Source organism: Haliotis cracherodii, unplaced genomic scaffold (genome assembly GCF_022045235.1).
Source record: "Haliotis cracherodii isolate W230 unplaced genomic scaffold, xgHalCrac1.p SCAF_26, whole genome shotgun sequence".
Lineage (NCBI taxonomy): Eukaryota > Metazoa > Mollusca > Gastropoda > Lepetellida > Haliotidae > Haliotis > Haliotis cracherodii.
Window position 1 is genome coordinate 1,289,285 of NW_027266282.1, and position 245,111 is coordinate 1,534,395.

The following is a 245,111-nucleotide window of genomic DNA, read 5'->3' on the forward strand; positions in this document are numbered from 1 at the left end:
TTGTCGTGATGGGCGAACACTTTAACCACTAGGCTACCCTGGGTTCAATCATATATGAATAGTGTAACATATGGTTATCCTGAAGAAATCCTGATGTTTGTCTATTTGTTGTTTAACACAGCACTAAGCAATATTCCAGCCATATGACTGCATCTGTAAATACTTTTGTCTGAACCTAACAATCAAGTGATTGATATCATGAGCAGCGATCCACGCGATTGGGATACGATGACCTGCATCAACCAAGTTGAACTGGGATTCAAACCCACGATCACAGGTTTCTGGCATGCCCAAGCAACGCAACACTGCACAGCAAATCAGAGAGGGTGAGTTGATGTGTAAGTGTCAAACTGACGTTATTGCCTGTTGTTCTGGGGAGAAGAGTCCCAAGCTCTAAAATACAACACATGCTCACTTGACCATGTCATGGAGAGATAAAAAAAAGATGATAAGATTAATGTGAGAATGTTTTATTGAAACTATTATTTTTAATGTCCATGTAAACATCCATTATCTTCAACATTGATTCCATAAATATACAGCATTTTGATAAATTGTTGAAAATGAGATCGCAGACAAAGCAGATAATTAAAATGGTGTGCTGTTCTTGAAATTAACATAATGGCAATAGTTTTGAATCTTGTTTTAAAAGAGGATAAAACATTTAACATAGGTGCAAAAATAAATTCATCAACACTTCAATGAATGAGGGTGATTTTCTGATGATACTATTGCTGCGATCAATGCATGCCAAGTATTTGTCCTAGTGCATTCAGATGAGATTTCAATAGAACCTTAAAAGGTTATGATGGTCAAGAGGTTTTTTACAGCCAAAGAGTCTTGTCATAGTCATTTTTTAATCCCTGTGAAACATTGCATGTGGTCCCCATTAATATGTTAAAAAAAATATCCAAAAAATAAAAAGTTTAAATATCTTTTGCTGCATTCTCTCCCTTCAGCAGCTCTACTAGTAGTCCACATGAAGTCATGTTTGATGGGAGTCGACTCAGCAGCTGCTCCTTGCCAATGAAACTAATGCGTGAGAGTTCTGGTAGGCGAAGCAGCATTTCTCCAAACTTGTTATGCAACATTTGGAAATGTCCAGTTGTATAGGTCAAAAGGGCATCTAGCAGCTTCTCCTGATGCTCCATTATTTTCCCTGGATCCTTCAATCCTTTAACATCTGCAACAAGAGTTAAAAATTAGCAATTTGTATAGATTAGATGTGATATTCTACATGTTAGTTGTGTTAGTAAGAGCTACTTATCGCTCCTTGTAGAATTTTGCATGATGTTCGGTAAACAAAGAAACTTTGTGATCTAAAGTCTGATGTTTGATTCAGTGGTTTTAATAATAATTATGTAATAAACATATTTTGTTATTAATGTTAATTTAGCGTGGTTAAATCCACAGGTAACCTAACTCAACATTTGATACACAGTATGTTTATCTCAGTTCTACCATGTCTATATATAACACAAACTCTTTGGTCTCAGCAAATATACTGAGGGAAGCGGCATTGTACTCTCCTATAAATATTAGCTTCCACAATGATCGGGCTGTTTAAATCGTGTGTTTCAATAAGAGGGGGGTTATTCAAATTCAGCCAATCATCCTATGGCTAACCACATAAATAAGCAAAATATTTCAGCACACCATTCAGATAAGGTGAGCTGCATTCATGCTCCTGATAAGCTTGGGTGGTTGAGGAAGCCAAGTGATTCGCCTGCCGCATAGAGATCATGCTGGTCTAGCGGCATCCCTGAACCCCAGCTAGTGGTCTATTGTGACCACTTTGTGGTACCCGTCTGGCGTCCATGGAGGTGTACTCTTCAATGTCTGTGTGGAAAGTGACACAAAACCCCATGTCCTGTCCTCCCTTTGGCCTCTTGGCTGGGAAAAGCTTCTGGATATGCTTGTGCTGCGGCCTGAGATACACCATGTCTTCCAAAATCAAACATTAGTTGTCATTGTTTATAATTCTAAGAAAACCTCTATCACATCACAGATTTTCAACAGAAGTCCTCTTCACTGTCAACTATCCTCTAACCTGTTGTTAGGCAAACTGTCTATCTTTGTCCCAGTGTCACTTTCCAATAACTAACATTAACCAAGATCATTTGGAGAGGTGGGTGGGATAACTCATGATGAAATAGAGGTGCCTTCTTAGAATTACTATTGTTTGATAGTTCCTTTGAATACCTTATCTATATTACATTATAGCCACAATTCATCAGATACTGACATTTAGTAATCCCAGATAGTTGACAGCAAAGCACATAAAAAACGTTAGGAAAATGCCTAATACATGATACTTCCTCTGAAAATACTGTAATACTGGCATTTTACTCCTGGTGTTGTGACGTCACTTCTGGTCCCTTGACGTCACTTTTATTTCCATGACGTCACTCCCAGTCGATGTCACATCCGGCTATGACAGTTTTTACCCCAAGATCCTCCCCTAATGTGAGTCCAGCCTTAACCCTAAGATGTGCCCCACCTTAGGGAAAAAAATTATCAAAAGGCTCACTTTTCTGCCAAGGTTTAGTAATGATGTGGCTGAAATATTGCTGATGTATGGTAAAATGTTAACTCGCTCATGCCAAGGTTGTAATCTGAGACAGAACAGACTTCCTGATGGGCTCTGATATATGACTACGGACTTGTGCAAGGTCGGGTTGCCTCTGTTATCAGCTTTTGGCACAACATCCACACTTGGGCAGACAGAGATCTTCTTGCATCTTTAGAATGCAATCCAAAGCATTGTTGACTAATCTGTGGCGAGGGAGTGTCCATGCTCCCACAATACATTCACTAACTATTACTCATGTGATTATTCCAACTAATCAACCAGATAAGTACTACGTAGCTACAATATGTTAACTAATGTTATGAAACTACAGCATGATAACACAACTATGTGGGCTAGACTCTGAAAGAAAATTTCACTGTTGATCCAAGCAGAGAGTAGTGACATTTTCCCACCTTGTATACACATAAGCAATGAGGCAAACTGTCTCTCCATGCTTAACTGGTTAGAGGACACCTGGCAATGAAGACGACTTCTGTTGAAAATCTAGAGGTTTTATTATGGGATGACACTGAAAATACAGGATTTATGGCAATGATGTAAGTTATTTAAGGAATTTTGGTTGTCAGACATCTCTCCGTCATGGGGATCTCCAGATCTTCAAACCTTGGGGCGACTTAGATGTTAACTCTCTATAAACGAGCAAATCCATCCTCCAATCTGGACCTTGGCCTGGGAAACGCGAATAATCAAACATCACTAAACACACAAGATAAGTTTTAAGATTTATTCCATATATATACATGAACGTAGGACGAGAGCTGGAACAAGGATAAACGACTGTGATCGCAGTTGGTGAGCTGTTGTCAGGACGATAGGACCTGGACATCAGTGCAAACCCTGGATATAAGTGAAATAATGGGAGGCTAAAACTGTGCTAAAGAACACTTCCATGATGGCGAAGAGAGGCAGTTGCTGTGCAAAGCCATTTCATGTGGGTTGGATGCAAAAGATTGAGGTAACCCCAAAAAAGTGTAGGACCGTAGGATGTTTGAACGAAGTCAGAAGGAGAAAGTGGTACAGGAAACTTTGGTTACTGCCGCAATCAAGAGCCTCTTCCAGGAGAAGCTATGTTGACTTGCAGCCACGAAGTAAGTATGATGCACTCTCACTGGCATTAATCTGGCATGTCTGACAGTACCTTGATAATGATGAGTATAATAGATACCGCTAAAAATAATTAAATTCAGTGTGACAACTACAAACTACTGTGCTGGAACAGCAAAGAAGCAAGGTTTTCTCACCTTTCTCAAGTATATGACGTTGGGAAGACAACTGACTATGAACAGCCAAAATACAGGATTTATCGCAATTACGTAACAAAGATTTTGAATTCATAAAAATTACCCCCCGCCAATATGACATGTCCTGTTGAGTGCAAGGCACTTTTTGTAAATGGCCTAATGGCAGCACTAAAAAAGTAAGTACTGGTGTTGTTTTGCCATCTGCAGTTTATGACAGAATACGTAACTGTATTTGTAATGAGTTGTGTTATTACTCAAACAATAATCAGAGAAGTAAGGTAGTTCTTACTTTACTTAGAGATCATTGAGAGCAGGGGTCACCATGAGGTGTACTGAGAAGTACAGCACCAATGATCTGATGATCTGAGTAGAAGACTGGGGTCTGCTACAGCACTGGCATGATCAGTAAACAACAAGTCCAGTGTAGCTCCATGACAGTGAGTTGGAGAGTGAATGAGTTGAGTCATTTTCTGCACATAAAAGAAATCTTCAAGTTACAGTTTTTCACTCAGATGAAATCCCCAGTAACTAGGACATGTTCAAATTCATGCTGCTCAGAGCAGTCCTGAAGTTTCTGCATGAAATCAGTGAGTGAATGCGACAACCCTGTCCATGACACTTTTGGAGGAACATACACACAAGCAATTCAGAACTTGTTTATGTTACCGGCATGCAGTGCAAGGAAGTAGGCTGGTTCAGGTGCCCCTGTTCATGTAACCAGCATGCACTGCGAGGAAGTAGGCTGGTTCGGGTGCCACTGTTCATGTTACCAGCATGCACTGCGAGGAAGTAGGCTGGTTCGTTGGCCCCTGTTCAAGTTACCAGCATGCGCTGCGAAGGAAGTAGGCTGGTTCGGGTGACACTATTCATGTTACCCGCATACAGTGTGAGGAAGTAGGCTGGTTCTGGTGCCCCTGTTCATGTTACCTGGATGCACTCCGAGTAAGTAGGCTGGTTTGGATGCCCCTGTTCACGCTACCCACTATGAAGGAGGCTGGTTCGGGTGCCACGGCTTATGTTACCATTACCCACTATGAGGAAGAAGGCTGGTTCGGGTGCCATGGTTTATGTTACCGCTACCCACTATGAGGAAGAAGGCTGGTTCCGGTGCCACGGTTTATGTTACCCTTACCCACTATGATGAAGAAGGCTGGTTCGGGGGGCCACAGTTTATGTTACCCCTACCCACAATGAGGAAGAAGGCTGGTTCCGGTGCCACGGTTTATGTTACCATTACCCACTATGAGGAAGAAGGCTGGTTCCGGTGCCACGGTTTATGTTACCCCTACCCACTATGAGGAAGAAGGCTGGTTCGGATGCCATGGTTCATGTTACCATTACCCACTGTGAGGAAGAAGGCTGGTTCCGGTGCCACGGTTTATGTTACCATTACCCACTGTGAGGAAGAAGGCTGGTTCGGATGCCCCTGTTCATGTTATCGCTACCCACTATGAAGAAGGCTGGTTCGGATGCCACGGTTTATGTTACCATTACCCACTGTGAGGAAGTAAGCGGGTTCGGATGCCCCTGTTCATGTAACTGCTACCCACTATGAAGGAGGCTGGTTCGGGTGCCCCTGTTCGTGTTACCATTATCCACTATGAGGAAGAAGGCTGGTTCGGATGCCACGGTTTATGTTACCATTACCCACTGCGAGGAAGTAGGCTGGTTCGGGTGCCACGGTTTATGTTACCGCTACCCACTATGAAGAAGAAGGCTGATTCGGGTGCCATGGTTTATGTTACCCCTACCCACTATGAGGAAGAAGGCTGGTTCGGGTGCCACGGCTTATGTTACCGCTACCCACTATGAAGAAGTAGGCTGGTTCGGGTGCCACGGCTTATGTTACCCCTACCCACTATGAGGAAGAAGGCTGATTCGGGTGCCATGGTTTATGTTACCGCTACCCACTATGAGGAAGAAGGCTGGTTCGGGTGCCACGGCTTATGTTACCCTTACCCACTATGAGGAAGAAGGCTGGTTCGGGGAGCCACAGTTTATGTTACAATTATCCACTATGAGGAAGAGGGCTGGTTCGGGTGCCACGGTTCATGTTACCATTACCCACTGTGAGGAAGAAGGCTGGTTCGGGTGCCACGGTTTATGTTACCATTACCCACTATGAGGAAGAAGGCTGGTTCGGGTGCCACGGTTTATGTTACTGGCATGCACTGCAAGGAAGTTGGCTGGTTCTGGTGCCCCTGTTCATGTTACTGGCATGCACTGCAATGAAGTAGGCTGGTTTGGATGTCCCCGTTCATGTTACCGCTACCCACTGTGAGGAAGATGGCTGGTTTGGGTGCCACAGTTTATGTTACCAGTACCCACTGTGAGGAATTAGGCTTTTTCGGGATCCACTTTTCATGTTACCACCATGCACTGCGATGAAGTACGCTGGTTCAGGTGCCACTTGTAAATTGGGTTTTCACAATAATTCACCATATACCTTGTCCATGTTCCTTTATCAAGTGGTATACATCTCAATTAGGTAATTATGGTAACGGTTCTCAGATATCCCTGTGTAGATGTTTTTGTAGTATGTGTAAACAGTTTCCAAGTTAAGCTCTTGCTTAGGAAACATTCAAACTCTCTAACTATTAAAAGACAACAGTTAAGGCAAAGTCTAAAATACTAAAGTATGAAAAGGCACCAGTTTACCACTAGACCTTTTTATATGCCGAGTTTTGTGAAAAAATATTGTACGGTTTTCAAGGTCTGTGCCAAGTTTGGTGATTTTCAGGCTAAGTCAAAGTCTTTGCCAGGGAAACCCGAAAAATTATTTTTTTAAAATCCCAAACTATCTGAAGGCACCAGTTTACCACTAGACCTATTTATGTGCCATGTTTGGTGAAGAAATACTGCACGGTTTTCAAGATCTGCTCCAGAAACGAGCACAACAGCCATTTTGCGTCCAAGTTAAAGTCGTTGCCATGGAAATTCGAAAAAAAATCTTCTTAAAAAATCCCAAACTATCAAAAGGCACCGGTTCACCACTAGACCTATCTATATGCCAAGTTTGTTTCAGATATCTCTCATGTTTTTTTAGTTCTGCTCTGGAAACGAAACGTGATGGACGGACGGCACCCATTCCTGTATCCCCCTTCCACTTTGTGGCAGTGGATAATAATTTATTAGCATAGCACTTTGGTGTATTAACATATATATATATATGTAACAGTCTTAATTAATAGTTTTAATTAATGTATACAATATTGATTAAAATTTGAAATAAAATAGATTACAAACATGTCAAGATACAGTATGAATATGATTTACAACCAGAAATGTGTATTAAAGGATTAACTAACACACTTCAGTTTGGATTTGTAGACGTGGCATTTCCAGTGTTAAGTGCTTATGGTAATGTCTTTTCACTGGGGAAAACAACACCAAAACTGATGCGTGTGTGTGTATTATCAATGATTATGTGCAACCCCTCTACACAGCTGTAATTTTCGGTGAGAATAAAGTGTGCCCTATACACAAGAAAATACAGAAGTTATCCTGTAAGTCAGGAAATATTTAACATTTTCAAGGTTGTTTTTTTACCCTCCTCAATCCCACCAATTTGTTGCTACAAGTCCAGATTATAAATTGTTACGTGTTGATTCCCAAATTGAAACAATACATTAACCCTGAAATCTGTAAGTAAAAGAACCTAGTGTGAAACCAACAAACACCCAAAAATGGTATACAATCAAATGTATTACAAAAATTAACTAGGTTAACAAATCAATACAAATTACTGCTAAACTGCTAAAGCAATAACAATGGCAGTACGCAATAGAGCTGTATTACAATTTCCAATGGCAATATATAATATGATGGCAGTGGTCAGTATCAAATACACAAATACAGTGGTGATGGCTTAAGTCAGTGATAACATGCATGAAATACTCATATCCCTCTCCAATATGACATGTCCGGTTGTGTGCAATGCATTAGCTCCTGGGAACTATGTTCACTGGGCATTTTTGTAAATGGCCTAATTGCAGCACTAGAAAAAGTTATTACTGGTGTTGTTTTGCCATCTGCAGTTTATGATAGAATATGTATCTGTATTTGGAATGAGTAAGGATGAGACATATGGACGAACAACTTCTTTATTACAAATAGGAGCGATGGTTTTGGTGTAGGTTCTAGCACCGTTATCAAGCAAGTAAAGTACAGAGTATGGTTGACAAGAATATATACAGGATAGGAATTAGTGTTTATACAGTTGAGTAAGTTTAAGTTCAGTTACACTGTTGTATTTGTAATGAGTTGTATTTCTGCATGAAGTTAGTAAGTGAATACGACAACCGTGTCCATGACACTTTTGGACGAACATACACACAAGCAATGCAGAACTTACCAACAAGAAAGGAAATGTATTCAATACTGCGAGATGACATTATGTGCTAAGTTTGGTGAAGAAATATGGTACGGTTTTCAAGATCTGCTCCGGAAATGAGGACTACCACCATTTTCAGTCTAAGTCAAAGTCGTTGCCATGGAAATGGAAAAATAATTCTTTTAAAAATCCCAAACTATCAAAAAGGCACCAGTTTACCACTAGACCTATCTATGTGCTAAGTTTGGTGAAAAAATATGGTACGGTTTTCAAGATCTGCTCCAGAAATGAGTACTTCCACCATTTTCAGTCTAAGTCAAAGTCGTTGCCATGGAAATGGAAAAATAATTTTTTTAAATATCCCAAACTATAAATCTCAAACTATCAAACGGCACTAGTTCACCACCAGACCTATCTATGTGCCACGTTTGGTGAAGAAATATGGTACGTTTTTCAAGATCTACTCCGGAAACGAAATGTGACGGCCGTCCGGACGGCACCCATTCCTATATCCCCCTTCCATATATATATACACCCAAACTTCCGAAAAGGTCTAGGCAGGGAATCAGGGATGATGAGCGATCCTCACATGAAAGCTGGTTCTGACGTGATGAAAATGCGAGAGAGATACTGGAAATTTCTATACAGTGCCCTTACCAGTCTAATGGTACTAGAACATTAATGAAGTTTCCATATCCTACTATTGACGTTTGTGGTATACCGTACCAGAAGTTTTCACACCACACTAGCATCTAAACATAGTCAAAACACAATGCAATGAGAGTCTACTGAACCCCAACAGAAACAATGCAACACACTGTTAAACAAGAAAATACACTGTCACATAACAAAATCTATAAACAATTTTTTTTTAACCTGCCTCCAGCCAGTTTCTACTCTTGCCAATCTTGGCTTGAATTTCGGAAGCATATTTTATCGATATATATTAGATCGTCATCAATGGGTGCTGCCATTCTTCACGGTCACGTGGTGGATTCTAAATCCTGCTTGACCCCTGAAGTCCTGGCAAGCATGAGCTGTTTGTGGCAAAATGGTTAACCTCACCTGATGCTGTCATCAGAGCAGTCACCTTCCACATGCATAACCGAAGCCGAAGGTGGTTGTTTCTCATGGTAGTTTTAGCTGCACAAGCTCTGAATAGGATTATAATCCTGTTGGTAAGCCAGGGGTAGCTGACGATCATGTGGTCTAGACACATTTTCAGGTGTTGTCTCTTGCATACTTAAAGAGAAGAAGTGATGTTTCCCAGCCCTGCACATGAGTAGAGGTCTTTGGCATGGGATACTGTTTCCCTAGGCACTAGTTGGGATGACTGACAGTGAGCTGACAGTCTGTTTAAATCTGAAGAGTTTTTAGTGTGATGATAGCCAAATAGAAATTATGTATTGGGAATGATGTATTGGGAATGTAAGGTGTTCAGTGGGATCTTACACTAACAGTGTTCATGTTTATGCTAGCAACTACTGTTGTCTTTACTTGATAACTTGCAGACAACCTCGACTCATAACTGAACAACAACATTCACTCACTGGATGTGCTTACCTGGAGAAATGAGAAGTAGAACTTTCATGGCCACATATTCATATTGGTCTACTTCCAGGCGTCTCAGATGTTCCGACAGTGATATCATTCTGCTCACAACATCATCAAAACCTAAGTCCTGAGCTCGCTTTAAACCAATGGTTTTTCCAGCCGAAAGAGCTAGTACTCCAGGTGTGGCTATTGACCGCCAACAAACCCCCAAAGCCAGTAAGTCTGACCAGCAGTTTTGCAGCAGCAGAATCTGGTCATCAGTCTGAAAAGCAACAAAACAGCAACAGTTATCAAACAAAAGTTTTGTGTTTTGTGCTCATCCTAATTCATAATCGTTTTGGTGGAATGAGGAAACCAATAATGTGACTTAAATGATAACCTTGCAGAATCATAAGTGTGCTGCTTAATAGGTAGTCATCTCCTGTGGCTATTTAGGCACACCAGCCACTTTGCTTTATTAGGACACATGTAGCAAAGCAAAAGCACCAAAAGGTCCTGTGGCTCATGTGAAGTTTTCCGAAATATAGAAAGATCTTACAAATAGTCACAGGGGTATCAACATAACAGATATCCTCAATATGGGTGCATTAAAATACATATTGCCAAAGGTATCTCAAAGGTTCAGGTTGTGAAAATTAACACAATACATTTCCATGGCCGAGAGCTATGAATACACAATGCCATTTAGAAAGTAGTCAAATGTAACAAAGTCAGCGATCTAACCCACTCAGCCACTAAGGCTTCCACAAAAATGAAAGTCCGACAACTGGTAGTCTAGATCACGTACTTTGAGTACCCCTCTGACAAGTGTAAATTGGCACGGCTCCCATGGCCGAGAGCTATGAATACACAATGCCATTTAGAAAGTGGTCAAATGTAACAAATGTTGTATTTGGGATAACACTTTCTTAGTAAAGTACAGATTCTCGTACTTTTTTGAGTTGAGTCCCGTCCGGGATTCGAACAATCTGTACTTTACTAAGAAAGTGTTACATAATCTCGATACCAAATCGCAGCCCCCACCCCTGAATATCAAATGGTCGGTCCCTTTCTTCTTATGGCAACGAGTTTCTAGATTCCCAGAGACCCTGGGGTGATAGATGAAGCCTACATTTATCAAGGAGATTATCTACTTGTAAAACACCTTGGTTACCATGGGCTACTACATGTTATACACCATTTAAAACACATTAATAAAATAAATATTTTAATACAAAATGTGCTGTCCAGATTATTCGAGAAATTGTAACATATGAGAAAAAATGTCACCTGGTCCGAAAGCAATGAGATTTTTTGGCATGTGATGAGATTTTGTAAATTGTCAGAGACATTTGGTCTTCCAACAGTTAAAACTGAATTTGTTTTTCAGTTTTTAATCACTCAAATTATGTTGCAATGAATGTTACCATATTATATAGATATATCCCCTCATTTCCTTTTTTGAAACAAGAATCATTCCACTGTGAACAGTGGTGAATATATAAAAATACGTGTATATTACTGGATTATGTGCATTGACAACTGAAATAACATACCAATTATTTATGTATTTCTGTTCATTGTCGACTTTAGGAGGAATTATTTGCGAGGACAATTATCAATTGTTTAGTAGACATGTCTACCACGATCAGCTGTTCCATTTTTTGTTGGCATGCAGGAGATAACAATCTGCTAGGTCACAACAATGGGTGTTTAGATCGTACTGGTAATTCAATAAACAGATATCATGGAATGATGGCCTAAGTCAATCCCTGCCAGATAAAGCACCAAGGAAGTGAAAATTGTGCCAATTTTCAGCAATTGTAAGACATCCACTTACATATTTTTGTTTTTTTGAATTGTTTATGTAATAGGAAGATTATTTTAAAAATAATTTGAATTATTATCTGTCATCATCTATTTCCCAATAACAGTGGCTTTCTGCTCAGTACCAATACCGTGAAATACCTCTTTTTTCAAACTATTGTATGAATAACACGTGATGATTGGTTCGATGTTTGGTATCGTTAGAAAGCTCTGAACATCAACAATATTGCAGTAATGTCCCCTGTTGTATTTTCAATGCTGTGTGTAACATGCGATTTCTATTAAATGACACTTTCCTGGTGTATAATTTTTTTTAGAGTTAGACAAAAGGTTGTGGTGAAATGATGTTATTCTGAAAGTGTTAAGCAAAAAATCACGTCATATATTAAAAATATGGAACTTTGTGGACTTATCATGCCAGGTTACGACCTGTGACAAAGAATTCTCAAGCACATATTTTGGCATTAAACATTGTGTCTGAGTTTAAAAATCGAGAAAACAAGAGTCGAGATGTCATTAGACTTACATTACACGCGACAGCACAAAATAATCACAGAGATTTACAAGTATCGGGTGTCAAACTAGGAGGTGATTAGTTGTATACAAATAAGTTATTCCTATTCATTAGGTATACCTCAGTGTGAGCCTTCACAATGCTGCAGACGGAAACCTGTCAGTGTCCAAGTATGGTGCTCATAGGCCGTGGATCATGATCAGGGAGGCTCTCGGATTTGAAGCCACAAGCAGTAGATCCTGGCACAGCTAAGGGAAGTACTCTGCGCAAATTAAATGCGCAAACTGGACCACCCTATTCCCCCAAATGTCATTTAAGCTTTTTAAGATGGGGACCTTGAAATGCAATCTTGAGCTGGATGAGGGAACTGGAATGTAATCTTGCCATTGATGGGGACTGGAATGTAATCTTGACATGGATGGGGACTGGAATGTAACCTTGACATGGATGGAGACTGGAACGTAACCTTGACATGGATGGGGACTAGAATGTAACCTTTACATTGATGGGGACTGGAACGTAACCTTGACATTGATGGGGACTGGAAAGTAACCTTGACATTGATGGGGACTGGAACGTAACCTTGACATTGATGGGGACTGAAATGTAACCTTGACATTGATAGGGACTTGAACGTAACCTTGACATTGATGGGGACAGAAATGTAACCTTGACATTGATGGGGACTGGAATGTAACCTTGACATTGATGGGGACTGGAATGTAACCTTGACATTGATGGGGACTGGAATGTAACCTTGACATTGATGGGGACAGGAATGTAACCTTGATATTGATGGGGACTGGAATGTAACCTTGATATTGATGGGGACTGGAATGTAACCTTGATATTGATGGGGACTGGATTGTTATCTTGACTTGAATTGGGAACTGAAATGTAACCTTGACATTGATTGGGACTGGATTGTTATCTTGACTTGAATTGGGAACTGGAATGTAACCTTGATATTGATGGGGACTGGATTGTTATCTTGACTTGGACATGTTGCATGAAGAACTGGATTGTAATCCATAAACATCACTTTCATGAAATGGCACACATTGGAAATAGCAAAAGGTACCACTTGAAGGCTAGACTGTTATCTGAGCAGTTTATCAACAAACATGAATAGCCTTTTAGTTCTTCCATGGACAGAAACGGTGGACAGACAGCACCCATTCCTATATCCTTCTCACAATTTGCCACAGGCAAACAAGATCATAAACATCAATTCCTTTAGTCATAAACCGCAGTCTATCCTTTTGAGAACCTATCAAATAGAACCATTTAAACCCAATCATTCACAAACATATCCAACCGCATTATTATTATTATTATTCTCATTATTTTGTGAAAAGTGTTCCTGCCATTTACCTACCGAAATTGCCCCAAACTGGGGAAGATTCCTGGCCCAACGCACAAGCTTATAGAGTCGCAGCTCCGTAAGCTGCATGAGGTATGTGTACAAACTTTCTTCATTCTCTTCAAACCCCTCTGGAATCATGTCCAGGGGTATTTCTTCATCAGACAAAAGGGGTTCCAAATTCATTATGTCTGTCAACAGTTCTGGCACTTGCAGAGTCCCACCCTCTCCACTCTGCTGTGATGAGGGTGTTGAGTGGTTTAAAATAGCCACCAGGTGACTCACATTCACATCAGAGTTGCAATTGGAAGACAGCCCAGGAGGAATTGCCCGTGTCACTGATGATCGTTTTATCTTTCTCTCTGTTGATAAAGATTTTGTTCGACCATGTGCTGAACAGCCATCATATGAGCTTCTTCCTCCTCTCGTTCGGTCCAGACGAATGGCTGGAAATGAAATACATCATTTACCCTTTAATAACAAATAACCACTTGGTACGTATATATTATACACATTTATATTCATGTCTCGGCAACTATATCATGTATATAGCTTTGTCTACGTGTCAAGACATATGAATATCTCTATGTGTATTATATGATAGGTTTAAAGCATTTCGTCTGACTGCCTCTGTCACATTCTTATCCTGACTATGTACGTCATAACATGCATGTCAAGCCTGTGAAAAAGTAACTTCCTTCTGAAATGAATAAATCTAAAATGTAGAAAAAATGGTCCCATAAATCTGTAATATAACATGTTCACAAAGCCATTTTAGCGCTACGTTCATCAAAAGTCTATGTTAAAGTATGAGAGTTACGATCACCTCACCACTGAGATCACTTTTTTTTAAAGGCCCTGGGCTTTTATTTATTCATTCTTTTTCTCACCTCCATCTAGCCAATGTGTCCCACAATACAAGAAAGAAGAAGAAATTGGTCTGACTTGACTCAAAATAAATACAACAATAAGTGCTGAAACTTTCTACTTGACAGTCACCTGGTAGGAAACGATGGGATGGAAATTAACCAAGAATGTTAGTGATTTCACAATACCTCCCAAAATATTTAAAGTTCTACTAGCTAAGAGGCCTCAAACTTTCACAGTATAATTTTTGACCAAGTATCCATACAGCTACAAATACCTTTTTCCAGGTAGCCACTGGTAAAATCAACAAGTAAAATCAATATTGCAAAAAGCCGAAAACATTTGAAATTATCTTTTACTTGCATTTTAATGTCTTGTGATAACATTTTAGCTACCCATACCTCGTACGCTATTCAGCTTTTAATTTTATTTTCACAGGAACTGATTTTGATTTACTTTCGCTTGTCGCCGGCGCAGACGGCATCTCCATGATGGTTTGCATCCTTCATGGGGCTGGTAATCACTAGTTCCAAGTACATATAACCAAACTAACCTTCTAGTTTCATCCCACATTGTACACACTTGGCAAATCGACATGCTGGACATTTCTTTCTGTTGAAAATGGTAATATCGCATTCTCCATGTCTGTGGCACACAAATGTTTTCTTGTTCTGGACTGTTCGCTTGAAAAATCCCTTGCAGCTCTCACATGTAAATATTCCATAGTGGTAACCTGAAAACATGATGATTACTTCAGGATTGCCTTTCCTTTTTTGTGCATTTAATAAAGGATAACAGACAAAAATTGCACAAGATCATGGAGGTAGCAGGAGCACATTGATAACATGAAAAACAGAGACAAAAAATCCGTATATTTGCAAGGTTGATCTACTGTACTAGATTATAAACTATAGTGCCAACCCCAGTAGCTCACCTGGCTATGTAGTCAACAGTTAAAATTGTCAACATTAAGAATAGCCACTAAAAGTTCTCATTGCTACCAATTTGACAGCGTGTCACAAGGCATCCATTGAAGGTAAACCCATTTCACTGATGAATAGGATAAAGACACTCCCAATTGGAAATTTTACAATAAATTGTATATTTATATACTTATCCTATCTCACACCAGGCATTTCTCTTTCTTCCTTCAATTCTCAATGGAAACGTGGTGTCTGAAATAAAGGTTTCAAGCTTCTTAGGTTACTTCAACCGTACGTACCTCACACCACCATGGTCAATTCCTACATCTGGGTCATGCATGCTTTGCAGGTTGACCTACTTCAGTACTTGCGCCAATCACGTGTCTATCCAAGCCAACTTATTCTCTTTAAGGAGTGTATAGACTAAGGAATGGTGATTCGGGTATGGACGGGTGGGCATATAACGTGTGAGACAGGATAAGTATATAAGTATAATAATATACAATTTATTGTAAAATTTCAAGAAAACTAAAACTTAACCTATCTCACACTATGCATTTATCCCACGGTTGGATGGTACAGTATGTGTAACATGTTCATACATAAACCAGCATAATCTTATGTCCAAGCTGAACAAGTGCGACTTATATTCAAGAAGAGATGTATCCTTTTGTTAAATCTACAAGAAGAATCTCCTGAAGACGATAGGATCGGCCCGCTTGGCATCTCTTTTAACGTTTTGTCCAACCCTCAATCACGTGTCGGTGATTGAAGCTATCGGTTAAGACAAGATGAGGAAACGATAGACATCATCCACAAAAGGATCATCAATCCGTCACCCTGTAACATACCCAGGTGCGTGGGATATGGGATTGGGACACCGAGTACAGCTGTGCCTTATGGCAACTTCATAGCTGAAGTCTCGACAGACGAGTGATTTTATCAAACCTGGATTTAGATTGAATAATTACCCCAGACACAAGAAATACCAAATGGGAACCTTTGTCAGGTAGTGCTACTACCACTAATTATACCTGTAACAAATTCATTAACTTGAGCATCAAATGAATGATGACAAATACACAGATGTAGGGTAATACCAGGAAACATGGGTGATAACAAGGGAGTAGCAATATTGGATCCAACCCCGAGGCAGGCTGCGCCTAATGGCAACTTCATAATTGCAGTCAAGGAGCAATTATTGTGAAGACCCACAGTGGAGGCAACAGCGCAGGTGAATTTCTCTCAATCAAGCCGCCATTGCAAGAGCCAGAAGAAATACTGTCTTCAATGTCATGTTTTTTTAAATCCTTCTCGAACATGAATGTTAGTAATCAGCCGAAATAAAATGACGAAGTATGATGTGAAGATCCCAGGTCAGAGGTCGGAACCGTGATGACTGGTAAGACCTAATCAGTCATTGCAGTTTGGAAACTGTAGAGATCTTTGTGCCCGTTGTAGTTGTGATGACGGAATTGATCGCCAGGTATGTAGAACCTTCAATTTTAAGAAACGATCAGAGATGATGAAGGTATGTTACGGAAAGGCCGTAGCAGGAGTGGAAATGGAAATGGAAATGACAGTAGGCCTCAAATGCCTTCCATTTATGCTTGTAAAATGCTTTTGTTGATGATCTGTGAGCCTCAGTGATGGCCTTGGCCACTAACCCTTGGTTACAAGTGACTTCTGTAAATGCACCAGATGCATAGACTGAGGTTTGCTGGTAATGCATGAAGCGGCTTAAAGTGAGGTTGAAGAGTGTGTGAGTGAGTGACTATGGTTTTATATTCCAGCAATATCACGGCGGGGGCCACCAGAAATGGGCTTCACACATTGTACCCATGCCGGGAATCGAACCCGGGTCTTCGGCGTGACGAGCGAACGCTTTAACCACTAGGCTACCCGACCGCCCCTGAGGTTGAAGAAGATCAACTCTTAGAGATAGATGGTTAAGCTTTCTGTCTGTGAGATGGATAAGCGTTGTGAAAACAACCTTGTGTTAGCAAGTAGGGCGCTGCCAAAAGCAGTGTCAGGTGATTGGTTGATGTTATCTTCTGTAGAACCTGCGTTAGAAAGCTGGATGATGGAAACATTGTGGTCCCAGGCAAGAGGATCTGGGATTGGAAATACAAACCGGGAGATCGGAGTGATGAAGCAGGTTGCGAAGAGCTCAACGTCGTGGCATGGAAACAACTGTCAGATCCACTGGAATATCCTTGGATGTAGTCACTATTCCATGGTAGATGTTTTGTCAGGTCGGGACAGGGAGTCGGCTATAACGTTGGATATGCCGGGAATATGTCTTGTCTGAATGTTGAGTGAGTCGAGCATTTGGAAAATATTAACCGCTGGAGACAGTAGTGACGTCGACTTGGTGGCTCCCAACTTATTTATGTACCACACGACCATTAGGTTGTCCGACTAGATCATCAGTGTGGAGGACTGAAAAAGTGTCGACCAATGAGACTTTGTACGTACATCTTACCCAGGTTTGTGTTGAAGAGTTCTCCAATGAAATGGGGACGTCGTGTAAGAATCATTTTTGGTGTTGATCCAACCTAGTGAAATCGAGGTGTCGAAGAAGAGTGTTTGAATCCTCTTTGACTTGAATGCAGTCATCAATGTAAGATACGGATAAGATGCCAAGAATGTGTAGGAATTTGACAAGGGGTTTTGTGAGGCAAATAAATAGCCACAGGGCCGAAGAAATTCGAAACGTGAGCACTTGCCATTGGTAGTGTTGGCCTAGGAGTGAGTGAGTGAGTGAGTATGGTTTTATGCCGCTTTTAGCAATATTCCAGCAATATCACGATGGGGGACACCAGAAATGGGCTTCACACATTGTACCCATGTCTTCGGCGTGACGAGCAAACGCTTTAACCACTAGGCTACCCGACTGCCCTGTTGGCCTAGGAACATGAACCAGATAAAATGGCATCTCTCTGGAAGGATAGGGACGTGTAAATATGTGTCTTGTAGATCTAGGCTGACCATGAAGTTGCTGGGATGAGGAATCGTTCTAAGTAGGGCGATTGATGTCATGTGAAAGTGTTGGAGAGTCTCTAGGTATAATTTGGTGAAAGTTTCCTTATCGAAAAAGAGACTAAATTGAGGACTCCCTTATATAGAGTTCTTTACAAGCTTATGGTGTCTGAGGACTGGAAGCTGGATATAGATGTTGAGAAAGTTGGTACGTTGTTGGGGGTGTCGTCATGAGGTTTAGAGGATACCCTATTTATAGAAGACAAAACACATATGGGTCATCTAGAATGGTCCAACTCATCTTCTGCCTACCACAGCCATGAAAGGCAGTATAACAATTACTCAGAACTTCTCTAAGATCAGGTTTTAGAGGGAGTGAAGGTAGGTCATTTCCGATCATTTTTCTGTTCCTCTAGTTGGTTCCGCTGAAGATGCAGTAAGTAAAGAGTGACTTGATGAGACGTCTCCATCTGGACTTCATGTGCAACCTCCTGGATGTGTCCAGTGAAAAGAGAGTGTGTAGATACATTTAACCGGTTCTCAAATTGGTCATTCCAAGAGTAATGTTGCAAAACACAGTGTCTGCAAAGAGTGGTGATTGATAATGCGTGGTGAGCAAGAAGATCTAAGACGGCTGCTGTCTTATCTTGACTAAGGGTCACAGCATCCCGGATGCACGATTCTTCTTGGGAAGAGACATGAACCAAAGACGACCAAAATCCTCTGAACTGTAGTGTTGAGGTGCACGAGATCCCTATCGTCCACCGAAAAGCAAAAGAAAGGATGCTTAGGAGCTAAGGTTGCAATGTCGCCGTCCTGCTTTGGAGCAACCGTTGTTAAGCCATATGTACCTGCATCAGTCAAAACAAACCTGGAGACTGAAGCTGATCACATAGCCGACAAAAAGAACTGAAAGCTCTAAGTTTAGGAATGATACACAATGCCATTTAGAAAGTGGTCAAATGTAACAAATGTTATATTTGGGATAACATTTTCTTAGTAGTACAGAACCTCATACTTTTGGGGGGTTGGGTCGCATCCGGGATTTGAACTCACACTGCCAGATTGAGGCACCTAATCGCCAGCACACAAAGTCAGCGATCTAACCCACTCAACCACCGAGGCTTCTCCAAAAATGAAAGTCCGACAACTGGTAGTCTAGATCATGTACTTTGTAAACAACAATTTCGTGCACTAGATACCAAAACTGAAGAGAAAATATGGACAAACTGAAGATTAAATTCAATACTGCATAATGTATTGTAAAGAATACATTCATTGCATCTTTCTTTCTTTATTATCTAGACACAATACAGCTATAGTAATCAAGTAAAAGAGTTTATAAATATTTTCCACATGAGTTCAGAACCATGTGCACTCATACGCAGTGATGACTTCGCATTGCAACATACATGATAGGCTTATTTGCATATCACAATCAGGTGACTGAACTTTTTGCGTGTTTGTAAACAAACGCGCTTATCTGAAAAAAGAACGGACAGGCCTAATCAGCGTTAGAAATTTGCACTAGTCCTATAGTCCTTGCCAAACTGCCCAACAGTTAAGGTATCATAAGGACTAGTAGAAATATGCCCTTTTAAAGGGTTTTGCTATAAAGGGTAATGTTATCATTATGAGGACTAGTGGTCTAAAACTGTTAGTTTCTAACGCTGCCTAATGCAAGCCTTTGGTATGCTTTAGATATTGTTTCTCATAATTACATAGACCTAGATATGCTACAAAAAATGCAAAAGGTGCATGACAAAATATTTTTACCCATCAATGTGACCAAATCGACAAGCTCTCCAAAGCAATTCTATGACAGTACGTGGTGCCATACATCCAATGTCACACTCCTACCCAGAGTTCCATGCAAATAGAAGTGGGACCGTCACACTAAAAATTTACCGGTCTTTGCCATTTTGTTCCAGAATGCATGTTCAAGATCATATTGTTAAATCTTCGATAACAATTCTGTTGAAGTGTGTGTGTACCAAGTCCAACAATTGTAGTTTTGTAGCTGGCGAAATCCCTATTGGCTCGTTCGCCATCTATGTGACGTCATTTTTATTGGATCACTCATAGGATTGAAATGGGTAATCCCTTCCATAGTTATTCAATTCTTCGCATGAATCTGGTAAGTGAGATGGATTCAGGACTTTGTCAAGACATGTACGGGTAGACAGACTGTCTTCGGGAAATCTGGCATGTAATGTACTGCATAAGTCATCGATGAAGCCTGCACGTGAATTTTGAAAAGCCTGCACCGAACATGCATCTGCATATGCAACTTTTCACACCACAAAACTCGCCATTTCTGATGTTGTCAATAAACGATTGCTCCTTTTCTCCTGGTATTTCTCGCAATCTTTGCAATGAGTCGCAGGCTGAATTCAAAATTGGCAATATCATGCCGAGATTCAGATTGTCTTTCTGAAATATTGTGACAAGTTTGGCCATATGATACAACACATCTGATAGCATGTAGGTTGTTGAGTAGGTTTTGATTTCTTCTGGATGTTGACTGCTGCGCCATTATTTTCCTCTGCTGCTGCTTCTTCTATTTCCATGACAACTGTTGGTCAGTTATCTTTCATCCCCTTAACAGCCCTCCCTTCAGACAGCCAATGCACACTGCAAGGCTGTTTTACACTTGGAGATTGAACAATCTTATGATCTTGAACATGCATTCTAGCGAAAAAACACCTTCCTGTAGCAAATCTACAGTTCAGAAGTAAAAAGAGAAAACTCTGATCGAAAGGTATGTTTTTACACAGTACCATGGAGGACCGTCCAAAAATGATAAGGACCAGCATATTTTAGTCAGTCGGTCCAATGAAGCTTGGAAGAAAGCTAATGGAAACACTGGTAATTGCAGGTTTCACTCCACATCATACAACCATGGTTATTGGTATTAAATGCAGGCTTAAGACCTGCCTTTAATAGGACTGGAAATGAAAAACATTGACAGTATTGCAAACTCCCTATCTTCAGGGCTAGCATTTCAGAAAACCTACACAAACCCCTTGATCCATTCCCATGGTACTTGCAATCACAAATTAGCCGCCTTTGAATTCCATTTGCCAATTTGATTTGCTATGCTACTAACGTACAAATCAGAATGCAAGTTCAAACCAGCCTAAATGTTGGGTTGGTCAGTCCCATTGATTATGACAGAGTTCGCAAGAAATTCCACATTGAAAAAACTGACTGACACACAAAAAAAATTTTTAAAAAATATTTATGGAAAAAGATGTCTTGGTGTCCAGTAAAATGGGCAATGGTTTCTAGGTAAATAGAGGTTATCACACGAGTGTGTTTGGGGATGGTAAATATCCTGTATTAGGGATAAACATTGTATTTAGTGAGCCTTGGCGAGCTAAATACTTAGGATTATTCTTAAAACAGGTTATTTACCATCCCCAAACACACAAGCGTGATAACCTCTTTATCATATAATGTCATTCTTTAATTCTGTGCTCGAAATCGCTTTCCCTCTCTCACCAACATTACCTAAACATTGCGAGTTTTCCTGGAATGCGCACATTAATATTTATTATGTCACAGGGAAATTGATGTGTCAGTCGGACAGTGACAGTAGCCAATATAGTTCCAACTAAAATCTGTTTCTTATACAGTGGCGAAGCAACATATACGCAAAACAACAATTCTTTTTACTTGCTTTTCGGGGCAGTCCATCAGTCTGTCCGCTAGAGTAACTGCCCTTTGTCAAAGGGAAGCCACTCTAACCCTAGTCTATGAGATGTCATGGCCACGTTCAGATGTTGTTGACAGTCGCCCTGTCCAGTCAAAACGTTAAGTGCAATCAGATGTACACACAGCGACAAAACGAAACAAGGTAACAATTCAAACATATTTCGGCCAAATCCAACTATTTTAATTTGTGGAAAAGGTTTCAAGCCGCAGAGGTCTACAAGCACAGATATGGCTACTGATCCCGCTTGGCTAGGCCTAGTGCCCTCGAAATTTATATCTCCAAAGTTGCTAAAACTTATAAAATGCCTTAGCGACGTCACAGTTAGACACTGATTTTAGTTTTATTAGACTGTTCTTTTGATAATGATAGCAATCATCTCTGTAGTTTATCCAGATTCCCGATGGTTAATTCTGACTCGATTGCAGAATGACAAGGGCGATGCCATGTTTGTTTATAAACACTGAAAGTAGTCCCTACTTGACCTTTGATATTTGCATCTCTATCCGCATATGACCCCAACAGATATTGTTTTTATCCGTTGGCTCTATCCTGCTGAGAAACCTACCCATTATATGATCATACGAGTTACCTCACTTGCCCATTTCCTTATGTCAACATTTGATTGGAAGAAACTCGAAAATGTTAAGATAAATCAAGGGCAGATAATTTGTGATTGCAAGAATCACGGGAATCATGGACCCAGGGAATTATTGTTGGTTTACCAATATGCAAGCCCTGGCGATATAGAAGTTAACGGTACTGCAAAAAATAACTATGTTTCAATTCATTGTTCAAAGTGTATCCTGGTTACTAGTGATTGACAACTGTTCCATCTTGGTTTGTGGGTTGCATTTACCACCATGTTTATGAAAGAATAACATGACATTTGATACAGCGTGAAGGATTGGCACTAGTCCATGTCCTAGTGGACCAAGATTATTGGTTTCCAGGGCTGTGATGAGGTAAACAAGATTTTAAAATGGAACGGACATTGTACATGCATGAAAGAACAAACCTGAATTCTGTTGTAAACCAACTAAACAAAAAAACAAATCGCATAAGTGATATTATATATGTGTAAATCTAACCAGACTTCTAGATAATTTAACTTTATTGCAAGATACTGTTACAAACTGAATTTGCTTTTAGATGGGTTCAATTTCACTCTGGACCTTTGGGATAACTCTGCACTTGTCTGGAGGCATGTCATGCAAACATCAACGTAAGGCAACATGACAAATTTCGGTATGGGCCTGTAGTCATATGGAACTGGATCACAGTGTCCAACCCAGAATTAAAAATCAAGGGGGGACTTGTCCCCCCATCATGTAGAAAATAGGAGGGATTTTGAAAAAGTAGAGGGGATAATTGCTTTCTTCAAAAATGTCTTATTTTGTATTATGTACTGGAACATCATCATATAAAAGTGTAACAGATCAGAATAAAGAACTGAAATGAATAACAATGCTTTGTGCTTTTTTCTATTTTGATTTAAAAAGTCTGTAATTCTTTTGTTTTTGCGCGACATGGTCATTCACTATTCAAAACATTGTCTGCTATGACAGTCGGCGATTCATATTGTGTGATTTCAGAAACGAAACTAAAACGAACTAAAATGCTTAAAAATATTTTCAGAACTATTCAAGATAGAATATTTATTGTCTTTAAACATCTTGTCAAAGGTTTTTGATTACTAAACAACAAAATACAACATAATTTTTATCAAAGTTTTGATACGTTTTCTACTAAAGTAAATCAAATTTCGTTTCCTATGCCAATCCTATTGATAATTTATTTAGCAACCCAAGGGACGTCACTCGTGTTCGAACTTCCGGTTGTTATCGATCGCTCTTCGACAGTTATTAACAATGATTGCTGTGAACTGTCTTTCTTCATTAATTGATTAAAGATTTAGTGAGTATTGAATCTAAAGGTATTGATAAACAGCTGATAAAGTATGTGACTGTACAAGAAATTACTGTGCGTGACAGATCGCGCTTTGATTTTTTTATGAGGGGCGATTTGATTTTTTAAAGCGTGAATTGCGCAATCGCGCTGCCTAGGTTGGACACTTGGATCACAATTACTGCCATAACGCCACTGCATTTTGTTCATGCAAGAGCCACTGGCACAACAGCTGTGCTGTTTGCAAGCCATACTGGTCTACATTTTCCATTTCAAGGTGGGAATGCTAGTGACCCACACAGTGCACATATTAAGACTACCACCACCAGCCAACATCACCGAATGCAAACCCAATACAGCATATCTGAGACATGATTGGGAGACGTGTACACCAACATCAAAGACCTCCCGCTACATTAGCTGAACTGCAGGAGTTGACAAGACGAGCTGGAAGATTCTGACCATGGCCTGCTTCATAAACAAATGTTTGACCTATCATAGGGGCTTGACCCATTATTTATCAAGTCTTTCATTTCTTGACTACACATCCCTGTCATCTTCCTTGGTTGTTTGCACCCTAACAATATACTGCCAACAATTTCTGTTGAATCTCATGTAACACCTAGTGTTTCCCTTTTCTCATCCATCGGTTTTTTTCACTCACTACCTCTTGGTCTAGTTAGTGGTTTCCAAGGAGGAGATTTTACAGACTCCAATGCTGGACAACCAGGCCATGACATAAGCTCACTTGACTTTCAGTCAGGTGAGCTAAAAATGAGTAAAGGTTGCAAATATTTTGTTTCAATGTGGCAGTCATGGTGCCCATATTAATAATCGGATTCGAAAGCACTTAAAACCCTCTTGATCATGTTGAATGGGTGTCATCTTTTGTGGGAACAAGCATCTAAAGTTCAGCTTCATTGGTTCAGTGATTTTGGAGGAGAGGGTCTTTACAGACACAGATGCCGGACAACTAGGCCTTGGCAGAAGCTCACATGGTTATCAGTCATGTGGCCAAGAAATACATGAACTAAAACTGTTAGATGTGATCTTGTAAAACGTAAAAATAGCACCATTTAGGATGTACCTGATTTTCAGAGATTGTTTGCAGTAATAATGCTTTGCCTTAAATAGCTGTGCATGAAACCACAGACCAGACAATTTCTTGCTGAATTCAAAAGAGTGGAATGGACTTGTGTTAGTGCGCGAGATAAATTTTGAGTTTTATTCACATTCAAATCAATTCACGGTCAAATATATTAAGGAAGAGGGACATACATGTCCTGGCATCCAGAGAGTTGAGCCACACAGTAGGTGGTGCCTGGAGTCGCTATATTCACTTTAAGACACTTTAAGGAGACAGGCAAGCTTTACAGTCAAGGTAGTCCTACCTGATATTTTGTCTCCACATACTGGACAAGGTGTTCCCAAATGTTCAATGGCAGATGGGTCTTGTCCTGCTCCCTGCACAATGGTGCCTGAAGTGTTTCCTGTTTGGCTACCAACTGTCTGTGCTGCTTCATGCTGTGCCATAAGACGAGCTCGCTTTTCCAGGATAACCTGTTTGTCAAGTATCATCTGTCTTTCATGTTCAGCAATAAGCTTTGCCTGGTGCTCCGTTGGTTGCACTACCTCAGCTTCTACATTGCCATTTCCTTCTTGCTGCACCACTACACGGTACATTTGCTCAGGTCCACTACCTTCCACCTCACCTACTACAATATCATTTCCAGGAGATGGCACAGAAGGTCCTTCATTATTGTAATAGATTATAATCTGTTGATTGTTTTGCTGTCTAGGATCAGACTCAACTTTGACATTATCCAAATCAGTAGTCATTACCTCATCACTCTCCCCACTCTTGCTCTTCAGGTGCTGTGAAGCCAAAGCTGTGAGAACATTAACCATGCTCATCGGCTGTCCACCCACATAAACAGAATCTCCTGTGTCTCGGTCATATTGGGAGATATCTTGGTCTATTCTCTTTACCTTATGAAGCATGTTCTTGATCTCATCACTGCTATCACGAACAGTTTGGTAGCTATTTGTTGATTCACTGCCACTTCCAGCCTGCAACAAGCTAGCTACTGGTTCATTCATACCTTCAAGTATGTGTGACACCACTTTTCTAGAGGAAGCAGATCCCTTCTGCTCCATATTGATATTTCTTTCAACAAACTTTTTCTTCTCAGTTTCTGTAGAAGTAAGCGTATGAGATATGGCTTGTAGTAAGACTGGAGAAATGCCCAACTCAGAAGTCACACTCATACCTGGAGATAAAATGTTGAGGTGGTTTTAATACAAACAACTGATACACAAGAATACTTTCAGAGATACCATTTATCTCTACCTGCAAAGAAGCCGATATTCGGACCCAAGTCAGAAGCAAATGTCAATAAACATTCATAAATTGGAATTAAGTCATGTTATACTTTTAACTATTATTGCTCTGACAAGGCTACTTGCACTTCACTGACAACAGGACTAACAATCAAGAAGATGCTATAATGTGTAGTTTTACACTTTTGCACTGAATGAAATGTTAAAATACCCTAGAATTTAAGAAAATAAGGACTTTTTAAGAAATTCCCAATTTTGAATGTTTTTTCACAATCTGTCTGCCAAAGGGCACTTATTTTGGAATCCCAGATAAATCCCTGACTTTGTTACAGAGTCGTTTTGTAAGTACTATGATCTCCATAATCTGTCCTCAAGATCAATGACCTGGACCTCTCTCTCTGCAGCCTCCCCGCCCTCCCATGTCACTTGTTTCAGACCTTTGAGTGTGTAATTAAAAATAGGCCAAACCTCTCTGCTGTGGACAGTGGAGCCATACTGAGCAATATAGACATGCAAGATGAAATGGGACTATTTCCTCTAAATAAACTGTGAATATTATGCAAAATATAAAGATAACAAGACAATAAGTGAGCTGGGTTCACTGGAACCTCACGACTTCAACTCTAACATATTTCTAAGTTCAAAACATAAAAAAAAGCAATATTTCAAAATCAAACTTTGCAATGCACCTCTCCTACTGGTAAAGAAACTATCCCCAATTGGAAAAGAATCCATGAAGTAGATTTAAAGTTATAGGTCGCACAAATGTTGAAGTAAAAAAATATTCTATGTTCAAAACATGAAAAAGATCATTTTTCTTTCAGAAAATACACATATCAAAGTAAAACTTTGCACTGCACCTCTTCTATTAGTATGGAAGAGTAAAAAATGTACTTTTTCAGAAAATAAAATATTGAATCAAACCTTGCACTGCATCTCACCTACAGGTATATAGAGTGTTCACCAAATTTGAAAAAAAAGCTATGAAGTAATTTTCAAGTTATCGATTACACAAAAAAATGTCTTTTGAAGGACAGACAGAATTGTATGTACAATGTACCCCTACCCTTTTAGGTCAGGTTTAATAATAGAAAATCAGATGTGGAAACAGAATAGAAATTACCACCCCACCCCACTTGAAACACACACCTGCCACCAACACCAGATTATTGATACATTGACTCAGTGTAGAATAGTTTACTCCTTATTTCATGCTACTTATCTAAAGATTTGAGTGTAATCTGCGGAATGTTTGATGTTTTGTCATCATTAATGATATTATTAGTTTGTACATCAATTGCAAGCACGCTACAAACAGGCCCTGTGAAGATCCGGGTAGAGAATAGGTCTTTCATGCTTGTCATAAGAGGCAACTAACAGGATCAGCCGGTCAGGCTCACTGATTTGACTGATGCACGTTACCGTATCCCAATTGCATAGATAAATGCTCATGATGTCAACATTGTAGACAGAAACGCACGTGGCACAATATAAAGCATTAGAAATTGGCACTAGTCCTATAGACTAGTAGAAATTTGCCATTGGGGAGGTGCATCTGTCAGTTACACTGAAGGGGTCGTTGTCGGCACAGGTACTACAGAAACGTACCCTAGGTACGTTTCTGTATACAGAATCAAAATACTAAAATCAAAATACACAAACGTACTCCAACATGAGTCCATTCCGCCACAGGGCGCAATGCACGTAACCAGTTCTTTAGGTATTCGTCACTTCCTGCATGCCAAACCGTATTTAAATTCAACACGGCAGTACATGCTCGTCAGGAGGAACTTGTGAATTATCTTAAGCTCCATTTGAGCGTATCATATAGGAAATGATCATACAGTGACGTATAAACATTAATCCAACATTCTGGTTATATTCCACGATGCATGCATGCACTCTGGCGATCCGGAACTACAACATGAACAGGTTTCGAGTAGGGGAATATGGACTTGTCCGACGTTTTGGGTACCTGGCTTGTTTTTTTATTTTGGCTAGGGTACATTTCTGTAGTACCTATTCCGACAACGATCCCTTCAGCGCCAGTGACATGTCATTCATTTGATGCCAGGCAACACAATAGTCTAGAAAACATTTACTCAAAAACATAAAATAGCAGGTCTTTGAGTGTATAATGTAACCATATATTAATCACATACTTACTTTTGACAATGTCACAACTGTCATATCTTAGGAGTAATAGATTATTATAGCCTATTTGCTTAGGCCTAATTAACACTTCCGAGTTCGATTTAGGTTCAACGGGACTTCGAAAGACGAAGATCCAAAATATATCACACTTGAAGGCGATATACGTGCACTTCTACCGATTTTATGACATATGTCACAATGTATGGTTCCAAGTGAATCTAATGGAATTGGGTGAAGCATAAGTTCCGACAGCGGTGAAGGCCACTCAACGGGCACATGGCAATGTTTGAAAACAATGACTAGGCCTATCTGAAAATATGCTAAGATAGACTAACCCTTCGTATATTGCTACGACATATTTTGTAACGTGTGTATGACATAAAATACTTACTGGACATGTGTAGTTTGTAAATCTTCCGTTTTAAATATTTTCAATCCGATCTTAATTTTCTGTGTTGATGATTTCTTGTCATTCCAATCGAGACCTCCGGCCATGACCTTGAACCACTTGCGTCCTTCACAGAGGCCCACGCACCTCTCCCAAAGATTGCTCCCCTGACTACTGGAAAACGACAATCAAATGAATACAAAACATAGCAATGTAAAATCGTGTTCTTATCAAATATGGCGGCTACAGCACTGACGCGTAGAAGACCTTTGAGGATGTATGCGGATAAAGACCATTTTCCGGTAATTGTCGACCTTCTACGAACACAATATTCGTCACCACTCGTATCTCTCCGAAACGAGCCGAGGCGCTAAGATAAGCTGGGTTCCGTCTCTACTGTTTCTTAGTGGGTTGTACTCAATATGCTTGCTTTAATATAAATATATTGTATAAACGTTGTCAGAATACTATTCTGTGATCCATGTATTAGGTACTCTCCATATCGGTATATAATCCATTGACTTCAATTAAATGTATGTACATACTTTGTCTGAAATTATCAATACCAAATTTGTTTCTTTATTGGCCGCATTCAGCAATATATTTGCCGCCTGTAAAATATGCTCTAGTCTGGACCAGACTGGTCTCACCCAATTTGTCAGATTCCCCATTTGTCAGACACCTTAAAATCACAAATGCCCAATGCTTGTTACCCAAGTAGTAAAATGGATCAGTCCCGATCATATCCCATTTGTCAGACACCTCATGAGAATTTAATATACATGAAAAGTCGCTGACTAAGGGCTCATTCACACATTCAGGACTGCCGTCCTTGATAGGACCATTCTCGATTAAAATTTGTCGAAAGTCTGATCAAGATCCTGTGATTCGTGGCGGGAAAGTACAAACAATCAGATATTGTTCAGCACGCGTCCTGATTCAGCCGTCTTCGTCCCGCTTCTCCCGTTCTCAATCCGAATCTGATCCGATTTGTATCTTCCGCATGGTAAAAAACGATCGAATCTGTCCCGACAGCGTCCCGATTCTCTCGAATGCGACCCGACAGAGATCAGACAGTGAATCGACAAAGACGGTTCGCATTCGGCAAGATCTGGACGCAATCTGGACTCAATCGACAAGAAACGGCAATGAACAATTCATGCCCGTTCATCACGACAGCGTCCTGACCCACAGGACACCGTCCAGATAACACAGGACATTGTCACTATTTTGATCCGATACAGCAAAATCTGTCACGACATAGTCACGATTGTAATCCGACTAGACAAAATCGGCTGAGTTTCCCGAATGTTACGGGACGCATGCACCATACTGTCGGGAGTGCTTGGCCGACCTCTCTGGACTTTTCCCGATCCGTAGGACTCTGTTACGAACGTATGCGACTGCGTTCAGACAATGATAGGACCTTCCAGATCATTTGAGGATAGTAATCAGACGTTTTCACTTTTCGTGTCGTAGCGCTGTCTGATCTCAAACGGGAGCCATAATCGGCACTGTGTGAACCTTGCCTTAAGCATGTCTATCCCTTACTGTTATGAAAAGAATTTTCTTTTCGCTTCTGTGTTTCAAAAGTATATTTCGGACAGATCAAATCATTTTAAAAAAACCATATATTGGTTGATTTTGCTTCTCATTTTGGATGCTATTAGTTCAGAGTATATTTTGTTTTAAACACATTTTGTATTTACTTCATATAAAACTAAACACTTTAGAAATCTGTATGATATAGTGAGTGAGTAGTGAGTATGGGTTTACGCCGCTTTTAGAAATATTCCAGCAATATCGCGGCGGGGGACAACAGAAATGGGCTTCACACATTGTACCCATGTCGGGAACCGAACACGGGTCTTCAGCGTGACGAGCGAACGCTTCAACCACTAGACTACCCGACCGCTTTCTGTACAATATAGAATTTGTAATTATTATTATTTTACGTTGGTTACTAACATTATGGATACTAACATTAAACTGTTTTATTCAACTTGTGGTGAAAGCTTCTGTCAATTTTGCCACTTTTGGAAGAATCACCCAATCTTGTTCTTGCTGTAGATCGAGATAATGTTGAAAGAGTACCTGGGGTGTACCTCTCTGTGATGTAACAAAGTCGACTTTCTGCAAACCTGCCATCATTGTGACACATCCAGATATCGATGACAATACATGCACAATTAAGTAAAAACATGTATACTGAGAAACCTCAATGCTGTTGTTAGAAGCTGAGGCGAGAACTGACAAATTTAAGTTGTTTTCATGATCAAATGGTTCATGAGTTAAATCTATGTGGATCGAAAATAAAACAACATATAATCCTATTGTATATCCGAGTAGATCAATTCCTATACCAATTACCTTCACCGTCCTTATTTATTGGATCTTAATTATACAGATTTCATTCAGTTACGTCTGTTAGGGCTGGTCCATTACCACAACGGATAAGTCTCACATGTTTTGACACTGTCTATAACAACTGGGGTATCAAACAAATCAGCTTTAGAAATTGGCACTAGTCCTGTATTCCTTGCCAAACTGCCCTAATAGTTAAGGAATCATGAGAACTGGTAGGAATTTGCACTTTTATAGGATTTTGCTACAATCATGTTATCGTTATAATGAACAGTGTACTAAAACTGTTAGCTACTACCGCTGCAAATAAGGTATGACCACATATTCTATGGACAGTATTAATGGCTTCAGATTACCTCAGAGTGGGACATTGCTCCAAATATCAGTCCCTGGTTCGGCTGGTGGTAACGGCCTGTTTGTCAGATACCCCAGTTGATAGACATTGGAGTGAGAAGAACATGTTTTAGTCAGTGATGATGTATATGTTATTTTCACACAAGGTGTTTGACAAATGGGATATGATCGGACTAATTCATTTTACTGTGGACAGTGGGAGAACTCAAGCTTGGCATTTGTGATTTTAAGGTGTCTGACAAATGGGATGATACTGATTCGGTCCATCTTCAAGGCAAGGGCGTTATTTGTTTGTTTGTTGGTTGTTTAACTCCGCACTCCAGCTATATGACGTCGGTCTGTAAATAATCTAGTCTGGACCAGACAATCCGGTGATTGACATCACGAGCATCGATCCACGCAATTGGGATAAGATGACATGCATCAACCAAGTCAGCGAGCCTGACCACCCGATCCCGTTAGTCGCCCTTTACGACAAGCATGGGTTGCTGAAGACCTTTTCTACCCCCGATCTTCACGGGTGGCACAACACAACTGCAATTTGTGGGACCAATCACAGCAATGAAACTCACATGCGTCTGGAAATCATGTGGTTCGCACTCCCTGGCCATAAGTAAATTCCAAAATCACATCTTAGAAACTAGTTATTGCCTCTTTCGGTTCATGAAAGGTCTTGAAGTCTGGAACTGACAGGAACCTTATGACAAGGTGTGTTTTATGCCTCCCGGCCGTTGTTACCGATTATCCCCCCTTAGTTACCAATTTTATCATCTGCTTTCGTGATGACACCCCCTAGCAGGGAAATTACACCTGACCAAAAGAACATATAATTATGTATCTGTCAACTGACCTTTATTCCCCACCAAACATTGCAGAATTACAGGTATTAATAGGAGAACAATATCGAAATTTCTTAAAAGAGCTGAACAGCATGATTCATTTGAAAATAAGTCGCGAAGTGGGCGACCCAGAAAAACTGTTCCGAGAGCGGATCGTGCACTTTTTTCTTTATTCATTCTTTAATTGAACAGAAGAGAGACACGAGGTGATTTGACAACAAAAATCAACCAACTTCCCCCTAACATTCTTACTATATCAATTACATGTAATGAAACAGAAATTCAAATTGGCCAAAAAAGTAAATAGTTTAACAGGGATAAGAGTATTCAACTCCAAGCATGGTTGTATAGCCATGCACCTGTCACAGTGGGGAGTTTTCTGTTTGAATGTTCGTACAATGTTTCAAGCAATATGTTTGAAGGGGCACTGATCTAAAGCAATTCCCCGGGACTGGTTGTTGCCTTTGTTATTGTTTTTTTCCCGTGAGTACCCGGATGATATGGCAGAAACCTAGACTAGGTCGCGACCTGTGCTGCGCAATTCGTAAGCGCATTTGTCACTTTTATTGATAGTATAAGTGCGTATGGTCACACTGATCAACAAAATGAAATACAGTTTTGGAAATAATAAGGAAATGTAGGTATCTTTGGGTAGCATCGGTAATGGTGACGAAGTTTTGGTAAGTCACTTGCTTGGTAATTGTGCGATTTTCGTTTACACTATTTTGACTCCCAACACCAGAGACCATATAATGGTCTATTATATGGTCTCTGCCAACACAAAGTAAATATCTCACCTGAGCATTGCTTATTTTATCATGTATATATTTTTAGTCAAAATGTGCACAATTTTCACTTAGGAAATGTATTAAACGCCTGCACATTCAGTTATTTTACAAACTGACTGAAAAAATATGTCCATCTGTATTATTATGACAACGAATTCCAAATATTTTTATGTTTAATATCATCACCAAGAGACTGAAAATGTTACGATGAAAAGTACGTTTCTATATTGTTTGGCTTCTAATCCTACATAATAATCTATTGTGATGTTTTTGGCCTTTTTGGTCGTCTTAATCAATTTTATTCAATCTGTTAAAGAAATGGACAGATTTTTCAGTCTAAATGACTGAAATATTTACACATTTTATAAATTGCCTGAGAGAATCACTTTTTACAAATTGACTGTAATATATACACGCTTACCAAGGAAAAGACTTGTGAAAACAACGTCTATAGCGCATCAAAGAATTTCCCAACAAAGACGTAGAGGAACAAGAATGAATCTGTCCAATGCTACAGAAAATGAAGGAAATCAAAATGCAAATATCATAATTACAACCTACCAAATTTATGTGTATAATTTTAGGCAGCTTCCTTGTTCGAGGAATGTATCCGTGAATATCCACACAAAGGAAAAATATCCCACACATCTGCAGCTGTATAAAGAAACTTATTCGATGTCGCGTGTCTTTGTAACAATCAAATATTTTAAAATATGTATATCTTTCGGGATATTATAACCCGTGTTCTATTCTCAACTGATCACTTAGATTGTTTCAAGTGTTTCACATATGTGTCAAGTTTCAAAGGTCGTCTGAGAAAGCCCGAGTGACAACTATTTTTATAACGCCCACGGTTCCTAAAAAAATCCATTGCGTTAGATAACAATGAGCAATCAATCAACGTATTATCAGTTAACCCTTTGAACAATGTATGTTGTTTTTACATCGGCACTTCACGCCATGATATGAGTGTATTTCCTTTGTTTTAGTAAACCTAGACATGTAAACACTTACTTTTGACATATCCACCGTGCAAGATAACAGTGATTAATCAATCATTGAATTTTCTGTTAATCCTTTGATGACTAGAAACGATCCGTTGATTTTCAAAAAAGTAAATCAACTGATCATTCATCTCTTGCTGGGCTGCCACGTGCATATTACATAACACACATTTCACCTCACTTCAAACCTGACTTTAGATTGAATAATTACCCCAGACACAATAAATGCCAAATGGGAACCTTTGTCAGGTAATCTGAGTGGTGCTACCACTAATTATACTTGTAATAAATTCATTAACTGAGCATCAAGTGAATGACGACAAATACACAAGTGTAGGGTTATACCAGAAAACGTGGATGACAACAAGGGAGTAGTAATCGTATTATCGAGCAATCCGAAATCCGAAAATGCTTTCACTGCATGGATACTTTTTTAAATTATTAAACTATTACAATCAGGGGTAGTTCCAAATGACGACATCCGATGAGCTCCGCCGTTCTTTTTGTCTTTAGGCTGAAGAATTAATCAACATGCGCCCTTTGTCGAAATGTTTATAAATCACGGTTAACCAATCAGTGTTCAAAAATGAGTAAAACAAACATTGCCTCCAAGTTTATTTAGATGTCCTTGCAGACGGTAGCCCAGTCTCTTGTCACGCTCAGTTGCGTTGCGTATCATCCGGGTACTCACGGGCACGGGCACGCCACAAGGCAGCATTATAAGCCCAACCCTGTTCAATATCATGATCAATGATCTTTTTGACCATGTCAACTCTCCTACCAAAACTTCTAAAATCGCTGATGACGGAGCAATATGGGTAAAGCACAGAGATATTTCACAAATCACAAAAAAACCTCCAGTCAGCCCTGGACGGAGTAGATCAATGGTGCAATAAATGGGGATTCACCCTTTCAAGTGAAAAAACTGTTGGAGTTCTATTCAAACGCCGGGGGAAAGATGCTATGATACCCCGTGTCTCCATAAAAGGAAAACCTATCAAATTCGAAAAATCTGCAATATTTCTTGGGGTGATCCTTGATCAACACCTCACTTGGCGCAAACTTATAGAATATGTGGAAAACAGATGTCAAAAAGACCTGAACGTATTACGGGCAATTTCAGGCACATCTTGGGGCACATCGAGGGACACTCAGCTGGACCTCTACAAATCTCTTATCAGATCAAAAATTGACTATGGTTGTGAGGCTTTTCATTCAGCATCAAATACTGTCTTGAGGCGCCTAGACAGAATACAATACAAAGCCCTAATGCTGGCCACAGGCGCAGCAACAGGCACCTCACTAGAAGCACTACAAGTAGAAACGGGAGAACTCCCATTGAAACTAAGCAGAGAGTAGGCAATATTATCGTTCTCGGAACGAACATCAAACCCTTTGGTTAAAAAGATATGGCAAGACAAAAACACTCGAGATGAAGCCCTAGCTCGAAAAAATCCCTCACTAAAGCCATCTGGGATATTACTGGGATATGAACTCATTCGAAGTCACAATTGTGAGGCCATTCAGCCTCCGGAAAGTCATTACAAAAGGTGACACCCTCCCTGGACTTTAAAAACTCCAAAAGTTGACACTGCTTTAACATCAGAGGTCACTAAAAAAGAAAACCGAACCCTAATACGATCAGTAGCTATCACTAAAATTCAAACTACCTGGGACAGCTAAGCCAATATATACACAGATGGATCCAAGAATCCTATCAACAACAGTGCTGGTTACGGGATCCATATCCACAGCTCCAAACCCGAAGCACATTCAGTTCGCTTGCCTGATGGTCAGTCAGTATTCACGGCTGAATTGGAGGCAATTCATCATGCACTCAAACTCATACTGGAACTTCCGGAAGCAAAGGCAGTCGTCCTATCAGACTCGCTAAGTGCACTTCAGGCCATCAGTGGCAGAAACTCAAACTCCAGGCCAAACACAGTCAACAATATTCTATACGAATATACAAAACTATCGGACCAAGGGCAACAGGTGGAGCTGTGTTGGATCCCCTCTCACATAGATATTCATGGAAATGAAAAAGCAGACTCACTGGCGAAGCTAGCTCTAGACAAAGCGGATATACAGCCTCTTCGCTCTAGTAAACTAGAGATAAAAAGAAAAATCAAAGCATCCATAGCAGAAAGATGGCAAGCCCAATGCGACGCAAGTAAGATCGGCAGATGGCTATACAAAATTCAACCCAAGGTCCAACAAAAGCCAAACTCATACTCAAATGAAAGGAAAATTGAAATTGCTATCTCACGCCTCAGACTCGGTCACAAAAAGCACTATGACAAGGTTTGTTCATCTTGCAATCAGGCTGAAACCATTGATCATGTGTTACTAGAATGTCAAGACCATGCCCCAGCCCGGGCTAGGTTAAAACAAGAATTGCAGTTAGATCCGCTATCTGTCATAGATCTCCTAAAGCCATGAGATGCAATAGCGAAGGCCAAACAAACTATTTCTGAGAGATGGACAGCTACTCGAATGTATGTAAACAGAGCAGCCAAGGATAAAAATGAAATCATATCAATATACGAAAATAGAAATCATATCAATACAAAAACAGAAATTATGTGAACACCAAACTCACAATAGATATGTGTACCCTACTCACACACAGGAGTCCCAAAGAGGGACAGGTCAGCTGAAATTGCCTAGGCAGAAGGCGACCTCTTAAACACTTAATGCAACAACAACAACAACGAACATTTCATGCACAATCGTGGCAGGTTTGCAGCAGGCTGAGTTTATTACCAGTCAAAGAGGTACTCTCCAGGTCCTCTTTCAGGGATATCTCCACTACGAGAACAAAGTAAGACAAACTAGTACTCATTGGCCATGTACCGTTAAGACCTGCATTGGCAAATGTACAACAGTTGAAAATTTTGTTAGAAATTTCACTGTACACAACCACCCACCAGAAGACACCAGCAGAATCCAGTTCCTTGGCAGCTTAAGGAAGAGAGCAAGAGAAGAACCAACCAATCCTATGCCAGGCCTCTACAATGACCCGGAGGCTGCAGCTATATTTCCGAAACTCCCTAAAACCAGAGCTGAAGTCGACACTGCAGCACCCTGGAGAGAGACCATGATGGTGCTTTTTGCCGACGGTGAAGAAGACAAGATGCTGGTATTTGCAACTGATGATCAGCTTAGAGTCCTCCAGTCAGCTTCCATTGTCTACATGGATGGTACTTTCTCCGCCTGCCCAGATCTTTGGAATCAGCTTTACATACTGCATACACGGAAAGGAAGCATTACCTATCCCCTAGTCTACGCATTGATGCCTGATCGTTGGACTACAACTTACCAACGCCTCTTTGCTCAGTTGAAGGTCCACATCCAACAACTACTGAACCAACCATACAACCCAGAGACATTCCAGGTGGACTTTGAAGTTGCTGCCATTAGAGCCCTCTGGACAGAGTTTCAAGGTTCAGACAGAGATAACCCCCTTGTGGAACAGTGGATCCGACGAGCTGCTGCCTTGCCTCTGCTGACTCTTCAACAGGTTCAGGATGCATGGATTGACTCCATGAACCAGTCTCCCGATGCTGACGAATTCAACGACTGCATAGTCACAAACTGGGTGGATTATGAAGCCAGATTCCCTCTTTCGCTTTGGAACCATCACCAGGCATTCGGCCCAAGGACCAACAACAAGGTGGGTTTCCACAGTCGCCTCAATGCATCACTGAATCATCGTCATCCTAATCTCTACAGGTTCATCACGATCATCAAGAAGATTGAGAAATCTAAGAAGACCAAGCTATCTCAGTTAGACCTAGGTGCAGCTCCACCGGCAAGAAAGCGTGTGTACAAGGAGATTGACAATCGACTTTCCAGACTGAAGGATCAGCTATCCCAGGGTTTCAAAGACACCACTCCAGTTCTTGGATGCTGTTGGCAAACTTCTGAAGATGGATTAAGGTTGTGTCAGTGTGACGACCTCGATGTGAACTGTGATGTGAACTGTGATATTAACTTTCACTGAACTCTAAGTGGTGAATATGTTAAAACAATGGATTTAAGGGATGGATGAATTAAAATGTTGAATGAAATAAAGTAAAAGAGGGTATCAAGCATCTTGAGTCATTTCTTTTGTCTATAATAAGACAAGTCCATTTTCATGATAGGGGTTAATTACCTGATTAACATGTGCAACCAGGTATGACATTGTTGTTTTAAGATGTCTTACTAATGGGAGGAGACCTAAATAGCATTTCTCACAATATATACGGCAATCGGTGATTTCAACAGTGTTTTTCTTCGTTTTGTTCGTCTTGCCTCATCTGGAATCTGTATGACAACGACCGTCAAAAATATTTTCAAAGTAGTTTTTGGTCGTTTCCGTGACAAGTTGGCAAAGTCACACTTGTCCGATGAAGCTCCTCATGCTGAAGTAACTCGATCCGTGAAACCAGTGACCGAGATCCCTGTTGATTGGCATGCCAAGTGTCATTTGCATAAGGCCATTCATATTTTTTGTATGTGTTTCTCCCCTCAAGCCTAAACTAACCAGAGAGCGGGCGGACGAAATAAAATATATTACTTATCAAAAAATGTCTTTCAATAATTGTGTAAGTTATTTTATGACATTTAAAAAAAAAAAGTTTAAACAGTTGGTACTAGAATCTAGTCTATGAATTAATTTATGATGTAAAATGACGTCCAAAAGAAACTTTACCAGAGTTTGAAATCACTCTTGCTCAAATAAAAAAAAACATACATGCATAAGGTAAAGTGTATTGAGAAGATCAATATATCAACATAATCAACACTGAAAGTGACAATCACACCGCGACCGAGAATGACGTCAGAGCCCCGCAAAGTCGGGTGTGGTACAAAACTCGAGCTTTCAGAATCATGGACAATAGGCAGAGTACATAAACAATCGCTCACGTACAATAACAAGTCATTAGTAGAGTGTGTGACCACCAAATGCCTCAATACACGCAAAAACTCTTCGACGCACAGAAAAAGTCTGATGAGGTCGCATGGGATTTGACGCCATTTTTCTAGGAGGGCCAAGATCAGTTCTTGCCGGTTGGCTGGAGAGTGTGGTCGTTGTCGAACACGACGATCCATCAAGTCCCAGAGGTGTTCTATGGGGGACATGTCGGGTGACCGTGCAGGCCACGGCAGGGCGTTGACGTTGTTGGCTGTGAGGAAGTTAGTGACAATTCTGGCTGTATGGGCTCTAGCGTTGTCATACTGATAAATGACACCACGTGGCTGCTGTTGGAGAAATGGTAGGACAACTGGGCGAAGAATGTTATCCATGTACCGCTGTGCTGTCAAGTTTCCGTCAACGATGACCAGCGGTGTCCTCTCCTGCCCACAGATCCCTCCCCACACCATGACACTCCCTTCACCATATGGGACGAGTGAGTGAGTGAGTGAGTTAATATTTAACGTCACATCGGCAATATTGCAGCCATATCGTGACGAGAAGTACATTAATAATACATAAATGTATACAATATAAAAAGCTGTCAACGATGGACAGTAAAATTACTAGAATATCACAGATTAATATTTAAAACTAGCATACAACTATAAAAGATATATATAACGGTACAATATAAAAAAGGGCTATAGATCCCCAGCAGCTGAAGGTAGATCACCATGCTAGGGTCCATGGGGACTTACATTACTTTTGCTACCTGCATGGACCCCAGCCGGATTTACATCATCCCTTCCGCTGTTGGCAGTTAATGACAAATCTAGCCAGAATAAATGAACATATATATTACGTCTAAAAACGAGCAGAAATAAACATACTTTGAAAGACGTGGTCTTACATACCCTCTCAGGGGGACAATAATTTTACACTACTTAAACCCCCTTCGATGATATAGCCACTAACAATCTCAGTTACTGAATAATTCTACCAATTATAAAAGTTATTTATTTAATTACAAACTATAACAATCAAAATTTATGCAGTAATTCGATTTCCTTTAAAAAACCAATAATTAAATGACTACTTACCTGATAAAAAAGATCCTTGATACATGATACCTTGAAATATTTATCCCTTATGATGGAAAAATCAATGCAGTCAAGCAGGACATGCTTGACCGTGATTCTTTCATCACAAGGGACACAGAATGGAGGATCCTCACCTTTCAAAATATATTCATGAGTATAACGTGAATGGCCAATACGACATCGTCTTAAAATGACCTCTTCAAATCTGGACTGACAACCCAAGTAGGTATAACCGATATTCGCTTTTATTGCATGTAATTTATTTATACCCACTTGGGTGTCCCACTTCTTCTGCATTAGATCTCTGATGTAAGATCTAATGACAGGTTTATAATCACTGTATGGTAAAAGAAGTGGTGTCACAGATTTGTTGAGTGCTGCTTTTGCGGCAGCATCAGCCAGTGTGTTACCAACAATCCCAACATGGCTTGGTAACCAACAAAAAACGATGTCATATTGGCCAGTCGCAAGATCATTAAATAACTCAAGAATTTCAATTAAAAATGGATGTTTACATGACATATTTTTAATAGCCTGAAGGCACAAAAGTGAATCTGAAAAAATAATGAAGTCTTTAGATTTTGATTTCTTCTTGATATATTGTAGTGCTGTTAAAATTGCGTGCGCTTCTGCTGTGAATATGGAACTATTATCGGGTAAACGTGAAGATACTGTTCTGGATCCAATGATGGTGGCACTAGCAACTGCGCCACCATCCTTGGATCCATCTGTAAATATAGATTTATATGTGTCATAAGTGTTTCTTAATTGATTGTATTCTTGTTTATAAATAAGTGGATTTGTATCAGATTTCTTAAGTTTAGTTAATGTGAGGTCTACAGTTGGTCTTACCATCTGCCAAGGAGGCGATGAAAATAGTTTTGTGGGAGCTATATCCTGAAAGTTAATGTTCGCAGCAGAAACGACTGATTTAATTCTTATTCCTAGGGGTGGAACAAGAGATGTTTTCTTATTGTAAATATCTTCGTACAGAGGATTAAATACGCAATTAAAGGCTGGATTTGACTGATTGGAATATAATTTAGTGATGTACTGTAAAGATAGTTTCAGACGGCGTTGTTTAAGAGAAGGCTCATCCGCCTCAACAGACAGACTTGGAATAGGAGAAGTGCGAAAGGCTCCAAGGCAAAGCCTCAGTCCTTGGTGATGGATAGTATCAAGTTTTTTTAAATTACTTTTACAGGCTCCACCATAGACGATGGAGCTATATTCAAGTTTGGAACGGATCAGTGACCTGTATAAGTGTAGGAGGGTAGTCTGATCCCCTCCCCACTTGGAATTAGAAACAACTTTCAACAAATCGATTGCTTTCAGGCATTTAGCCTTAAGAGATTTAATGTGTGGTAAGAAAGTTAAATGGCTATCAAAGATGAGTCCCAAGAATTTGGCCTCTTTAACAACTTTGATAGGGGTGCCATTCAAAAATAATTCAGGGTCTCTATGCAGCTTATATTTTCTGCAGAAGTGTATACAGTTAGTTTTAGACATAGAAAATTTGAACCCGTTTTCGAGAGACCATTTACGAATTTTATTGAGACAGATTTGTAACTGCCTCTCTATGGTATGCATATTTTTACCACAACAAGATGCATTAAAATCATCCACGAACAGTGATCCATCCACTGAATTACTTAAAACCTTGGACAGACTATTAATTTTAATACTAAACAAGGTGACAGACAAGATACTGCCTTGTGGGACACCCTGATCCTGATTATAATGGTCAGACAGGGTGGAACCCACTCGGACTTGAAATTGTCTGTCTGTTAAAAATTGTGATATAAAATGAGGCAAACGGCCTTTCAAACCAAAATCATGTAAATCCTTTAGAATGCCATGCTTCCAAGTAGTATAGTAGGCTTTCTCAAGATCAAAGAAAATTGATACTACGTGTTGTTTGTTTACAATAGCATTTTTTACAAAGGATTCTAATCGTACTAAATGGTCGATAGTACTTCTATTTTTTCGGAAACCACATTGGATATTTGTAATTAGATTATTGGTTTCCAGATACCAAATTAAACTATTATTAACCATTCGTTCCATGGTTTTACATACGCAGCTTGTTAAGGATATAGGACGATAGTTAGAGGGATCTGTATGATCCCGGCCAGGCTTCGGTATTGGGACTACAATGGCATTATGCCATGAAGTAGGAAAATTCCCTGATGTCCATATTTGATCAAATATGTCTAAAAGTGTCCCAAGACAAGATTCTGGTAAATATTTTAAAAGCTGGTAATGAATGTTATCAGCTCCTGTTGCTGTGTCATGAGCTTGCCCAAGGGTGGTATGTAGCTCATGTAATGAGAAGACTTCATTATAGTCTTCACCATTATCAGAAGAGAAATTAACTTTTATCTTTTCCTGTTGTTTCTTAAATTTTTGAAACTCCGGGACATAATTAGATGTTGAAGAATGTTTCGCTAACGTTTCTCCAAGTTTATTGGCAATATCAGTTTTATCCGTTAATAACGTGTCACCTTCCTTAAGATGGTGAACAGATGATTTTGAACCTTTGCCTTTTATTCTTTGCACCATATTCCACACCTTGGAAATGGGCGTGCGGGAATTTATTTTGGAGACATAGTTCCTCCAAGACTGACGCTTATTTTGTTTGAAAGCACGTCGTGCCTTGGCACTGGTAATTTTGACCTTATCTAGGTTATGGACTGTAGGATGGCGGCGGAAATACTTTTCCGCTTTCTTCCTATATTTTCGTGCCTGTTTGCATTCGTTGTTAAACCATGGTTTACGAATATGTGGAATTACAGAGGACTTTGGAATTGCTGCATCAGCAATTTCATTCAGCAAGTCCGAAAACAACTGTATCGGATCTTGAACATGTTGAAAAATGTCAGGTGTTAATTTTTCAGTGGATAGTAATTCATATAAAGACCAATCAGCCTTAGTAAAATTCCACCGTGTTGTTGGTGGACGATCAGTAGGGTTAACAGTTTTAAGGATGGTAGGGAAATGGTCACTCCCACAAAGGTCATCATGAACTGACCATTCAAATTCGTTGTAAAGATCTGAATCTGTGATGGAGAGATCCAGTGCTGAATATGTTCCTGTAGCAGGATGCAAATAAGTGTTAGAATCATCATTAAATATGCAGAGATTGTTGTCCGAAATAAAGTCTTCGAACACTTTTCCCTTACTGTTTGTATTTGGACTTCCCCATAGAGGGTTATGCCCATTTAGATCGCCCATGATGATACAGGGCTTTGGTAACTGATCATAGAGATTCTGAAGATCAGCCTGCTGAAGAGTATTCGAAGGAGGAATATACAAGGAGCACAAAGTAAGTGCAATGTGCAAGGTAAGTGGGACAGCTACAGCTTGAAGATTTGTGTTGAGGGGAACAGTACTATTGATGATGCCTTGCCTGATCAATATAGTAGAACCTTCAGTAGCTTTCTCACCTGGAGGTGTAAAGGAATGATAGCAATTGTATTTCCGTAAATCAAATACATCGCTGTGCTTAAGATAAGTCTCTTGGAGACACAGTGCTGATGGTGTAAAGTCCTGAATTAGCAATTGTATCTCATTAAAATTTTACCTGAGTCCTCTGCAATTCCACTGAATCAAATGAGGCGTGTGGGTCATGGCGGCTCAATAGGTAATCTCACACGCGAGCGTGAAGAACTCCTAGCACTGGCCTGAGAAGACGGAGTTACCTCCATGTCCAAAGGTCCAAAGGAGTTATGGACAGGCACCTCTGAAGGAGAGGGTGTCCTAAGATGTTGTCTGTTTAGTTTTTTTCTTTCTGTCTTTGACATGTGAACATGTCCTGGTTTTTCAATAACAGGTAAAGATTGTGGATCAGTCTGTGATTCTGAAGATGATGTAGTGGGCTGACAATCTGATTTGTTTGGCCGAATTGACTGACGTTGTTTCAACTGGTTGAACGGAGTGAACCCATGTCAACTCAGTCTGACACTCTATGGATGAAGTGGCAACAGAACGAGACACTGCAGCAGAATACGTTAATGTTGATGGCAGCTGATTTGCTACTTGTTTTTTGGCATCCAGATATGATATGTTGTTTTGATTTTTGAGTTTCAATATCTGGGATTCAGTCTTCCAGAGTGGACAGGATTTGGACCAGGCTTCATGTTGGCCATTACAGTTGGCACATTTGACGTCCTCCCTACATTCAGTGCTGTCATGTTTACCACCACAACGCTGGCAAACATGAGGTCGATCACAAGATTTGGAACCATGACCAAACTTTTGGCAAGTATAACACCGGAGTGGATTGGGGACATACACCTCCACTCCGATATTAACATAACCAGCTTTAATTGAACGAGGGATGCTTGGTCTATCAAATGTGAAGAGATAGGTATTCAGGGGAGTGATAACACCATTGACCTTTTTGGTGAAACGTTTAACAGCTGTCACTGCCTGATCCTTTAACTCTGTAACAATTTCTTGTTCAGACATGTCCGAAAGACATCGAGCTCTGTCTCGAACAATGCCTCTACTGGAGTTTAAAGTTTTATGTGCTGAAACAGCAACCTCAACATTTGCAAATTGACTGATCGACAAGAGATTTAGAGATTGCTGTTTCTTCAGACACTCCACAAGAATAGAACCACTACGGAGACGAGTGACATTTTTCACTTCTCCACAGTGTCCGTTAATAACTTTAGAAATAGCAAACGGATTCAGTTTTAAAGGTAGTTTGTCAGCAGCCTCGATCACCAGGAATCGGGCCCATGAATCGGAGTTGGTGGGAATGTTCCCAGAATCCTCATCATCAAGACGTCTTTTTTTATCGTTACGAATTGAACCAGGTTGTTTGGTAGACATGGCGAAAGAAAAGTGTTTCAGCATACCTGCTCCCCACCCCCCATGGAGTGTCAACAAGGACAGTGTTGTAGCGCATCGGATTTTTCAGCAAGCAAACACCAGGGATACAGGGATGTTATACTCCAGCAAATATGACTTGAATAGCTATATTTATCTACCAGATGTAGTGCCAGGCAGGTTCAGTCCATGACAAGAAACTGGAGACATACAGAATACAGAGGTCAACATCACCAGATTGGCCCATGAGCCACCGCCTTCTGGCGTAAGACTCTAGGCAATTTATTCCATCAAAAATTGGTAATTCATACAAAGTATGCATGGCCAAGTCCAAAATATACATTATAATACAACACAGGAGTGCATATACAATATTATGCACAGGGCCTGGCATGACCAGCCGATTGATAAGACCGGGCCCATCTTACCACCCGTCTAGGCGAAGTAAGGGTCGAAGTAGTGTGTTGGGCAAAGGAACACAGTTCCAGGAACCAGTACCCTCAACTACCAGACTCCCGTCCTCCGCCGACACAGGGACGCAACCCACGGCAAACGGGCTGCCCACTTTGGTCGCCTCTTACGACCAGCTATGGGGTGCTGTGGAAATATTCTACCCCGGTTCCACACGGGGGAAGAGCGATTAGCGTTACCCAGCACTCACCACGAGGAGGTTGCTCTTCACGAGTGCCCATATGGGACGACCTCCTGCACGCAACACGCCACCATTCGTTCACCCCTTCGGCGGTAAACACGTTGTCTTCCATCAGCCCTAAACATACAGAATCGACTTTCGTCAGTGAAGACAACCCCCTGCCAGTCACGTCGTTACCAACGTCGTACAGTCCGGGCTTACCTCAATCGCAGACGACGATGTTGCTCTGTCAATAGCTGTCCTCTGTATGGTCTAAAAGCCCTGATTCCATGAGCCCTGAGTCTCCTGGCCACTGTCTGTCGACTAACCCTGTGACCTAAGGCATTTGTCGCCGATGACGTCACTGTCAGGAAGCGATTTCGGAGGTGCAAGGTACGCAAGGTATCAAGTTGGTAACGGCAACACGGGAGCAATATGGGCGTGGGTGGCTCCTATCTGTACCATACCCAAGGCTCGTTCACGTTGTTTGACTGTGACTCATGGCATTTCTTTTGTGTTTTTATTTTTATCACTGTGGATGTCTGACTTGCCGTTGCTATCGTTTTATACCATTACCCACACGTGCATTTCAGTTGTCCGTGGTGCACGTGTTTTTCACTTTTTCGCGTGTTATCTCGCAAACATGTAACAGACGATTAACATTTTCTGCATACACTATTGTTGTATTTAGGTTATGTGTTTTAGATAGATTTCATCGGAAATTTTTTATACTTTGTCTGAAATTTATATTTTCAGTTGGTAAAGTTTCTTTTGGACGTCAGTTTAGATCGATTCGCTTGGCTTCGGAAGCGAATTTTTAATAAACAACGGAACAAAGATAAAGCTGACCTGGTTCTTTTATGACGGTGCAATGGTAGATCTAGTGGTATTTCTTTTATTAGATCGGTGCGCAATTTTCCACAGCGGTAGCAAAATTAAGACACGAAATCATTATATCATTTCACGTCGGAATGGAAATAAAAATATTAAAATACGGACAGCCTCACAGACTTCGAAACGATGTTCAAATAATATTTGTTCAAATTAATTCTGTCATGTGCGTTTAACTCAATCACCCATTCATTTACTTCATAACAAAGGTGTATCATTTACCCGATAACTTAGTTCAAGGTTATCATTTCCCGGATCTTTCTACTTTTTCTTTGTATAAACAACTGGTGTTCTTTATCAGGAATTGCTCAAAGTCACACAACAATCGCTAAGTCGGCGCTTATGATTTCAACTTGTTTTAATTTTGTCAGTTACATGGAACTAAGGACAAATATAATTATTCGTCTTACACGATAGGGGTTATGTTAACGATGTATTTTTATTATCAATAATGATATCAAACATCTTCAAGTTGATACATGCTTGTACGTTTAGATTTTATAAACCAATAATGTTTCAGTTCGTCATTGCACATGGTTTCATCGTAGTCTTGAAGGGCATTAAGGATAAAGGTTCATATTTTATTTATACTATGTGGGTTATAAATCATGTGGGTTATAAATCATAAGTATACTAAACCGCAAAAGAAACGTCACCTCAAGTAACATTGCATGAAAAGTTGTCATTTAAATATCTGGGTAATTTTAAAATTTAACATTATCTTGTCCGGAAAAATGAAATTTGATGATAAAAAAAACAAAGCAGATGACAATAAAACCGATCGCCCAAACGCATCACGTCAACGGCCATGGTAACCCGATGCACGTGAGTTCCGTGCAAATTGAAATGCACATGCGTTCCCCCATTTCTTGCCCTATAAAAATCCACCCAGATCGGATAACATTCATTCGTTATTGAATTGCTACCACATGCCAAGATTGACAAGACATCAGCGACACCAAGCCCTTGGACGATTGCAAGCTGGACAAACCGCCCGGCAAGTAGCCAATGCATTTCAAGTCCACGTTAGGACCATATACAGGCCCCAGCAACGGTACCAGACCACCAACACTACAGATGACCGACCACGTAGAGGAAAACCAAGGGTCACCACCCGCATCAGGATCGTCAGATTGTGCGACAGCATCTTCAAGATCGTTTTGTTACTGCTGCAGAAACTGCTCGACAGACCATGGGGACACACCAGTGATGCATTAGTGCGGACACCGTGCGTCGACGATTGACGAGCAGACACTTCCACTGTCACAGGCCACACCGAGGACCCATTCTGACACCACGTCATCGCCGGGACCGTCTTCAGTGGGAAACACAGCATCAGCATTGGCGCCACCAGCAGTGGAGAAGAGTCCTCTTCTCAGGCGAGAGCCGTTACTGTATCTCAACAGCAGATGGCAGAGAGTCTGGCGACGCCGTTGGGAACGTTATTCGGATGTTCGTGTTGGTGAGAGAGACTCGTGGGGTGGTCTGAGCATCATGGTGTGGGGTGGAATTGGTCTTGCACAGAGGGTCGGCGTTGTGGTGTTCCAGAACATCGGTCCAGGGAGAGGCAATGGTGTCACAGCAGCTGGGTGCATTGATCAAGTCTTGAGACCACACGCCATACCTCATTTGGCACGTCGTCGCAACCACGAGTTTCAGCCTTATAACGCCCGTGCCCACACTGCGAGAGGAACAACAGACATCGTATAGCAGAATGGAATCCGAACCATGCAGTGGCCTGCCCTCAGTCCCGATTTAAATCCCATTGAGCACCTGTGAGACGAGATTCAAAGACGGCTGAATGACATCCGACCAAGGCCGACAACTGCAGCTGAACTGCGTCAGGCGTTCCTCAGAGTGTGGGCTCAAGTGCCTATGGCCTTCATGCACCGCCTCATCCATTCCATGTATCTACGTTGCACGGCAGGCATCAATGCTCACGGCAGACACACGAGATACTGACATGTGATGCCATTTTCTCAGAGACTAGTGTTGTGTTTCACTTTAAGATCATTTGACACTTTAATGTCAACCTTTATGATCAGTTTTGCCAAGTTTCATCTTTTTAATATGTCTCAAAGTATGTTTACAGTGTTTGGACAAATAAGGTTTCTCATATATCTATCCATGGTGACGTTTCTTTTGCGGTTCAGTATATAATGTATTCACGTAAGCTACATTATATTACCGTATGACTTAACATTGATGAGTTCAATGCTTGATATCGGATGCCCGATCACCTATATACTCAATCTGTTTCTGCGATACGAGGTGTATTGATATAATCAGTGGTAACTGTGTTAAAAGGTATCATAATTTCGGCAACACATGGCAATTATGTTTCTCCCTAACTTTGTGACAACGATAACAATTATTAAGATCGTACCTTACATGTAGCAACTGCTAGATACCCTTGGACGGGTATCCACGTATGAGTATCCACATTTGATAAGAACATCTGCTACTTTTCAAGTTTACGTTATCTTGCCGTGTTGCGTAACTGTCAAACAGCTGATAGCGAAACATTATGATGAGAGAGTTAGTATACTTACTCGATGTTTTCGAATATTGTACCGTGAGTCCTATGTTATATACAAGTTCTTAAAGGGTTCCGTATAAAACTGTTTCCCTGTTCTTTCAGATTTACTTTCTCACCTCATGTAATGATCTCATTCTCAATTTTGCTTTTTATTTGTTTTGTTTTTTCATTTTTGTTATTTACTGTTCACTTAAACAAAAAGAATTGCAAGTTGACGTTGTTATGTCCATATGCCAATCTGGCGTTAATGTATACTTGTAAACTTGATTTCGTGATATATCCACACGGTAACCTCCTCATAATTATTGATGAGTAAAAAGAAACAGACAATAATGTCAGCACACTTTATCTCACTTAACAGATTTCTCAAATTCTAATCATACCATTCTTTGACAAGACACTACACCGTCAGTTCATTTTTATTTTTATTTTGGAGGGATGACATTGTAGGTTATGAATCCACTCTCAACTCAATACCGACCACGAGGTCCCTTTACTGGTAGCCATCCCCAGATAGACCTATATGGGGAAATAATCCATTATTCCGGGTATTGATGTTGTCCTACATGTCCTTTCACAATTCGGACAGTAACAAGATTAACTAAAACACTTATCAGATGTTAATAGAGAAAGGGACAAACAGATTGTTAATATTACCTTGAAATGTCAGCAACGAATGTCAAAACATGGAACGACTGTCACATTGCAGGTACAAATGCAAGAAATGTAGGAAGGTATATCTTATCCTCTACGTGTCTGAATAATGCAATTTTGGTAAAGACTGCAGGAAAATACTTTGTGGTCAATCTATAACTGAATGTGAAAACGGACATCTAAGTTATAAAACAGTCCCCATGCCAAACGTAAACATGAGTAATTTACAAGTCACAGTAAACGTTAGAAATGTCAAACAGATCAAATTAGTTATTCAGTGCAATCAAGTGTAATTGTAATTAATATCCAAAGTGAAATATACTTTGAATCATTTTAGGGGGGAAAAGCTCTCTTCAATAACTAGTGTGCCAGGTCATTGTTCATCTGGATCAAATGTCAACTTACTGTCTAAAAATAGCCACGCTGTAAGAGGTGAGGTGAAATGGGGTTAAACGTCGCGTCCAAGATTATTGTAATTATATAGCGAGGTGCATGTATGTGTATGTGTTTGTGTGGCTGCTTGTACTAGTAGGGACCGATGCTGAGTTATAGTGCTAGCTCACTGAGATACCATGCCGCAGTATACTGACTCCGAGCCGACCAGTCCTTGTTTAAGCCCCTTAATGGCGAGCGCCAGATAGGGTAACAACAAAAAACATCTTTTAACGTCTTTTGGTATGACGCAGCCGGGAATCGAACCCCGGAGCTTCCGCTCTCCGGGCGGACGCTCTACCACATTACCACGGAAGCGGTCCCGCGCTGTAAGAGAGTACACAAGAAATAGTATCTGACAAACATCGCTGTTATCACTCAAAATACATCACTAATCCAAACAGTGAACAAATATAATAAAAGTGCATAATGACAACAGTAATAAATTATTCATGGATGTAAATAGCGTAGTCAAAACACAGTGGTAATTAGGTCATTTCTGACAAGTGCTGCTCTCGCGAACATTCAGTGATGGATAAACATAGCTTTCAACAGTGGACATGCCACCCTAAATATGACTCGGACAGATGAAGTTCATTGCTAGGTAACTCTCTATGATATTATAATCGTATTATTTACTTTAATGTAAATAAAATTGCGGATAGATCGTGATATAACGAAAATAGGTGGCACTTATGATTGACAAAGCATACTTTTTATTCTGATTACGATTACTGCTTATGCTGAACTTCTATAGCAGGACGGAGTGCTACATGAGGACGATATTGATAAAGCTAATGTTCTTAATGATTATTTCGTAGAGCAAGCCTCAGTTCCAGACTTAGATGACGTCATTGATGATAACGCATTTTCGTTAATGTTTTCCCCCGCCAGCAAATATGTTTATCTCAGAAAGAAATAGAGGATGTATTATTGTCACTTGACATATCGAAATCTACTGGTCATGATATGATAAGTAATCGTATATTAAAGACCTTGGCTATTGTTTTATCGAAACCACTTGTAAAGTTATTAAATTTATCCCTGTCCCAACATATCTTTCCTATGCGATGGAAACAGTCGTCAGTAATCCCAATTTATAAGAAAAATGACATCCATGCTTGTTGTAATTACAGACCAATCGCGCTCACAAGTTGCCTATCAAGAGTATTTGAAATGTGTGCCCTAAAACACGTGCACAACCATTTTTTGGATAACCAATTGCAAGTTATTTCTTGTTTGCAATCAGGGTTTACCGCCGATGGCTCAACTGTTGACCAAGTGACCAATCTTTATGATTTCATAGGCAAGGCCTTAGATGATGGAAGGAAGTAATCGCAATAATCTGTGACATTAGTAAAGCTGTCGATCGTGTTTGGCACAAAGGATTGTTGCATAAATTAAACAAGTGTGGGATAAAAGGGACTCTCTTAAAATGCTTCCAAAGTTACATAACTGGTAGAAAGCAATATACAGTTATTAATGGACACAAATTGAATGTTAAACCTGTACTTGTCGGTGTTCCTCAAGGTTAAGTGTTAGGACCCTTATTATTTTTAGTATTCATCAATGATATCGCCTGTAACATCCAATGTAATGTAAAATTGTTTGCTGACGATACTTCACTATATGTCATTATTGATGATCCATTATCAACAAGTATTTCAATTAATCATGACTTGGAACGTATTTCTCAATGGGCTAAAACTTGAAAAGTAAAATTTAAATCCGATAAAACAGAAGCAATCCTATTTTCAAGAAAACGTAACGTCACTGTCCTGCCTGATCTGTTCATGAATAATGTAAAAAGAAAGAATGTTAATAGCCACAAACACCTCGGGCTAACTTTACAAAGTGATGGGCATTGGCATAGCCAAAATGAAAAACTAACTGCCAAGGTTAGCTCATTGATAAATTGCTTTCGTAGTCTGAAATATCGTTTGAACAGACACAGTCTACATACGCTCTATTGTTCATTCATATTACCCTTGTTTGATTACTGTGACCATATATGGAATAATTGCCCCAAGGGTCAAGAATTGTCCCTAGAAATGTTACAAATTATACTGAGATTAGATCTGAAAGCTATTATTATGTTAATGGATATGACCTTCGAACCGTCCTGTTTGGTAACGTCAGCCAAGACAATGAAATACTGCTGAATATCGTTGACTCTGTACATCATTTCTTCTCTATGAGCAAAAGATTTGTCTAAACATGCACTCTTATATATATCTCACTAACAAATGTTTACCGATGTTTATCGATTTTCCACATATAACTTAATACCAAGTCTATACTAGTGTATAATTATACTACTGCTGCTTGTTTGAAATTTGTTGGGGAGATATATTTATATAGGCTCTGTCTGTTTATCAATCCCCTTTCACTGTACCAAGTGGAAATAAAAATTGTTTAAAAAAAACAACTTCTATAGCACTTCCCCCATCCCGCTGACATCTGAAATAATCCGGTATTTTTATCGGTTTTTCACTTAGGCGTCAAGATGGAGTGGGACATCATTCAGATGGGGCAGAAGAGGGTCGAGGTTTGTGTCACTCATGGTGGCTAGCGCAGCCATCATGACGACTTGTTTGGTTGCTATGGTGGGCAGGTCTGTTGCCTGGTCAGTACGCGCCACCATCACTAGAAACTTGTATTGATACAGTCGGTGCTGCGCCGACAACTCCACTCTTTCATCACCAGTGCTGCAGTCAAAAAAAGTATTTAAAATGTCTTGGTGAAAGTGCTGAAATCACATGCATCAGAATCGGATTCAAACACAAAACTATTTGGGGTGGGGCGGTTCATTGACTGATATATTGGTTGAAGAGTCTATCTACAATATTATTATGTGATGCATGCTGAACAGCTAAACGGGTGCGTCAGGAGGTGGTCAGTGTAAAATGGTTTACCCCACGGTCCCTACCTTTGATTTGGGATATTGTAACAACAAGGGATTATAGTATTAGGCCGTAGCACCGTCTGGCAAAGGTTAAGTTAAGGTGTCCACGACTAGTTAAAAATATAAAGATATCACCATTACACAAGTATGCATCTGATAATTTATTCTTTTTGTTAGGTACAAAATCATATTTGGAAAGTACATATGTACATTATCAACATGTTAATTGATTCAACAAATCATAAGGTTTATGTTTATGTTTTCATTAACTCTGTATCTATACAAAATACGTAGTCACGGCACTGCATGTTACATTATGACAAAAGACAAGGCAAGCATGCACATTCATTTAAAGTGGGAAACAAAATCGGCATACTGCTGAAGGCTCTTGCTGCCATTCTGTAGGTGTTGTTTCACTGTCTGCAATAGGTCTTCAAGTTGCTTGTGCTTCCTCTTTCTTGGACGGACCTCTTCCCCAGATACTAACTGTTGGGTGGTAGACTCAGTGTATGCCTGTTTAATCTTGAAGATCGTGATCATCTTAGAGATATTTGGATGAGGTGTACCCAATATCTGGAGGATCTTACCCTGCCACCCCTCCAGGTTGTTGGTTGTTCTGGGGCCCTTCGTGTTCGGGTGGTTCAACATCTGGCGGACCTGGTTACATTCTAACCAGTACAGGGGTATCAAGTAAGGTGTTCTTTTATCAGATTGCAGACCTACAAAGATTAAGGTATATACTCGTATTAGTGATTGATAAAAAAAATTACTTCAAACACTGTCACTATTTATATATATATATATATATATATATAAATGATCTTTCTAATAGTGTTTTTTTTTACATAGATCTGTTACTGGGGAATATATTGAAACAAAATTACCTGAAATTTCTTCTTTGTAGAACCTGGTTTGGACCTAGGCGGGCAATTAAGCTGCCAACTTGGATCTTTGCTTTGTCAGCAACGCAGTTACGGGTGTTCCTACAGGTGGTGATTATTACGTTGTGAGGTGTCGAGTGTTCAACTTGCACGAGGGGCGGTCGGGTAGCCTAGTGGTGAAAGCGTTCGCTCGTCACGCCGAGGGCCCGGGTTCGATTACCGCCATGGGTACAATGTGTGAAGCCCGTTTCTGGTGTCCCCCACCGTGATATTGCTGGAATATTGCAAAGAACGGCGTATAAAACCAAACTCACTCAATCAACTTGCACGACACGTCTTCATACTCATCTTCAGTTGACTACCATCTTCCTGTCTTCACCAATAGGAATGTATGTAATTGATACTTGTGTGTTTTCCATCAGTGCAATGCCAGTGAAAATGTTTAACAAGTTGGCCCCTGAATATCTATGTAATCTTGTTCCTCCAAAAGTCTCAGCGCGCGCACGTTACAATTTAAGAACTTCTTCACAGCTACAGACTGTAAATGCTAGAACAGTTAACTAGTCATGTTTACCCGACACAGTGCGAACGTGGAATGAATTACCGGATAATGTTCAGTCAAAATATACTGCAAATGACTTCACTTAATGTATTACCACGACAGAAAATCCTAAAATATTTGGCTTTAACTTAGACTATGGTACCCGTTTCTGTCAAATAATCCATTGCCGTCTCAGATTAGGATGCAGTGATTTAAATGCACACAATAACCATAGACATATTCATGATTCTACTACCTGCTCCTGAGGATATCATTATGAGGATCCTACACATTACTTCTTTTCATGTGGCAACTACTGCAATCTTCTGAACAATATGTACTACTATATAAAGGGATATGACTTGGATTCAGTATTAAATGGAAATGCTACAACATCTACTGATACTAACCTTGCTATTGTACAGTCTGTCCATTTGTTCATTGCAATATCTAAAAGATTTAAAATCTAAGTATGTCTTCTTAATGATTAATAGTTGTTTGTACATGTGATATGCTGGTATACTGTTTGTTTATGTACCGATATATGTATGTGTGTGACTTGTATATCATCATAATATTTGCAACAATGGTACAATTAATCTAAATTTATTATTTTATGTACAGTTTACTCTCACTAATGGTCAATACCTTTTGTAGGGAGAGGTGTTTAAATAGGTTAAACATGTTACCGATCCCATTCCTTTTTCTTGGAAATAATTATTGTTTAAATGAAATGGGTGTCACGAATTAAAAACGTGTGAACATAAATAATAAACTAGTGAACGCATTTGATTATTTCACCACTTAGTGAGAACACTTCGCTTACCGCCACGCTGCCGACTGATCAATAAGCTGAGAACAGTTTACCTGAGACGATCCCCTACTTAATTCCTTAAGTGTTGCTATTTCTTTTAATCCTACAAACTAAAACTGCATGTATTGCTCAGTGTGTAAAACAACCTTTGTTCTTGACATTGTGAATAATTAAAAGAACGATTATTGCTTGTAACGACTTTTTATGACAAACATCCTTTCTGGGTACCAAAAACGATGACTCCATACTTGTCCATCAGTTGGCAAAGGGATAATCCCCATCCTGTTTGTTTGAGCTGTGATGTCATCTAAATGATAGTGGGGGGTCGGATTTACATCACAAAATTACACAAGAGACAGTTATTCTTTCACATCTCAGTTTAATTGAAATATAGTTTGTTATTTGACTATTTGTACCTCTCTTGAGCAGAAGATGTTTACGGCACACGAAGGATACTGAACAGTCACATGAGCTAAAATAGATTGTCAACATTAAAACAGACAATGCGTCACAACACAATAGGTTCAACCAACAGTGATATGAAGTTCATACTTGTCAGGGTTCTTGTCAACATGAACATTATATGTGATGTTTGTATCAACCATGGTCAACTTGTATAATATCTTCAAATAGTTTTTCAGTCATGGGAAAATGCACCTGTTGGATGTGTGACACTGGCCTCCTGGGCCCACTTGCACAAACAATCTTAGTGCCAAGACTAGTGTAAGCCTATGTTAAAGTATGGGAGTAACGATAATCTCAGCGCTAAGATCGCTTTGTGCAAGTGGGTCCTGGAGCGAGCCGAAAAACCACGTAGTGATGACCATGGTGCACCGAGAGTCTTGTGCGTGTGGTGCGACGATGGGAGAACTTTCCGAAGAGCTTGTGGTCTAAAGCTTCATACGCAGTCTCAACATCAGGAAGAGGGGATAGAGACATCTAGTGACCGACGCCGCAGGGTTCTGGTTCAGTCGGCGTACAAAAGACTGTCCGCATAGTAGTTTGCACCCCCTCTACATCTCCACTTGTACTCAAGTCGAGGGAGCTTTCCTCCACTTGATGGCGGAAGCATCGATAAACACATCCACCCGCACGAAGAGGTGTTGGGAGGTTGGGTGGAGCCTGTCCTCTCCAGAAGAAGGTGTCGTGTCAACAGAAGATCTGTTGGATGATGACATCCACCGTCCTATTCTATCCCGGATATTCACGGGTCGTTTTGATAAGTCATGCACTTGCTTGGTATATATATTGTGCGATTTTCGATTCCATTAATTTGACTTGTAACACAAACTAAATATTTCACCTGAGCATTGCTTATTTTATCGTGTGTATATCTTACAGTCAGTGTGTAAAATGACTAACAATTTCACTAAGGCATTTTATCAAACGCCTAAATATTCAGTTATTTTACAAATTGACTGAACACTTTGGTCCATTTATTTTATTATGATAACCATTTCCAAAGATTTTCATGTTTAATTTCATCACCAGTGACTGAAACTGAAAGCTTCTCAATACTATTTAGTTAAATCTGTAAAATGAATGGCCATATTTTAAGACAATGTGTAAAATGACTGAAATATTTGGACATTTTATAAATGCCTAAGTCACATTTTACACATTTTGCCAAATGGGAACCTATTGGCTACCTGTAATATATTCGATCATTAACTGAGCGTCATTTTTTAAAATTATTTTTTTGGTGACAACGTAACATTCAACGTAGACTTGTTTGCTGGGAACTGAATGACGACAAATACACAGGTGTGGGTTATACCATGAAACGGATGTAATTTAGTTGCCTGAAAAATAAGGGATGTTGCTGTTTTCAGTATACAATATCCATATGCAGAGGCAAAATGGGGTTTCCTTTGCGGCCTTAAATAAATCAAATGTTTATCAATAATACATGTCTGTTGACATGATTAAATATCAAGCTATGAAACATCCAATGAGGTAGAAGAAATTAATTAAGATGCGCCCTTTGTAATATCGAAATCGTCATAGATCACGGGTAACCTATCAGCGTTCAGAAATCAGTACAGCATAGATACTGCCTCAAAGTTTATTTACGCTTTCCGTAAGACGGTAACCCAGTCTCTTGTCACGCTCAGTTGCGTTAGCGAGCAACTCGACTTGTTAAGCTGGGCCCCGTCTCCAATATCACAATATAGGAGCCGGTACAGGCCAATGAGACAATAGCTGTGAGCGCCTTCGAAATATTAACATACACTATGTTATGTAATTTTTCATTGGTCGCTATTTTAAGACGACGCGCTACCCTTCTACAAAAGCCTCCACTGAGAAACGTCACAAACTACTTTAAGTCATTTTGTTAGATGTGCCACCGTCGGATGCAAGAAAGACCTTCAAACTTTAAATTGTAATTAATTGTAGGAAATTAAATTTCCAAAATTATTTTCATCATATATTTTACGTACATGATATCGATATGTAAGAGAAATGATAGTAAACATAGTCTAGCGTATTTCTTTGCATGAACATTTCGCAGGTTTTCGAATACACCCCGAAATTGTGCTATGCGAGAAAAATATTTATCATACACTTGTCAGAAAACTTTGAGCGAATAAAATATTCTCAGGTATTTGAATGAGATACGCATGTAGGAAGTTTATATATGTCGACATATGTAGAGCCACCCATAAAGTATAAATGTCGCATTGAAAATATTCCTAACTTTGTCTTTCCATTCCATGACGTCGAAAAAGTTTATTTTAAGAGGGTTGGTGTTCCATTTTAAGGAATAAAGAATAACTCGTAATAAATATGAGTGACTCTTCTGACAAAATAGAAATGTGTTGTACGACTCGTATGTGGTTGCAATATATTTATTGGATGATTACGTTTAAAATGATAAAACCTCTGTTGAAAATATTGAAATTGGAATAGAATAGCAATTACCCATGGCCGATGTTGATATTTTCTAGCTATATATTTTTAAACAACATTCAAATGCAATACAATTATTAATACCAACGAAATAAGTCAATGTCCGTTACTCAACAAATGGGCAGAATCATAATGGATGGTTTCTATTCATTCACCCAGTCATCACTTCTAACTTTGTACAACGTTGTAGCTGAGTGACAGCAGTATGAAGGTGACATTCCGTTTCAAAGTGTTACAAATAATACTATAGTAGTAATGTAGTCTAAGATTGCACCTGGGTGCGTCCAGGTGTCGATTTTCTTTTAAACATGGATGGTATTTAGTAACTATTTACATAAACCTGTGTTAAGTGATTATGTTGATAATTTTCAAGATCGTTGTAAAGATGGTATGGGGTCTTATGGTATGCGTTCTTAGAAAACTGCTTTCCATATTACTGAACATGACAGACATGGGCATCATCCTCAAAAGGAGTTATCTCTGTCTGTGGCATCGAACCTTTTATTAATGCATTACAGCTATCCCCAAACAATCAGAGAGAAGAGGTTCTCTTACCTCGTCTCGGGCATTGTTGTCTTGCATATCTCAATATTTAGCATAATAAAAACATTTCTGCACAATGTACAGTTCATTATAACTGCATTGTCAAAAATATGTGACTCAACGTAAGGTAATGATGTAACACTGTCCAGATTAAAGAAATATCGTATACAACACTATATATATATACACTTATCGATTTCTTGTCCAAACAAACAGGAGATTATCAAAGGTAGATACACGTTATGGCCTAGATCTACGTATAATATCATATCGAACATTGACAAATATCCAAAGTAGGCGAAAAAATGTATGAAAGATATGAAAAATCTACAAAATAATTATAACTGTAAACAGCAGGATACAATGATCGTGTGTGCTTTCATTCCAAGAAAGACCTTCACCTCCAAGAAATTACCTAATATGTTCAACAACGTTGGCGTATGACATCACGACCGGTGACCGACTTTTACAAAATGGCGTGTTCACTGTCAACAGTACGCGGGATTTTAAGATGGGACTTTCGTTAATTCAGGAATCGTGCATGCATAAATGTGACATGTAAGTAATCGGAAACATTCCGACAATTAGTGTACTGTTATTTGTTGTGATATTTTTCATTGAAACCAACGGAAATAGTCAGAAATTCCGATAAATACCGTTGTCGTTGTGCGTGATTTTGCGTCAGTCATGGCGTCACACAGGACGGAAATTTTGACAATTTCTGTTGAAAATATCAACCATTGCAATGTATCTATTTTAAGTTCCCTAATTCTTCATACGATTCTCTTCCCATGCATATTCTGAAATTGTTGTGCCAATGTATTCAATGAATAGACGAATGGATAGTTCAAAATAGGAGAAAATGCTACACTGTGTAAAATCTGAATTTTGCCCTGTTTACATTTTAAACAAGTGTAGTTTTTCGAGCACAGCGTTCGTTTTCACACCTAATTTATTTTGATTGATTTCATCTACACACTTTGTATTGGTGACAAGGACCATGTGTCATTTGCTTCTACTCTGTATGAGGAATTCAAGGATGTATGTATCGCAGCTGAGTATTAAATTAATGTGATGTTACAGGCATCTCATAACCGGTATATGTGAAACGTGATTTTGTAAACACTATCCAATATGACGGACTGTGACTGCTGCAGTTTGAATTTTATTCGACTTCACAGTGAGGGTTGAAGAGGAGGGACAAATATATCCCTCTATCATCCAAGGGGAAAGCCTGTGTCAGTTTCTCTACTTCATAACATTTTTAGGAATTTTGTAAGCCTTCATTCTGGACAAGGTGTAAATGGACCTCGTTGCCCGAAAATCTATAAAATCTTCGGCCAACCTTTAGAATTCAGTACCGTATTCTAAAGGTGCTCCAAAATATAGAAGTGAATTCTTGTAAATAAATATGTCAACAATGCAGCTCTTTTAACCATTTAGAGGGCAGGATCTAATTGTTTTAGGTTTATGTGAATATACAAACGCAAACAAAATCATCGAATTTCAGAAATACAATTTTTCAAATATTTTCTGTCTTCACTTAGAATTCAACCCATGAACCACTTTTAATCTGCCTTAGCGCTCCAAAAAATTAGCGAGACTGTTGTCAGTTGATTTTGTTTGTCTATTTTCCACTCTATAAAATTGCCCGCCATCAGATTTTGGTTTAACCACAGCAAACGCAAGATGACACGCTTTTCACAGGTGTGTCCCTCCCTCCCCTGTATCGGTATATTAGCGTAGCCATTTTTGAAAATCACCGGATGTGACGTCAAATAAACACGCTGAGTGTTTTTTATTTTGGCCTGTACCGGCTCCTAGCTTGGCGCAAGTTGACGACGCGCATAGGGAGCCGGGAACCAGCTTACTCGACTTGTGAGCTAAAGCGATCGGTGTCAGCTGAGAACCAACGAAGGCAGGAAGAAGCCATAAGCGACGCGCATAGGGAGCCGGGAACCAGCTTAGAAGAAGCCAGTGCGGCTAAGTACAGTACTGAGTTCGGTCTTTTCACAGTACCAATGAAATGCTACACATACCGCAAGCGCAGAAGCAACGCCATCAATGGCAGTAATCAGTCATATTGTGGTTACCTCCCCTAGTTTCACTAGCTGTGTGAGGCAAAATAGCAAAATGGATCTCAGAGGCTAGCTTATTGAGGCTATGACGACGTACATTAATTTTGTCTGTAGTGTCACATGATAAACGCAGGACAACATGGCGAGTCAAACTCAAGGAATTCAGCAACTACTTGCTGCCGAAAAACGTGCTGCTGAGAAAGTTGCCGATGCTAGACGAAGTAAGAATGAATCTTTATTTTGTGGTTTTCTGAATGGGCATGTAGATACATCCAATACCATTGAAATATGTCGCAGTGATATGTGTTGAACTGGTCATCAGTGCATATATACGAATTCACCTTCGCACACACACTGATCGAGGTTTCTCATCTATAGTTCAAAGACACAGTTTAACATATTGCGTTTGCGAAATTTGATCTGCCCAATTTTGTAATCACAAAACGAACTATGGGCCAACATTGATTGAGAAATTTTAGTTTGGCCTATTAGTACCCCCTAATGGCTCCAGCAGAGAAATAATCAATTTCCAAACCACAGATCATATGACAATCGAATTAATATTCGGAATTATTATAGTTCATTCGTGTATATGTGTAAAGCTGCTAATTTGCGATGTTTCAGTTTGAAACTTCTGAGTCTGGGCGATTAGAATATGTGACAGTGGTCCATGTTTAACTGGTCATCAGTGTCAGTATACACATTCACCTCTACATGCTCAAGGTGTATCCTGTCTAGCTCAAGGACATAGTGATAACATATTGCGTTTGACAAATCTAGTTTAACATCACAGTACACTACATTGATGATGTTATTTGTGATATTATTCACCAGCAGAATCAAATAGCAAGTATCAGGTTGGATAACAACATGGTGGTAGAGCAAGCTTTATTACTTTTCTAAGATGCTGAATTTAAAACTAATCAAGTGTTTTATTGGAGATGGGTTTAAGTCAAATCTGTTCTTAATGTGCTGTAAATTGAAATCCTTTAACATGGCTAACTGATGGGCTGTTCCACTTGATTGCCTTTACCCTTACGTTAAGAGACATTTTTACTTTTTAAACATAATGCACCACTAAATTGGGTAGTTTATTATTTAAGTAGGTCATATTTCCTTTCCCGTTCAGTGTGTGGTTATGCATAAACTCATGTAGCAATAAGAAGTATTTTTAAATTAAAGTTTTTATGTTAATTTGCTTCAATTAAATCATGTGACTCGAAACATTCCACAAGTGTATTGTGGGGCCGAGCAAACATGTGAAGATAGCTGAAGTTTGGTGTCGCAGGTTCTTGTGAGTGGAGGTCTTTTCTGTTGCATGTTGCAACTTTGTTCCCAACACTAATGCCAGCAGACTGCAGCAACTGCAAGCCATGAATTGGTGTGCTTACCAAGTTGGTTGCGCTACATGATACCGTAACCAATGTGAATCGACAGCCTTGGGCGTGAGTCAACATGAGACGAACATGGCGGAGGAAGAGCAACAGTGTTCGGTTTGTTTGACTGCTGCAAATTGTTAAATACTGTATGCTGAGCAACAGGTGTACTTAAGAAATACTTGAGTAATAAATGAATTGTTTATCTTACAATAAAACACTGCAGGGACAATAAACAATGAGGGTTTAGTTTCCCTGCAGTGTTTTATTGTATGATAAACAACTCCCACTCATCGTTTATTTCTTACATGAGATATCAATATTATGTACAGCCTATTTAGAATGTTTATAAAATGTACAAGCTTTAAAACTATTTACACATATTTCAGTAATGACCTCCAGAATAGAATCTGACCTAGGCAATGTTGGACAAGTCTATTTTATGAACAGTGGGGTTAAATTTGGTCTTCCCTGCATGAACAGAAGGAAACAGTTGTTCGTGGTTTGTCTTGGGACAGCTCGTCCAAATACACCCATCAATTAATTAACTTTGAACTGCTAGCTCTAACACACCCATTGCTATTCCACTTGAACATGTTTTTCATAAGTCTCGTGCTTATATGCTCTGTTTATGACAGATTTTTCTATGTTGCCCAGCTACCCGTGAAAATACGGGGTAGAATAGGCCTTCAGCAACCCATGCTTGCCGTTAAAAGCTGATTATGCTTGTAGCAAGAGGCGACTAACAGGATCGGTGGTGAGGTTCGCTGACTTGGTTAATGCATGCCATTATATCCCAATTATGTGGATCGATGCTCATGATGTCAAGCACTGAATTGTCTGGTCCAGACTCGATTATTTACAGATCGCAGTCACATAGCTGCAATATTGCTGAGTGCAGCGTTAAACAACAAACAAACAGAGCTTGTGGAATGTTTCAAGCGCATGATAAAACTGAGGCAAGTTTAAATATAAATCCTTCCATTGCTGCATATCATTATGTATAATTACACACTGAGCAGATAATATAATGTGACAAAAGTAAAACTATAATCTTTAAATTTCAGTCATCTTTATTTATTTACTTATCCTGCATTACTCCTTAATGCATCTACTTCTTACCTTTCAACAAAGAAGACAGCACCCAGCCACGGTCCTTCAGGAAGAGGTTGTTTTCACTTACAGTGACTTTTGCAAGGACCTATCGCTACTGTCATGTGACAGTCCGTTGTGTAAAAGTAAAACTATAATCTTTAAATTTCAGTCATCTTTATTTATTTACTTATCCTGCATTACGCCTTAATGCATCTACTTCTTACCTTTCAACAAAGAAGACCGCACCTAGCCACGATCCTTCAGGAAGAGGTTGTTTTCACTTACAGTCACTTTTGCAAGGACCTATCGCTGCTGTCATGTGACTGTCCGTTGTGACGTCACATCTGATACCATTCCTGCTTGTCGCCAAACAGACATGTTGTACCTTGTTTTGGTCCTCAACTTTTGGTTTTAATTTGAGTGTTTTGCGCTATGCTTCCGCGTTAAATTTCTTCAGCGATGGGTGAAGTATACCTTATCTTTTTATTATGCTCGCATTTGTGTAATGATATGTATTTTTTCCATGGGAAAAGACTTTGGCTTTTGTTCCATATGGCTTGTTTTCCCCCCGCCATTTTGTAATGGCGTCAATTGTTTGTCTCCTATAATAAAGGCAATCATTATAATTTGCAATAATTGTTTCACGTTTGTATTTTGATGGACTATAAACTCGTAATTTTTCTGATTTAAACTTTGGTTTAATTATCTGTATGTAAGGGTCTACTTTCACTACAACTTTTGCGTAACTTATGCTTGTGCAGTGCATTAATTGTCGTGGCAACAAAATTGTCTAGATATCCTCATCCACGTTGCTTGGATTGCACTTCGGTGTACACTCCGAATTTAAAATGAAATTTTTGTTCACCCCTCTCCCCTTCAAGTTTCTCAACTTATAGACAGGTCACACATAAGTGTGTACTACAGCAGTCCTGTTGACACAAGAGGAAGATGGTGGATTCACGGGAGTCTTCCAGACACTTTTACCCGGTTATCACCTCTCATCCATCAACATTGGGTTTGGTGTTATCTACGGTTTCTGGAACAGCCAACATTCACAAAAGATTGTCCGTGTGTGGAGCTTGACCTCACCTCCGGCATACTGTGGGATTCGAGGTTACTGCGCAGGGTGAATTAAACATTGCGACTTCACCAGAATCACTGTACCTCAATGTGACCGAGTCACTTACTTCAGTAAACCGCTGATGTCAACATGCAAAGTATTGAGGCACACACGAAGTAACAAGGCACCTCCTTCATCTTCAACTTGATATTAGAACGGGACCTTCTGTGTGGCGTCGCACCTTGGCAATCGGTTGAGGAGCGCATTCATTTAGTCTACATGGGAGCTGGTAGTGGTTATACGAACACTATTTTCAACGTCTCATCCAAACACGACACGACCAGAAGCCCTCCTGTTGTTGATTTTCCAACTTTACAACTTTGTACACAACAATCTGATCCTCAGGAGCAGGAGCAGCTACAGTACACTCAACTCACAATTTCCATCAACAACAGCACGGTGGTGCGCAATCGAGGAACTACTCACTTTCACTCCTTACTTTGACAGACGTTTCTGGTTAGTTCATCTAGGGGATTGCCTATAACTACAATTCCTAGTCCAGCACATCCCTGGAAGTAGTATAGCTAATGGGGATTCTGGACCACTTCCACTGGAGCCAGATTTATATACCTATACTGCTACTACAGAGGGAACTTTTCATGAAAAATGATGATGCGATTCAACGATCGTCAGGATTCGTATTAAAAGAATCATCAATATTAATTAATAATGGATAAAATTTACTATAGCCCATGAGGATATTGGAAAGGTATAGGAGGAATACAAAAATTAGCCACTGCGGCTAAAGTATCTAAAGAGGTGGCCAAGGATTGGCTAAAGAGACAAGCGATGTGGCAAATATACTTTCCGGCACCATGTTATATCCTGAGGAAGAAGTATGATATTTTTACAATGAATGAAGTTCATCAGGCTGACCTCTTGTTTCTTCCTCATGATAAGGTAAGACGCAAAACGTATAAATACGCTTTAACCATAGTGGATGTAGCTAGTCGTACAAAGAGGCTGAGCCATTAACCTCAAACGATTCAACAGAAGTAGCCAATGCAGTGAGCCGCATATATAAACGTGGACCATTAAAATGGCACCCGTTATTTCAAGTAGATCCTGGTCGCGAGTTTATGGGATCAGTAACTAAACTATTAACAAGGCATGACACCACAATCAGGCGTGGTGAAAAAGAGGCCCACTGTTAAGCTATCGTTGAAAGATTTAACCGGACATTAGCGGAACGTTTGTTTGGCTATCAGTATGGGATTGAAATGAAATCGGATCGATTAAGATCAACCGAATGGGTGACACGATTATCAGCTGTTGTATCAGCGCTAAATAATGAAGTAACGAGATTAATTAACCATCCGATGTGATTATAATGAAATCATGTATCCGTATCTTCAGCCTCGAGGAGAGGCAAAGAACAAAAACTTCCAGATAGAGTAAGCGTATGATATTTATACCAGCCCGGTGAACTCGAAGGAGGCCAACGTCACGCAACCGACCTGATTTGGTCCCTTAAGATATATAACATTAGTCGGTTGGTTACGAAAGAAGGAGCCGGCAGGGCATTTGTACAAGAAGAGTTGCTCATAGTTCCCAACGATACAGTATTACCACCATAACCATAAGCATAGGTAGCTTCTCCATCCATATCAATCCATCTCTTTGTATCTAAGGGGGATAATGATGTCTTGTTCGTTCTTAATCCATATATCCTGTGATTGCCACTTCTTAAAGTGTTCATCTCGTGTTTGAACGTTCTACCATTGAATAATGCTTCTTTATACTGTTCGTGTTTGATATGCTTTTTTACTACATACTTCTTAACACCTTTAGATTTTCTTATCTCCCTATTATCGGACTTCTTTATAGAATACATCTTAGGTCTTAATCTGACATATTCAGCAATTGGGGTCCAAGCACATTCATCCTTCATCTTACCAAACACCTTTTTAATTATAACGCTGTGCAGTGGATTATCATTTGGTTAATTGCTCGTGTCATACATATCTATTTTTTCTGCCATATCTTTATATACATCCTCGGTTTGTATTTCCATCAACAAAGAATCTTTGTCGGTATATAACACCTCACACCTATCACTGTATTGCTTCAGTTCGTTGTAATAAAAGTCATACATTAAGTGTTTTGACAAGTCAAGAATACTCATACCAACGTACACCGGTCTGTTGAATTGTATATTACTTTTCTGCACATGTAGTGCGGCTAAGTCATTATCAAATATCTTGTTTCTGTTAAAAGCCGGACTGGCTATAAGTTTCCTGAGTCTTTCTTCTTCATTAGACCTGACTAATTTAACATCAACACGCTTCCTTAGATTCTCCATAGTTTTACCAAATACTGAGTTATTCATGAGCTTGTATAGGCTCTTTTCCGAAATCGCTGGTAGCCATCTTTCTTAAATCTGTGTTCAGCCTTATATAGGGCTCCATCCAAGGGCTTTGATCAAACTTTAGAACTCTGTGTATTTTCTTTAGTTTCATGCCTAATGATAGATATAACTGGAGATTTCTGAAGTGAACTATATATTTTGTCTTATCCATCACATTTGAAGACTATTATATGCTATAATAACGTACATTATGGGTTTATATCCGGTGCTCGATGAAGCATCTGAAAAGATGGATACTGTTAATGGATTTCGATTACATCAAATAAGCGACATAAAACATCAAATAGAGAAGGAGAGGGAGTTGAGACTTGGATTGTATAAAAAGTATCGCAGAGCCGTGAATGCTCTCAACGGAGTTGACGCAGCACTTGTAGCAGCTAGCATGGGACTCTGCGCAGCCGGTGTTGGTTTATTATCAACTATAATCACCATGCCAATCGTATTTGGTATGGCAGTAGCGGCCGAAGTCTCAGGACTGGCAGGAATAGCGATAAAATATATTTCTCGTCAGTTGCAAAAGAAAGCATGATAATATTCGGTGACTCGCCGAAGCAAAGTTGAACAGCATTGAGGATCATATTTCAACAGCACTGGCTGATTGTAAGATATCTGAGGATGAGTTTCGTTTAGTGTTGTCAGAACTAACCAAATACAATGCAATGAAGCAGGAGATTTGATCTAATTCTCGTAAGACCAGTGGTATTAGCGAAGACAAGATAAAAAAGTTCATAGAACAGGGGAGACAACAATTATTCCGTGCCAAAACCAAAGAACTGGTTGGAGATTAAAAATAGATTGTTTCCTATCGTTGAATCACATTTAAACGAATGCTTACATAAGTCTATAATAATGGAAAATTACAAACCAATCAAATGGCGAGAATTACCCCAGGGTGTATATTATATCAGTGATGTCAAACCAACCAAATACGATCATCAATTGTTTCTTTCCAATTTCGAAAAAGAGTAAATAGTCTGGTCTCCTAGTAAAATGAACGAAGAACTTAGTAAAAATGTTGAATATCACTTCGTTCAAAATAATGGTGCGTGTATGAGTAAAAATAATAGAGAATATTTTCATTACAATTTAGTTTAGTCGCATGACAATCGTTGAATCGTATCATCTTTTTTGCATAAAAAATTCCCTCTGTAGTAGCAGTATAGGTATATAAATCTGTCTCCAGTGGAAGTGAGCCAGAATCCCCATTACTTATACTACGCCGGATGTCGGAACATTCTGACGGACGCTCTATCCCGACCAGACAAGGTGGCTCCCTCGGAGTGGAAACTCCACCCAGATGCGTTTCGGTCAAACCAACATCAACCTCGCAACGCATCAGATCCATGCTCACAGCAACTTCCTCACCTGACGCCAGGCAGATCTCATCTGCACGCTTGGTTCGTCTTATTCAGGCCATTCAGGACGGGCAGCGAATGCCATTGCTTTGGCACACCATCCAACTACGCGGGGTTTTGTGACGCGTGGTCTTAGCTGGCCATTATCCAAGAGATGTGGCACTTGAAGACATCGAAGGCGTTCATATCTTTGGCCCTCTGTTTATGGCCCAGCAGGTGACCAACCCCACACAAATAATGAACTCCTCCTGTCTGGCGCCAGCTTTACCTGACTCACTCACTGTTTTGGACATACTCTTTTTTTTAATCCTTTGCTCCTTAAAGTTTGAGCGAGTAAAACCAATCGGCGCTTGATAGGCCATGCAGTTCTCTTGACCCGTTTGTTGCAAGAAGGGTTTATATATATTGAGTATTACATCTGAAGGTATACCCACTGCCATACCGTATGATACAGATGCTTTTAGGAGTAATGCAGTAAAAACTTCAGTAAAATCTAAATATTTTTTTTAACATTTGCATGCTTAACATACGGATTCTATCATTGCGTTGTAATAGATTAACATTAATAAGAGAACTAATAGACATCTAACTTGTGCTGTATGCAGTCCCATATGTGATCACACATGGGACTTGTTACTTCAAATCCCAGGTTAAACCCAGGTTTTATATATGATTTTGTTTATGATGCATTACTTGTTGGAAATTCAGGGTTAAACAACAAACAAAGGACTTATTGGAAATGCATGCATCTTATTGTATGATTTTCTCTATGCTTTTATGGACACATTTAAAGGAAATATAAAACAGATTCCACATGTTCCAAATGCAAACAATAACAGATAATGTATCAATTCAGGTGTATTTGTTATGTATTTGTTAGAAGGACATTACTTTCTCACAGTAGTTAGTGTAGAGCCAGAATAATGAAGACAATTAGCAACAATTAATAGAAGTAAACCAGAATAACCATAATATTGTCTTCTAGGGAAAGCCAACCGTTTGAAACAAGCGAAGAAGGAGGCTGATGGAGAGATCAATGCATACAAGGGAGACAGAGAGCGACAGTACAAAGAGTATGAAGCCAAGGTTTGTTCCCTTTGTTCACCTTCTTGTGACCACCAGACTTTAGATGATCATGTTCACTGGTTATCATCTTTCTAGAACATGTTCTGCAAGTCCCTGGCTTATGATTTCTGTCAATATGTCATTAAGTGAAGTTGCTTCATTTATTGCTCCCCGCCACCAAGTGGGAGGGCAATATTTGAATGCATGCTGTCTGTTCATCTTTCTAGGCGTTTGACATGTATTGTTCTCGAGCTTCACAGAAAGAACATAGAATATTTGTTGGTCAAATGTGCACAGATATTCGTTTTGCTCATCGGAAAGGCAAGATTATGTACACTTGCCTATATATATTAAAGTCTAGTTTTTACCAATGCCTTTCAAGCTGACTTTACTTTGATCACTCGCCCTGTGTAGAGAATGGGTTGCCCCTAGTGATGAAAATGAGATATCCAGTCAGATTGCGGTTCTTATTTTAAATGGTGGTGAGGTAAGGTGAAATTGGGTTTAACGTCGTGTCCAAGATTATTGCTGCTTGTACTAGTCCGGACTGATTCCGATTTATAGTGCTAGCACACTGAGATACCATGCCGCAGTTTAACATGAATACCCCACTCAGACACAGTATACTGACTCCGAATCGACCAGTCCTTGTTTTAGCCCCTTAATGCCGAGCGCCAGACAGGGTAACAACAAGTACCATCTTTTAACGTCTTTTGGTATGACGCGTCCGGGGATTGAACCCCTTTTTTTAAATGTCTTCACAGAGATGGTGACTGCCATAGAAGATGACTGTGTCGATTAGATAGCAAAAGGATTCAAGACTTCATACCTGATGGACAAACAAAATGACTACCACAGTAAAGATGCTTATTTTTGCCATCAAAAGAGTACCGAGTGTATCCGATGATAACCATTGCTCCCAGTGATCTTCTCCTAATAACACCCTTGTAGAATGGTTATCCTCTTGTTTGTTTGTTGTTTAACCCCACAATTAGCAGTATTCCAGCTATATCACGGCGGTCTGTAAATAATCAAGTCCGGACCAGACAATCCAGTTATTGATCATCAACCAAGTCAGCGAACCTGACCAGCCGATCCAGTTAGTCATCTCTTACGACAAGCATAGTCGCTTTTTCTGGCAAGCATGTGTTGCTGAAGACCTATTCTAACCCGGATCTTCATGGATTAACTTCCTGGATGCCATAGATCTATGTCCCTCCTCTTCAACCCTAACTTTGAAGTTGAATACAGGTTATAGTACATCATGCACAAAGCATGCAAACATATACTTCACAGTTATTAATTCTTTTGGAAATTTTCAGTTCTGTGATATTATCTGCTGTGATATTTGGCAAGCATAATTGATGAAAACAACCTCTAAAAGTTAGGCATAGTAAATAAAGTTTTGACATTTTACGAAATCACCATTCACTGTGTTATGTTTGTTTTAAAGTATAAATTTTTAAACTTATCCTATTTCACACTATGTATTTCATCCTTCTTCATTAATCCTGGTGTGGAAACGCCCCTAAACCTGGTTTCCAGCTTCAGAATACATCTCACTCCAACACATCCTAGTCGTCACCATGGTCACCCCATAAGCAACGGGTTGAACACTGCCTGAATCCTGTGTCACCTGATCACATGATACACCCAGCACACCCATTCTCTTTCTAATTGCTATTATTTTGTCAGGAATAGTATCTTCCAATATCGCATTATTTCAGTTGCAGCTTTTACTATATGTTTTTAAGATAATAATAAGCGCAGCACTTTGGTACAAGATAATTTTTATATATGGAACAATTTGACCAGTCACCGTTGAGGCTTTTGCGCTCATGCTCGCTGAAACTATATGTTGACATATAATATGACTTTTTACGAGTCAAAATAAAGCATTTATGATATATGTATTCCTTCTCGGCCAAATAAAGTTTGTGTCAAGGCTTCAATAATGGTAATCTGACTGGTTGCTGTTAATAACAGTTATTTGTGCAATCTACCGATCACTTCACACATAATTTCGCCCAAATTAATGTAAACAGTATTGAATGAAATTTTGAATAAAGTAGATTTATAAACATAAGTCCAGCTATACAATGAACACTTTTTATAACCAGACAGTGTAATTACAAAATTAACTCCAGTATGGATTTTTTGACATGGTATTTCCGGTGTTACATGCTCATGCTAATGTCTTTGCATTCAGGGATAAAACCCAAAAACTCATTATGTCATGTAAAAGACGCAACCCTTTCTACACAGCTATGCATTCGGGGGAAAAAAACAGACAATACCACAGTGGTAGCTTACATACAGAAGCAAAGAGGAACCACGTCAAGTTCCATGATGACAGAGTCTTTGCTATTGTTTCATCAACTGCCGGATGGAAGCGAGACATGTGTTCCCAGGAAACTGAATAATCAAGCTGACAGCCTTTCTCGCCAAGGGTGAAATAATAGTGACAACAGAGTGGTCACTGCATCCAGAAGTATTCAACTGGATAACACCATTATGGAACACCCTACTTCTCGATGTCTTTACAACTTGCCTAAACAGCTGTCTTCCATTTTACGTCAGTCCAGTAACAGATCTGATGACACTTCTAGTAGACGCCCTATTGATGGATTGAACGGACCATACGTGCCAAAGTGGTAAAGTGATATGGAAGAAAGAGATGACTGTGTCATCATCCTGATTCCCTTTATGGCCATGGTTGCCACTATCATGGGAGAGCTGATTCATCTTCCTGTGACGAGATCTCTTTCGTCAACCCAAGTTGGATATTTCACAACAATCTACCCATTCTTTATCTGACTACTATCTCTCAGAAAACGCAGGACGCCGGTTTCTCTAGATCCATCTCTGCAGCCATGAGTAGATCGATCTTTGAGGCCATCTCCATCCCTCCTTAACGACAACAGATGGAACAAGTTTGTACATTGGAGACGACAAGGCTTGGGTGATAGAACTGTAACTTCCCATGGTAGCAGATGTTTTACTTCATATACATCAAGATAAAAAAACCTGCCACGGTACAATTAACTCTTAACTCTATACTACATCTTGACAGACTATCATCCCACTGTCAATAGACTAATGAGATCATTTCTTATGGAAGATGTCCGAGCACCCAGGATCTTCCTGAAATGGAATCTTTCAGTGGTTCTATCAGCACTCTTAACATAACCAGTTGAACCTCTCACCAAAGCCACATTAATCCATATCAAGGAAAACAGTCTTCACACTTGCAATGGCCAAGGCGGCCAGAGTATCTGAAATGCAGCTCCAAACTTTTAAACTCTTTAGCATACTGCGGACTGGAGTACTATTACAAGTCAGATTGCTACTGGTCTTTGTCGCCAAGACCGTTCGGTTCCTGCATTAGCAACAACAGATGATCATGTGGACCTCCCATTTTGTACAATTCGTGCTCTCAAGTCCTCACCTTAAAGCTTCAGAACCACATTGGAGACATTGAAAGAGACTTTTCGTCTCCTGCAGGACCTTCTCTCACAAAGATATTACCAAAGCCACGGTAGCAGGATTGCTCCAATCGACAATACCCCGAAGATATCACCGAGCCCAAGTGTCATCACCTATACTCACATCTTGCTCTGCCCCCCGAGATAAGAGCTTTGGCATCAAGTCTTGCATCCTGGAATACACTATCCACAGAACAGCTTGTATCCAGCAGTCAATGGGGCTCGCACAACACCTTCACCAACTTTTATTTGAGCATGGGAGCGAGGTGCAAAAACATCTGCTGTCTGGATACACCTTTTGATCATTTTAGTTACAGAATACAGGATACATTAGAAACATATTAACCAAAGTGGGATCATGCTAGTTTATGACCGGACGTGATGTCAACAGAGCCGGAAGTAATTTCAAGGTCTGAAGTGACCGTAAGTGATGTCATAGACCAAAGTAAACTGAAAGTGACGACTTGACCAGAAAAAGACATCACATCTGAACTGATCGGAAGTGACATCAGAAACCGGAAATGATGTCACTAAATGATGTCATATTGAATCAAAAACCAGAAGTGATGTGAAAAACAGAAGTGGAAATGACAATCAGAGAGATGTTTTTTAGAACATCTACGGCATCATTTATATGCATAATGACACATATAATGGTAATTCTAATGAAGGTACCACATATTTATGTTTTTTCATGAAGTTTTATGTCCTCTTGATTCCATAGTTACACCTGTAGGATTGGAAACAACTCTTTAAGGAATGGAATAACAAGAGTTGTGAAAAGATTCTACTGTTAACTACACTGGGAGTCAACTAGAGGCAGAGCCCCCCTGGCCCACTGATATCTTCTGGCAATGCAAGCTAAGGAGCTGGATGCTCATCATGCTCATTGGTGGTACTGTTGTGGTGACTAGTTGAGTGTAGTTGACAGTAAAGAGGACCCATGTTGAAATTCTAAAAATTAGTTTTGTTGTGATTGCAGTCAAAATACAGAATTTTAGCAATGATGTAATAAAGGTAGTATTCTTAGAATTATTAACAATTATGACTATTGTTCCCATGATTGTGGGTTCGAATCCCAGTTCACCCTGATTATCATGATTATGTTTCTAGCTTTGTCAGCACCATACCAATGCTTGTGGGTATCACCAAAGTGGTAAACGTCAAAGACCTGCATCACTTTAGGTTTTCCTCCCACATCAAGATGACCGTTGTGTGGTATAACTGAATACTGTTCAAAGCGGTGTTAAACCAAACTCACTCACTCGCTCACTCATAGGCAAAAGCCTCAAAATGCAAGGAACACAAAACAGCTATGACCAGTTGGATTCCATTTCATTTCTCCACACAGATATAGCTGTATTCAAACTTTTCTCCACACTAACTTTTCGAAATTTGAAGAAATGGGACTTGCTACTTTTTGTTTGATGAAGTGGTACAGTTCCACGCAATACAGTACCAAATTTTGCGTCTTCAGTACACCAAGAATAATGGAAAATCATCATGTCATGTAGATTGATTCACTATGCACAAAGAAAAAGTGGCATGCACTTCCCCACTGTGACGTCACGGCAGCAGCTTGGTGTGTAGCTGGGTTCTTGATATGCGTATACACTGGTGGTGTGATCATGGCAGCTGTTTCATTTTAGATGACAATGACATATGACCTTTTTTGTGTAAATATGTACTTTGTTTGAATATTTAACATTCTTTACCTGGCACCATCTTCCAAGGCCTCGGTGAATACTTTAGATTTGCTGTGTTCATTCTGTGACGTATGTATGACTGGTATTTGCATGATTGATGGAAATATATCATTCAGATGGAATAACCATGTGATTCCTGAAATGAGTACAGTGACAGAAATCATGTTTCCGTTTCAGGTCCTAGGATCCCGTGGTGATATGGAAGCCAAGATTGAGGAAAACACACGCCAGAAGATCTCTGAGCTCAATGAGAGTGTCAAGCGCAACAGTGAAGCTGCTTTGAGACGTCTTTTGGAAATTGTCTATGACATCAAACCTGAATTGCATGAAAATTTACAGTTATAATCCTGTCAAGACATGTCTTTGTCCTTATTATATAGAGAATTTCAAGTAGATAAATTGACAGTTTCAGTAATGATAACCAAAGGCTGAAATATTATCACTTTGTTATGGTAGGCGTTCCTTTGATTGTTCTGGTTAATGTCAGTGTAATACTGTTGCAACATAATGTTCTGTGTATTATGTGTTTGTGGTATCATCACAGTCGGTGCAGGTCAATTCTCAATTGTTCTGAATATCAATGACATATCTTGAAACTGCTTTCTTTTTCATTTTTTTTTTTAACCTGGACCCAAAGTCAAGTGGACTCTTTCCAAGGTTCGTTCATCAGGGTTTTAAAACTCTTATCTTGTGATACTACTTGGGACAAGATGGAACTCTTTCCACCAATCTTCACACCAAATGAGATCAATTGCAGACATATTGAAATGTGCATTAATGTCTCTTTTTCGTGTCTTCTGGGATCTGAGTAGTGTCAGGGATTTAAATAGGAGTTTTAACTAAGTGCTCTTGTCAGACAAATTGGGGAAAATTGTTATTTTGTTCAAAATTGGGATTTCTGAAAGTTCATATTTTCTGAAATTCAGAGGTTTTTGGAGATTGCATTTATTGCAATAATATAAATAAAGCATTAAAACATGTTCCAATTTATTGGTCATGTTATATGTGATTACTGGTTCCTTCTACGAAGCCATAAAGTTATATCTATCAGTACATTGTAACATGAATTTGCAGATGTTTAGTTCCCAATTGCGAATTTTCATTTACATTTGCTGCAGACTTTGGCCTGTGAGTAGGTCTAGATAAATCCCTGGTAGTGGTCATTGGGACTCAACATTTAGGTTTTGTTTGGCTCCTCAAGTGTGTCTTTATGTCTGTAAGTCTAATATCCCATAAATTTCAATTGCACTGCCATCTTTTTCAAAATGTATTAAATATGGCACATGAGTAGTTAGTGGTGTGGCCTAACATATGTTCTGTTTTATTTGACAATGTTATGATTTTTTCACCTCCATTTGAAATTTACATGTTTCTAGTGTAATAGGATAGGTGGTTCACCAAAGTGAAAATGCTGTCATGGGCAATATATAATAAAGTTAGTTTAAAAATTGTTAAAGCGTAGCTTTGACCCCAGTTTTCACAAGCCTGCCACCACATTTCATCCAATGATCTGCATACATTAGGGAGCAAAGTGGCTCAGAGTAGGTTTTCACATATTGTGGCTATGGAATCCAAACTTGACTTCAAACAGAAACTATTAAAACAACATTGGGAAAAGCTTTTTGGGGGATAGTCAAGGCAAAGATACAGCATCCTAAACCTTGTGGTATAGGAGAAAATAGCAAAACAAGTTCAAGCAGGTCAGCATTTGGCCAATTGACCTAATGTGATGCTAACCCCTTGGCCAGACAAAACATAAACACTTTGCTTTAGCTGTAGAAGCAAGGCCAAGGAACTTCTGAGGAACTATTTTAAAAGTTCACCACCCTGTGACTCCCTGCAGCTCTGAAATGAATCCTTTACATTTGTTTACCATACTCTTAAATACCCTCTCCTGTTACATTGCTCGACTTATGAAACTGAAATTTGACATGCATGTTCCTTCTTATTAAGACAAGTCATTGTGATGAAAGTGAAAGAAAAGAACTTATTGTGTTTTTACATCAAGAACCAAAACATTCTCATAGCTTTGCAAAGTAAACAGCATTTCATCAGACAAAACATGATTGTAAACAAACTGAAAGATGCAGTTTCTCAATTGCCTTGATCAATTGCTCATGATGTCAATTTTTGTCAAAACTTGATTATTTGCAGACGGTTGTCATGTAGCTGGAATATTGCTGAGTTCAGCCTAAAAAACAAAACAAACTCTTCTGAAAATATCTAGTTATCAAATACTTTCAAAACTATAGTTAAAAATCTAGTCAACCTGTATTTAGGGCAACAGACACAACAATTTGCAAAGTGTCGAATTAGTGAACAAACTACTAAACAAAAGCTAAATTTAAGCATCTGAAAATAGAGCGCAGTGGACACTATGTATTGTCAAGTGTCCCAGGATGTAATATACACATGTACATACACACACATACATGCCAATATTAAAACCCATGCTTGTAGTAAGAAGTGACTTGCGTGGGATCAGTGTGGTCTAACTTGCCGACTTGGTTGATGCATGTCATGGCATTCCAATTGCGAAGATCAATGCTCATGATGGCAGTCACTGGATTGTCGGGTTCAGTAATAACATACAACCAATGTACAGCTGAGTGAAGCCTTAAACAACAAGCAAACTAAAACATTACGTAGTTAGGTGAGCCTACTTAAAACATTTCTGCTGGCATTCATTGGCCACATACATATACTCTTGAGGAAATAAGTAACTTCAAATAAAGTGATGTAAATGTTAAGCTATTGAAAATAACAACATACTATTTGGTCATTCGTCTGATAATTTTTTGTCAGAACATATTCATTGACAAATCCAAACACTTGTGACAGGACACAGAAACACCACGTGAAAGAGTGGTAGTCAATATTGGGTGTGACCTTTTGCGTTGATACAGGCGAGACGGCGGCAGCGCATTGAAGACACCCGTCGATTGAAAACAGCCCGGGGCATGTTCCAAAATTTCATGTCAACCAAAGATTGGACCAACTGAGTTAGCATTACCGGCTCGTTCTGATTTTGTCGTAGGCGTCGCCCCATATATTATTACACATGTTCAATAGGTAAGAGGCCTAGAGAAAGAGCCGACCATGGCATAACAGCAATAATATGCTGCCTCAAATAGTCTGTTGCAAAAGGTGTAACAAGGGCGGGCATACCTCCCTGCATTTGCCCAAAGGGTAGAACATGATCTCAACAATGTCGTCCCGGTAGCGTACGCCATTTAAATTGCCATCAGCAATGCTGATTTCTGTTGTCACATGAGTTGTGATACCGTACCATACCAGTACCACCCCATTACACATCCACGCCGAAACTGACGTTGCGCAATTGCAAAATCGTATAACTGGACGTCGGGGCTGAATGTTGTGCTCCCTCAACCGGTTGCGTACTCTTCTTCCACTAATTGGTCTCGACCAAGGAATTGTCCGAGTTGTTAATATGACAGTTTGGTATCGATTCCGTATATGCACCTGCCGAATATGATATTGTGTTATTATAAACTTAAATGTGTCTGGCAACTTCGTTTTGCGACATTCCTGCTTGCAAAATACCCAGGGCGCGTAGACGTTGATAATCTCAGCAAGCCGTGGCATTGGGTCAGCGTTATTTACGGCTGAACAAAAGTGTTTCACTGAGCGCCTAATAGCTAAGCAATCATTGTGTGAGTATCATGCTCTCAACAAACACGCTAACATCCGAACTGTGCGCCGTGCACAAACATGCACGTTCATGTCCAGGAAACGTCTTCATGAATATGTATTTGAAAGATGCGTTATTTAGTTTTAGTTTTAGTTAATGTGTTTTTCGTTTGTATATAATAAAGAAGCAGTAAAATACAATGGGGCGGTCCAACAATCATAAACCTTGACACAACTGTATGTCTATGATGTCGAAAACGACAGGCATTCGAAAGCAAAACGACATTTGTTTTTATTTTTTAAAAACCCACCCTTTCGGTTTCAAAAGTACCCTGTCGATTGAAATATAGCCACAACTTTTTTTTATTATAATAGAAAACATATATTTTTCGTATGTGAAGTCTACCTTTTCTGTAGCCGTTTGGCCATTATTGATTGAAAACGGCGAAAAAAGAACATTAGGCACACGACCTGTAGAGTACATGGACAATGATCTGATAACCCACACCTAGTTTCATTAATATAATTTGATATAGGTTTATAATCTTAATTTCCACCAGAGGACTCCGTTCCGGTGCTGTTGTATTAAAACGTTTGTGAAGATGATTTTAATAAATCTGTTCATATAGATTTAAATGAATCCAATGAGGCTTGTTAGGCCTTAACATCTGAAGAAATATGTCCTGCTGAAAAGCATTCTATAACTAACCAGGCCATTGGAATGGATAACATCTCAATCAATATATTAAGTGCTCTATAGGCAAGATAATACATGTGTACATAACATTGTATAACAGAATGATTGATACATAACACTGCCCGGATAAATTGGTTGAAAGGGATTATAAGACCAATCTATAAAACACAGGTGATAACTCGGATCAGAAGAATTCAAGACCTTATGACATTACTGAATATATAACTGTTGTTATATATACATTGTTTGGAAAAAAGGATTGGACCTGTTTTTAAGAGAACCTAAAGTGCTTGCTCCAGGCAAAGCGTATGGTATGTTCTTTTAATAAATACGTACTGAAAAGCAAGCATCAGATGACTTTAAAACAGAACGCACATCACCGACTATGAACTTCTGAGTATGTATTTTTCTGTGAGTAGTGTCAAACAATGATTGCATATTATTCTTAATGTGAAGTTTACACGATGTACGGCTTTTCAATTGGACGAGAGGTCAGTCACATGACCGCGAAATTGCCTTTCGTATCATATTAAGTGTGTGAACGACACAATCTGACGTCCTTACGTTTATCACGAAATGAGGTAAACACTGACGGACTACTTCCACATTCATGGGGGAACCTCTGTGAATTCCAAAACACGAATATACATACAAAAGTGTAGTTTCTGATCATTTAGACTCTTTAATCTTAAATGCACATTCAAACTATCGTAGTTTAGATTCGACCCGTGTCTTGATTGACGGAGATAATCTACATCAATGTATGAATTTACCTTAGTACCCATGCCACACGCACAAACACAGAGTCGCAAAGAATAACAAAAGATGTACATACGAGAGCAAACTGAATTGACAAGGCCTCAATGTAACCATTATATGTTGCTTGCTTGTTTGTTGTTTAACGCCGCACTCCGCAATATTCCAGCTATATGACGCCGGTCTGCAAATAATCGAGTCTGGACCAGACAATCCAGTGATTGACATCATGAGCATCGAGCAAGCCTGACCACCCGATCCAGTCAGTCGCCTCTTACGACAAGCTCAGTCGCTTTTTGCGGTAAACAATAATGTCTGAAGACCTATTCTACCCCGGATCTTCACGGGTCAACCATTATATGTTAGTATCACTGCATTAATAGTTTCATTAAAGAACTTGGTACAAGTGACATATCAAATAATGCCACATATGAGGCCAGTATGTCAACTTAGGAAGGAATCTGCCCAGACTATGCTTCAGTACACTCTTGGCTGACAATAAAACCTGACTATATTTGTCCTATGTTCCTGTGACACCAATATTTTAGTGTATTTTTCAAACAAGTAAAGTTTGGTTTTCAATATTGTAGTACATGTATGGAATCAAGTCACAAAAACCCAACTGCTACAGAAAAGCATGCATTCCATGCATAGGTTGACTTATGCAAGCCCCATGCATTTCACTACCCAAGAATGGGTATAAAAACATGTGCGTTAATGGGATTTCATATGCTTTGTTTAGCATCGTGCTGACAACCACTCAGAAAAACAACAAAATTACACAATTATTCAACATTACGAAATGCCACGCCTGTCCGAAAATGAGCGTCTGCGAGCCACTGGTATTCTTTAGCGCAGGATGGAGTCAACGTGATGTTGCAAGACAATTTAACGTCCACAGAAACACACCTACGAAATCGATTCCAGCCAGCAACAGTGACTGCAAGAAGCATCCCTGGCCTTCGACGAATATCTTCACCAACCGTGCGTCGTCGCCTCAGATGTGCAGGGATTGTCGCCAGAAGACCCGCCAGAGATCCCATTTTGACAGGAAACCACCGCCAAGCACGTCTACAGTGGTGCAGACAGCGTCTACGCTGGACGGCCATCAATGGGGACAAGTTTTATTCACTGACGAGACCGTTTTCACCTCTGCCACAGCGATGGACGGATTCGAGTGTACCGACGTCGAGGTGAACGTTACGTCAATCATTGTGTCATGGAAGAAGATCGGTTCTGGGGCGGCAGCGTTATGGTATGGGGTGGGATTACAGCAAGACAGAGGACCCGTTTGATAGTGGTAGAGGGAAATCTCAATGCACAGCGCTACCGCGACGAGATCATCCGCCCCGGTGTTCTGCCGTTTCTGCGTCGTTATGGCCAAGGCATTACCTTTCAACATGACAACGCCCGGCCTCATATTGCTCGACTTGTTCAGGACTCTCTTCAACAAAACAGCGTGAATGTCATCCCCTGGCCGGCTCGCTCCCCAGATCTCTCACCAATCGAGCACATGTGGGATGAGATGGATCGGCGCCTTCGACGTCAACCACGTGTTCCACAGACACTCCAGGAACTTAAAAACATGCTCCAGCAGATATGGACAGATATCCCACAGGACTTTGTGCGACGCCTGGTCCATTCCATGAGACGAAGATGTGTTGCTTGCATTGCAACCAGAGGTGGACAAACACGCTATTGATTTGTAAATTGATATTTTGGCATGTTCATACTTTTTTTTAATGAAATCACGCATTTTCTGAAGTCACCATGGTAAATTAAACCATTTGAACACTCACAGGAGTCATTTATCTGTTGCAAACCGAAATTGTTCCAGATTTGGTAAAAAAACATAACTTTGCATTAAATCTTATTCAATGTCACAGGAACTTTTGTTGTTCAGTATATATGAATTTCTCCGATAAAATATATTCTAACACAACATATCTCTATGTCAACGTGTCTACATAGACTAAGGCTTTCTGAAAATATGTTATTTTGATAGAAACAAATATACTACTGACCAAAAGAAACGATCCCAACTATTTGAAAAATATGTTTGTTGAAAGTGATTTATTTTATATGAAAACATACTTAAACACATCCCACGTACCAAGCCAAATTTAATCAGTTGGAACAAGCTGTGGAAATTTGACAATTAAAGAACGTGCACTTTGCAAAAACGATGTCAGGTGCTGTAGCACGAAACGCACGTGCAGATCTACTATATAAAACTGTTGACCCGACACGTTAGGAACACAACACCAAAAAGCGCACCAAAGAAATGGCACGTTTAACTGCCATAGAGCGGGGGAGAGAGCCATTGGAATAGCCGTCATTGCCAGAACGTTTGGACGCGCTACCGTTACCAGGTTGATGCTATGGTTACGTCAGACAGGCCGAGAAGCGGGAGACCACGCCGACTCAAGACTTCTACATCCGTACAAATCACCTCCGAAACCGCTTCGTTACGGCGACGTTAACGGCAAGGACTGCTGTGCGACAGAGGATCAGTCGACAAACAGTGTACAGGAGATTACGAGCCCATGGTGTCAGAGCAGATCGACCCTATCGAGGAGTGTTGTTGACACCTGAACATTGCCTCGACAGACTGACTTCGACGTTGGCAACTGCGTGACTGCGCACGTGTTATGTTCTCCGATGAGAGCAGATTCTGTGTCTTCAGGAACGATGGTCGGCAACGTATTTACAGAAGAGCTGGTGAACGTTAATCATTTTCCAGAACGAAAATGAGATGCCGCATACGGCATGGTTGATGCAGAACTTCCTTAACGACGCGAACATTCAGGTTTTACTATGGCCGTCATGCTCGCCTGACCACCACGATCGCCAAATCAGAGGTCGCCAGGTGGCTCCGGTCAACCGCCAGCAATTGGAACAATGCCTCCTTGCCGAATGGCAACGCATTCTCTCCCAACGTCGTCCAACGTTTGTCATCGACCCGTTGACGTATTCTGGCGCGCACTATAGTCAAGGACCAACCTGTAGGTCCCGTGACCAAATCATGGAAACATAGAAGTATAACAAACTATAAATTTCTAGGTTCCTTATGACTGGACGAGTAATTTGATATGCATATCGACACAATTTTGAATTTTGACCCCTGTTTGACCTTTGTTGACCCTTCCCCAAAATGCCCGGGATTTTCAACCGGGCACCCCTGTGTGACCTTTGTTGACCCTTCCCCAAAATGCCCGGGATTTTCAACCGGGCAGCCCAAGTAAAAATTGTTCAGTATACATCAGGAAACTCAAAAACACTTTCAAACCTTTGTTTCCATGATTTGGTCACGGGACCTACAGGTTGGTCTTCTAGTATTAATGGTCAAGGTTATTAACGTGACATTATGAGGAGTATTCTGACAATTTACACACTTGCCTCGTCGCGTATTATGACTGTGACTTTCATTGTTGAACCCACGCGTCTTTATGGACCTGCCCGTCTGCGTGTTAAAGTTTGATTGCAATACATTTTTGTACACATGATGTTTAAAGATTGATCTAATGAAATATACTAATATGAATTTTCTATATGGTTCTGTTTTTCTTCCATAACCTTTCAAACACTTAGTATAGTTTCTTTTGGACATTAGTTTAACTCCATTCAAATTCAAAAGGAGCCCCAGTGTGATGGGTGATAGGGGAAAATCTGGACTTAATTTAGCATTACAGTAAGGGCTGGGAGAAAGGGAAAATCACATGGTTCGCGGACTGTGAGAAAGACTACTGTGGTACACAGCTTGTTGAGAAAAGTGAAACAATGAAAGCACATAGAGAACCACGGAACATTACCTGAAGTTAAAATTATATGGTTAAGTGAGTACGAGGAACATCGGTTCATTGCTGTCATTTCTGATGAACCAAAAGGCATCCTTCTGATACAGCAGTAAGAAGGGGTGTCCTTCGAGACCGACATGCTGCTCTCATCTATATATCTGTGTATTTCAATGAAACAAGAAGACGTTTCAAATCTCCGTATTATATTTTTTTTTATATATATTCATCGACTGTCAGTTTTAAAAATGACCAAGTTATTTCAATGTAAACACATAGCTTTTCTGAGTACATTTAAATAGAACTAGTGTATTTCTTGCCGCCATATCATAAAACAATACACCTCTTATTCTCATAATGTAATGTTCATCGCCTTGGTTAATACCGTTCTGTTCTTTCCTGGGCGGCCGAAAGACTTGTCAAGTTGAAAGAAATAATATACTGAACCGCAAAAGAAACGTCACCCCAAGTAACATTGCATGAAAAGTGTCAAAGTTTAACATAACCTTGTCCAGAAAAATGAAATTTGTTGATAAAAAAACAAAGCAGATGACAATAAACCGATTTGTTACTGCTGTGGAAACTGCTCGACAGACCATGGGGACATACCAGCGACACATCAGTGCGGACACTGAGCGTCGCCGATTGACGAACAGACACCTCCACTGTCACAGGCCACACCGAAGACCCATTCTGACACCACGTCATCGCCGGGACAATCTTCAGTGGGCAACACAGCACCAGCATTGGCACCACCAGCAGTGGAGAAGAGTCCCCTTATCAGACGAGAGACGTTACTGTATCTCAACAGTGAGAGAGAGAGAGAGAGAGAGAGAGAGAGAGAGAGAGAGAGAGAGAGAGAGAGAGAGAGAGAGAGAGACTGGCGACGCCGTTGGGAACGTTATTCGGATACTTGTGTTGTTGAGAGAGACTCGTGGGGTGGTCTGAGCATCATGGTGGGGGGTTGAATTGGTCTCGCGCAGAGGGTCGGCACTGTGGTCTTCCAGAACATCGGTCCAGGGAGAGACAATGGTGTCACAGCAGCTGGGTGCATTGATCAAGTCTTGAGACCACACGCCATACCTCATTTGGCACGTCGCTGCAACCGCGGGTTTCAGCCTTATAACGCCCGTGCCCACACTGCGAGAGCAACAAGAGACTTCCTCCAGCAGAATGGCACCAGAACCATGCAGTGGCCTGCCCTCAGTCCCGATTTAAATCCCATTGAGCACCTGTGGGACGAGATTCAAAGACAGCTGAATGACGTCCGACCAAGGCCGACAACTGCAGCTGAACTGCGTCAGGCGTTCCTCAGAGTGTGGGCTCAAGTGCCTATGTCCTTAATCAACCACCTCATCCATTCCATATATCGACGTTGCACGGCAGTCATCAATGCTCACGGCAGACACACGAGATACTGACATGTGATGCCATTTTCTCAGAGACTAGTGTTGTGTTTCACACTTTAATTTCAACCTTGATGATCAGTTTTGCCAAGTTCCATCTTTTTGATATGTCTCAAAGTATGTTTACAGTTTTGGGGCAAAAAAGGTTTCTCATTTATCTATCCAGGGTGACGTGTCTTTTCCGGTTTAGTATATATTCATTGTTGAGTTGTATATTAACAATACCTTGACGTTGCATCTGAAAGCAGGATCAAATCACGTTGAAATTTCACATGCACGAACAACACCTGGTGCACGTGGACACAGAAACCAAAGTGTGTGCGTCTGTAGGGAAACTCTCAATCTCTAATGTTAGTGAGCTAATAAACTACTGCCACTTTAGTGAAATGTATTGTTGTTGTTCCTATCTCATGAATAGTAATGTTGTGAGAGGTCCTACTTTCAAAAAACGCAGAGGTTTTACATTTTGAATTGTAAGACCTAGATTTTACAATTTAAGTTTCATTAACTGGCCTTTAGATATGAATCTAACATTGATTTTTGGTTGGTTCTTAAGTCGGATAAAACACCCCTCCTCGGGTTTAGGTTGCAAATGGATAACTCCAGCGCTGACTCACAGGGATGGCAAAACCCCTAACTTGACTGGCGTAGAGTATAACACCAGGACCTGCTTCCGATGGTGGGACGGATCATTGTATCTCACTGGAGAGGAAGGTCTGCCAGGCTTAGGGCTCTGACCAGAGTGTGTTCTGCAGAGAGTAAACCTTGCATTTAGTCCAGATAGTGTTTTAGAAAAAAACAACATGTGCTCAAACCATGTGTTATGATAGTATAGAAAAAAAACATGTGCTCAAACAATGTGTTCAGTTATTATAGAACAAATCATCTTGCTTTCAGCACAAATATATCTATGATCAACCTTCGTGAAATTGGAGATCGATCCAATGAGCCTGAGTACAAATTGTACTTCACTTGGAGCAAAGATATGGTCTGTTGACCTTGACAGCCTGTAAACATATAGCATATATGCCTATCATCTTGAGGCAAACGCGTATCTGGATATCTGTTTCTTTATCGAAGTGACCTGTGACTGAGATTGTGTACGAGCGCTCCCTTGGCTTGTAATCACAGAATGTGATCATTTTCACTTTAGTGAATGGAATGGCCTCAAAGTTGAAACATTTTGACACACTTTGATAATCAAGAAACATGTTCTTTTTCATCTGAATGATGATATTTCGGCATGCGTATAAATTTCAATTTAAGGGACTCTAGATCTCTCCGAGATTCATGACATTTTCAATTTTGCTGTGAAGGTTTTCAACCACTTGAAAAGAAAAAGACAAAGAAAAAAGTTAAGCACACCCTAATATATTTCATTATTGTTTGGTCCCAATATTTGTAACAGTCATGAAAGATATAATTGCGGGAAGAATTATATTTTCTCGAGATGATGTAATCAGTCATGCGTGACGAAAGCTCACGTGCCCGTGCAGCATGCTACCCTCGAGTATCTCTAAAAGCAGTATATCCAAACGTTCAAATTGCTTTCTTAAGCTCGGTTTTAAACAGTTATTCCATGACATTGTTTGACCATGGCACCAAGGCGATTATCAAACGGCATGAGATGGCAAATAATCGGCATGCATAATGCAGGAATGTCTTGTAATGCCATTGGTCTGAATTTGGGGTATCATCACACTGTCGTGATATGAGAAACATGCTCAGTCTGGTGACGACAGGACCGTCCCAGATCCGGAGGACCTCCTGTGACGACACATCGTGAAGACAGTAACCTTTTACGCCTCATACACCGAGAAGCCTTTTTAACAAGCATTCGTCTAAAACAGCTGTGGTTGCCAAATCGTCGTTTCAGCACCAGAACCTTCAGGAACCGGCTGAAAGCAGCAGGACTGAAGGCTAGACGAGTCATAAAGCGACCCTTGTTGAGAGATCAGCACAAAGCTGCTCGTTTAGCATGGTGTATTGCTGGACAGAACTGGAATCTGAAAACTTGGATACTGATCCATTGGTCAGATGAAAGTCGCTTTCTGCTCCACTTCACTGATGGAAGAACAAGAGTTTGGAGGCACCGGAACATGGCCTACACCCCCGGAACATTAAACCGACTGTTGCATACGACGGGGCTCGGTAATGGTTTGGGGGTGTATCTCTCATGATTGCAGGGTGGATTTGGTCACCATAAGGGGCAAGTTAACAGGGGCTCAGTACATCTGGGACGTTTTGAGGCCAATCGTCGTTCCTCATTTTGACAACCACCCTCTTGCTACTCGACCTCAGTACACGGATGACAATGCCAGGCCTCATCGTTCGCATGCAGTCGTGGATTACATTAGGGCCAATGCAATAACGACTCTACCCTGGCCAGCAATGAGCCCAGATTTGAACCCCCTTGAATATGTTTGGGATATTCTGGGGAGGCGCATGCAGGCACCAGATCCTCCTGTACAAGATTTACGCCAATTGGAAGCAGCATTGCATCAGGAGTGGTGAACCATCAACAGATCCAACGTCTGACTAGAGGCCTGAGACGTGAGACGTAGGGTGGAATGCATCATCCGGGCACGTGGCGGTTATACCCGCTACTGATCTGTTTCACGTGTCATGTCAAGTAGAGACTTTAAGGAACATTTTCACATGAAACATAAAACGTAACTAGTTAACTTAATCCTGCAGCTCCATACTTTTTTTAGGTATTGTCTAAGGTCAAAAACAGTACCTGTGTTACCATGATGGTTTTGTCAGTACATTTCAATCACAACTCACCAATATCTTCTTTATTTGTTGTCAAATGTTTGTTCTATCCGGTGACATTGGTATCGCCCAACTCCTGTGGTCAGTCATCCCATGCCATGATTTTTGCCATTTGTCATGGTTCAGAAATAGGGGTGTACATAACGTTTTCTTAATGCTTTTGATAACAGACCTTGCAAGAAACTCCTTTAGGGCTGTGAACATGATGAAATTTCGATTTGGGGGACATCGGAATCCGTCCACAACACAAGGTGCTTTATTCCAGGATGATCCTGAACAAACCTCTCCAAAAGTGCAGTTAAGGCACTCGCTATTTCATTCCCACCTCCTCCACAGAACAATGTCCATGAGGATAACTGAGGAGTGTGCTGTTAAATTGAAGCAAGTCAGTTTACGCTTATAAAAGAAAGAGGACACATCTTGGGCAAGCGATGACATTTTCAAGATCAAAACATATTGTGAATGTGTCGTCACTTACAATCGATCTGTCATTGTTTCTTTCAGTTTTGATGGCATCTGAGAGTCAATATACAGACTGACTCATTTCAGCCATTCTAAACTGCTCACATCTGTCCTTTTTGGGCGAATGAAAACGCAAATTAAACTCAATGTCAAAGATTTGTTGCTTCATACATTCCTTTATAAGTTCTTCATCCTTTGATTTACATTGCTCTAAATACAGCCTGTACATCTTTGATACACTGAGTCCTGGTTCTAGAAACACTTTCCTTGTTTCTGTTCCTACTTAATGTGAAGGCATTTTGGGAAAGCATTGTATGTGGTCTCGGATACGATCCTTAACATTTTCAGGGCTAAAGCGTTGTCTGTGACACCCACGCATATCTGATTTTGGAACTCCTCCATCTATAGGAAGTTTACTGTGGAAGTAGGCGTAAGCAGCTAGCTAATGTGTAGAGTTGACAGATAGAATTCTTAACAAACATGCACAGGGTCATCAGCTAAGATGACAAAATACTTTGTGCTGCATGATTTCCTTGTGAGTGCGTTTTTCATGGAGCTCAGTTCCAGATCATTCTGGTGTCTTTCTTCAGTGTCTTTTGTTGTTTCTAAAACAATTAGACACTAAATGTTTAAAAAAGCTGTGATTTTTTTATTGTTGACATATTTATCTAAACAACTGACTTTTACATTTTACGAATTTACATAAAGTTTGCACTCCAGTTTTTCCGTTTGTAAATACCTCAGTAAATTATTGAAGTCAATTCTTAAATAAACTATTCCATTGACATAATCTAGAAAGCTGTCACGTTTCAAGGATAGTTGCCACAGTGTTGGCACCCCAATGTTTAATGTTGTATTTGCTTGAAAATGTAGAGAGGCAACTTCTACCATACCACCACTATACACAACTGTGACGGTCGCTATTTCAGGTCTTAAATCACGCAGGGCGACAAAGTCGTAAGAACAGTTAACGTAAATATTATATAACAAATAGACAACAATCGTTTGATTAATGATTGATTGATTGACCTTTGAAAGTTTTATAGGTGTTGGGGCAACGAAACCCATTTACGCCTTGGACATAATGAAGGTTTGCCAAGTGAAAATCCACATCTGACCCACCGATGTTTTGTCTGTTTGTTGTTTAACGCGGTACTCAGCAACATTCCAGCCATATGACGGCGGTCCGTAAATAATCGAGTCTTGACCAGATTATCCAGTGATTGACATCATGAGCATCGATCCACGTAACGGGGATACCATGACATGCATCAACAAAAACAGCGAGCCTGACCATCCGATTCCGTTAGTCGCCTCTTATGACAAGCATATTCAGTCGCCTCTTATAGCAAGCATGGGTTGTTGAAGACCAATTCTACCCCCGAGGGGGGTTAACACTCTAGAACCATATCATTCAACACAGACGAAGGTTGACATAAGACTGAAGCACGAGCAACGTATCAATGACTTACGATCAGGAAAGTCGTCCGTCATAATATCTGACCTCAGGTCATCACCATGGAGTAGCCAATCACTGGCCTGGAATTTGATCTCATACATGTGTTTGATACCAGTTATCTCAATAGAGAATACTACACTCATTCTCGTTAGATACCATTTTTTTACGAAACGGGTGGACTTTCTATGGTATCTGACTGAGCGAAAGGTACATGGTTTTAACAATAAACAAAGAAAGATTTTGTACAGTTGCTCGATGGACAGATGACATTAGTATGTTGAACTTTTGCCTTGTTGGGAATTCATAATATTTTCTTGGTATAAATTCTGCCCTCAGAATCTGGTAACATTTGCATATTAGATTAAAATGGTACTCGTCTTCAACATAATTGTGTTTACATACTTTGCAAACTCGTTCCACTCTAGGTTCCATTTTGTGTCGCCAGATTCGATTCGAAGATGATGGGAACTACACCATAATCTAGCCAGAGCATGTCTAAATTTCTCTTGTGGTAACATAGTAATATATATTTCCAGGCTGAACGTTTGCTTATACAACGAATAGTTATATGATTTTGAGCTTTCTGAAAGAGTTGCATGCCAGTCTTGTTCATTTGAAGATTTTAATCTACATAGAAATTTCACTTTCTTTGTTTGTAGCGATGCATCCTTTATATGTTTACCCCATGATAAAGACCTGGTAAATGTTAAGCCTAAATATTTATAGGAGTTTTCACAATCGAGCTTGACTCCATTAAAAAAACATTTCTCATGCCTTGATAAGATACCACCTCTTTTAAAAACAACAACCTTGGTTTTCTCCAAATTTACATATAAATAATATTCATCGCAAAACAATTCCAATGTATTAATACGTTGCTGAAGTCCATACACACTATCAGAAACCAAAATTATATCATCAGCAAATAAAAACAAAAAAAGGTTGAATAAGATCGGGATGTAGTTGTATTCCATACGAACATAATTATTCTATGTCTCTTGCCAGGTCATTGATGAACATAGAAAACAACATTGGGCTTAATACACAACCTTGTCTTAAACCAAGAGTACAATTAAATTCCTCCGAAAAGATGTTATTGGATCTGACACTGGCCTTTACATGATCGTAGATAGATTGTAAAGACTTCACAAATTTAGGAGAAAGTCCTTGATGCAATAAGGCTGCCCGTAATTTAGATCTGTTTACAAGATCAAAAGCTTTCTTAAAATCTACAAATAGTGCATAAATCTTGCCATACTTTTTTCATAAGTAACGTTGAATAACTGCATGTAGTATGTATATATTGTCTGTTGTACTATACCCCCTTGCGAAAACCAGCTTAATTTTGTGATTCAACTATCTTGTCAGAGGTGCTGGCCCAATATGATAATCTATTATTTAATACTGCTGTGTAGAGTTTACTAAATGCGCTTAATGGAGTTATTCCTCTGTAATTATTGGGAAAGGATACATCACCCTTTTTATACAAAGGGATTATTATACCTGAACACCAGGCCTTTGGCAATTTACCAGTATCAAAAATAATATCAAACACAAGTTCAATATAAGGGACCAGACTATCTTTAGCAGCTACAAACAAATCTGGGATTATATTATCAAATCCAGCAGATTTTGAACATTTATGTTCTGAGATTGCTTTTAATATTTCTTCTTGTGAAATAGGAGAGTCCAAGATAGAGGAAGATATATCACCAGGTTCGTGAACAGCTTCATGTACATTATTATCCTCATCATCATCAACCATATGTTGCTTATCAGAAATATCAAACACATTTTTAAAGTGCTCGTACCAAGTGTCAATAGGTATAGGAGATTTATGTTGGGTTGTTGATGTACAGTGTTTCAACGTCCTCCAAAAGGACCTGGCGTCGTTAATATAAGTTAACAATTTGTTTTTGATCATTTCTACATACACCCCCCCCCCCCCCCCCCGCAATGTCTCACATGTATTTGTAACTGACATTTACACTTGCACGTGCATCTCGCCTCCCAGCACGGGGTACGGTTTGAGCCGGCGGCTGAAATGAACATGTTAGTGGCAGATGCGGGGATTCCCCTCTCGAGATAACGTTAAAGCTGTTGCACAGGGTAAACATAATACTGGAAGCGATAATGTAGTCGATCACACTTGTTCCAAAGAAGCTTATATGAGTAAAATCGCCTGTCCCTGCATCATCACCAGCCCTTCCATTTAGTATGTTTAAGTTCAAGATTGCACACAGATCTAGCAACCTTTTACCATATTTGTTTACAATTTTATCACAAGAGTATCTCACAAGATTCAAACTGTTAAACATGAAATCAAAGAAGCCTGTATCTAGACGTTCAGCAATATCATCAGTAACAAAATTTGGGTACCTGTCCGGACATTACAATCACCTCCAAGAATAATATCTACCTCGCCAATTTTCTAGATAACATCAAGCAGGTCTTGCAAAACATATTATCATACCATGACACCTATCTGGGTTTATATACATTGAACATAACAAAATATTTTTACCATGTGCAAACGTTCTTTCGTTGACAGATCAAACTGAAACCAGTTGCAAATCTGGTTGGGCATGAATATTTATATATGCCCAAATATGGGCATTGTTGACATTTTTATGCATATGCATTAACAACGTGTTCCTGCTGTTGTGTGTGCAAACATGACAGTACCAACGCTTTTTAAAGAATTTATTCAACTTATGGTAATTCAAGCGCATTGTTGTTAGTACGCAAGACACCTATAAGAAAAGCTAAAAGGTCAATTAGCGCCGCGCTTTGAATATCGGACAAACAGTCGGTCACTCGGACTCGCACCGAGTTCCCGGCTGTGTTTTGCGGTTTCCTTGACCTATCAGCTGAATTTATATTCTGTCCGTGCCATTTTTGAAGAGAGAAATAAGAGTGCTCACCAAGGACATTCATGTTAACTGTACGACCCGATACTGAGCGTTAAAATCAACAAACTCAAGTATGCTTGCATGTCAGTGACAGCTTCGAACGAAGGGCAAGGTCACCGCCCGAATAAGAAAAGACAACCGTGATCTACTCACAGCGTTTTCCGCTAGGGAATGTTATGTTCGCATTTGGATTTTTCTGGGCCATAAAATCAGAAGTCATGCACACTTCCACGGAGTTTTTAAATGATTTGTATCGGAACTGTTCACTTTGAGTGATCTGGTCGTGCAGTCGTGTATTTTTCTTCATGAACAAAGATCTCCCGAAACTGCCGAAAAAACCGCTTCGACTGGAGACACTGATGGCACAACCGGAGCATCCAACGTAAGTCCAGATATATATCCAGATAGTTAAAACTGACTTCATTTCACCACGCTTAACCATTTATGTTAGATCAAATTGAAAGTTGAGACAGTGGTTGGGTGCGTCACGCTCATGGTGACCCACGATCTATCGATCGGTAGTAGTACTAGGCTAACATTGCAAATGGAAATATAGCTCGTTTATCTAATGTCTGCAGTGGCTCTGTGCATAACTAATACAGAATATAAAACGAAGTTCATGCGTGCGACTATCTTGTTTGGTTTAATAAAGTGTGTGTAAATGTGTCTCGCTTTTATGAGATTGCTTCAGTTCTGCATAGTTGCAAAAAGAATGACGTCTCGCGCTTTTTTTTATGAATGAATAAAGTAGTTCCGGTTTGACAGAGGTCACGGTTATCAAAACGACTAGAACGAGGACAACCTTGTCGCACTCCGGCGCAGTGGTGACTCATCATAACACGTACTATGCTGGCTGGCTGCCGGCCGCATGGAACTCTGGGTAGGAGCTAGAGTGGAACCTTGTACGACACACGTGTGACGTATGGATGGAGCACCTTTAGAATACATACCACATCTTCTCGTGAGGACGATCTCTGCCGTAGATCACATGTCTCAAAGACACACACTCCGTCGCAGTGGTGACTCAGCATAACACCACTGCCACAGGCTAATTTGCATATCACGTGACCGGACTTTTCTCTTGTTTGTAAACAAACGTGCTTTTTCAGAAATCAGTATAGAACGGACTAATGTAAGTATTTTGGGGGCGCTTAACATATTGTTTTGCAAAACTATATAGATATGCTACTACAACTGCGACAGTGAGTTGCATGACAATATATATTTATGCATCAAAGTGACCGTGTCGCTAGCTCTCCGTTGGGCTTCGATGACAGCACGTGGAGCCGTACAACCAATGTAAACATAGGATAACTACGCAAAAACAAGTAGATTTTGAGGAATGAGCCGATATGACGCGAACTGAAAACGGCACCAGGCGTCAGACGTCAGACGTCGAACTCGCGAGAACGCGACATGATATTTAATAATTCGTCGGGTGGATTTTGTGACAGAAAGGCGTGGTAGGGAACACTGTAAGGATGATGTGGATAATATTAAGGGACGAGGGAGGCATGAGCATGGCTAGTGACGACACAACTGTGAGTTCGCTTTTGAATCACTACAGGGAGCGTCCGGGCAATGCCAGGGAGCTTTCGGGAGAATGATACTAAAAAATAAAGTGTATTATGTATAATTGTGTTCTCGCTTGTATTAATTATTTAAAAAATAACATATAGCTGGATGTTTACATACACCCCAATTCTTTTTAAATGGTAAATCTGCGAAGCAAATTCGATTTCATTTCATTCGAACTGACGAGGTAGTCGGTAACGTAGGCTTTGAAGGATACAGTGTAATTTTGCTTATGGAACAACAATAATGTACATTTATAGTGTCATATTCTGTATATCATTTGGTAAGTAATACTGAAACACAGACGTTTTCAAAAGTTCATGCGTGGCCCCAGATGGTTCACTGAGTGTAAAACGTCCGGTGCTAGAAGCGTCCGGGCAACGTCGTGGACCATCTGTTGGGAGCGTCCGGGAGAATGATACTAAATAATAAAGTGTATTCTATATAACTGTGTTCTTGTATTAATTATAAAAAAATAACATATAGCTGGGGGAAAAATTACCAGCTTAGTGGACCTAGCTGATGACAGGCCACAAATTACGTCATAGAGTATAGTGACGTGTTTGTAAACTTTTGTGGTGTTTGTGACAATTCTAAAGGTAGGCCCCTGAATTTTATTGAAAAAAAAATCACCTTGCAACAAATTACTTTTGTGTTTTCTTACAAAGGTCTGAAGCATTATTTATTTCAAGAATATTCAGGGGGTCATTTTTTATTTATCGATAAACTCCCAGGACATACCTTCCCAACACACTGGTGTGATAACCTCTATTTATGCATATTATGAAAGCATTGTCAAAATAGTATCAATCGTTTTCATGTAGCCCAAGGAATAGACCGTTTCCAGGTTGTGTCTCCTAAACAGGGCCGTTTTGGCAGTGTGCCGTTTTGATTACCTTGCCCAAGCTTGCTCCAATGGCTCGGCCAAGAGTCAACTACACAGTTGTGAGAGAAGTCAAACCGAGAGAAGGTACAAATTCCACGAATAGCGAAAATAACTTTTACCCAGCCAGTGGAATATCGTGGTTCTGCGTGTCCTTATGCCATCAGTTCGCATGTAAGGCCGAGGAAAAGTAGCTGTTGCTTATTCTACAGAGGTTGCAGAAACCGACATCTCACCGGGATCCTCAGATACATCTAGGCTACAAGACGAAGTTGTTTGTTGGACAGAGCGATAGGCCCAGATAATAATTTGTTCAAGGCTGATATCGCCAAATATAGGATAGTTAGCAGTTGGAAGCATCAAAGAAATGAGCGTCATGAATGAAGATTTGGCTCATTTTCGCAGATTCCTTGTAATTGGTTCTGAAAGTCTGTATCGCGTTGGTTCAGTGGACAAGACATGTCAAGAGATTGTGCCGTCCTGCCTTGAGCGCCTGCTTCAGGCTGGGCACGGCGAGGAGGTAGTCAGGGAAATCACCTCTCGTCAAGCAGTGCCAAACATCAGAAACACACCGTGTCTTCTGTCACTAGCTGTGTGTGCAAGATCTGTTTGTGCACATACTAAAAGAGCTGCTTTCAATGCAGTAAACCAGGTTTGTGAAACACCAGTACAATTGTTCACCTTTATACAATATGCCAAAAATACGTCAGAGACCAGGAAAGGCTGGGGTAGAGCCCTGCGAAGAACTGTCAGTGATTGGTATAATAAAAAAGATGCAAAGACATTAGCAGAGCTTACAACAAGGTTTAAATCATCTTGTGGATGGACACATCTTGATGTTTTACGACTAAGTCACACAAAACCAGAAAATGCTGGTAAGTAAAAGGACAATATTTAATGTTAAAGGGGCACTGATCTAAAGCAATTCCCCGGGACTGGTTGTTGCCTTTGTTATTGTTTTTTCCCGTGAGTACCCAGATGATATAGCAGAAACCTAGACTAGTTCGCAACCTGTGCTGTGCAATTAGTAAGAGCATTTGTCACTTTTATTGATAGTATAAGTGCGTATGGTCACATTGATCAACAAAATGAAATACAGTTTTGGAAATAATGAGGAAATGTAGGTATCTTTGTGGGTAGCATCGGTAATGGTGACAAAGTTTTGATAAGTCACTTGCTTGGTATTGTGTGATTTTCGTTTACACTATTTTGACTTGCAACATAAAGTAAATATTTCTCCTGAGCATTGCTTATTTTATCGTGTTTATATTTTTACAGTCAAAATGTGCAAAATTTTCACATAGGAAATTTATTAAACGCCTGCATATTCAGTTATTTTACAAATTGACTGAAAAATATGTCTATCTGTATTATTATGATAATGAATTCCGAACATGTTTATATTTAATATCATCACCAAGAGACTGAAAATGTTCCGATGAGAAGTACATTTCTATATTGTTTGGCTTCTAATCCTACATAATAATCTATTTTGATGTTTTTAGGCCCTATTGATCGTCTTGATCAATTTTGGTCAATCTGTTAAAGAAATGGACTGATTTTTCAGTCAAAATGACTGAAATATTTACACGTTTTATAAATTGCCAGAGAGAATCACATTTTACAAATTGACTGTAATATACAACATGTACAAAGGAAAAGACTTGTGAAAACAACGGCTATCGCGCATCGAAGAATTTTCCAACCAAGACGTAGAGTAACAAGAATGAATCTGTCCAATGCTACTGCAAATGAAGGAAAACAAAATGCGAATATCATAATTACAACCTACCAAATTTATGTGCATAATTTTAGGCAGCTTCCTTGTTCGAGGAATGTATCTATGAATATCCACACAAAGGAACAATATCCCAAACGTCTGCAGCTGTACAAAGAAACGTATTTGATGTCACGTGTCTCTGTAACAATCAAATATTTTAAAATTTATATATCGTTTCGGGATATTATAACCTGTTTTCGTTTCTCAACTGATCACATAGATTGTTTCAGTTGTTTCACATAGGTGTCAAGTCTCAAAGGTCGGCTGAGAAAGCCCACGTGACAACTATTTTCATAAAAAAATCCATTGAGTTAGATAACAATGAGCAATTAATCAGCGTATTATCGGTTAACCCTTTGAACAAAGTTTGTTGTTTTTACATCGGCACTTCACGCCATGATATGAGTGTATTCCCTTTGTTTTAGTAAACCTAGACATGTAAACACTCACTTTTGACATATCCACCGTGCAAGATAACAGTGATTAATCAATCAATGAATTTTCTGTTAATCCTTTGATGACTACGAACGATCCGCTGATTTACAAAAAAGTAAATCAACTGATCATTCATCTCTTGCTGGGCTGCCACGTGCATATTACTTATAAACCTATTCATTGGGATCGCTATTAAATAAGAGACTCCTTTCTATAGGCATTAAAACCTATTGTGAGGTTTTACTTTCCAGTCGGGTTAAATCTCATAAACAGGGACGTTATGTCCCTGGGATTTTATATAATATCCCAGGGATTTGATATAATGTCCTGGGTATTATATTAATACAACTTCCATTCAGATTGTATTATGTAATGAAATGTAAAATCAAATGACAAATGTTTTCTTTATATTCCCGAGGATCAAACTCGCAACCTTCATATATGTATATAAACCGTACCATATTTTCTTCACCCAACTTGGCACATAGATAGGTCTAGTGGTGAACTGGTGCCTTTTGATAGTTTGGGATTTAATTTTTTAAATTTTTTTTTGAGTTTCCATGGCAACGACTTTGATTTAGACTGAAAATGGCGGCAGTCCTCGTTTCCGGAGCAGATCTTGAAATCCGTACCATATTTCTTCACCCAACCTAGCACATAATGTCATCTCGCAGTATTGAATACATTTCCATTCAAGTTCTGCATTGCTTGTGTGTATGTTCCTCCAAAAGTGTCATTGACACGGTTGTTGCATTCATTGAACGTTGCATTCAGAAACACAACTCGGATGCCTTGTGGCTCCACTACCTCCAGCTGCTCCAGCAGTCCCTACCCAGTTTCCCGGCACCTTTGTCTTCGGCCACCTGCCATGCTTCCTGCTTCTCCAGTGTCTCTACAAGCGCCTTACCAGCCACCTCCTATGGCGTCTTCAGAGGCTTTTCTACCTGTGCCTTTGATAGCGCCTCATCAGGCGTCTCTACAGGCGCCCCCATACGCACCCTTCCTGGACACGTGCAACGTGACTTCTGGGGCTTCTTCCAGGCGCAGCAGCAAGTCGTCTCGCTCCAGACGCCGCTCCCCAGTTCTCCGTTCCAACTTATACGATTCGAAGGGCTCCTTTGCACCTTCTTTTGAAGGATCTGCAACAGAGGTCGTCGCCCATCTTGGTCTCTACCAGGTCGCTGACTGGCTAGCGGACTGGCTAGAGACCGTGGCTCCTTCACCTGGCCAGGGCGTGGACAAGAAAGACACTGTTTGGTCTGACTCCACAGCCATCCCTCAAGATCCCTTAATCAAAGATATGATGACGGCGTTAGACAAGGACTTCGTGAAATTCCCGCTAACTCTTTCTTACCTTCAAGGCACTGAAGTTCAGGAGAGAGGACTATCCTATCCACTCCTTCACACTTGCGGACTGTGCTCATACAATGGACAGGGACTTACCTCGAATGAAGGGCTCTAACTGCCCAACCACATTGAGACAGAGCCTAGACGCTCCCTCAAGCCACTTTCCCTCATGGTGTCCTCCTCCAGGGCCATCTTGCAGGACCTCTCAGTGGATAATCCTAACTGACTGGATCACCTCACCACTGTCCTCTCATACCTCCAGCGACAAGTGAAGCACATGAAGACCGACATGCGAGCCACATTAGTCGAGATAACAAATACACATCATTTCGGCTACCTCACCCTCCCTGACTGGGACCCAGAGTTCAAGAGAGACCTCCTCCGGCAGCCATGGTCGTCGACCTTGTGGTTCAACGGCCACGTTACCAAGACACTTAGGGGTCTCAGCTTTGGCCAGGGACAAGACTGCCATCAAGGCTCTAGCCCACGAGGCTCATTCTGCCTTCTTCAAGCCAACGAAGTCCAGCACCTATCAGCCCAGGCGCAACTCACTGCAGCCTCACGTCCGGGACACATCCTCTGCATCCAGAGGAAAAGGTAGGCCCTCTGGCTCCTACCAGCGTCGAGCCTGCTTCAGGGGAGGGAGCCGTGATCGAAGGGACCAAAAGTAAAGTGGCAGGCCCCCAGTCTTTGAAGTTGTCGATACCCCTGTAGGTGGGAGACTACTCAGGTCTTTCCGGAATTGGAAAATCCTGGGAGACCCAACTCTCACCCCATAGTGGACACATACTCCGCTACACAACAGCAACTCCAACGCTCAAACATCCAGATGCTGCTGGCCAAAGAGGTCGTGGAGAATGTACCCTCCCCAGCCATAACACCAGGCTTCTATTTGCAAATATTCTTGTCCCAAAGAAGGGCTCGGACCAATTCCAAATGATTCACAATCTTGCCACCTTCAAAGCGTTATCTGGCGCGTCCACCTTATTTCAGGATGACCCCGCTCAGGCTCCTCCAGTCAAGGATATAGAGGCTCAAGATGCCCTCAGCCTGGATTTCCATGACGCGTACCTCCATGTCCCTATCCATCCCGACGACAAGAAATTCTTCCGATTTATCTTCATGGGAGTCCACTATCAATGGGAGGGGCTCCCATTTGGAATTTCCTCGGCCCCGTGGTTATTTACACGCATAACCAAGCCAATAGCCACCTTCCTCCACCTGAGGAATGACCTGCTCGAGACATACATAGACGACTGCCTCCTGAACCACCAGGACGCGTCCACACTTCTTCATCACAGAGACTTTATGCAACGCAACAGGGATGGCTGATCAACCTAAGGAAGTCTTAACTCACGCCTTCATTCTGTCTACAATTCATCGGGGGTCTCTTCCAAACCGATGGAGACATCCCATTCACTGCTTCAGCAGACATTCCGGTTTGTCAACCTGGTCGATCACCTGGGGCTCTGATTCTGGGTTCAACACATCCGCAACATTCTGGTAGATGCCCTTTCCCAACCGGACAAGGTTGCAGCCATAGGGTGTTATGTTCATAAACCACAGGCTACGGGTTGTTAGGTGATATCAGTTTATTCCATAGTAGTCGAAGAAGACACTCTGTAAAAATAATATATAAACAATATACATAAAATACAATCACAAATAGTGAACATATCATCATGATGAACTAAGTACATAAATGTGCCTGTCTATAATCATATACAGGTAAAACACAATAATACATTACAGAAGTGACTTTATATGACTTTACACGTGATGAACAAAATATCTGTTGACACAAAGATAATAAAAATAAGATGGCATAATAATGAAACAGACTATAGAGTCTGTACAAGGAAACCTACCCTGTGGGTGACACGCGAGTGTGTCCACGCACCCAGTAGTCAGACAGCAAATGCTTACAGGTATCCTATATAAAGGATAATGCATTGATCAACCCGTGAAGGTCTGGGGAAGAATAGGTCTTCCGCAACCAATGCTTGCCTTCAGAGGCGACTAACGGGATCGAGTGGTCAGGCAAGCTGACTTGGTTGATGCATGTCATCGTATCCCAATTGCGTGGATTGTCTGGTCCAGACTCGATTATTTACAGACCGCCGTCATATACTGCCGAGTGTGGCCTTAAACAACAAACAAACAAACAAAAGGGCTACCATTATACTTACTGAAACATATATACATAATTGTAACCACCACTATGAAATTCTACAATATTACTAACAATAATTACTAGCCAGTGTATTGACCATACGCACATTCATACAGGTTGAATGGCAGATTGTGTATATACTTTCATTAAGTTGATCATGAACATATTTATACCTATTTAATGCAATGATTATATTAGACTTTAATTTTCAATTTATATAACAACTAAAATGTATAATAACTAACCTTTGAGTTGTACAATATTAAAGCTGGTGTGCAATCTTCATGCAGTGATAGTGTAACTGGTTAGAAACACGGCAGATGACATGTATATTTAAACAGGACCAATCAAGTGAGAAGCTTGGCCTGGGCTATTGTTAAGACACCAAAGACAATGACATGAAAGTAGATCAACCCTAAAAACCTATTAAACCTAAAATGTGACCTGCCCTATGACACAGAACTGTGCAGTAAACATAAAAGCAAGAGGCAGACGGGCTGACAACTAATTGCAACTTATATATTTATAAACCAATTGTTGTCTGCCAGATCACTAAAACCTGAAATAAGATTAAAATTATTAATAATTCATTTTTGTACACAATATAATATCACTAAATTTAATCCCTGTTACATTGCTCCCACAGAGTGGAAGCTCCACCCGGACACCTTCGTTCTTGTTTGTCGGCACTTCGGTCACCCCAACATTGACCTATTTGCCACCAGCCAAAACTAACAGATCCAACCTTTGTATCACTAGTTCCGGATCCTCAGGCTTGGGCAGTTTACGCCTTCAGCATTCTCTGGGAAGGACTACAAGCCTACGTTTTTCCGCCACCTGTAATCCTTCTCATGGTCATCTAAAAGATCAGGTTGACATAGAGCCTTTGCTCGTGCCAAACAACGAAAAACATTAGGAGCCCACCTCTGCTTCTCCTCGATTCCTTGCCGAGTTCCTGCGTCACAAATGGCATTTAAAGGGCAGCACCATCACTACATACCTCTACTTGCCCTCAACTTCGTCTTGGCAATTCCGGAAGATCGTAAGATGAGCTAAGAATCAGCTCCCAGGACAGCCCTACAGATCCTTCCTTGTCCCGCCACTATCATTGATAGTGGGAGCGGGGGAAAACGAGCAAGAGCTCCTTCTGTGTCCGGTGAGAGCACTGCACTGTTTGATCCACTGATCTAGGGATCGCTGCAAACAACGTTGCCGTCTCTTCGTTCCAGTATTAGCGACAGCAAGCGGAGGTCAGCTGCAACAACATTTCCCTTTGGCTGAAAGCTGTCATCCTCCAAGACTAGGAAACGACGGGTCTGAATCCCCTGAGAGCCAGCAACCCGCATGAGATACCAGCAACCACCATGGCGCTTTACAGCAACTGCTCCATACGTGCCATTATGGAAGGTTGTTTCTGGCGATCCGACACTGTGTTCGCCAGTCACTATCTGCGAGATGTTGCTTTAGAAAACATGCAAGGAAAGCACAGCTTTGGCCTTTTATAGGTTGCCCAACAGGTCACTGCTACTAGGCATCATTAATGTCTTCGCCTATCCAGATCCAGCCTCTCGACCTCACCGGTGGGTACCACATTTGACTAGAAGGCTACATGTTACTTGCTTTTTGCCTCAGTACGTCAATTATAGACTTTAATCTCGGTTATCTCCTTTAGTTGTATTGATACCTGGATACCAGTCATACCTAACTCCCTCCATCGCTGTCAACAGGAACTGTCGATGGACGCCAAGCTTCACCTTCACCGATTGGCTGAGGGATATTGGAGAGGTTAGATAGAAGACCACATCTGAAGGTATGCCCTCCCCCATTTCTGTTGGATTCAGATCCATTAAGGAGTGATGCAGGATAAGTTAAAAAATCTAGTAAAATCCTAGATATTTTTTATGTTTGAATATATCCTGCATTACTGCGTCTAAACAGACCCACCCATCGCAGAGCTTCCTCCCCACTATGTCTTCAGATATTCTGGCGTTTAGCAGTAATGTGCTGATCAGTGACGTCATCACTTCCATAATTAAGATGGAGCTGTGTTATAGGGTTGTCCTCTCAGCTCGTTGAAACAACTTCCTCTTCAGAAAGACTTCACACAGTATTTCTTTCTGTCAATAACAAGCAGGAAATTCATTAAGGAGTAATGCAGGATAAGTATACAAATATAAAAAAAATATCTAGGATTCTACTGAATAAATTCTGGGATGTCACTTAGAAGTGTCTGTTTTTCAAACTGGTTTAATTTTTGCAGTTAAATTTACACAATCAGATAGTAAATTTGATATTCTATATATCTGAAAATTTTTATGGCTGGATGTAGGTCCAGTGTCGCATGAGCACAATTCTTGCACAACCTTAACCTCTCAGATCTTAGGAAAATGTGCGTAAAAAAAAACCCCTCGGCATCCAGCGGGTAAACTGCATTAAATTGAATTTGGAACCGAATGTGCAGCATGATTGTTGCCTTTGTTATTGTTTTTTAACCAATGGATACCCAGATGATATCCTAGAAATCTTGACTAGTTTGTGACCTTTGCTGCGCCAACCCTAAGCGCATTTTTGGCTTTTATTGATACAATATTAGTTTGAGGGTGTATCATCACACTGATGAACAAAATGAAGTTCAGTTTTGTCTTGGAAATGATAAGGAAATGTAGCTATCTTTGAAGGTAGCATCGGTAATGGTGCCCAAACTTTGATAAGTAACTTGCTTGTTATGTGCGATTTTTGTTTACACTTTTTTTACTTGTAACAAACTAATTAATTCACCTGAGCATTGTTTATGTTATACTTGTTTACATGTGTAAAATAACTAAAAGTTTCACTTGGGCAATAAATATTGGCCTAAATATTCAGTAAATGGACTGAAAAATATGTCCATTTAATTTGTTGTGATAACAAATTCCAAACATTTTTATGTTAATTGTTAAGTTTCTTCACCCAGTGACTGACAATGATAGGATTAAAAAAAACCGAAAGTCAAAGTACATTTCTTTATTTTTGGCTTCTAATCCTAGCATATTTAGTCTATTAGTCTATTGTCATGTTTTTAAGCCCATTTGAAAGTGTTAATAATTATTAGTCATATGTGAGATGGACAGATTTTCCTATCAATTTGTAAAATGATGAAATATTTAGACATTTTATGAACTGCCTGAGTGAATCACATTTTACACTTTGACTGTAGCATATACATGAGTTGTAGAGGTAATGGGGGTTCTGCCGCAACTCCGGATTTATTACCTATACTTCTACTACAGATGGCATTTTTTATGCCAAAATGATGATGCGATTCAACGATAGTCATGAGGTTAAGTTAAATTGACTCCAGCTCACCAATACCTGGGGCCAATCATTGCTTTAGATGAGTTTAAATGGTAATGAAAATATTTTTTATTATTTTTATCAATAAAGCGATATTCAACATTTTTATTAAGTTCTTCGTTCATTTTACTAGGAGACCAGACTATATAACTACTCTCTTCTTGGAAATTGATAAGAAACAATTGATAACCGTATTTGGTTGGTTTGATATCACTGATATAATAAAAACCTTGTGGTAATTCTCTCCATTTAATAGTTTTTTGGATTTCCATTATTATATATATTTATGTAAGCATTTGTCTAAATGTGATCAAATAATATTTTTAATCTCCAAACAGTTCTTTGGTTTTGGCACGGAATAATTGACGTGCTTGTTGCTTCCCCTGTTCTATGAATTTTTTTTTCTCGTCTTCGCTAATACCACTGGTCTTACGAGATTTTGATCAAATCTCTTGCTTCATTTCATTGTATTTGGTGAGTTCCGACAACACTAAACGAAACTCATCCTCGGATATCTTACAATCGACCATTGCTGTCGAAATATGATCCTCAATGCTGTTCAACTTTGCTTCGGCGAGTATCCGAATACTATCGTGTTTTAATGCTTTCTTTTGTAACCTACGAGAAATGAATTTTATCGCTATTCCTGTCAGTCCCGAGACTCCGGCACCTATTTCCATGCCGAGCACGATAGGCACGGCAATTATAGTTGATAGTAAACCGACACCAGCTACACCGAGTCCCATGCTAGCCGCTACAAGAGCGGTGTCAATCCCGTCCAGAGCATTCACGGCTCTGCGATACTTTTTATACAATCCAAGTTTCAACTCCCTATCCTTCTCTATTCGATGTTTTATGTCGCTTATTTGATGTAATCGAAATCCATCAACAGTATCCATCTTTTCAATTGCCTCATCGAGTGCTGGATATAAACTCATTGTGTATATTACGAATATACAATAGTCTTTAATTGGTCTTGCTTAAATGTTTTGAGAGTATACATCAACCTTATCAAGTGTATATTATACGGCAAGAATATCTTAGTAAGAGAAATGCTGTCACTTTTAATAATTTGAACCCCCTCGAGGGTTGCAACGGGTGATGCTCCGATATGAATAATACTGCAACGTTGACGCTCGTGTTTCTTGAGCCATTTAATCGATAGACCTGGTAATATTTGAAGGCATCTTCCGGTACATCTCCGAACAAGACTTCAATAATAAGCGTAGAAATATTAGGTATTGCACTCAAGTTAACTTTAATATCATCGAATTCTGTAACCAAATTTAAACTAACATTTTGTAAGGCCGGACGACTATATAACATATGACCTGGGTTTTCTGGCAGGGGAGTGACTAACACACTTTTTTTGGGATATAGGCCGCGAGTACGATACCACTATTTATTATCTTAGTTAAATTATGTCCCTTACCCATCATAACATAAGGTGGGGTAATGACGATATTCAATAGCCACTCGATGTTTGCCTCGACCATAGTCCATTTATTCTCACCGTTGCGAATAATATTGTACGAAGTGTTTTTAAGGAGTCTACTAACGTCGACATCGCTTAAATCTTCTAGATTACCCGTAAATGTAACTTCTTTCCGCTTGTATACATTATCGTGTAAGTGTAAAGCGTATAACCTACCATTGGTACCGGGTTTACCGAATCCTTCTGTGTCTCCGAGATCGGAAAGCGCAATTGTATTACATTGTCTGAGCGTTCCAGGGCCTGATGCATCAACCATTATTTATAATATGGAGTGTTACACTTAAGTATCCTATATGTACAGGTTGGTGTTTTACATCTAATATAGAAGTTTTGAGGTCTGAAATAATACCCCGCTTTAATTTTTTATATTGTAATGGTGAGAAAGATTCCGTTCTACCGCTATTATATTTTTCTTCTCTCACTGGAACAGATCTGAGCAGAGTGAAGGACTTTCAAGTTGAATATTATTTGTCGTGCTTATTTGATCAAGATGGATGCACAACTCTTTATAGGGAACTAAATCGGGTAATTTAACCCCCTGATCTGATGTCTTGTAGAATATTATATCTCCGCGTGTAAATCCAAGTGTAACTGATAAGTTCGTGTAAATCTTTACATCCTTTTCTCCAGAGTCGAATTTCAGTATCCCATTCGACTCATTTTGTGTGATACTAATTCCATTAGGCTTAAAAACTTCATCATTGAGTGAGCATACGCTGTAATACCCATCAGGTATAATTATGCGAATGGAATCAATACTATCTTTACCAAATATAAACATCTCATTATTTTTTTTGCAGCATTTATATTGGTCCACAGCGGGTAATACGTTATATCGCATAGAGCTACTTCGAGTTGTCCATCTGAGTTGTCGATAGTATGAAGCAGTTCAATAGACTGACCATTTGTTATTCCCAGGAGTGTAACATACATATTAAATATACAATGATACTATATCATAACTTAAATATGGAATCAACCATTATTTATAATATGGAGTGTTACACTTAAGTATCCTATATGTACAGGTTGGTGTTTTACATCTAATATGGAAATTTTGAGGTCTGAAATAATACCCCGCTGTAATTTTTTATATTGTAATGATGAGAAAGATTCAGTTCTACCGCTATTATATTTTTCATTTTTCACTGGAACACATCTGAGCAGAGTTGAAGGACTTTCTAGTTGAATATTATCCGTCGTGCTTATTTGATCAAGATGGATGCACAACTCTTTATAGGGAACTAGATTGGGTAATATATCTCCATGCCGCGTTTCATTGGGTCCTATTGTTATTATTTCGCCTACTTATGCAAATCCAAGTGTAACTGGTAAGTTATCGTAAAAAAAAATTGTACCTTTTTCTCCAGAGTCGAATTTCACTGTCCCATTCGACTCATTTTGTGAGACTCATTCCATTAGGCTTAAAAATTTCACCATTGAGTGAGCATACGCTGTAATACCCATCAGGTATAGTAATGGCTTTTTTTTCATTTGATATAAACATCTTATTATTACCTCTCGCAGCATTTATATTGGTCCACAGCGGGTAATACGTTATATCGCATAGAGCTACTTCGAGTTGTCCATCCGAGTTATCGATAGTATGAAGCAGTTCAACAGACTGACCATTTGTTATTCCCGGGTGTGTAACATACATATTAAATATACAATGATACTATATCATAACTTAAATATGAAATCGACTTACATTACTAATCAATCGATTATAGTAACTGCCTCTGGTGCTGAGTTTACCGTTAAATTCCACGATATCTTTGAAAAATACAGTTTCACGGTTACTAACGATAAAATTGTGCACGATTTGTTTCTCAATCCGATGCAATTTTGGCAGAATCAGTTAAACTTTGCCGTTTGGTGTGCCACAACGGGATATGGTGTATCTGTTAATGCCCCAGGATTTAAACTATATAAGTCTGTTATATTATTTCACGTGTACTATCAGATTATACTTAAAGAAATTAATGCTCCATTACCGCTGGGTCCAGCGTGGAATCACGCAAATAATATTTATGATAAGAGGCCCTTTGAACGTATTTGTAATGAATTTAATGTTTCTACGAGTAAAGATTGGCGCATTGAAGGACCTAGCCATGGTCTAAGTATTCCGTACTCTGGACAAAAATCTACTAAAGAAAAAAGCGATTATTTAATTAAAAAGGGTCTGATCCCTTCAAGCTTTGCTCTCTCAAGCAAAGAGTTTAGAGCAGATCGTATGAACTTTGAGAGTGGCATTCCTTATATTATAACAAAGTTTGTGCATCCAAACGATACAACAGACGCGTGGAATGAATTTCTTAATGATAAAACGGAAAATAATTTTACTAACCCAGGATTTGAAAGAGCTAATGAATCGATAAGAACTTATGTATGGGCAATTCTCGGTGCGCAATCGCAAACACGAACGGGAATCCTCGGTACTGGGACGGCGTTCGATGCGCAAAAACAGTTTGTCTCTAACGTGGAGGACGCCATTAATTCACCAGTTGACATACCATCGTCTATAAAGCGTTTTCAAGATGCATTACAGTATGTTCAATCCAAAGTGGACTACGTTTATGCACCGGGACTATACATGTCTCCGAGTAATATGGAACTTAAGATCGGTCAAGTGATAGGCTATAATAATAAAATTGTAATCGCTACCGATCAACAAAAAACAGGTATAAATTCAGATATGAACGTTGAATTTATAATGCAAACGATCACGGGCGAAAATGGAATAGTCAAGCCGCAAACACCAACTATCGCTCAACCATCTACTGACGCACAAGTATCACCGCATATTGCGGCTAAAAATCAACAACATATCAATGAAAAAACAGCGCTTGTAGTAGGTGGAGTCGCGGCTGGTTTACTCATGATTTGGTTAAATAGTTCTTAGCGTATACGTACAAGAGCCCTGCAATTGCTACGATCAACCCCCACAAGTTTTGACTAAGCCAAGTGGTGGTCTTAGCTAATAAATTCAATAGCCAGGAAACAACACTCCCTATTATACCGGGAAGTGCGGCCGCGGCTTTTTCAGCGAGCTTTCTCAGTGCTGAACCTAATGCTTTTAAATGCTTTTTTATCCACTCTTTTATACCGTTTTTATCACTAGGCGGTGTGGGTGGCGTACCACCACCTGTACTGCCACCGGTTAACGAGAGAGTCAAAATCGATATAATAAATCCCAACGCGGTTAAAATACTGGCAATTGTTATTCCCTGTTCTCTGAACAATGTTTTAATTTTATCGGCCAGTGTAGTGTCATCGTTGAGGACTTGATCGATGGTTTCTCGTATTCGGCTGATTTGCGAACGAAGTGCCTTTCTATTACTGGAAGCTGCCTCGATGAGTGCCGATCTTTCCTCTTCTAAGTTACGAAATCTTTCCGCTACGCAGCATCTACTGAACTCATTGCCCGCCTGTTCAAGTTTTGTTTTCTATTGAGCTATATGTTTCTCGAGTTCGGATAGCTTGGCTATATTATTTATCAGTTCTCCCCGCATTGTTCGCAATGCCTTGTCAAGACCTCCTAAATCCCTAATACCAAACTCCGAATGTGGTACCTGTAACGTAGAATTATCGCAATAGGTATCTAAGATTTCTCCAAGTCCGTTCGAGGCCTCCATCGAGGCTGCTTCCAAATCATCTGTATTACCGAGTTCATCACGCACGGTTCGAAGAACCTTAGTAGTCTTCGCGGGAAGTTTTGCTCGTCAGTAGTCCACAAGACCTAATTCATCACGAACAAACACGGTGCCGTGTTTATTGGCTATCGTAGACAAGGCTAGGGGTTTACGAGTACGAGAATGCATAAGATCAATATCGGGTTGCCGCGTATTAGCAATATTCCTTTACCATCTATCGTAAACTTTGAATAGTCACGACCTATTGGGGTAACATAATTTTTATCTTCTTTTAAGGTATCGTAATAATAATCATTGACGTTTGATTGTAAAAGTTCATCGTTAAGACTACTAAGCCTGGTTTCATCGGTACTCCTCTTCGATTGGATTCGGATCATCTAAGGTGCTTAGATCAAAGTCATTAAGATCAAAATCACCCATTTTTATATTAAACGTATGGTTATATAATTTCAACATAACAATGTCTTCGCAATACAGACGCAAGTTAAACCCACAACGTAGACTTCGAGATCCATTAGGGGTCAGAGCAATTTGTCAGTCTGTAACTATAACTAATAACCCTAGTACCATCAATCAGAATCAAACGCTTCTGGTTCGATTTCCTAATCTCGGCGCACACAATGTGTTAGTTCCGGGAACTGTCCGACTAGCATTTACGATTAGTTTGACTTCTACCGACGTTAACAGGGAGCCCGTTCAGAACATTGGTCGTGCTATCGTTAAGAAAATCGCGATTAAAACATAACACTCAAGAACATATTCCTTGTGGGTTTGGATATATAGTTGTAAGGTAAGATGGAAAAAACAAACACGCCCGTGATTTACAGAGGTCCCGATGCAGCGGGAAAGTTCCTAGAATATCTACAAAACGAAGAGAGAATGATCAGGGAAAAATTATCGTGTAAGAAACCCATGTGTATGACGAGGGATGATTGGAGGGCCCACAAGAAGTCAACGAGTTGTCACGTTTGTAATAAACCCCTGGATGGGGATTCCGTAAGAGATCATTGTCACGGCACGGGTAATTATCGGGGAGCCGCTCATAACGAGTGTAACTTGAAACTAAAAATGAATTCTCAAACAATACCCATCCCCGTTGTGTTTCACAACCTTAGGGGATACGATTCACATCTCATTATGCAAGCTATCTCAAAGACCGACGGCGGTTTAATGTGCATTCCTAACGTTCTCGTTGACTAAACCTATACATTATAGGGACAAGGATGGAAAATCTAGAATAAAGCAAAGTAATGGGCTTAGATTCATAGACTCCGTACAGGTTCTGTTATCTTCCCTGGACAATTTAGCTAATGCGAATCAATATACCGATAAGATAAGTCATCATTTGTTGCTGAGAAAAGGTGTATATCCTTACGAATATATGGATGATTGGTGTAGATTCGAAGAAACTGAATTACCACCCCTCGAATCATTCTATAGTAACTTAACAGAATCTAAAATAACAGATGCTGATTATGAGCACGCTCTGACGGTGTGGGATAAATTAGGTTGTAAGAATTTAGGCGATTATCACGATCTGTACTTAAAAACCGATGTACTGTTACTCGCCGATATATTCGAGATATTTAGAAAGACGTGTTTAAAACAATATGGCTTGGACACGGCATGGTACTATTCCAGTCCCGGACTATCGTGGGATGCATTGTTGAAGAAGACCGGCGTAGAACTAAAACTACTCACAGATTACGATATGCACTTGTTTATTGAGAAAGGATTAAGAGGGGGTATATCGATGGCAGCGAAAAGGTATTCTAAGGCTAATAATAAATTAGTAGAAGGATATGATCCGAGTAAACCCGACACGCATATATTATATCTCGACGCTAACAATTTGTACGGATGGGCTATGAGTCAACCTTTACCCACGGGTGGTTTTGAGTGGGTCAATGTGAATAATATCCATAATAATGATGCGAATAAAGGGTACATACTAGAAGTTGACTTGGAATATCCAAGTTCGTTACATAAAGACCATAACGGTTATCCGCTAGCTCCCAAAAGATTAATGGTTAATAAAGATTGGATGTCGGAATATCAACGCTCCTTGGTGGGTAATAGTAGGTTAGCTAACGTAGAAAAACTCGTACCAAATTTGATGGATATGACAAAATATATAGTTCACTACAGAAATCTCCAGTTATATCTATCGTTAGGTATGAAATTAAAGAAAATACACAGTTCTAAAGTTTGATCAAAGCCCTTGGATGGAGCCCTATTTAAGGCTGAACACAGATTTAAGAAAGATAGCTACCAGCGATTTCGAAAAGAATCTATATAAGCTCATGAATAACTCGGTATTTGGTAAAACTATGGAGAATCTAAGGAAGCGTGTTGATGTTAAATTAGTCAGATCAAATGAGGAAGAAAGACTCGGGAAACTTATAGCCAGTCCGGCTTTTAACAGAAGCAAGATATTCGATAACGACTGAGCCGCGTTGCATATGCAGAAGAGTAATATAAAATTCAACAGACCGGTGTACGTCGGTATGAGTCAAAACACTTAATGTATGACTTTTATTACAACGGGCTTAAGAAGCAATACGACGATAGATGCGAGGTGTTATATACCGACACAGATTCTTTGTTGATGGAAATACAAACCGAGGATGTGTATAAAGATATGGCAGAAAAAATAGATATGTATGACACGAGCGATTACCCAAAAGATAATCCACTGCCCAGCGTAGTAAATAAAAAGGTGTTAGGTAAGATGAAGGATGAATGTGCTGGGACCCCTATAGCGGAGTATGTGGGATTAAGACCCAAGATGTATTCTATAAAAAAGTCCGATAATGGAGAGATAAGAAAAGCTAAGGGTGTTAAAAAGTATGTAGTAAAAAAGCATATCAAACACGAACAGTATAAAGAATCATTATTCAATGGTAGAACGTTCAAACACGAGATGAACTCTTTAAGAAGTTACGATCATAGGATATATGGATTAAGAATGAACAAGACATCATTATCCCCCTTAGATACAAAGAGATGGATTGATAATGATGGTGTAACTACCTATGCTTATGGTTATGGCGGTAATACCGTACCGTCGGGAACTATGAACAACTCTTCTCGTACAAATGCCCTACCCGGTCCATCTTGAAGATAATAAAGAATAGGCTCTCCTTTTTTCGTAACCAATCCACTAATGTTATACGTCTTAAGGGACCATATCTGATTGGTTGCGCGACGTAGGCCTCACCTGCCTGGTATAAATATCTTACCCTTACTCTATCCGGAAGTTTTCGTTCTTTGCCTCTCCTCAGTGCTGAAGATTCAGAAGTCGCGGATTTCATTTTAATTGCATCGGATGGTTTCTTCCCTATTAATCTTGTTACTTCATTATTCAGCGCTGATACAACGGCTGATAATCGTGTCACCCATTCGGTTGATCTCAATCGCTCGGATTTCATTTCGATCCCATACTGATAGCCAAACAAATGTTCCGCTAATGTCCTGTTAAATCTTTCGACAATAGCTTGACTGCGGTGGGCCTCTCTTTCACCACGGACGATTTCGACATTGTGCTTTGGGGAATGTTCAAATTAGTTACTGTCATTTAATCCAACGTTCTAACTTTCAACTGTCTCAACAGGACCATAGGTTTGGTTATATAACTCCTCCCGGTCTCTATATCTTAAGTTGTTAATCGGTAACTGCGGTCCAAATGTATCAACTTATTCATCTATTGTTGCAAACTTGACAGATTTAAACATATCTAATTGACCATGAACTACTCAGTCAGTCAAGCACCTGTATCAGAAATGTAAAACCAGCCATGTTTCATCTAGTCCCAATATCACTGAAAAATGCCTATGTAACGTGACATATAAATTTACTCACAAACAATATATTTTACGTGAGAGTGAAGCACAATTTTATTAAAGTTTTATTAACAATTTCATAAACTATAATAATATTAATATTAAAATTCATCATCACTTGCCAAGTTTATGAAAATGTCCCCATTTGGGAGATGTCACATATAAACAAGGATTCGAACTAAGTTTGATCGTCTTTGACACTGAGGTTTATCCCCACTTTGCCAGCAAACTGCAGAAGATTAACAGTGAGTGAGTGAGTGAGTGAGCATCGTTTCTATGTTTATACAAGAAAAGATGTCATGCCAAAAACGCTCACAGTAGTTAGTGAGTAAACTCATGACCTGTCATGACCTGGTTGAGTGACTTCCTCCAATCAACGTGAAAGGATTACCCACAGAGAATGAAAGGATTAAAGTCACCCATAAATCTTATCCTAACGTAGTACTCCAACTTCTAAATGCCTCTCAAAGAAGGATTAAAATCCTAAAGATATCCTATCTACGTGGTATAGGTACTCACAACCTCTAATAATAAACTGTTACGTTTGGTATCCCCAGCAATACTCACTATGGTCATTGGGCAAATGTAAAAATCACAAACCCTAACGAGATTCTGTCTACATGGTCACACCCGGTGATTGTGAAGATCTCAAAATCTATCAACAGTCAGACAGCATGGCTGTTCATATTCATTTACAACATCCTCTTATAATTAGTATAAAAGTGTCCCACACAAAACCTTCTTTTATTTATTCTTTCAAAACACAAAACAGAAAGTGGGGTGTGGGGAAATGGGATATATTCCTACGTGAAATAATGAGACATTAGTAGTGTTGACGGCTATATCATAATTGTGCTGTCTAAGCATAAATTTGGCGAACGAAAAACGTTATATTTGCAATCAAATGGAATGACTCGTGTGGGCAAATGAATATGTTCGCAATCCACAAACAATCATTTTATTAATGGCGAACATTTACCAACCCGCGACAATCGTGTCAACACGGGGGTTCCCCTATCTAAATTCACTACTGTTCTACTGTCCGCTAGCCACAATGGCTAGACTGGACCCTAGTGGAATGGTTCATGCCATAAAAGTCTAGCAACCGAACACTAATTAAGACGGGCCGACCTTGTATTTACGGTCTGGTGAACACAGCTCAATGGCCGCTCAATAACTCAAATTTCACATCTCACTGTTTTGTTTTTTTGATAAATTTGTCAACTTCAACTGGAACCCGGTCCTGTGTTACACGTTTCGCACATGCGTGTGCAACGGGTTGCACACGCAATGCACACCCGTGTCCAATGGGTGCTCACCCCGTGTGCAACCCGTTGAGCACCCGTGTCACATGCGTGTTACCCGCGTTCTCAACGCGTGTTAGGGGAATGAACTTTTAGGCAGTAGTGTACATCTACACCTCTGCCCGAACATTTGTCCCTCAATTGATTAAAGCTGGTTACTGTAGCATTTGAGTGGAGGTGTATATCCCCAATCTACTCCAGTGCTGCACCTGCCAAACGTTTGGACATGGATCCAAGTCCTGCCATGCCTCTGCTGTTTGTTACCACTGCGGCGACAAGCCCGAGGCCACTGACTGTAGGAAGGATGTGTAGTGTTCAAACTGCGGTGGGAACCATGGCTTCTTCAAAATTCTGTCCTGCGTGGAGTCCCAAATCATGAGAGTCAAAACTGAACAAACTGTCTCGTACCACAAAGCTAAGAAGGGGGTTGTAGGTCTTACTGCAATCACTTCTACTATTTCCTACTCTGCCGCAGTCTGTCGCCCTTCTGTTGCCAAAAACCAAAACCAAAAACTGTCAAAAATGTTGAGTCTCAGACTCCGTAACCAGGGACTGAACCAGAACCAGAAAGAGAGAAAATTATTTAAACAAAAGCATCAAAAAGAGCAGCTGCAAACACCAACACCAATACTGAAGGCTGGCTCTACTTTTGAGGTCCCCATAGAGGTCCATAACTCCTTTGGTCCTTTTGGACATAGAGGCAACTCCATCACCACATGAAACTAATAGGAGTACTACAAAGTCTTCCTCACGTCCGTGTGACATTTCTCCTGTGGAAGCATCACCATGAATTCCACAAAACATAATTCAACGGAATTGCAGAGGTCTCAAGAAGAATTTTAATGAAATACAACTTTTAATTCAAGATTTTAAACCATCAGCTTCTTGTCTCCAAAAACCTCATGGTGATAAAGCTACAGGAGGTTTTTCTATCCTAGTGAAGCAGGGCATAATCCATAGCCCTGTTCCACTCAATACTACTCTACAAGCTGTTGCTGTTTGTGTTACTTTGAACATTGTGTTTACACTGTGTTCACTGTATCTTCCACCCTCCTCATCTATCCGCCAATCAGATCTCCAGACTTTGTATGATCAGCTCCCAAAGCCTTGTATCATCATGGGCGATATAAACGGTCAAAAGTGCTGATACTTTTAAGAAGAGAAACTTCTTTGAAGATTTTGTCTCAAACAATGACTTATGCATCTTCAATGATGGTTCTAATACTTAACTGCATCCTGCCACTGGCACATATTCTGCTCTTGACCTGTCACTGACAGATTCAAATATTTTAAACGAGTTTGAATGGTCGGTCCATGATGATCTTTGTGGAAGTGACCATTTTCGAACAAACAATCCCGCTTACGAACCACCTTCAATAAGGTCGAACTTTGCAAATGCCAGTTGGTCTTTATTCCAAACATTATGTACAGAAAAACTACCACTTGACATTTTCAGGAATGTTCCTGATCCTTTACAACTATTTTCAGATCAGTTAAATGCTATTGGAGATGAAAACATTCCTAAGTTTTCTGCAAAACCTCATATACGTAAACCATGGCTTGATAATAATTGTAAACAAGCTTGGAAAAAAAGGAAGAAAGCTGAAAAATATTTCCGCTCACATCCCACCATCTACAACCTGATTGATGTTAAAATCACGGGCGCTAAAGCAAGACGTACCTTTGAACAAAACAAACGTCCAAATCTCATACATGGTAATACACAATTAACAACTAAATCTGCAATTGACAACAAGCTTAGTGAAAGTTTGGCAAATCATTCCTCAACATCAAATCATAACCCCCAATTTCAGACGTTTCAAAAACAACAGGAAAAGAAAAAGGTCAGTTTAGCTCTGATAATGGTAGGAACTATGATGAAAAATGTTCACTCCATGAATTGAATACTGTCCTACGGCAAGCTCATGACACTACAGCAGGAGCCGTCGTCCTACATTATCAGCTCCTGAAACACTTGGCCGAGACGCTGCTTAATATATTTGATGAAACATGGACAACCAAAAATTTCCGCTATAATCATTCCTGTACCAAAGCCTGGACGGGATCATACAGATCCATCCAATTAGCATCCTATATCAATAACTAGCTGTGTTTGTAAAACCATAGAGGGCATGGTCAACAATCGATTCGTCTAGTACTTGGAGACCAATAACCTCCTGAGTGACATCCTGTGTGGTTTCTGAAAAAATAGAAGTACCATTGACCATTTGGTGCATTTAGAATCATTTATTAAAAATTCCATTGTCAGCATATATTATACTGTATCAATCTTTTTTGACCTAGAGAAGGCACATGATACAACGTGGAAACATTGTATTTAAAAAGATTTCCATGAATTTTAATTCAGGAGGCATTTTTAAGCAACAGACAATTTCAAGTATGAGTGGGCTCTACACTGTATTAGACAATAGCGTTGATGGTTCACTTTTTGTGGATAATTTCAACATTTCTTGTTGTAAGAATATGAATACTGCAGACAGCTCTGTCTTAACAAAATTCCAAAATGGGCCAACGAAAATGGCTTCAAATTTTCTAAATCCAAAAACTGTATTCATTTATGGTGTAAATATAAACCTCACAAGGATCCAGATATATTTTTAGATTGTACTCCTATCAAGGTAGTAGTGGAGGCCATATTCCTGGGACTTTAGAATTGACTTTCACTTTTGAGTTCATTTTAGTATGAACCTTCAATCATCGAGTAGGGCCAAAACTGTGTGAGCGTCGGAGCTTACATACAATGTTTGGCACTCACTCGATGAAGGTTCATACTCCAATGAACTCACACAAAGTGAAGGTCAATTCTTATAATTTTTTGTATCACTATTTTGTACCTCAAAGGATCTAGATCTATACGCAATATTTAGTACGTGTGACTTCATGTTTGCACTGACAGCCATACAACAACCAGCTGTATCGCGGAATGAAATAGTTCCTCAAAACGAGAGGTGACATGGATGTGTGTTTGCTCAATGTGCTCTACAGGAACAACTTTTGTAGTTTCTTTACAACAAATGTATTCAAATTATATCCTCATTAAATGAGAAATGTCTGTTAAGAACTACCTCAGTAAGTCTGTCACAAAGACAGCACGTCGTAATACATTTACATGAAGTACATGATGTCAAAAATGCCTGACAAGATAAACGTGATGGGAGAGATTTCGGAAGTTGTTAGTGAACCTGTGGTGGTTACATGTTTTAGTTATCATTGATCAATTGGCCGATCATTGAAAGGTGATTAAAGATGTGTTAATTGGACGCTAAGGTAATCCATAGATTGCTGTAGACTATCACTGTCAGCCTCTTCGTTTTGTTCACTAAGATTCAGTCGTAGCGAGGATATTCGTAAACAATCATGCAGTCAAACTCTCTGACGTTACTCAATGTTTATACTGAAACGCTGAGTTTAAGATTAAAGGGTCTAAGTGATCAGAAAGAACGCTTCTGTATGTATTCATGCAAGGGAATTCCCAGGGGTTTCCCCAGGAATGTGGAAGTATCCCGTCAGTATTTACGTCATTTCAAGAACACGGTCTCATGAATGTATGATCGTCAAACTGTGTCGTTCATACACTTATGAACGTCAATTTCACGGTCATGTGATCGACCTCTCGTCCAATGGAAAAGCAGTTTATTGTGTAAACTTCAAGTAAAAAATTATTCATATTTGACCATCATCTTACATCCTTACCACATATCAAATATGTAAAGGCTATGTGCCTGAAGGATCTTGACTTGTTAAAAGTTGTTTATAACTCTGAGTTGGGAGGGGATCAGACAACACTTGTACAGATAGTTAATACACTCCAAACTAGACTATGATTCAGTTGTTTATGGTGGAGCCTGGGAATGCAATTTAGAAAAATTAGACACAACATGTACAATACACCACCAAGTCCCTGTCTTGGAGCCTTTAGGACCTCTCCTGTGGACAGCTTGTATGTGGAAGCCGATGAACCTTCCCTCGAACAACGCTGCATTAAACTATCACTGCAATACATCATTAAATTGCATACCAATCAGGCAAACCCAGCATACAACTGTTTTCAACCCTCTGTATAAAAACCTGTTTCAAAATTTGTCAAACCTGTTTCCACCACGTGGAATCAGAATTCAACCATACATAGATGTAAAATAGATGTAAATATTATATCACCTTACTGACATCCAAGTGGATCCCTTGTGATAAAAGGTTCAAAGAAATATTGCTTGACGGTGTGACTTTTGCAATTGCAAGGGATTCACATTATCAATCAGTAAATCTGAAAGATCTCTTCTCCCGTGTAAGCAGGCATCTCATCTTAAGTTATTTGAAAGAAATTGGTCTGTTTGATAAATTTTAAATATGTTTGTGAATAATTAATTGCTTGTTTTTAAATTTGGTGTGATGATTTTCCAAACTGACATCATTGAAGGCTCTGACCATGAGGTCAAAGTACCGTAAAATGATTGTCCCCCTGTGTGACACGTAATTCCCATCATAATGTTTTAAGCCAACTCACTGCTTCGTATTTTTTAATATTGGCTACTATTGTGCACAACCACCAGTGGCTAAAGTGTAAATCCTGCTGGGGTATCGTGGAGGAAGCTGAGGCACCGTAAGTCCCCATGATCCCCAGCGAGGTGGCCTAGCTTTGGTTACTGGATGCCTATGGGCCATGTTTTAAACTGTATAAATGAATTTGTTATGCCTGAATATGTTTGATAAAAAAAAATTAAAATAGAACTTTGCATTTGTGACTCACTTGTGGATATATCAACTTGGTCTCGTCTCTATATGGCTGAAATAATGCTGATGCGACGTTAACTATGAACTTACTCACTCACTAAGAATTGACTGCAATATTTTTGGCGTTAATGAAAATAATAACCGACATGCACAGACTGCTTATTTAATCATCAACAATGCAAAATCAGTGACATCATAATGCAACACAGAACCTCTCAGTGTATTATCAATATATCAGCCAATCAGGAAACTGTAGTCTGTTAGTGGGCATGGCATTTTTCAGTTTATAGGAACGCTAAAGAAATTACTTGGTTGGCCAATCAAATGCTACGGAATCACTTTCAATTTATTCATTGTGATTCATAGCCCTTGTTGCCTCACCTACTGTCTTGTACATTAGTAAACATTCATGTTGTGGATTTTCTTGTACTGTTTGTACAATTGTACATATATAACTACAATAATCAAATAATGGTTATATAAAAGAATAATTTGGAGAGTTTTCCTTGTTGAGGCATGACCTCACTGACAGCATTGCCATCTTGCTATTAAAGGTTACCAGTTGTTGCGGTATTGAGGTTGAAGTTGACTGTCACAGATACAGCCTGTAAATAACATCCACCTGACTAATGACGTGATGAAGTTGACAGTCACAGATACAGCCTGTAAACAACATCCACCTGACCAATGACGTGTTGAAGTTGACAGTCACAGATACAGCCTGTAAACAACATCCACCTGACCAATGACGTGATGAAGTTGACTGTCACAGATACAGCCTGTAAACAACATCCACCTGACCAAAGACGTGAAGAAGTTGACTGTCACAGATACAGCCTGTAAACAACATCCACCTGACCAATGACGTGATGAAGTTGACTGTCACAGATACAGCCTGTAAACAACATCCACCTGACCAATGACGTGTTGAAGTTGACTGTCACAGATACAACCTGTAAACAACATCCACCTGACCAATGACGTGTTGAAGTTGACTGTCACAGATACAGCCTGTAAATAACATCCACCTGACCAATGACGTGTTGAAGTTGACTGTCACAGATACAGCCTGTAAACAACATCCACCTGACCAATGACGTGTTGAAGTTGACTGTCACAGATACAGCCTATAAACAACATCCACCTGACCAATGACGTGTTGAAGTTGACTGTCACAGATACAGCCTATAAACAACATCCACCTGACCAATGACGTGTTGAAGTTGACTGTCACAGATACAGCCTGTAAACAACATCCAACTGACCAATGACGTGTTGAAGTTGACTGTCACAGATACAGCCTGTAAACAACATCCACCTGACCAATGACGTGTTGAAGTTGACTGTCACAGATACAGCCTATAAACAACATCCACCTGACCAATGAAGTGATGAGCTATTCAGGCAGGGGTGTTCCAACACCAACATATGTAAATATCGTCCAGTGATAATTTGTATTATGGGCCTGTGGCCTTTCATAACTGAATAAAGTCTGTCTGTCTATACCTTAACTGCTCTATGCTAACATCCCCTATAATAATATGATTGGTTATATATTACTTTTTACCAAACCTCAGATTTGTGATGTGTACAGCTTGACTGTTATGGAAGCACTGTTAGTTTATCATGCACAAACAAGACAAATACTAAACAGTATAAACTTTTCAAAAATGGTGACACTTATCACCCAATCTGTGATGATATTGCTGTTATTGAAAAATGGAAGTACTATTGCAACAAACTGAAACCTCACTGGCATTGCTTACAACAAATGGCAAATTGATAAAAGTGGTTGAGTTGTGAAATGGCGCATCAAAAACACACATGATGGTAAACCGAAAAGTTTGTGGCTTCACATGGAAAATCGAATCAAAATTGTTCAAGATTGTTCAAGATTGTTAGGAGATAAAATTATTCTGTTTTTATTTTTGATGTAGTTCATTATTGTTTAAACATTGTAAAATGTAACCTTTAGTTAAGTTAAAAACAGGGTAGGTTTATCGCCATTCTACGATGACTAAAATGCATTTTATGAATCACTCTTTTTCTTGCGCACATATTGAGTGCAGTAATGTGGTTGGAATGCCTTTGACTCGCAGTAGTTCAGCCCATCATTAGGTGGGGATTTCCTTGAGATAAGACAACTGAACAAGTTTTGTGTCTTCCGGTCTTTTTGGGTAATTGTAGTTCAAAACAAGTGAGAATCATCACAAAATTCAAATGATAATTAGATTTAGCTTTGCATGGCAAGATCAGTAACATAAGACTCTCCTACATTTAAATAGAATCAACTATGACCTAGATCCAGGTCCTGTGTGAAGTTTAAACTTAAAATAGTTGTTGATAACCACTCTACTATAACCAATTTGTAATTAGCCTGACTTTCCTGACTCGATACTCTGAGAGTCATGGGTGTAGTTGAGGAGGGAATAAGTGGCTGGACAGAGACAGCAACAGTGGTGTACAAGTTGGGGCTGTATATTAATCAATATTCTGCAGGATGGCAGAGGACAGACTTGTTGGTTTACATTTATGCAAGGGTCATCGCTTGCAAATTATTATTCTTCAATGTTAATTTAGAATCTCTTTGACTTCAATACACTTAGTCCAGCAATGCTCCACTTTGTTATCTCTCCCCTTTGGACGTCTTCACGTTGGTTCCCCCAAGAGGCCTCCAGGCGACAGTCACATTGTGGTTTACCAAACGCATCATTTGTCAATGTATTTAAGCAAGTAGACAGGGCTGGTAGAGTATGTACGTGGTAGCAGTTGATTACTGTTCTAAATTGTAAACATTTTTGCTTTGCTTCTGTAAGTGAATAGTTTGATGTTTGATTGCAGATGTTGGAATTGTGTTGAAGTACCTGCTACGGGGCCTGTCTGCAGCCAAAGAAGCTGGAAATGAAGACATGGCTGATCTGCTGAAGTACCTTGAAGCTGTAGACACTGTAAAACACTCATGTGATGAACACCAGGTGGCTATTCTCATCAGAGAGCATGGTCTTTGTAAGGAGCAAATACCAACAAAACTACTCAACTCATCAGAGGTGAATTGGAGCAAGGCATTACATAGGATAGTTTCTTTGTTCAATGTAAATGTTTAAAATGTTGTTTTCTTCTTCATCAGTGAATGTTTTACTCATTTCTAATTTTTATTTGGGCCACATTATGTCATTGCCCATGGTTTTGTGTGTGTCATTGTCCATCATCATCCATGAACAAGCTAGCCTCTCTCTTTGATAACAAGATCATTGAAGTGGATTGAGCTGACCGGTGTTCCTGACTGGAACAGGGCCCATGCATGGCTTACGGATGAGGGTAAATTAGAAATGATAACTTTACCAATACATACTACAGCTGGCACCGCATGGCTGAAGCTTGAGGTAATTCAAACGAAAGTACTTTCAGCTTTGTTATTATGATAGCTAGAGATGTGTGAGTTTCTATTTGAAAGTTGTCCTGTACTGGGTAATTTTTCTAAAACCAGAAGTGCTTATGACATTGTTATTAAGTAACTTCTGGCATAAGACATTCTCTCTATGGGAATTTTCTTCTTAATGCGGAATTAATGTAAAAGACCTTATAACTAGTTATTAGTGTAACCAAAGCCAAAGAACTAAGTTGTAGTGCAGTATACTTTGTCAGGGTTCAAAGCTGAATATAAATAGATAGTGATGAGGTCAGCTATCTCCTTGGTAATGTCAAAATGGTTCAGGATCCCTATTTCTCCTGTTTCTGCTGTAGCATTCAGGAAAAGGTTTGGGACAGGTCTGCTTCTGTTCTTGCATGTAATGCAAACATCTTTCTAACTCTGATAGCACTGTAGGCAACAATGATAGACACCATGGAAAAAGATGGAACATACACTTAACCTAACTTGAAATGCTCACTTGCAGCATTTCAGTTTCTAGCTTTGAAAAATGTGGCAAACCTGCTGATACCAGACAATCTTAGTCAAAACATAATATCAGTAATATAGAGGATATTTCATGTGTCGAGTGAAGTATCATGATTCTCTCATCGAGTGAGGGGGAAAAAGAGATATTTTCACAAGTGCTGCAGCCATGAGTGCCTGCATGGTGCCTGTTGCAGTCAATAGACTCCCAGGTGACATCTCTTTTGATGACCTAGATTGGTGTGGTATCCCTCCGTTTGCACGGTCATCTGCCATATGCTGATTTCACAAGGAGCAGAGCTGCTACGTGCTTGGCACCATGGCCATACGCCCCAGAGAGGCGCTCGGCACCACATTCCGTCACATCGAGAGGCGCTTGGCCCCCTATCCCAACACACTGGAGAGGCAACAAGAGATGCTCTAGAGAGGTGCTTGGTGCCACATCCAGTCACACAGGAGATCAGACACAGAAACACCCACTGGAGAGGCGCTCGGCGCCGGACTACGGCCACACCACTGTGAAAGCACCACTGCTTGCCCTTACAGTGAAGTGAATTTCAGTCGAAGCAAGATAGTACTTCGATGGGTGACCACTTGGGGACTCTTCATGCCGTAAAGCGCTTGTGCAGCTGAAACTAACTAATCTGTATTTTATTAAAAGTTAGGGTCACTTGCAGCGACATGAGAGGACACATACACAAATTGTGAAAACTTATCCTGCATTTCTCCTAAATGCAGTTACTGCTGTTTTGTGACAGAAAGACAAAGCTGTTTGAGGTCCAGCTGAAAAAGAAGTTGCTGCTACGAGTTGTGCAGCTCATCCAATCCCATCACATAGCGCTATGGGGCTGAAATAATGCAGACAGTGCTCCAGACGCTGAAGACCATACTGATGACAACGCCTGTCTATGATCACCCAGGCTCCAACTACTCAGAGATCGTTCTTCCCAAAAGCGTGAAACCTGTCATCAGAGCCAGTGCAGTGCCAATGCTGCTAAGCAGCTACACAGAGCTCTTGGCCCCCACCTCAGCTGAAAAGGCGCCTTCTACATCTGCAGCGTCGCTTGGCTTGGGTAAGCCGTCTTCCTCTCAGGTCCCTTCATCACATGAGTCAGCTTGACCCGGAGTTTCCTTCAGGTGATCTTCCAAGTTGGCACACTCTAAACGCTGATCCAGATGCCGTTAACCTATCTGCTGCTCATTTGTAGGATCCTTGGTAGAGGATTACGAGACATCCTCTGAGTTGGACACCAATCTCATTCTCAGCCTTACCCAGATGCCGGACTTAATGGCAGACCGCCTTCACCCGGCCCGGGCATGGATAAACGAGACAGACTTTGGTCCAAGCCTTCCTCCTTTCCACTGGATCTGATGAAGAAGGATCTAGCCTAAGCATTGGATGAAGAATTTGCAATATCATCATTATCGTTTGCATTCAATGTTCCTTGGTTTAGGAAGAACAATTTCCCTATCCATGCTTTGGAGGTGGCTGACATGGTACACAAACCAGGATGACGATCTCCATCATATGATAGGGTCGTCTAAGCCAACAACTATCCAGATACTTGACACGCCTTTGGCTTTCATACAATGGAAGTCTGAACTTTCCTCAAGCCCTTGGCAGCGCCTGGCCTCATGGTGGGGTTTCTGTGAAAGTTCCCACCAAATCTCCCTGTCTAATCGGTGTGAGTTCAACGTTGGCTGAACGATTTCACAGAGAGGGTGATAGTACGCTCGTAGAATTTGCTTCATGTGGCTTCTGGTAGACATGATCTGTAGCAAAACTTGAAGATCATCACAAATTCTTGAGGCATTAGAAATTTGACAGAATTGTCATATGCTACCAGGTACCCACTTCTCGGGATCATCATTCACAGGACAGGACCAGACGACACATATATCATGGCGATCAGCTTGTTCCTACACTAGCCACATCACACATTCTACACAGAACTTGGAAACACCACTTGTCTGTCTACCATACAGTTCACAGTGGATTGTCTTGTGTGTGGAACTTGAACCTTGTCTCTGGATAAATGCGGTACTCTAGGTTACCGAGCAGGGTATTGTAAATGTTGTGTCAAGAACTCTCTGACTGTAAACATACCCAATTTGAATTAGGTCAGCTGGCCTAATGCTAGCTGTACAGTGTATGTGTACAGATTGGTTTCATGATTTCTTGTACGTAATGCTGCAACCACTCTATCGCTCCATCAGATGCCATCAATGTGACCGAGTCACTAACTTCAGTAGACCACTGATGCCAACATGCGGAGTAACGAGGCACTTCCATTCATCATCACCTCGATATTAGAAACGATCGCCTTACTTCGTACCTATAATACTTCAGACCCAAGAATTATATATACTCAACAACAAAAGTTCCTGTGACACCAATATTTTAGTGTTTATTTTTGAAACAAGTAAAGTTTGGTTTTCAATATTGTAGTACATGTATGGAATCAAGTCACAAAAACCCAACTGCTTCAGAAAAGCATACATTACAGGCAAAAGTTGACATTTGTGCAAGCCCCATGCTTTTCACTACTCAAGAATGGGTATAAAAACATGTGCGTTAACGGGATTCCAAATGCATTGTTTAGCATCGTGCTGACAACAACCACTCAGAAAAACAACAAAAATACGAAATTATTCAACATTACGAAATGCCACGACTGTCCTAAAATGAGCGCCTGTGAGCCATTGGTATGCTTGAAGCAGGATCGAGTCAACGTGATGTTGCAAGACAATTTAACGTCCTCAGAAACACCATTTGGTGATTATGGCAACGTTGGCATCAGACGAATACAGTCAGAGACCATACTCAGAGATGCAGGCCACGCGTAACTAATAATCGACAAGAAAACTTGATTCGAACAACACACCTACGAAATCGATTAAGGCCAGCAACAGTGACTGCAAGAAGCATCCCTGGCCTTCGACAAATATCTTCACAAACCGTACGTCGTCGCCTCAGATGTGCAGGGATTGTCGCCAGAAGACCCGCCAGACGTCCCATTTTGACAGGAAACCACCGTCAAGCACGTCTACAGTGGTGCAGACAGCGTCTACGCTGGCGGCCATGCAGTGGGGACAAGTTCTATTCACTGACGAGTCTCGTTTTCACCTCAGCCACAGCGATGGACGGATTCGAGTGTACCGACGTCGAGGTGAACATTACGTCAATCATTGTGCCTTGGAAGAAGATCGGTTCTGGGGCGGCAGCGTTATGATATGGGGTGGGATTACAGCAAGACAGAAGACCCGTTTGATAGTGGTAGAGGGAAATCTCAATGCACAGCGCTACCGCGACGAGATCATCGGCCCTGTTGTTCTACCATTTTTGCGTCGTCATGGCCCAGGCACCTTTCAACATGACAACGCTCCCCTGATCTCTCACCAATCGAGCACATGTGGGATGAGATGGATCGGCGCCTTCGACGTAAGCCATGTGTTCCACAGACACTCAAGGCACTTCGAAACATGTTCCAGCAGATATGGACAGATATCCCACAGGATCTTGTGCGACGCTTGGTCCATTCCATGAGACGAAGATGTGTTGCTTGCATCGCAACCAGATGCACGTTATAACACACGTTATTGATTTGTAAATTGACATTTCGGCATGTTCATGTTTTTTTTATGAAATCACGCATTTTCTGAAGTCAGTATGGCAAATTAAACCATTTGAACACTAACAGGAGTCATTTATCTGTTGCAAACCGAAATTGTTTCAGATTTTGTAAAAAACATAACTTTGCATTAAATCTTATTCAATGTCGCAGGATTTTTTGTTGTTCAGTATATATTCTACTGGATACAGCTTCGTCTTCCCAAGACCATTATGTTAATGCCTCGGCAATCAGTTGGGGAGCGTAATTATTTCGCCTACATTGGATCTAGCATTGGTTTGCAGATGAACACAAGTTTCCATGTATCGTCAAGGCATAATATGAGCAGAAACCCTCCTGAAGTTGACTTTTCAACTTTACTATCTTGTGGACAGCCTAATCTAACTCTGCGGATCGTCAGAGACAAGTGCTTCTGGGGTTGCTCACTTCAGCCCAGGATTTGACGAGCAGAGGTCGCCTACATCTGCTTTAACAGTTCCATGAGATGTCAGGACCCTTGCCTATCTGTTGCTCTACTGCTTCACCTCAGGAGCCATGTTGGACAGTAGTGTCCCTTTAAGAGAGTTATCCCTGATGCCCCACCTGTTTGTAGATGCTTCTCTGCAGGGTTGAGTGGAATCAGGAGGACCAGACGACCTCAGGGCTGTGGTTGGGCGCACAGCACATTTTGCACATCAACAACCTCAAGTTGGGGACACACATTCTCACTCACTCCTTTTCCATCTGGTAGATCGGCTGGGCCTTCACTTCCTGGTCCTGCACATTCCCAGGTGTAGGAACCTGGCAGATACTCAGTCCAGGTCAGGAAGTGAAGCTACATCCAAAGGTGTTTCTTCTTATATTTCATTGCCTTGGTCATCTCAACGTCAATCTCTTCGCCACTTGCCAGAACTACCAGATCTCATCTTATGTCTCCCCGATCCCAGACCCGCAGTCTTTCGACGTGGACGCATTCAGCATCTCTTGGGAAGGACTAGGGTGTACTCTTTTCCGCCACCAGTACTTCTTTCCAAGGTGATGCAGGAGATCAGGGTAGTAAGAGGCCTCGCTCTGATTTTGATCGTGCCTTGATGGCTGGCGAAAAGGTGGTTCGTAGACTGCAGAAATCTTGCAGGAAACGATCCACTACCTCTACCATGGTGGTCCACATACCAGTCAATCTGCACAGCAGGTTACCACACCCAATGCCAACCAGTTTTCATCTACACACCTGTTCATCTTAAGAGAATTCTAGGTGCAAAAGGCTATTCAACATGGGAGGCTAAGGCTATTGCTGTGGCGCATCATGGGCTGTGGAGGGATTTCATTGCCAAGAATCAATTACCAGGACCAACCAACCGTTCTTTTTCTATCCCACCTTTATCATCGATCGTTGGAGCCGAAGACAAGGAAGCACTCTTCTTATGCCCTGTGCGTGCATTATGAGTTATATCTGTCGCTTAAAGACTTTGTCTGGTGCTTGGAAATGCCTTTCCATCTTCCCTTATCCCTGACCTCCATGACTGAAGATAACCTATATCTATATGCCTCTATGAAGGCTGTACACAGTAATTGCTGTATTAGAGCCATCGTGGAAGGATGGTTTTTTCTGAGGTCAGACACTGTCTTCGCAAGCCACTATCTGAGGAAAGTGACCTATCAAGATTTTGAAGGTGTTCATAGTTTTGGTCCTCTGGTCACAACCCAGCAGATCACCAATCCTCTTCGCCATTAAAATGTTCCTACTGTCGAGAGCCAGCCTTACCCACCTCGCACAGTGTTCGCACATCTGGCAGGGGGGTTATTCTGCTTACCAGCAGTTTAGCTTGGTAAATCAGATTCTAGACTTTAGCGTACACTCTTCTGCTGCTTTTTACCTGGATGTCCTCACACTCTCAAACAATCCGTGGACAGGATTGATGGTTGTTGTTACAGAACTGTGCAAGTGATGCGCTCAACGACTGCAGTGAACTACTGGAGAGTTCATATCACTGAGGACCACATCTGAAAGTATGTCCTCATCTGTACCATTTGATAAAAATGCAAAAAGGAGTAATGAATGATAAGATAAAAAATCTAGTAAAATCAAGATATTTTTTATATTTGTATACTTATCCTGCATTACTGCGTCTAAAGAGAACTCTTAACTGGCTGAATCTGATATCGTTGAGTGGATGGCAGACTGCAGCAGTGCAGTCCTTGTTCAGGAATCTACCCCCAGACATTGCTGTCAGTTAACAGGAGCCACTCCCTTCTCCCTGGTGATAGAACATGACTTTACGCAGACTTTATGGGAAGAACTTGTTATGCACCTTAGGTCACAGTCAGTTTTGTCAAGCCCTGGTTAAGGAAGGGGATCGCTATCCATTCATGGACAATCAACTGCTCACTGACTACTCCAAGGTGAATGCTTTTGAGGTGCAGATTTTGAAGTACATTTGTACATTGTAGTACATTGGCATCAAATTTGCTTTGCAAACTCTAAGTGCCAGCTGATATTTGTTTACTAACCAAATCTAGCCGACACAGGCTAAGTTATAGACTCTGCAAGCTATTACTGCAACCCAGGGCATTTCAGTCAACCAGATGATGTCACATACAAGGTGGCAAGCATAGGATGAATAACAATAATGATGAAAGTAGTTTTATTCTTTGTTCACAAGATTCGCAACTTGCTTCCATGCGCATGTTTTCACAGAACATGCAATGTGATATGTAGACTCCTGCCCAGGGGAGTATTAACTTATATGTTATATTTTATAAAAGATATTTCAACATGTATACCAGCAAAACAAATTTGCATGCGCCATATAAAATCACATAAAAATACAATTGCCATGGATTTTTCAGAATCCTGCATGATTATCACATGTACAAACACTTTGTCAGCATTACCCATAATGACCCTGACATTGCGCCTTGGTCATTTCATGCATTGAATCCCATGAGTAAGAAATTTAATAGCAACCATTAATTGAAACATGCTTTAATTGTACACATATAGAGTTCTCTTTCAGTGTTCTATGTGCTAATTTTTAATGACAAAAACTGCCTTCCTGCAATTATTAGACAAAATAGTTTCTGTCACATCTGTTTTATTCATTCATTTTTATGCTTCAGGTATGGATTGCGCTGATAGAAAATATGACAGTTGGCCATGTGTTGATGAATATCAGTAAAATTGCCAGCCTCAACTTGCTTGATGGTTCTTGTGCTGCCTCACAAATCATTCTCAACAAGTTACAAGACGAACAAGCCCTCATCACCAACAGGTACGAACATTTGATTTGTAGATCTGCCATCAAGGTACCTAGTTTTTTGTATATCAATAAAAGTAACTCATGTTTCATCACTTTCTCTGTGTTACTTTCAATAAGGTATTGATTGAATTGCAGACTCATTGTACAATTTTACACAAAGTATCAGTGTTTCTGTTCCGTGGTATATACCGGGTATTAGCCGGCAAAATGAGACAGGAACCGGTAAATTTGACTGGACGGTCCTTGTGTCAGGAAGAAATTTCTATTGAAAAATACAAATCATGTCGTGTGAATAGCTATAAATATTAAGTCACTCTGTTTCAAAAGCTGGCGTGTCAAGTTTCTTTAACTTTCTATTGGAAATCCTGGTTCTAAAAGTAGCACACAATATCAGCCCAAAATAAAGTGAATGGTAGTCATTGCAATAGCCATGTTTTGAATTGGATCTTTGTTACATCGACATACCAACTTCCATATCGTCATACCGGTATATGCTGTTGTAAAGAAGCTAGATTTTCTGAATGCATACTTGAGATTATGTTAAATTGGCAGGTCTGAAGCTGATGATGTTATCTCTTTGGTAGACTTGATAATGACGTCACAGAGATAATCAATGGTGACCATGCTAAGACATGAAGAATGATTTTGTTTTTTTCAAAACTACTGTCGCTGGGACTGCAGATTTAGAGTAAACCTGTCATCTAATCATGTGACATCTACCTAGTCAGTGTACCAGCTGAATGTGGGTTTTGCCTACAGTATCACATTCACACTTCTAGTCAATACCACCTCAATCAAAGGTGTCTGAACCATCTGATGATATTAAATATGCACGCCATTGAGCCCAACTCTAATATCCTTGATAGTGCCTGTCAACTCTTCTGTAATAAAAAAACAAAAATCAATTAGGCGTTATTTCTTTATATCATTTTTATCCCCCGCAATATTTTTGGCAGGGGAGGGGGGATGGTTAAAATGGAGATGTGGTCCATGAGTCCGTCCATCCTTGTAAGTATTGTTTCCGGAGCAGAACTTGAAAACCATTCCACATTTCTTCACCAAACTTGATACATTGATAGGTCATGGCAACCATTTCCATGGCAACAACTTTAACTTAGAATTAAAATGGTGGTAAGTGCTAGTTTCTGTAACAGATATTGAAAACCATACAATATTTCTTCACCAAACTTGGCACAAAGCGGTAGATAGGTCTAGTAGGGTCTAGTTTGGGATTTAACACACAAATAATTATGATTTTCCATGGCAACAAGTTTCATACATTTTTTCATTACAAGTATTTACCTTTGCAAGGGATATTAATGACTTTGTTTTCTTGTTTTTGGCAGTGACAATTGCCACATTTGAAAACAGTTGAGACACAGTCACCGGACTCAAATTTGAAAGTGATTTCTCTGATTTTTAGTTTGTTTTCCAATGTTGACTATGAGTTTTATGAATTAAAGCTTCCATTTTGTGTATTTGCTTTAGGATAGGTAAATTTTGTGTTATAATGGAAAGAGCACTTTGGTGATTTGGATAAGTGGTTGAGACAACAGTTTGCATTTGTTGAGGCTATTTTAGGCACTATTGTCCAAACACTTTAGCCTTTTTAATGCTATCTCATGTACACACTCCTTGTTGGAAAGTACATTATGTGTCATCCTCTATAAAAGTAGAACTAGTCTAGGCTAGTACACGCAGACTCTCACAATCATGTGCATGCACGTTGCTTTAAAAGGGCAATAATCATGAAAGACGTTGAACACCTTTTCACCTCACCGCCTCATGACAATCAACTCAGTTAGTAACAGAATGATGTCAAATACCTGTGCAAAAGAATAATTTGATGCTTTAAATGTAGAGATTGATGTCACTGGAGGTTTATAGTGGAAAAAACACACCTCCAAGGTTTAAGGATATACTGTAAACACGAGTGAGAGGGAAGAGACGAGAACCTCTGATCATGTCTATTTGGTCAGACTATTGGCTGAACCAATTACAAATTGGCATCATGTTTTTCTTTTGCTTCAAATTTGTTTATAAGCCAGAGAAAACACCACTCCTTCGTCTCTGTCAATATTAATTAGCAACACAATGAAACATGATTGTTTGAGGTTTTCTTCACAAACCGTACCTAACCACATGGCAGCCATGCTTATGTCAAGGTCATCTTTGAGATATTGTGAAATATCTTTGTCTTATGCCTTCTGTTGGATATGGCACAAAGATTATTACAGCCCCGACCTAAAAGGACAGGGCTATATATTTATACCAAGGAATTCTATCCATCCATATTTCCGAGGACATTTTTGTGTGCGACCTATAACTTGAAAACTACTGCAGAGATTCTTTTCCAACTTGGTGAACACTTTCAATTCCAATAGGATGCGTGCAGTGTGAAGTTTGATTTCAATATTTGCATTTTCTGAAAAAATATACAGCTAATTTTCATTTTGCTACTCAGAATACTTTTACTTTAACATTTTTGTGACCTATAACTTGAAAACTACTTTTCATAGAGGTGCAGTGTTAAGTTTGAGTTTGATATGTGTATTTTCTGTTTTGTTTTGGACTTAGAAGTCTTTCATACTTCAACATTTGTGGAACCTATGACTTGAGAACTACTTCATGAATTCTTTTCCAGTTAGGTGTACAGTTTCTATACCAAAAGGAGAGGTGCAGTGCAAAATTTTATTTCGATAATTGAATTTTGTGAGGAAATATTACTTTTTGCAAGTTTAAAACTTAGAAATATGTTGGAGTTGTTTGTTTGTTTGTTGTTTAACGCCGCACTCAGCAATATTTTAGCTGTATGTCTGTAAACAATCAAATCTGGACCAGACAATCCAATGATTGACATGAGCATCAATCTAGGCAATTGGGATACAATGACATGCATCAACCAAGTAAGCGAGTCTGACCTCCTGCTGAAGACCAAATCTAACCCGGGATCTTTAAGGGACTATTAGAGTTGAAGTCAGGGGTATTAGTAAGCCCTGCTCAATTTGTGCCTTTGTTGTCATTAGAGAATATCCTACAGTGGATTTAGTTCACATGGACCTTGGGAACATGTTATGAGATGTTAAAAGTTTAGGTGATGAGATAGAAGGTCTCACTGCAATGTATGTAATCTCTTTGATAAGGTTTTGATGAAAATAAATCAAAGGTCAAGGTCAGTATGCAGGGTTTTTTTAAAGTATGGTAACATCACTGTCAGGTTTTGAGGCATGATTACCCCTACATCTGTAGAGTGTTTTGGGGGTACAGGACTGAAAGGTGACAACACCGGCTTCTGCAAAGACCTGCTTTATTATGTGTAGAGATCGGGCGGCTTTCTGTCAATCACACTAGATGACTTTATGTCAATACACTACAACAGCCATGACACTTTATATTTGTGTCTGGTTGACCTAGACAACCATGCCTAGATAATGTCATTTTCTTGAAGCAGCAAAATGGGAAAAACAAGTCACAGTCCTTGAGTAGTTGCTAAGCTCATCAGTAATTCAGTGGCTCGATCCACACAAGGACCAAAAGTTGAGCACATGTCTGAATGAATTTCTGTGTATTTTCAGGGTATCACCAATGATGGTGCTCATTGCTCTTCGTACCTATGAGCAAGGGAAAGGCAAAGGCAAGTGGATTAGGAATGAAGCAGTTGTTTCAGCCTTGAACAAAGCATTTGGCACAGCAATATCATTGGTATGTCTTCTCAATAGAAATTAGCTTAACCATGGAATATTTTCTGAACTAGTAGGAATAATGCCACACTTTTAAAATGCATGTCTTTTCAGTTGTTTTGAAAAGTGTATGTAACATATAATAAGCAGTGTTTAGTCAATGAGCCAGCCCACTTTTATTTGTCTCTCAGGCCAAAAGATTTTGAAAGGTGTTCTGAACTTACATCCAGCTCTGCAACTGATACACATTTCTTACAGGTCCCTGCAGCTGCTCCTTGGGGTTAAAAACTAACAAGTATTTGCCATATGTAACGAAGATGTTTATTGGAAAAAGTTGAATTCTAAGATGCTTGGCTCAAAGAACATGGGCGCCAACTGTACTTTATCCTGCGATAAGGTTCACTTTTTTGCTGTCGGGCTGACACCCTGCCCTTCAAATTACCTCTCATGTGATCCCAAATATCCTTGGTAACATTGTTCTATCATTCCTGTCAATCAAGATGATGCGTCCACATAAAATGTCAAGGGGTGAAATAGTTTCTTTAAACTTGTCGCATATTATTCTCAGAAATATGGCTACATGTCAACCATCTCTCATTCCGCAGGGTTATTCCAAACATTTTGAAACCATTGTGTCTGTACCACAGCAAGTACTAAGTTGTCTGTGGCCGACGTTGGTGCGATAGGAATAGACGCACGTTTGCCAAGGTTCTGGGATACATGTTCCAGAACCTTGAGTGCTGTCTTGTCTTGAGTGTAACTTGAGACCATGGTGTGCATGTTAGTAACCTGGCCATTGCAAGAAACTTTGCTGTGGCCAACCACGATTGACGAGGGAGCCAGTGCTAAAGCTTGGAAGGCCAGATACCCTATACGGCGTGTGGTGGTGATCTCAGCTAAGGCCGCCTTGAGGTGATTGCGCATATGGTCAATCTGCCGCTGTTGGAAATCAATGACCGTCTGGAAGTGATCAATCCTGTTGGCATTGGACTCAGTGAGGTCTCGGTCCATAGCCCGAGATCATGAGACCAATGCCGACAAGGGTTAAAGCAACCACCTGATCTCTGTTTCTGTCCGGCTGTCAGGGATCTTTATGGTAATAGGCTTGGACGAGCCTGTCATCCCATCGAGATCCTCGTCCAAGTCGTGAGCATAGTCTGCCACCTACATGGCGTGTATGGGAAAATCATCCCTTCTAAACATGGGGGCCTTAAACTCAGGTGTGAGGATCAATTAAGAAAAGTCGTTCTCCAGCGCCCTGACCATTTCCTTCAACATGGGGTCAGGTGGGATGGCAATGACAATGCCTGAGCCAGGGGAAGGTGCTACCACCAATAGATGGTCATCCATCCTGGCATCTGGGTAAGGCTTAAGGTGTGTATCCCACTGCGCGGGGGTTGTCGAAGGACATCTCAGAGTAGTCTGACAGATACTGCTCTGAACAGCGCACAGGAGAGCAGCTCCTAGAACGTCGTTTGGACTAAGACACCATGGTTGACTGTTTGGCGGCTGTGCCGGGAGATAATGAATCCTGTGACGTGACCCTAGACAAAGACGGAGTACCCAGGCGCAGCCATAAATGGGACTGAGAAAGCCTGTTGAGCAGGAGACACCGAAAGCGCTACAGGCACTTGGGATATTGCTCAAGTTTGTGTAGGTGTGCAAAACTGAGGCACGAATGGGGCATAAGGCACCAAAGTCACTGGAGAAGCTTGCTGATAGGTAGGCACAGGTGCCTGAACAAAGGGAGGTGTGTGCTCTTGTTGAAACATGGCCTGCATAAATAGCTGCATCCACGTCGGGTCTGTGTAAGGTGCCGGTGGGAAGAGAGCTTGTGGTGATGCCTGAAACCCAGGAGGTTGTCCCGTTAATAACTAGCCATGAAGGGGGGTCAGCGCAGGCGTAAAAGTTAGGCCTGAAGGTGCAACCAATATAAAGTTAGCAGGTAAGCGCAGGCATCAATGAATTGCCCGGAGAGCAAAGGAGCATAGAGGTGCCCTAAGGCACAAACATCATGGCTTTAGCCGGCGGTGAAGTCAAGGTAGGGACGCCCAATGTGCTGGTCTAGTGGATGCGCCCTGAGGTGCTGAGGTGGGTGCTGCAGCAGACATAGCCAATATAGTAAGCTGCTCTTGAGCCGTGGATGCTGCTTCCTGATAGATTTTTTACAACAGCAATTACTGCAACGCACAAGCATAAATTGCAAATCAAATTAAGTTGAAGTTGTAAACAAGCTGATTGTCCAGTTATATCGGACAGACAAAGGTTTTTAGTCAAGATCTTGGATTTACGTCATAAATATGAACAACATAGAACACTATAGAGAATTGAAACATTTTATGCAAAAGTTGGTATGAGTACGGTATCCAATTAAAGAGACCAAACAACTTTCGTTCAAGATGATGGATTTATAAGATATAAAAACATGTGTATTAGACAATAAACATTGATAAAGAGCTAAAGATATTTATATGCAATGCTAATACCTAGCTGACAATGAATTACAGAACTTAAGCATTTCAAGATGGCGGAACCGAACAACAACATGCGGAAGACAAACTGTCATCTTCCCATGCTAATATTAAATATTATTGCATCTAAACAACACCAAACCAGACACCACCCGTTCACAGGGGGAAGGGACTAGATTGTAGGCAAGTTGAAGACCACAGTGTCCAACAGTGATATGAATGTTGTGTGACATCACGACTTCCGGTATGATGTGGCAGCTGATGATTGGGGGGCCTGCTCCTGGAATGGAACAACCTTTCCCTCACATCGGCTGGACCAGTCACAGCTTCATTTCTGTCAAAAGTAAGACAGTAAATGCATTAAGGAGTAATGCATGATAAGTTAAAAACAATGAATAATTACCTCAGACAGGAGAAATACCAAATGTGAACCACTGATTCCTATGTATCCTTGACTCCCATCGAGGCAGGGGTGAATGTTACCGAGTTATTGTCTTTGTCAGGTAATCTGGTGGTTCTGCCACTAGTTATATCTGTAATAATGTCATTAACTGAGCATCAAGTGAATGACGACAAATACACAGGTGTAGTGCCATTAAACATGGATGACAAGAAAGGAGTAGTAATTGTTGTATTATATACAATTTGCTTGTAATAGTAAATTACATAATTGTACATACACATTTACACACGCAGACAAATTTTTCAAGGTGAAAGGTCATAGTAAGCATCTTCCATTTAAATGAGAAGAGTTAAGGGGATTCCCATCGCTGTCAACGAGGCCCCCCAATTGCCCACTCGCTGGTCCGCAGCCCAATTTGTTGGTTCGCTGATGCTAATAGCCATCTGGTGATAGTGCAGGCTGATATTAAAATAGTGCCAGCAAGATGACTGAGAGTTGCTTCCCTTTAACTATGTTATGATCTATACAAAGTCATGTATTTATGTGGTACTTCCACAGGTACGGGGCCTTAAATTCATGTATTTCTATTTCTGCTTGTACCCACCAATAATGGTATCCAGATTTAGCTTTTCCACTAACAAAATGTTCTACTTGTATAGTTAGCAGTGACCGCCTCCGTGGTCTAGTGGTAGAGCGTCCGCCAGGAGAGCGGAAGGTCCGGGGTTCGATCCCCGACCGCGTCACACCAAAAGACGTTAAAAGATGGTACTTGTTACCCTGTCTGGCGCTCGGCATTAAGGGGCTAAAACAAGGACTGGTCGGCTCGGAGTCAGTATACTGTGTCTGAGTGGGGTATTCATGTTAAACTGCGGCATGGTATCTCAGTGTGCTAGCACTATAAATCGGCATTAGTCCGGACTAGTACAAGCAGCCACACAAACACACACACGTACATGCATGTCGCTATATAAGTGCAATAATCTTGGACGCGACGTTAAACCCAATTTCACCTATAGTTAGCAGTGGCACTGTAAACTTCTGTGATTTGAAATTGTGTGACAGAGCTGTACTTATGTTTCTTCTTGTGGTGAGGTGAGGTGAAATGAGGTTTATCATTGTGTCCAAGATTATTGCATTATAGTGATGTGCATGCACGTGTACTAGTCTGGACTGATAGTGCTAGCCCACTGAGATACCATGCCACAGTTTAACATGAAAACCCCACTCAGACACAGAATACTGACTCCGAGCCGACCAGTCCTTGCTTTTCCTTGCTTTAGGCCTAAATGATGAGGGTCAGGCAGGGTAACAACAAGTACCATCTTTTAACGACTTTTGGTATGACACAGCCGGGGATATCAACTAGACCACGGATGCGGTCTCTTCTTATGGTGACATCATGTTTTGTCCAAAGTTTTGTTATTTGTTTGTTTGTATTCCCCTTTTATTTATGAAGAAAATATGTGAATGTCAATACTGAATGCAACTTTCTTTAAATGTCTGTCTTTGTTGACGTTTTAAGCTGTTGACTACATACAGGTGAGCTACAGTGCCGTGGCAGTATATTTACTTATATATACTAGTTTTTTATTATAGTTATTTTTCATAAGAGTTAAAGCTAAATTCAAAGTTGTAACATTATTTCATTATGTCTGAAATACAATGCAGTGAAAGGTATTTTTTATTTGTCTGTGCAGAATGCTGGTTGGAGCGGCAAGCGTATTCTGGTTGGTGTGAAGATCAGCACTAATCTGCAACGAAGTTCTGTGCGTGGAACACTTGTGCTATCACCAGTAATTGCAGTAGCGGGCCTCATACAGATCTTACTACACACCAAAGCCGACTGCCAGTTGGTGTATTTCCTCTCTGATGTGAAGCAACTCACCGTGTCACCCCAAATGTCCCTGGCTGATATATGCAAGGAAGTTGCGAAGGCGTCCGTTCCTGTGAGTTCAGCATTTAAACAGTCAGTGATGTAGGGACCCCGCGCAAATCTTAATCTGTCATCTTAAGTATCTCACTATGGTAAAGGTTATTTCTTCGGAAATTGTCAGACTGGGGAAGCTGAAGTTTGGCATGTAGGTTTCTCCTGTGATGACATATTTTGTATTCAGTGTATTTTTGTGAAACAATTGGAGAAATTGTGTGGTATTTGAAAAGTTATTGTCCTTAGCAAGTATGATTATATAAGGTTTGGAGTTGATGCTTTGTGTGGCAACATCTCAATACTTTCAAGGTGTCTCCCATTTTTAAAGTTGTTAAATGATCAAGTTCTGTATTTATGTTACTATGTTTACTTTAAATACCTCTACTCTAGGAATCTCTTACAGTCATGTGGTTTGAATAATGCTAAAAATGGAGTAAGACCCAGTCACTGACTCAAACAATAAATTCAATAGCTGTTATCACTACTGGCGCCAAGCTCATACATTAGAATGTACCTATCTGGGAGCTACCATCTAGTCTAGCTAATAATGAAGCAGCCTCTGTCAGGTGGTCTGCTTGCTGTGTTCACTGGAAGTTGACTCCCTCCACACCTGCAATTGTTTCTCTTCATGAAGCTATTATGACAGATTTTAGAGACTTCATACCTCCTATGATGGATGGCTGAAAAGTCATGAGCCTAATTACAGAGGATGTATCGACCTTTTTCACATTTCCCCACTTCCGGTTTGAAAGGGAGGCTTGGAATCCATAAGGTGAAGACAAATATCGCGAGATGAACACGGCATGGCAAGCTGGATGAACTATGACAATTTGGCCTTCCTGATACTTTTACGGCAACAATTATTGTATCGTAAGTATGCAATACCTCACTTTCTTATCATTGATAAAATATTGTGCTTTTGATAATAATAACAAGGCTGATTTTTCAGTAAGAAAAATTGTACAGGGACAATTGCTGAATTTTGCCTGTGTATGTATAGACTCTACTATCTTTACTTCAGAGGTATTTTCACACAATATTTTACCACTGCCTTCAATACAACAATGTAGGACTGAGCATTAACTCATCATCACAGATCCCTTTGTCCAGAAAATACATGTCAGCCACAATACTTCTTATTACTATGTAGTATTAAACTTAAATTGGAATTACAAATTCCTAACGTGGGATTTTTAATTGACAGTTCACTTGCAAAGTTTCCCAGTATCATCATCCTAATTGATCTATTATTGTGGGATCAATCCAGTAACCCGAGAACCAAATATTTATAACTCCTTCGAATACCCTACCTCTATCACATCACAGTCATTAATTCCTGTTTGTGTTGACAATCACACCATTATGATATATTAGTGTTTACCCTAGGATAAAAAAGGGCAGGATGACAGAATTTAAAAAAGGTCCCCCTTATTCCCAAAAGGGCAGCCAACAACAGATTTACATGTATGATGTCATTTTATTCGTACATATAATTATTATAGGTCAATAATGCACAGTTATTTCACTTGACATAAACAAATAATAAAAACAAAAAGTCTCCAAGTGTTGATATCAATTATTGTATTCTTTGTGTATGTACTTAGAATTATTTTGACAATCACACTGAAACAGTATATATACTCTCATATTCTTCTGTTCTTCCTGGACAAATATTTAGACACAACACAACTTTGTCCATGTCAGTGTCAGCAGTAGAAGATGTGCTAATACTGAGACCCTGTTGCAGTTCTTCACACTCTGGTCTGTTTCTGTGGTCTGTAACAATAGGCTTCACTTTTGAGAACGCTCTTGTCACTTCTGATGTTAACAGGATGACAGGAGCATACACACTTAGTAGTTTAACATTACAATGCATGGATGCAAATTACCCAGTTGTTGTTTGAGACTTGTCAGTGTTTTGAGCATAGCTGATGGTGACTAACGACTGGCTGGACTAACGAGTCTATGCATAGTCCAATCAAAATCGCGCAACGAAATCGAAATCCGGTTTGTAAACTGTCATGCGGATTTCGGTCAGTTGCAGGATTTGTAAAGCATGTGCACCGCCAACTCGTCAACAGATATTTTCAAAATCTTTTCATGTTTTAAATCAAGGTGCTCACGTGATTTGATGCATTTCGCCATGTAAGCCCCGTTTTATCACAATATAGATCTTGATTATCGAGCAGATCGCCATTTTGTTTGAAGCAAATGCAAGTGATACGAGAGGTGGAATCTGATTGGTCTATAGGAGAGGCTTACAAGGGACATAACTGGTAATAGCCACTGGTGGGGCTATGATCGAGCCCAGGAATTCCAGCCTAGTTCGGCAATGGTGGAAACTGGACTTTTAAAGTCAGTTAACTCCCTTGCCTTGGGAAGATGGTCTAGTGGTAAACTGGTGCCTTTTGATGGTTCAGGATTTAAAAAAAATATTTTTCAAGTTTCCCTGGCAACGACTTCGACTTCATCTTAGACTGAAAATGGCAATAGTGCTCGTTTAAGGGGCAGATCTTGAAAATCATACTATATATTTCTTCCCCAAACTTGGCACATAAAAAGGTCCAGTGGTGAACTGGTGCCTTTTGATAGTTTGGGAGTTTTGATGAATGTTTCCTCGGCAAAACTCGGAAACCATTTACATATTCTACAAAAAAAACCTATGCAGGGTTGTCTGAGAACCGTTACCATCATTACCTAATTGAGATGTGTACCACTTGGCAAAGGAACTTAATCAAGGTATATAGTGAATTATAGTGAAAACATAATTTACAAGTGGCACCCGAACCAGCCTACTTCCTCGCAGTGCATGCCGGTAACATGAACAATGGCACCTGAACAGTATTGCTGTGTAAGTTTCAAGAAGTTTCATGAACAGTTTCCAGCTAGGTGATGTAATGTCATCTCGCAGTATTGAATACATTTCATTTCTTGTTGGCAAGATTCTGCATTGCTTGTGTGTATGTTTCTCCAAAAGTGTCATGGATACGGTTGTCGCATTCATTCACTGATTTCATGCTGAAACTTCAGGATCTCTCCAAGCAGCATAAATGTGAACATGTCCTAGTTACTGGGGATTTCAACTGTGATCTGAGTGAAAAACTGAAACTTGAAGATTTCTTTGATATGCAGAAAATGACTCAACTCATTCACTCTCCAACTCACTGTCTTGGAGCAACACTGGACCAGCAATATTTTTTTAGTGCGTGTATTTAGGCTATGTACAAAAAGGTCCAGTGAATATAGTTCATAGGAGCCTATGTCTAAAGTCTTGCTAACTAAATCCACACCATTACAAGTTTTACCGTGATAGCTTCGGAAGTTTTTATCCCCCCCCCCCCCCCCCCCGGCATATAATGTGAGGGGATATAGTTGCAACTGCTCGTCTGTCTGTCCATCCGTAGTCATTTTGTATCCGGAGCGTAACTCGAAAACTGTTCAATTTCTCTCAACAAAAATTGGCAAATATACCAAAAAGATCCCAATGTGGTGGCTTATGCTATTTAAGGATTTTTGGCATTTGGTTTCTTCTTGATTTGGACAAAGACTTTTGATCCAAACCTGGTACATGTATTAACCAAGGGCTGAAGTAGTGCCTTTTGCTATTTAGGAATTTTTTTAAATTTGACTTTTCCCTGTTTCCATGGTAATAAGTTAGACTTATCTGAAACGGAGACAGGTGTCATTTGGGGAGCAGCATAAAAACACTATTCACCAAATTTGTGGGGGCCAGGGGCATTTTTCATCTTCTGACGACTCTTGTTTCAAACAGATGACTCAACTGGAAATCGCCAGAAAAGTCAATAACTTGTAAATTTGATCAAAAATAATGTTTACATTCCTAATTCATGATCTTTCATGATGTATTACTTGAACATTTTGAAATACAACCAAATTACGTGTCTATATAATGTTTGAATCGAAAACAATGAAAGAAAATGGCTCTCCGCTTGTGTAACCTATTTGAAAAGCGTTTCGTTTTTGTCAAAATTCCTGAAAAATGAGCCTGTTCATGTGAACAAACTAATGCAATGCATTTTATATCATAGTGTAAGTCAAACATAGTCATCTGTAGTTGCTGTGTCCAATAAAACAAGATTATTATCGTTATCACAAAATTAACAGCACAGCGTGTCCTACCTCGTCAACACTTCCTGACTTCAGACCTCGCCGCTTTTTCCCATTCTGCTTGGCCCTTTCTTGGTTGGCATTGTGAAATAACAGTAGGAATCAGCCATCAGTTTAATTCAAATGTCAGAAAAGGCAGAGTAGGTGTAAGAAACGGAGGGGGCCGAAAAAAAAGGGCAGGGTGCCAAATAAAAAACCTAGCAATACACAAGGTTCTTGACAAGGAAGCCATCAGCGCACAAGAAGAAACATATACCATCCCATATTGTTCTGGGGAGTCTTCCTGGCTCTGAAGAAAAAACAACACACACACACACACACACACACACACACACACACACACACACACACACACACACACACACACACACACACATATATTACTTTATACATATATTTTTTTCAAATTTAAGATTGTGATTATATTTGTTGTATGCAGGTTGTCCAAGTTGGCCAAGTGACAGATGTGGTCATCAATGTCTTAGTACCATTTGACCTTCACCCATCACAGTGGTGTGTCTGGGGCAATCAACTCGACCTGCAGCTGCTTCACCTGCTACCTCCTACTGACAAGGTAAATACCGGTATAAACAATTTTAGCTACCTTTTGGGTTAGAATATCAAGGAACAACTCAGTAGTGCATAAATGAGGTGATACATTTATTTGAATTAGTTGTTATGTTTAACTGAACTTACTTCATGTCTTTATTGTCATTTGTAATGGTCACTTGCTATTTAAACAATTGGTTTATAATTATAAAATTAAAATGCTCTCAATGTAATAACACAAAACAACAAGCTTGTTGAAATTGAAGCAAACATTTATGTCAAAATTACAATGGAATCTTGACATTTTTCTGTTTGCAGAGAGGTTTGTTGCCATAGCTGCTGCTCCTCAGCCAGGAGTATTGCACATGAGCACTGAGCAGCCAGCAGTCCAGGCACAGCCAGCAGTCTAGGCACAGCCAGTAGTCCAGACACTGGCAGCACTCCAGACACAGCCAGCAGTCCAGACACAGCCAGCAGTCCAGACACTGGCAGCAGTCCAGACACAGCCAGTAGTCCAGACACTGGCAGCACTCCAGACACAGCCAGTAGTCCAGACACAGCCAGCAGTCCAGACACAGCCAGCAGTCCAGACACAGGCAGCAGTCCAGACACAGCCAGCAGTCCAGACACAGCCAGCAGTCCAGACACAGGCAGCAGTCCAGACACAGCCAGCAATCCAGACACTGGCAGCAGTCCAGACACAGCCAGTAGTCCAGACACTGGCAGCAGTCCAGACACAGGCAGCAGTCCAGACATAGCCAGCAGTCCAGACACTGGCAGCAGTCCAGACACTGGCAGCAGTCCAGACTCAGCCAGCAGTCCAGACACTGGCAGCAGTCCAGACACAGGCAGTAGTCCAGACACAGGCAGCAGTCCAGACACAGCCAGCAGTCCAGACACAGCCAGTAGTCCAGACACAGGCAGCAGTCAAGACACAGGCAGTAGTCCAGACACAGGCAGCAGTCCAGACACTGGCAGCAGTCCAGACACAGCCAGCAGCCCAGACACAGGCAGTAGTCCAGACACAGCCAGCAGTCCAGACACTGGCTGCAGTCCAGACACAGCCAGCAGTCCAGACACTGGCTGCAGTCCAGACATTGGCAGCAGTCCAGACACAGGCAGCAGTCCAGACAATGGCAGCAGTCCAGACACAGCCATTAGTCCAGACACAGCCAGCAGTCCAGACACAGGCAGCAGTCCAGACACAGGCAGCAGTCCAGACACTGGCAGCAGTCCAGACACAGCCAGTAGTCCAGACACTGGCAGCAGTCCAGACACAGGCAGCAGTCCAGACACTGGCAGCAGCCCAGACATTGGCAGCAGTCCAGACACTGGCAGCAGCCCAGACATTGGCAGCAGTCCAGACACTGGCAGCAGCCCAGACATTGGCAGCAGTCCAGACACTGGCAGCAGTCTAGACACAGCCAGCAGTCCAGACACAGGCAGCAGTCCAGACACTGGCAGCAGCCCAGACATTGGCAGCAGTCAAGACACAGGCAGCAGCCCAGACATTGGCAGCAGTCCAGACACAGGCAGCAGCCCAGACATTGGCAGCAGTCTAGACACAGGCAGCAGTCTAGACACAGCCAGCAGTCCAGACACTGGCTGCAGCCCAGACATTGGCAGCAGTCTAGACACAGGCAGCAGCCCAGACATTGGCAGCAGTCCAGACACTGGCAGCAGTCCAGACACAGGCAGCAGTCCAGACACTGGCAGCAGTCCAGACACTGGCAGCAGTCCAGACACAGCCAGCACTCCAGACACAGGCAGCAGTCCAGACACTGGCAGCAGTCCAGACACAGCCAGCAGTCCAGACACAGCCAGTAGTCCAGACACAGGCAGCAGTCAAGACACAGGCAGTAGTCCAGACACAGGCAGCAGTCCAGACACAGGCAGCAGTCCAGACACAGCCAGCAGCCCAGACACAGGCAGTAGTCCAGACACAGCCAGCAGTCCAGACACTGGCTGCAGTCCAGACACAGCCAGCAGTCCAGACACTGGCTGCAGTCCAGACACAGGCAGCAGTCCAGACACAGGCAGCAGTCCAGACACTGGCAGCAGTCCAGACACAGCCATTAGTCCAGACACAGCCAGCAGTCCAGACACAGGCAGCAGTCCAGACACAGGCAGCAGTCCAGACACTGGCAGCAGTCCAGACACAGCCAGTAGTCCAGACACTGGCAGCAGTCCAGACACAGGCAGCAGTCCAGACACTGGCAGCAGCCCAGACATTGGCAGCAGTCCAGACACAGGCAGCAGCCCAGACATTGGCAGCAGTCCAGACACTGGCAGCAGCCCAGACATTGGCAGCAGTCCAGACACTGGCAGCAGTCTAGACACAGCCAGCAGTCCAGACACAGGCAGCACTCCAGACACTGGCAGCAGCCCAGACATTGGCAGCAGTCCAGACACAGGCAGCAGCCCAGACATTGGCAGCAGTCCAGACACAGGCAGCAGCCCAGACATTGGCAGCAGTCCAGACACAGGCAGCAGTCTAGACACAGCCAGCAGTCCAGACACTGGCTGCAGCCCAGACATTGGCAGCAGTCTAGACACAGGCAGCAGCCCAGACATTGGCAGCAGTCCAGACACTGGCAGCAGTCCAGACACAGCCAACAGTCCAGACACTGCCCATCGCGCCTGCCAAGCTCATCATGCCCATCAGTGGTTTGGACTGGGACGATTCTGTCCTTGCATATGTTGTGTAGGACAGCACATGCGTTACAGTTGTGTATTATCACATACATACCTTAACAATTCTTTTCTTTAAATATTAGTGACTTTTCCCTAATCTGCTCATAGTCATGACAAGTCTCCAATTACCCTTTTATTGCTTTAAAGATATAACAGTGTATTGATATATTCTCTTGATTTATCTACAACATTGAATATGAACAAGGTCATAGGGTATGAGACGATTTCTGATACTGTTTCCTATCAGTGTCCATACTTTAGTAGAGGATGAGACTGCATTTTCTTCTGCACATTTTCAATGACGACCAAGTGATTGCATTCATCAAGAGGAATTGTATTTATTTTGTATATTGTCGTTCATCTATTTACATTTTTGTTCTTATTTGTGAGGCAAATATATAGTGTACAGTAAAGTATGTTTATAATGAACACCCATGTAACAAATTGACGATATAACATACTGTTATATTGGTCCTGGCCAATGTTCAAAGCAAAATCACAGGTTTCCTGAACGGAGGTAAGTGACTCTTTTGTCTGTTTGTCTTGTTTGTCATCCATCAAGTAATGCCTATCATAGTAGACACAATGTATGGATAACAACTTCTTTATTTACTGTAAAGACAACGTTTTGGTATAGATTCTTATACTGTTGTCAAGCAGTGGTATAAGGATCTCTACCGAAACATCACCTTTACAGTAAATAAAGAAGTTGTTATCCATACATTGTGACTACTATGTCTGTATGTCACAGAAACATGGTTTTGTGTCCTGTATGATGAATAAACATAGTACATGTACAGTGCACACTTTTGTTATTTATCGAGTAACATGATCTGGCCACCTGACTTGATCCAAGATGTCTGACGGTCAAAATGCAAATAACGAAGGACGGATATAACAAACTAAAATTAGTGGTCCCTTTAAGTTCGTTATAACCATAGATTTCTGTACACAGAATAACCCTTGTTCATCGTATTTCTGTACACAGAATAACCCTTGTTCATCGTATTTCTGTACACAGAATAACCCTTGTTCATCATATTTCTGTACACAGAATAACCCTTGTTCATCATATTTTTTCTAAACTGCACACCTCCGTTTCAACCAGTTTTCCCCATGAAGAAAAGGAAATCAGCAATTCAGTTTATTTTTAAACTGTGCTCCTTGTTCTTTTATGTGATTTGGGGTATGACAATAGCTATATACTCTCCCCTCAGAAGTAATGTACTGGTACAATAGGAAATAACAGGTGATTTCAGGGATGGTAGTGGATGGATAAGAAACAGGAAGGACCAGATGTAACATGAACAAGTAACAGAGCATGTTGGTGGTGTATTTTGAAGGGTCAAAACAACCAGGGAAGACATCAGTTGTGTTTAGTAAAAAAAAGGACATGTGCGATGACTTAATCAATAATGGGTTATGCCCCAACAACTGGTCAAACAGTCCAACGCCGATTCCTCCTGATTCTACCCTCTAAACACCACTGGCCAGTGTCGAATTGATAATGGTGGTGCAAAACATGGTCCCCGAGCATGCAGATATGCTGCATCCGGACTGTTTCTAATTGTCTAGTCCGTAACTTGAACTCTGATTTGATTTGGTGTTTGGGCTTGATTTCCTAAAGCCTGGTTAGGATGAATTGATCCTGGGCTTGTATTGTTGTCGTAGGGCACTCTATGCGACCATTAACATGTTGTGTCTGCTAAAACCTGAGACACATTGAACATGAGTGAGTAGAGAGCTGACATGTTACTGTGTATATTGAAAATCAACAATACCAATGGCTCAGAGTTATTTGACTACGTTTGATCCTCCCCACGAGGATTTGGTCCACATGCAATTTTTAGAGTGTGTTTGGTCATTCGGTTTTGGTTCTCACACTTATTTTTACAAACATATTTTCTACATGTTGACCAAATCTCAGCATCATTATTACTTCTAAGAACATCTTAAATATAGGTAGTAATAGATATTACAATGATATAAAATATGGGATAATGATGGGGGGTATAGTTGACGCCTCGCCCGTCTGTCCGTCCGTCCATCCCTCCATCCATCCATCCACCCATAATCATTATGTTTCCGGAGTGTAACTAAAAAGAAATGCAGTTATATCAAACAGATCCTAAAGTGGGGCCTTTTGCTATTTATGGATTTTTGGTATTTTTGTTTTTCTTGATTTCCATGGAAGCCAGTGTGCTTAACAATCGGATCCATGGAACGTGATCTTGTGGAACGAGTTATGTTGGATTTCCCCCAGCCGAGTAGGGCAGGATGGACGTGTGGTCCTGTTTGACCAAGGCAGTAAGGGCGAGGAACAATTTCCCACCATTTCCACAGGACCTCTTACAGTGATTACCATGGTCAGCACAGCCACATGAAGTAGCAGGAGGCAACCTGTTAGTACCACAGTCAACAGTGCAGACTTCCTGGTTAGTTGGGATCCTGACCCACTGTCCATTGGCCCTGTGACCTGGTCAGGTTGAGGACAGGAGGGTGTGCTGCACATGCAGTGTATGCTAACCAGCCAGTGTGTGTCAGCCGCTTGCCAGATAAAAATCAATTCAAAATGAGATTAGGAATGAAAACACGTGATCGGAGGATACACACCTGATATCTCTTCCTGGTAAATAGCAGAAACTGGTCTGAAGTCTTTCTCGGACTTTCATCTTCATGTTGGCTAAGAACTTTTATCTGATTCTTATCGAAAGCTTGTAGATGGTTGTGTATCAGCCACATGACAGTACAGTTTATATAAGACTATTGTTTATAACAGATATTTATGCAGACAGTGTTTTTAACTTTATTAGCTGTTCTCATAAATACTGCAAAACTGGATTAAGGGTATGTAGACATGCTAATATTAAAATTTTGCATTATGTCAATTCAACTCATAGAATGGCGATAGTACTTGTATCTCTGATCATAACCTGATTATGTTTTGAAACAGTGTTTGTTTTAATTCGCACACAAACATAATTCATGTTCATATAAACAAATTCAAATATTGCAGTTACTTTTCCGATTCAGTTGCATGTTGAAGCCACTCTTCATGAAAAAAATCAAACATTGCTTAAAACAAGACAAAAAACATGAACTTTGACTTTTGTGTCTATGTATGGGTTATATCATTTGTGTGTTTTTTTACCAGCAGTACACAAAAGGGGATTCTGGGTAATAGATCCCCAGCAATCTATGCCTTTCACAAGAGGTGACCAAATGGATTGGGTGGTCAGACCCGGTGGGTGTTTGTGGGCGTCTTTGTACTATTAGTGAGCATGTGTGTTGATGCAGGTCTAAGAACAACCCTGTCGGTTTGACACAAACATCAAGAGTTTTATGGTAGCTTATACACAATACTTGAGGCTTTGGTCATGTGTTTTCACAAACCAGAAATTATGTCATTAGAGCGGGATAACATTAATTTTGATATTTGAGCAGCTGAAGGAATTACACTTAGAATGTTTGGTCATGTGTGTTCTCAGTCCACAAGTAGTGTCATGAGACAGCAACTGTAGGAAGTTCTTCATTATTTTAGCTGGAGGCAAAGTACTTTCATTTGGTTTAGAGGTTGTGGCATGTGTTTCCCCCAAATGAAGGCCATGGTATCAGACTGGAAATGCTTGGTGGTTTGTAAACATTTTGGGGGCCGTTAGGAAATGGCAAGAAATGTTTTTGCAAATTCTTGCTGGCACTTTAATTTTTATGATATGTAATTCCCCCCCAAAATATGTTCAGATAGAAACTTAGTCTGATGTTCTCTTCTTGAGGGATGATGATGATGATGATGATGATGATGGCATGTCTTCCATTCCCCAAGCAGTATGTTGACTGCAGGCATCCATCTGTCCACATGCCAAGCCACTTATTCTTGTTCTGCCTTTGTATAATTTACATGCAGATTGTGTTAAACATGGCTGACTGGAGAAGAGGCAGTTCATTTAACGTTTGGACTTCTCTTAAGAGAAAAACTTTTTGTGAGTTTGGGATAAGTACATACAGGAATCACAAATCTGGTCTTAAAACTACTTGTGAAGTGAGCCACTAAACTTCATGGTTGTGTTGATAGTTCAATAAAGCAAGTTCATCATACATTTTCAGCTGCCACCACAACTGTGCCAGTGTGATATGGCAGCACCAATTCGGTGGGCTGAGGAGAACAAGCAGCAGTATGATGTGATGATCATACTGACAGATAGCAAGGAGTCCACTGGAGAGATGACCACAGCACAAGCTATAAGCCAGTATCGGCAATCTCTCAATTTACAAACCAAGTAAGTTTTGAATTTCAAAAGCAAATATTGTTGCTATACATTATACTGATGTTTCAGATTCCTAGGCTTTGTGGTTTTCTTTGAACAATATTTTAAAAGATTTTTCTCAATTTGTTGTGAAAAACATGAGACTTTTGATGTTACCGGTAATGCCATGAACAAATCGGAGCCTTTGATGGACAGACAAAAGGTCACATGGACTAGCCATGGCAGGCATGTTGAAAAATCTTTACAGCAATTATTCAGTCAATTTTGCTAAAAAATGTAATGAAATTTCATTTATGTATAGTTATTAGTGGAACTCAAAATGTGTTCCTTTACTCACAGTATTATAATTTTTATCCCCCGCCACAAAGTGGAAGGGGGATATAGGAATGGATCCATCCTTCAGTCTTACTGTCCTGTCATCCATCTGTCTCATGTTTTGTTTCTGGAGCAGAACACAAAAACCTTAGAGATACTTAGATTGGTTTGGTGGTGAGCTGGTGCCTTTTGATATTTTGAGATTCTTAAAAAAATTATTTTTCAAATTTCTATGGTAACAACTTTAACTCGGACTGAAAATGGCGGTAGGGCTACTTTCTGGAGCAGATCTTGAAAACTGTCCAATACTTCTTATTCAAACTTGGCATGTAGATAGCTCTATAGTGATGCAATGGTGTCTTTTGGTAGTTTGGGATTTTGAAAAAAAATGTTTTTCGAGGTTCCATAGCATTGACTTTAACTTGGCCTGAATATGGCGGTTGTGCTCATTTCCAGAGCAGATCTTGAAAAACGTACATTTCTTCACCAAACTTGGCACATAGATAGGTCTAGTGGTAAACTGTTGCCTTTTTGTAGTTTGGGATTTTTTAAAAATGTTTCCTTGGCAAGAAACTGGGCTCAAATACGTGTACCGTTCGTTTCCAGAGCAAAACTCAAAAACAGTTAACTCATTTTACAAAAATGAGTATTTCATGCTTGTTTTTACCTTGGTAGAGAATGCTTGCCTTTGTGTTAAAGCATACAGTCTTGTTCTCTCAAAATGTGTATAGGGCAGACTGAGAAAGCTGAACTTGGAATTCATGCTTCTTCCAATAATAACATCATATTTTGTTCAAATCTATAGATATTGTCGTTAGATTTAAGTCCTCAGTATTTATGATAAAACTATTTGAATATCAATGATGCAAACAGCATTTGAGTGGCTGTCTTTGTTGACATTTTCAACTGTTGACTTCATACCAGGGGTCAGGAAAATTTAGAATCCAAATCGGACATTTGCATTTAGGCCACGCCCCCTTCAAATAGCGTATTTTCGTACGACTTTTCACACACATTACAAGTTGTTATGTACAGTGTTCCCTCGATATTGAGCGCTTCGGTTATAGCGAGGTAAAGCATGGCTCCCAAAATTTACTAACATTTTTAGTAAATTCACGTTTTCCCCCATCTCAGAAAACATTATCAGCTGATCACCGCGATCACGTAACACCGGAAATACAAGTCAACAAATCTGAACTGAAGTACGCAATTTAATCCTATCATTAAGATATCTGGGTATAAAAAAATTGTTCACTGTTTATCTGGACTAGAGTTTGCAAATATTTGATTAATATTATTCAATATTTCATTCAATAATTATAATAAGGTTTACAATAATTTCAGTGAAATCGTATGCGAAGTGATCGGTAGATCGCACAACTCACCGTTATTTACAGCAACCACGGTCAGATTATCGCTATTGACGCCTTGAAACGAACTTTAGTTGCAAGTGAATGGATACACATATCATAAATGCCGTACCATGACTCGCTAAAAGTCATATTTGAGGCAGTCTGACTATTAAATGTCAACATAACGTTTTCACAATCGAAATACATGAAGTTCATACCAATGTGAGGTACAGTGCAGTGGCACTATTTTTTAGTGTGTTCTTGTTTACCCTTTTTTTCACTTTTATGAACAAATCTTGCAAATACTCCATAAAAGACATCAAAGGAGCTTTGTTAAATTCTTAATGGGAGTAATGCAGCATATCACCATATGATTCATATATAGAATGAATTGAGATTGGACAGATTGTGTATCTGGAACTGATTGTTTAAGCATTGTGTAGCTGGAATGGACTAGTCTCCATGCCAGTTAGCACAAATACAGTGGGAGTGTTTAGTATGTTTTTATTAAAGGTTCCTTTTGTGTTTGTTGCAGACTAGCAATTTGTGGACTGACAGCCAGTCGACTAAACCAAGCCGATCAGACTGATCTTGGTTCACTGGACATTGCCGGATTTGATGCTTCTGTACCAGAAGTTCTCAACAGTTTTGCAGCAGGACTATTCTAACAGTGTATCTCTATACTCGTCCTTCGTCGTGGACAGTGATTTAGTGATGTGCATGACTAACAGTGTGCCTTTGCTGAATAGAGATTCTTGAAGATGGGAGTCTTGCGTTATGTTATGTTATGTCTTGCATTAGCCTGGAGGCTAATCAGATTCTCATTTCTCCGTCCAAATGTGTTTGAAATGAGGATAAATATGTCTATTCTGCAATGTTAGCTTTTATTCAGGGTCAAGTTCATTGCTTTGCTTGCTAGTTTTGGGTGTTAATTAATTAGACATATTGTGAAGCTACTACAAACTAACTACTTTTTTCAGTTGAATCCGCTCCTTGACTGAGTGTCTGTAAGTTCGCATGAGTATATTTCAAAGAAAATTTGAACAGTGAAGTTTGCACAGTGACCAATTACTATCATGCCACTAAAATGGTCAAAAGGTAATGGATAATATGTCAGTTAATATCATGATAATTACCATTTCCTTGTCATTTTTGGCAAATGGCCATAGATCAGGAGTGTCCATTATATTACAGGAAAACCCTGTTAACATTTTATGTTTTATTTTGGGATATATGGAGGATAGTGAGAACTGTCATTTGCTCACCAAACTGAAAGTGAAGTGAATTGATGTCATGCATGGCTTGGTTGCTTTGAAGGCATCTGTAAACACCTTATCCTCAGAAATTTCCATTCCAATAAAGCTGAAACTTCACCTGCTTGTTCCCACTAATGAGAAAACCCAAACTTGTTCAAGATGTTTGAATCCGATTTTCAATATGTCTGTCTCCGCAGAGTAAAAGCCTTATCTATTGTCACCTCTCAGACTATTCAGCTAAAATTGGAATATAATGTTTAAATGTTCTCAAAATGTAATTTTGACTGTGTAAACATTTTCTTTGTTATTTGCTCACAGAATTCTGATCTGACTTTGCCACCATGGCAGCCATATTATGTATCTTTTGTGCCAATTGCTCAGCAATTTCTGCATGTATCATTGAAATATTACGTAATGTACAGTTTGGGGTAAGCGAAAACCAATAAAATATATCTGGGTGAGTTACATTGCCTGGCCACCATTATTTTATGATTGCAAAAACAATATGCCTCGTCCTTCCCTAAATATGGACTTCCTCGTATTATTGGACCTAAAAGCAGCAGAAATGAATTTAAGGAATTAAGGGAGCTACCTCTCATTTTGGTTTGATACACATTTATGAACATATACTGAATTGATATTCACATGCCTGTTCCAACGAAGTGTTATTCATACTCATATGCATGTGATTGCGAGGCCAAGTCAGTTGTAAACAAATTCTATAGCCATGCAGATTGGTGAGCATTAAGGTGATCAAGACCATCGTATGAAACAATTTGTAGGCTCCATAATGAAATGGAAACTCTTCGTGTAATATTGACACTCATGCATTGCAACATTTGTTATTTGTGTGTTTTTGTTCTGACTTAAATACAAAATCAATGTAAATAATTTGTCATTAAAGTCTTTATTTGACCTTCCATTGTAGCAAATTCAGTGTATTGAAAACACGAATCAATTCTTCGTTGGATGTAATGGTGCCGACTCCTTCAGGGCCCCATGTTTTGTGTAAGAGTTGTCAGGTTCTTGGATTTGAATGATTGTTGTCATTAAACTCTAGTTGATGGCAGCAGATGTGGATCATGCACTTGTGTATTTCAAAATGTATTTAACTCCCTCTCGCTGTTAGGTATGTTTTGAAATACATGAGATGTGATAAAACACTATCTAACAAGGATGAGTGTAGTAATTCATATATGACTCACCAACCTTTGGACAGTATTGGAATTCAATGTTGAAAGAAATATGTATAAGTGTGGCGTATGAATACTACATTCAGAGATGATGATTTGACCATGGACAGTTCTCTCAAGGTGCAAACTGGAAATAAAGTATGCAGCTTTTTCCAAGATCGACTACTGGAAAGGAGGAGATGCCAATTCTAAAATCATGTTCACAATAACATTTATATACACAAACATCTCAAGTTGTGAAACGTCTTCAGTTCAAACATCAACGGAAAATCTAGCTTAAATCGGTTCAGCTTAGCGAGGGGAGATTATCAGATTGTCATGATATGTCATATTGGATATATAATTTCACATTAATCCGCAGATTGTTTACCTGCTATGAAATTGGTGGGGATTACCATTAGGCTACACCATCTGTTCACTTATGGAGTATGAAGGATTCACAGCATGCATAGGTTGACACGAGGACAACATTTCAAATGACTGTGGACTTGGTCCAAAGGCTGCTAGATCTACTCTCATTTACAACATGAAGTCTAAGGTCATTAGTAGACATGGTTTTAGACAGGGATAGGTGTTCTGGAGCGTCCGGGAACAAGAGTCCTGTCACTGGACACAGTGGTTTATTTGCAAAAAACACAACAGCTGTGCCGCCAGTTAAAGTTGAAGGTAGCATGCTGCACAGGATTGTGTGATAGGTGAGTGTAAACTATGCATGCCTTAGTTTCAGTTGCTGGTGCTCATAGGAGGAGGTTGTATCTACATAGCTCCCTCAAAGTAATGGAAATGGTGAACTAGAATGGTATAGTAAAGAATAGAGAAGAAATAGTTGAAAGAGTTATCCATTGTCATTGTAAACATGCACTAATTAAACAGCAACTTCACTTTAAATTTCAAATTCATTTTCACTGTATCTTATCTTATTTTCATTGCTCATTGCATTTTAGGGGATTTCATGTTTCAAGTTTGATGCTTGTTTGTTTACAATGGTTGACACAGCAACAAGCCTGGCTGATATAGCGAGGTATCTGAAAAGTCTTAAAAGGCTAGAAGTATGAGTGATGTAGATAACCTAGAGTTACAAATAGCCCAGCTTTAGAAACAAAAGATGGCAGAAAGCTCTCCCTACATGAAAAACAGTGAGGGATGAGATGGATGAAGTGAGTTCACTTCAGGCTGAAGCTGTTGGCTCATTGTGTGACCAATGACCAAGATAGTGATTATGAGAATGCTGAGAAAATTTTAGTTGAAGAAGAGACCGTTGAGGCTATACAACATGCTAAACTGCATTTGAGCAGCAGGCCAAATGCAAAGTGTTCTGGTTTAAGGTCAGGAATGTCAAGGCTATTTTGCTCATTTGACACATCAGAACACCACAGAAGTTCATGAAGCTCATGAACAAGATATTCCCTCTGTTCATCAGAATGTTGGACACGGTGAGTTAGTTGCGCTAGACATTTGTAGGAGTAGAATAAAATTAAAATGGAAGCAGCAGGTTCACATGGAATTGAATTGAATTTGACCGGATAGAAAGCAAATGTGACCCCCAAATGAGATCTTTCATTAAGACCAAAACCACATCAAGCAACAGCAAAGTTGGTGTTGATATGTTGAGTAAGTTAAGACAGGTTTATATTCCTGTTTTATGTTTTCATCAAAGAATACGAAAGTTGGAAAGATGTCTTCATGGCATGCGTGGACAGAGGTTGTTGGTTGGTTTGTTTGTTGTTTAACGCCACACTCAGAAATATTCCACCTATATGACGGTGGTCTGTAAATAATCAAGTCTGGACCAGACAATCCAGTGATTAATATCATGAGCATCGATCCACGCAGTTTGGATACAATGACATGCATCAACCAAGTCAGCGAGCCTGACCACCCGATCCCTATTGCTGAAGACCTATTCTTCCCCAGATCTTCACATGTCAGAGGTAATGCCACTAATGAGTATAAGCTGTTACATCTGAAGCAATACCTTGCAGGAGGGGCTTCAGTCTCATTTCAATGCAAGGTCACACTGCAGCAGTTTATGATGTCGCTTACGAACGTCTTGAGAGAAAGTATATATACTCACACGCAAAAGAAACGCAAGTTGAGTATGCAGTATACATGTTATCTATTTTCAACAGTAAAAACAAGAAATACTTATAGGGCAAGATTGACAAAATTTGACTGAAGACAGTTTAATGGATTAAAAGGCAGATGACATAATTGTTTTTGCAAATGTTAAGGGCTTACAGTTTCGGGTCAATACCCAAAATGTCAGTCAATACCTTGTGTGACCACCATTAGCATTGATCACTGCCGCACATCTCCTGTACATTGAGTGGATCAGTCGATTTGTGAAGGCCCTAGGAATCCTGCACAAATCTAGAGCAGCTGTGCGTAGTTCATCGGCAGTTGTAGGGACTGGGCGCACATTGTGCAGATGCATTTGAACCTCATCCCAAAAGTGTTCGATAGGGTTCAGATCAGGGCTGAGGTCTGGCCACGGTAGAACACGGATGTTGTGTTGTTGCAGAAAGGCCATGGTAGCTCTGGCAACTTTGGGACGAGCGTTGTCCTGCTGGAAAATGTGTTGTTGATGTTGTGTAAAAAATAGAACAACGTGGGATCACTTGGTCGATATACCGCTGAGCAGTGTCGCCATGTCCCCGACCTTGACCAACATTCAGAAAGCATATCGGTCCATGTCTTGCATTAAGTCCAATCCCTGCCCATACCATGACGCTAGATCCCTTTCCACAACGTTTCTGTCAGCGAAACGATCACCTCGACGCCGCCAAATTCTGACTCTTCAGTCTGCATGGGAGACACAAAAGCGACTTTCATCAGAGAAGATGACACGCCTCCACTCACGATGACGCCAATTGTGATGACCCTGTGCCCACTGAAGTCGTGCTTGGCGATGCCGTGGTTGGAGAACAGGACGACGTGCTGGTCGGCGACATCTGAGGTTGTTGGAACGGAGTGTCCCGGCTAATGTGTCGATTATGTGTCTGTCAAGCACTTTCACTTGCAGTTAAAAACGGATGTCGCTGGTGTTGACGGGTAATCTGCCGATCTTGTCGAGGTGTGGTGACCCTAGGACGAACGCTCCGACGAAGGTCATCTGTGGTCTGTGTAGCATTGTATCGATGCAGGAGACGGTAAATTATGGTTATGTTAACGTTGAAATGACGGGCAACATCTTGGACAAACTCTCCTGCTTCCAAACGTCCGATAGCCTGGTTTCTCTGAATTAGAGGCGTGGCATTGCTGACCAAGGAGTGGTAGGTCCAAGAATCGGCTACAGTTTTATACCCACTACAGTTCGTGACAGTTCGTGCATTTTCGATTTCGCGAGATATGGGTGCATGATACCCACATATTCATTGAAATGGTGCGTTTTGGCGATTCGTTTTTTATGTTGCGTTTTTACTCGGGGCTTCCAAAATGCAACCAAAAATATTGATAACACCATCAGGCTTCACTACATGCTAAAACTCGTATCAATTTATGGTTCCGTGTTTGTTACCTATTTGCTTAAAACCACTTGCGTTTCGTTTGCGTATGAGTATAGTAAAATAGGGCAGATTGCTTTAGAAAGAGTGGAAGTTAATAACTTCAGACCCATACGTACTTGCAACGCCTAGGACTGACAATTTGAGGACTTAGGTGACAATTGTCTCTCTGCCCAATTGTTGAGAAGAATGACAAGGTTAATGATAACAAATTACTGAAGATGGCTGTTTGAACTCACTCAGGAATCAGTTGAGTCAATAAGAGAATAGGTTCTAAAAGAACTTGAGGTAATGCTTGGTATGATTGAAAAGCCCAAAGATAGGGAACACAAGTCCAATCAAAAGTCAGAGTCATACTTTGGTAGTCAACAGGTACAATACTGCCTCTTCAGGGTCGTCGTTAGATATCCAACATTAATGGGTTAAATCAAAAGTATTGAAGTTATGTTTAGGAATCCGTCATGTTGGGAAATTTATATGACAGTGATAGGGTAATCTCACAATCGACTCTGCTTTATGCAAAGATTTCTATTGGATATAATCTGGTTGAAATACTGCTATGATATGAAAAAACATCTAATTTGCAATCAGTTGCAACATTGCAGAAATGAAGATGATCAGCCTTTCTTCAGATTTCAATGAATCTGGAGAAAGAACCAGATGGGTGTGAATTTTCGGATCTTCGGAATGAAGTGTTTGTCCTTATCTCAGACAGAACATGATAAGGGATGCATAGAAGAAGAATCAGTTGCTAAGTCAACATACATAGAAGACACAATAGATTTCAGGAGACACAGAAGAGTAAAATTGAGTAAGTGACTGAGTATGGTTTTACACCGCGTTTAGCAATATTACAGACATATCATGGCAGGGGACACCATTAATGGGCTTCAGGCATTGTACTGATATAGGGAATCGAACCCGGATCTTTGTCGTGACGAGCGGACACTTTAACCACTGGGCTACCCAGACTGCCCACAAAGAAATTGAGCTTTATTATCAAGTGAATGAACTGTGGACCACAACCAGGAATGCATGCCAGGAAATTGGTCTCCAATTCATTGAAGGTCCTTGAATGTATCACAGTTGCAGATAGACTATGTGAGAATAATATTCAGATCATTGACGAGAGTCATAGGTTTTAATTACGCCACAAACACCCAAATGATCACTTTCAAATGTAAAAGAAATAGCTTTATTGGGGGAGATTGCAAATAGTTTTTACACTTTAGGACTGCTAGCTATATATCATTCGGGCAAACATAATATCAAACACATTTGGGTGCCTGGTGTTGGTTAGGATGACAGTCCAAATCTTGAATAAGAAGAAAAGGCCTTGCACTGCTGTAGGGATTTGGCAGATATGAATCTTTTTATTTGCCAAGATTGCTTGAATTTACAACAGAAAAAGCCAATCCGAGCACGGATGTGTTTGTAGATGCATCATGTGGTACAGTCGTAGATCTGGTGAGAGTTGATGACGACATAGTCATTGTCCAATGAGTCAACTTGTAGATGAAAAAAGAAATGTTGCTCCAATCAAGGCTATCAACGTTTGTGATGCAAGGATCTGGTCTGACAGCATGACTGTTTAATGGTGGCCACGATAGAAGCTTTAAGCCGTTCGTGGCCAATCGCGTCGGTTTTATATTAGAGGTGACAAAGCCCAGCTAGCGGATGTATGTGCCAACAAAGTTGAATAGAGCTGACATACATGCCAAAGGAAGTAAACCTGAACTCTTGGCACAAAAGTATGGCTATACATTCCTGAGGTCTTAGCACTTGTTGAAAGTCAATTGCCAAAGCATATGAACGCAGATAAAGAATATGTGAAGGTAAGACGATCTTGACCTAAACGGGATTGAAGAGGCTGAAAGAAAAATAACGAGCAAGAAGAAAGATTTTCTGGAGAGTATTGGGCATTGAACATGTAAATTCTAACAGGAAACTCATTGAACTGCAGCCTTTTCTGGATGAAACTGGAGTGATTAGGTTAAATGGCAGACTGTGGTTTGCAGAAGTCCTGACCTTGGATGCGAACTTTTCTATTTCTTTCCTGAAAGAGCCCGGTGATAAAGTTGATCATTTAACGCCATCAGGAAAAGTGTCACATGAGAACCAATAGCACATTGGCCTCATTGTTGTCAAAGTTCTGGATTGTATTCTTACCAGAGAATATTCGTGAGTGGGAAAATGCATGCGTTTGGTGCCAAGCCAGGACATCAGCTGATGGGCAATATTCCAAAGATGAAAGTAGTTTGTTCAATGACAACATTTTGTCAAACTTGGGTGGATTTTGCTGGTCTGTTTCTCACTACAGAGGGTTTGGGTAAAAGCCGTCAGAAGCATTATTTGTGCCTGGTAATATGCCTCGCTACATGCGCTATACATTAAGAGACTAGACACAAATTCATTTTTGAATGCTCTCTTCTGCATGGTACATAGAAGGGTCATGCCCAAGGATTATATCTGACAATAGGACGAATTGATGACTTCATTAGATTCTGGAATCACAAAATCGAAATTGGCAAAGAAAGGTGTTTTTTGGAGATTTAATCCTCCATATGCTCCTCACGATGAAGGAATATTCGAGTCGATGATCTAGTCAGTTAAACAGGCCATTTATGCAGTTCTCAGCTCAAGTGATGTCACCGATGAAGAACTGATGACTGCATTTATCAGTTCCGAAGCTCTGCTGAATTCAAAACCACTCACCTATATCAGAGTGCCCACACTCCGGATGATGCTCTGCTCGCGCCAATCGATTTTCTACATGGACAACATGGGGGGAGACTTCGCTCCAGAACTAACTACAACTTCCTTTACTCTGCAGAAGGGTTGGCACAGGAGTACGAACGTCGAAGTACAAATATGCGCGTAAAAACAAATTTTAGCAAAATGACGTTCTCATTAACTGTCGACAAAATATCGTGAGCAGATCGAATTACAATCATTATGGATGCTCCTGAAGCATATGCCTAAGAATGGGGAAAGAGGAACCTGTTGAATGTCTTTTAGAGTCGGTTAAGTGCGTTAGGTCAATGGTAAAATGTACCAACTGAAAAAAGAAGAAACAGAATTGGAATAAATAAACCCTTTCAGACCCAGTCAGCTGTCATCCAAAGTATGGCAGCAGCTGTCATCCAAAGTGTGGCTTCCCAATTTGAAAGGTTTGTAGTTGTTCCCACTGTCAAGCGTCTACGTTTATCCGTCTTAAGGCACCTCCACTGTCTACATATAAACTTCTTATTCACGATTTATCATTACACCTGAGCAAAACAACGTCGTCGACGACCCCTCTTTCAGGACGAGGCTGTATATACTTGTTACGTCGACCACCAATGCATCGATCGTGCTGCTGTATTCCACCTACCAACAAGTGTCTGATTCCCGATTACGAGAGTGATTGTGTGATACCTGTGATATAGACATCAACCATGTGTTTATCTGTGATACTTCCACCAGTGATATTGACTGTGGTTATATTCTCTGATTGACTTTTTACAAGTGATCATATACAGAAAGAGTGAGTGAGTGGGTTGGGTATAACGCCGCTTTTAACAGTATTCTAGTTATATCACGGCGTGTCAGCTTCATGTGGGAGGAAAGCCCGAAGTGATGCAGGTCTCAGACGTTTACGACTTCGGTGAAACCCACGAGCACGGGTATGGTGCTGACAAACCTAGAAACATAATCGGGGCGAACCGGGATTCGAACCCACAATCATAGGTTTCTGGCGTGCCCAAGGGACGCAACTATGCACAGCGATAATTGTCCACACGATAAAGGCTTAATGCTTTTGAGCCCATCTTCTGCGATTATTTCGTGTGTTTATTTTCCTTGCTTTAAAGGCCTATGTGGTCATCCATACCACGTGTATATTGCGTACTTGGTGTATTTAAGATCTCAGAAAAGAACGATGTTCAGTTCTGTCTTCAGAGGTTCAGGGCAATTTATAAAAAAATGAAGCCAATGCCATCTCAGGTTCACCGAGAAAACAATATTTGAATTGAATTAAGGCAAAAAGTAGACATCCCCGTGGGCACCAATTGTGTTCCTATTCTTGCTGATCTGTTTTTTTATGTTTATCTGGTGATGGATACATGTGTTGGACTTATTCATCTCCGCTTGTTGTTTCCAGTTTGTACAATGAGTGACTTCCTGAACAGTTGATGTACTTTGTGCAAGTGGTGGTGGGGTAGCCTAGTATTTAAAGCATTCGCTCGTCACGTAGAAGACCCGGGTTATATTCTCGACATCGGTACAACGTATGAAGCTTATTTCCGATGTCCCCCCGCTTTAATGTTGCTAAAATATTGCTCAGTGCGGTGTAAAACCATACTCACTCACTCACTCAATTTCACGCTTCCGTTTGTCCTGAAATTCAGTGTGTCTTCCATGTATGTTGACTTAGCAACTGATTCATCTACCAAAGGAAGACGATTCTTGCATACCATATCATGTTCTGTCTAACATAAGAACAAACGCTTCATTCAGAACATCCGAAACTTCACACACATCTGGTTCTTTCATTGATCTAGGAGGAAATCGGAAGAAAGCTGACCAGCTTCATTTCTGCGATGTCGCAGCTGACTGCGTTTGGATGTTTTTAATATCATATGAGTATTTCAACCAGAATATTCTACAATTTCGGACTTTGATGAACATCATTTCAGGCCACTCAATCTCTCTTAGGTGATGTCTCTAAAACCATCCTACATTCAGACAGGACTACTGGAAAATAAAGTAAATACCAGGGAGTTTTGGTTGATATTTTCTTTCAGAAACTCTTCTGATGTATTTACACCATGGTGGGTTTTTTGCAATTCAACATCGCGAGGGGTTTGGAATACAGACTTCAACATGATGTTATAGAAACCTGCTTTAAATGATTTGGGGGCATTTGGATAAGAAAAAAGAAAAGGAGGTAGGTGTTTGTTGGAGTTTCAGAGTGTTTGCAGGTTGTGACTTCTTTTACATAGATAGCACCTTGGTCTTGTCTGTGAACAATTGGTCTCTATATTCACTCTCTCTCGGGGCTTTCGGGCAGCCTAGTGGTTAAAGCGTTCGCTCTTCACTCCGAAGACACGGGTTCGATTCCCGACATTGGTACAATGTGTAAAGCCGATTTCTGGTGTGCCCCGGCGTGATATTGCTGCAATATTGCTAAAATCGGCGTAATTCATACTCACTCACTGTATATTCCCTCAATTCACTTTGGTGTAAACTGTTCTGTGAGCAGGGAAAATCCTTCTTGTTGTGTATAATGTTTCATCGTCCGTGCTCCCCATCCAACAAGGACAACGCTATTAACAAGTGGATCTTCAACTTGCAGCTGATACTAGGATGGTATGCTAAAAAAAATCAAATCATTTCAAAATTTTGACAAATCATTTCCACAGTTTGACAAACGTGTTCTACACAACGTTGAGGCACGGGGCTTTGACCAGCCATTTGATAGGACCTGGCCCTGATACTATCCGTCTAGTTGGAGTAAGGGTTAAACCACTAGACCCCTGTCCTCCATTAACACGAGGACACAGCCTGCGGGCTGCCCAAATTGCACAGTCAGGTAAATTCTAGAATATCTTTATCATTTTTAATAAAATTATCTTTTATGAATATGTGTTTGTGTAGTTTGATACATGTATGACAACTGATCCTGGACAGTTTTTTTTAAAAAAAGTCATTCACTTTTATTCATAAGTAGCTTTTCATCTATTATTTCTCAGATTATACCTTTTTAACATTTCGTGTTATCCTGTATTTGTGTCTGTATTTATGTCACATGTATCTATGAGCTTTTCTCAAATGTAAACAAAATTCCCCAAATCGGGTAATAAAGTATTATCTTTTCTCTTCTTATCTTATCTAATGAATGGCATATTCTATATTTTCATTGTTAAATTGAATTGCACCAAGGAATGTTATATTTGGTTTATATGCTAGAAATTGTTTGAAATACGTACATATTGAAGGTCAAGTTCATTCTCAAGGTCAAATACTCCAAAGCAGATTAAGTTCACAATTACAGTACTTCAGAAGTGTTCACTGAGGTGAGTCAAGATTACATCCGGTCGGGGTATACTGTTGTAGTTCAGGCTTGTATTTCACCAAACAGAAGGTAATTATATCACACTGGTTCGGTCACATACTCCTGAAAAGGTTACACTCTGTATGTAATGTAGACATTCTTCTGAAGTGCAGAGATATGAACAGAATCGAGTGTACTAGTCACTGATCACGCAAACGACGTGGGGAGGGTTTGGTCATCATACTCCCACATCCCACACAGAAATTATTCTGATCAAAGCACGTTGATGGATACTAAAAATTGTTTGTTGATATTTTGTTTAGATCATTTGCGTATTTGATACAAAATATGCTGAGAATACCACAAATTGGTATTTATATAAACACACAGAGTATCTGATGCATGTAAAATATGAATGAATGTCGTTTGAGATATTATAAATGCTTTCCATGATTTGTTCACGCACACACCCACACAAACACATTTTGTTAAGTTAATTCAAACCCCATTACACCTCATCTTCCGTACTCTATTTACAGTTATTCTATTCTCTCTGAGGAGAGGTAAATTTGGGTTTATCATCGCGTGTTAGAGTTTTGCAATTGTACAGTGACGTGCATCCACGCTTGTGTGTAGGTGTTTGTTTCCCCGAGTACTGTCGTTTGTTATAGCGTTAGTCAACTCAGGCATCAGGCAATTTAACGTGGCTACCAAACTCAGACACAGTACACTGAATCCGAGCTGATCAGGGCTTGAATTTTCCCCTTAATTCCGAGCGAGTGGCGGGGAAAAAACAGTTACCATCCTTTGAAGTATTGTTGGTTGACGCGGCCAAGGGATCTGACCGTACGTTCTCAGGGAACAGATCTTTCAACTAGGCCATGGGGCCGGGTTTTTTTCAGATGAAGTAATATGGTGCATAGAATTAATGTTTTCATTGTTTGACTGTTTTCTGCGTTACCATGTATTCCACAATCTGATAACAGACAACTTTAGGTGAGTAAGTAAGTGGTATGACGGCGATGCACATGTACTGTACGGTGCTGTACAATGGTGAATGTTACGTCATCCACTGACCGCCATGGGTTGATGTTTGTCTCAGGGCTGGGGTGCTGTTACATTTACCAAATAACCACCAACAGTCAAGACATTGTTTCCTGATTAGACAAGCTTATTGTTCTCTATTGTAAACTCTATCCTTTGATTTGCTTGTCATGTAAAGACCAATAGACTCGATAGCAGCAAAGTGTTCTACCATCACGGTAGCCTAAAATGAACACATCATAATAGTTATTTGTTTTTGTAGTTAAAAGATGTTTTCTGTTTTAATTTCAATGTTGTTTTACTGTTTGCCTATGAACATGCCTTGGTAATGCTTTTCCTCAGTGTAATATCTTAATGAAAAGGTCCCTGAACAATAACTTATGTAATTACTAATTAAGAGTAGGTCTACATGGTGTTACGAAATGTGTCTATTCCCAGTATGTATCCCATGTTCTTGAAAATGAGATTCATTAGTCTATATCTGCGCCCAAGAATGGTAACTGATCATGGTAGGTAATGAAATATTAGCAACAAAACGTTCGACAATTCCTTCCGCTGAGCACCCTCCAACGGCTGAAGAAAGAATGTGGCGCATGGCGTTCACTTCCTTTGTCTACCGCGCGTGCTGTATAGACGTAGCTTCTTTGATCTCGCAGATATCTATGTATTGTCTAACTGATTCTGATTGATATATGTTTTCCTGTAATCCATCCTGAACAAGAGAATGCAATGGAAGGTGATCCAACCAATGAGATTATATTCGCCATGCATGGTTCACACAGTATCTCCATTTCGTACACATGATGCATAGATTACACATACAAGTGTTCACTGTAATGCGCATGAGCACTTGGATACGCAAAAGTGAAAGTTCCATTTGTGTATAACGTGAAACATCAGAAACGCTCGGTTGTATTTCATATTCCAAACATATTATTAGAATTATATAATCGAACACTTGAGTCCAGGTGCAAGTTGTTCCGAGAAAATGGTATGGTAATCTTCTTCCATGTCTCTGCTTTTAAAACAAGGGGGACGTGTCTGATGCTTTGCAGATACTTCCTTGATACGGGAGCGCATTGGAAGCACCCGGAGGCGGTACACCATTCCAGTTACCCTGAAAGTATATAGTATGTAGGTGAACATGTAATACATTATACTTTTGTGGAGCTTTTGACATCTATTAGAAAAAGAATTGTGTTGCTACACAGCAAATGAATGTTTCAGATTCCCCGAATTTATGACTGAGATTGTTCGCTAATGGATTTCTTTTTCCTTTTTGAGTCACACTATGGCGCTTACTATCCTCTTTAATTTAATAACTCATTCCTTCAGCAGTTTTAGTGAAGTCGAAAGTTAAGAAACAGACAGATGGGCAACCTGATATGACATCAGCACATTTGTACGTTGTGTCCTGGTGAGCTAACGACGAGTGACGAATAACATTGCATAAAATCAAAATTGCAGGTCTTCGGCCTTTCAGCAGGATATATACTGAGTCAAATTAAAAACTTCATATTTTAAAAAGTAATCCCATATATGATATAGAACGGACAAATGTATCAGAGAAGGTAATTTTTAATCATTAATGTCCAAAGAAGGATTTTAATTAACGGCGGTAACCATAATTTGTTCCAAGCATCTACGGTATTCGGTAATAACATCAACAGTTTAAATCATAAGTCCCAAGCACGAGAATCTGATGGCACACAAGTTCAGTGGCGTGTATGGCCACCATGTGCATTGACAACTGCCACACAACGCCTCCGTATGAACCTTGTGATGATTGTGAACACATGATTGGGAAGACGACGCCATTGTTGCTGCAAAACGGTGCCAAGATCTTGCAAATTCTGTGGTTGGTTCTGGAGAGTTCGCAGACTTCTGCCAAGAGCATCCCAGACGGGTTCGATGGGATTAAGGTCGGGAGACCTTGACGGCCAGTCCATGACGTTGACTCCTGCATTCTGAAGGAAATGTCTTGTCAAAATTGCTGTGTGGGGTCTGGCATTGTCGTGTTGGAAGATCAAACCGGGTCCATGTGCTGCCATAAAAGGCCGAAGTTCTGTTGCCAGTGCATGTCCGCGGTAAGCAGCAGCGTTGAGGTTGCCACGGATGACAAGAAGCCTGGAACGTGCATTACCACAGAAAGCACCCCACACCATGACACAGGAGAATCATCACCTTAATCCAACCTTACATATCGGCCTTTGACGCAGTCGCAAAGAACAAAGACAAGATTTACAGTAATTGTTGTAACAATACATGGTTATCATTGCCATCAAAGTATCAATGTTAGCATATGAAGTACAAAGATAGTTTTAAAAACTGCTGACATTATGTATTACCTCACTATGCTTTACCTTTTCTCTAAGTATATCTTACAATCACAATTATATAGCACTTTCTACTCTTTTCAGGCCTCAAAATTCACCACTCTCAATATATTACCATTTAACTTATCTTTTCTTTTTATATTTTAACACACTTAGTCTACATTATAGCCGTAGTTGTTTAGGATTAGGTTTATGCCCCTCTCACTTACAGGTTTTCTGGTACGGTGTTTACCTACATTAAAACATTATTTATTTTTTATTTTCCCCACCTACCCCGACTGCGAAATTGCGAGTTGTAGGAGCGGGCGTTAACCCCCCAAAACAGTACAGTACAGAATTACCTCACATTTTCACGATGGAGTTAGAGGAGAATTTCCGAAAAAACCTGTACAAGAGCTATTGTTTGTTAGGTCTATCCTATGTTTGATGTAGCATTGTTTTGATTACAGTGAAGACTAATTGTTAAGTTAAGTGAAAGGTATTTGTTATCATGTCAAATAAACTTGTCTTCTCATAAATAATTTGGCTTTTTTAAAAATCAAGTTTGACTATATAAGAACCTCAAAAGTAATTTCAGCGAATATGTTTGAAAAACTTGATGTTAAATCAGGGAATATGTGTAATACCTGAAAACTTTAGGGATTATGTATATTCCCTGAGTGAATCAGACATTAAATAAATTCCCTGAAAATTTCAGGGATTATACATATTCCCTGATTATACATATTCCCTGTAACATATCCACCTCTATACGTCTACGTCGACTAAATAGCGTTGTTCACCATCTTGATGGGCATTACAACGACTGGTCAACAATGACCTGTTGCCATTGCTGGCGGCCAAGCTCATCCAAAATGTGTCCAATATGGCTTAAATCTGGCCACGGTAGGGCATTAGCATCATTTTGAGCGACAGTACTCACTACACCTGTTGGACACAGTTGTCAAGAATCCTTGACAATGAAAACGTCAGAGCGGTCTGTCGTGACATTCCTGCCCGGACGTCCGCCCTCCAAACTGAAAAGTCACTTAGTGATTCATAAATACATGCTCATGACATATAGTCGGAATCGTAGAGTCGAGATATCTTATTATTATAGAAAGGGTTTTATCGCTTTTAATTACAAACCTCCTTGCTTCAAGCATACCTCATGCCTCTTTCGTTCCTATTGTGAAGTCAGAGTGTATTTGTTGTTGCCAATACACACTAATTTCAACAGACTACACGTCATCCGAGCGCCTCAGTGTTCTCGTGAGGTGGGGCGTCCGCCCGGAGAGCGGAAGTTCGAGGCTCGATACCCGCCCGCGTAATTCAAATTGACGTTAAAAGATGGCACTTACTCTGCCTGTTACCCTGCCTCTGTGTCAAGAGCGAGTGACTGAGTATGGTTTTACGCCGTTTTTAGCTATATTCCATTCTTGAAACGAGGTCTTGAGCGTTAACGTTGGTGCTGTCATGCCTGCCCACACAACATCAGGAACGTGTCGTTAATGCGTATGCATAAAAATGTCAACAATGCCTATATTTGGGCATATATCAATATTTCATACGCAACTGGTTTCAGTTTGGTCTGTTAACGAAAGAAAGTTGTTATTGTGTTGTTGTTGTTGTTATTTACACTTAAATACAGATTTAACGTGGGTAATAATTACATACCCCGCTCATTTTGGTTAGATACAATTTTTACGAAACTCGTAAACTATCTATGGTATCTGAACTCGCTTTCGCTCGGTCATAATCGTATCACTCATGCATCACTGTACATTGTAACCGTAGTCTTGGCGGGACAATAGATTACAGTTGCAGAAATGCCAAGTAGTAGGCATGACAATATCTGGGTACTGCCTTGTTCCGCTAACAATCACAACGTGTCATTGAACATCTATGGTATTAACAAGGACGTCGAGCGTACCAATGTGATACAACGTATCGCAATTTGGAAATGATCAAGAAGAGTGTCCCTAGATCCTAAAACCACCAGGACACCAGATCAGAGCATTTCCGTACGATGTCAGATAGTTGCCCTAGTCACAATTGCTTTTAAGATTCAATTATCTTGTCATATCTTAATTACATATCACAACCTATCATTTCATAATCATTGATTTTCCATTCAATTCATGCAATCCTTTTTTTCTGTCGATGAGTATAGTGACGTGACGTTATATTTTTACTTACCCAAAATCGTTGTCCATCTGAGCGGTTACATTGCACAGAAAGTGAAGAGGTGCCGTACAAGTATTCCAAGAGGTTGATGTTAAGAGGGTTCCAATCAATCATGCGATAGTTATTACGGCTAGTCTTCAGTGGAGAGGTGGGCTGCAATTCCATTCTGGAAGAAAAGTTCAAGTAAAATGTCCACTCTTCTGCCAATTTGATTTATACTCTTAAAAAAATGCTCTGGATCATGAATTATAGATAAGATAGGTTTTCACAACACATCCTGAGCATGAACGATTATGTCTGTGAAACTTAACATCAAAACAAATCTTTCAGTTGGCATTCGTAGGATGTCATTCCTGATTTTGACACTTTCACCAAAGGTCGATTAATCTCTGGGGGACATTATTTCTGTCAATCTTATTGATTCTGCTTATCATACAGTTGTGATTCACATGATTTCATTGTGTATGAATAAGCGGTGCGGCGTCTACAACGCGGGCTATTGCCGTGCTGCAAACAACCTGTGATTTGTCGACTTTGGAACGGGAATCAACAAACGATCGATCGATCGATCCCTGAGATGATTAGCCCTTGATAGTGTTGTTACCTTGTTAGTGTTACCCATCCCATCCTGTCCGAATATTAGCTCTCCTAGTCTTTTATATCTATGAGAAGATGATGCTTGTATTACTTCCACAACCGAAGAAAACATTCTCAATAAAAAACCACAAGCATACATGAACAAATCACGTAACACGTGTGCCTTCGCAAGGATGATTAGAAGAAGTGGAACATTTCCGGTGCTTCCTAAACTCACTTGATGGGAACCTCGACACCGCAGTCTACTATATACATTTCAGTGCTGCACCATTTGGAGGAAAATCCCCACTTGGTACTCAACCAGTTCACGTGGCATTCCGGGAAAACAATTATATTATCACACGGTAAACAAAGACAAGGAGGACTAGATCATTATAGACGGTAGTATATAAATGAGAATGAGGCTGACTACGGGTAGTAATGAGAATGAGGCTGACTACGGGTAGTAATGAGAATGAGGCTGACTACGGTAGTAATGAGAATGAGGCTGACTACGGGTAGTAATGAGAATGAGGCTGACTACGGGTATTAATGAGAATGAGATTGACTAGGGGTAGTAATGAGAATGAGGCTGACTATGGGTAGTAATGAGAATGAGGCTGACTACGGGTAGTAATGAGAATGAGACTGACTACGGGTAGTAATGAGAATGAGGCTGACTACGGGTAGTAATGAGAATGAGGCTGACTACGGGTCGTAATGAGAATGAGGCTGACTACGGGTCGTAATGAGAATGAGGCAGACTACGGGTAGTAATGAGAATGAGGCAGACTACGGGTAGTAATGAGAATGAGGCAGACTACGGGTAGTAATGAGAATGAGACTGACTACGGGTAGTAATGAGAATGAGGCAGACTACGGGTAGTAATGAGAATGAGACTGACTACGGGTAGTAATGAGAATGAGGCAGACTACGGGTAGTAATGAGAATGAGGCTGACTATGGGTAGTAATGAGAATGAGGCAGACTACGGGAAGTTATGAGAATGAGGCAGACTACGGGTAGTAATGAGAATGAGGCTAACTACGGGTAGTAATGAGAATGAGGCAGACTACGGGTTGTAATGAGAATGAGAATGACTACGGGTAGTAATGAGAATGAGGCAGACTACGGGTAGTAATGAGAATGAGAATGACTACGGGTAGTGATGAGAATGAGAATGAGAATGACTACGGGTAGTAATGAGAATGAGGCAGACTACGGGTAGTAATGAGAATGAGGCTGACTACGGGTAGTAATGAGAATGAGGCTGACTACGGGTAGTGATGAGAATGAGAATGACTACGGGTAGTAATGAGAATGAGGCAGACTACGGGTAGTAATGAGAATGAGACTGACTACGGGTAGTAATGAGAATGAGGCTGACTACGGGTAGTGATGAGAATGAGAATGACTACGGGTAGTAATGAGAATGAGGCTGACTACGGGTAGTAATGAGAATGAGGCAGACTACGGGTAGTGATGAGAATGAGGCTAACTACGGGTAGTAATGAGAATGAGGCAGACTACGGGTAGTAATGAGAATGAGACTGACTACGGGTAGTAATGAGAATGAGGCAGACTACGGGTAGTAATGAGAATGAGACTGACTACGGGTAGTAATGAGAATGAGGCAGACTACGGGTAGTAATGAGAATGAGACTGACTACGGGTAGTAATGAGAATGAGGCAGACTACGGGTAGTAATGAGAATGAGAATGACTACGGGTAGTAATGAGAATGAGGCTGACTACGGGTAGTAATGAGAATGAGGCTGACTACGGGTAGTGATGAGAATGAGGCTAACTACGGGTAGTAATGAGAATGAGACTGACTACGGGTTGTAATGAGAATGAGGCAGACTACGGGTAGTAATGAGAATGAGGCAGACTACGGGTAGTAATGAGAATGAGAATGACTACGGGTAGTAATGAGAATGAGGCAGACTACAGGTAGTAATGAGAATGAGAATGACTACGGGTAGTAATGAGAATGAGGCAGACTACGGGTAGTAATGAGAATGAGACTGACTACGGGTAGTAATGAGAATTAGGCTGACTATGGGTAGTAATGAGAATGAGGCAGACTACGGGTAGTAATGAGAATGAGGCTGACTACGGGTAGTGATGAGAATGAGAATGACTACGGGTAGTAATGAGAATGAGGCTAACTACGGGTAGTAATGAGAATGAGGCAGACTACGGGTAGTAATGAGAATGAGACTGACTACGGGTAGTAATGAGAATGAGGCAGACTACGGGTAGTAATGAGAATGAGACTGACTACGGGTAGTAATGAGAATGAGGCAGACTACGGGTAGTAATGAGAATGAGACTGACTACGGGTAGTAATGAGAATGAGGCAGACTACGGGTAGTAATGAGAATGAGACTGACTACGGGTAGTAATGAGAATGAGGCAGACTACGGGTAGTAATGAGAATGAGAATGACTACGGGTAGTAATGAGAATGAGGCTGACTACGGGTAGTAATGAGAATGAGGCTGACTACGGGTAGTGATGAGAATGAGGCTAACTACGGGTAGTAATGAGAATGAGACTGACTACGGGTTGTAATGAGAATGAGGCAGACTACGGGTAGTAATGAGAATGAGAATGACTACGGGTAGTAATGAGAATGAGAATGACTACGGGTAGTAATGAGAATGAGAACTACGGGTCAGGAGGTTCGGAGATTCACACAGTTTAACCAGCGTTTTTAATGAGAACGAGGCTGGTTACTTGTTGGTGCAATTTCCGGTCGAAGAGGAAACTAACACCCAACCTTACTTGGGCTGATCAGGCCTCGACAATGCATATTCATGATGATATCAAGAACAATATGGAAATGGTGAATGATAATATGTACAAACTCACTTGTTCATGAATTTAAAAAATGACTGTAGCGTTGATGTATCCACGGAGCTCTTGCATACCTCCAGATCTACACGTGGGTAGTAATGGACATAGTTTACGCACATTTCATCTGTTATGGCAAGTCCTCCCTTCAAAAGAAAGAGTATGACGCAAACGATTGCAAAGTGATATACCTCATTTATTTGGTTCAACAGCAGATGTGATCCAAGTGACTATCCTATCCTACTGAATGAGAAGCGAGACTGGGCAGTTACAACTGGCACGCCGGATATAGAATATGGTCCGGAATAATTATGTCATTAATCGTCTTTGAAAGATGATCAGTAGTGAACATTTTCAAGTATATTCATACCGAAATAATTGATTGCATTCACTTGATACATACTGTGGGGACAGGACCCACATTATACCCATCTGCTGCACGAAAATGTACAATCTTCAATGTCAGACTATTAATTGAGTTAAACGTGGCTGATTGGTATCATATAAGCCTTAACTGTGTATATCATTCTTAATTAGAAACATAATTTAGCTAATGGGGAGATAGGCTCATCTACCTATTCATTTTGTATTTATAAGTCACACACGCTTCTATTTGTTTATGTTTTAACACGAGAATGATAATGTCTGCCAGAGTCATTTCTTTCAGTACATAACCATGTGTACAATGTTTCCCTTTATCTATCTTCACGTGTACTGAAACTTGTTTATGACTCAAGTTTAATCAGATGTATTAAGAGAAAACGATTAGATAATAGCTTAATGATTTCAGTTAAATCGCCATTGTAGTAACTTTCCATTATGTCCAATCCTTGTCTTCATTACCGTGGCAATGGGGAGACAGAAAACATCATTATTAAAAAAAGAGTGTTGTTGTTCTAAAATGATTTTGCTTTATCATCAACTCTGTCCTCAGAGAACTGCACTGATTTCCAATGTAACATGGAATCATCTTCAAACTTCTCTTGCATACCAATGTCACTCTCAATCGGCCCTAAGTTATCCCTGCGCCCTGCTTCAACTTTATACCCCAACTCGAACACTCCGACCTGCATCAAAACTGCGTTCTGCGTAACGAAGGTAAAACTGGTTTCCATGAATGTCCTACCTACTCTGTTTTCAGAACGTCACTCAAGACCTGTCTCTTCCCCCAAGCTTTCTACTGAACTGCCCTCTGTTCTCTGCGCTGTCAGCAAATATTTTAGTGTGAAAACAGCGCATTATAAATGAACTACTATGCTTTTCTATCATTGTCCAGGGCTGATCAGTCTCAACATAGGTCGTTGGGTCACATGCAAAGAAGGCACTTTACAATATATGTAGCTTGGTTAAATGTGAAGAGGGAACTTTTCAATATAGATAGCTGGGTAAAATGTGAAGAGGGAACTTTACAATATAGGTAGCTGGGTAAAATATGAAGAAGACACTTTACAATATATGTAGCTTGGTTAAATGTGAAGAGGGAACTTTTCAATATACATAGCTGGGTAAAATGTGAAGAAGACACTTTACAAAATAGGTAGCTTGGTTAAATGTGAAGAGGGAGCTTTTCAATATACATAGCTGGGTAAAATGTGAAGAAGACACTTTACAATATAGGGAGCTGGGTAAAATATGAAGAAGACGCTTAACAATATAGGTAGCTGGGTTAAATGTGAAGAAGACACTTTACAATATAGGTAGCTGGGTAAAATGTGAAGAAGACACTTTACAATATAGGTAGCTGGGTAAAATGTGAAGAAGACACTTTACAATATAGGTAGCTTGGTTAAATGTGAAGAGGGATTTTTCAATATAGGTAGCTGGGTACAATGTGAAGAAGACACTTTACAATATAGGTAGCTGGGTAAAATGTGAAGAAGACACTTTACAATATATGTAGCTTGGTTAAATGTGAAGAGGGAACTTTTCGATATTGATAACTTGGTAAAATGTGAAGAAGACACTTTTCAATATAGGTAGCTGGGTAAAATGTGAAGAAGACACTTTACAATATAGGTAGCTGGGTAAAATGTGAAGAAGACACTTTACAATATAGGTAGCTGGGTAAAATGTGAAGAAGACACTTTAAAATATATGTAGCTTGGTTAAATGTGAAGAGGGAACTTTTCAATATAGATAACTTGATAACATGTGAAGAAGACACTTTACAATATAGGTAGCTGGGTAAAATGTGAAGAAGACACTTTACAATATAGGTAGCTGGGTAAAATGTGAAGAGGGAACTTTTCAATATAGATAGCTGGGTAAAATGTGAAGAAGACACTTTACAATATAGGTAGCTGGGTAAAATGTGAAGAAGACACTTTACAATATAGGTAGCTGGGTTAAATGTGAAGAGGGAACTTTTCAATATAGGTAGCTGGGTAAAATGTGAAGAGTACACTTTACAATATAGGTAGCTGGGTAAAATGTGAAGAAGGCACTTTACAATATAGGTAGCTGGGTAAAATATGAAGAAGACACTTTACAATATATACAGCTGGGTTAGATGTGAAGAAGGCACTTTACAATATAGATAGCTGGGTTAAATGTGAAGAAGAAACTTTATAACTGTGCGGTTAACTGTGAAAGCTTGCGTTTATCACAGCTCCATTGTTGCCCGTGGTAAAAAGGTAGGTATCAAATGGACCCGAATGAGCAATTGTAGTGAACAGTAACGAAAACACACAAAGAAAATATGCTGATTACAAACATGTCCTTCTGGATGGATAGGAGTCCAGTCTTTATGGGCTCACACAATACTATATTTAAAAATGTCAGCTTTCAAAAAATATTTGGACAAATACCCAAAACAATTTGCTTTGGACAAATCAAGGTTGCAAGGGGATAGGGGGAAGCATAAACCAGAAATGTGTGGTTGGTTAACCAATCAAATACCACAGAATCCCTGGTAACATATTTATAAGAAGTTAAACAGTGTCAGCGGTACAAACCTGGTCTATATCCAGGTACAATAAAACGTGCACGCACCTGAGGATTTGATTTGGCTTTTAATTAAGAAAATTAACAAAGCGTTTTCTTATTGGAATGTGAAGGACGCCTACAAATCGCTGATGAACATCTTTCGTCAATGAATTGAACTCTGTGCTCGTTTTGATACTAATGATTTGTCCTCAAATGTTGAAAATGTATTTCAGTCCCTTCAACAGGATGATATTCTTAAATCTTTTAGCCTTCTAAGCATACGCATGGCACGCTGCCCGCATGAATGTATGTGATGTAGTATAAAATGAATGCAGTGAGCGTTCTGCGGCATATTTCAAAAAAGTTTTCCAACTTCATTAGATGCCCATCACGTTCCTCTGTTAGGAAAAGTTCTAACATTGGAACTGTTCCCAAATGCTTTAGGCATTATCAAGTAATTGTTATTTTAAGAAGTTCAGCATATTCTTGACCCTTTGCAATTTGCACATAGACCTGACAATGGTGTCGAGGACGCAACACAGACTCTTTATAGCCATCTACTTAACCGTAAATCGCATGTAAGAATATTGTTCGTCTATTTGTCATCCGCTTTCAATACCATACAGACTCAAAGGTTATATGTAACTCACTCATGGGTTTTAACTGACACATTCTCAAATGGGTCAAACAGGTCACAGTTCGTTACTGTTACCACCCGCTTATCTTTTCTTCGCACTTCTATCTATTAACGACTGTAGCTTCAGTGAGTGAGTGAGGTGTGTTTAACGCCGTTCTTAACAGTATTCCAGTCATATCACGGCGTGTCCACTTAATGTGGGAACTGAAGTGATGCAGGTCTTTGACGTTTAACACTTTGGTGAAACCCACGAGCACGGGTATGCTGCTTACAAATCTAGAAACATAATAGAGGCGAACCGGGATTCTAACCCACAATCATAATTGCCCAAGGAACGCAACACTGCACAGCGAATTGCGGCGCCTTAGACGAGTGGGCCACCCGTGCCCCCCCCCCCCCCCCCCCCCCAGCTTCAGAACTAGAGTACAAATACGAATGTTCTTATTATATATTTAGGTCTTATGATAAGTATCTGTTCTTAAATGTCAAGCAAACCATATATTTTAGGAAAGATAACCATATATGTACAGATGAAGGGTCAACAAAAGGGTGTACTTTCTACGTTGTTTAAGTTATTTTCATATTGACTCAACCTTCATGTTCATGTTTTTTAAACATTCTGACTTTTAACTACACTAGCAGGTACGAATACCTTTCTGTTCGCAAAGATCCGAAGCATGAAGTAATCCAAATATCCCACGGAAAATTGTTTTCTTATTGTTTCTGCATCCTCAAAATGGGAACTTGTTATGAAAAATGAGTGCACCACTTATAATAGCTAAGAAGTACACATTAATTTCAATCGAGTATGTACACCAAATGCTTTTTACAAAAAAACTTTTTATATATAGTACTTGATGATACAAGCCAATTTGTTTTGTTAGTGGGCCATGGTGTAGCTTCAAATCATCACGTAGTTACAATGTGCTATAAGCACTTACACATGTCAGTGAATGGTGCTGACAACAATATACCACCGCGGCCTGTAAATAATCGGTTCTGCATGTGTCATAAAATTTAATGATTGACGTTATGAGCAACGTGACCAGAAGCAATGTCAGCGAGCCGTGTGGGACATTGAAGTCTACTCTTTTGACAAGAAATAACCTACTCTAAGCTCATGCATGGGTTTGCGTGAGCACACTGGATTATTTTGCAAGGACATGACGGTAAAATGAGTTTAATTGAAAACATGAAACGATTCTGTTTGGAACCATTGAACAAATAATTAAATATATTATGTATAAGAGATGGATATCATGCGTTATAGTGAGATAGATAACTATTAGAACATTGAGACAAATTCAAATGAAATTGAATGAATTCCTTAACAAATATTAATTAGTATGAGTTCAAACGTGAATACGTTTAGTCGTATGAAATGTTTATCAGAATGTTCAAACGTGAAACTGTATTTATGTTGGAATTGTGTCTCTGAAATATCAGACGTTGTATAATCATTAAAACTGTAACATATCAACGTTGCCTATTATGCGGAGGACAACCATAAAAACAAAACTATCTTCACGGAATATAGTTTTTATACTGAACAATAACACTTATGACACTTATGACTTATGACTTATGTGTCATCAGTGTTAATGATTGCCATGCATTATATTTATCTTGCACTTATCCATTATATTGGACACAAAACAATGTCCCAACAATGGACATAAAATGTGAATCCCATTACGTAAACAAAAATATTTGTAAAGAAACCCAAAGACATCAAATAGTTGCAGATAGCTTGGAAATAATTTCTATTTTAAGTACCTTTGAAAAAATGGTACCATCCTACTACGATTTAAACAACTCACCACAGTGACTTTCTCCCTCGACACTGTGCTGTATTCGCATGTAGTAACGAGAGCATCACCCTTAAATAAACAAATGCATCATCATCAAACACAAGACCAACACTTGCATTAATTAATCAGTGATAATGCTAAATGTTTTAGACATATCTTCATATCTGTCAAGCATATATGTGACTACATGTGGACCTACAAGGGGTTCATTTTGTCAAGCTTTTTTGTTTAAGGACTTTTAGCTATTTAAGAGGAAGGATATTAAAAAGAAATAGGTTCAAGAAATGAAATGTCTTCTAATGTTGTTACTTACATCTATCTAACTTGATCACACTTGTAATATATATCTTTAATGACATATTTTAATGACTATTTGACTACTGATCCAATCAAAATATGTGAGTTAGGTGATACGATGTTATCTCCAGCCACGCCAGTACCAGCTCCAATCAGGAAGGATAGGATGACACCGATATGAAACTGAGAGTTGCTTTGGGCATTATATAACACAACTTTAAACAAGTAAATTGGCACCTCCAAACGTGGGAAGACTGAACACACGATTCAAATTAAACTAGGAAAGTGTTTACAATAACCACAGAAACAAAAGCAGACCCATTCCCACCGTTTCCTGAACACTCCAAAACATTCCCATCAGCAGTGTGCGTCATGGACCATTTTGACAGTGTGACATCAGTTAAAGGTTGTCCAAACACATGCCCAATTCAGTTCTAGTGTCTTTAACTATCGTAATAAGAAAGTCATGAACAGTTTCGTTCTAATAACATCATTTTCGGTTCACGATTCGGTACAGCTTTAGAAAGCACTTCTGGTTTTATTACATTGACCTTCAATCTCAGCCATGAACTGCTTAGGGTGCAGTTTTACAAATATAAAACGTCGATCCCTGAAAATAAATCAGTCTCGATAATCCGCCAAAACAGATTACATTTGGGCGCAAAAAGCAAAATACATACCACCTGCATTAATACATCTCTCAAACAGAAAGCCCCATACATCTCGTTACATTTCAGCCAATCACTTACTTGATTATTTCAAGTTGAAAGCATTACAAACTCTAACAAACTGATACAAACACAGATGGTTTGTTTAGGACACAACGACACAGTGCTACCTTACAAGCGGCCGTTTCATTTACCTTAACCTTCAGTTAAAGGCGCTACAAAATGCTTCACAATACAATGCCACAACCGAATGATGATAGGCATCCAATTACATCGTATTAATGATTCATAAACTGTCCAGACAATAAAATTGCTGTTCATTTGCACCAGGCAACCGGAATTGAAGTTAAGGAACGGACGATAAGAAATCATCTGCATGCTCGCCGACGACGTGTTGCATTACCGTTATCAAACTGATACATTCGTCATTTCATTCCTGTGGCAGGCTAAATTCCCATGACAAACATTCACTAAAATATGCAATCCCTGACAAAACACCTTTCGTTGAAGACTAAACAGGAATAGTCTCACGCGAATACCTGTACAGCAGGGAAAAGAATTTTTTTCACATTGGCCGTCTGATACTTCATGTGCACGTGTATGTGTCAACATTCACTTGAAGTTCACATATGGTAGAAAAGATGTCGAGAAGCTCACTAACTCTTTACCATTTATACCACATTTCTCAATCCATATTAGGCACTTAGTGTCATATACATTGTTATAAATGCCCCACAAGCAATACAGAAATAGTATTGAGCTATACTCTTCAAACGTTGAAACTAAAGCCCATGTCTCACATTGTATAAGTATACAAAACTTCATCTTACATTTCTTAGAGTTATACAGAAAGACGTTGGCATTACACACTTGTGTAAGCCCTTCCTTCACTGAATATCTCAGCCATGTAAGTGGATTTTTATCCACAGTTTCACAAGTAATAATGACAATCGTACGAGGTAAACTCCGGAAATGAACCCCGTTTTTCTTTGAACTATTATGAACAACAAAAGTTCCTGTGATATTGAATAAGATTTAATGCAAAGTTATGGTTTTTACCAAATCTAAAACAATTTCGGTTTGCAGCAGATAAAAGACTCCTGTAAATATTCAAATGGTTTAATATGCCATACTGACTTTAGAAAATGCGTGATTTCATAAAAAAAAACATGAGCATGCCAAAATGTCAATTTACAAATCAATAACGTGTGTGTCCGCCTCTGGTTGCGATGCAAGCAACACATCTTCGTCTCATGGAATGGACCAAGCGTCGCACACAGTCCTGTGGGATATCTGTCCATTTATGCTGGATCATGTTTCGAAGTTCCTTGAGTGTCTGTTGAACACGTGGCTTACGTCGAAGGCGCCGATCCATCTCATCCCACATGTGCTCGATTGGTGAGAGATCAGGGGAGCAAGCCGGCCAAGGGATGACATTCACGTTGTTTTGTTGAAGAGACTCCTGAACAAGTGGAGCAAAATGAGGCCGGGCGTTGTCATGTTGAAAGGTGCCATAAACACCATGACGACGCAAAAACGGTAGAACAACAGGGCCGATTACCTCGTCGCGGTAGCGCTGTGCATTGAGATTTCCCTCTACCACTATCAAACGGGTCCTCTGTCTTGCTGTAATCCCACCCCGTATCATAACGCTGCCGCCCCCGAACCGATCTTCTTCCAAGACACAATGATTGACGTAATGTTCACCTCGACGTCGGTACACTCGAATCCGTCCATCGCTGTGGCTGAGGTGAAAACGAGACTCGTCAGTGAATAAAACTTGTCCCCACTGCATGGCCGTCCAGCGTAGACGCTGTCTGCACCACTGTAGACGTGCTTGACGGTGGTTTCCTGTCTAAATGGGACGTCTGGCGGGTCTTCTAGCGACAATCTCTGCACATCTGAGGCCACGACGTACGGTTTGTGAAGATATTTGTCGAAGGCCAGGGATGCTTCTTGCAGTCACTATTGCTGGCCTGAATCAATTTCGTATGTGTGTTATTCGAATCCAGTTGTCTTGTCGATTATTAGTTACGCGTGGCCTGCATCTCCGAGGATGGTCTCTGACTGCATTCGTCTGTTGCCAACGTTGCCATAAACACCAAATGGTGTTTCTGTGGACGTTAAATTGTCTTGCAACATCACGTTGACTCGATCCTGCTTCAAGCATACCAATGGCTCAGAGGCGCTCATTTTCGGACAGGCGTGGCATTTCATAATGTTGAATAATTGCGTAATTTTGTTTTTCTAAGTGGTTGTTGTCAGCACGATGCTAAACAATGCATATGGAGTCCCGTTAACGCACATGTTTTTATACCCATTCTTGAGTAGTGGAAAGCATGGGGCTTGCACAAATGTCAACTTTTGCATGTAATGTATGCTTTTCTGTAGCAGTTGCGTTTTTGTGACTTGATTCCATACATGTACTACAATATTGAAAATCAAACTTTACGATATGCCACGTGTTTCATTGGAATGGCAAACAACATTTTACAGATTCTTGTACTGCATATGGGCATCAGTTTGGCTCCTGTCTGATGTGTGTACAAATGTTTGTGATTATGTTTAACAGCTTATGGAGTTTGCTCTAGGAATTAATCCAAGTTTCATTTCCTCAGCAGTGCAGCTAGCAGTCTTAGAAACTGGTAATTCTTTTGGTATGACGCGGCCGGGGATCGAACCCCGGACCTTCCGCTCTCCGGGGGGACGCTCTACCACTAGACTATGGAGGCGGCGAAGTTGCATGGGTGCGGTTTCTTTGTTTCTTACACTTTCTAAAATTGCATCATTTTAGCACCGAATGAATGCATGTGTTGTATATTTTCATGATCACCGTGGCACATAACATAATAATAACACGGTCCTGAGTGATGTCATCCGGCTTACCGCTTACTACTCATACCTGGTATGCCCCCCCCCCCCCCCCCCCCCCCCACACACACACACACACACACAAATGGTTCAGCCACACTAAGGATTTTGAGGCAATTATGATAATGCAAACAACAGAAGATCATACAACATTTATCAAACACTCTTAAGCCATGACGTTTCGACACAGACGTAGGTGAATTCGACTGAAACACGACACACCTATCAATGGATTGTATGGCTTGTTATATATATTGCCTGTGTTGAACAATACATTGTACCTCTGTGACCCTGTAGCTGAGAGGCATCTGATAATTTAGATGCATTCTGCACATACATGTTTAGCAACAATATCGCAATCACATTAACACTTTAAATAGTCTTTGACTATTATCATTACTCCATAAAATAACAAAGGCAATGGGAATTTTGAAATTACCAAGTACTTGTGTTACACGACCGCACACTGAAACCTTCTCCACTATTTAGTTGTAAAGTTATGAAAACTGCTGTTCCTAAACCATAGATAGAGTTGTTGTTTCACATATCCAGTTTAGTTGATTGGTTTAATAATATTATTAATAAATTTATATTCCGCCAATTGCCAGATTCATCTGCTCAAAGGCGCTCTAGCGGTCAACAGAGAGTTCAGTGAGGGTTGTAGGCGGATCAGAACAAATGGGTTTTTAACAATTCCTTAAATTGGTTGAAATCCTTGGCACTTTTGATGTTGACGAGCATGTTGTTCCAAAGCGTTTGACCGTCCTTTTGCAAAGCATCGGTTACCAAGTGACATAGTACAGGTCTGGGGCACACACATGTGTGGGGCGCACACGCACACACCCTGAAGACGACCCCATCCTGGAAGACCTGTCACCTCAACAATACCAGAAATATCCGGGAATCCACGATATGGTGATGACCGCCTTCAACTGACTGAGCGTCATATTTTTAATTCGTACGCATTTCCCGGGACAAAAACCAGACCAGAAAAAAGCCAGACACATGTCCCTTGATGATCTAGCTCTGTTTGAAGTTGATCCAGAAAAGGTTCTTGCAACGATTTGTGACTATGGATGGGATCTGGGTTCACCACTTCAAAACATTTATCAAAACTGTAGAAGCATTTGACATCACCACCTCCTAAGAAGGCAAAAACCATCACTGAAAAGGTAATGGACTCAGTGTTCTGGGATGCCGAGAGTCTTCAAAACGACAAGATAATAAACAATGAATATTCTGTTGCATCCTTGTGGCAATTACGGGGTGTAATTGAAACATAGAAACGTGGGAAGTGGTATACTTTTCAAGGAGGAGATATTGTCATTGTTACACTCCACGGGTGTGGTGATCATAATCATATGCTCATGATTTTGTCGGAATTTTAGTAAATATGTCTTATGAGTTTGGAAAGGGTTTTGTCGCATTAATTGATTTGAATTTCTTCAGTAAAGACCTTACTCTCCTGGTCTGACTCCATCTGTTCCCATACATAAAGAAATCTCCAGCTAGAACCCATTTCGACGAGAGCGATGACGTCATAGTAGCAGTGGAGAATTTTTATACGCCTTTTCTGTTTGTCTGTATAGATCCATAGATAACTTAATAACCCTGTTGGCTATGTCATGTCATTGTATTCATGTGATTTATACTGTGATGTTTTTGCGTAAAGTTTTGATTCTCCTCATTGTAATCCACATTGTTAAGTTGCTTATCAGTGGCCATAGTATAACAGTAGTTGTCCTTGTCAAACTAAACCTCCTAACCTGTGTCGTGGGGATCCTTATACCAAACAATCAACCCCTGGTGCCACCTTGAAGTATATGCTACAAATTATCGCAATTACCGGTAATTCAGGATAAGTTGAACCAACTCACAAAACGCGTTTAAGACAAGTAGGCGGTGCACAGAATTGGGTAAATATATTTGGTTTGTTACAGTTAGAGATGGTCATGACGATGAAATTGACAACGCTCCCGTGGACACACGTTTTGCTCATAATACTATTAAAAGGTCTGTGTGGCAAGTCAATACCAGAATTCTCCAAAAGTCGTTTGAGAGAAATTCTTCCGAAACAAATAAGCATGTCAAAGCTAGGTAAGCATGACCTATGATGATTTGCCTATGATGTCATACATTACATGGAGAAAGAACGCCCCAAAATGTCAAGCATTGTCAAAATCTTGCATGGTCACTAGTCTGTCTGTATAATATCATGTTGCCGTTTTCACAGTAATCTGGTACCTCACATTAGTACCTACTATCTCGCCACTAGAACTCGACGTTAGCCCAGACAGTACACGTACATATCCATCTGCTACTTGCCGCGACCAACCGCTACCCCTTTCTTCACAATGGAACACACAATGGTAAGCAGGTAAAACGGGATGGCAAAACATGTCACGATCTGAAATTGGTCACAATTGAGTAAACTTACAGGGAGAATGGTGATGGGAACTGGCAGCCGCCTGATCTCCTGGAAGTGGGGACTGTAATGGTCATCTCGATTGAGCTCTTGTAGTTCTCGGTCCTCTCGAATATGGCGAGTGTACACTTTTTTCCCTGTTAAATGTGTGTGGAGCTGGGAGGCGAAGATGTGTATCCCTCCGGATGGTATACCCTGCGACATGAATTAGTGTTGAAAGCATACCACATCAACCAATATTTAGAACGTGTGCCCATTTGCAAATGCAATATGCTAACGGTAAACTTGTGAAAATGTTAAACAAAGCACATGCATAATTCAATAAAACGTATGTTACATCGTATTGATTAAATATTATGTAAAGAGAATATATGAAATACTTACGACTTGAGTGCACGTGTGCACACAGTATCCTGTAAGTGCAACAGCAGGCAGTCCCGGGGGTAGGGCCATCTTGTCTGTATATTCAAGTCCTAGTTCCATGATTCCGGAATCGTGCTGCCTCAGTTGCCGAGTAACATGAAACCTTATCCCTGAACTGTCCACTATACCTACAATAAACACACAGCAGATATTCAACTAAAGTAATGGGAGTTGTGTTCCTTCCGCTGAACAGATCTGTGCAGCATCATGCTCATGTCTACACACTTGCTAGTTTTGATTCAACTTTTTTTGTAACATGGGCTTACCTAGAAATATCGGAATAACACATATACACATTAACTATATATATTTTAACAGCTAATTGGGGAATTCTTTCAAGAATCTTCTGCAAAACCACAAACTTTAGGAATATTAAACATTAGTATGATGCGTAACAAAAACAAAGCAGATGACAATAAAATCGAACGCCCAAACGCATCACGGGGACGGCCACGTTAACCCGATGCACGTGAGTTCCGTGCAAATTGAAATGCACATGTGTTCCCCCATTTCTTGCCTTATAAAAATCCACCCAGATCGGATAGCATTCTTTCGTTATTGAATTGCTATCACATGCCAAGATTGACAAGAAATCAGCGACACCAAGCCCTTGGACGATTGCAAGCTGGACAAACCGCCCGGCAAGTAGCCAATGCAATTCAAGTCCAAGTAAGGACCATATACAGGCTCCAGCAACGGTACCAGACCGCCACTACAGATGACCGACCACGTAGTGGAAGACCAAGCGTGACCATCCGACGTCAAGATCGTCAGATTGTGCAACAGCATCTTCAAGATTGCTTCGCTACAGCTGCGGAAACTGCCCGACAGACCATGGGGACACGCCAGCGATACATTAGTGCGGACACCGTGCGTCGACGATTGATGAGCAGACACCTCCACTGTCACAGGCTACACTGAGGACTAATTCTGACACCACGTCATCGCCGGGATCGTCTTCATTGGGCAACACAGCACCAGCATTGGCGCCACCAGCAGTGGAGAAGCGTCCTCTTCTCAGATGAGAGCCGTTACTGTATCTCAACAGCAAATGACAGAGAGAGAGAGAATCTAGCGACGCCGTTGGGAACGTTATTCGGATGCTTGTGTTGTTGAGAGAGACTCGTGGGGTGGTCCGAGCATCATGGTGTGGGGTGTGATATTGGTCTTGCACAGAGGGTCGGCACTGTGGTCTTCCAGAACATCGGTCCAGGGAGAGGCAATGGTGTCACAGCAGCTCGGTACAATGATCAGGTCTTGAGACCACACGCCATACTTCATTTGGGACGTCGCCGCAACCACGAGTTTCAGCATGATAACGCCCGTGCCCAAACTGCGAGAGCAACAAGAGACTTCCTCCAGCAGAATGGCATCAGAACAATGCAGTGGCCTGCCCTCAGTCCCGATTTAAATCCCATTGAGCACCTGTGGGACGAGATTCAAAGACGGTTGAATGACGTCCGACCAAGGCCGATAACTACAGCTGAACTGCGTCAGGCGTTCCTCAGCGCTAGGGCTCAGGTGCCTATGGCCTTCATCAACCGCCTCATCCATTCCATGCATCGACGTTGCACGGCAGTCATCAATGCACATGGCGGACGCACGAGATACTGACTTGTGATGCCATTTTCTCAGGGACTAGTGTTGTGTTCCACTTTTAGAACATTTGACACTTTAATTTCAACCTTGATGATCAGTTTAGCCAAGTTTAATCTTTTAAATATGTCTCAAAGTATGTTTACAGTTTTTGGACAAATAAGGTTTCTCATATATCTAGCCATGGTGACGTTTATTTTGCGGTTCAGTATATGTGTTATTATGATATAATTCTTTAATGTGACTGAATGATAACTCACACAAGAGATGAACAATTTTAAACGCACATTTGCTCGTGTAACCTCTCCTTTTGTAGAACTATTTTATTCAGCGATGCAGCTGGTTGTTATATGTCTGTCTATGAAAACAATCTAAGACACATACTAAATGAAATCGTGTCTATATCCTTTGAGACCGCCTCCGTGGTCTAGTGGTAGAGCGTCCGCCTGGAAAGCGATAGGACCGGATTTCGATCCCCGGCCGTGTCATACAAAAAGACGTGAAAAGATGATACTTGTTGTTACCCTGTCTGGAGCTCGGCATTAAGGAGCTTAAACAAGGACTGGTCGGCTGAACTGTTTCTGAGTGGGGTATTCAGGTTAAACTGTGGCATGGTGCCAACATGTCGCTATTTTAGTGCAATAATCTTGGACGTGACGTTAACCCCATTTCACCTCACCTCTATCCTTTGAGGTATAAACTTGTAATGTATAAAATTGTTAAAAGTTGACATTCACTTTGTGTGTATGAATTGAAGTACAACCTTTATAGAGTAAGGGCATTTTGTGAGGGACCTCACGTAACGAAGGTTCAGACGTCAATGAACTCACAAGTGAAAGTCAATTCTTACGTAATCATTTTAACCGACTGTAGGGTTGATATCAAGTGGCAAACGTAAACACCTTTCGGTATTTCTCTGAGAAATGTCAGTCAAGTATTTTTATACCTTCTGAGTCTTCAGATTGTGCTAGCTGTCCGTATGTTTAAACGTTTGTGTTTCAAAGTTTTCAAAACTTTCTGTACTTCTTTACAACGACTTACATATCAAAGCGCAGTATCCTTTTGCATATACATCTAACTACTATGGTGTTGATGAAGATTTATATGGGGAGACAAGATCTACAAACAGAAAACGTCCTGCCCATGGGATCTTAACCTGTTCAATTAATCTCTGAAGTCTTCATCACCCACTTAGAAGAAACCACCTTACAGACATCCCTACTAACTCTCATTTGTTGGTACAGGAAAGTTGATGATCTTTGTTTTGTACATTGAGCTGTCACTGACACCTCCTTCTCAAACTTAGTCATCAAGAGAAGTAGTTTTCTGGCTCCACTGCATGTTTGTGACCTTCTGCAATGGCAATCTTGCGAGGCCATCTGCATTTTTACCCAGCTACTCAATCTTGTATTGAAATGTGTCGAGGATACATCCTCTGCAGCGTCTGTTTTCCTGGAGAGAACATGCATAGAAGAAGTTGGTGGAGGTGAGGGAAAATTGAGCTTGAAAACATTCAGGAATAATGCACTTACCTAGCAAAGTGCATGAACGTGTGTAATGTCAGTGATCAGTTACCAAGGTAAAGGTTCTACCATATAGGTACTGGTAACACCAAATAGCAAAGCAACATGTTTGGGATGACATTGCAATCAAAATGTTGTACTTTCACAATAACAGCAAATGGTGTGCCAGACAGGTTATCAGTTTCCAAGAATCCACTGAAATAATAAATTTGAGTGGAAAGTCTCTTCCAATGTGAATAAATCAACTCCCACTGTTTTCCATGTGTAGACAGCTTCTATTGGGACAAATATTTCCTTCTGTTGAGCTTGTGTGACAGCATGATTGAGATGTACATGAAGTAGTCACATCATCGCTGCTTGACGACATTTGGGAGTCATGTATAGAGGTTTCCAAACAATGGATTCTAATGACATATGAAACCAAACTGGAAGCACCACATTCAATTCATAGTAACTTCAGGGGATCATAATACATCAAGACAGGTGATTTTGTTGCCAGGAGACCACATTTTGTTTGAGGTCATTCACCACCTCATCCTGTTCAGCACATTCCACTTTACATCCTGGAGGGTCAGACCCCTGACAGATTCCACAACATCAGATATTTTGGGGAGAATATTTAGCTGGATAGTTCACAGTATCCCGTGGTATACATACTGCCTCAACACCTTTTGTATTCATCATCTCAAGTCCATCATCTGTTTGTCTTCTTTCAGACCCTCTACTGTAATGTTATGTCCCAGACATTCCTTGTAAGTTTTGAAACAGCAGTTATCTTTATCGAGCTTCATGTTTCTCTCAAAGCACCTTTTCACTGCTGTAGATGTGCGTCATGATCTCTGTCAGACTCCATGAATCAAGATATCGTCAGCCACGATGATCACTCCGTCCAGACGTTTGATTGCAATGCTTCATTAAGTACCTTTGGCTCAAAACAAACCCTCAGTGGGCATGACGTCTTCACTTGCAAATGATTTGACATTGTTTATTGTCTCAACTTTATTTTCAGCTTTACTGATGTTGACTTTGGAGGTATATGTGCATTTATGCAGAAGAAAAATAAACTTTCCAATCTAATGGGGGATCTGGACAAACCGATCTGTAGTCCAGTGTTTGCAGTTGATGACCGACAAACTCTTGAATTATTGGAGGGAAAAACCCTTTTAAGCTGGTATTGCTTAACAACGCTTATTGGGAATAAAACGGACCACTTTTTTATACTGATAATTGAAAAGCTCCTAAATGATATGGAATGTTTCATTTGTTTCCTTCAAACTGGCAATATGGCAAATTTAACCAACATTTCAAAATCTTAACTAAATGTACTTCCCTTTCATGTTGAGGTTTTAAAGAGTATTCCTGTGTTACCTTCCTCAGCCTTCAGAGCAATATAGTTTACTGATCAGTGTTTGAGATTGTTGGGTACCATCCACTTCTTTACTTCATACTCAGACACAGTAAACTGACTCCAAGTGGATCAAACCAACGACCTTCTAATCTCCGGGCAGATGTTCTATCCATAGATCATGGAGGCAGTCTTGTAAAAATATATATCACATAGTGGAACAATTCGTAGCTTTCAGTTTGTGTGGAGTTATTAAAATATGCCATATTTGTACGAATTAAAACTTTTGTTTCACGATTTGTTTTTTGGTTTAGTTATCGCCGATTTGCCTGTCAGAATTGATTGAAGTAAGATGGCAGCACTCACAGTGGCTTGGCTTTGTTTGAGCAATCTCTGGCACCTAACTTGCATTCATCCGTGGCCTTAAATACTCTGATGTATGTGTCGTTATGACCGATCATCTGATGAAAGACTATTTTGACATTACCAAGTCTGATTCATATAATGAGAAAGTATTTGTGCTTGTGGTCTTTAGATTTCTCAACTTCTAAAACCTTGCCGAGGCCAGCTTAGGTTCACCAAATGTTAACTGCCAGTAGTCAAAAGTCTCTGCAATTAGATCATTGTATCATCTTACCGTACACAGAAACGTAGTCAATGTATGAAATTCGTGTTACCTTGTATGAGTTCTGGATTGTTGTAATGAACCTCCAGTAACACGTATGGGGTAGAATCAACACCTCCTATGGGAGAACCTGCCTCTTCAGGGTACACAATAGGCTGAAACAAATACTATAAAGTGCAAACATTGAACACACTAGCCTATTAGTCAAACTGTCAAATGGCATTCTAAAACAAACAATTGTTTCATATTGGTTGTATACACCTTTTATTTAGTAACTGATAAAAATGTATGCATATTAAGGTGTCATTTGTGCTTTTAACATACTTATAAGAATAAATGACAGATTGATGATGTCAACAATAATATTAAAGAGCAATATCAACTTACCCCCGCTCCCATAGCCCATGCACCTATGACGTTTCGGCACTTGCTTAGTGTTGGTGGTTTGTTTTCAGCCTGCCCTGGTCCACTATAAAATGGCATGACATCTGTCACGCCGACACACTGGAACACTTCAATGTGATGAACCACGTCTTCACTTCCACTGTCTATTACACCTTCATACTGCAAATCACATTATATTTTAAATGAACAGACGAATACATTGCTTATGATTATGTTGTCAGCCACCGAGTTACCGGGTGTGATGTTTTACATTCTTTCAGTGAACATTGGTATTGGCAAATGTGAGTGTCCATTTAGAAGTGAATGTCTTGGTATCCCTCTCACTCACATTACACTCCAGTTCATACATGAATGATATGTGTGAAATATGTCACGTTTCATTATGTAACCAGTTTTCTGTCTCTGTGGTGCTATGCTTGAATAGCACACATACTCCAATAATGCTAAGATGACACTTTCCTGATATGAAAATAATATAGTCTATATATCATCTTTAGCGAGTGAGGGGCGGTCGGGTAGCCTAGTGGTTAAAGCGTTCGCTCGTCACGCCAACGACCCGGGTTCGATTCCCGAAATGGGTACAATGTGTGAAGCCCATTTCTGGTGTCCCCCATCGTGATATTGCTGGAATATTGCTAAAAGCGGCGTAAAAACCATACTCACTCACTCTTGAGCGAGTGAATGTTTTATCGAAGGAAAAATGTTGACAATGCTTTTAAATGGCTTTGAATCCATAAGAATAGATTTGCCTTCCTATTGTGACGCTTTATAACAGGTGTGGTGAATGACGCTTTGTCACAACTATGGGAAAAAATTAAATTTGAATTCCCATTCCATTGAAGGTTAGTCAGTGGTTTGCTGGAGCAGCCAGTATATGAGCATCGTGTTACTGGAGAACATCCAAAGCTTGCTAGATTGGATTTAAATCCTTGGGATAACTGGACTACCCCCATGCTCTATTTTGTCTCTAAGACAATACTCGCATTTGCTAACATCAGAAGGTCATCATCTACATGTATTGCATACATCTCATGACGCTACCTTGCACCAGTCAATATCCCGTTTCTTATAGATGCACAGCTCCATGCATTCGTTCAAACTTGTTCGTCCCCATACTATAACATATTCACCATAAAATATGCCATTTTCAACCACACAGCAGTTGGCAAGTCAAGTTTAGTTACGCCGATCCCGACATTGAATATTCATGAAAACCAAAACTGAACGTGATTCACATGTGAACAAAACAGGCTGCAACTGATTGAGATTCCATTTGACTTTTTCCCAAGCAAACGTTACCATGTGAATGATGACACAGTCAGGCTGCCACACGGCTGATCTTATATTTGACTGATGAAGTCTTTTTTCAAACTGTTGGTGGCGAAATTGTTATGCCCATTACATCGCAAAATGTCCCGTTGAAGGTTAAAGCTGTGGATAATGTTTTGACAGTCTTGTTGAACAGTTTTTTTTGTTCTGGAAGGTAGGTCGTTTTGGGGTATGTCTACTAATCTAATGGTCTTAATAATCTTAAATAGCGTACAACGTCATTTGGAGACGATCCTCCTTCAAATACACCTACACCTCAATCAACCGATGTCTACAGGGCTACGGACATTTGAATGTCATGACTGAAACATAGATTCACAAGACGCTGAACAGAGTCTTTGACAGTTTATCAAAATGTCCATACATGGGTAAAACTTTGTCAACGATCACAGTACCCTCCAAATTATGACCTGTTATTTGGCACAGCACGTGGCTACCGCATATAGCAAATTTGTAATATGTTGGTGTTCATAATCGGATCAGAACACGTTTTAAAAGTCACCATTACTGGGACCACATAAAAAACGCACGTTTCCCGGGACTTGTTACTGTCGAAAGATGCAGTAAAACTGTTAACAAGGATGTGTGATGGTCCAAATCATAAGCTAGGTGAAACGAATTATGCCAAAAACACTTGATGTATTTGTTTTTCCCCATAGCGCAGATTTACCTTTACTAAACATTTTCAATATGACTTCCCTGACAGAAATGTTTAAACTAGGATCGGAATTCTGTGAGCACATTTCAGAGACACCACAGCTCTTATCATACATGCACTGTTTCAGATTCATAGGCCTTGTGGAAGATGTACCCACATCGACATATGGTTGCCGCTACTCAAGGTACAGCTTTCATATTTTCTGCACTTCCAGGCAGTTGCACATATACACCTAGCTATGGTCGTTACTTTTCAGTCGGAAGGGAACAAATAACATTACTGTAGCATGATTTAAAGATACAGTTTCGAGCACAAAGGGCGAGGTAGTTGTTTGTTATTCCGATAAAGTACAGTCCTCCTATAGGAATTAAAAGTGGTAGTTTATTCAAACTGTGTCCAATTGTACTCTAATTATCTATTTTTTGCTATAAAGTGCCCGAGAGTTGGAACTTTACTGTGCTTAATGTATATACCCTGCAACATTTTGAACAATAATATCATACAATACAATATATTACATTGAACTTGAAACTGAAACTGACTTATGCGTAACATTTCTAAACCAATAAAACCCCGAACCATGACTGGTTAAAGATGTAGTTACATCTTTATATGTATCAATTCAATTCCCTTCTGTTTATTGCATTCAAGGTCATTGGCCCACATACCAAGGTACATAGTCATATAACTACCAGTAGGCAGTAGAGGTACATTTCATTAAAACGTTGAAATTACATTGTTAAAGTGATTTTCTTAACAATTATGATACTAGTTTACACTAGTTTAACTACAATGGAGGCCCGGCTTTCACACATCAAAACACTAAATGAAATAAATGTACATTCAGCAATATAACATTTTGGTGTATAATGTTTCATATTTGATTAAATAATGAACATCTTAATTTATAATGAAATTCATCTTCAATCAAATTTAAATGACAAAATGTGCAGATTCCGATTTCTTTGATGAAAATTTTGCCTACGACCTATATCTATTTGTAAGCCCGCCCCACTAGTTCGCAATTAAGTTAAATATCTTCTGTTGTACAAGGAATTGTTATTAAGCAAGTCATGTTCGAATTTTAGATGCATTTTATAACACTAATATTTTTCATATCGCGAGCTAACATTTATCGCTGCTTGCCATTTCTGACTAATCTTAATTTTAATTCATTTAAAAAGTATTTGATATCTCTGACATCTTGATGTATCCAAGCATATCTAAATCCCAACATAAAAAGTGTCTGTTTAACAGTTGTCGCCCAAGAATATCTGTTTACAGAATCTAAGAGATATATCATATCATGGGTATTTTGTAGAAGACGGTAATTTGGCATATGGATAAGTGATATACAGTATTTGATAATCTAATAACTGAATCATTCAACAAGTGGTATTGTTCACATTGGCCAGTATTATAACATTTGGCGTACGTTGTGATATGCCTAAAAGTCTTTTATCTGCTGAATTTGTTTGGCAACCCCCCTTCCAGCTATACATAAGAAAAGGATTTATATAATAGTAGAATTATTCCCAGTGACCATTGTTTGGGAAAATTCCGTTTGGAAAAATGCAACTGAACAATATTGTCAGATACTGTGCGTTTGGGCGAGCACAGACTGCCTCGCCAATGCTATTTAATGCTCAAATCACTGGACCATTCTGGTCGCACCACATGGGCTACCCACATTCAGAATATTTTGTTTAAATTAGGATTTGGATATGTATGGTTAACACAAGATGTTGGCAATGTGAAGATGTTTATTCATCTTTTTTAATTGATAACCTTCAACAATCATGTTGTAGTTCTGTCAATAGTATATCTGATACCTTTTATTATAAACATTTTAAATTCCTGTTAAATGTAGAAAAATATCTTACACCAGTACTTCTGAGAATATGTATGACTCGTTTCAGAGTAGCAGGTTTAAACTTGCATTTGATTTGGGGAGAAACACAAAAGCCCCCATACACTGAACAATTATGTAAATATTTAAACATTTTTAACTAAAATGATTTCATCAGAAAACTATATAAAGTCCAATGGCTAAGAGAAACTTAAATCGATTACTTCATTGGCATGCGTAGTTCATTGTCTGTATTATGGGTCTATGGCCCTTCTATTGAATAAACTGTTTGTCTGTCTGTCTGTCTGTCTGTCTGTCAGTCTGTCTGACACTCTACCAAATACAGCCTACCTTCCTTGAATAAGTGACTGATATGTTTATCATGGCCCTACTTTTTATTTGTCAATTGCCTGAATAATTTCGTCACGACTAATGTTTGAATTATCCTCTCTGTGGCGTAGTTAATTCTTTGACACACTACAGTACATATTTCGTCTATGTTTTCATATACTGCACTTTCAGCATACAAATCGCTAAAATGTGTGAACCGTGACTCAACTGCAAGTGAAATAGGAGTCGGGGCTTCATTGCATTTTCGACGTTTCCTCCAAAGGTTGGTAAATCCTCACGTGGTATATTATCCATATATTTAACTGTTCTTGTTTTAAAAGCTAATTGTTTCCTTCTTCTAATTGCCTTGTACGTATTTCTAGTGTGTTTGTAAAGGTCGTAATTGTTAGTTGATCTGTTACTTCTAGGTTTCAGTAGCGCACTCATCTCTTCCCTTCTATCTAGTTGACAGTCATTGTAATTTAACCCTGTATTTACTTGTCTTATTTATGCCATCACAATGTATAACAAAGCATTCTCCAACACTTATAAGCGTAATCACAGAATATACCTATTGAATTGTGAACGTTTTGTACAATCATGTTTTTCACCATTTCCAATTTGCCTTAGATCTCTTCTGAAACAAAATTCACCACAAACACGTCTTTCTTTTCCACGTTCCATTTATCGTATGGGACATTGTTAATGTTTCTTTTTCCTTCTAGTGAACATGTGTATTCCTATACAAATGGATCGTCGCTATATGGCTGAAAAATGCCGATGCGACATTAAATTCTAACTCACTCACTCAATACAAATGGAAGATGGTGTGATTTCGACCTATCATCAATAGTAAAATCTATGATAAAATCTGTAGAAGTGGTGAGATATAATTCAGAGACCAAGTGTATTACACACATCAATTAATAATTTCCCATCATTTTCTGATTTTGAAGTCTTTGAGGTTGGTGGTGAGGGCTTTGACTTTTCCCCACTGGATGCAGTGGCTTGGGTTGTCACGGATATGGTCTGATAGAGCTGATTTAGAGTCATATTTGGAGACTGAACTTTGATGTTCTTTAATTCGGGTTTTGAGGGGCCTAGATGTTTCGCCAATATAAGCTTGTCCACAATTGCAGGGAATGCTGTACACTTCTCCTGATGGTTCCAGCTTGTGGCTGAATGGTGGTTTTCCTGTGGCCTTAATTGTGTTCTGAATGCTGTGACTTCTTTAGAAAAATACATCAATGTTGGGCTGTTTCTTCAATATTTTGTGGGTAAGTGTTCCAAAGTAGCGGTCTGTTGTACTAGCTGTTCGAGGTAGTGGTTGTAGTGGTTGTAGTGGTTGTATTGTATGAACACTTGTTTGAAATGGCTAAGTTCAGTGGTAAAGTGAAGAAGCCAATCGTCAACTACCCTTCCTTGATGTACTTCAAGTTTCATGTACAATAACAAACTCCAGACCACTGTTTACGGGAAACCAACCCACACAGATCAATATCTTCACTAAGCCTCAAACCATCCAAGTCAAGAAAGGAATCATCTCAACTCTAACAAGGCCAGCTCACAACATCTGTTCTATGTAGCAACACCTTTCCATTTAATTTTATCCATCTCAAACAAGTGTTCACACAGTACAACCACTACCCGAACAGACAATACAGAACAGCACCGAGAAAACTCAGAAATTTCCCCTTCAACAATCAGCAACCTTTGTGATCAGCCTCCCCTTGTACTTGTCAACCATACCCTGTACATCACTTGCTTGATAACGGTGTTAGGACTTGCACCGAAACGACGCTCCTAATTGTAACAAAGAAGTTGTTCATCCATATATCTTATACGTACTTAGTACTCCAACTTCTACATGCCTCTCAAAGAAGTTAGTTGAAACTTGTCAGCTGAAATCAGCTGGAGTTTTAGTATGATTTACATTGGGAAAGTTCAATCGTAAACAAACATCTTCGGAAACAATACCCCAAAATATGCCAATTTCGTAAGTCTAAATATGGATCCAAATGTTTAAATTTGCTCCAATGAGCCACGCTGAACGTTTTTGCATGGAATTGAATTGAAACTCGATGGTGGTCGGGTGCTCACGGGCATTTACTAAGTTACCCAGCCGATCCATCTGTAGTCTGTATGGAAATGGATATAACTCGATTATATGTTTGTAGGTGATATAAGTATAACTATTGAAGAATGCAAAGACATGTTGATGTGTAATGTGCTTGTTTTGCGGAGAAGTCTCAGAATTGTTTATGAATTATAGAAGGTTTCAGCATGACTTTTCATTTGTGTCTTGAGCAATGTCACGAGTATTCAACCAAAATGAATAAAACGAGGTGTACCGTAGGGATTTAGTATGTCACCACTTGTCTCTTACCTGTGGGTAAAAAAGGCGAGTCCCTCGGATTACAGTACACAGAACCATATAGTGTAGAGAAATGTCTCTACTAATACATTTATTACTTTATACAATAGTTCATTTACATGAATCTGTATTTCTAGCTTCTTGTTTGTCTTCCATATAACATAGCCTTTCCTTGGTTGTGTCTTTACTGCATAATAACTCGTAACATAAGATTGGACTGTCAACTGATAAAGACTGATGATCTCACCTGAATGATGTGATGTTTGTGGTGGAGCGGTGGAAGGCGCGTGGTGTACCACCAGTAAGTAGTCTCTGCCGCAGGAACATGCACCTAAATGAGGTAAACATATATTCTTAGATAATGATAAGATGTTGAAATATGCACTGAATGAAAAGAGGAAAATCGGCCCACTCTTACTCCCCAGGAACATCTAGATTGAGGTGAAAGTTGAAATCTTTAACATTTATTGAAAAGATTTTCAAGGGTATTTTTTTCTCAAATGAATCAAAGTGGATGCATGAATTGTTCTTTTTAATATCAGTATGACGGTTCAGACTTGATAACCTTTATAACCTGTTTTTCTTGATCGGATTTGTGCTTTTTAAGGAAATTCAAGTCAAAGAGTCCCATGTAGATATATCCCCAACTTTCTCGTAATAATTACAAAGATGCAGCTTGGCTCGTTAAGATTGCTTAAAATTACATTTTTTTCATCCCAAATATGACCATTAAGTTCGACACCATGAACTTGAGTCTGTACTAGATTGTTCAGAGAAGTCGAAAGTAAATGGACCATGGAAGGACGCAAGCTGGATCAAATATCCGACGAACAAGAGGCCAACTCGAAAAATCAATCCTTTTGATTGGAATGAGTGTTTTTTTTAGTGTAGTTGAACCTTGACATATTGATGAAGAATTGAACTTATAATTTTATCAAAGCACACCGATACAATCTTTCACTGGAGTCTGAACAAGTTTTAGCTGAACAAACTGCACTATCGTGAAACATATGCCATTCTGACCAAGTTAGTCAGAATCCTTTTTGATGTATGCACGTAGCATGGGTGCATTAACAAACAGCGCTGCAATTCATTTTAAATTACAATATTGCAAGAAAATGCTGAACAACACAATAACAATTCTATTAATTTCTCTATATTTCACACTTCACAGCACTACATGACACATGAATGACATGATGTCCAAACTGAGAGGATTGGAGGGATCTCTTGCAACGTGTAACAACACAGGGTAACACAGGTCCGCAATCTTAGAACATTCCGAAAAGTGGTCACATGTATACATGTAACACATATTAGTAGACTTGAAGATTAAAAACACCATAGAGTAGTTCAAAAAAGTGTTCAAAACACATAGTTTTTCAAAATAAGTTGACAAATAACACTCCAAACTTAGTCCAATTTCTACCAACCCGTTCTGCACTGTTTGGACTGACCATACCATTTCTAAGAATTGTGTGAGAGAAGTCATGTCTTGGAAATCGAACATGCCATTTCATTTGTAGGGTTGACAGGTTGTAGAAAAGGGTTTTAAAATGCTAAACGAATATATTTCTACAACAAACTTTATGAATAAACATTCTATTATATATTTAACATGTATAACTGTTATTAGTTAGATAGCAATTACCCACAGTAAACAATATTGAAATCAAAATATATGCCTCTCCACCCCGCATTTGGATGAGGCAGAACTTGACCTACATCACGGTTACTGACACCTCACTGCTGTCAATGGCTGACAATGTTGTGTAGATTTACTGGGAATGATCGACCCTGCTATTACAAGATATGATTCCCAATGGAACTGAGTACGACTGAATAGCCTCTTATTAGGCTGCAGACGAGGCAGATATTTTGACATGAGGAATCTGCACGGTGTGACTTGTCAATTTCAAGATTTCATTTATTCAAAGCCAGAGTGAAAAAGAAGTGAGACATTTGTGGCCCAGAAATAGTGGTTCGTGTATGATTTTCTTAATTGTGTGTGTGTTCTGAAATGAATTTCATCAAGTTTGGCTTCAATGATGTCGGGACATTGTTTTCTTGGCTTTTCATATGGACAAGTGTTTTAGGAGTGACTTTCAAATCGTCTTCTGCCAAATCCTTACGATGGCAACGAATTTTGTTCACAAAAAGCTTTGTCAACAACATGTTGTCATGCATAAAGTGTTTTCAAACAATTTTTATAATGTTATATTTTACTTTCATTGTCGGTTGTTTCAGTGAGGAAAAAGTTTCAATTGTCCCGATTCTGGTCATCACAGAACATGTCCCTAACAGTTTCATAAACATTTCATTTGTGTGCAAAAGATTTGCCTTCGTTTAATCTTTTAATGTCATCCACGAAGCAGTCAGGGTTGCGGTCTAGAGCGCCCAAAACATCCGATATCAAGCTACGTATTTCCTCTATTTAACACTATGCCGTCTATTAATTTTGCGAGCGCCCTAGACTCGGCGTTTATTAGAGACCAAGCGTGTACTAGAGGAAATATGGATACCTTTTACAGTTCATATGGGGTTGATCGATCGGCAGCCATTTTGTATTAATTGATATGTATTCTCTTTAACCAATCAGAATCAAGCATTCATCAATGTCAGTGTTGGTAATCGAAACAAATGTCTGTCGTAGAGATGATGTTGTTCTACGTCGGTCAATGTCAAGTTACCATAAAACACATACTTTTAGACTGTGTAGTTTAAAGTTTCCACTATGAAAACCCTTTTCACTCAAGTTCATATCCTTAGATTTTCGCATTCTTGACAGTAATTCGTCTTTATGATAAAATATAGTCCAAATAGTCAGGTTTTCGTTTTCTGTGATATGTGACAGATATTTTATATATTCTTGTAGTTTTGTTCTTTTTATGCACATGCAACGAACCTTCATTGGAAACAAATTGTTTCAAAAAGCGCAACATTTCATTCATTAATTTGAGCCTAAGTTTAATGTAAAGGCGTAAGTTATTTGTCCATTGTTACCTTGGTTTTGTGACTTCATAATTCTCTTAAATATTATGACGTCACGTAACGACACGTTACAATTTCATGTCCGGTAATCGGTTATGGCCTATTAAATATAAAGAGGATATTTCATATGTCGAGTGAAGAAATATCATGTTTTTCGTATCGAGTGACGGGGGGAAAGGAGATATTTTCAAGAAAATATTTCCTTTTCACCCGTCGCGAGATGAGAAAACCCCCATGATATTTCAATTTACTATATACTTTTTGTTGAGGTGTCTACCGGAAAATTGAATTATTTCATTACAAATGAAAAGGTAACTTCTCCCTACAGAACACACGGGGACGTTCCACCACCACTTGTATCTGCGATACACGAAATTTCTTCATCATACATTTAGATATGATTATATACAAAATCAACTTTAAGAAATATATTTTTGATAACTAGAAGACCTCTCGATTGACGAGTAAGATGAGAAATTTACCGTTTATAACCAAACATTTTCAGGATGTTATATTCACTCCATAAATGACCATCTGTCAAAATTTGGCTTGCCCATAGAGAACTAATGTGAAAAAACGTCAACAGTTTGTGTACGGGCTTGACACTTGACATGGTGTATGCGCACGTGAGTTGTCCTTTGGTCATGTTCCAATTCTTTCATGCTCTTCATTCTCCAAGTTAGCAAAACTATGACGAGCTTGAAAATGCTAGGTAATTTACATACACAAAGTCCTATGTAGAGTAGAGTAGAGAAGAGTCCTCTCCCGTTGTTACAGTTAAACCCTCAACATGCTCAATATAATTTAATAAAGGGAATTTTGTACGTGACTGTCCAATCATAGTGAAAACCATAAAGTGTCCGAAAGCTGGAAACAAAACTATCACCGTCAGTGAGAGAGTAAATATTGCTTAAAGCCACATCGGCAGTATTGCAGCTATTCGCGGCTGCACTGTCAGTTACAGAAATAATCACAGGCCAGTAATTTTCTCCATGAGGTAGTATTACATTTGGCCAGCATATTCATTAAAGCAAAATTCTCACTGACCAATTTTGAGCACTGTCCCTTTTGTGTACAATGACAAATAACATTAGCTAGTTTCCACTATGATTGGAATGTGATTTGTTCAAGAGATAAATCGAATAACAAACAGTAAGGATTGGGTATGGATAGTGATGCATATATAAATTAGTTATCTGTGATTCAGGTTGTCGGGACCACTTGCTATATTTACAGGTTGGGACGTTAGACGTTATGAGATCTGTCCTGTCTTGATTTTCGATAACGGTATAATCTAATTTATGATCATATATACTGAACAACAAAAGTTCCTGTGACACTAAATAAGATTTAATGCAAAGTTATGTTTTTTACCAAATCTGAAACAATTTCGGTTTGCAACAGATAAACAGACTCCTGTAAGTGTTCAAATGGTTTAATTTGCCATACTGACTTCAGAAAATGCGTAATTTCATAAAAAAACATGAATATGCCAAAATGTCAATTTACAAATCAATAGCGTGTGCGATGCAAGCAACACATCTTCGTCTCATGGAAAGGACAAGGCGTCGCACAAAGTCCTGTGGGATATGTGTCCATATCTGCTGAAACTTGTTTCGAAGTTCCTGGGGTGTCTGTGAACTCGTGGTTGATGTCGAAGCGAGCCGACCAGTGGATAACATTCACGTTGTTTTGTTGAAGAGAACCCAGAACAAATCGAGCAACATGAGGCCGGGCGTTGTCATGTTGAAATGTAATGCCCGGGCCATGACGACGCAAAAACAGTAGAACAACAGGGCCAATGATCTCGTCGCGGTAGCGCTGTCAATTGAGATTTCCCTCTACCACTATCAAACGGGTCCTCTGTCTTGCTGTAATCCCACCCCATACCATAACGCTACCGCCCCAGAACCGATCTTTCATGACACAATGATTGACGTAACGTTCACCTCGACGTCGGTACACTCGAATCCGTCCATCGCTGTGGCTGAGGTGAAAACGAGACTCGTCAGTGAATAGAACTTGTCCCCACTGCATGGCCGTTGAGCGTTGACGCTGTCTGCACCACTATAGACGTGCTTGACGGCGGTTTCCTGTCAAAATGGGACGTCTGGCGGGTCTTCTGACGACAATCCCTGCACATCTGAGGCGACGACGTACGGTTTGTGAAGATATTCGTCGAAGGCCAGGGATGCTTCTTGCAGTCACAGTTGCTGGCTGGAATCGATTTCGTATGTGTGTTGTTCGAATCCAGTTGTCTTGTCGATTATTGGTAACCCGTTGCCTGCCACTCAGGGGATGGTCTCTGACTGCATTCGTCCGTTGCCAACGTTGCCATAAGCAACAAAGGGTGTTTATGTGGACGTTAAATTGTCTTGCAACATCACGTTGACTCGATCCTGCTTCAAGAATACCAATGGCTTGCAGACGCTCATTTTCGGACAGGGGTGGCAATCCGTAATGTTGAATAATTGAGTGGTTGTTGTCAACACGATGCTAAACAATGCATATGGAACCCCGTTAACACACATGTTTTTATACCCATTCTTGGGTAGTGAAATGCATGGGCTAGCATAAAAGTCAACTTTTGCATGGAATGCATGCTTTTCTTTAGCAGTTGCGTTTTTGTGACTTGATTCCATACATGTACTACAATATTGAAAACCAAACATTACTTGTTTGAAAAATACACTAAAATATTGGAGTCACGGGAATTTTGTCGTTGAGTATAGTTTAAGAAATGGTGGTAGCGAGGCGCCTTCATCAACGTTGAAAACTGACGCAAAATAATGGTTCCGAGCTTCAGGTTTATCAAAATAATAAAATCCTTCAGTTACTCTGTTATTATCAGTGACCAGGGGTGGGATAACGGCAATGGCTCCAGAATCTTTAATCAAGTGATGCACTATTTTCTGAATCCATCCAACTTTAAATGGAAAATGTTGGTAGCTTTCTTAAAGTTATTTACTATATCTTTGTTTTCTATATTTAGATACACTGCGTTCGTTGCCTGTTTGCCAAGCTTATTTCCTCAGTCGATAACATGGTATCGGCATGGTATACATAAGCTTATTAAGTTTGTAAGGTGGACTGAAAAATATTACACATTGCATCAATAGTGTACGTAAATCTCAAGAAGCGCTACTTCTGGTGCAAGCATTTCCGACGACATCCCTATGCTCATGACCAAGTTCTGCTTTCGAACTGCGCAGAACGCAGAAGCTAAGGCCCCTATCTCACATACACATTTTAAGAAATTGCGAACACGATTTATGAAAAGTTGAAAAATCGTGTTGATTCGTTGATTTATGCAAATTTCTGAACCAAACACGACCAAAAACGGCACTCATAATACTGAAAACGACACTCATACGACTGTCATAAGATATTCATATGATACAACACGATTTAAACTCATTTAACACGACCCCAATACGACTGTCATACGACCAAACACGACTGTCATACGACGCCCATACGACTTAATACGAATGAACACGACCGTAATACGATTAAACCCGAATCATTACGATGTCTATACGTCTACAAAAATAAACACGATCTCCATACGACTGAGCAAGACCTTCATACGACATATTTTTTGTATATTTGGGTCACGTGGGTCATGTAGTATATAAGCTGCTTTGCAACAGCATTTCTGTGCTCCAAACCCCAAGCACATTCAGTTCGCTTGCCTGATGGTCAGTTAGTATTCACGGCTGAATTGGAGGCAATTCATCATGCACTCAAACTCATACCGGAACTCCCGGAAGCAAAGGCAGTCGTCCTATCAGACTCGCTAAGTGCACTTCAGGCCATCAGTGGGAGAAACTCAAACTCCAGGCCAAACACAGTCAACAATATTCTATACGAATATACAAAACTATCGGACCAAGGGCAACAGGTGGAGCTGTGTTGGATTCCCTCTCACATAGATATTCATGGAAATGAAAAAGCAGGCTCACTGGCGAAGCTAGCTCTAGACAAAGCGGATATACAGCCTATTCCCTTTAGTAAACTAGAGATAAAAAGCAAAATCAAAGCCTCCATAGCAAAAAGATGGCAAGCCCAATGCGACGCAAGTAAGATCGGCAGATGGCTATACAAAATTCAACCCAAGGTCCAACAAAAGCCAAACTCATACTCAAATGAAAGGAAAATTGAAACTGCTATCTCACGCCTCAGACTTGGTCACAAAAAGCACTATGACAAGGTTTGTTCATCTTGCAATCAGGCTGAAACCATTGACCACCTGTTACTAGAATGTCAAGACCATCCCCTAGCCCGGGCTGGGTTAAAACAAGAATTGCATTTAGATCCGCTATCTGTCATAGATCTCCTAAAGCCAAGAGATGCAATAGCGAAGGCCAAACTAACTCTATTGCTGAGAGATGGACAGCTGTTCGAACGTACATAAACAGAGCAGCCAAGGATAAAAATGAAATCATATCAATATACGAAAATAGAAATCATATCAATGCAAAAACAGAAATTATTTGAACACCGAACTCACAATAGATATGTGGACCCTTCTCACACACAAGAGACCCAAAGAGGGACAGGTAAGCCGAAATTGCCTAGGCAGAAGGCGACCTCTTAAACACCTAATGCAACAACAACAACAACAGCATTTCTGTGTCAGTCTTCACCATGTTCAACAACGAACAAGACCCGCAAGAAGCAGATTTTGGTGGTGGTTCAGAGGTTTCAGTTGGCTCATCTTGTCCCTGGGTACCGGGTGGATGTTCATCCATGGTTTGTGGTGAAGGATGTTTCCCTTTCGAAGGTTTTGCTTGGAGGAGCTTCCGTTTCGGCCGCCTGGGGTTCGACATAGCTGTAGGATGAGCTTTCACTTTCAGGGGGTTTCCCACGTTCTCTCTCAGTCACGTGATGGGCTCTTCCGAACGTATGACAAACGTATGGATTACGTGTTCAGGCGTATGGGAGTCGTATGAAGGTCGTATGAGTTTCTTCCCACGCTCCCCAACACGACTGAACGCGACTGAACACGATCTTCATACGATTGAACACGACTGTCGAATTGCAAAAAATTATAACACGATTAAAGCCGAGCTGCGACGTCCATACGACCGCGCGCGACCGAACACGACTTAACACGAATGAACACGAATGAGTGCGCGACCTTCATACGTTCTAACACGATTTAAGGAAAAACGTTAAATCGTGTTCATTCGTGTTCAGATTCGTGAATGTGAGATAGGGGCTTAACTCTGCTAGATGGGACGAAGTATACTACCACCCTTGATTGTCACCGCTGTATGGCTATTTCGGAATAATATGATGGGTTATTTGTCATTCCTACAAGGTTTATCGGCTCCTGACTGACAACTGACAACCATGGGATTGTTCGTAAATGTATTCGTAACTTACCTTTTAAATAATTTTGACAACCAGCGTGGTACTATCGTTCAGACGTGTATCTATATTCTCAGTGGACAGCGTTTTATGATTAAGTAGGATGTGTTACTTGTTTCTGTGATGTAAGATTATTTATGAACTACTAATAGGTAGGCCTATATTACCCCACTTACCCACTGGTATCTGACAGCATGAGCAGTGTCGTGGAAGCCATGCCTGTGGCGGTTTGCATAGGCATTAAATTAGGCAAGATTTGGAGGATTAAATTTGGAAAATCTATGCTATAGACATATTTTTGAACGTGAAACGTATTTACTTTTATGGTACTAAATAAACAAGTCTTGTGTTTGAAACTAAAAAAATATGTAACATATTTAGTCATATTTACTCTTTCACACAACTTTAATTAAGTAAATAATTTTCCATAAATAAATTTGTTAGTTTTAAGTAGAAACCTTTTTTTTCAAATATGTTTTACGAAGGAGACAATTAGAGTTTTAGGCAAAGTAGAAAGCATGTGCACAAATTGTTTCAATGAATATATTTAACTTAGCATTGCCTTACATCGGCCTTTTTCATTCGGCTCAGTTCTATATTTCACTCAAACCACTCATTGTGGTACACAGTACGATTCAGTAAAAGTATGTATACCACTCAGCATTTGCTGAGGGTCACATCTTATAATGTGATTAATATAATTGATTATTGGATATTTTGGACCTTAGGAAATGTTGAGTAGTATATTTATAGGAGGCAGTATTACAATAAAAAAAATAGTTTTTGTTGCTATTGGGATCGATGACATGCATCAACCAAGTCAGCGAGCCTGACCACCCGATCCCGTTAGACGCCTCTTACGAGAAGCATAGTCGCCTTTTTCCGGCAAGCAAGGGTTGCCGAACACCTATTCTACCCCGGATCTTCACGGGTCAATACTAATGGTATGATGCTGTGACAGTTGACAAGTGAGCACTATATTAACAGGACTATTTGTACGGGTGGTTTATAATTTTGTGGAATAAAGATTGATACGCAATAACATATACTTAGTTTGGTTTTCGGAAGTTAATATTCTACGTCAAAATGATAAAACTCGTTTCTTTGTTTCTATATCTAAAGAAAAGGGTCCTGTTTCCCCATAACGCATGTAAGCAGGTGTAGTCTTTTTTAACTGTAACTATTACTAAAAGAGTAATATTGACATTTCCCCACATTGTATCATCATACCTCAAATACATTTTTTTGGCTTGTTTCACTAACGAGCTATAATTTCTACTTCAAACATTAATCTTTTAAAACATTCAAAATGTCCTGCAGCTGTTCTTGACTTTCGGTCAATAACAGCGCCATCGGCGAATATGAGTATAATTATGTTAACAAATCCTAAAATAACATAAATTGTAACCCCTTGACAAGATAAACTACCAAGATATAACTCAACGTAATTTTTAAATAAAGATAAAAGCAGAGGCGATAATTTGTTTCCTTGACGCACTCCTTTTTCCACAACAGAAGGATGATTTACAGTCCCCAGATGAAACATATGCCTTGATATTGTACCTATATATTATCTGTAGAATTCGTCAAGATATACCATATGACAAATATTTTCGCCATAAACCTACCCGTCAACCATTGTCAAACGCCTACTTGAAGTTAGAAAGTACACAATACAATGTTTTGTTTACTGACTTGAGCGTATCAATTATAGAAACTGGCCGGTAACTTTCTGGGCTGCTTATATTTCCTTTCTTTTTGTAAATTGGCTTGATGACATCAACTAGCCACGGTTCTGGGACATGCCCATATTGTATGACTAAATAAAATAATTCATAATATGATCTAACAACACATGCTTTGTAGCAATTATATATTCATTTTCTAACTTTTCTACACGAACAGTTTTTTTAGTTTTTAGCTGAACGATTTCACAAGCCCTTATATCCATATCAAGTGTATCATGTATCAGTAATTTCTGAAAAAATCAAAATCTAAAATCGATGTTTTATCTCCTATTAAGACCTGTCTTTAGCTGAATGGAAGAAGGCCTGGGTCAGGTCATGACCCGCCTGTGCAGCACGTGCTCTATCAACCATGTTAGTAACGGTTGTAATGAATGCTGCCACTGAAGTCACGTGATTTATACTGGTAAAACCTCCAAGGTATGTCAAATTAAGAACTCATCCGAAATACCAAGTCCATGCACCGGTTCCTCCGCCGTGTCCCAGTCCTCGGGCGACAATGTAACATTCCTGTACAATTCAGAATATGGTCAAACCTCAAATTTGAAAATAAACACTGCAGCGTTAGTTCTCCAATAATGACAGTCTTTACTAATACGTCCTTTTATGTAGATTTACACAAATCTAAAAGTAACTTAAAATATCTTTTAAAGTCTGGATTTCCGGAATATCCATATTTATGAAATATCGTGTATTATTTAATTTCTCACGCCAATGTGTCTGGTTATAACAGTCACTAACTGCTCCTGTTAGGGTGTGGAAATCACCCATTAAATACACACTATTTCAATGTGCTTGAAATTCAATAATTTCACTTTCTTGTTTGTTAATACTATCTTCTGAATAGTATTTCGATTGCTGTGATGGAATTATACAAATGCAATATGAACAGCCTCATCTATACGAAATATACATTTGTCCAACTTTATCCACAATGACATTTCACTATAAGTCTGGATCATATTCGCATAACCAGATGAATCTTCTCTGATTATTACACCAATACTACCTGATTTCTTTTCAGCTGAATTTCCATTGTTAATATATAATCTACACTTCCCTATTTTTTCTATTTCTATTTCATCCAGATCGTCTGTTTTAGTTTCTTGTACTCTTACACTCCAAACAGAATTTACCAGTTTCAAAAACATATTCAAACTGCAGTTTGCTTCGCAGACCACACACATTGATGGAACTATTATTAAGTTCAGATAGAATGGCACTGTGGTCAGAAGTACAGAATAATGACCTGGAATGCTCATCGTTGTCAATGAGTTCATTCCCAGTTTCTGTAGCGTTAATAACTTCACAAGGTAAGCTAACGTTTAAAGTCTCATTATTGTGCCTATCTTGGCCACTGTGAGGGTTCCTAGCAATGAACCTATCGTTGGGTGGGGCTAGCTGGGTAGGTCCTGCATTGTATCCACCCACTCCCCTCCGGGGCGTTGCTCTGTATGGAGGTGAGGTGACGGCACGGCAGCGCCTCCCATCGATAAAGGACCTGTCAACAGCCATGTATGTATGTATGTATGTATGTATGTAATGTGTGTCTGTGTGTCTATGTGTATGTTGTGCGTATGTATGTGTGTATATGTATGCGTGTATGTATGTGTGTGTATGCGTTCGACTGAATGCATGTTTGTGCGAGAATCTATGTTGTTGATAGACCTGTATGATTGTTCTCATACAGGTTTGGGTATAATTCATGTTTTAATTATGTATTGAATGTATGTACTGTTTGTCGTTTGTACCTTCTTAACTTATTGTTGTTCTGTGATATGTTAGATGATAGTGTCGCATAGGCCATATGGTCGGGTGCTTTTTGTAATTCTATGAATGTACATTTTGTATTTAATCATATAATATGCACGTGACACTTAAATAAACATAATCTCTCTCTCTCTCTCTCTCTCTTCCAAACTAAAATATCGTGCGCATAAAGAAGATTGCTGCTCAGCTAATCTTCGTTAAAATCGTCGACTGGAGAAACATAAGGATTAGAATCTTTCGCACTTTCAAGTGAATGTTCAAGTTGATCCCAATGTAAGCGATTGGTGTCACGTAGTCTATACGTAGCGCACAATAATAATCTCTTCTGTGGCAAGAAAATCTCGAAACGCATATTTCCATAATCGTATGATTCTAAATCCGCCCTACGTTAATATACATCGATGACGAGAAATGTACAATGACACTCTACCAAAACTAGTCCTATCCCCCATGTAAGAAGACCGATAAAAGTCAAATTTGAGATCACTTGTGTTTGAAGAATCATCAGTGTGTGTCTCTGTGAAACATAAGATGTCATATTCAGAGATTTGCTGAGACATATAGATAATTCCTTATTGTTTGAGTTCACTGAAACAGGACCAGGATTTTGTTCAACGTCTTCAGCAATAATGAGCAGTAAGATGAGGATTGGTATAATATTGGACTCAGATCTTTTTGAACAAGATTAAAGCCAAGGGATAAAGAAAAGTGCCCATAACATCCATGGAATAACCAACTAGAGTACACAGTGAATGGCTGATAGACAATGTGGAGTTTTTCCCTTTCTATATATTACATTGGTGAGTGTGATGGAATATACAGTAGCAGACAAACTAAATGAAATAAAGTGCAGTGATAAACATATACATGTAGTAAGCATTAGGAAATCACAAGTTCATAAGCGCAGTGATATGCTAGATACAGATCTACTCGAGTGGAGTGCAGTGTGTTACCAAACCATGTTGTATAATCACTGGCTGGTTATGTTGTGGTCAACACATATAACTGTGATAGACGACTGACGAATGAACATAGAAAATCTCACCCTCGTGTCTTTTGATATGAAATATATCAACACGAGTTGATAAAAGTGGTAAAACTCCGAGGCTTGCTTGTCATTTGATTGTGACGTCATGGTAACCAATGACGTCACAATGGTCTGCAAAGCATTGTGATGCATTTTCATTGCAGCGATATCTACAGTGTACCGCTTGATCTCACCCAAGCGATATCTCCTGTGGGGGCCAGTTTTGGATGATAAATAGAGGTTATCACGCGAGTGTGTTTGGGGATGGTAAATATCCTGTATTAGGAATAAACATTGTATTCAGCGAGCCTTGGCGAGCTAAATACATAGTGTTTATTCCTAATACAGGATATTTACCATCCCCAAAGACACAAGCGTGATAACCTCTTTATCATATAATGTCATTCTTTAATTCTGTGCTTTAAAATATCTTTCCCTCTCTCACAAACATTACCGAAATATTGCGAGTTTTCCTTGAATGCGCGCATTAATATTTATTACGTCACAGGGTAAGTGATGTGACAGTGACAGTAGCCAATATAGTTCCAACTGAAATCTGTTTCTTATACAGTGGCGAAGCAACATATACGCAAAACAACAGTTGTTTTTAATTGTCTTTCGCGGCAATCCATCAGTCTGTCCAGTAGAGTTACTGCCCTTTGCCAAAGGGAAGCTACTCTAACACTAGTCTATGAAACGTCACGGCCACGGTCAGACGTTGTTGACAGTCGGTCTGTCCTGTCATAACGTTAAGAAGTGTAGTCAGATGTACACACAGCGACAAAACGAAAGAAAGGTAACGATTCAGACATATTTCGGCCAAATCCAACTATTTTTATTTGTGGAGAAGGTTTCAAGCCGCAGAGGTCTACATGCCCAGATTGGCTACTGATACCGCTTGGCCTGTAGGCCTCGTGCGCTCGCAAAATTGTGTCGAAATTTATATCTCCAAAGTTGCCCAAACTTATAAAATGCCTTAGCTACGTCACAGTTAGACACTGATTTTCAGTATATTAGACTGTTCTTTTGATAATGATAGCAATTATCCCTGTAGTTTATCCAGATTCCCGATGGTTAATTCTGACTCGATCGCCGAATGGCGAGGGCGACACCATGTTGGTTTATAAACAGTGAAAGTAGTCCTACTAACTTGACCTTTGATATTTGCATCTCTATCCGCATATGACCCCAACGGATATCGTTTTTATCCGTTGGCTTTATCCTGCCGAGAAACCTATCCATTATATGATAAAAAAAGTTTATACGGAGTATCTCATACTGAATGCAAAGAGCTCGATTTCTTCTATAAGTTTACATATAGTTATCTCATTTGGGTCTGACAAGTAAAACACATTGTGTATGGCTGTGAGATCTCAGAGTTTGTTTTGTTCTTGTTTTGATTTTTAACAACATGTATTTAACAATATTTCAATATCAGTTGTGTTTATGATCATGAATCGCTTTGCAACCTTTTCCTTGCAAGGAAAGATTCTATCATCAAAATGAATACAGTGAAGTGGCCTTGTTTAGATTTAGAAGATTGTTTAGCCAAGTCACGTTAGGTCCTCCATTATAAATACTCTGGAGGAGTGTCCTCATAGTTTCTTATTTGCCATGCAGATTCTCGGTATTGTGAGCAGCAGGCTTAACAAGGACTTGTGCTGGGCCTTTTCTGATCTGGCCCACAACATGCGAGCGATAAATATTATGCTGTGAAAAGTTGACACAAAACTAGATTGACACACATCAATGACTATTTGGTCGGTTTGGGCTTTGTCACTTGGAACAGGAACATCAGGAACATTCACGGACCGTAAAGAGTCCTTCAAGTTCCTCACATCTGACTTCGGATTATTCAAGTTTAGACTCAGTGTGTTCTATTTCCCCCGAAGTTCATAAATCAAGTTATGTTGAGCAGAGTTTCGTTTTTCAATCCTGTTAATGAGGGAGGATGTGGCCCATTTTACAGCGCCTTCGACTGATTCCTTCATCCCATTAAGGAGTTTAGGAAGAATGATGGGTATCAGTTTGTTGAGGAAAGTTTCGTTTGATATAGTTTATGTATTATGTACACTTTATTTACATTTGTAACTAACCTCAAGAAGAACTATCTACAGTTCGCGAAATGCTCTCTCTCACACCCTCGCTCTACCTGACACTCTCTCTGTCTCTCTCTCCACCTCTCCCCCTCTCTCTCTCTCTCTCTCTCTCTCTCTCTCACCCTCCTTGTGCAATCTGTATTCAAGCCTGCATACTGCAGGGTACCCTAGTCCAGGCACACGCATCTACATAACCACCAACACTAACGGCCATCTAGCAAATTCATCTGGTTCAAACGGCAGTCTGTTGGTATCATTGCCCTTGTGTGAGAAGAATGTTCCAAATGTTGGTTTCACAAATCATTCGGCCAGAATATATATGAAAAATATTCTTCCGACGCATTGGTATTCAGGTAAGCTAAACATACAGCGTGTCAAGACCTACAGTCCTATTTCATAACCACATAGAAAGAGTAGTCTCTGCTCCCCCCACCGGGTGTAAGATAACTGGCATCTGACAGGCAGTCATGAATCGATCTACTATATCATAAGTTTATCATATCGTCAGTCATAATTCTCATAAATGGTGACTTCTCGCATCAATAACTTGCCTTGTATATTACTTTCGCCTACAAGTCACTTGCCGATCAAACAGAAGAAGACCTACCTCAGGTGCTAGTATGCTGAACGTCCACGTGTCAGGTGGTAACTCCAGTGCTGGTATATCAGGTTTTAGTAGCTGGACTCTTTGGAAACCATGGTGTATCGTGGACACATTGATGCCGGACGCTGACGCCACGTTGGGTGATTGTTGGACATCATCAAGCAGGAAATACACCAGATGAGTCGTGCCATTCTGTTTAACAATTAAGACAATTTTCTTAGACAGTGAGTGAATGACATGAGGACATCCAATAGTATGCAGGCATTAGACGTTTACAACTTTGGTGAAACCGATAAGCGATGGCACTTTGCTAGCGACCAAGGATGGTAATCAGGGAGACTCAGCGATTCAAACCCATCATAACGATTAAATGTGCAACTTGTTGGATGTCTTGGACCACAGGCTCTCACGTAACCCCATTGAATAATAAGCCCCACTCGCAATATACACAGGGTATAATGTATGTGTTGGAAATTGGATTACATAATACTATTGTATCATGTTCCAATGAAACACGTTCGGGCAACAATTAGCCTCCATTTAATGAGTGCTATTTATCAAGTGTTTACAACTAATAGTTTTGGATTGTTTTTCAACCTGAAAGAGATATGCTGCTCTACATTAATAGACACTTTAGAATCAAATGAATTAATCTAACCTCGCAAGACAAGAAAGACGTCGCTGTACATTTTGTTGAGCTTGGTGCACTCACGGTCCAAATTCATAATTTACTATGCGTAGAGATATATTGCGGAATACACTATTGTCAACCTTTGGTCATATTACATTATAATAGTTGGTGTGCCTATACTGTCCCCAAACCTTCAGGTATAACACTTTTCTTCCATTTCAAACTTGAAGCGACGTTCCATTGATTATGTCACGATAGCGCAATGGTGTCACGCCATTAACAAGGTAATGACGCGTAGAGGTTAGAATTCAAGGACCCGCCTTTTGCACGATTTACCAATAGCTGCAGGGTCCGAGTACGATAACAGACCTAAATTACTGCTTATTATCACAAAATCATGTGACACAGGTTGGCCTTTTTAAACACGGTCGCTATGTGGCTGAGATAATGCCGATGCGACGTGAAATTTTAACTCACTCTCTTGTAAACACGGCGCCAAAGTTCATCCCAGAGAAGTTCAATGTGGCTAAAGTCAGGAGAGCAAGCAGGTGATTCCTACCTGCATTTTCGTTGTTGCCGAATAAAGCCCATGATATTTCCACAGCGTGAACGAGCATAATCATCCTAAAAGATCGGGTCACCACTATAGAGAGTAGTGAGTGATTTGGGTTAAACGCCGTATGGAACAGTATTCCATTTGTGTCAACTTGATGTGGAAGCCCGAAGCGATGCAGTTCTTAGATGTTTAACACTTTGTTGACGTTGATTCAAAAGGCAAAGCGTAGTCACATTCTAACAGAATCACTCTGAACAAGTCAATATCAGTTTCTAGCAATCATGCCGAAGGCTTTTTATGAGTCTAGAAATGTAACATTCACAGGGTCATTCCTTTCTCTGTAGTAGAGGATGGTCTCTTGCAGGTGAAATGAAGCATGTACAGATGGAAGCCCTTCTGATGAGCCACTTGTCTGCTGGGAAACTGGATTGGGAACCATTGCAGGCACGTGAGTCTCCAAAATATATCCATATATGGATACGTATAATCCTGCTTCATTTCCTGCTTGGAGGGATGAATCCTGTTGATGAGCGATAGATGCTGATTGAGAAGCTGGCCACTAGTATTTCATAAACTAGATCGCCATCACCTCCCACGTCAACACTATAAGTGTCATCAGCCTCAGAGAACTTTTTTCTAATGAGGTTACTTTTGAACACTTAAACAGTATGTGGGCTAATGTAAATATCTAATTCAGGATAGAATCGTAGCATCTTGGATTGAAAAATGGCTACCTTTTCTCATCTGCTATCGGTCACATTTCAATGTCTAACTGTCTTTGATATTGTGACACATAGGCATGATCCATATCAAATGAAAGCTCATTTTATGCGTTTTCTGTTGATAAATGATACTCTGTTATATCCCGGATAAAATAACCAGGACTTGTTGTTCTCTGGCGTTAAAGTTATATATTTAACCTGTGTTTTCTTACATTAGCCCATAAATTACACACTTAAGCTGCAAATGCCCCTTTGAAATTTGCATCATACACATAGCTTAAGACATTTTGCAATTTATTAGCCTGTCAATGAAGTATCTCGGACACAGAGGTAGGTCGTCATCATTTACTACTTAACTTCAGAGCTGGCATTTGTCTTTACATGTTTTTCTATAGGACGCCAGAAGTACTTCTAAACCATTTCACAAGCTGTATCTATTTCGTGATTCTTCAAATTAATATTCCTTTGAGGCACAGCATAGTCCTCTTTGGAAGTGACACTTTCCTGCTGCTAACAACGTGTGCTTGTAAATTCTCATGGTATTGTGACAGTCCTTTATCATTTTGCTCCAAAAAGGGTTTAAGTTGCCTTAGAAACTTCTTTTGAGGTAGCGTTTCACTACTGGACTTAGTCAGAATGCCTATCAATCATTTAAAGTAGGTAATAATGGAGCCGACAGAGTATCCTGGTGTGGGTATGACAGTGCGTCCAAGTGAGACTGCCGTTGTGTAATGCAGTAAACAATCAGTCTTCAGTGGTTTTTGTGGATGAAAGCTTTGTTTTCCTTGGCTTCTTTAGTTTGAGGGATAGCATCGCGATGGATAGTATACACCATTACTTTGTGATCAGAGACGTTGTACAGATGCTCATCTAACGTACTGTTGTTTTTCATGTCCATGTATTTCAGGATAGCTTTCTCTGTCGTCATAGGATTAATACCTCCATCTTAGATGGCTTGTACCTTGAGGTTGCTATTCCTTGATACATGGAATCTTTAGTAGCCTGGCGATTGCTCAGTGACAAATCGCCGTTGGACACTATCAAGTATCTATTAGGAAGATCACTCTTGATAGATTTATTAGTTTAGCTACTTCATCATATGATCCCTGCGTCTGTTGGTAATTCAGTGACTTGCTACAGTTTACAGGTGTCACTTTTGGTATTACCAACCCGCTTGATGGCGTATGTGACAGATACGTATTTATGCTATCAGGAAATCTAAAACAAATCTAAAAATATCTTGAATTATGATATTCTCAACGGAAACATTGAGAGCAATTCATTATCTCAAAGATAACATCGCAACATGCAGAAGCAGTGTTTCCAATATTCAATCATAATTATATAACAAACTTTAAAGAATATTCAGTGTCACTAAGTTCCTATGGCAGAAGTGCAGTTTCGAATTAATATTGGTGTTGGTGAACGGCTCTTGTATACGTGGTAACGTACCTGTTTGTCCCAACTTGTCAAAACCAAACCTCGACCAAAGTTACTGATCACTACAACAACAGGGTAATAACCATGGCTCGAGAGAAAAGTCAGTTTAGATTTTTTCTCCGAAAGAATCACATTCATCTGTATTAAAATTGAAAATAAGATAAAGGCAACGCGTCTATTGTAATGGTGTAGCATGTACAATGTACGTTATCAATCAACAAATTCAATACTGAATAACGTTTGGAGTGTGATTCATAGATATATAAGTGCTTGCGCACACTGACTTAGTTCAGATAGAACGCATAAAACTTACGAGTGAATATGAAAGCCGACCACAAATATTTCAGACGTGAAAATTCAATAGAAACAAAACAAACCTCGCCCTGGTTACAGTGTGTATGGCAGTTGACTCCAGGGATGACTGATTACCAGCTGGGATGTTTGAGGCATCCCCAGAAAGCTATTTTTAATGTCACAACGATATGACCTGAACAGATAAATGAAGATAAGGTCAAACCTTTCTGGAAAGCCAGATTCGAATTTACGAACGAACGAACTGAAATGAACTGTGCACGTTATAGGGGTATCGTTTATCGACATAATAATATTTGAGTACGAAATTATGATTCTATGACCCCAGGAACGTATTTGTTTGTAAGTATTGTTTCTACAAAGGTTTTCCATTGTCATTGTTATCAAATTAGATTATGGTACATTTACATTCATATTTTAGTAGGCATATCCTCAAATAACGAACGAAGAAATAAATAGTGAGAAGTATGGTTAGCTATCTGTTTAAAAACTAGTCTGACATTTCATGACCGAGGGATATGCTTTTTGCATGCTGCGTGTGTTTTTGACACATACGTTAAACACTCTCCACACTCTAATCACACATTCACATCTTCTGTGGTTGCATTATAACAAACATCAAGATGGGATATGTCACGTGTTATATGTACACCGACATGTACAGATTAGCACGGACACACTCGGGAAATGCCGACATTCTGCTATCCAGGCTTTGTCTCAATGAAAGAGCTAAACAAGTCAGGACAGATGTAGGTACATGCTGAGGACTGACATAACATATAATATGCAAAACTCGTCTCGTGGCGCGATATAATTTGATAATCAGTACATATATGAGTAATACAGCTGTATGTTTTTTTAAACAGTGGTATCTTCAACGAGCGACAAATTGTTTGATTTCCAAGAATATCTTCTATGTAGTTGAACAATGACGCCTTTAGTGCAGTTCCTGTATACTGTGACGGTGCAGCACTTCTCATTGTCTCTGTGTTGCGGAGAGAGCCCTAGGGATCGGCGGTGAAGTCTAAGAAAATGGAATTATATAGCAACACCCCTGCTAACAGTGGTGATATAGTTTTGTCAGTTACTGAGTCATAAAGATTTAACTAACCCAAATTGCGTCCAAAATATAAAAATGCTATTTCAAATTGATGCCTTGACCCTAGACCATGAAGTGAAATTATATACTACTTAAAGAAACACATAGCTGAATTCAGCGACATTTGTACTTAAAGATTTGCTCATTTGGTTACACAGCTGTATCAAAGTTTTGACATGCATGTGTTTGAAGAATTCATTTTACATTACAAACTGAGGATTGTCATTGAGTTGAAAAAGCACTTTAATATCTTGTGTGTCCACCATTGGCATCAATGAAAGTCTGACTCTACCATCCCATGGAATCAACGAGAGTTCGCATGATCTGTTTGCGGATGTTATTACACTTTTGTAGCAAAACCAACAAGTCGTGCAATGTCTAAGCCTCAGAATTACGTCGTCGTACACGCTTATTAAGTTCGTCCCACACATGTTCATTTGGGTTCAGATCTGATGAAGAACAGGAACCATTTTCTATGGTTCGACATCAGCTGTGAATTTTTTCAGCATGTTGGAAAACGAGGTTAAGCTGGTTGATGAATTGTATGATGTGTGGTCGAATTATCTCGTTGCAGTAAAATACGGTTTTCAAGTTGCCTGGGGAGAGCACTTTGGCTTTTCTTTAAGTGTAGGAGATGTTCACCTACACCATAACACTGCCAATACTAAAACTGTCCATCCATAGAATGATGTTTGGTGCCAAAAGGTCATTAAGACGTTTGTTTACCCGTGCTCTGTTATCTGGACGTGGGAAGAAATCAAATTCGCAATTCATCTTTGAAAATAACAGTCCTTCATTTCTGTCGTGGGTATCCATGATGATTTCAGCACCACTCGAATCGAAGTTAACGCAAATGGTGTGTCAGAACTATGCAACGTAATGATCTGTGACTGTAATTCCTGTTTCTCTCAAACAATCCTTGGCGGTATGGAAAGAGATTCTGTAGAACTGGTACAGGGGGCCATAAATAAGCAGGTGACGTCAGCGGATGATGTGGTCATGGGCGGCCACCCGTGGTCATCCAGATCAAGGCGGGTCACGTGTCTCACTGAAGTAGTCGTATGGTGTTCTGTGAAACGCTCGGTAGCCTTGCTACGGCTGACTGAGAGACAACAACCTCAAATGGCAAATGGCATTGTTTCCTTGAGACTCTGTACGTCTCGGCATGTCTTACAACGCTCACTTCCGTTTCGGGGTATGGTTTGGAAAACCTCGACACCCCTGCACAGTTAAAGTCACTTATCAGTGTGGAGCACGTGCATGAACATTTTTTTAAATTTTCTATTTTTATTCTAAGAAAACATGTTTTGCGTCCCACCGCAAACGCGATTTATTGAAATGAAAATGATAATAAAAATCAATTTATTCATACTGATCCCCAACTCTGAATCTTTTCCATAATTTTCCAACTAGAGACTTGCTTAGGGATAAACCCTTAGTGGATATTTCTCCTAATCTAAGCCTGTTGAGGGATATTCACTCATTAGAGTGTTGAGATCATTAACTCACAGTTGTTAATTGGTCGCAGCCGACTTAATTGGCTGTCTATGTATTTTGCCAATTGTCTTGGTAAAGTGTTCATTTAGCTCTCTTTACCCTCTTTTTTTCATTACAGTTGCTTAGCTAGTCAGCTCGTATATTTGCTCTGGTTTAATTAATCAGCTTCACCTGTAAAACCAGATACTTTCATAAGAAAAACTATCAGCTTAAATATTTTTTAAAGGATACTTCGCAACAATGTATTTTTTTGTGGCTGACGATTATTTTTTCAACTGTCTGAAGCAAAATTACTTTTTCAAGCATTCTCGGGGACAGTTAAATTTTTTTCGATAAAACCCCAGCCCCCCGACCCCTCCCCGGATGGTCGGTCCCTTAAGATAACACACAGGCATCAGCTGTGGAATGGTGAAATGGAGCTTAAAGTCGCGTTCAAGATTATTTCACTCATATATCGCGCGCGCGCACGCGCGTGCGTGCGTGCGTGCGTGCGTGTGTGTGTGTGTGCGAGCATGTGTGTGTGTCTGGCTGTTTTGAGTAGTCCGGACTTATGCCAAGTTTATAGTGCTAGCCCACAGAGATACCATGCTTCAGTTTAACATGAATACCCAACTCAGACAAAGTATACTGACTCGGAGCCAACCAGTTTTAGCCCCTTAATGCCGTGCGCCAGACAGGGTAACAACAAGTACCATGGGCGTTATCGAACTATTTTATTGTCATAGAAAATGTTTGAAGAAGGGGACTTATCCTTCAGATTGTTGAAAACTAAAGAAATTGTTTGCCACACATTTTGAAAACAATCACTGTGCTTTGTCACTGGCACCTGTAAACGTTAAACATTGAGAACGTTTCATTCATTGCCCTGTCAAGTAACCCACCAATAGTTTTATGACTGTCAAACATCATTACGTCATCATTGCCCAAAACAAAATGCGGCTTTTTAACCTTTGAGTGTATTATGTGAACACGTTTATCTATAAATGTCAGTTATCACCTCCTCACGTCGCCGGACTTTACGTATGTGCATGTGAAGATTCGGGATTGAACAGGTCTTCAGCAACCCCTGCTTGCCGTAAAAGGCGACTATGAGGCGACTAACGGGATCGGGTGGCCAGGTTCGCTTGACTTGGTTGATGCATGTCACTGTATCCCAATTATGTGGATCGATGCTCATTATGTCAATCACTGGATAGTCTGGCCAAACCTCGATTATTTACACACCGCCATCATATAGCTGGAATATTGGTGAGTGTACGGTTTAACAACAAACAAACAAACAAACAAAACAAACGTTTGTGCATGTACGTAGGTCACTGACCTGGCCCCGCGTTATGTAATACCTCTACCTAAAAAATTGACTGACAGAGCGACTGCGTGGACGATTAAAAAATCGCCCTCCGACTGCCTGGTTTGTGTGACAGAGCTTTCTTTCACGTGATTATCATACTTGTACCATTTCGACAATTCCAACCCATCTACAATAAACATGGTTGCTTTCTTTTTTAACTCCACCCCTGAGTTTTGACGTCCGTGCGAAGGCCGTATCTGTTGCTGAACCTGTATCCCTCCCCCCAAATGTATCCCCGCAAGTTCTTGTGCTGATAAAGTGATCACGATATCAAGTAATTAATACTTAAATATCTATGGTTTAATATTTTGCAACAGTCTCCCTTATCGATTTCAGAACATAGACTCACATCCAGTTGATAATCGTCATCATCACATGTGATAAACTTGCGCCAGTACTGAAGCACTGTGAGATCCTGTGTTGATCTGGCGTGAGTCAGCACGACGTCCTGGGATCGGTCTATGTGGAGGATGCCATCATTAGTGCTCCAGGCATCCTAAACATGAAACAAAATCCACTGAAAATATCACACTTGGAATGTTAACATGTCACATCTCATAACAAACCTGATCACAGTTAGGGGCGGGGGCCTTGTCTGGGATCGAGTCCAAGTTATTTCATCAAGATATAAATCTTCATCACTAAAATCGGTTAAGAAATTTCTGAAACATGTTACACATTCATTTTATTACTTAACAGTAAATAGGTTTCATTCAGCAGTTTGATAGCATATCGGTATTCATTGATGCAGCTAGGCAACACACGCATAACACAAGTTTACCACGACATAACGCTCCTGTACATGTGTGCACAGCGCTCTAAAGGTTGATACGTCAAGAGGGTTATCATGAGATTGGAAAACATTGTCCATCATCTTTATCGAAAGAATTTGTCAGAATTGGTGCAATGTATAAGCAGCGCAATGATTAGATTTACAAATGTAGTCCCAGAAGGATGGCAGGAAGGATTGCCTGATTTTCCTAATCCAGTTGAACGTTCACCGATTATAATCATTAACTATTTGATTGCACATTAGATTCAAAATGAAATTATCATGACGGAAAATATACATGGATTGAACACTTTGCAATAAGATGGCTATTTATTATTTGCAACGGTACTATTCTGTAACCCGGTATCATTAACTCTATAACTTCTGTATAATTTAAATCTTCCTCATAACATCGACTGAAAGCAACAACTTTTTTTGCTGCTGATCATTTTACACTTAGTTATAATTTAAAGTTGCAAAAGTCGTATGTTTTGCAGCTTTTATGGAATGATGTAAGAGATACGTTTCTATAAACTGAGACCTTCTCTCCGTAGCTGTACAGACGATAACTACTCTTTAAGAATTTTAAAGGAGAACACTATAAACCGACAATGCATGAACATAACAACTACATTACAATATTCATATTCTTAGAAACAAACAATATGTAAAACATGATTTAAATATTATTAAATATTATCACAAAGCGAACTGGCCTGGGATGAAATGGAACGACGTTTGCGAAGCATTCCAAATATCAACCCTCCAACAGCGTTCTGCAAGTTTTCTATCCAACAATATCAACTTTCACAATGGATTTACATTTTTTTCAATAAACCTTTCTTCACATCCTTACCCTTGTTGGGAACGGAATGATTATGATAGGTTAATCAAGCTGAAATACAAGGCAGATCGTTCAAGATCCTAAAATTTACTTTTGTATGCAAGTCATGTATGTTTGTGGGTATTTTATGATTGCCACAAAACGTAACGACTTAGGTTTGTCATTTGACTACGAACTTTGGAACTGCTCCTTACTCAAGTTGGGGGATTAGTTGGTCTAACTCCGAACACAGGGTTGGAGTATATGTCGTCATAAGTATTAGTGTGCACAGTGGCGATATAGGTTGTGAAGTAAAAGGTAAGACAAGGGTGGCTACAACATATTATGTTATCCTTTACAAGTAAACAGTCAGGTCAGTGGCTACTCAAACATACTCAATGCAACAGGAATATAGAACAGTTAATGATAACCGTGCTTCATATAAAGTGGTGTAAATGTTGTTAGTGACAATAACAACAAAATATTTGGTCATTCGACTGATCAATGTTTCATCCCTGACAAAACCTATACATTGTAACAGGAGACAGAGAAACACGCGCTGAAAGTGGGGTGGTGCAACAAGTCAATTAAGAAAGTCAGTATCGGGTGTGACTACCATTGCTTTGGGGCAGGCGACTGGAGACGCCAGATGATTGAAAGCAGTCTGGGGGATGTTGTATCCAAATGTCAACCAAAGATTGGTCCTACTGAACCGGCTTGTTCTGGTTCCGTCGTATGTCCAGAACAGACGGGCATGGCAGAAAAGCAACGTTATGCTCCCTTTAAGAGTCAGTCTGTTAGAACACGTGCAACATGTGGGCGGGTATTATCCTGCTGCAACGTCACCTTACGTCCCAGCATTTGCACAAAGGTAAAAACATTGATCTCGAACGATGTCGTCCCGTTGTCGTAGCATTACACCTCCACCCAAAATCTGACGACGTTGAGTAAAGCAAGCGTCGCTAAAACGATCTCCTGAACCGGAAGAGAACATCCCAGTCTTGTCTTCTGAACCTCCGATGCTGTCTACACCATGCTTGTCCTGCTTCACTGTGACGTGGAAGCAACAGTGGGCGTATTGCTGTAAGTCGAGACCAGACGTTATACTCCATCAATCGGTTGCCTACGGTTCTACCACTGATTTGTCTCAACCCAGGAAATGTTCCAGCTGTTTATGTGGCAGTTTGGTATCAATTCTGTGGATGCATCAATCGAATATACATGGTTATTTTTGTTGACGTGGACGACCGGCTCGTGGCAAGTCATGTGTCTCTGCTGTAGATAACGTCTACAAAGATATTATATTGTGTTTCGATGAATATGAAAATGTATGGCAACTTCGTTTAAAGTCATTGCTGTATGCAGCGTGACCGCGGGGAAGTGGGCGTTGGTTTCCAGCCAGCCGTGGCATTGAACACCCGATGAACACCTGATGAACACCCGATAGCTATACAATCAGGGTGTGATTTTCACATTAAAAAACACGTGTGTAAGTATCATACTCCCAACAAAGACGCAAACATCCATGTTGTGCATTAACATGCACGTGCAAATTATTAAACACGACCATGAAGTAGAGGAGATGTCTTCATGTTGAAAGATGCATTATTTAATTTCAGAATAAATTCATTTCTATTGAACTATATATAAAGCACAGTTACCTTTTCCCGTTAGTATATACACTGTATTCGTATGTTACATGTGCGCCAATGGTGCTACACCATCTTTATAGACGAATCACGGTTTTGCCTCAGATTCACAGATAGCAGAAAACTTTGTTGGCGAAGTAGCGGCGAGCCGCATGCCAGGGCAACAACTCTTGACCATGATCGGAATGGGGTTGGGAGTGTCATGGTCGCGGGCGGTATCACACATGACAGGCAAACTGATATGGTTATATAGGATTGATATTTGGGTTATTGTGAATGGAATGGCCAGTGATATGTTGACGAAATTTTGCGTCCTGGCATTGTTCCATTCGTTAGAATATGGGCGGAAATTAGAAGACAGTGTCAGAAGACATCGTGCCCAGGTCTTTACCGATTATCTCCGACGAGAAGGCATACGGACATTGAACTAACCCGCTAAGGCCCCTGACATGTCGCCAATTGAGCATCCGTGGGATGGTCTCGGGTGGAGAGTGTATGCCAGAGACACCTCACCCGCCAAAGTGGCCTTGCTTGGGGAAACTCTTCAAATTCAAACCATCCCAATACATGTTCTGTGGGAGAAAGATCTGTTGAAGTGAATTGAGGATATGTGTATTTTGTCATAAAGTCAGCGACTACGTATGCGACAAGATGCCAGAATTATCCTGTTGAAATGTGAGCCACGAACCACGGATAGCATACGGTAACGAAAATCCCAACGCGGTTCTGCATCCCAATACCTTTCGGTAACTTAAATAGGAACAATAAATAATAAATATGCACCTCGCAGCATTAATGAATTATACAACACAATGTTAGGCTGATGGCATGTTTATTTGTTTGTTTGTTGTTTAACACCGCACTCAGCAATATTCCGTCGGTGAATAATCGAGTCTGGACCAGACGATCCAGTGACCTACATCATGAGCATCAATCCAAGCAACTGGGATCAACATGCATCAACCAAGTCAGCGAACCTGACCACCTGATCACGTTAGTTGCCTCTCACGACAAGCATCGTCGCCTTTTACGGCAAGCATGGGTTGCTGAAGAACCATTCTACTCGGATCTTCACGGATCTTTCGCTGATAGACTGTATTGACATGAGAGCTTGTGAGAACGAGGTTCCACGCGGGCTGGTCAGGTATATGTTGCGGTGACGAGATACTGAGTAACATGCGCTAAAAACTGTGGACGCATCTAGCTCCGGTACGTGTCTGAACTAAATTATGAATGTTACTTCAACCGGAAACCCAAAAAGGACCGTTCTAAGCGAAAAGCACCACCGACCACTCCCGAGACATAAAGGTATCTGTCAAACAAGTAAAACAGTCAACTCATCTCCAACTTCATCCACGACAGTGACATGCCGACAACCTCAACACGGTGACAAGTACACCACACTATGCGATCATCACGGCTACGTGACAACAACCTTGGATACAACACAATGTTCGTAATACAATACATTACAATACAGATTGACAATGGATACAATATCACTTTCACAATGTGACATTGTAAACATGCAGATGGATTTCAATTCCTAAACTTTCAGAATGTAATGACTTCTTCGCACTTGATCGGGAATATTGATGCAAGGGAACATAGCTTAGTTCGGTTTTGAGCAGACGCTGTCGGGTACATATAACCCTTCAACAGTTTTGAAATGAACTGAACTGTAATAAATATATAAAACAAAACATTGAACACCATTGAATCATCTTGATGTTCGTTTAAAATGTGGCACGTGATAATTACGAATTGTTTGACCTCTTCCACTGCACATTTTATGAGTTCCGTCTCTATTGCTGAATGTTTACAATAGCGAGAAAGGCGGCTGTTCAAGTATTCCTACAATGGACCCTAAGCTGGTTTTGGTTACACCACTCTACCTCATCCCCACTACTTCTGTATCCGCATTAAGCGCCAAATAAACGTGATAAAACGTTTCAAAAGTATCTGCAGTACGGTATTCGGGGGTCTTTCCCACATTTAGACACTAAGCATGAATAGTTGTTGAATGTAATGCTGAACATGTCGATGTAAGAATTACAGTGACGTATACATGATGGAGAAGGCTGGGATGGCGTGATGACGCTAAGACACAAACACGAGGAAGGACACTGTGACAACATGGCACATCAAGGGCGCTATATCACAAGCACTGTAGTAGGTATATGGAGAAGGCTGGGATGGCGTGATGACGCTAAGACACAAGCACATGGAAGGACACTGTGACAACATGGCACATCAAGGGCGCTATATCACAAGCACTGTAGTAGGTATATGGAGAAGGCTGGGATGGCGTGATGACGCTAAGACACAAGCACATGGAAGGACACTGTGACAACATGGTACATCAAGGGCGCTATATCACAAGCACTGTAGTAGGTATATGGAGAAGGCTGGGATGGCGTGATGATGCTAAGACACAAGCACGTGAAAGGACACTGTGACAACATGGCACATCAAGGGCACTATATCACAAGCACTGTAGTAGGTATATGGCGAAGGGAGCCTTTGATACTAATAACACGATGACCAAGAAACCGTATGCCACAAAAATTAAGGTGATCGCATGACACCAAAATTATAGACACTATGACACCACAATTTCTATGAGGTGGGGATGCCATGACACAATAATTTTGTCGATTGGATGAATAGTAAGTCAGTAGTTGTCACTTCTGCACATGATTTGATGAATTGTGTAGGGACCAACAGATATGTTAAAAGCTTTAATACATTTGGAACTGAAAACGCCATATCAGGTTTAGTAAATCAAACATACATGTTCGCCAAATTATTCAGTCTATGTCATTTAAACATACAAAGTACACCTCTCTGTTCAAGATGACGTACCTTTTCGAATTCCCGCGGCATTGCATTGATTTGCTCTTTAACCCTGATAAGGCGTAACCTCGTTTTTAACAGACAATTTGACATTATCATCACACACTGGTTTTCCATGAAGTAGCAAATGAAAAGTTCGTTTAAATTCTAAAAACCCACCTGAAAGTGGTGTGTCCCGGCAAAATCGGTCCAGAATACCGCGAAATCTGCGTTCGTAATGGCCCCATAATCTGAGAAGCCAATCCCCAAACCTGCAATGTTGTTTGTTCGTGTGACAATCTTCATGAGGACTGTATCATTACTATAGTTGACAGACCAGTGTAGGTATATGTGATGCCGGGCGTCCAAGGATACGCTGTAGTCATAACCTGGAGAAAAGTCCCCGACGTGTGCGGCCGATACGCGGAGACAGGACGCGAGCACGAGGAGAAGCATCCATCCCGCATCCAGCATTCTTGATGCAAGGAACCACACCACACGCAAACAATACAAAATTGATCTCACCTCTATTTAAATGTATGGGTTGGCGTCAGTTAACCAATGAAAGAACAGTGTGAGGGGTAACCGCAAATCCAAAGTCCTGGAATCTGAACTAAGCATGTCATCCCAACTACTGTACTCATATGCAAGATGACATTGATTTGGGAAGTTTCGTTGTTTATTGTAAACTTGTTACAAGAGGAAATCGAAGGATACTGTTTGTCGGAATTTATGGTTGGCGTTTCTCCTGGAAGGGGTCACATGATCTGCGTAAAATTCGAAATATAACTAGGTCCACAAAATTGTTTTCGTGTCCTCTTCCATGTGGACGTACGGAGCTAACAAATCCAAGACAGTAAGGTTAGCATGTATACTACGTCATATCCACAATTACAGCTTAAGTAAATGATAAAATAAAGCTACAAACAAATTAAATGGACAGCTACATGCACATATATATTAATGTACCGTGAGGTTCAGCTATTAGCCAGCGCGTACATGACACTTGCAGTCAATACCGGGAAACCAGTTGACATTCTGCTCAACTCCATCAAGAAAAAACACAAACAGGTTTAGTGTATCGAAATAAAATATTAAACACAATAGTGACTAAAAAGTATATTACACAAACTGTATTGCATCCTGCTGATTGTCTACTGTCCTCAACTGATTAGTGTATTGGGTTAGCTATGGACTGTAATCAGCTGTCTGTGATGTGTATTCCACTGACTGTGTAGTGTACTCCACTGACTGTGTAGTGTATTCCATTCTCTGTGTTGTGTATTCCACTGACTGTGTAGTGTACTCCACTGACTGTGTAGTGTATTCCATTCTCTGTGTTGTGTATTCCACTGACTGTGTAGTGTACTCCACTGACTGTGTAGTGTATTCCATTCTCTGTGTTGTGTATTCCACTGTCTATGTGGTGTATTCCATTCTCTGTGTTGTGTATTCCACTGTCTATGTGGTGTATTCCATTCTCTGTGTTGTGTATTCCACTGTCTATGTGGTGTATTCCATTCTCTGTGTTGTGTATTCCACTGTCTATGTGGTGTATTCCATTCTCTGTGTTGTGTATTCCACTGTCTATGTGGTGTATTCCATTCTCTGTGTTGTGTATTCCACTGCCTGTGTTGTGTATACCACTGCTGATGATGTGTATTCCACTGTCTATGTGGTGTATTCCATTCTCTGTGTTGTGTATTCCACTGCCTGTGTTGTGTATACCACTGCTGATGATGTGTATTCCACTGTCTATGTGGTGTATTCCATTCTCTGTGTTGTGTATTCCACTGCTGATGATGTGTATTCCAATGTCTATGTGGTGTATTCCATTCTCTGTGTTGTGTATTCCACTGCCTGTGTTGTGTATACCACTGCTGATGATGTGTATTCCACTGTCTATGTGGTGTATTCCATTCTCTGTGTTGTGTATTCCACTGCCTGTGTTGTGTATTCCACTGCTGATGATGTGTATTCCAATGTCTATGTGGTGTATTCCATTCTCTGTGTTGTGTATTCCACTGCCTGTGTTGTGTATTCCACTGCTGATGATGTGTATTCCACTGCATATGTGGTGTATTCCATTCTCTGTGTTGTGTATTCCACTGCCTGTGTTGTGAATACCACTGCTGATGATGTGTATTCCACTGTCTATGTGGTGTATTCCATTCTCTGTGTTGTGTATTCCACTGCCTGTGTTGTGTATACCACTGCTGATGATGTGTATTCCAATGTGTATGTGGTGTATTCCATTCTCTGTGTTGTGTATTCCACTGCCTGTGTTGTGTATACCACTGCCTGTGTTGTGTATTCCACTGCTGATGATGTGTATTCCACTGTCTATGTGGTGTATTCCATTCTCTGTGTTGTGTATTCCACTGCCTGTGTTGTGTATTCCACTGCTGATGATGTGTATTCCACTGTCTATGTGGTGTATTCCATTCTCTGTGTTGTGTATTCCACTGCCTGTGTTGTGTATTCCACTGCTGATGATGTGTATTCCACTGCATATGTGGTGTATTCCATTCTCTGTGTTGTGTATTCCACTGCCTGTGTTGTGTATTCCACTGCCTGTGTTGTGTATTCCACTGCTGATGATGTGTATTCCACTGTCTATGTGGTGTATTCCATTCTCTGTGTTGTGTATTCCACTGCCTGTGTTGTGTATTCCACTGCTGATGATGTGTATTCCAATGTCTATGTGGTGTATTCCATTCTCTGTGTTGTGTATACCACTGCCTGTGTTGTGTATTCCACTGCTGATGATGTGTATTCCACTGTCTATGTGGTGTATTCCATTCTCTGTGTTGTGTATTCCACTGCCTGTGTTGTGTATTCCACTGCTGATGATGTGTATTCCACTGTCTATGTGGTGTATTCCATTCTCTGTGTTGTGTATACCACTGCCTGTGTTGTGTATTCCACTGCTGATGATGTGTATTCCAATGTCTATGTGGTGTATTCCATTCTCTGTGTTGTGTATTCCACTGCCTGTGTTGTGTATTCCACTGCTGATGATGTGTATTCCACTGTCTATGTGGTGTATTCCATTCTCTGTGTTGTGTATTCCACTGCCTGTGTTGTGTATTCCACTGCTGATGATGTGTATTCCACTGCATATGTGGTGTATTCCATTCTCTGTGTTGTGTATTCCACTGCCTGTGTTGTGTATTCCACTGCCTGTGTTGTGTATTCCACTGCTGATGATGTGTATTCCACTGTCTATGTGGTGTATTCCATTCTCTGTGTTGTGTATTCCACTGCCTGTGTGGTGTATTCCACTGTCTGTGTTGTGTATTCCACTGCCTATATGGTGTATTCCATTCTCTGTGTTGTGTATTTCAGTGCCTATGTGGTCTATTCCACTGCCTGTGTGGAGTAGTCCACTGCCTGTGTGGTGTATTCCACTGTCTGTGTTGTGCATTCCACTGCCTATGTGGTGTATTCCACTGTCTGTGTTGTGCATTCCACTGCCTATGTGGTGTATTCCACTGCCTATGTGGTGTATTCCACTGCCTTTGTGGAGTAGTCTACTGTCTATGTGGTGTATTCCACTGCCTGTGTTGTGTATTCCACTGCCTGTGTGGAGTAGTCTACTGCCTATGTGGTGTATTCCACTGTCTGTGTGGTGTATTCCACTGTCTGTGTTGTGTATTCCACTGCCTGTGTGGAGTAGTCTACTGTCTATATGGTGTACTCCACTCTCTGTGTTGTGTATTCCACTGCCTATGAGGTGTATTCCACTTCCTTTGTGCTCTATTCCACTGTGTGGCATATTCCACTGTCAATGTGGTGTATTCCACTCTCTGTGTTGTGTATTGCACTGTCTATGTTGTGTATTCCACTGCCTTTGTGCTCTATTCCACTGTCTGTGTGGCATATTCCACTGCCTATGTGGTGTATTCCACTTCCTTTGTGCTCTATTCCACTGTCTGTGTGGCATATTCCACTGTCAATGTGGTGTATTCCACTCTGTGTGTGGCATATTCCACTGCCTATGTGGTGTACATAGCATTACTCGCGTAATGTATTGTACCAGCTCGGTAGTATATTGCATTATTCGCGTAGTTAATGGTACATGCTCGGTAGTAAATATCATTACTCGCGTAGTGTATGGTACATGCACGGTAGTATACAGCAATATTTGGTAGTGTATGGTGTCATACTTCGTTGTAATGCGTAGTGTATGATACATGCTCGGTATTATACAGCATTATTCGCGTAGTATATGGTACATGCTCGGTAGTTAAATAGCATTAATCGTGTAGTGTATTCTTCATGCTCGGTAGTATATAGCATTACTCGCGTAATGTATTGTACCTGCTCGGTAGTATATTGCATTATTCGCGTAGTGTATGGTACATGCTCGGTAGTAAATATCATTACTCGCGTAGTGTATGGTACATGCTCGGTAGTATACAGCTTTACTCGCGTAGTGTATGGTACATGCACAGTATTATTTTCGTAGTGTATGGTACATGCACGGTAGTATACAACATTATTTGCGTAGTGTATGGTGTCATACTTCGTTGTATGTCGCACTAATCGCTTAGTGTATGATACATGCTCGGTAGTATACAGCATTACTCGCGTAGTGTATAGTACATGCTCGGTAGTATACAGCTTTACTCGCGTAGTGTATGGTACATGCACGGTAGTATACAGTATTATTTTCGTAGTGTATGGTACATGCTCGGTAGTATTCAGCATTGCTCGCGTAGTGTATGGTACATGCTCGGTAGTAAACAGCATTATTTGCGTAGTTTATGCTAATACTTCGTTGTGTGTCGGTAGTGTATGGAATGTGTTTGGTAGTGTTTCACAAACGGAGAAGCATGGTTAATACTGAATTCCCCGTATGCTTTTTATAACTAGATATACATCGATGAGCATCAACAATATCTGCGTTTGTAGGGTTGTGCCACTATCAACGAAAGCATTAGAAGTGTTTCATACTACCAATACATGTTGTCAGAAAGGCATCCATAGAACTAGTAACTTAGACAATAAGTGTTATTTGGCTATTGTGTCCAATCTCCACTTTGCATATATACCTTTAAGCCAATAGTTCCGTTATATCTGTTACGAGGTTGATGCTTATGCTAACAACTGCTCCATACACTCAGTATATATGTGTCGGCGGCATGGTCAATACTCTTCGTCAAAATATCGTGATCCCTATTTCCGCCACCCATGCCAGCACGGAATCGACGATAGTTCCATATTTATTCAATGAAGTGAGCATATTTCCGATCGTAAAAGGTCGAAAATATCCGAAAAGATGCCGGATCGTTAGAAAAGCCGGTCTGAGATAGTGGGAGAAGAGAGGCGGAAATGGAATTCATGTCTGATTTGGGCGACCATGACAATTGCGGAGAGTTGGCGGGGAGGCGGCAGTGAGGGAACGTCTCACACGCCAGTCACTTAACTATCAATAGGCAGGGAGATAATTCCCATCAAGGCGGACAATGGCTGTTGATGTCCCCAGCACGTGTTTGTTAGTACTCAAGTCGCTGACGTCAGACATCTGAGGATGGCATGTCTGTAGCACATCCCTCTACTTTCACTAGCCAAGACTATAATTGTCCATACGCCAAAGTATGGTAAATGAAGGAATGAAATATATTTGAAATGCAACTTGTCTTGTCGCTGTGCTTTAATGGTTACATACAGCACTTCTAAACCTAAAACAGTACCGAAGTCGATTCAGATGTTGTTTGTTATCAATGGCCATTGTACTGTTAAACTTCAAACGATTTTCAAAATCATTCTGGTAATTTCATTTGCCACAAAATGCAGTCACATAGTCACATCTAGTCACATCTGCAATATTGCAGCCATGTCGAGACTAAATCAAGTTACACATGAATTAAAACATACTTAATAATACATAGACCATAAAGCCTGTTCACAAAGGACAGTAAAAGGACTAGATTATCACAGGTATAGATTTACAACTGGTACTTAACCATAACGTTAACCAAATTTAGGCACCATACTAGGGACCATATGGACATACGGTACATCTGCCTCCTGCCTGGTACCCCAGCAGGATTTATACCATCCCTCTGGCTACTGGCGACTGTTTGCAAGATAAGCCAAACACGTAAAAATTAACAAGTATTCTACGGTTAAAACCATGAAGAAATGAAAAATACGTTGAAGGATTTGGGACATGCCTACCCTCTGGGGGGGGGGGGGGGGCGGGGGCAATTATTTTACGCTACTTCAACCACCTTTGAAAGTACAGCCACGAACAATCTCAGTTATTAATTCATTCTACCGAATTAAAAATCGATATTTTTTTACAATACACATTATTATCAAAATGTAACTCACTCTCTTTTATAAAAGCAAGAATTAAACGATGATTTACATTAAAAAGAGCGTTTAATGTCACTTATCAATTGTGATGGAAAAATCAATGCAGTCAAGCAGGACATTATTGACCGTGATTCTTTCATAACAAGGGACACAGATGGAGGATCCTCACCTTTCAATAAATATTCATGTGTATTATCAGAATGGCCAATACGACAGGTGTTAGCGATAGTTGGTGTTATTGCATGTAATGTAAGTATACCAACCTAGCTGTCTAACTTCTTTTGCATAGGACCTCTGATTTAATCACAGGTTAATAATCACTGTATGGAATTAGAACGGGGTCACAGATTTGTTGAGCGCTGCTTTAGTATCAGCATTAGCCATTGTGTTACCAATGATTCCAACATAGCTGGTTAACCAACAAAAAGCGATGTCGTATTGGCCAGTAGCAATATATTGGCCATTATATAATTCAATAATTTCGATTAAGAATTGATGTTTACATGACACATTCTTAATAACCTGAAGACAAGAGAGAGAGTCTTAAAATATCATAAACTGCATATGCTTAGATTCGTTACCGATATATTTGAGAGCTGTCCATATGACGTGATTCGGCTGTAAGAACGGAACTGGTATCTGGTAGTCATGATTATTTAGTCCTGGATCCGATGACAGTGTCACTGGCAACTGCCTCTCCATCCGAGGATCCATCTGTGAATATAGACGTGTAAGTATCATATGTGCTTCTTAACTGATTATATTCTTGTTGACAAAGTAGTCGATATGTATCAGAGTTCTTTAGTTTAGGTAATGTCACATTCACCGCTGTCTTTACCGACTGCCGGGGGGAGAATACAACGCCTGACAAGAGAGATAATATAAAAATCAATATTTGCAGTTGTAATATGGGTCTGATCCTAATGCCTGGTGGTGGAATCAGCTTAAGGAGGTTTGAAAACAAATCGTATGCAGGGTTTGATGGGTTAGAATGTTATTTAGCAACGTACTGAAACGACAATTGATGTGTCGTTGTTTCATAGAATGTTCATCCGCTTCAACATATGTACACACACAAGAGGATGGATGGTTTTCTCGCAACGACTTTCAACACATACCTAGCCTTCAGGCATTTAGTCTTAAGATAATGTATATGTGGCCGAGAAGTCAAATGACGATCAAGAATGAGTCCTAGAAATTTGGCCTCCTCTAAAACCTTGATGAGAGTGCCATCTAAAAATAGTTTAGGATCTTTATGTTGCTGTATTTCCTGCAAAAATAAATGAAATTGGTCTTGGATTTTGAAAAGAAAATTAAGTCATAGTGGCAACTGTTTCTCGATGGTACGCGTATTTTTGTCACAACATAAAATATTAAAATCCTCCACAAGAGGGACCGATCAATTGAATCATTTAAGATCTTGGAAAGATTATCAATCTTCACACCCAAGATGCTGCCTTGTGGGACACCTTGATCCTTACTATAATGGTCAGCAAGGGTGGAACTCACACGAACCTGAAATTGTCGGTCTGTTTAATATTGGGATGTTGATGTTTTAAAATACCATGCTTCCACGTGGTATCATATTCTTTTTCTAAATCGAAAAAAGGTTCATACTGCATTCTGTTTATCTACAATGGCAGTTTTAACCCTTCCAGGTTTAGGTATAGGGACAACTGTGGTATTACGCCATGAAGAAGGAAACGTCCCTGATTCCCAGAGGCCACCTTAGATATTGGCATGCGAGAATTATGCGAGACATAATTCCTCCAAGATTTATGCTTATTTTGTTTGAAGGTGCGGCGTATTTGGCACTTGTGATTATAACATGATTCAAATGATGTGCAGTTGGATGTCGACGATATTTTTCCGCTTTTTTTCCTGCACTTCCTAGCCTGTTTGCACACAATATCAAACCATGTTTTTCGAATGTGTGGTTTTACTGAGGACTTTGGAATGGTTATGTCAGCAATTTCATTCAGCTTATCAGAATAGGATCACTGAATAGGATCAGTAACATTCCTGAACATATTGTTATATGGCAGTGTATTTTATTGTTGAACAACGTTTGTAACTGTGTTCAATGTTTCTGTTGAGATACGGTAGACGCTCATTGCATTGTGCTTAGTCAGTGATCAGTCGTCAGGAAGTCACTATATTAAGATGCTAGTGTGCAAGCTTCTTCCCAGCGCGTGACACCTTCGTTACACTCTCGGTAACATCGCGATAATATAGAGAGCTCCGCGAACGGGCTATTGCTGTGAGGAGCTTGGCTAGTGTGGAGTGTAAACGTGCAATCCCGTATCCCGCGGACGGTGATAGTATGTTACCGAAATTTATGTAATGTTCTAAGTTATGAAGGCACTGTCTGGAACTTTCAAGGCCTGGTATGTTGTATAAAAGGGGACAATGAAGTGTTTACGGATCTCCCACATATTTGATCTCTCACGCATTGTCATTGCTTCGAAACCAGCTTTCATGTGAGGATTGCTCATCATCCTTGATTCCATGTCTACCCTATGTAGGGAGCTTGACCACTGTCGCCGCTAGGTGAATATATATTATCACTGACTCCACTCTATTTGTGTATTTGATCCTGACCACTGCTATCATATTATATTGTGCCCTTGATTTTCGTACGACCACTCTATTGTGTACTGTCATTGTAATTGCTGTGTAGTAATTGGTGTCAATTTTGGAATTGATGGGTAACAGAAGTTGGGGGATCGTCCGGGTACCGAAATTTATAATACCACAAATTACTTGTCAAATTATTGGATAAACATTTTATCTAACATCGTGTGGAGTCAACAATCACGTTGGTGTTTAGTGTAGTGGAATTCGTTAGCCAACCTTCAACGAAACAAGTGTCTATGCTAAAAAATCTAAACTGGTCGAATTGGCCAAATATTACAAACTTGACATCACATCAGGTATGCTTAAGGCGATATCAAGAAAATTTTGATAACTTACTTGGTTGATCGGTGCAGTGGAAATGGGTTTAACGTCGTGTCCAAGATTATTTCACATAAAATAGCGACGTATATACACGTGTGTGTTTGTGTGGCTGCTTGTACTAGTCCGGACTGATGCCGATTTTATAGTGCTAGCCCGTTGAGATACCATGCTGCAGTTTAACACGAATACCCTACTCAGACACAGTATATTGACTCCGGGCCGACCAGTTCCAGTTTAACCCCTTTATGCCAAGCGCCAATTAGGATAACAACAAACACAATTTTTTAACGTCTTTTGGTATGACGCGGTCGGAAGTTTTATTACTAGACCACGGAGGCGGTCACCTGGTTGAGGAAGAAATTAAGATGATGATGCTTTTGACTCTTTTCGAAAAATAGAGACTGAAAACTGATAAAGAAATAAAGCTGAAGCAAGTTGATTTACAGAATGATCTCTCTCACCGTACCTCAACAGATGATGGATAGTTTGATCTTTCCAAGCAGATCAGACCATTTTCCAGCCCTTCTCTAAATGTGATGTTGAGAAGTTTTTCTTACATTTTGAAAAGGTGGCTAACAGTTGGAAATTGCCTAAAAATCAGTGGACCATGTAGTTGCAAAGTGTGTTTAGGGGAAAAGCTCAGGTAGTTTATTCTACCTTTCATATTGATAGGATTATCAGGTTGTTAAGACTGGATTTTTGTAGGCTTATGAATTGGTTCCTGATGCTAATAGGCAAACATTTAGTTCTGCTAAGAAAACGGATGGTTCTATTTTAGTTGAGTTTGCAGGAGAGAAGTAAACACTGTTCGATAGGTGGTACACTTCAAAGGAGGTCAATGGTGATTTTGATAGTTTGAGGCAGATGCTTTGCTGGACGATTGATGAGCAGAAAGAAGATCAGTTACACATGGCTGCTAACTTTGGCGCTAACTGACAGGGTTAGTTTTAAGCAGTCAGGGTTTACAGACAGCAGTTCGCAAGGTAACAAATCAGGAAAGGAAAGTTCAGCCCCTCCTAGATCTAGTTCAAACAAGTCTGGTTCTGAATGTGTGACAAAAAGCCAGTTGGTTCTAATATACTTTTGGATTTTCGTCAGAGTCTACTTGTAGATATTGCCGCTAGCCTGGGCATATCATGTTTGAGTGTAGAAAACTCGCAATCAAAAACAGTCATTCTTCCCTGAATGCTTTTGCGAATGTCAGCTAATGAGGAGTTCGCTGTTGTAGACCGGTCATCAAAGTCATCAAAGTCTGTTGACTCTGATTTTGGATGGTATTTTGTCACTTTCTGGGGAGTCATCAGCTAACTCTGAGGTTTCGTTAGAGTGAGTGCGTTGGGTTTACCGCCGTTTTTTACAGGAATCCTGTTATATCAAGGCGTGAGAGCTTGATGCAGGAGGAAAGACAAAAGTTACGCAGGTCTGAGACGTTTAACACTTTGGTGAAACCCATGAGCACGGGTATGTTTGGCTGATCCGGTCTTGAGCCTAGCGCTTCGGACAGTACTGAAAATCTTTAAATAGAAATTCCAGGTATTTTTCCTTCGTGTGGCGTTACTCGTGCTGTGTTTACAGTTCTTCCGAGAATGATTCCAGTTATGATTTGGTTGGCACTTTTATGGATCATTCACTTGATCTGTCTAAATTTTCGAGGGAGAGTACTAAAACTTCTGACAGTTTAGATGTTGAGAAACCAGCTCTGTGCCGGCAAAATCCAGAACTCAAAGTTCTTGCCAACAGGGCACTCTCTTTAGAAGAAACTGACAAGGTTCCAGTTTGCTGTCATTTCAAGGATAGCGTTTTGATGAGGAAATGGAGGCCGCCAAATGTCCCTGCTGTTATGAATGGAAGGTTTTCAATCAAATTGTTCTTCCAAATTCATATCGGAAGCATGTTTTGAGTTTGAAACATGAGACACCTTTGGCAGGCCCTTTGAGTGTCAACAAAACTTTTGACAAAATTCTGTATAATTTCTTTTGCCCTAATTTGTGGTATGATGTTTCTGAATTTTGCAAAACATGGATTGCGTTGGTTCTTTCCTGAAACAAAGTCTGGAAATCAGTACATGCTTAATACTATCATGCGTGCTTTGACAAGATTTCCAGAGGCTATTCCTTGGCGGACAAAAAACAGCTCAGGTTATTGTTAAGGTTTTGGTAAAGTTCTTCCCCATGGTTGGTTTGCCTTGGACTATACAGTCAGATCAGGGCTCTAATTTCATGCCAGGTGTTTTCCAATAGGCGATGCACCAGTTAAGTCTAGTACATATCATCTTGAATCTACAGGAGCTTTAGAGAGGTTTCATCAGACTCAGACTCTTAAGAATATGACAAGGACTGAGACTAAGAAGGATTGGGATGAAGGCATTCATTTGTAGTTTGCTTGGGGGAGGGGGGGGGGGGGGGGGGGGGCAGTTCAGGAGTCCCTAGGTTTTAGTCCTTTTGACCTTTGAAGCCCTTGAAGGAGCACTGGCTTAATGATAGGTTTAAAAGAGTTTGTCTCATCATTTCGGGCTATGCTTTCAAAGGCTTGTGAAGTTGCTGGAGAGAGAGGAGAGAGAGAAATTTCAGTCCTGGCGATAACGTCTTGGTGTTTTTGCGCATCCTCGGTCAACAATTAGGTGCTAGGTACCACGGTCCACTGACCGAGGACATAACAACCAATTTTGAGGGTGTCGGAGCCAGCGTTGATCAATCATTCCCTGGAGGGGGACGACCACCTGAAGAGGATCCGTGCCTTCTTCGACAGACTAACTGAAGCCAAGTTGATTATTAATTTAGTGAAAAGTGAATTTGAACAGGTACATATACAATTTTGAGGTCAAAGGCCAAGGTCAGGTACAGGTGGAAGCTATTTCAAAATTCCAAGCTCACTGTGTGGAAATTTCCAGAAGCTAGATAGACTGTATATAAGGGGACAAGAGCGTGCATCTGGTATCTATCACACGTTTCAGTACTTCAAGCCAGCTTTCTTGTGAAGATCGCTCATCAACCCTGATACCCTGCAAAGGCCCATCTCGGAAGTTTGACCTCTGTCGCCACTGGGTGAATATATTATTTTCACTGATCTTTGCTATCACCACTGTAGTTTTGTATTTGAAATTGACCACTGCCATCATATTATATACTGCCATTAAATATTGTACTACCGCTCTATTGTGTACTGCCATTGTGACTGCTGGGCAGTAATTGGTGTTGATTTGTAAGCCTAGTTAATTTTGTAATACAATTGGTAATTGTATACCGTTTGTTGGTTGGTTGTTGGTTTCACACTATATTCTTTTACGTACATATTTCAGGGTTAATATATTGTTTTCAATCGACACGTAACAGTATGTTCAAGCAGATGAATTAATTGAAAATTAACTAATCCCCACGTATTTTTAAAAGGGACGTCTTTATAAGTGGATTTGTAACCTATACCTCACAATAGGAAATTCACAATTGTTATACCAATCTGTTTCTCTAGATCACACATACCAGCACAGAATTGTCTTTCTTGATTCACCTTCAAACTCAGCTCTGTACAAATAAGAATCCTATTCAACAGAATGCATGCGAATCCATTTAGTCCATACATGAGTGTTTTCTTTTGAATGTTTTCCTTTATTATTCATCTTTGATATGCATGCAGAAGGTGGAAGAATGCGAATACATGACCCTTATTTCACGGAAAACAACTTTTTGTATTCTTTGTCACAACGTATCAGAGCGAATACTGAGTAAGCACAAAGAGTTAGTACACACACACGCACACACATACATGATGATTTGTTCACACAACACAGCTGGGACGAATGTACAAAGACAACACTATAATGAAAAAAACAACGAGATTGGATTAATGTACAAAAGTAATAATATAATGATGGAAGCTAATGAAATGGGATTAATATATAAATTAGATTAGTATATTAATATAATGACAAAGCCAGCTTAACAGGAGAGAAGCCAATTAAGTTCACTGAAGGTGTAGTGATCGGGCTGGGTGTAATAACAAGGCGCTGGCTATGGTAACATAAGCTATATGTTATGAAGATGTCCATTTGTCGTTGATGATGTGATTATAGCATTGCACGCTGGTAGGTAGATACTATGGTCTTTGTTAATGGCTGACTTCTTTCTTTGCATTTCAATGGTCTCTTGAAGTTTCCACCTTTTCCAGTGATTGATTTCGTATGGAGAATCTTGGTTTGTTGCCAGGAAATATGGTGGTCAGGAATTTTGATGAGATGTTCTGAAAGAGCAGATTTCATGTCAGATTTATCAACAGAGGTATTGAGTTCTTTTATTCTGGTGGTTATGTATTTGTGTCTCATAAACACGTCCCCTGGGGTTTGGGGTGGACTGGGTGGGTCCTTAACCGATGGCGTGTACGATGTTTTTAGTGTCTTATTGAGGTGAAAGTCGCGTCTGTGTTGGCTGTTTTGGTAAGCTGCTTGCTGGTCAGGTGAGTGTTAGGGCTTTGGTATGGGATGCTGACATGGATGGGTCATGGGGCTGTTTTAGATTAGGAAACTTTTTGCTGGATTTCCTGTTTTGTAATTGTTTTTTACATCAGATGTTCGGGATATCCATTGAGGGCGACAAAAGTGTGTTTATGATGCTGAATTTCTTTGTTGAGACTGTCCGGGTTGCAGATGGTTATGGCTCGTCGGGTGAGGATGGCCCGTGAGAGTAGGTTTACGGTAGACGGCGGTGTGGACGTTGTCATGACTGTTGTCGAATTGTACATCAAGGAAGGGTAATTGGTGATGGCTTTGTTTTTATGGTGAACTTGATTCTTTGGTATGTTAACTCCATGCGCTTACTCAGTAATCACCTGACAAAGAGGCAAGAAGTAGGTCTGAAACGTCGTGACAAAGAATAAAATAAGTTGACGCCCATAAAAAAGTGTCATGTATTTATTATTCAAGTTCATGTCGCGTGTACATTGGCATTCTTGTTGATTCTTGCTTCACTCATCACAGAAAACATTTTTCTTATCCTCCATTGCATGTATATATTGTGTTGGAATAATGATGATTATTTATCAATGTCTGTGAAATGCCCATTGCAGATACTGGGATACTGAAAAAGCATTTATTGAGTTCCTGAAATAAACTACAATATATGTCATGCATTTCAAGAACTAATGTTCCGAAAAGATTAAATCAGGCAAGGAAATGTCTGCAAAACCGGTCATGGCATTCATGACAATGGTGCATCTACTTACGGCAATAAGTGATGACCATATGTTTCAAAGGTGTAGCTTCATATGAAATAAACGCCCAAAGTTAGTTCATATCGCAAATCCGGTCCAGTATTTGCCTTTGTTGCAATGGTGTAAAATCCGGCTTTTGCACCAATGTAAATAGTAGGAATTTACGTGGAGTGGAATGTCCGAGTAACTCTCCTTAATAAAAATGGAGCAGAGGCCCATTGGGTTTAAGGAATGGAGAGTTACGAGGATATTCCCCTACTTAAAACTCATACCTACTTTTACACTTTGAAAAAATATTCTGTTGTGGAATTTTTTTAAAAATAAACCAGAACTCTTTGAAGACTGTATTTATACTGTGAGAGTCGCCCTTGCATGTGATGCACGAGGAATACGTTCCCTGCTGCAGTTGCATGTGCACCGAGCTCCATCGCGAGCTGCCATTTACAATGCATGGTACACGGCCCTTCAAATTTTCGTTGTGTCCTGAACTAGTAGTGAGCAATCGCTTGCACATTGTCAATACATGCTGACGGGATTAATAGGAAATATACAGTCCTGATTTGTTTTTTCTCGTCAAAGATTTATCTAATATAAACATTGTTGTAGGTAACCTGCTGTAACATAGAATATATACTAGCTTTTGAGCATTATGAAAAATTATGAAAATATGAAAAAAGTTAATTTCACACGATACCTTCATGTGCCGCAGTTGCTGATGGTGACAATTCGAAGTCCTCAAATCAAACGTTGCGGGTTCGAAACCCGCTGGCGACACATGTTTTCGGAAAAAATGAAAATATTCACTTGTCAGTAAATTCTAAAAATAGTTCCGTCTATTCCAAATGGAAATTGATTCAAATGTTGATTCAAGATAATGTATAGTTGACAAACACACGTGAAACATAATGGAGGGTTCAAACAATAGAATGACGTCACAGATGTGTTTTAACCACTTGTAGGGGAACGTATACTGACACGGTGGCGTCTGAGTGGACAATGAAATTCACTAACTAAGGTAGTAAACTTTACAAATTATTTCTGTCAGTGTACTTCTCGCCTGCAGGGATAAGACTGAGAGGCGTCGGTGGGGTGTAGCGGCCTCACAGTAGCGACAGCACGTGTAGCACGGTAGTTGATGATCACGGATCGGCTGCGTTTTGGTCCTTACTGGGTCAAACCTAAATGAAGCTATACTCCTTATTTACCCCGTGTGTTTACCATTATCGTCTAGTCATGTTAATAATTTATAACAGCCATGCAGAACAGCAATTAGAAGCGTACTTTCCCACACCGAGGAACCTTTCGAAATATACTGTATGGACATTTTCATTCACATCTAAATAAATGCCCTCAATTTCCGCGCCATACAATAGATTTGGTGCGATTTTGCAGTCAAAATTACTACAAGCTGTTGAGGTAATAAATTGTTGAGACAATCCCACCCTTCCTAAAAAAATAACTTTAGTCATATTTAAATTGAGCGTAGTCCCCCTTTGATTTCATTATGCACAAAAATATCTAACAGTGTTATCAAACAAAACAATATCATCAGCAAACAATACTTACATAATATCCTCTATTTGCGGAGATATAACTATTCCACGAGAACAATTCAGCCGTATACTGCTTGATAGTTAATTCATACAAAGAGATAAACAATATGGGACTATTTTGTCATCTCTTCTCATCAACAAGTGTGAACACAACAACTTTACATTACTCTTAATTCTCATGTAGAGTTATCGGCGAACCCTCTAGAATCCTCACTATTCGCGTCAGGTGTTGACCCCTTTATACACTCAGTGGCGACTACTTTATGTCAACGGGTTGACAAATTCTCATGTACCAGGCCAGGTGACAGACCAGTGTTTAGTTTGATAGGCCGTACTGAACTTTGTAAATGAACTGATTACCTTAAAAAGTTTTGCAAAATTGTTTTTAGGATATTGTTTTCTACCCACTAATCCTTTTATAGAATATTGAAATTTATAAAATATCAAGTAAAGTATCTCAATTTACAAACAACTATCTACGCGTTTAGATGTCGTATTGACTGCGAAAACATGGAACGTTTTCTCGGTATTACTGGTCGTCATATTACGCTATTCATGATACAATTGTAACCAATTCTAGCTTTTGTGAACATCTGACAACATCAGATTGGGCACACGATTCCAACTCGATTTAACTGAATACTGTTTGTGTACATTTGATGTGTTGCAAGTTTAATAGAGTGAATCCAATGTGAAGTTGTTTCAGCCTTCTGTTGAAACTCTCTCATTTCGATACTTACGCCTGTACTCCAGTATACACACAACAAGGTACTCAAACAGTGCATAATCGTCTCTGTGAGGCTGTCTCCAGTCCCACTAACCCGACATTACAGGCAGGCACGTTTGAATTTGGCTGTAGATCACTTCAATTGGACAGACTAGGACTGGGCTCCAGTACATTTGACAGATAAATCGAGATGCTGTCTAAACTTCACAGATCGTCGTGCCCGAGCCAGGCGTAGAAAGGAGAAAGACCTCAGGTAGCCGAACATGACCGCAATGGAGGGGTCTGAATCATTATTTGGGGCTGGTTCAGTAGAGCTGGAAGAACCGATCTCCATGCCCTACAGCGGGGCACGATGACAGGTGTGCGCTCAGGGATGACATTCGTGATGTTTACGTGAGACCGATAGTGGTGGAATCGGACCGGACTTCACCCTCATGGACGATAAGGTACCAGAGTCGTGGATGCCTTCTTAGAGCAGGAGACCATTGTCCCCAACCTTTCGGCAACTCTACAGGAATTCGGGTATGCTCTACATGAAGAGTGGAACAATCTTCCCTTGGCAATCATTCAGACACTTACTTATTGGGAGCATGAAACGACGGTGGCAGGCTGTAATCGTATCACGCGACGGGCGACCTGACTGATTATTGGTCGTATGTTGTTAGTTGGCATTGTGTGGCACATGACAGCGGACTGTTGTTCATTAAACATGTCTTCACGCAGTATTGTCTTTGTCTATTTCAACAGGTGCACACAATTTGACGCATTACCTATTAAACTTGTGATCCTTAGCAAACTTTGAGAACTAATTTAAATCTGCCAAGTTTCTGTGTTGAGTTTACTTGCCCTTTAATACACTGTTTAAAACCACCTGATATGTTAACTAAACGTTAAATCATTTTGAAATGAAACAAGAAAACCCGAGGTTCCCGAACAAGGACAAAGCATTTATGAATCATGCCACTATGATCTCCTAAAGAATCCACATGCAATTGGTACACATGGCACATTATAACATCATTTTGCTAGTTATGTATGCTGATGGTAAAAGTAAAACCGTTTTGAAGTACACTACGGAAATGGAGATCCAGGCAAGAACTAGTGGTAAATGTAAGACTTGTTTAACATGTGGAGAATACTTTAAAAAAAGTATAGCATGAGTAACAATTTCAATCCCATCGAAGGTGTCTGGGAAAAGATTGAAAGATGTCTTTCTCAACGAGATCAGCCTGATGAATGAGATCACATTCCTAGGACGTTTCTGATGATTCTCAGACTCAACATTCGAGCTATCATGGTTACTTTTGGACCAGAAGTTTACCTGACATGATCACGCATGGAACTATTTCTCCTTTCGTTTCTGAAGTAGATACAATTATCTGATCAAATCTCACCCAAGTAAGAAATGAAGTGAATCTCATGATATCAACCAAATGCCGATCATACACAGGGTTAAGACCAGATAACATAATTTCATCCCCTTACAGAGAAAGCGGATCAGGTCATGCTGCAACTGCAACGTCATTAGTAATTTCCCTCACTACAAGTTATTCCGTAAATGTAATAGGTTTATATGTAAATATGTAGCTATGCCTGTACATATGGTATGTATTGGGAAACTAGAATGTTCAAACATTTTGGTTAATTCTAATCTCCTAAGAAGCAATTATAGCGGCATAAAGTCAACATGTTCGAACCAGAACGCGGTACAGTTTTAATAACTTTCACATTTGAAACACAATGCAGATCTATCTTGAAACAGCCACCAGTTTCGAAATAATATATATTCACACATAACTGTAAGCTTCAAAAACTAATTAAGTAGCTTCAACATGTATTCTTAGATGCTTTCTTAAAAGATCTTTGGTGCCGACAGTACTTTTTCCTGCGATAAAGAACGCTTTCTTAGCTACGTCCGGATGGGCTGACATCACGACACCCTGGTCTTGCGTATGTATGGTAACACTGTTCTATCATTCCTTTTAATCAGGATGGAGTATCCACATCAATATTAGGTGAACTAGTTTCTTATGATGAGAGTGATAAAACATGACGCACCTTGATAATCATGAGAAGAGAATCAACCACGGATGTTTCAAACAAATAAATGGTGACAATATTGCCACGTGCAATGCTTAAAACCCTACCTTATTAAACGAAATCAAACAAACAGATGCTTTCTTTCCACGACCCCTTTCGAATCCGAAATCGATTTGTCGACATTCGCAGCAGCTCTTGGTCTCAAAAGATGATGCTAACCAACTCACACGCCCCCCACATACGCAGACCACTGTCTCCGTGCCACAGCAGCCATAAACAAGACAACTGAAGTTGTATCTGGAAAACACCCTGGGAATTATGTCTGTCAGAAGCCACAGGAATCCTTGAAACACAGCCACACCTTCTAGGCGTAGGACAACATACTGCAGTCAAACAACAAGTGTCTCGTGAAATATCATGTTTCTCTCGTCTCGTCACTCGATGAAAGAAACATGATATTTCACTCGTCACATGAAATGTCCCCTGTATCACACACTGTACCGATAATAGTGTATCATTTTTTCAACCATAAACTACCCATTATAGTGGTGTTTTGTATGTTTAAAACATATGTTCTCTTTTAACGTAAGGATGCAGGCCATTAGGTGGAACAGACCTTCAAAAAGCCCCGTGTGAGGATTTTATATTTAC

At 40.1% G+C, this 245,111-nt stretch overlaps 7 protein-coding genes across 7 annotated transcripts; 3 read left to right on the top strand and 4 right to left on the bottom strand.

Moving 5' to 3' along the window:
- Positions 1 to 465: 465 nt before the first annotated feature.
- LOC139472978 (nuclear hormone receptor FTZ-F1 beta-like) lies at positions 466 to 28,980 on the bottom strand. The gene is made up of 6 exons (XM_071255471.1): positions 28,685 to 28,980; positions 25,191 to 26,069; positions 14,825 to 15,004; positions 13,420 to 13,850; positions 9,731 to 9,983; positions 466 to 1,183 (listed from the first exon to the last, which is right to left on the bottom strand). The coding sequence occupies exons 1-6, from the start codon at positions 28,689 to 28,691 to the stop codon at positions 927 to 929; spliced, it is 2,007 nt and encodes a 668-aa protein (XP_071111572.1). The 5' UTR covers positions 28,692 to 28,980; the 3' UTR covers positions 466 to 926.
- Positions 28,981 to 37,031: 8,051 nt separating this feature from the next.
- On the top strand, positions 37,032 to 38,036 carry LOC139472921 (uncharacterized). The gene has a single exon (XM_071255400.1). It carries the CDS (start codon positions 37,032 to 37,034, stop codon positions 38,034 to 38,036), a length of 1,005 nt encoding a protein of 334 aa, XP_071111501.1.
- Positions 38,037 to 43,882: 5,846 nt separating this feature from the next.
- On the bottom strand, positions 43,883 to 44,875 carry LOC139472922 (uncharacterized). Its single transcript, XM_071255401.1, has one exon. The coding sequence runs from the start codon at positions 44,873 to 44,875 to the stop codon at positions 43,883 to 43,885; it is 993 nt and encodes a 330-aa protein (XP_071111502.1).
- Positions 44,876 to 60,776: 15,901 nt separating this feature from the next.
- Positions 60,777 to 75,711, top strand: LOC139473020 (V-type proton ATPase subunit G-like). Its single transcript, XM_071255525.1, has 3 exons — positions 60,777 to 60,912; positions 68,991 to 69,091; positions 74,439 to 75,711. The coding sequence occupies exons 1-3, from the start codon at positions 60,831 to 60,833 to the stop codon at positions 74,604 to 74,606; spliced, it is 351 nt and encodes a 116-aa protein (XP_071111626.1). The 5' UTR covers positions 60,777 to 60,830; the 3' UTR covers positions 74,607 to 75,711.
- Positions 75,712 to 94,703: 18,992 nt separating this feature from the next.
- On the top strand, positions 94,704 to 153,414 carry LOC139473054 (RNA-binding protein Ro60-like). The gene is made up of 7 exons (XM_071255565.1): positions 94,704 to 95,506; positions 121,590 to 121,795; positions 129,375 to 129,526; positions 133,090 to 133,216; positions 137,766 to 138,014; positions 149,471 to 149,643; positions 151,834 to 153,414. The coding sequence occupies exons 1-7, from the start codon at positions 94,999 to 95,001 to the stop codon at positions 151,964 to 151,966; spliced, it is 1,548 nt and encodes a 515-aa protein (XP_071111666.1). The 5' UTR covers positions 94,704 to 94,998; the 3' UTR covers positions 151,967 to 153,414.
- An 11,387-nt stretch (positions 153,415 to 164,801) lies between these two features.
- On the bottom strand, positions 164,802 to 226,142 carry LOC139473026 (dopamine beta-hydroxylase-like). The gene is made up of 12 exons (XM_071255531.1): positions 225,834 to 226,142; positions 219,924 to 220,070; positions 211,970 to 212,158; positions 196,602 to 196,685; positions 189,797 to 189,973; positions 189,462 to 189,564; positions 184,282 to 184,448; positions 183,910 to 184,092; positions 177,646 to 177,705; positions 172,282 to 172,409; positions 168,843 to 168,996; positions 164,802 to 165,445 (listed from the first exon to the last, which is right to left on the bottom strand). Exons 1-12 carry the CDS (start codon positions 226,125 to 226,127, stop codon positions 165,350 to 165,352), a joined length of 1,782 nt encoding a protein of 593 aa, XP_071111632.1. The 5' UTR covers positions 226,128 to 226,142; the 3' UTR covers positions 164,802 to 165,349.
- A 712-nt stretch (positions 226,143 to 226,854) lies between these two features.
- LOC139472923 (suprabasin-like) lies at positions 226,855 to 229,122 on the bottom strand. Its single transcript, XM_071255402.1, has one exon. It carries the CDS (start codon positions 229,120 to 229,122, stop codon positions 226,855 to 226,857), a length of 2,268 nt encoding a protein of 755 aa, XP_071111503.1.
- Between the last annotated feature and the right edge of the window lie 15,989 nt (positions 229,123 to 245,111).

What these genes read in the sequence shown, in the direction of transcription:
- LOC139472921 (XM_071255400.1), top strand. Translation starts at nt 37,032, where the DNA reads ATGCCAGGCCTCTACAATGACCCGGAGGCTGCAGCTATATTTCCGAAA.
- LOC139473026 (XM_071255531.1), bottom strand. Translation starts at nt 226,127, where the DNA reads ATGCTGGATGCGGGATGGATGCTTCTCCTCGTGCTCGCGTCCTGTCTC. An exon ending in CAATCCAGAACTCATACAAG is followed by an intron (nt 184,449 to 189,461) that starts GTAACACGAATT and finishes TGTTTATTGTAG; the next exon opens with GTATAGTGGACAGTTCAGGG. An exon ending in TTTTTTAAATTCATGAACAA is followed by an intron (nt 168,997 to 172,281) that starts GTGAGTTTGTAC and finishes CTTTTCTTCCAG; the next exon opens with AATGGAATTGCAGCCCACCT.
- LOC139472978 (XM_071255471.1), bottom strand. An exon ending in ATGTGGAGACAAAATATCAG is followed by an intron (nt 15,005 to 25,190) that starts GTAGGACTACCT and finishes TCATGTTTTCAG; the next exon opens with GTTACCACTATGGAATATTT. An exon ending in ATGTGGGATGAAACTAGAAG is followed by an intron (nt 13,851 to 14,824) that starts GTTAGTTTGGTT and finishes TTTCATTTCCAG; the next exon opens with CCATTCGTCTGGACCGAACG.
- LOC139473020 (XM_071255525.1), top strand. Translation starts at nt 60,831, where the DNA reads ATGGCGAGTCAAACTCAAGGAATTCAGCAACTACTTGCTGCCGAAAAA. An exon ending in AGTTGCCGATGCTAGACGAA is followed by an intron (nt 60,913 to 68,990) that starts GTAAGAATGAAT and finishes ATTGTCTTCTAG; the next exon opens with GGAAAGCCAACCGTTTGAAA. An exon ending in ACAAAGAGTATGAAGCCAAG is followed by an intron (nt 69,092 to 74,438) that starts GTTTGTTCCCTT and finishes TTTCCGTTTCAG; the next exon opens with GTCCTAGGATCCCGTGGTGA.
- LOC139472923 (XM_071255402.1), bottom strand. Translation starts at nt 229,122, where the DNA reads ATGCACAACACAGACAGTGGAATACACCACATAGGCAGTGGAATGCAC.
- LOC139472922 (XM_071255401.1), bottom strand. Translation starts at nt 44,875, where the DNA reads ATGTCTACCAAACAACCTGGTTCAATTCGTAACGATAAAAAAAGACGT.
- LOC139473054 (XM_071255565.1), top strand. Translation starts at nt 94,999, where the DNA reads ATGAGCGTCATGAATGAAGATTTGGCTCATTTTCGCAGATTCCTTGTA. An exon ending in CACAAAACCAGAAAATGCTG is followed by an intron (nt 95,507 to 121,589) that starts GTAAGTAAAAGG and finishes GTTTGATTGCAG; the next exon opens with ATGTTGGAATTGTGTTGAAG. An exon ending in CAAGCCCTCATCACCAACAG is followed by an intron (nt 129,527 to 133,089) that starts GTACGAACATTT and finishes GTGTATTTTCAG; the next exon opens with GGTATCACCAATGATGGTGC.